Source organism: Mesoplodon bidens (genome assembly GCF_964165515.1).
Source record: "Mesoplodon bidens genome assembly, chromosome: 3".
Lineage (NCBI taxonomy): Eukaryota > Metazoa > Chordata > Mammalia > Artiodactyla > Ziphiidae > Mesoplodon > Mesoplodon bidens.
In genome coordinates, this window is record NC_138178.1 from 117691870 (window position 1) to 117979852 (window position 287983).

Consider the following 287983-nt stretch of genomic DNA (forward strand, 5'->3'; position numbering starts at 1 on the left):
AGATATTTAAACATCAAACATAAATTCATAAGAATAGTATAAAAGTTTGATAAATATTTACATAAACTTGAGTGTGCTAGATTTCCTATATCTGACAACAATTCAGAAATCATGAAAGTGAAAGGTGGATAGATATGGCCATGTACAAAATTAAATGACTCTATATCAAAAATACTACAAAAATGATAAAACATTAAAATATATTTGCAACACATATAAATACTTGTTAAATATAAGAATGAGCCCCCTTTCCCCGAAAAAAGAAAAAACCCAAACATACGAAGTTTAAAATGGACAAAGAACATAACTCAAAAAGGAAGAAATCACATGAGTAATATGCATTATAAAATACTTAAATACACAAATAATAAAATATAATAATATCCAGTGTTCAAGAAAATGGCCACTTTCATTCATTGCAGGAGGGAAATTAAATTGGTCTAACTTTTCTGTATGATTTGTCAATACTCATCAAAACCCTTTAAAATATGCCTATCCCTTGACCTAGAAATTAGACGTCTATAAACATGTCATAAGAAGTGATTAGAAATGTAAGCAAATATTTAGATATCATGCTCATAAAAGTTCTGCTTTTAAAATGAAAAAATTGAAAACACTAAATCTACAAGAGCATATAGATTAAATGAATTATGGTCTATTTATACAATAAAATGTTATTTCTCTATTAAAAATTACTGTGTATCATAGCTGAATTTTTTTCCATAGAAAGATGCTCACAATATATTGTTCAATGTACAACTACAAGGTAATGTGCTCCTGTTTACATAACTATCTAGAGGAATATGTACAACATTGTACTAATAGTCATTATCTTTGAATGGTAGGATTAAGGGACTAAAGATTTTTCTTTAATTTGCTTATATAATTTTTCTAATTTTGCTAATAAAGATGTATTTTCTACCTTTTTGAAAAGAGAAAACTTTACATTGAATTTTTAAGTCCTTTAAATTTTGAAACTGTAAAGCAATTCTGAAAGTAAAAGCAAATATTCATGAACTGCTGCAGGAGTCATGGAAGCATTTTCTATAAATAGAGATGGTTTTGATTACAACTAACAGGTGTTGGCTCGATTTCATGGAGTTATGACCATTGTTCCCATTTCATATTCTTAAAATGTGTGAAATAAAGTATATTGAGTTTATGCTATATTTAATGCTTCAAAATAAGACTCTCAATGTCTAATGGGCTATTCCTGTTATTTTTACATAATTAACAAGGAAAATATCCCTGTAGAAAAAAAGATGTTTTCACCAATTTTCAGGAATGTAGTTGTGCATTAATGACTTTGTAAGTCATTTGAGATATTAAGAATACATGCCTGGGGATTGTGGACTATGAAAGAAGCTCCCCGCCAAATCTGTCTGAGGTGAGGAGAGATTGTGGGGCAACCAGAAAGACTTCCTGGAGGATGTGCCCCTTGTTGGTAAGCATGGGTTAGAGTCATTTTTATATAATAATTAGCTATTCACTGTGTCTGCCCTGCCCCTCTCTCTAGCAGACAGACTTTCCTAATTATGATTGACATAAGCTGTTATTTACGAGTTTTCACTCCCTGAGCATGCAGAAAGTGGGTAGCCTGTAACAGTGCTCTGGGCAGTAGGAAAACATAAGTTTAGGATTGAAAACTGATGAATGATCTTCTTGCTTGTTTATGATACTGAGTCTTATTGTAACAGGAGTTACTGTAAAGTTCGATCATAAACCTGTCCCTGTATACAAGAGTTTTCTTGGCTGTTAAACAAAGATTAATTTTCCAGAAGTAATCATCAAGTCTCTCCTCTGCCAAGGAATCTTGAATGACTTCCCATCACTTTATACAGAAAATCAGACTCCTTGACCTGGTGCACTCAGCCCTCCATTTCCTGACTATCCCACTTTTCTGACCATGTTTCCCACTATTTCCTTTCCTGTACACTATTGCCCAGACAATGGAACTACCTACTTTTATTTTTAAGCATGTGCAACCTTTCCCTTCTCAATACCATCACTCAGAATATTTCTCTTTGAGAATACGTTCTGCATCACCTTTGCACACACTAATTTTACCTCAACCCTTAGCTCCTATACAAAATCTTTCCAAATTCTCCCAACACAGAAATCATCACTCTCTTCCACCTGGCCAGTGCAGACTTTATCTGTGACTATATAATGACCCACTCCTAACCTGTGTTATGGATATCTGTGTACTTGTAGTAGCGATTAGTGCAAGCTTTTAGATGGCAAAACCAATGTGTAATTTTGTTTTGCAAAGCACTTAACCCAGTGTCTTGAAATATAAACATTTGTTGAATGAATGAATGAGTGAATGAGTGAATGAATGAATGAAATGCCTAACCACGACCCTAGTCACTATATCTCTGAGTTCATCTGCATCTAGCCAGAGGTAACAGCTGGTGGTCCTGTTAACCGTATAGCACATCCTTTTGACCCTTGCCTCCATCACTGCTGCAGGCTTCCATTTAGGTCCCCTCAGAGTCTCACAGTAAGTTCTGGGGGGTCCCTGAGTACTATGTTAGGGGGATTCATGAACAAACTTTAGTGGCTCTTATGTCGGCAGCTGCTGTTCCGCTAAAGCTTCCTTTGGTAGATTCTCTGCCACGGGCCTCTGTTTCTGATTGAAGCCCCTTGGGGGACCTCACCAATTTGGACCCTGCTAGGAGTCTCCTTTATGTATCTTATCATGGGCCTGACTCCAGAGGTAAGATGCAGCGGCCCCCGGAGAAGTCAGGACAGAGAAGAGGCAGGGGCTGGCCTGCTGCTCTTCTCCACCCCATCGACAGGGTATCCTGCCTGCCGGCTCCTTTCATTTATCCTTTTTTAAAAATAATTATCCACCTCTTTTTGTTATGAGATTTTTGTGCTCACAGTAAGGAGTCTTAAAACTAGAAAACACATCAGTCATCTATTTAACTAATCCCTACAGCGTTTTAGAAGCAACTAGAGAATTCTATGATGAGCAGTTTCATTGAAAAACCTCTGAGGAGGGAGGCTTACTATAAACTATGCGAAGTGTGGCAGTCCTCTAAATGACCAAAACACCAACAGCTTCATAACCAGCCTCCTTTGGGGTTTAACCTATTGTTTTGTGTCCTTCCTGCACTGGCTACAGCCATCCTTTGGCACATTTGGAAACTTTGGGTTCAGGGCAGTCCCACGACTTCAGTGAGCTGAATACAGAACGTGTCTCTTCAGCACCCTGGTTGAGAAGGTGAGCTATCAGGGGTGGAGGAGTATCCCTCATGGGGGAGGGGACAGGGGAAGGGAGTCCCCCTCTGCAGGTAGGTCAGCACAAAAGGGCCTCTTTCTCCCCCACAGCAAAGACAGTGGATCCCTTACCGTTTTGCACTTCATTTTCTTTGAGCTGCTGCCCTCTCTCCTACTCTGTCAAGTGGATGTGTTTGGCAGGGAAGTTGGCAAGCATTTCACAAGACAGTAAAGGTTAAGGTACGGTGGAGGTTGTTTAGTGCAGAACTGTAAATATTTGTTAAAGGTTTGTGGAGCTGCTTCTTTTGATACCTCTAATCCACTGAGACAGAAATAACTTCAAAGCCATGCCTAGGCTGACTTGGTCCTCGACCAAAGGGAAAGATTAGCTACTGCAAAAGTATGTTTTCACTCACAGCCAGGCAGCCTGCCTGCCTTAGCAGGCGTCCTGAAGGATGAATCATCAGTTAATTGTCATCGGGCACTTGTACATCTGCTTAGGAACGTCAACGGAGCAGGAGTGGAGCTGCGTGAATAAATGTGAAGGAGTGTTTACACCGTTCCCTGCCGTCAACAGCGGAATGAGAAGCGAGGTTTGTGTCTGTGCAAAATGGACTGAGCCAGCTTCTCTGCCCAGAGCATGCAGGCTTCACACTGTGCTGCTGAAGCGGTTGGAGAGCAGTGATCACTCTCTACCTTTTGGGCTTCTCTAGAGGTTTCAGAATCTAGTGATGTCCAAACTGTCCTGTGAGAGCCAGGCATCTGAGGAGGAGAGGAGAGGGAATTGAAAGTCATCTTACAATTGCAATGGGTTTTTGGAATCCTGGTAAATTGTTTTCATATTTTAAATTTCTGTAAGCAATTACTGTTGAATCCAGCTTCTTAATTTTCTTCCATCTCCAAATTATACCCATATTTTCATCTCATAGAGTCTTATTTGTTCCCCAAAGCAATGAAGAACAGACAGGAGTGAACAGAACACATGTTGCCGTCTCGAGGGAGAAAATGGATTACATGCCTGACTATGTCTGCCTAATGAACACTATAAAAAGTGAACAGAGACATTTTTTCATCTTCTATCATTCCCAATGTCACTTAAATACTTAACTCCTATTATTACTACATCTCTATAGCCAGTACAACCCAATTCTTACCATGGATTCTTGGCTAAAAACAAGTATAAATTCTACTCTATCATGTTTTTGTTTTTGTTTTGTTTTTTTGTCTGAATTGTTAACGTCGAAAAACTCTACTTACCAGCTGAAGAGGCTTTAGAAACTTTGGAAGATCTCTGAGCTGAAGTCAGCTTTTTCCCCAGCCAACGCCTTCTGGATTTGAGGTTGAGGTTTGGGGCCTGACTGCAGCCTCCCAGCCACTTTCACCAGAAGAATCATTCTTTGGGGGACTCTCACAGTTATTCAGTGGAAAAAAGCACTGAACCATGACTAGAGCTCACAGGAGGCAGGAGAAGGTCTGAAATGATGGATGTCAATGGATGTAGGAAATGTTTCATCAAGGAGGGCACTATCAGATTTAAATGTCTCTGAGTTTAAGAAGAAAGAGACTTGATATAAGTTTATGTGATTTAACAAAAAAGAGGCAAATGAGTCAAAGGCTGGCATAATCAATGTATGCTAGGAGTTTGAGTTCAGAGAATAAAATCATCATCCAGATTGCTCCAAAAGGACTTCATGAATTAAGCGAGGCCTGAGCTGGTTTTTGAAGGATGTATCTGGGGAATACAGTCTGGGAAATACGTATGTCTGTGGTGGTAGCACAGAGTAGCCAGCTGTTCACCAAACCTGTGTCCTTCCATTTCTGGACACCCTGTGTGATTATATTAGATGCTGTTATGTGACTCAGCTCTGCTATGTGCCTCCTCCAGGCCTGACCCATAATAAGCTCCCTGTGTGAGTCTCCCTGGTCTCTCTCCTTTTGGAGTGACCATGGAAACCACATGTTCAGGATGGTAGGGCCACAAGATTGAAGGATCCTGAATCCCCGAATCATCACTTGGAGGGGAACCACCTGCCAAGTAGGAATACCTGTTTTGGATTTTAAGTGAGCAAGCAATAAACTTCTCTTGTATTGAGCCACTGACATTTGGTTTATCTGTTATAACAAGTAGCATTATTTGGAAGTGAAACACATGTTTGAAGGGCAAGAAACAGATTGATAAGTCCTGGAAGGAGGGCTGGAAATGGGATTAATTGGAGAAAATTTTGAAAAAGTGGGTGGTGGCCAGCTTATGGAGGACTTTAGTTCCAAGGGGAAGTGCTTGAATTTTCATAACATTATTCTTCACATTTGTATTTTCACATTAAAAAAACACTTTACATTCATTATTTAATTTTTCCTTACAATAACCCTATGAAGCAGATATTAATATCACATTTTACAGATGATGACATTTAGGCTTTAAGCAATTAAAGTTACAAAAGTTATTCAAGTGTAGAGCTAAGATTTGAACCCATGGTAACTGATTCCAAGGCTAGCACTCTTTCTGTAACAGACCTGATTCATACGGCCAATGGAAAGTCAGAAACTACAGCAAGAAGTATATGTTCTCAAGACAGAGTCTAAGGATTTTTGTTTTGGAAGCGGCTTTTAGGTTGAATTAGCAAAGTGATTCCGATTAGTGAACTTTTGAGGTCAGCCGGGAGTAAAGAAATAAGAAGCTTGAATGAAGATGGTGGCAGATGAGAAGGAAAGGAAGGTCAGGGTGAAGTTTTACAAAGGAAAAATTCATTTATAGGACCTGGTGCCTGAGTGTGAGAGACAGAGGCAGGATTAGACACTCTCCTATTAAGGTTCAAGTGTATCTTGACACGTTTGTCAAATGGGAGGGAAGGCCCTGAAGGAGTTAATTTGCATAGGGGATGTTAATATTTCTTGGAAGGAGGACACCTGTGCTCCTTTGGGTGATGGTGGAGGGGTATTTATTCCATTTCCAGGGCCTTGGTCTACATCTGAGACAGGTGGAGAGTGAGGCAGAAGGTAGAAGCGATGAAGGTGATTTCATGAAAGATTTTGTGAAATGTGGGGCACAAGTCAGTCTGTTTCAAGGCCCAAGAAACGAAGTCGGACATGGAGCTGGCATGAGTGGCTCTGAGAGGCCCGAAGGGGATGTGCATCTTTTGGCAGCTGGTGTGTCTTGCAGATCTGGGAGACTGGGGATAGCCCTGGGACAAGAACGGCATTTGAGAATGGCTTCCCCTCAGAACGTGCCAGTAGTGGGACAGCACCTGTGCTCACGTGAAGGGAGCAGGTGCAGACTTCTCACCTGCACGTGAGACACGTCCAGGGCATCTCAGGAGCACGTGGCTGGGGTGAGGGGAGGGCCCTCCAGGTGGGGACAATGGGCAAGCAAACTAGGAATTATTGCTATTGATGTAGTTATTTCCAAAGGTTGGTGAGCCCTGGGGACATTTTGGGTCTCACTGGGACCCACACTGAGAATATTAATGTACCATTTAATGAGGAGACACCTTCCATGCACGCGATAGGATCATTTAAGGATTGAGACCAGAACAACAAAAATGAGCTTATTCATACAAATGTAACTTAATCCTTACCTATTTTAAGCTTCTTATTGTGCCTTGTTACTTGATGGGACTTGGTCTGGCCCCGTCCTTGGTGTTTAAGAGGTTATATATTCAGAAAATAGGGATTTTTTTTTTAACTTGAATGTTTCAAAATGCTTTCATGGTATGTGAAGAAAGCCACTTGATTAAAGCGTTTGCAGTTCACAATAAATCCTTTTCTTCTTTCCAAAGAATTCAAGGTTCTGGCACAAACTAAAAGGGTTAAACTACACCTGGCCCTTTCATTGTGTCATTTCACAAGCAGTGAATATTATGAGTAAAGTCCAAAATATGAGTCTTCATGCGAGTATTTGGTAATTTCTTCCCTCCACGCCCCTCTGCACCGTGTCCAACCCCATATATCTCACGATGTAAACATGTTATTTATTAAGTACACTGTGTGGCGATGAAGCAAATTAGTGGTTTTGTCACCCCTCCATTAGTAAAGAGGCAGAAAACCTGTAGAGACTAAACTTTTGCTCATTAATCTGTTCTTTGTTACCTCCCCTGCTCTCACAAAACCCTCAAACCAGAAGCTAGCTGCCCGGTAATGCCTCTGCGTTGTCTGCTCCTGGACGGTGTGTTTGAGATGCAAATGAAAAGGGCTGGCTCTTTAAACACACAAAAACCCATCTATACGTCGAGTGAAGATGAGCCCATTCTAAGCCACACGCTATTATTTTTCTTGCTTTGAGTGTCATTACCGCAGGCTTCTGCCTCGCTCTCATTTGTCATCCTCCTCAAATAAATAGCTCCCATGGGGGACGGAAGCGGTGCTGCACCTTTTTCGGCCCCCTCTAAGCAGCCCGGCTTATTTTGACAGATTGCTCCATTAAAGCAAGTCTATTTACTTAAAAACAGACTGCCAGCCTTCCTTGCATAAACGCCAGCGAGAGAGGGACAGAGCTGTCCCTTGTTCTTAGTCCAGCTATTCTCCACATTGTTTCAGGCTTTTTGTATTTTGGATGGGAGGATGGAGGCTGGGAGCAGTAGCCCTTTCTGGCGCTGCCCTGGGTGTTGCCTCGTCCGTGCTCCACAGCAAGGACCAATGTTATTTTTTGGCAAGAATGCAAAGCAAACGGAGATGCTGAAGGAAAAGTTTGTCAGAGCATGTTACACAGGCCCAATTCAACAACGGCCTAATAATAATTTATTTTTTGCCCATTCATTTTATCCTTCACAATATGCTTTAAGGCAAAGTTAGCACAATTCATTCATTCATTCATCAAGTATTTATGGAGTGCCTATGAGGTGCCAGGCACCAAACTCTGTAGTGAGGATATGGCACTGAAGAAACCAGATAAAAATCTTTACTCTTTATGAAGCAATATTCCGTTGGGAAGAGACAGAAAAAAAAATGAAAAGAAAAAAAAGCATATTAGGCGCTAACAATGTGGTTAAACATAAAGTTATAGGTTTTCACATATTACATAAATCTATTTTGAAATAACTAACGATGGCCTATCATTTTACAGTTCATAATTTTTTTACATGTCAGGTTAAATCATAGGCAATTTCATAAGTTTCAACTTCCACATCATCTCATCTTATCCTGATAACTCTGGTATTATTCTTGATCCTATTTACAAATGATGAAAGAGTGGATTGTGTAAGCCCGAGATCACAGGCTCACCTCAAACTCAGGTCTCGGACAGAACAACTAGGAGAGAAAACCCAAAATCATGGATCCAGTAAGTAGCCAATTTAAAAAATAATACTGGAAAAACAAAAACTCAAGGTTAATAGTTGCTCTGTCAGTTCTTATATGGAGAGGGATTGAAGGAGTTTCCTAAATTATGCTATTGTCACTTTCCCCAAATCCTTTCAGACTTTGGCTCTGAAAGTGACACGTACTCAGGAAACCCTGGGAGTGGAATGTAGTACAAGCAGTGTGGAACCAGCACACACTTTCTGGCTTACAGTGAGATGTGGTCAAAAGACCACAGTGTTTAGAGTTTCCATACCCAAATCTGAGTTAAATCTGTGACTAGAGCTGGAGACTACAGTTAATGAGAGAGAACTTGGGGTAATCTGGGTACTGCCAACTCTAGATACAAAAAACCAAAAGCTCCCTCCTTAGTGCAGGCAAAGATCTGCACTGAGGAGAAACTGCTGGAAGTAGAATCCAATTGAGAATAGAAATAATGATGGAAAAGGAATGAGAAATTCTGATGAAGAGGGGAGAGGGTAACAGAAGGCACGTCTCAGAAAGCTCAAGGCCATGTAAATATTTATCTCTTCAAAAACAACACAAGAGGGAATCCTAGTGCTATGAAACTAGAAAAGCTATGCACTCGCCCCTCCTTCCTAAAAGTATAGTAAAACCCCTCTGTCTGAAAAATGAGCAACAGAAAAGGATTGTGAGTGAATCAATACAGAGTTATTCAAAAAAGGAGAATAAGAAGTAGAATAACATCCCCATTCAATGAAAGATTCTAGAAAGATATTCCCACAAAGCAGATGACAATTGTAAACTAATATTTCAAAACAAGCTAAAAGAAATTGATAGAAATTATGAGAGAACAACAGAAATCAGAATTAGGAAGACTCAGGAGATACTGGAGAAAGGGACATTTAAATGCGAAACAACAGAATTCACAAAAGTAAAAATAAAAGAAAAAGAATTTTAGAAATGAAGAAACAAGGAGGAAAACAAAAGAAAATAAATGCAATGGATATTGCCTTAGAGAAATAGAAGAGGGGAAAAGGAAAACTTTTAAAAATCAAGCAGAACTGAAGAAACAGAATTTGAGAGTAAGTGATAGAAGGATTAGCAGAGAAGATCCAGTGTACATATGGCAGGAATCCTCAAAGAAGAAAACCAAATAACTGCAGTACAACAAATGTTAAAGTTTATAATTCAAGAAAACTTTCCTGAAATCAAAGATGATTTCAAGCCTCAGATTAAAAGAGAAAACTTGGGAAAACTGACCCCCAAAAGGCCAACCTCGATACATAGTCTAGTAAACATATGGGACTTGAAAGAGATAAAAGGAAAAAATCTTCAGGGTATCCAGGTTAAAAGACAATTCATGTGTTAGGTAAAGAAAATCAATTTTTATCAGACCATTCGAGAGCAATGTGTTATGCCAGAAAACAATGGAATAACATAATTAGGATACTCAAGGAAGGAAAATGTAAGCTAAGGAGTTCATACCAGCCAAACAAAATACAGCATTCAGACCCACTGTCATGACCATGCCAAAACTCAGGAAGCATTGGTTCCGTGAGTTCTTCCTGAGGAATCTACTAGAGAATGTACCTTAGACAACCACAATAACCAAAGAGGCATTGACATAAGGGTATTGGATGTTACTGGAGGATATGCTCCACTAAAATGAGGAAAAAACAAAACAAAACAAAAAATCCCCCAAACACAGGAATCCAGGAAGCAGGATCCAACACCAAAATGTGAAACAGAATAATCTGACAAATTCTCCTTTGTGGAAAACTGTCTTTGGAAGGGACATTTTATAGAGGTGCTGGGGTGTGTGCAAAATTTAGTCAGATGGTCAAAGTAAACTAAGCAACTAAAAAAATAAGACAATTATTAATTTCAGAATAAACAGAAGGTTGTATAAGAAGCTAAATATAATCACAGTATATTATTGTCCTTAACGTAGTATGTTCCTTGAATAATATTTACATAGTCATAATAATAGAAACAGTGACTATGTTACCAACCCTTTTGAGTCGGGGCCCCAACAAGGGTCCTTCTGCCTGGTGTCACTGGAGCCGACAGAACGAGACCAAGTTTGGTTCAGAAGCAAAGGAAAGCTTTATTCTTTGATCAGAGAATGGAGGATCCCGAGCTCTAGAGCACACATGCTCTACCCATAGGCTGTGGGCGGGGCTGCTTTACAGAGTTCTCCTCAGCGCGGGGCGGGGCGGGGCGGGGGGTGTGGGGGGTGTGGCAGCAGCGGAGCGCTTCCGGGTCGAGGGCGGGCGTGCTCCTCAGGCTCCAGGTCACAGCGCAGGCGCAACGTCTCTGCACACGGCCCGCTTCCGCCATCTGGAACTGAGTGTGGAGCACGGGGATTCTGCGCACGGTCCGTCCACAGGGCTAAAGTCTCAGTTGCGGCTGTTTGGACTAGGAATTCTGGTCTGAAGGGCTGGGTGCGAAGCTTCTTTGCGAGGTCCCCTATGAACAAGTGAAATTAGAGGAAGCGCAAAGGAAAAGAAGAAGGTTAGACTTTGTTTTACTACCCAGATTCTATTTTTAGTTTCCAAGAATTGCTAATGGTCTTTGCTGGTGACAAATATAGACATGATCCAAAAAACGAGAAAAATGGTATCTGGAGAATAATGAAGGGAAGAGATGGTGTGATTGAATTAATTCCTGATCCACCGGAGTAAAAAGCCAGTAGCTACTGGATCAAGTAGTAGGATTATATTATACATATTATTTGGAAATATGGAGGCAAATTGAAGAAGAAACGGAAAGGGTTCAAAGACGTTGCTTCCAAGGAAAAGGATGAGGAGGATAAGGGGGATGAGAGGCTTGTTTCAGTTATAAGCCTTTCAGGCCTATTTACTTTTTAACCAGTTTCCGTGTAATCTTTAACAGATTAAAAACAAATACAAAACCCCCCACAGCTGCAACGGAGCCCCCGCTTGCAGACCGAACAGCTTCACTGCCCATCCACACGCCCTGTTGGGCCTCACGCAGCAGAGTGAGCAGCCGGCTCTCTGTGGGCTCTGCCTCCCTCTGACTCCCAACCCATTGCCTAAAGGATAGGGATCCTGTCAGTTTTCTCAAAGCCAAAACCAGAAGCCCAGGTCACAGGATGTGAAGGTTGGAAACGCGCATTGGAGATCACCCTTTGCACTTTTTCCTCATTTCCTGCCGAGGAAATCAAGGCTGATGGGACGTGAGAGCTGGCCCAAAGGCACTGTTCCGTTTCCATGTCTGAACTGGATCTTGGGTCTCCAGATCTCATGACGGGTGTGCTTTCCACTGCTGCAAAGTGTCCCCTCCTGCGAGTTTATTCTGGCCTATGTGAGCATCTCCCTCCATGCTGCAGATTTTCCTGGTGTCTTGCTTTTCCAACTGCCCTCTTACCCAGGTACTGTTCTGAGCTTTATTATAATTACCCTCAGGGGTGTTTGGCCTGTTGGGGGTGGTGGTGGGAGGAGTCCTGTGCAATTTACCCTGAACTCTGCTGCCCCCTGCTGGCGACGGCTGGTGTTTACTGTTCACCCTTTAGATCTGGGCCCCACCAGCCTCTTAATGAAACATATTACCTTTAGCACTTTGGCCTCTATCTCTAAGTGAAGAAAATCCTTACCTTCAGGGCACTAATGTGCCCTCTGACCTGTGCCAATCTGTGTTGACCAGTCCAGTTTGTTCTAGGCCTTTCCTTGCTTCTTAAACTGTGATCTTTGAACTAACAGTGTAGACATTACCTAGGAGCTTGTTAGAAATGCAGAATCTTGGGCCTCACCCCACATTTACTGAATAAGAATCTGCAGTTTAGCTAGATCCCCAAGTGATTTGTGTGCACACGAAATTTGGAGAAGCACTAGATCAAACTCAACTACACTTCAGGAAAGAATTGAGATCAATCTTACCTCCTTGGTAATTATCTCTGATCACTCTAATACCTGTTCCAGTCCTGTTACCTGGTAATAATCAATTCTTGCCCAGATACTTTTTTCTGCTCCATTTATGCCAGAACAACTGCCTATAATAACAGAGAACAGAAAGTAGCATAATTGGAATTCTAAATTTTAAAATTCACTAAATTAAAATTAATCCATTAAATCAAATGGTGAAAAGGCATAGCACATGAATTGTGCTACAGTATCTTAATCGTTCTGCATATTTTCCTCTTTCTTCCCACAGTTATTAATAGAAATGTCATATTTTGGCTTTGAAGATAGACTAAAATTATTCTCTAAGTTCTTAAAAGATCTATTTTGTTTATAATTTATAAAATCTCTGTGTATAACTGAATGGGTACTTAGGAAGCATTAATCTGGGGGGGGTTCAGAATTCCAGAAAAAGAACATGTTATTAACTGAAGTCTCTCCCATGTTCTCCTGCACAACGGGATTTATTCTCAGGCATTCAGTCAGCAAACGTTTACCAAGCACCCACTATGAGTGTTAGATGCTGAGAATTAATGGCAGATATGGTTCCTACTTTCACTGATCTTCCAGTCAAAGTCAAAAGACAGCTGTTAAACAAATTGTGGTTTAATAAAATTGTATCAAGTGCTAAAAGAGAAAGTGTAGGGTGATGGCAGATCGGTTGACTTCCATGAAATAAATGACGCTTAAAGGATACCGGAATTGGTGAGGAGTGGGGGAAAGAGCATTTTAGACAGAGACGGTTCTGAGAGGAGCAGGAACAGCGTGGCAGCACCAAGAAGGTGACTGTGGCCGCAGCACAAGAATGGAGAGGGAGGGCTTCCCTGGTGTCGCAGTGGTTGAGAGTCCGCCTGCCGATGCAGGGGACACGGGTTCGTGCCCTGGTCCGGGAGGATCCCACATGCCGCGGAGCGGCTGGGCCCATGAGCCATGGCCACCGGGCCTGCGCGTCCGGAGCCTGTGCTCCACAACGGGAGAGGCCACAACAGTGAGAGGCCCGCGTACCGCAAAAAAAAAAAAAAAAAGAATGGAGAGGGAGAGTCTCCCGAGAGGAGACCTGCGAGGTGTGTCGAGGCCCAATCTGCAAGCTTGAAAAGCTCCTGGAACTTAGTTGGTGATTTATCATTAGAGCAATGGGAGACACTGGAGAGTTAAACTCAGGGGAATGACGTCATATGATCTTTCTGTTCTCACCAACGTGCTGTTGTTTATACAGACTGAAGCTGACCCTGAATCTCTGGGCCATGGCACCACTGCGGGGAGGACCCGTCTTTGGGTTGAGTGTAGGCTCTGTGCCCTTGGGATGGCTCAGCACTCTCTCACTCGTTCCTTCTCCTCATCTCAGTGTGGTGACTGTCTCAGGGAGTAAACTGCTTAGCCCCAAGTTCTAGGACGGATATATCGCACTGCACCCAGTGAGATGGGAGGACACCCACGTCTCCTCCGTCCTCACTTTCCCTCAGCACAGGCCTACAGGCTCTGCCTACCCACCTTCTGTCAACTCCCTGAAATAGGTCCTTGCCTCTTCTCTCCTAGCCAGCCAGCCCCCTGCTCCAAAGCTTCAGTGAAGGATTCGATGTAGTCTCCCTGAAGTTTTTTTTCCCATGATGTGTTCTGACTCCATATGAAATGATGCTTATTCTTTGAAAATAAGCCCCTGGTGTGTAAAGGTTAAGGATATCTTCCTTTAGGCTTAGAACAGACACTGATGTCAGTTCATCCCTGGATAGAATTACTGGAAAGGGAAGTTCAAAGGGAGAATTCTGATTTGCCAAGAAGAATCTCAGAAGTATGATGTTGCTCAACAAAGTTTTACTTCAGGAGGAAGTACTCATACTATTCTAGAAGGAGCACGTGGATTATTTAGAAACTCTGAAAACTGACTAGTAGGCCTTTCTGATGCTATAGCTTTCAGCAGCATCGAAGAAAGATAATGTTAACCTGTTAATAGAAATGGAATTGCTTTTAAAATAACTATGTGGAGATTGTGAGGAAGAGGAGTAAAAATGAAGTTGGTACGAGTCAGAAAGATTTTACTCTGCACCGAAGTTTTGTTTTCTTTGGTTCTGTATTCTGCTGTTATTGAAAAACTATTTATTTATTGAAATTCATTGCTTAAGATTTCTTTTTTTTTACATCTTTATTGGAGTATAATTGCTTAAAAATGGTGTGTTAGTTTCTGCTTTATAACAAAATAAATCAGTTATACATATACATATGTTCCCATATCCCCTCCCTCTTGCGTCTCCCTCCCACCCTCCCTATCCCACCCCTCCAGGCGGTCACAAAGCACCGAGCTGATCTCCCTGTGCTATGCGGCTGCTTCCCACTAGCTATCTACCTTACGTTTTGTAGTGTATATATGTCCATGCCTCTCTTTACCTTTGTCACAGCTTACCCTTCCGCCTCCCCATATCCTCAAGTCCATTCTCAAGTAGGTCTGTGTCTTTATTCCTGTCTTACCCCTAGGTTCTTCATGACATTTTTTTCTTCTTAAATTCTATATATATGTGTTAGCATACAGTATTTGTCTTTCTCTTTCGGACTTACTTCACTCTGTATGACAGACTCTAGGTCTAGCCACCTCATTACAAATAGCTCAATTTCGTTTCTTTTTATGGCTGAGTAATATTCCATTGTATATATGTGCCACATCTTCTTTATCCATTCATCTGATGATGGACACTTAGGTTGTTTCCATCTCCGGGCTATTGTAAATAGGGCTGCTATGAACATTTTGGTACATGACTCTTTTTGAATTATGGTTTTCTCAGGGTATATGCCCAGTAGTGGGATTGCTGGGTCATATGGTAGTTTTGTTTGTAGTTTTTTTTTTTTTCTTTTTGCGGTATGCGGGCCTCTCACTGCTGTGGCCTCTCCCGTTGCGGAGCACAGGCTCCGGACGCGAAGGCCCAGCGGCCATGGCTCACGGGCCCAGCCGCTCCGCGGCATATGGGATCCTCCCAGACCGGGGCACGAACCCGTATCCCCTGCATCGGCAGGCGGACTCTCAACCACTGCGCCACCAGGGAGGCCCTGTTTGTAGTTTTATAAGGAAACTCCATACTGTTCTCCATAGTGGCTGTACCAATTCACATTCCCACCAGCAGTGCAAGAGTGTTCCCTTTTCTCCACACCCTCTCCAGCATTTATTGTTTCTAGATTTTTTGATGATGGCCATTCTGACTGGTGTGAGATGATATCTCATTGTAGTTTTGATTTGCGTTTCTCTAATGATTAAAGATGTTGAGCATTCTTTCATGTGTTTGTTGGCAGTCTGTATATCTTCTGTGGAGAAATGTCTATTTAGCTCTTCTGCCCATTTTTGGATGGGGTTGTTTGTTTTTTTGTTATTGAGCTGCATGAGCTGCTTATAAATCATGGAGATTAATCCTTTGTCAGTTGCTTCATTTGCAAATATTTTCTCCCATTCTGAGTGTTGTCTTTTGGTCTTGTTTATGGTTTCCCTTGCTGTGCAAAAGCTTTTAAGTTTCATTAGGTCCCATGTGTTTATTTTTGTTTTTATTTCCATTTCTCTAGGAGATGGATCCAAAAGGATCTTGCTGTGATTTATGTCATAGAGTGTTCTGCCTATGTTTTCCTCTAAGAGTTTGATAGTTTCTGGCCTTACACTTAGGTCTTTAATCCATTTTGAGCTTATTTTTGTGTATGGTGTTAGGGAGTGATCTAATCTCATACTTTTACATGTCCCTGTCCAGTTTTCCCAGCACCACTTATTGAAGAGACTGTCCTTGCTCCACTGTACATTCCTGCCTCCTTTATCAAAGATAAGGTGACCATATGTGCGTGGGTTTATCTCTGGGTTTTCTATCCTGTTCCATTGATCTATATGTCTGTTTTTATGCCAGTACCATACTGTCTTGATTACTCTAGCTTTGTAGTATAGTCTGAAGTCAGGGAGCCTGATTCCTGCAGCTCCATTTTTCGTTCTCAAGATTGCTTTGGCTATTCGGGGTCTTTTGTGTTTCCATACAAATTGTGAAATTTTTTGTTCTAGTTCTGTGAAAAATGCCAGTGGTAGTTTGATAGGGATTGCACTGAATCTGTAGATTGCTTTGGGTCGTAGAGTCATTTTCACAATGTTGATTCTTCCAATCCAAGAACATGGTATATCTCTCCATCTATTTGTATCATCTTTAATTTCTTTCATCAGTGTCTTATAATTTTCTGCATACAGGTCTTTTGTCTCCTTAGGTAGGTTTATTCCTAGATATTTTATTCTTTTTGTTGCAGTGGTAAATGGGAGTGTTTTCTTGACTTCACTTTCAGATTTTGCATCATTAGTATATAGGAATGCCAGAGATTTCTGTGCATTAATTTTGTATACTGCTACTTTACCAAATTCATTGATTAGCTCTAAGAGTTTTCTGGTAGCATCTTTAGGATTCTCTATGTATAGTATCATGTCATCTGCAAACAGTGACAGCTTTACGTCTTCTTTTCCGATTTGGATTCCTTTTATTTCCTTTTGTTCTCTGATTGCTGTGGCTAATACTTCCAAAACTATGTTGAATAAGAGTGGTGAGAGTGGGCAACCTTGTCTTGTTCCTGATCTTAGTGGAAATGCTTTCAGTTTTTCACCATTGAGGACGATGTTGGCTGTGGGTTTGTCATATATGGCCTTTATTATGTTGAGGAAAGTTCCCTCTATGCCTACTTCCTGCAGGGTTTTTATCATAAATGTGTTTTGAATTTTGTCGAAAGCTTTCTCTGCATCTATTGAGATGATCATACGGTTTTTCTCCTTCAATTTGTTAATATGGTGTATTATGTTGATTGATTTGCGTATATTGAAGAATCCTTGCATTCCTGGAATAAACCCCACTTGATCATGGTGTATGATCCTTTTAATGTGCTGTTGGATTCTGTTTGCTAGTATTTTGTTGAGGATTTTTGCATCTATGTTCATCAGTGATATTGGCCTGTAGTTTTCTTTCTTTGTGACATCCTTGTCTGGTTTTGGTATCAAGGTGATGGTGGCCTTGTAGAATGAGTTTGGGAGTGTTCCTCCCTCTGCTATATTTTGGAAGAGTTTGAGAAGGATAGGTGTTAGCTCTTCTCTAAATGTTTGATAGAATTCGCCTGTGAAGCCATCTGGTCCTGGGCTTTTGTTTGTTGGAAGGTTTTTTATCACAGTTTCAATTTCAGCGCTTGTGATTGGTCTGTTCATATTTTCTGTTTCTTCCTGATTCAGTCTTGGCAGGTTGTGAATTTCTAAGAATTTGTCCATTTCTTCCAGGTTGTCCGTTTTATTGGCATACAGTTGTTTGTAGTAATCTCTCATGATCTTTTGTATTTCTTCAGTGTCAGTTGTTACTTCTCCTTGTTCATTTCTAATTCTATTGATTTGAGTCTTCTCCCTTTTTTTCTTGATGAGTCTGGCTAATGGTTTATCAATTTTGTTTATCTTCTCAAAGAACCAGCTTTTAGTTTTATTGATCTTTGCTATCATTTCCTTCATTTCTTTTTCATTTATTTCTGATCTGATTTTTATGATTTCTTTCCTTCTGCTAACTTTGGGGTGTTTTTGTTCTTCTTTCTCTAATTGCTGTAGGTGCAAGGTTATGTTGTTTATTCGAGATGTTTCCTGTTTCTTAAGGTGGGATTTTATTCCTATAAACTTCCCTCTTAGAACTGCTTTTGCTGCATCCCACAGGTTTTGGGTCCTCGTGTCTCTACTGTCATTTGTTTCTAGGTATTTTTTGATTTCCTCATTGATTTCTTCAGTGATCACTTCGTTATTAAGTAGTGTATTGTTTAGCCTCCATGTGTTTGTATTTTTTACAGATCTTTTCCTGTAATTGATATCTAGTCTCACAGCATTGTGGTCAGAAAAGATACTTGATACAATTTCAATTTTCTTAAATTTACCAAGGCTTGATTTGTGACCCAAGATATGATCTATCCTGGAGAATGTTCCATGAGCACTTGAGAAAAATGTGTATTCTGTTGTTTTTGGATGGAATGTCCTATAAATATCAATTAAGTCCATCTTGTTTAATGTATCATTTAAAGCTTGTGTTTCCTTATTTATTTTCATTTTGGATGATCTGTCCATTGGTGAAATTGGGGTGTTAAAGTCCCCTACTGTGATTGTGTTACTGTCGATTTCCCCTTTTATGGCTGTTAGTATTTGCCTTATGTATTGAGGTACTCCTATGTTGGGTGCATAAATATTTACAATTGATATATATTCTTCTTGGATCAATCCCTTGATCATTATGTAGTGTCCTTCTTTGTCTCTTCTAGTAGTCTTTATTTTAAAGTCTATTTTGTCTGATATGAGAATTGCTACCTCAGCTTTCTTTTGAGTTCCATTTGCATGGAATATCTTTTTCCATCCCCTTACTTTCAGTCTGTATGTGTCCCCAGGTCTGAAGTGGGTCTCTTGTAGACAGCATATATATGGATCTTGTTTTTGTATCCATTCAGCCAATCTGTGTCTTTTGGTGGGAGCATTTAATCCATTTACATTTAAGGTAATTATCGATATGTATGTTCCTATTCCCATTTTCTTAATTGTTTGTTTGGGTTTTTTTTTTTTTTTTTTTTTTTGTGGTACATGGGCCTCTCTCTGTTGTGGCCTCTCCCGCCGCGGAGCACAGGCTCCGGACGCACAGGCTCGGTGGCCATGGCTCACGGGCCCAGCCACTCCGTGGCATGTGGGATCTTCCTGGACCGGGGCATGAACCCGTGTCCCCTGCATCGGCAGGCGGGCTCCCAACCACTGCGCCACCAGGGAAGCCCCATTTTCTTAATTGTTTTGGGTTTGTTATTGTAAGTCTTTTCCTCCTCTTGTGTTTCCTGCCTAGAGAAGTTCCTTTAGCGTTTGTAGTAAAGCTGGTTTGGTGGTCCTGAACTCCCTCAGCTTTTGGTTGTCTGTAAACGTTTTAATTTCTCCATCAAATCTGAATGAGATCCTTGCTGGGTAGAGTAATCTTGGTTGCAGGTTTTTCTCCTTCATCACTTTAAATATGTCCTGCCAGTCCCTTCTGGCTTGCAGAGTTTCTGCTGAAAGATCAGCTGTTAACCTTATGGGGATTCCCTTGTGTGTTATTTGTTGTTCCCTTGCTGCTTTTAATATGTTTTCTTTGTATTTAATTTTTGAAAGTTTGAGTAATATGTGTTTTGGCATATTTCTCCTTGGATTTATCCTGTATGGGACTCTCTGTGCCTCCTGGACTTGATTAACTATTTCCTTTCCCATATTAGGGAAGTTTTCAACTATAATCTCTTCAAATATTTTCTCAGTCCCTTTCTTTTTCTCTTCTTCTTCTGGGACCCCTATAATTCAAATGTTGGTGCGTTTAATGTTGTCCCAGAGGTCTCTGAGACTGTCCTCAGTTCTTTTCATTCTTTTTTCTTTATTCTGCTCTGCAGTAGTTATTTCCACTATTTTATCTTCCAGGGCACTTATCCGTTCTTCTGCCTCAGTTATTCTGCTATTGATCCCATCTAGAGTATTTTTAATTTCATTTATTGTGTTTCTAATCGTTGCTTGATTCATCTTTAGTTCTTCTAGGTCCTTGTTAACTGTTTCTTGCATTTTGTCTATTCTATTTCCAAGATTTTGGATCATCTTTACTATCATTATTCTGAATTATTTTTCAGGTAGACTGCCTATTTCCTCTTCATTTGTTAGGTCTGGTGGGTTTTTATCTTGCTCCTTCTCCTGCTGTGTGTTTTTCTGTCTTCTCATTTTGCTTATCTTACTGTGTTTGGGGTCTCCTTTTTGCAGGCTGCAGGTTCGTAGTTCCCGTTGTTTTTGGTGTCTGTGCCCAGTGGCTAAGGTTGGTTCAGTGGGTTGTGTAGGCTTCCTGGTGGAGGGGACTAGTGCCTGTGTTCTGGTGTATGAGGCTGGGCCTTGTCTTTCTGGTGGGCAGGTCCATGTCTCGTGGTGTGTTTTGGGGTGTCTGTGGACTTTTTATGATTTTAGGCAGCCTCTCTGCTAATGGGTGGGGTTGTGTTCCTGTCTTGCTAGTTGTTTGGCATAGGGTATCCAGCACTGTATCTTGCTGATCGTTGAGTGAAGCTGGGTGCTTGTGTTGAGATGGAGATCTCTGGAAGATTTTCCCCATTTGATATGTGGAGCTGGGAGGTCTCTTGTGGACCAGTGTCCTGAAGTTGGCTCTCCCACCTCAGAGGCACAGCACTGACTCCTGGCTCCTCAATTTGGGATGATTCATTGTCTATTCATGTATTCCACAGATGCAGGGTACATCAAGTTGATTGTGGAGCTTTATTCCGCTACTTCTGAGGCTGCTGGGAGAGATTTCCCTTTCTCTTCTTTGTTCTCACAGCTCCCGGGTCTCAGCTTTGGATTTGGCCCCGCCTCTGCGTGTAGGTCGCCCGGAGGGCGTCTGTTCTTCGCTCAGACAGGACAGCGTTAAAGGAGCAGCCGCTTTGGGGACTCTGGCTCACTCAGGCCGCGGGGGGGAGGGAGGGGCTCGGAGGCGGGGCGAGCCTGCGGCGTCAGAGGCCGGCGTGACGTTGCACCAGCCCGAGGCGTGCCGTGCGTTCTTCCGGGGAAGCCGTCCCTAGATCTCCGGACCCCGGCAGTGGCGGGCTGTACTGCACAGGCTCCCTGGAAGCGGGGCGTGGACAGTGACTTGCGCTCGCACACAGGTTTCTTGCCGGCGGCAGCAGCAGCCCCAGCGTCCCACGCCCGTCTCTGGGTTCTGCGCTTTCAGCCGTGGCTCGCGCCCGTCTCTGCAGCTCCTTTAAGCAGCGCTCTTAATCCCCTCTCCTCGCGCACCAGGAAACAAAGAGGGAAGAAAAAGTCTCCTGCCTCTTCGGCAGGTCCAGACTTTTTCCCGGACTCCCTCCCGGATAGCTGTGGCGCATTAGCCCCTTCAGGCTGTGTTCACGCCGCCAGCCCCCGTCCTCTCCCTGCGCTCTGACCGAAGCCCGAGCCTCAGCTCCCAGCCTCGCCCGCCCTGGCGGGTGAGCAGACAAGCCTCGCGGGCTGGTGAGTGCTGGTCGGCACTGATCCTCTGTGCGGGAATCTCTCTGCTTTGCCCTACCAAGGTACGTGGGGTAGTTTCTTGCCTTTTGGGAGGTCTGAGGTCTTCTGCCAGCGTTCAGTAGGTGTTCTGTAGGAGTTGTTCCACGTGTAGCTGTATTTCTGGTGTATCTGTGGGGAGGAAGGTGATCTCCGCGTCTTACTCTTCCGCCATCTTCCCCGGAAGTCGCTTAAGATTTCTTAACAGAACTATTTATTTTACATGAATAACACTACTCTGCAGTACTTACTGTCTGTCTTTGTCATAAGCTCCATGGGCAGCCAAGCCCGGGCTCCAGTGGGCCATATTGACTGATCACTTGAGCTCATGGCTGGAGGTAGAAGATGTGGTCTTCAGAAGTGTCCCAAGGAGCCTGGGAGAACAAGTCTCAGTACAAAAACCAAAGTGGGTATGTGGTTCTGAAAAGAAGTTTCTCCAAACTCACATAAACATGAGTCCTAAAGCACTACCCTGACCACACCAGCACCTATTGCTTTGGGCTGAAGCCAAGAATCTGATTTTGCAATGTTAGTGTGCTACCAATATTCCAAAAGAGGCTGTAAAATCCTCAGACCTGGCTGATTGTACACTGTTTTATATATTTCTATTTGTGCCAACATAAGCACATGCCATATAACACACTGAGGGATTCTGTAGTGAAATCATACAATGACAGGTTGTAACACCAAGAATTCTGAGCATCCAGTGAGTGTCCAGGCTCTTCTAGAACTTTGTACAAACCCTCAATAGAGCAGGTAGAGTTTGGGGAAGATTTATCCCTCAGCTAAAGCCTATTCAAGTCACTTTCTAGAAAAAAAAAAATGCCGCTTCCAGGGAGCTGTCATTTCTCTCTGTATTTCCTTTTCACCCACCAATCTTCCTTGAACAAGACCACCAAATGTGGGAGCAAGAGTGCAGAACCACGTCCTGAGGATCGGCGTTTACCAGGTGAAGTTCTAGAAGGGAGACCAGTGTTTGGGTGCCATCAAAATCAGTAAGGGCATTTCTAGTGGAACGGAAATGTCTTCCCTGAAGGCAGATGTCTAAGGGCTCTCACACTTTCACTTCCTGGAAAAGGTAACAAATACAGTAAAATACGTGATTTTCCTTGGATGTTCCGGATGAATTTCCCGTGAGATTTCTCTTTGTGCCTTTGTTTGGTGTGTGTTTGCTGTTTTGTGTTCTGTGTTCAAGAAAAAAAACTGTTTTCATTATAACCGGTGGCAAAAGTCAGCCAGGCTGGAGGTCTTTGCCTTTGCTCCAACTGTCTCTATTTTACTGCAAGGTACTTATTGTGGGGGGCAGAGGTTTTTGCAGAATGAATAAAACTGGGTGAGCTTAAAAAGAAAACCAGGGACAAAGAAAGTGGCTATATCGAGTGAGTTTAAAATGTCCTATTTTCTGCAGTGGTGCGTGTAACAGACCAACCTGTGAGAGCCATGTTCACAGCCTCGTTAAATGCCCAGAGCTGGAAAAAAATCTTCAGACTTTATTGGCCTATTTCTCACTCCATCCTTGCTGTGGTTGGGCTTAGGAACTTAGACTGTCCTGGTGAAGGAGGAAAGAAAGGGAAGTGAGAGAGAGAGAATCATATTTAGCATGTCAGCATTAAATTTGAAGAGACTAAGTAAACTTAAGTGGAAATAAAAGCTCAAGAACTAAAATAACATCAGCCTCAGTACATAATCTATGAAATTTATATCTGCTTAGTCACTAAAAAGAGCACAGAGTAGCATCTGCACCACAGATGTCCTCAGAGCACTTCTATGTGTGGGACTTAAAAACCATCCTGAGGAATTTCCCAAAACAAAATCATCTCCAATGGTAACTAATATTTACCTTCAGAAAAGTGAAGTCTAGCAGGTCCTCCTCAGCTGTTCTTTTGCTAAAAAAAAAAAAAAGTTCTTCATCTGGCATTGCCAGTTTTGTAATTCCTAAATCTGATATTTGTTAAGTGCATATGGCATGCCTGGTACTGTGTAACTCTGGGGTACTTCTATAAATATAAATGTGATACAGTCCCGCCCAAGAAGAGTTTACATTCTAGTCAAAGAAATAAGCTACATACATATTGGGTAACATTAAGGGATAGGACTGGATCTGATGAAGTTTCATTGTGGTACAACTGAATACTAACATTTATTAATCACCTACTATGTACCAGCTTCTGTACAAATTCCTCTATGTCTGTTAATTTATTTATCCTGGGAACAGTCCTCCGGGGTAGGAGCAATTATTATCTCCATTTTCAGAAGAGGAAATGGAGACACAGAAGTTTAACACCACCACCAGACTGTATACGGCTGAACTAACAATCAAAACTGGCAGTCTGGTTCCTGTGCTTCAGCTCTGACCTCTGAGATTTCCTGCCTCCTAGAGTGAAAAGGAAGGAGAATGAGGGCCAACATCATCTGGGTAGTTTCTTGGAAAAAGCATGGTTTGAGCTGGGTCCAGAAATACCAGTGGGCATGTGTGAATTGCTAGAAGAAGAGGCTGGAAGGGCTTTCCAGTTAGGGGAACAGCATGAACATGGGTGGGCTCCAGGCAGAGTGGGTGGAGGGGCAATAAGGAGTCATGCCCACTTGGAGGCCAATGTGTTCCAGTGGAAAAAGAAGGGGCTCCAGGGTTACACCCATTTAGTTCAAGTTCTAGCTCAGTCACTTACTTGCTTGATCAACTTCTCTGAGGCTCAGTTTCTTCATCTGTCTATTGGGAGGAAATCAATACTCTTGTCACAGGGTTGTTAGTAATAGAGATATTATACACATAGTCACATTATAGGTACACAATAAAAGAAAGCTGTTATATTACTTTGAAATCTATGTTAGGAGAAATGGGAACTCATACAAGATAGGGAAATGGGGCCAGATTGTGGAAAGTCTTTAGGTTAGTGTTTTTCAAACAGGGTTTGGACCCATTAATGGACAGTGATCAGTTATAGTGGGCAGCAACAAGTTTGTTTTATTTATTTTTGGATGAAATAGAGCTGGAATTGAAATTTCAGAGTGCATCTAGGGTAACAAAGTATTGTTCCACGATTCTCTTGATTCAGTTTATGTATGTTTTTGTGTATTTTATGTATGTGTATGCAGGGTCACGATATAAAAATTATTTTGTACTGTGGGTTGAGGTAAGAAAGAGGTTTAAAAGCCACTGCTTTAGGTGATGCTTCCTCTACTAATTCCAGACTTCCTGGTAGATAATAACTTGCCAACAAGACCCAGAGCAATTTTGAAATGCTTGACAGTGTAGTAAGTGTAGATTGTAAACCACAGCAGAGTGAGAGTATGTGGAGAGTTTATCTTGGCTTTATCCTGTGAGGCTGTAGGGGCACAAAACTGTGGCCAAACAACATGAGGAAAGAGGAGTTCCTTTGTAAGAGTCACACATTACTGCTTTTGACCTCAAGAAGCCATGTGGTGAAACTTGTTCTGAACCTGGCTAACAACTTTTACAAGTCTTCTGGAAAATTTGTGTCAGTTGGAAACTTTCTAAAGAAAAAAAACACGTGGGAAATAATCATTCTTATAGAAATACTATTTTCAAATTTGCTAAATAAAAAACATTTTCCCCAAATGTCTCTTTTCCCCACCAGCAGTACCTTCTAATCTAACCACTTGATAGGTTGGTTCTGTAGAATTTCCTCACTCTTAGGAGGCAAGAGCTGGTTCTTCTTAAATTGTTGTCAATGGCAACCATTAAGGAAAAAATAAAAGGTAAAGGGTGGAAAGTTGGAGGCAGGGGGGAATGTAAAAGATGGTTAATAATTACAGTTAACAATGTCAACCTAAAAAGAATCCTGTCCTGAATATTTTCGTAAGTGAGATTGCTCTCTGCTTTCTACCACATGGGATATCTTTCTGTCCCCTCAGCCTCCAGAGTGCCCCAGCCCTTCTTTCTCCTTCCACATGGAAGCGGTTTGCCACAGTTCACATCTGACCTCTCTAAGGGCTGCAGTGACTTCGACCCAGCTTCTTACTGGTGCATCTCGGAAGTTGTAGTTCTGTTCTGAAAGGATAAATTATTCTTGTCTTCTAATTATTCTTGCACTCCAGGAAGTCACTCTGGTATCTCCCTTCTAGTTTCATACTCTTACCTTGTTGCTCTGCTTGTCCATCAAAAACCAATCCCTTTTCCTCCTGCACAGTGATTTGAGACATTGCCCCCTGCACCCTGTGTCTTTATATCATAATGTATTTTCTTTCCTAGTCTCTCTAGTAATTATTTTGACCTTAGATTTTTCTGGAAGACTGTGAATTCCTATATCTCCCAAGCCCTGCTTCCACCTACCTAACTGATCCTATTCTCCTTTTGCTTAAGGCCAGGAAATTGTCTCTTCACAATTTGTCTCTTGACAGTCTTTTTGTTTTTCCATTAAAATCTATGTAAAGCAACTCTGCTTCTAGAACAACTTCCTACTTGCTGAATGCCTAATCTCATTTCCTTTTCTTCTGAGATATTTTCTAATATGATCAATACTTTTTAATACAGCAAAAATGTAGACTGGGTTCCCAAGACCCCAGCTACACCCACTGGTGACAGAAGAGAAGGGGACACTTATGCACATGAGATGTTAAATTCTGTAGTGACCTGGGCCCCAGGTCACTACAGAAGTCTGAAAACATTTTCAGTTATCTACTTAGCTGTTTGACACTAGCCACTTTCTTTTAAAGTTCTTGATCATGAAATCATTTTGTGTGAGTGGGGGTATGAGGTGAAGCATTCCTTGGTGAAAGGTATTTATCTTCTAACTTCTCTAAATATTGATTTGTTGCACATTCAAAATGTTTTGACTCCTTGATTTAAAGATGATAACAAAACGTGGTTTTCTCCAATCTGTGTATTTTCATAAAAGGAATACAATCTATTGGAATAACGTACTGTAAAATTAGAAAAAAATAGAATGAAACTGTCCTCTTTCTCTTCTATTACTTTGATTTTTTTTTTTTTTTTTTTTTTTGTGGTACGCGGGCCTCTCACTATTGTGGCCTCTCCCGTTGCAGAGCACAGGCTCCGGACGCGCAGGCCCAGTGGCCATGGGTCACGGGCCCAGCCGCTCCGCGGCATGTGGGATCTTCCCGGGCTGGGGCATGAACCAGTGTCCCCTGCATCGACAGGCGGACTCCCAACCACTGCGCCACCCTATTACTGTGATTTTAAACCAGGAAAATCACAAGGATTTAACACCCTTCAGAGGGATTTCTCACAGCTAGCACTGGAGTCGTTCTCTCTGGATATATTATCATATCCATTGTCACTTACTGAGTGTCCTATGGGGCCCATATCCTGCTAAGGACTCTTCATACATTCATCCCTACAACTTGAAGGTAGAGATTACTTACCAACATTTCCCTAATGTGGAGAGGCTCAGTGAGGTTACGTGGCCTCTCTTGTGCCAAGAGCTAGCTAGTAAGCCAAGGAGTAGAAATGTAGCTTGGTGCCTTGGTCTACAAAGCCAGGACCTTTCCCATTATTTATGGATGCTTACTTTACCACTTTTGTGTTTTCAGTATCTAAAGTCTGCACTGTCCAATATCGTAACCACTAGCCACAGGTGCCTACTGTGCACTTCAAATGTGGCTAGTCCAAAATGAGATGGTGTATTTCACAGACCTAGTATGTGAAGTGGATATAATGTGTCTCATTAATAATTTTTAAAATATTGATTACATATTGGAATGCTAACAGTTCATGTACATTGGGTTAAACATAGCTTATTATTACTATTTTTAGCATATTATTAAAATTAATTTCACTTATTTCTTTTAAACCTTTTTATGAAAATTTAAAATTACATTTAAAATTACATTCATAGCTTGCCTTACATTTCTGTCAGACAGTACTGATCTCAATGGAAGGTGAGAGAATTGGTAAACTTTATTGTCCTCTGTGTCTCCTAATTACAAAATTGGCTTCGTTGATTTACTGCTGTGTGCCAGGCGAGTGAATGTGGCATGAGCCATTCCCCTGCACTTACACGGGAGTGAAGTTCGTTCTCTGCTTAGGGAGTCTGAGCCTTTTAATGTTCCCTGCCAGAGGTTCACGCCTTTAGCTCAAGGGCAGTGGTATTTTGCTCACACACAGATGTTCCATTTTCTTGGCTGGCTGTGTGCCAGACTGTCTGTCTGCTGCTGTGTTGCACTGTCTCTCAGCCACCGAAGTCAATGTTACCATGTTCCCCTGCAGATCCTTGTGAGACAGTCTGTGGGGAGCTTTTGGCCTTAAAAGGCTAAAGGCCTGTGAGTCTTTAGAAGTCATTTCAGAAGCCCCAGGTGAGCAGTGTTGTTTGTGTAAAGATGGAAATATTTTCTATCACCCATCCAAATTGTACATGGACATCTGACCTACCCTACCACACATCCTAACATCCCATTGTCTTGACTTAAAGTTCACATCATACATGTCATCTCACATGTTTTGAGTAAAATTTTCAGACCCCCAACCAAATTCTGGGTTATGACTTTCTTCGAATGATGAGTAAAGCAGAAAATGTAAAAATAATGTGTTATTTTACTGACCAGGTCGGTGGCTACCTGTGCCAAATTTTTTTTTTTTGAATTTAAACCAAATGAAACTCTCATCATATGTACTTAATTCATACCATTACACATTTATTTATTCATTCATTAATATAGCATTTACTGTGCAGCAGGTAGCCAAATGACACGTTCCCTCCCCTCAAAGTGCTCTTGCAAGCCACCTACACAGTTGGACTCAATACTTGCCTAAATGTGAATTTGTATTTGGAGGGGTGGTACCAACAGAGTGCTTTTGGAGTTTAGTGGGGAAAGGACTTTTGCTCCAGAATGACCAGAGAAAACCTTAAAAAAAGGAGATATAATTTGGGCTGAACTCTGAGAGATCAAGAGTTCAGGAAAAAAGCAAAAGGATGTTTGAGTAAAGGAGAGAGGTTGATGTCCATGTGGGCGGAAGCAGGAGCTGAGGTCAGGGATGTGGGAGGAGTCAGATTAAATTCTGACTAGACTGACAGTGCTAGACTGAGGAGTGTTTATCTCTTAACCTCCCTACTTTTCTCTGTAAATGATGTTAGGGAAGACACTAAAGTAAATAAATTTCAAGAAACATAAAGCAGTGAAATAACAAAGCATAAATAACAGCTATCACACTAGGGGAAGTACCAATTAAAATAAGAAGAGGAGAACAGATGACATAGCAGAGTAAAAACTCTGCTCATGAATTTCCTTGTGGTCAAAACGAAAAGGAAAGTAAGATTGATATGATAATTACTACTGTCTGTGAGGAAGAAACTTTCTCTACCATCAAATTTAAAAGACATTTTGACATGGGCTGAGTAATATCTAGAAAATTCCTCAACTGCATAGATTTATTTTAATATCCCTTATGAAATCAGAGGGAACACATTCTGTAGATTGGTGCTTTTCAAAGTGCAACGTGCTCAGTCACCTGAGGAACTTGTTAAAATGTAGGTCCTGAATCAGCAAGTCTGGGGCCAGCCAGATGTCCTGCATTTGTAATAAGCTTCCACCGCTGCTGCCGCCGCTGCCATCTGCAGAGTACAATTTGGGTAGGATCAGCTACTATAAAAGTGTATTAAAGCAGAGAATCATAAAAAAATTCATGCATGTGACACTCATTTTATTATAACTAAAGGTGCAGTCATTGAGCTGTCTTTTGATGTAAAGCCTGGGCCTTTTCTTTACTATCCAGTCTGAAGGAGGAATGATTCTAAATTTCCACATTTTTGGAAATTTCCCATTGTTTTTTTTTTTTACAGTTGTCTCATGTAAATATAGTGTGACAGCAATTTTTAGCACCTAATTTACTGAGAGTATCCAAAGCAATCAACTAAGTTTTCACAGAAACAACTAATCTCTTTTCATCCACATTTTGATTACTCTATATAATATTTAACCAAATTATAAATTATAGTAACAAAATTAAATAGTATAAATAGATTTGAGAAAAAACACAACTGAGTCTTGGCAAGCAAATAACTGGGGAGGCAGAAACGCTCGGATTTGCTAGCTGCTAGCATTCAGCTGGCCCTGGGCTTTCCTCGGTGCATTTTCAGAGGGAATGAGGAACATCTGTTAACCAGCTAGCTGGATAAGTGGAGGTCAGCTAGTGTGACTCCAAGAGAGCAGAGGCCAAGAATTCAGCTCTCCGATAATTAGGCCGGATAGGATATACAAAGGCCTAGATGGACAGCGTGTCCTCCAGCAATATTCCTTAAATGTTTTAGCTTGACCTGATGAGCGCCTGACAGCAGCTGATTCAACACTGTGCTCTCTGACAAGGCTTTGTAGGAGGCACAATCTTGGGAATCTTTTTTATTCAGAGTAGGGTTCAGTGAATGGTAGCTGCTGACCGAATGGTTTTGGAAAGCCTAGGTCATCTGGAACAAGCCAGTTCACGATGATGTTTAGTCCACAGGACTTCTGGTCTCCACCCAGTAGCGGGACTCCCTGAGGAGCCAGTCAAAGCTTCCATTCCTAACCAGTGGCACACAAGTGCCAGAATAGGACAAAATATTTTCAGCTCATAAAATACGAAGGATTGGCGCCCAGCAGGTATAAAGAGCTCCTACAAGTAGGTAAGAAGAAATCAAATCTAACTGCCAAAGAGAAAAAACGTATTTATTAATTATTTTTTAAGCATCTTTATTGGAGTATAATTGCTTTACAATGGTGTGTTAGTTTCTGCTTTATAACAAAGTGAATCAGCTATACGTATACATATATCCCCATATCCCCTCCCTCTTGCGTCTCCCTCCCACCCTCCCTATCCCACCCCCCTAGGTGGTCACAGAGCACCGATCTGATCTCCCTGTGCTATGTGGCTGCTTCCCACTAGCTATCTATTTTACATTTGGTAGTGTATATATGTCCATGCCACTCTCTCACTTCGTCCCAGCTTACCTTTCCCCCTCCCCGTGTCCTCAAGTCCATTCTCTACGTCTGCATCTTTACTCTTGTCCTGCCCCTAGGTTCATCAGAAACATTGAAAAAACATATTTAAGCAGGTAATTTACTCAACAGATTCTCAGGGAATGTAGATTAAAATGAGCTCTTGGATTAACAAAAATTTAAATGTCCTATAATATGCAATGTTAGTGAGAGTGTGGGTCAGTGGGCACGCATACACTATTGTGATTATGTAAATCGATAAAGTCTTTTTGAAGGGTAATCTCAACAGTGTTCACTGAAAAAACATATGTTTTGAGCACCTCAGAGGTGCTAGCACTGCTCTATGGGCTGGGAATACACCAGTTAAAAAAGGAAGCCCTGTCTCATAAAGGTTACCTTTTAGTGGAGGGAGACAGTAAACAAATAAATACGTGTCTGGGGTTGATAAAAGCTGAGAAGAAAATAAAGCAAAGGCAGGAGAATGACAGAGGTGGGTGGGGTGCTATTTTGTATAGGACGGATGGCCAGGGATACCCTCGGTCAAGGTGACATTTGACTATATGCATCTCTTAGAAGAATGACATATCTATATGCATAGGCATTGAAAGAGCTTCAGGATCTATTGTTTATTGATAATAGCAAGTTGCAGAACTATATCTTGGGTATAATTCCTTTATGTTAAAAGGGGTAAATGTGTTTGTGTATGTATTTAAGTTCATACATACATACATATGGTGCCTAGATACAATACAATAAATACATAGCGGGTACACATATACACACCTCACACTGTTAGCCCTGGTTGTCTCTGGGGTTAAATTTGATTGCACAGGCTGTGGTTGGAAGGAGAGGGATCCTATAGTATACGACCTGGGTATTTCTTTTTTTTTTTTTTTAAGTAAAAATCAAAATACTGGAAAGACACGATAATATTTGGGAAAAAGTACAAATTTAGTAGAAGATGGCAATGATAAAACATATTTAAACGTTTCTAAACTAAGCATTTGGGGGTATGACCTTGAAGAAAAATATCAGCAGCCTTAAAAAAGGAGTGAGAGAAGATAGGGAGATGGTGGCTTGGTCTCACAGAGGGACAGTTTGGAGCCACAGTTTATACTCAGGCATCCCCCAGCCACTTGTGGTGAGGCCTTGGGCCACTTAACCTTTCTAGGGATCAGTGTCCTTATCTGTAAAATGGGACAACTACTTCTCAGAGCAGTTGTGAATAATAAATGAGTTGATTCACAGAGAGTGTTCAGAACACTGGCACATAGTTTAGTGCTTAACAAATGTCAGCTATTAAAAGGGTCCTCAGTTCCACCAAGGTGGGGATGGCTTCACACAAGGTAGGCAGCCCATCAGCAGAAGGTGGGACCCTTTGACTTGCTCTTTAGTATCTTGGCATTTCTCGGATATCTGTGAAGTCTGAAAAATATTCGTTCGGTAATTAATCAGGGTACAAAGGACTGGCTGATGTGTGGTTTAGAGGTCAGGGAACAAGTGTGGGACACAATGGAGCTCAGAGCGGACTCCACCACTTAATAGCTTTCACCTTTGTCAGCTGAAAAATAAACAGGTCTCCAGACTCCCACTGGGGTGCTATTTGCACTTATGGCAAGTGGGAAAACAATGGGCAGGCTCTCTTTGCTTTGTTGACATTTGCCTTAATAAGCTATACTATTGGTCCTCAGAAAATCAAGGGGTTTAGTTGGCTTTCCAGATTTCTAGGAAATGTAAGTTTGCACACCTGCAAGTGAGTAATTAACTTTAAAATAAATTACTAGACATTTTAAAGTTTCCAGAAAGCAAGTTGTAAACTCTGCCCATTGTACTCCTTTGATTACAAATGGCAGGAGTGGGTGACACATTTAATTTTGCTGAGGGCAAATGTTAAGGGACCCTGCCTGAACTTCTTCTGTTGAGGAAGGAGAAAACCAGAATTCCCCAATATCCCACTGGACACCCCGTTTCTTATTGCTTCCCCAATACAACCTCTCCCTTATCTTCCAGAAAAATGTTGCCAAGTAAGCCGAGGTATAGCATGACCCTGCCAGGGTCACTGTGCATTAAGAGCTTTGGGACAAAGCCAGGCACATTTACAGGACACTTAGTCAATCAGCCCAAGTTCTGACGTACCAGATCCCCTCGTGGAGCACAAAAGTGGCCACACACTCTTTGTCAAGGCAACCTCAGCAGGCTCTCTCTCCCCCTTTAACCCTTCTTCTGTCTTCTACTTATTTCCTTCTCTTCTTTTCAGCCAGTTCTTCTCTACGCCCTGTTCTGTGTATTTGCTATGTTATTTCTCATCTTGTTACCCATGGGGCACGCTTGCCAACATTCGATCCAATTTTACATTAATTTTAATATCCTTATGTGTGCTCAAAATAGACATAGGCTACAGTTGTCTCAGATGAAAAAAGTTGTCACTTACCAAGCTAGAGCAGGCTTAGTCAGATTGCCTCATCCCCATCTTTTTAAATGCTTCACAGTGTCTTTGAGAAATAACATCTTTGGGGAATGAGCTATAATTTATTGGGAGAAATTAGCTTTAGTAAATACTTAAGTACTCTCATGATTAGGGACCAAGCAAGATTTTTCTCCGTCCCTGAGTGTTTTAAGAATTTAAGCATAAAAGCAGTAGGTAGCATTGTTCCTGGTGGATGGCAGCCCCAGAGTTAAAATGCTTCTGATTCAGGGGATTTTCCTTGGAGGTTTCTTGGCTAATGACTGTTGTGACGAATGCTTATGTATTCTGTTCTTGACACTTAAATTTGTACGTGGGGCATAGAGGTCAGGTTATTGAAGAGGGAGCAAAAGAGCAGTGGCTTTATGAAACTCATTTATTCTCTTTATCAGGATTGCTTCCTTGTTTGTTAACTCAAAATATTAGTGAGGATTTAGGGAAATAATCTTGCTCTCTAATTAGATGAAATTGGAGGCTGATTGCTACAGCCATAAATGATCTTTTGAGGTGTTACTAATCCAGCTAAATCTCAGATGCCCAATTTGTGCAGCCTGTTGATGATGCTATTCTAGTGAAGAAGGGGTGGGGAGATTGGGGATGATTAAGAAAATGGGTTTTGCTTAAAACCTAATGATAACACTTGAGGGTAAGGTAAAAAACAATAGCAACTTCTAAAGTCAAGATGGGTTGTCCAGCAGTGACTTATTACTCAGCTACCTCCCAAGATTCAGATTTTTAAGTGGTTGGCTACATGAGGAAGAAAAAAATGACTAATTAATGCTATTAAGGCTGATGTTCTTGTCTAGCATTTAGCCTGACTTGTTGGTGTCTGCTCAGTCCTGGGGCCCTGCGGGGTGCCTGGTGTGCTCTCTTCATGGGACTCCCAGATTGTCTCTCTCTGGGGAGCCGTGGTAGGAAAGAGGCAAAACAATCTCCATGTGATGTCTCCACCTCTCTGGCATCAATAATCCAAGCTACAAGGTCTTGTTATTTGTTATCTCCATCCACGCTGTGCCTAAATTGTTTTCTTAGCCTTTGTTCAAAGAAATTGGCCATCCAAGAAGTGTTGTGAAGGAAATGAGGATATATATCCTTAAATCTGTTTCTTTGCTTTGTATAATGTCCCCAGCATTATTTTCCCATAGAGATGCTGGCTTTCTAAGGAGGGGTCATTCTCTATTATCAGGGCAATTGAAAGGAACTGAAAAATGCAGAAGTGATTTGTACCTATATAGAAGGTAATAAAGATCAGAAAATGCAAGGATGCTGCACAGACCGAAGACTCTACACTTTCCTCTGATAGATCAGGCACGCTCACTCAGGGCAGTTGACAAAAGAATATGGGTGGACACTTTGGGGTCCACTTAATCAGAGCTCGGTCTAGTGGGTCAATTTTAGGGCAGCCACAGATCTAAAGGGGCTCTACCAAGGACCTGTATGCCAGAGAAGCCTCGGGCCTTCTGAGAGCGGAACGGACAGCAGTTTTAGGAGCAGATGTGTAATAACCAGGCCTCCATCCTTAAAATCAATTCTGAAGCCTCCAGGTTTCTACCTGGCAACTCCAAAATACTGAACTCTTATCAATGCCATTATGATACTTTATGTGTGCCTCCATGCCTTTAAAAAATGTTTCTCAAAAGAGTGGTGGCTGTAATAAAGTTTATTTTAAAATAAATGTGTTGGCCATAACTGCTGGATAATAGAAAAACTTGACCTGCATTCTGAGGAGGATCATGAATAATCTTTAAACTTATGTAAAAAGGGCTGCTTGGACGTTAACTGCCCAAATAGTGGCATCACAGCTCAGAGAGGACAAAAACAGGGCTTAAGAAGACATGTCTTGCAGACTGGATCTTGTTTGAAGGAGCTAAATGTCAGAGGTAACATGATTTTGTACCTGCTGAATAATGAGGAAGATCCATTTCCAGAAGATAGTAAGTTAAAAAAAAGCAAAGTGCTAAGATTGTATATAATAAGCTACCTTTTGTGTGTGACCAGGGCAGAAAATTAGAATATATATTTGATTTGTTTGTATTTGCACAAAGAAAGCCTGGAAGGATAAATGAGAAACTAGTAAAAGTGGACGGATGGTGTGTGTGGGAGTGGGGTTGGAGCATGACTTCTCGGGACACACCTTTATAGTACTTTGATTTTTTTTGTATTTTAAAAATTCTTTCCCGTTATGGTTTATAACAGGATATTGAATAAAGTTCCTTGTGCTATATAGTAGGACCTTGTTGTTTATCCATTCTATATATAATAGTTTGCATTTGCTAATCCCAAACTTTGATTTTTTTTTTTTTTTTTTTCGTACGCGGGCCTCTCACTGTTGTGGCCTCTCCCGTTGTGGAGCACAGGCTCCGGACGCGCAGGCTCAGCAGCCATGGCTCACGGGCCCAGCCGCTCCGCGGCATGTGGGATCTTCCCAGACTGGGGCACGAACCCTTTTCCCCTGCATCGGCAGGCGGACTCTCAACCACTGCACCACCAGGGAAGCCCCAAACTTTGATTTTTAAACCCTGTAAATGTATTCCTTATTCAAGAAGAATGAGTTAAAAGACAAACAACATGATTAGATGGTTTTTGGAAAACTTAAACCTAAATGAAGCGTTGCTGGGAGGATGTAAAGCATGACCTTTGAACATAAGCACAGCACTGTGAAGTAGTAGAAAGGTCAGTGGCCTGAGAAACGGGACATGGGTTCAGGTCTCAGTCTTAGTTTTGCCACAGATTACTTTGACATCATTTAACACTGGATTGGCAAATGGGCTTAATGTATAATGCCAATCATGTTCATAATTAAATATGAAGAGGCTGCCTGGAGTATTCTGTTGAGAAAGATTTGGAGGCCAGTCCAAAAGATTTCTTTAATTGATTAGTGATCTCTGCTATGGTATAGGAGAGGAAGGGAAAGTGACAGCATGCATGCCTTCATTTGTCCTTCCTGTGATTCTTTTTCCTCACCTGTAAATTTAGGGACTTAGAGTAGAAGATATTTAGTCTCCTTGTAGTTCTAAAATGTTAATAATATGTAAGGTATATTCCAAAAACAAAAAACAAAGAGGAAGGGCAGGAGGGGAGCTGCCACAGAGGACAGAGTACGGTCAGCAGTTAGAGGTGGGAAAGATTGCCTAAAGTAGAATGTAGGAAGAGAGCTAAGTTTTAGAAAAGTGCCATCCAACCATGGGTGAACAAGCTTCTGGGACCCAGGCTGAAATTGTCTAGCATTTGCAACTCCTTAGTTATTCATTTGGAAGGTAGGTAGGACAATGATACAACACTTTCTCAGAGAATTTGCTGGAGGAGATTCTTGGAATATGACAGGCTTGACAGCCCCCGTTCCCATTTCCTTCTGGAACATTATAACAACTAAAGGAGGAAACTTGGGAGAACCCCTGGGCTGCTAGTCCCCTGTGCTGCTGTGAGGAGTTGAGAGACACAGAAACGGAGAGGGCTAGTCTCTCCTCAAAGCCTATGGTGAAATGGCAGATTTTTGTGGCTTCTTCAGGGCCCAACAAGTGGAAGCCTCTGGATCCTCTTGAAAAGGAGCTGGCCTGTCTACTTGCTGTGTGTGGTTCCCGATGACCTACCTGATCCCACTGTCTCCTTAAGTTTGAGAGCCACGGTTCTAAGTCTAGGGCCAGAAACCAGAGCAGCAAACCAAGTATGCAAGAGGAAGGGAACTGGCTACCCATGATCTTCATTAAGACATCAGGTAGAGATCCCTTAATGCCTGAGAGGGCTTCCTGGTGTTGTGGAAAACTTCAGAGTCCTGGAGATTAGACATTTCGATGCTCTTGATGCCAGTAGCCTGCACAGAGGAGGCAAAAGCCACCTGGAGAGCTGACCCAGAGCCCGTTTAAGATGGTGATTTTCTTCTCCTCTCTGCTACCTGGACCCTCCTTTGCTCTGGAATTGCTGACAAAGCAGGCTGGACTCAGATATGCCAGCCTCAGGCTCCTGGCTCCTGTGGGTCAAGTGGGGACCCTCCTCTCCCAGCATCCCAGCCTGACAGAAGCTTCTAGGTTACACTGTCCAATGCAGTAGCCACTGGCCACATGTGACCATTTAAATTTAAGATAACTAAAATTAAATTAAATACAAATTCCAGTCCCTCAGTTGTACTAACCACATTTCAAGTGCCCAATAGCCTTTTGTGGCTAGGGGTTACTGAATTGGGTAGCGCAGATATAGAACATCTCCCTCATCACAGAATGTCCTATTGGATGGTGCCGCTTTATTAGAGTGTGTGTTTGGAGGCCCCTATGAACAGAGGGATCTACAACAATAAAGAATAATAAAGAGTAAACCTAAAATCAACAAACAGGGTTAAGGTATGTATATTTTCTTTCACATAAGATGTGAATGGGCTAAATTTGTGACTCGAAAGACAGAGAAATTCAGATTTGGTTTAAAAATACGCTATATGTTGTTTAAAGAAATTCGTGCACTTCAAAGTGGCCAAGAAAAGTTGGAAAGTTCTTGTACACAAGTGTTTTTTTGTGGTTTAGACTTTACGTAGCTGTTTGTTATCTACTTTTACAAGCGATGTTGCCCAAGCTGTGGTTTTAAAGGAGAATGCAAATCGGGCTTGGGGTGTTCATACTAAAATAAATGAACAAACTTGTGGACAAAAGCCATCACTATCTGTTTGTGATTCTCGCTAGAAATATTATTCTGCTAGAGGTGGGGGAAGCAGGAGAGATGAAGGGAGAATCAGTCCCTTTAGGATTTATCTTGTCACAGAGGCAGGCTTCCAACCAGCTGGAAAGAACCCTGTGTTGGGGTGGCTGGTAGGCATCCTCCTGAGAGCACTTATCCTGCCTGCTGTTCTGTTTACAATGCACCAAGGAACCTGTCCTGGCAGGGCCACCTTGGGAAACATCAGGTCCTTCCATCCATACTAGTTGCCCCCCGCCTCTGGGTGCTGGAAAAGGCAGGTGGGGCCTATATACCCTGATCACTCTCATCGAACCCCTCCAGATTCCACAATAATATTTCTATATGCATTGCCAGCCAATGTTCATGTCTTAGGATAGTCCTTGTATATTTGAACATCCGTCTCTTCCTCCAATGTTTCATAAGTTCTTGGGAGATTACAATATAAACAAGAATAGGAATTGAAAAATTTTTAAGTCTATTTTAGCCATTATATAATATAAACCTAGCTGAGTCAAGCTAAGAGACTTGAGTAAACCTGATGTGCCTAAGAATATTTTCTTAGGATGCATATGTAGAGGAAAAACAAACACTTGATGTTGGAAACGAAGGTTACTTGTTTTTTGTCAGCCTTTTTCCTTGTACATAATTGTGTGATGGCACATAACAGATATTCAATACATGGCATTAAATTAATGTCAGTTAGGAAAATAAATTATATACACAAACTTGTATCCTAATAGAAATATAATTCAGAGTCATGGTGGGAGCTAAAATGATAAAACCTGAGCTAAAAGCTGAAATGAAGTGTACCCAGATAGAATCATATAAGCAAATTGGATTATTTTCGTTTTCTTTTTTGTACTACTTGAAGATGTGAGTAGAAGGCTGTGTTGTTGACAAACGGAGGACCTGAAACGACCTAGGTGTTCTGTGCTAACTTTTACTTTTTCTTCTCTAGCCCAGCATTTATGGATTGCAGCCCGGAGTCCCAGTTGGTTAGAGTGATGACTGGTCTTCATACTAAACACAGGCAGAGAGTAAGTGAGAACTAAGTTCCTGTTCATTAAAACAATGGAACGTTTTCTTTCTAAGCTTGCCAGTATTAGAGGGTGAGCAAGAGAATGTGTGCATTGAAAGTTATTGTAGTCATTGCGTGACTTTTTTTTTTAATGGGTTGGATTTGTTCCCCCAACGTGCTCCAGAGAGTACACTAGTCTGGATCATCCCCCACTCTATTTGCAGGATGTAAGCAAAAGAGAAGGTCCTCCAGCATACACCCATGACCAGGGATAGGCAGATGCTGCCATGGCATTTGAACTGGAGGTGGCGCAAGAATAACTTCGGGGGCTGAAGGCATTTTATGACACTTTGTGATGTTACCTCCTTTTTTCAGAAAGACACCAGTAATAGAATGTAAGACTGTTCTTATATATTTTTTTGGTTTATGTGTGGTGTTAGACAAACATTTGGACATTTGGGGTTTGTCTTCTTGCTGTGTATACATTATAATTCCTGGGGATCTGAAGAACCTAGTATTAGATAGGTGTACATTTTTCACTCTTATACTATCCTTAGTTAAAAATACTTTAGGCTTGTCATCACCTGGCAGATGCAGGAAACAGAGGCATGGAGGGTCCCACATGGCAACTGATAATTGGTGTTCTGTTGGAACTTGGTAATTCAGGAAATTAGGGGCCCTTCCCAATCACCTGCCATCTCTTCTCACTGTCCTTAGTGTCCATCACAGCCCTTACAGTAGTCCTGGGAAGTCTCCCTTCAGGGAGGACTCTGCAATCTTTCCTGAATCATAGAATTAGCTGTAAAATAACATATTACCATTAGGTGTCGCTCTCTAACATATAATGTACTTAGTGAAAACGAAAAATTTCAATTTATTAAAAAAATCACTCAATTGATATTGTAGAACATTAAATCTGTAGATTTTGAAAACATTTTTTCTTGCAAGTAAGAAAGTCTTTCAGATAGAATAAATGGGACATATTTAGTCAGAATTTAAGTAAATAAAATTTCAAAGTTTATTTTATTTGCTGGACAGATTGCAAAAGGAAATCTGAAACTTTTAGGCTGGCATTCAAATTTTCCCTGACTTATTTCAAACCTGCATTTCCAAAATTACATTTTATTCTATCTATCTTTAAGTACCCCACTCGTCAGTCAAAAGGCCACTTGCCTTTTTTTTTTTTTAATATTCATATACTTTGCCATGCTACTCCATTTGCTAGGGGTGTCCTTCCATTATCTCTTAATCTCATCTGTTCAAAACCTACATACTCTTACAGATAAGCTCAGATACTAAGTCCTCTATGATTCTTTTTTTTTACAACTTTATTGGAGTATAATTGCTTCACAATCGTGTATTAGTTTCTGCTTTATAACAAAGTGAATCAGTTATACATATAAATCTGTTCCCATATCCCTTCCCTCTTGCATCTCCCTCCCTCCCACCCTCCTTATCCCACCCCTCTAGGCGGTCACAAAGCACCGAGCTGATCTCCCTGTGCTATGTGGCTGCTTCCCACTAGCTATCTACCTTACGTTTGGTAGTGTATATATATCCATGCCTCTCTCTCGCTTTGTCACAGCTTACCCTTCCCCCTCCCCATATCCTCAAGTCCATTCTCAAGTAGGTCTGTGTCTTTATTCCTGTTTTACCCCTAGCTTCTTCATGACATTTTTTTTCTTAAATTCCATATATATGCGTTAGCATACGATATTTGTCTTTCTCTTTCTGACTTACTTCACTCTGAATGACAGATTTGAGGTCTATCCACCTCATTACAAATAGCTCAATTTCATTTCTTTTTATGGCTGAGTAATATTCCATTGTATATATGTGCCACATCTTCTTTATCCATTCATGTGATGATGGACACTTAGGTTGCTTCCATCTACTGGCTATTGTAAATAGAGCTGCAGTGAACAATTTGATACATGACTCTTTTTGAATTATGGTTTTCTCAGGGTATATGCCCAGTAGAGGGATTGCTGGGTCATATGGTAGTTCTATTTGTAGTTTTTAAAGGAACCTCCATACTGTTCTCCATAGTGGCTGTACCAATTCACATTCCCACCAACAGTGCAAGAGTGTTCCCTTTTCTCCACACCCTCTCCAGCATTTATTGTTTCTAGATTTTTTGATGATGGCCATTCTGACCGGTGTGAGATGATATCTCATTGTAGTTTTGATTTGCATTTCTCTAATGATTAATGATGTTGAGCATTCTTTCATGTGTTTGTTGGCAGTCTGTATATCTTCTGTGGAGAAATGTCTATTTAGGTCTTCTGCCCATTTATGGATTGGGTTGTTTGTTTTTTTGTTATTGAGCTGCATGAGCTGCTTATAAATTTTGGAGATTAATCCTTTGTCAGTTGCTTCATTTTCAAATATTTTCTCCCATTCTGAGGATTGTGTTTTGGTCTTGTTTATGGTTTCCTTTGCTGTGCAAAAGCTTTGAAGTTTCATTAGGTCCCATTTGTTTATTTTTGTTTTTATTTCCATTTCTCTAGGAGGTGGGTCAAAAAGGATCTTGCTGTGATTTATGTCATAGAGTGTTCTGCCTATGTTTTCCTCTAAGAGTTTGATAGTGTCTGGCCTTACATTTATGTCTTTAATCCATTTTGAGCTTATTTTTGTGTGTGGTGTTAGAGAGTGATCTAATCTCATACTTTTACATGAACCTGTCCAGTTTTCCCAGCACTACTTATTGAAGAGGCTGTCCTTTCTCCACTGTACATTCCTGCCTCCTTTATCAAAGATAAAGTGACCATATGTGCGTGGGTTTATCTCTGGGCTTTCTATCCTGTTCCATTGATCTATCTTCCTGTTTCTGTGCCAGTACCACACTGTCTTGATTACTGTAGCTTTGTAGTGTACTCTGAAGTTAGGGAGCCTGATTCCTCCAACTGCGTTTTTCGTTCTCAAGATTGCTTTGGCTATTCGGGGTCTTTTGTGTTTCCATGCAAATTGTGAAATTTTTTGTTCTAGTTCTGTGAAAAATGCCAGTGGTAGTTTGATAGGGATTGCATTGAATCTGTAGATTGCTTTGGGTAGTAGAGTCATTTTCACAATGTTGATTCTTTCAATCCAAGAACATGGTATATCTCTCCATCTATTTGTATCATCTTTAATTTCTTTCATCAGTGTCTTATAATTTTCTGCATACAGGTCTTTTGTCTCCTTAGGTAGGTTTATTCCTAGATATTTTATTCTTTATGTTGCAGTGGTAAATGGGAGTGTTTTCTTGATTTCACTTTCAGATTTTTCATCATTAGTGTATAGGAATGCCAGAGATTTCTGTGCATTAATTTTGTATCCTGCTACTTCACCAAATTCATTGATTAGCTCTAGTAGTTTTCTGGTAGCATCTTTAGGATTCTCTATGTATAGTATCATGTCATATGCAAAAAGTGACAGCTTTACTTCTTCTTTTCCTATTTGGATTCCTTTTATTTCCTTTTGTTCTCTGATTGCTGTGGCTAACACTTCCAAAACTATGTTGAATAAGAGTGGTGAGAGTGGGCAACCTTGTCTTGTTCCTGATCTTAGTGGAAATGCTTTCAGTTTTTCACCATTGAGGACGATGTTGGCTGTGGGTTTGGCATATATGGCCTTTACTGTGTTGAGGAAAGTTCCCTCTATGCCTACTTTCTGCAGGGTTTTTATCATAAATGAGTGTTGAATTTTGTCGAAAGCTTTCTCTGCATCTATTGAGATGATCATATGGTTTTTCTCCTTCAATTTAATATGGTGTATCACGTTGATTGATTTGCATATATTGAAGAATCCTTGCATTCCTGGAATAAACCCCACTTGATCATGGTGTATGATCCTTTTAATGTGCTGTTGGATTCTGTTTGCTAGTATTTTGTTGAGGATTTTTGCATCTATGTTCATCAGTGATATTGGCCTGTAGTTTTCTTTCTTTGTGGCATCCTTGTCTGGTTTTGGTATCAAGGTGATGGTGGCCTCATAGAATGAGTTTGGGAGTGTTCCTCCCTCTGCTATATTTTGGAAGAGTTTGAGAAGGATAGGTGTTAGCTCTTCTCTAAATGTTTGATAGAATTCACCTGTGAAGCCATCTGGTCCTGGGCTTTTGTTTGTTGGAAGATTATTAATCACAGTTTCAATTTCAGTGCTTGTGATTGGTCTGTGCATATTTTCTATTTCTTCCTGATTCAGTCTTGGCAAGTTGTGCATTTCTAAGAATTTGTCCATTTCTTCCAGGTTGTCCATTTTATTGGCATAGAGTTGCTTGTAGTAATCTCTCATGATCTTTTGTATTTCTGCAGTGTCAGTTGTTACTTCTCCTTTTTCATTTCTAATTCTATTGATTTTTGTCTTCTCCCTTTTTCTCTTGATGAGTCTGGCTAATGGTTTATCAATTTTGTTTATCTATCTTCTCAAAGCACCAGCTTTTAGTTTTATTGATCTTTGCTATTGTTTCCTTCATTTCTTTTTCATTTATTTCTGATCAGCTTTTTATGATTTCTTTCCTTCTGCTAACTTTGGGGTGTTTTTGTTCTTCTTTCTCTAATTGCTTTAGGTGCAAGGTCAGGTTGTTTATTCGAGATGTTTCCTGCTTCTTAAGGTGGGATTGTATTGCTATAAACTTAACTCTTACAACTGCGTTTGCTGCATCCCATAGGTTTTGGGTCGTCGTGTCTCCACTGTTATTTGTTTCTAGGTATTTTTTCATTTCCTCTTTGATTTCTTCATCGATCACTTCGTTATTAAGTAGTGTATTGTTTAGCCTCCATGTGTTTGTATTTTTTACAGATCTTTTCCTCTAATTGATATCTAGTCTCATAGCGTTGTGGTCGGAAAAGATACTTGATACAATTTCAATTTTCTTAAATTTACCAAGGCTTGATTTGTGACCCAAGATATGATCTATCCTGGAGAATGTTCCATGAGCACTTGAGAAAAATGTGTATTCTGTTGTTTTTGGATGGAATGTCCTATAAATATCACTTAAGTCCATCTTGTTTAATGTATCATTTAAAGCTTGTGTTTCCTTATTTATTTTCATTTTGGATGATCTGTCCATTGGTGAAAGTGGGGTGTTAAATCCCCTCCTATGAATGTGTTACTGTCGATTTCCCCTTTTATGGCTGTTAGTATTTGTCTTATGTATTGAGGTGCTCCTATGTTGGGTGCATAAATATTTACAATTGTTATATCTTCTTCTTGGATCGATCCCTTGATCATTATGTAGTGTCCTTCTTTGTCTCTTCTAATAGTCTTTATTTTAAAGTCTATTTTGTCTGATATGAGAATTGCTACCCCAGCTTTCTTTTGGTTTCCATTTGCATGGAATATCTTTTTCCATCCCCTCACTTTCAGTCTGTATGTGTCTCTAGGTCTGAAGTGGGTCTATTGTAGACAGCATATATATGGGTCTTGTTTTTGTATCCATTCAGTCATTCTGTGTCTTTTGGTGGGAGCATTTAGTCCATTTACATTTAAGGTAATTATCGATATGTATGTTCCTATTCCCATTTTCTTAATTGTTGTGGGTTCGTTATTGTAGGTCTTTTCCTTCTGTTGTGTTTCTTGCCTAGAGAAGTTCCTTTAGCATTTGTTGTAAAGCTGGTTTGGTGGTGCTGAACTCTCTCAGCTTTTGCTTGTCTGTAAACGTTTTAATTTCTCCATCAAATCTGAGTGAGATCCTTGCTGGTTAGAGTAATCTTGGTTGTAGGTTTTTCTCCTTCATCACTTTAATATGTCCTGCCACTCCCTTCTGGCTTGCAGAGTTTCTGCTGAAAGATCAGCTGTTAACCTTATGGGGATTCCCTTGTGTGTTATTTGTTGTTTTTCCCTTGCTGCTTTTAATATGTTTTCTTTGTATTTAATTTTTGACCGTTTGAGTAATATGTGTCTTGGCGTATTTCTCCTTGGATTTATCCTGTATGGGACTCTCTGTGCCTCCTGGACTTGATTAACTATTTCCTTTCCCATATTAGGGAAGTTTTCAACTATAATCTCTTCAAATATTTTCTCAGTCCCTTTCTTTTTCTCTTCTTCTTCTGGAACCCCTATAATTCGAATGTTGCTGTGTTTAATGTTGTCCCAGGGGTCTCTGAGACTGTCCTCAGTTCTTTTCATTCTTTTTTCTTTATTCTGCTCTGCAGTAGTTATTTCCACTATTTTATCTTCTACGTCACTTATCCGTTCTTCTGCCTTAGTTATTCTGCTATTGATCCCATCTAGTGTATTTTTAATTTCATTTATTGTGTTTCTAATCGTTGCTTGATTCATCTTTAGTTCTTCTAGGTCCTTGTTAACTGTTTCTTGCATTTTGTCTATTCTATTTCCAAGATTTTGGATCATCTTTACTATCATTATTCTGAATTATTTTTCAGGTAGACTGCCTATTTCCTCTTCATTTGTTAGGTCTGGTGGGTTTTTATCTTGCTCCTTCACCTGCTGTGTGTTTTTCTGTCTTCTCATTTTGCTTATCTTACTGTGTTTGGGGTCTCCTTTTTGCCGGCTGCAGGTTCGTAGTTCCCGTTGTTTTTGGTGTCTGTCCCCAGTGGCTAAGGTTGGTTTAGTGGGTTGTGTAGGCTTCCTGGTGGAGGGGACTAGTGCCTGTGTTCTGGTGGATGAGGCTGGATCTTGTCTTTCTGGTGGGCAGGTCCACGTCTGGTGGTGTGTTTTGGGGTGTCTGTGGACTTATTATGATTTTAGGCAGCCTCTCTGCTAATGGATGGGGTTGTGTTCCTGTCTTCCTAGTTGTTTGGCATAGGGTATCCAGCACTGTAGCTTGCTGGTTGTTGAGTGAAGCTGGGTGCTGGTGTTGAGATGGAGATTTCTGGGAGATTTTTGCCATTTGATATTATGTGGAGCTGGGAGGTCTTTTGTGGACCTGTGTCCTGAAGTTGGCTCTCCCACCTCAGAGGCACAGCACTGACTGCTGGCTGCAGCACGAAGAGCCTTTCATCCACACGCTCAGAATAAAAGGGAGAAAAAGTAGAAAGAATTAGTAGAAGTAGAAAGAAAGAAAGAAAAGAGGGCGTGAGGAAGGGAGGAACAGGGAAGGAAGGAGGGAAGGAAGGACAAAAAGAAAGAAAGAAGATACAGTTAAATAAAATAAAGTATGATAAAATATAATAAAGTTATTAAAATAAAAGATGATTAAGAAAAAACAAACAAAAGGATGGATAGAACCCTGGGACATATGATGGAAGCAAAGCTATACAGAGAAAATCTCACACAGAAGCATGCACATACACACTCAGAAAAAGAGGAAAAGGGGGAAAATCATAAATCTTGCTCTCAAAGTCCACCTCCTCAATTTGGGATGATGCATTGTCTAAAGGAGGGAAGGAAGGAAAGAAAGAAAGAAGGAAGATAAAGTAAAATAGAATAAAGTAAGATAAGATAAAATAAAGTTATTAAAATAAAAAATAATTATGAAGAAAAAATAAAAAAACAGACGGATAGGACCCTAGGATAAATGGTGGAAGTAAAGCTGTACAGACAAAATCTCACACAGAAGCATACACATACACACTGACAAAAAGAGGAAAAGGGGAAAAAATCATAAATCTTGCTCTCCAAGTCCACCTCCTCAATTTGGGATGATTCGTTGTCTATTCATGTATTCCACAGATGCAGGGTACATCAAGTTGATTGTAGTGCTTTAATCTGCTGCTTCTGAGGCTGCTGGGAGAGATTTCCCTCTCTCTTTTTTGTTCTCACAGCTCCCCGGTCTCAGCTTTGTATTTGGCCCCGCCTCTGCGTGTAGGTCGCCGGAGGGCGTATGTTCTTCACTCAGACAGGACGGAGTTAAAGGAGCAGCCGCTTAGGCGACTCTGGCTCACCTGGGCCGGGCGTGGGGTGGGGCGGGGAGGGAGGGGCTCGGAGGCGGGGCGAGCCTGCGGCGTCAGAGGCCGGCGTGACGTTGGTGCAACGTCACGAGGCGCGCCGTGCGTTCTTCTGGGGAAGCCGCCCCTGGATCCCCGGACCCCAGCAGTGGCGGGCTGCACAGGCTCCCCAGAAGGGGGGCATGGACAGTGACCTGTGCTCGCACACAGGCTTCTTGGCAGCGGCAGCCGCAGCGCAGCGTCCCACGCCCGTCTCTGGGGTCCGCGCTGTTAGCCGCGGCTCGCGCCCGTCTCTGCAGCTCCTTTAAGCAGCGCTCTTAATCCCCTCTCCTCGCGCACCAGGAAACAAAGAGGGAAGAAAAAGTCTCTTGCGTCTTCGGCAGCTCCAGACTTTTCCCTGGACTCCCTCCTGGCCAGCCGTGGCACACTAACCCCCTGCAGGCTGTGTTCACGCCGCCAACCCCAGTCCTCTCCCTGTGCTCCGACCGAAGCCTGAGCCTCAGCTCCCAGCCCCGCCTGCCCCGGCGGGCGAGCAGAGAAGCCTCTCGGGCTGGTGAGTGCTGGTCGGCACCGATCCTCTGTGCGGGAATCTCTCCTCTTTGCCCTACCCAGGTACGTGAGTAGTTTCTTGCCTTTTGGGAGGCCTGAGATCTGCCAGCGTTCAGTAGGTGTTCTGTAGGAGCTGTTCCACGTGTAGATGTATTTCTGGTGTATCTGTGGGGAGGAAGGTGATCTCCGCGTCTTACTCTTCCACCATCTTCCCCGGAAGTCCCTCCTAAGTCCTCTGTGAAACATTCCCTAATCTTCTCAGATGAGAGCACTTATTCTTACTTCTGTATCTCTGTGACATTTTACCGTGCTTCTTGTGCAATGTTTTGTAAACACTAGCTCAAATAATAATTATTCCTGTATTGTCATGAAAGCAAGGACTGTGATATAATTACTAGAAGCCTAGAACAGTGCTTAGAATAAAGGTTAGAAACGGTAATGATGTTAGTTAAGTGAATGAAGTAATAATTTTAAAATATGGAAACAGGAAGATTTTATTCTAGTTTGACTTTTGAAGCATTGCCAGTTCACTGTGTACTGGAAACTGGCCAATGATCATTAAAGAGTAACGATAAATGGTAGAATATCAATGTATGAAGAAATGCATCCTACATAGTTCTGTAGGGAGCCAATCAGTCCGATTGATTTATTGGCCATGATAATTGATGACATGAGAAAGGAAACAGCTCATCAATCCCTTAGAATCTCTATTTAGAACTTCTGCTTTTTAGCCATGCTCTTGTGCATAAGTAAGAAGTACAGTTAGAAATACAAAATACTCTGTATTCAATTCAGAAAATGTGTTTCCTTCATCCACCATATTCACGATGAAACTGAGAGACAGGGGATGCTTGGAGGAGAGGATGGAAATTCTATCAAGGTAAAATTTAATGAGATAGAAATTTGAGCTCACCGCTTAGCAGCTCATCCTATCAGGGAGGGGTGAACATAGAACTCATCAACAACAGTTGTTTTCTATCACCGTTGGCCTTTGTGATTATTATTGGTAACCTTGTTTGCCACCCTGTCTCATTACTTGTGTGGAAGGAGGATCATTCAGTCACAGCCCAGAGGTTGGTAAACTGTCCCAGCAAGCAGAGATTCTATGAATCCTGACAGCCTCAAATTCTCAGGACACCCATACTCATTGGGACTTGACCCCTAACTTCTGGTGCAGTATTGAGTGAACTGCCTATTATTTTAATGTAAAAAATTACAAGAAATCACTTATAGAAATAGAAACAGCTATATATTTTGTATGATGAAATTACACAGGACAGACTAAAATGTAATTATGCATAACTTTGATATTATTTTAATCTTCTTTTATACTCCTTCATCTTAAAGATGACCTAAAGTAACCTAAAAACCTTAAAAAATCCCAAACATATATAGAGATTTCTAATGTTTCATGATGACCAACTAGTTACATCGATTTACCCCCTAACCTTCCCGTTGAGATACTCGTAAAAGTACATGCAGTGGCAGAGACATAGTGTCACAGAAACGTGGAAATGATTTTCTGATTTGGCAACACCTGCGGGAATTGCCTCTAACCATCGTGTGAATGATCAAAAACCTTGATCTGTGCATCACCAACAAGGAAGTAGTAGGGAGGGCAACTGCCCATGCCCTTTGGTGTGTTCCATTTAAGCCAACTACTGGAGTCAGGAGATTCCTTCCAAACTTGACCATGGATGTTTTCTAATGTGGCTAATGGCATTCCTCTGTCCCCAGTCAGAACCTTGAGAATATCTATAGGATGTATATAACCATTAGTCTGGGTTTTTTTGTGTGTGTGCCTCAGTTTTGATAGAGCACCAATATGCTAGGCAGTAACAGTGAGTGTGAGATGGAGTCTCTTCAGAGGCAGGTTTACAAGGTGTCCCACATCTCTTGGACTCCTCCGAGAGGACTTTGCAAGAGGATTACTGAAGAGTTTTGTCTAAACTTGTTTGTGAGAACAGTATAAATTTCTCCCCTAGTCTGGGGATGGGTGGGGCTTTCTCTAGAAAAGCGGCTTCACAAGGACCACTCAGGGAGAGGACTGTGCTACATGCCTGAGAAAGCGAAAAAGATTGTGGACTGAACTATCAGAGGTATTAATATGAATTTGTGACACATGTTTATATATATATATATATATATATAAAGTTGACAGATATAGAAATAAATAATTGTTGCAGATAAGAATCATTGATGGGTGCTAAAATTAATGGGTGAAAGTATGATGAAAAGCAAGATATTTGCATAGTCTCAAAGTATCTCCCCAGAAGATACTTATTAGTTACAAAGTGGAAAATAGTAACTTTATAGAGGAATAATGCAGCAAACACGCCCTTAACCAACTGATCAAAGTTAACATCATCAGTGATAAGATAGGAACATTATGTACCTCCTGATATAGTGCACTGGGAAGCCACAACATCATTTCTGTGTCATTATTGCTAAAAATGCGTATTCTCAACCTAATCATTGAGAAACATCAGACAAACCCAAATTGAGGAAAATTCAACAAAACAACTGGCAGTACTCACCCCCAAAATTTTAAAGTCATGAAAGACAAAGACAAACTGAGGAACTGTCACAGATTAGGGGAGACTAAGGAGATACGACAGCTAAATGCAATGTTGGTTTCTGCAATGGACCCTAGAGCAGAAAAGGACATTAGTGGGACAATTGGTAGACTTCTAAAAAAGGTCTGTGATTAATTAATAGAATTGTATCAATATTAACTTTCTGGTTTCAATAATTGAACTAGTTAAGTGTTAATGTTAACATTAGGGGATACTGAGTGAAGAGTATACAAGAAACCTACTATTTTTGCAATTTTTTGAAGTCTAAAATTATTTCAGTATAAAAAATGAAAAATGTCTATAAGAGAGTGAAAAAGTAAGCCACAGAGTGAGAAAAGATATTTTGCAATACATATATCTGATGATGAACTGATATCTATAATATGTAAAGAGCATCTATAAGTCAATGAGAAGACAGACAACCCAACGGAAAATAGGAAAACCCTTGACACTTGACCAAAGAGGATATTCAAATGGTCAGTAAGCAAATAAAACAGTGAAATATCACTTCACACTTATAAGAATGCATAAAATAGAAAAGAAATTGATAATACTATAAGTTAGAAAAGATTTGGAACAACAGACACTCTCATGCATTGCCTATAAAACTATTTGGCAGAATCTGCCACAGCTGTGTATACACATAACTTATGGGTAAGCATATGTATCCCAAAAGATATACTTATATCTCCCAACTGGAAATAAGTCAAATGTGTATCAATAGGAGGTGGGGTAAAAAATTATGCTATTTTCATATAATGGAATACTACAGAGAAATGAGAATGAACATATTCTGACTATGTACAACATGAATGGATCTCAAAAACATAATCCTGAGCAAAGGAATTTAGACACAAAAGAATACATACAGTATAATTCCATTTACATAAATTTCAAAAACAGGTAAAACTAATCTGTGGTGACATAAATCAGAATAGTAATTCCCTTTGGGTAGGATTAATGATTGGAAAGGGGTACAAGGAAGGTATCTGGGGTGCTGATAATGTTTTAATTTTTCATTTGGTTGGTCGCTATGAGGATATATCCACCAGGTAAAAATTCATCAAACTGCACAGTTAAGATTTATAAACTTTTCTCTACACATATTATATTTAAATTTAAAAGCTTATGTTAAGCAAAGAAAAACAAAACACCAATAAAAGGGGATAACATGGGACTGTTGTCTTTTTAGTACATCATGAAGCATACTGGTTCAATATAGGTTTTATGCACACATACACACACACACACAGTGTCTGGGAACACATAAAAAGACTTGTACAGGATCAGATTATCCAGGAATTAATGCAGCTCATGGTAGAGGATTTGACAAGAAGAGAAGGTATCTCCTGGAGTATCTCCCAGAGAAACACCTGGAGGGGCTGTGCTCATCCACGTTCAGGGGAGGGCTTGAGAGGGAGACGCTGTCAGAGCTGGGGAACACTGAGTGGGAATAAAGGAAAGACTGCCCCTGCTGCTTGGTATTCACCAGTCCTGGTGAAAATTCCTCTCCATTCAGTTATGTGTAAATAAGGGGGAAAAAAAGCCCCAAACAGAACCTTTAAAAAAGCCCCATGTAACATAAAAAAGGGAATCCACTGCTACAAAGTACAATTAAAAAACTACGTGTGAAAGGTCATCATAGTAAAAGAAGAATATTTAAAATACACCTGCTTTGAGTTACTAAAAGGCAAAAAGGATATCTGTGAAAGAGTATTTGAAGTGGGAGTGGATAAAGATTAAAAAAGAGTTGCCAATGGTAAGAAAAGAATCCATAAAAATTAAAATACCACTGCAAAATTAGAATCCCCTTTAGGGACAGTTAATGTAGAATCTATTATATAATGCAGAAAAAAAGAAAATTATAAAAAGGAAAATGATAGATTTGGGGAATAGAGCATGAAGCTATGAATAATTGGCATCCTTGAGGGTGAGACCGAATGAATAGAAAGTATAATTAAGTGTATAATCAAAGACATATAAAGAAAAGTTTCTGGATCTGAAAAAAAATGCCTGACACTACAGATTAAGGAAAATGTTTTAAATAAAATGAATAAAAGGAGTTCCAGGCATATTCTGGTGAAAATGTGAATTCCCCATATAAAAACAAAGTTTTCAAGCCAGGTTACTTGAAAGGATAAAAAAAACCAGATTGTCCTAAAATATGACACAAATAAACTTATTTTTTAAAGTTTTTAAAATTTTTATTTTTTGGTCATGGCGCGTAGCTTGCAGGATCTTAGTTCCCTGACCAGGGATCAAACCCGCGCCCTTAGAAATGAAAGTGCAAAGTCCTAACTACTGGACTGCTAGGGAATTCCCCAAATGAACTTGTTGACCAAACAGAAACAGATTCACAGACATAGAAAACAAATTTGTGTTTACCAAAGGGGAAAAGTGATGGGGGAAGGGATAAATTAGGAGTTTGGGATTAGCAGATACAAACTACTATATATAAAACAGATAAACAATAAGGTCCTACTGTATAGCACAGGGAACTATATTCAATATCCTGTAATAAACCATAATGGAAAAGAATATGAAAAAGAATATATATATGTATAACTGAATCAATTTGCTGTACACCAGAAACTAACACAACATTGTAAATCAACTATATGTCAATTTAAAAAATTAGATTATCCTAAAGGACCATGATGAGAGCACTGATGCCAGATATATGAATAGAGTGAAGCCCAAGTAATTATTTTAAATTGTTATCCAAATGAAATACAAGAATAAAAATTTAAAAAGACAGAATGAAAACTGATTTGATAATATTTTAGGTGCATAATCTTGGGCTGTACTGGCAAGAATTGGGAAGTAAAAGAAGGTTAAACTAATACTTACACTACTCTTGGATTTTGTAATTAGAAAAAATATAAATTCAAATAGGATTTTGGAAAAAAAACTTGATTGTATTATTTAAAAGCTAGCTCTACCTTAAATCATAGATTTAAATCATAAATCATAGATAAATCATAGTCTAAATCATAGATATGACTGAATATATAGAAATGACTGACTCATTAGCTATATGCATATATGTGTGAATTCAGCAAATTCTAACAGAGGTTATCTCTAGTTACTGAGACTAGATAACTTTTATATTATTCCTTGTGTTTTTGTATTTTTATAAAACAGTAAAATGATATTAAAGCTATAGTTCAAAGTAAAAGCAAGCACTGTTTTCTGTTTACAAAGGGAAAAAAGCAGAATCAAGCTACTGTTCAAATATTCAGCAAGGTTTGTTTTCTTATTGCATCTTTGAATAATTATGGACACCAAACGGGAACAAGGCAGGAAAATCTCCGAACCCATTTCAAGGTTCTAATCATACGGACAGTGCTGTAAGTTTGTCTCTTCTTTATGAAGAAATAAAATCTTTTAGGGCCATTAAAGCTGCCTTGTGTAGTCCTAAAGGATGTGTCATTCTCCACCTCTACAAAGCCAGGTCCATTATCTTAAGTAGAGTATCATTATTAATGTCTCCTAACTCTGCATCAGATTGCAAAGGTGATATGTAAGAGATAAATTCAGGTACAGATAAACTATAAATAGCTGGAGGTTTAGTTCCAAACTTAAATTTAGTTTCCTTGGGAGCTGAGCTGTATCACAATATGTCACAAAAATGTTTTTAATCTACAGCAGTCAGACCTAAGTGGATGAGATAAACTTTAACAAACACACTAAGAACCACAACCACCACTACAATATAGCAGTTGATGTCTGTCTCCTAAGATCACACACATGCTGGGTGAAAAGAGGAAAGGAAAGACACCCAAATGAGACTACTGAAGTCAGAGAGGAGAACGATTTGTTCCAAGGCCTACAGAAGTGCTGGTCTAAGGCTGGTCTAAGGTGGTCCCATTGCGAGGCAGCCCCAGGTCCATTTTATTGCAGCAGGTGCAACATGAGAAAAAAGACAAGCAATTCAAAAAAAAAAAAAAATCCAAAACAACCTCTTCATTCTGTGGAAGCCTAAGTTCTAACTTTTCCCACATTTTTCCAAAAGCTCTCTTCTGGCTCAGTATGGCTTTGTACCTGACCCATTCTTTAAATATCCTACCCTCAAGTATAGGAATTCAACAAAAATAACTAAAGAACCCAAGTTCATTGAATAGTGAACATACGGTAGAGAGGATAACTCGATTCTAATGCCAGCCTGAGATTTGGCAGTGTAGAGAGTCTAGACGTGAGCATTTTACTTATTTCAAGCTAAATGAAGACATAGTTTAGCCTTCCTAGTCAAACGCAGTTTAATTTTCATGTTTCCACTTATTTTAAGAACAATCTCCATCCTCACACTGCATGATGGGCAAACTGACGTAGCAGTTTCAGGGGGCTTCAGGCAACGCCAGTGAAGGAGGAGAATTTGAAATTGTACCTGGTGAAGAATTATGAAAGATGGCGAGTGGAACCCTGCTTCCTTTGCCTCCACATGTGTGATGGAGCACATAGGTAGCTGGATCCAAGTGAGCCCTTGGGCTTTGGGAATCCCAGTGAGGAAACTGGGCGGGGGGCCTTTCTCTGTGGGCTGGGTGAGAAGTTGAGAAGCAGCACTAGAGACCCTTGAGGTGAAGCAGAGGCACTTGGGAAAAGCTTCACAGAGGTCTGTGCCCACCAACCTTGCCCAGAGTGGGAGAAGGAGGATCAAAATCAGTTTTGTATAAATATGCCAGATTTTCCAGCTCACAATAGGTCAGTGAATGAGTGGGCTGAGTCTTTCTATGCAGGAGGCTAAGAGAATGTTGTACATGAGCTCTGATGAGTCAACAAGAAGGGCAAAAAAAACCCCCAAAATAACAAAAAAAACAAAACCCAACAAAATAACAACCGATCTAAAGACTCAGCAGCAGAAAGGTGAGTAGTGAGTACAAATAGAATGCACACTTGGCAAACAGAGTTGTAGGAATCAGGGCATTTTAAAAGAGTCAAGTATAGCACAGATACTTCCTGTAACTAAAAATCACATTTTCCAACTAATGAATTCAGTGGCTGATTGGAAGAAGAAGGTTACTTTTTTTTTTTTTTTTTTGCTGTACGTGGGCCTCTCACTGCTGTGGCCTCTCCCGTTGCGGAGCACAGGCTCCGGACACACAGGCTCCACGGCCATGGCTCGCGGGCCCAGCCGCTGCGCGGCATGTGGGATCTTCCGGGATAGGGGCACGAACCCGTGTCCCCTGCATCGGCAGGCGGACTCTCAACCACTGCGCCACCAGGGAAGCCCGAAGGTTACTTTTGAGATAGAAATTTGTGGAAAAATACCAAGAGATGGAAATCATTAGGGAAAACAGAAGGTTGACTCTATAAGACCCACTGTATGCATTATGAGTTCTAGAAGGAGAAGGAGGAACTCTCTCTTTGAAGAGAGAATCAGTGATTAAATACTAGCAGGAATTGTCCCTGATTTGAAAAAAGATCTAAATCTGCACTCTGAAAGGGCTCCCCAGAAATTGGTAGGGTGCGTGAAAAAAGATATATTGAGGTATGATAAAAATTCTTGAGCTCCTGTTAGAAAAAAAAAAAAATGATCCCAAAGTTGGACTAGGTAGAAGGGATTATTGGGTGCTTTTTCTGTGCAGGGCTGGGCTTGACTTTCTATTGACTAAACTATTTTATAAGTCTATAGTGGCTGAGATTAATATGCATATTTTTGTCTGGTAGAGATGAAAATAATTTCTGTTTGGTGGAACAGATAACCCCAAAGGATATAGTTTATGGCTCTGTAAGACAAAATCAATTTTATACTCAGCAATTTTATCTTAACATTCCTTTCTGACTCCACCTTCCTTTCTGCCTACCTTTCTGAATCCTCATTGAATTGCTCTCTCTCTCTCTTAAATATTTTACTGTTTTTCTCATTATTTAGTGAGTTAAAAAATCATTGACAAGTGCTCATATCACATGAGAATTGTGGTTTTACCTTTTTGAAAATGATTCTTGTAATAGTTTTGGAGATCTTCCATTGAAATACCTAAGTGCACTCACTTGAAGAGCTGCTTCTTTGGAGAAGTCACCTCAGGAGCTGCTTGAGCATTTCTTGCCCCCTGGAGTAAATGCCAAGCAGCAACAGAAGTTTAGCTTTGCTGATGCTCTGCTTCTTCAGATTTCTCTCTCTCTCGCTCTCTCTCTCTCTTTTGATTTTGTGTTTTTGCTTTTTCTGGTTCCTGCATGGTCAATAAAGCCATTCCCCATTGGTGGCAGCAATGGTTGGGAATTTGGTTTTATGGTCTGACCATTGGTGATCTCTGTCAAATGGATGATGAAGATCTAGTCCCTGAGGGGTGAGAGTTTGACCTGTTAATCTTTTTCTGTTTTCCTAAAGATCTGTTAATCTTTTTCTGTTTTCCTACTTTTCCACTCAAATCATTTGAAAAATATTTGTTGACCGTTGGGAAGGGCAACGACTCTTGAAATCTAGACTGATGAATTTTGGGGTTTCTGGGTTTACTTTTGACCTGCAGTTAAAATTGTACAACTGGGCTAAAAGCTGTGTGTTTGTAATTCAGAAAAACCTTTACCTCTTGCGTGTGAATGGGAAATATTTTCTTACTTCTGGAGGGTATTAATAAATTAGATTACAGTTTATAATAAATTTGAGGAACTCGGTTCTGATTGATTGGTTTTTAGAGATGAACAAATGCTTATATAAATTAAATATTCCTAGAATTCACAGAAAATAAAGAAACTAACCTTTTACTACGTTAAATGCACTAGGCATCTGAGGAAAAAAATCCTTCTTACAGAAACTGCTAGCTTAGGAACACATTAAGAATCCAAGTTTACATAATTAAAGTGAATCTTTGGATGAATTATACAGGTTTAATAATTTTTTTTTGATTTATCAGTGTCATTATAATGCAGTGTATTTTTTTAAAACACAATTTGGGTATGTTTTCTCATGAGGAGACTAGTTTAATATAAAATTCCTAAACTTGTTACTTTGACTTATTAATCGAATAAACTAATATTATAGATACATAATGCTTAAGATTATAAAATTATAAATTTGTCTTCACAATTCTGACAAACACTTTTATAGCAGTAATTATTTTTGCAGTGTGTCTGTTTGAACATCATTTCCGAGATCAGTAGGTAACTTAAAACCTTGGAATTTAAAAAATTATGTTATTTAAAAGATAATCAGTAGATAACACAGATAATTTGTAAGTACTATTGATAGTAAAACATTGATTACTAAGCATAATTTCAAGTTCATATGCTTTTTGCATCTGATTTTGATACACTGTAGAGCTGCTATATCTTTGGAATATTCATGTTAATGAATGTTCTATTTTTGCCACCTTATGAAGGTGTAAAGGATGTGTGTATCTGGAGAAAGTTTGTTATCAGTATTCATGAGTTTTGTTAGACTGATAAAATTCTTAAGTATGATACATTTCTCAATTTTCTATCTTCTAGTTTGCTTTGCGAAATAGAAGTTATTTAGTGGCTGTACCAATATAAAAGTTATAATTAATACGGATGCTTGAGACTATAGTAGGAGCCATAGTGTGAGAGAAATGCAACTGTGTATGTACTTTTGTTTTTTTAAGAAAAAAAGGAGTGATTTAATCTTACATTAAAGTGTGTTTGTTCCAGAATATTCTCAAGAGAGCACAGTGAAGGACAAAAATCTGAGTATGTACAGCAAGTTGTAGAGAATTTGAGGAAAGTGATTTTATTTGCCTTGAATTATAATAGTTTAGTCTGAAAAAAAAACTATGAAATGTATTAAAATTTTGGCACAGTTCAATTTTGAAGAATTTATTTACAAGATAATTTAAGAAACAAAAAAGAGCTTGTGAATCTTTTACTGCCAAATATCATATTAATTAAAAAAACTAGAATTTAGCTTTCTCTCTGTGAAAATAATAAATTAATCTTAACAAGGGATAGAAAAATGTTATTCTATACCCTCTGTGAATGTTATTCTGTACCTCTATTCAGATAGTAGAGACTCCATATCTCATCAGAATAATTTTTTCTGTTTTGCATTAACTTTTTGTAATGTTCTTAATTATTTTTTAAAAAGCAAAAATAAAGAACAAAGATCCTTCACTTGTGAAAGAGTTAAAATTCCTTACAATCATGTTACCTTGCTTAATGTTATTTTAAAATATCATATTTTAAAATATGTTATTTAATTTAACATATTTAAAATAACATTTTAAAATATGTTATTTTAAAATATGATGTTATCTTAATTAACTTTGCAAATCTCTTCTAATAACTCTTTTGATTTAGACCCTAAAACTAGAAAAATAAAATCAGTACATCTTTTACATCTAAAACTGTCTTTGAGAGTTAACAGAGGGCCCTAGAAAATAAAAAAGATTTATTATTTTACCTTATGTTTATACCTTAACTTTACCTATACCTGTAAGAATGCTAGAAATAAATAGGAGTGTTTGGTATACTCCATATTTCACAATTAGTTTGACGCCATTGTAAAAACTACATGGGAGTAATTGTTAAATCAGAAGACATGCTGACTCTTCCCTTTTTAAGTTTATATAGGAAAAATGTTATTAAGATAAATATTTCAGGAATTGTACATTTTGTGAGAAAACCCTTGAGATTTGTTGGTGCTCTCATTATTTCTATTCTCAGGAAAAACATTGATCAAACCCTTATGAAATAGTTATATACTGTACTCCATTAGAGAATATTATTTTCCTCCATTCTGATACTATTAGTCACTGTATTAAGTTGACCACATTCAGTTTCATTATTGAACAAGTTTCAGCTTCCCTTAGATGTTTGCCTGAAGGCTATTTTGTACACTACAGACTAGTATGATGTATCTTCAACAAAGAAGGACAGTTTCAGAGTCTCATGGGATGGACTCTATCAGACACTATATTGACACTTTAAAGAACAGATACTTGGATATATATTTCTGAGCTCTCAATGCTTAGATGACTTTCAGATTTTACCAATGGACTGTTAGGAATTCCAGGACTTTTTCCAGTCTTGAAGCAGATATATATGATGAAAGCAGACTCTTTGGCCCAGGATCCAGTGGAACAAAAGTGAATTATGTGTGACTAAACAAACTGATAAAGGAAATTAAATTGTGGTTATTTATTTGAAATTTAGTTGGCATGGTTTTTAATGTTCCATTTTTTAATGCATATGAGTAAGTTCTTTCTCTTTGTTCTTAAAATATCACTATGCCCCAGTTTAGTAAATCTTGCTTTTTAAAACTGAAATAAATATTTTAATGGTAGCTGGTTCTCACTGACCCTTCAGAATTCAGAAATGCTTCTATACTTAGTGTTCTTCCTTCAATAGCCATAATATTGTTTGCAGAGGTTCAGTAAAAGTCTGACCTCCTTTTTACTACAATATAATTGGACAAATTGTGCAACTGAATCCATACCTTTAGTGTCATATCTGAGAATAAATCTTATTTAATCAGGTATGACATGCCCACCATTAATAAATAAGGTTTAGTTTTGTATAAGGAGCCGAGCTTATCCACTGTGTATTCCTTCTCAGAAAACCACTTGGTAAAAGACTCCAATTAAACAAGAAATGAACCATATCAGAAAGTAAAATAAGGGAAGATGAAGAGAGAAAACAGGGAGAATCAATTTAAATTATCCATTAAATAGAAAATGATAAGTTGTCTGGAAGAGCATAATGTAAGAGCTGAATCCGGACTCTGAAATGGAAGGAACGTACTACAAGAAAAGTCTAATAGTCTAGGCTAAAAAAGTACAAAAATGTAGCAAACTATCTCAGCAAAAGCAAGAATTGGCTTGGAGGGGGCAGAGTAAAAGTATTCCCAATGTCTCATGGGGCAGGGGGAGGGAACATGAAGTAGTCTAAAAGTATCAGTTTATTCAGAAGGAGAACGTTTATGAGGGAAACATTTGGTATTTTATTTCAAATATCAGTAGAGACAAAAATGCATCTGATTATGAAAGCAGGTAAATGGAAGGTATCTCAAATTAATAAAGGAAAAAGTGGAATAAGCAGTCATTTGATTTTACCAGAAAAAATGGGAAAAGGAAGCAACTTTAATGAAAAATTAGTAATAATCTTTTCATTTATATTATAATTTTATGCCTCTTCTTACAAAAGTTTTGAAATAACTTTCACTGTTTATGTGCCCATAAAATATGACAGGGATCATAATGTTCTTAAATGTTTCCACATTAACAACATACATAGCCTTATGCATTTTAGGCTATGAATAATGCAATATCCTGTACTGAAGTAAGTATTCAAGGCCACTATTTAAGGGCAGGCAAGGTTGACATATTGTTGCTTCTTTCAAGCTTATTAAGAAATTTTAAAGTGGAAAGTTCACAAGCAGTGGAGATTCTGTAACCAATGATAGTAATATTTTGCACCCCTTGTTTTTTCCCTTTAATTGAATATATTTTAAAAAAATTATATCCATCTTGGTGACTGCATGCTAAACACAATCTGAAAGTTAATAGGCACTTTGTTGTTTGATTGAATGATTGATAGACTGAACCAATGAATAAAACAATTCATTCACACTAAAATATTAGAGACAGTGTGTTAGTGGGACTCTATGTTGAGAAATCTGTATTTTAAAGCAGATTAGTATGTATCACAAAGAGGAGAAAGGGGAGTGGTAGATATTTTGCAACATTTCTGTGGAAGGACTAGCTGTGAATTCTCTGATTACACCAGCCTGACAAATGTCTAAACTTTCTATGCCCTGCTATTCTTTCTACATTTTGGAGCTTCAGAATACTTGTCAGGTTTCTGTGGGTGTCTTCAAAGGATTCATCAACTATTTATATCCCCATGACTTGGGGGGGAGGAAATCGGTGGCCCCTTCCTAATCTTGACAGGGAAATCACTAGTTTGCATGCAAAGAAGCCTCCAGGTTCATGGACCTTTGGTTCTGGGAATCAAAACCTGGTACAACCATACAGAGCTTTATTATTTGGCTTTGGTCATTAAAGTAATTTAACCATTTGACCTCGTTAGCATAATTTTTAAGATTCCAGGAAACTCTTGCCTGGAAAGAGAAAGTTGCAAGTAACTTTATTATTTCAGGAGCATTCCCCAAATCCACTCATCTGAACAGTAGACTACTCAATGTACCCTCATCAGAATAGTCCTTTTCTGAATGATGGATAACATCAAATGACGGTTTATTCCTCAATATTCACTTTGAAACCCTTGCCTTGTTGTGTTCACCAATCCTAAACTATTATGTCAAAAGTCTAACTTATCCTAATCAAACTCCCCTCTCCACCTTTTACAAAAAAAAGAAAAAAAAAAAAAACTCTGCCTAAACCAGACCCTAAAAACCTTATAAATGGCCTATCTTTGCTCTCCTTTCTCTGAAATGCTACCAAGAATCTTTCAAGGAAGTGATCTCCCATACCTTAGTAAACGATAAACTTAACGTTGCTCTTTTAACAGGTTATTTTGGTGACATTTTCAGGAAGTCAGTATTTGAAAATCTAGAAGGAGGAAATTGTGAAGTCTGATGACTTATTCAAGTTATTTAAATAAATGAATTTACTTTCTGAATGGAATTCTTAAGTTGTTTAATTATGTGATGCTGGTGTGCTGGAACTGACTTGTATCAACTCGCACTGGCTCTCAGAACTGATTTTCAAATAATCAAGTATTTGCAAGTTGTTTGTTAAAACACTGGTAGCTTTAACTGGCCGTGGTAGGAATATTTATAGCATGGAAACTACATCCTGTAGCAAATACTACAGATCAGGGCTTTTTTATTTGGAGAGCTGGTGTACCAGCACATCACTGGTTTATTGCTGGGTTAATTTCATGCGGGATCCTCAAGGGATCCTTTGCTCATCTTGGGAAATAGGGATGAAAAAATCCCCTCTTTTGAGATAATGAAAGCTTTAAAGCTCAGTAAGTATCAGAGATATATGTATATTTTTCCATTAAAAAATATTGTTATGGGGTGTGGAGTCAAGATGGCGGTGTGGGAAGATGCCGAGTTGGTGTCTCCCCACAACTAGGGTGCCTGCCAGCCATTGATGGGGGATCCTGATGGCCAAAGAGATGGGAGGAACCCCTAAGTGAACTGGTAGGACATGGGGGGACTGAGGGGGGAGGAGAAGTGGAAGCCAGACAGGACAGGCACCCCTGAGGCTGGGGAGATCAGGAGAGGCAGGCAGGAGGGGCCCTCCCGGAGACACTGGAAGAGCAGGAGAGGAGAGGAGGGCATTTGCCCTCCCCACTCGAGCCCAGGAAGCCTGCTGGGCTCCCAGGTGAGGTCCCCCGCCCTCTGAGACCAGGGGTGGGGGCATGCCTGGACCCCTTCTGTTCTGTTGACCCTAAGCCCCACCCCCCACAGTGCCCAGGGCCTTTTCCAGCTCTGTGGGTCCTGAGCATAGGCCCTGCCCACCACCCAAACCTTGCCCTTGCTTAGGCCACACCCTCCACAGCCAAGGCCTTTCCCCCCACTTTCTTTTTTTCCTTTTTCTTTTCCCTCCTCCTCTCTTTTACTATTGTGGTACTGTTTTACCTTCCAGTTGTTGATTCATCTATACTTTCATTTTTATATTCTTTCTAACATATCTGTTAGTTTCCTAGTCTAATTTTATTTTTTTACTTTATTATTGTTCTCTCTATCTTTTTTTTTTTTAACACCCCACACTGATGAATCTAGTTGCAGGGCAGGAATAAAGAAATAGACATAGAGACTTGAGGACACGGGGTGGGAGGGGGAAGCTGGGGTGAAGTGAGGGTAACCTCAACATACATACACTGCCAAATGTAAAATAGTTAGCTAGTGGGAAGCAGCAGCTTAGCACAGGGAGATCAGCTCGGTGCTTTGTGATGACCTAGAGGGGTGGGACAGAGAGGATGGGAGGGAGGCTCAAGAGGGAGGAGATATGGGGACATGTGTATGCATATGGCTGATTCGCTTTGTTGTGCAACAGAAACTAACACAGTATTGTGAAGCAATTATACTCCGATAAAGATCTATTAAAAAATATTGTTATGGAGAATAATGTACCAACAGAATTTATTGTCTCACATCTCTGGTAGCTATTTTCCTAAGTCCCTTACTTTTACTTTACTATAGATAAAATTATAAATGGGTGCACTGAGTGTATAAAAAGTTCTACAGTTAGGAGTTTCAAGTTATTTAATATCTTGCAGAAAACCAGCTTTGAAGGAGCAAATATATAAGGGTATACCCAAGTGGAAAAGGAATGCTCAGTTCTATTTCAAGGGGCTGACTTCCCTCACTGTCCCAGATCTACAGGTCTTCACCTCAGCTTCCTGAGTCATTCCCTCTGCTCTTGATTCTTCAGTGAGGGCAAAATATCTGTCAGTTGAAGCAGGTTGGAACTTAAAAAAAATCTTTTACTAATAACATTAATTAGAAAAGCAACAACAAAGTAAATAAATAAGATAGAAAAGCGTGGTCATAGGTGGTGCACATAATTCTTAAAATCAACCGTTTCTTTCCTCTTTGCCACGTTTCTCCTCTCCTTTTTTTCTTTATGTTTGTTCTCTGATTTGAGGAAAGGGCTGGAGTGAGATTGGTTAGATTCTTCCTCTCTGGTGGATGCTGGATAGTAAATAAATAGATGTGTGAAGTTGCATATATTTTATTGTTATTTATTCCCTTGGCTACATTGATCTTTTGTCTGGGAACATACTGACTAAAGGAATAGGTGACAACGACAGCCAGGAGAGCCATGTAACTCTGTCTTAGTCTGTTTGTCTTTCTTATTTTCTTTTTGTTGTAAGGTATTGAGTTATTGGAATGAGATCAGCACTAAACCCTGGGGGAATTTGATTGATAAAGGACTTAAAATTCAAACATAGTTATGGTGCCTATAACTCTCCTCAAGTTTGGCAGCAGAATGAAGCAACTTCTCTTTCACCGTGTGGGTTAAAAAACAAATAAACAAATAACAACCTCTGAGATCCCTGGGTAGGTGCTCATTTGTAGTACTTTTCTTCCCATGGACCCTTGGGTTTTTAATTGAGTGAGAGGGAGAGAGCTGAGAAAACAGAGAATACTCGGTGCTTATTTGTAGAAGCTTATAAAATCATAGAAAGTAAAGGGACCTTTGGGTAAACAACACTAGCGCCCCAAACTTATGGAAAAGAAACAGGAGTGAAGTTGCATCCTTAATGTCACATTGTTAGTGGTAGAACTAGAATCAGATACAGCAAGTGAGTGGACTCCAAACTTATGCTGGTTTTTGGCAGTAATGACTAATGTGATATTGGGTTTATATATATATATATATTTTTAAACTTTTGCATTTCCCCCACTCCTTTTTAAAAAAATTTTTTATATAGCAGGTTCTTATTAGTTATCTATTTTATACATATTAGTGTATATACACAATCCCAATCACCCACTTCATCCCACCACCACCCCCCTCCCCCGCTTCCCCCCCCTTGGTGTCCATACTCCCCCCTTTTTCCTGTTTCTTCCATTGCTTTTCAAATATGTGCAAGTCTCATAATGAAAAGGAACAACCCTTAGAAATGAACAAAATAACTTCAGATTGTCCCCCTTATTTTTCAAGAGTCATTGGTGAGCAATTTAACAATCCTTAGACAGTCTGGAAAGATACAGCCTGCTGAATTAATCTACTGCTCCCCAATCTGTGGTCTTAAAAAGTATTTAGTCATATTTTTCCTGTGGGCAAACTCTGCATGGAAACCTTCTTTTGGAATTAGCCACATTCCCTCTTTCTGGTCACTAGAGTATCATTCAGTAAAGTGCTTCTTTAGAGATCCTTAGTGGCTGGAAAGAATTAATGAAGTTACTAGGTAATTTCTGTGAGAATCTGGCTATAATTTGTTAAAAAGAAGACACTCCATACTGCAAGCATTTCTAAACAGTAATTCTATTTTTAGGTTTGTTCATTCATCCAGCAAACATTTGTTGAGTACCTACTCTACGTAGGCTAGTTATTAGGCACTGGGGAGGGGGTGTGGGACAAGATGAACAAAAGCAGTCCCTGACACCAAAAAATAAGTCTAGTGAGAGAATAGCCAGTAACCATTAAATGTAGTGTGATATATAGCCTCATAAGAGACATGCACAGGGTTACCTAAGTAGATCAGGCTGTAGTGGTGGTGGTGTCTGTGAGTGGCAGAAGCAACAATGATGGTGGTGGCAGCAGTGGTGGGTGGTGTTGAGGGATGCAGTGGGGATCACAGAAAGCTTCTTGAAGAAGGTAATTGCTGAGTTGAGGTCTGAAGGATAAATAGAAATTAGCAAAATGAAGGAGGAGCATATTTCCTTATTCCTGCCCCTAAGTGCCTCAAACATATATGCAATGCATTTTAATTCAAAATTCCAATTTAGTTAACGTGAGCACAATTTTGAGAGGTTCTTCAAGTTCTCACCTTACAGTTTGGCTTGGCTTTCCCGATGTGTGATACATATCTCATATATGCATCATCACAACTCCCCACACATTTGTAACCTATTCCATTGGCGAATGTATTACATGCCATAATTTTTGGCCCTGTGTCAGTGTTTGATTCAAAGCAATACCTTCCTCATCGCCTTTGCTCTAGCAAGAAGTATGCCGTGCATCATCAGACCGCCTGGTAATATTGACATTTTTATGTATCCCTGAGAAATAATTTCTGCAGCTGAAAGGCCAAAAAGTTTGTAGAGTAGGATTTTGGAGAAATAAGCAAAATGAAGACAACCTGTTAAATTCTCTAGTGTTGATACACTTTACAAAAAATGGCATTCTGGGAACTAAGGTCACTGGGGTGAGAAAAATGAGGCATGAGGCTGTCACATAAATCTCATCTGTGTCCTATAATTTTTAATCTGCACCAGACCAGTAGGGGTTTTGAATGCCTGGCCAGCAGGCGTGGGGCATTCAAGATATTCCTCAAGGGGCCCTCTGAAGAAATACAGGTTATTTTATATCTTTTTTCCTGTGGGGACCAAGAAACCATGAGGTCCCTCTTGATACCCCAGGACATATTGTACTCTCTTAATATACCCACACATCTATTTCTAGTCTCCTGAGCCGTTGTTTTCATTTTAGCTCTCACCAATATGTTTTCTGTTTCACTAACAAATATTATTCTCTTATAATGGCCTTCCTAAGCATCAGACTTATTTATTTATTTATCTCCCACAAAATTGGTTGGTGGTAGAAAACATTATCTATTTTTAGTACTGACTTGAATTGAAATGATGAGTAATCAGGCAAGTTGTGGTAGGTGCTTTCAAATACTGATAGCTATTATTTAGTAAGTGCTTGCTCTATGCCAGGTATTGTACGTATTGATTGTCATGTAACACCCCTACCAGGTGGGTATTATCATTTTACAAATAAACATATATGTTCATAAAGGTAAAGGAATTTTCAAAGATAACATACTAGAAAATAGGAAAAGTGGAATTTAAACTCAGAGCTAATGTTCTTTGTCATATTGAACAGATTTTAATCTTTTGTAGATGTACATGACTAGAAATTTTTTAATCAGCCTTCACTGTACTTGAACTATGGATGCTCTCTAATTATGAAACAGATACATTGGATCTTATTAAGATATTGAGACATAAGGCCTTTAGAATAGAAAGTCTGAAAAGAGTAATGCAGGAAACTTAGTAGTGGAGAGGAGGAGAATTTCACAGAGAAATGGAACTTTAACTACAACCTTAAAGATATATGGGGCATATAGAAGAGAGAGGGGAGGATGTTTTAGGAAGTGGGATATTAGTTGAGGAAATGTTACAGATGAGGATATACATAAAGAGTGATGATAATCTGACTTTTCAATGTGATTGTTGTCTAAGACGTGGACAGGACCAGGATGGAAGTCAGGGCAGGTGAGTGAGTGGGTATTTATTGGTCAGTGAGGAAATGGCACTGGATACTGAGATTATACTTACTTCAGAAAGAATAAGAATCAGAGAATTTCCTTGTTATAATTGCATTTCAACTGCATGTTCCCAAATCTCTATATGCAATAACACCAATAATTATGAGTACTTTTGGAAGGCAAAGTTCTGTGACCTTCATCAGAGGACTGATGTATGAATACTTAAAATATATATATTTAATTAATTAATTAATTATTTTTGGCTGCATCGGGTCTTAGTTGCATCACTCAGGCTCTTTGTTGCAGCATGCAGGCTTCTCTCTAGTTGAGGTACACGGGCTCAGTAGTTGTGGCGCGTGAGCTTAGTTGCCCCATGGCTTGTGGGATCTTAGTTCCTAGACCAGGGATCGAACCTGTGCCCCCCACATTGGAAGCGGATTCTTTACCACTCGACCACCAGGGAAGTCCCTGAAAACTTTTTTAACTATTACCCCTCCCCTTGTCTTTAGAAGAGCATCTAGTGCCCCAAGGTTCTTCTACCAGAAATCGTTCAAGGCATGAAGTTAAGAAATGAAAAATGCAACAGGTCTGACATTGGTATGGTCTCTATGGGAAATGGTAAATCAGCTAATGATTTCCAGAACTTTTGCAAGCTTCTAATAGAATTTTCACTTTCATTATTTCTTTGAAATAATGTTTTTTGTTTATCTTTGAAGTTCAGAACAAGGAATGAACAAAGATAATTTGATGAGATGGGGCAGTTTGGAGACAGTTAAGTGGGGAGAGAGAAAGCAGGACTGATGTCTCAGGCCTGAGGTAGTTGAGTGTACATCAAGGGATTCTATAATGTCACATGCTTCTCTAGGAAACTGTGTCACCTCAACAGAAAGCAGCAAGGCCACTATTCAACTGGTATGCTGCAGTTCTACATACCAATTAGCACCAATTTCTGATTGGTTAGGTACCTTTCCAATAAGTGGGGCCCATGCTGTACTTATTGTTAAGTATTTTGAACATCCACCCTGGGAACAGGGCCAGCTGTAGTATTTTGCACAGGGCCCTGTGCAAAATGGAAATGTGAGACCCCTTTTTCAAAAAGCAAGTAAAAGGGCTATTAAACATGCCAAAATATAAAGCTTTGTTCTTTCTTCTGTGGTCTCTATCTTGACTTGTCATGATATTTTTTTAACTTACTATTTAATGTCATTCTACATTTAGATAAATTAAAAATTTAATAAGTAAATAAAATTGTTAAGAATTTCTAGATGGTGACAGGAGAGCATTAAACTGAGTGAGGGACCCATCTGAGTGTGGGACTTCGCAAACACATGTCCGTGAAGCTAGCCTTGTTTAGAAAGCAGTAGTCTAGAACTTTAGCAGCACCAGAATGAGCATTTGGTGATAGTGATTTCCTGTGGGTTAAAGAAAGAACTGAGGTGTAGCTTAACAGGAAAAGTCATGTTAGCAAGACACAGGAATAGAATGTTGAAAATGTGAGTTCATAGTTGCACATGTGAAAAAAACCTGGAAGCTTCAGTATAATAATTACTGCAAATACTATGTGAATCAGCAGCATGAAGTAGCTGGAATAAGATAGCTAATTTGCTATTGAGCTACATAAATAGAAGTATAATATCTAGGACAAGGATGGCAATAATGAAATCCAACTCTGTACTCTTCAGACCACACCTGTGGTATTGTCTTCAGCTCTTTGCGTCACATTTTAAAAGTGATATAAACAAATGAGACTATGATTAGTGGAACCGCGTAGGAAGAATGCAGGGACTCACAACAATGTAATCTAAGGAGCAGTGGGAAAATGGGGCTCTTCAGTTTTGCAGAAAGTAAAACTTGGTAGAGGAGAAGGGGTGAAATGAAAGGTGCTTCCGAATATTTGAAGAGCTTTCAAATAGAAGAGGAATTAGCTTAACTAATTTAACAATGGGGTGAAACTAGAGCTAATGGTGACTACTAGAAGGGGCTAGATTTCAGCTCAATGTTAGAAGGAACTCTGAATTGTAAGAGCTTTTAAAAGAAAAAGGGAACTGCTTTGGGAAGTAATGAATTTTCTGTTGCTGGAGCTTGGGTGTGGTGTTATCAAAAAAAGTTAATTTTTGAAGTTAGACAATTGGGGTCACATTCAGGCCTTGACACTTACTATTGACACTTACTAGTATAACTTGGTACATTGCCTGATGTTTCCTAGCTTCAATGGCTGATGGAGGAGATGTCTAACTTTTCTAGAAGGCGTGCTTGGAGTATTAGAGAAAATCAATGTAAATCCCTTGATATATCTTCAAATGTCATGCTCACAAGGTACTGAATGTACATCACAGGAAATATATATCGTTTGACACACGTACACGAACATATTTCTGGCTAGGGAAGGAACTTACTTTGACTTAGATCTCAAGATGTCTATCTGAAAACCTTTTAAAAAAGGAACTTACTTAACAGAGTTCTTATCAAACTTTTCCCTTAACTTCTTATATCATAGAAACTAAGATCATAAGAACCTGCCTAATAAATATTCTTCGAGTTTTCCTAGTGAAGTCTCAGTTTTGACAGGGGGTTATAAATATGGCATTGCAAATTTTGATAGTCAAAATGAAACATTTTAAAGTAAGTGGAATTTAATCTATTGCAATCCTTGTATAAAATATCTATATTCTCATCTTATCCTCCGATCTCCATTTCTCTGAAGCATCTTTTAAAAATCAAGGTGTTTTTCTGCACGGGGGCAAATGTATAATTAAAGGATTATGGGGATCAGTACTCTCACATCCAGCCAAGTTGGATAAGATAAATTCCATTTTATAGCTGTAAAAACCGAGACTATACCAGCGGTAAAACTTATTGTGCTCGTTCCACATGTCAAATGTTGTGTCAGACACTTTGTTTCACGCGGTACTAGTGACAACCCCACCTGAAGCAAGCATTATTATCTTTAGTCATAGGTGCAGTACCGAGGACACTGCACTCACCCTGGGACCCAGCATAATGCCTGGCATACTAGGCATACAAGAAATATGTGTTGAATTAATGGCTAGTTGAAAGAACAAATGGAAACATGGAATCTCAGAAAGAACAAATAAACGGACTGAGGTCATAAAGCTTTGTAAGTGGTGGAGATTGGCTCAGACTCAGGCCATTGTGCTGCCCTCTTCAAAGACTTGCGGAACCTACCTGTGATGACTATTGATTTCCAGGCACTGTATCAGGTGTGTAGGTGGTAATATGCATTTTCATACTGTAAGACCACTGAATATCTGGTAATTGACATTGTGCAAACCTGAGATAAATTATTTTTACAGATTTTTATCCTCTCTAGGTGTATTGTTTTATTTGCATTTCAGGCAGCTTGTTTTATACATGTTGATTCCACTATTTTTGCTATCTCAGGTGCTGTTAAAAGTAACACAACAGGCCCCAAATGGAGTCACTTATGCTAAGCCACACATCACCAAACCCAGACTTAATTATAGTTTCAGCTCTCCCAGAAATGGAATCTTAAACCAGTAAATCAGGAATTGCCTGATCAGCACCTGCCATCCCCTAAAGGAAAGTAACCTTGCAGGGACCAATCCTTTTTTTTTTGCCTTGTATAACTTCCTTATTCCTAATCCCTTCTGCCTTTTAAAGTCTTTTATTTTGTACAACCCTTCAGAGCTCCTTTCTATCTGCTAGACTGGATGCTGCCCGATTTGTGAATTGTTGAATAAAGCTTTAAATTGTTGAATAAGATCTTTAAAGTTTATGCAGTTGAATTTTTTTAACAGATACTGTTTTTAGAATAGCCCCTTTTCTCTGATTATGAAAACAATACATGGGGGACAGAATTAAATTATGTAGACTTGGATTTGAATCCAGACTCTACCATATATCAGCTAAGTGATCCTTGGCAAGTTACCTAATGGGGTTAATACTTCCTACATAGGTTCTTTATTCCCCCTTTCAGTCAGAATTATATAAAATAACATGTGCAATTTTCTTGGCATAGTGTCATGTATGTTATAAGCATTAAACACATATTAAACCACTAATGATAAAATCCTAACAATATATGCTCATTGTAGAAAACTTGGAAAACACAAAAATATCGAAAAGAAAGTAATAAAGCACTCATAATTGCATCCTCAAAGATGACCACAGTCAGTGTTTTGTTGTTTTCCTCTAAAATATTTTCTTTTCTTCTAAAAATGTTATGTACATTTTTAAATAGTTGAGATAGCACTGCATATATAATTTTGTGAACAGCCATTTTTGCTTTTATCTCAGCAGGAGACTGATTTGGTTAAGAGATAAACAGTGAAAAAAGTCAGGAGTGCCTTCCACACTAGAGCATTTTGATGGTATGTTCCTAGACACTAAATGAGCACTTCTTCGTCTTTTAAATTACTTTTCTGCTCAAGGAGTGATGAAGTTGACGAGTTGCTTGCCAGGATATCTGGGAAGCCATAATTATTCTGCTCTCTAATTGAAGAATAAACATCCAGTTTTTACTTTGTGCTTTTTCCAGGCCTGCGCTAATCAGGATGCTGGATCTTTGCGCTTTCAGATAATTAGTGATGAATATTTCGCTCTGGTTGTTCAATAACCTTCCCTTTCTTTTTCAATGCCTTCTCATTAGTAATCAAAAGAGAAATTGCGGGCTTCCCTGGTGGCGCAGTGGTTGAAAGTCCGCCTGCCGATGCGGGGGACGCGGGTTCGTGCCCCGGTCCAGGAGGATCCCACATGCTGTGGAGAGGCTGGGCCTGTGAGCCATGGCCCCTGAGCCTGCGCATCCGGAGCCTGTGCTCTGCAACGGGAGAGACCACAACAGTGAGAGGTCTGCGTAACACACACACACACAAAAAAGAAATTGCATCAAAAAAGCTGAATGTAAGTTTATGTGGCTCAGATGTCATCACTGGTTTGTGAATTACTCAAGAACTTGGGAGTATTTAATTTGGAAACCAGATGTGCTTATAAAGATGAGAAAGGGATTGTCTTTTACAAGGGATGCACTCATTTCAAGGGACTGATGGTGAAAAGGTCATGGGCTGCTTTCTTCCTGGCTGTTTGCATTTCTCAGAGTGACAGAAACAGGATTTAGCTAAGTTAAGGGACTGTGAGGGATTGATGAACTGCTGCTTTTGGCTCTCACCTCATCTAGGGAAGACACTGTCATGTCAAAATTACTTTTACTATTTTCAGGAGAGAGAGGAATAGAGATCCAAGGCAGCCACTGAATTCTCAAAGCAAAAATACTATGAACTATAACTAGCTTAGAAAGTAAAATAAGACACAGTTTTAAGTATAAAGAATTGGCCATGAGTTTTCTGTATATTCTAGCTGTGCCATAAGCTATATTCCTGACTGGAGTAGATTTTTAGAATTATCATCACCACCATCATTATTTTCATCATCGTCATCATCATCATATTTAATATATATGAGTGAGTAGGGAATTTACATTTTGGAAATCCTTGGGATGCTGAGGATGTTCTTCTTTAAACTCGGGTGCATCTTTTAAAGTGCCTATGTTAGACTTGATCTGCATATTGGACTTCTGGATTTCTGACAACTGATTTTTCTGAGTAAGGATTTTTCTGACTTGATTTTCTGTTAAGCTGGTAGATATGGCATGTTGTGGGTTGAACTGTACCCCCCAAAAGATATTTTCAAATCCACACCTCCTGTATCTGAAAGTGATCTTGTTTGGAAATAGGGTCATTATAGATGTAATCAAGTTAAGAAGAAATCATACTGGACTGGGGTGGGAGCAGGGTGCTAAATCCCATGAGTGGTGTCCTTACAAGACTGCATGTGAAGATACAAGAGAGACATACATGGGAGAACTCCATGTGAAGACAGAGGCAGAGGTTGGAGTGATGCAGCAGCAAGCCAATGAATGTCAAGGATTGCCAGGAGTCACCAGAAGCTAGAAGAGGCAAGGAAGACTCCTTTCCTAGAGGCTTCAGAGGGAGCGTCTTAGACATCCATGTTTCAGAACAGTGAGCAAATACAGTTCTGTTGTTTTAAGCCACTAAGTTTGTGGTTATTTGTTATTGTAGCCCTAGAAAACTAATACATAGTATGGATGAAGTTGACCTCCATCTATACTAAATAGCCCCTTTTCAGGAGGACTAGAGCCCTTTTATATTCTCAGACTGAGTTTTTTACTGCTTCTTATTCTTCACTGCCTATCACAGTAGAAAATGGAGAAATAGGGTGTTTTTATAGTTCAGAGGGACTCACGGACACACATATCATCTTAGGTTGTGTTTCCTCAGATCCAAGGAAGGACTGACAAGGGAGTGGGGACATGAGATAGGCAAGAGAAGGAAGCAAGTATAAGGTGAGTCGATCAATTTACCACTGGGATTTAATTGTATTGCAAGCTCTGGGGTACAGTGTAGAACACCCCTCAGAATACCCCCCTGGAGGAGGGGAGTTGGAGGATAAATACCTGGCTTTTTGCCACGGATGCTCCTTTATTTGCTTCAAGAATTTTGTTCCTGTATATGTCCTTAGAGTACATGGTTTGCATTCTTAGAGTTTGCTTTTTACCTCTGCGAGGTTCACCTCTTAATCTTCATAGTTGAATTCCAAAATCACAATGGGAAGGACTTTTTTTTTTGTGCAGTACGCGGGTCTCTCACTGTTGTGGCCTCTCCCATCGTGGAGCACAGCCTCCGGACGCTCAGGCTCAGCGGCCATGGCTCACGGGCCCAGCTGCTCCGCGGCATGTGGGATCTTCCCGGACCGGGGCACGGACCCGTGTCACCTGTATTGGCAGGCGGACTCTCAACTACTGCGCCACCAGGGAAGCCCGGGGAAGGACTTTTTAAGCATAAAAACAAATCAAATTGTATGTAGTCTTAAGCCTCTTTCTTTGATAATGCTGGACCCTTCTAGCCTGTCACTTTTTCTGCATCATTCTGGAGGAAGTTTTCCTCCTAGATGTGCCTCTTCATCATGGGCTGCGCACAGTGCCCAGGAGAGAATAGATCCTCAAAAGGTAACATTGAGGTCAAATTTCCACCTACCCTGAGTCTGCTTAAAGCATAGTAGTGTAACTCCTTTGAGTATGTGAATTTGTAAACAACTGTATAGCTGTGGAAGCCTGTTTAGTTGATCTTTTTTTTTTTTTTGCGGTACGCGAGCCTCTCACTGTGTGGCCTCTCCCGTTGTGGAGCACAGGCTCCGGACGCGCAGGCTCAGCGGCCATGGCTCACGGGCCCAGCCACTCTGCGGCATGTGGGATCCTCCCAGACCGGGGCATGAACCCGTGTCCCCCTGCATCGGCAGGCAGACTCTCAACCACTGCGCCACCAGGGAAGCCCTAGTTGATCTTTTTTTTTTTTTTTTTTTTTTTTCTTTTTTTGCGGTATGCGGGCCTCTCACTGTTGTGGCCTCTCCCGTTGCGGAGCACAGGCTCCGGACGCGCAGGCCCAGCGGCCATGGCTCACGGGCCCAGCCGCTCCGCTGCATATGGGATCCTCCCAGACCGGGGCACGAACCCGTATCCCCTGCATCCGCAGGCAGACTCTCAACCACTGCGCCACCAGGGAGGCCCCCTAGTTGATCTTTTTAAAAAAGAAAATTTTCAGTCTTATTCTTAGTTGCTGAGTCAGAATGCATGCTTTAGAAATGTAGTTTTAAGCCCTGGATTTGATTTGGCAAAGAGTATTTTTAAAGTTAGCAAAAATTATGTAATTTTCTCTCTCACCAAAGAAGTGATGGACAGGACCAGAGATTGCCTTTTTTTTTTTGGATTCACACAGAAAGACTTGCCCTACAGGAAGATGCTGTCCCCAACTCAGAAAGCATTTTGGGTATTACAAATTTTGCAAAAAATTCAAGGCATACAGGAGAGGGAAGTTTTATATTACCTCAAACAATAGCGAGTGCAGTGGAACACCTGTCAAATGAACCTGGCTTTCCTTCCAGCAGCAGCAGCATTGAAATTTTCAAGGTGTGGTGAATTATTATCCACCATCTGTTTTGCAAAATGTTAATTCTTCTTGAACCAAAATCACAATCCAGCAAATGAGCTCTTAGCAAAGCAACAAGTCATCATTCATATGAGGCTATAGAAAGAATTTGAGCCAGAAATTATTAGCACAAATGCTTTGCCAGAAACAGAGTGGAATCTTATTAAGTACCAGAGAAAATGGTCAATTAGCTAATGAGACACAAAATAAGCAGTCAGTGATGGGAAGAGGGGAAAACAGTATCTACAGAGGTTAAACTAGAGGATGTTATTCTGTTTTATCCTTCAGAAAACAATTACTGACCACCTCTATAAAAATTTTCATGTGACATTTGTCCATGGTTGCTGTGTGAGTGTGCCCCAGAGTTGTGAAATGTAGTTGTCCTGGGTTTTTCTTTGTCCTGTGACTGTAGTAAGATTATTGTGTAGAAAACTTGTGCCTAAAATCCATTCTTTATTTATATGTGATATACAATTGAACTTGAGATGAATAGCATATTTTGAGGGTATTTTATTTAAATAAATATCTGTGTTGTATAATCCATAAATATATATTTTAGGAATTGTAGAAAAGTTTTAGTTATTGATATTGACTGGGACTACTTTTCCTTATGAATTATGGATTAATCTATAGCTATATCATAAATAATATAAACAGAGATCAACACTAATGCATTTTGTATTAAGCTATAAGATAATAGGTGATTTTTTTTTTTTTTTTTTTTTTTTTTTGGTACGTGGGCCTCTCACTGTTGTGGCCTCTCCCGTTGCGGAGCACAGGCTCCGGAGGCGCAGGCTCAGCGGCCATGGCTCACGGGCCCAGCTGCTCCGGGGCATGTGGGATCTTCCCGGACTGGGGCACAAACCTGTGTTCCCTGCATCGGCAGGCGGACTCTCAACCACTGTGCCACCAGGGAAGCCCTGATTTTTAATATAATGTGTGCTTCACAAAATTCATTTGCAAATAAAATTTTATTATTAAATATCATTTGCTGATGTATTTTAAAATTGTAGATTTTTCAAAGTAGGAAATTTAACTACCTTAAATTTATTATCTAAATTGCTAAATATAATATGCAGTATATTTAATAATTTTCCTTCAGCTATTTATTTGGCTGTAAATCTCTTTGGTGTTTTAAATAAAACTTATCTTCTTTCTCTTAAATCTTCCTGAACTCTGCACACCACCTGTTCTATTATGAATACATAACAGACATAAAAAGAAATGAAGTGAAAATTGTCTAGTGACTGGACTGTTCGATAATTCCTTCCTGAAATTTAAGATTAGGATTCTGAAAATTTGGGGGATGTGTTAAGTTTGAGTTAAGTAACTAAAGAGGATATACTGGAAAATATAAGAGTGGGTCTCAAGTATGATTCTGAGATCTCTGATAAATGTATACGTACATCTAAGCCTATGTATACTTCATGTATATGTGTATGTTTTGTATTTACATCCCTATGTGTAGCTATCTATGTCTACACATTTACAGTAATTCAAACCATAGACAGCACATCAAATGGACTGTGTATTATATTTTACATATGTAAAAATTTTTCAAAGCCTTGAATTCAATACAATTAGTTCCAATTTCTTTGCTTTTTGGACGTCTGAGATGATGTTTGCTGATGTTGCTGATGATTTTGGTGATAAATGAAGAGAAGTAGATTTTCCTGGGAAGAATTGTCCTCCCACTCTTGGGTCTCCAAGTTCTTAGGTTTTCTTTGTTATACTCTGAACTTGAAGTTGTGAGATTATTTCTTGAGAAGGCTTACCATCTTTTGGGTGTGTTTGAATGGCACTGACTGAAGCCCCAAGAGTATCTTTTCTTTTTTTTTTTTAAATGACATTGTGTGTTTGTTTGCAAATCATATTATAATATATAATTTAATTATAGGACATTTGGGGGAATTAAAAAGGATAAAGGAAGAAAATAAGTTATTCATAATTCCTATCATCCAAAAACAGCCGTTATTATCATTTTGGTACACATCCTTCCAAATATATAGTTTAAAGCTTTTCAGACATCATAATTCTAAAGGCATAAGTAAAGTTAAAGCAACAGTAGTTATCATAAACTTCACTGGCTTGAGCTCCCTCCAGCAGATGTAAGAGTCTAAACCCTCTTCAATACTACACCATGTTATTTTGGCATGGCCAGGAGAGACTCTTATGGCCTCGTTACATGTCCTCCACACCCTGACATCACCTGCAAAACCACTTGGATGACAGCTCTTCAGCTGCCTTGATATCGTGGCTTGGGCTTTCAGGTAATCAGCCCCCATCCAAGAGCCCACAAAGGGTCACTGTTAGAACAAAAGCAATTTCTATTACCGAGGAAATTCCAAGGGATTTAGGGGCTCCATGTCAGACCTTCCTATCCCTCAGGAAATTATAACAGCCTTAGGAGTTCTGTGTCAGGAACAGAGGCAGAGACCAACATATATATTTACTATCATTCCACATTTATTCACACTGGTTTTGACCTATTCAGAAAACAACAGTCTGCACTACCTATGAGGTTCTGAATATACCTGCCCTGCCCAATCCTATTTATTTGCACACCTCCACTATCCCCCTATGATCCTATACTTTGTGTTCAGCAGAAGCTTTCCCAACTGATGTCCTGGTCTTTTGCCAAAGTGGCATTTGAGACTCTGCCTTGATTTCTGATTACTTCATTTGCATCTGTATCTTCAGATTTTAACGTTAGCACAAGACAAGGTGCCACTGTCTAATTTCAGCTTCACTGAATTCTCTGTCCATTTTATTAGCCTCCTTTCAGCCCAAGAGCCCAGGACCACAAATGCTTTGTGGTCTCCTCCTTTTTTATTGCATTGTTTCCCCCTAAAGTCTTGCTAACTGTGCAAGACTATTGTACTTTTTATTTTGGGGGTCATGCCCGCGGCTCGTGGGATCTTAGTTCCCTGATCAGGGGTTGAACCCGGGCCCTCGGCAGTGAAAGCACAGAGTCCTAACCACTGGACAGCAAGGGAATTCCCTAAAACGATTGTATTTTTACTAACTAACCATGGTATCCTTCCTTTAACATTGTGGGTTTCTCTTCTGATCCATGCTACCCAGACAAAAGAAAAAATGAATGCTCACCGAGTGATTCTCTTTGAAAGTCTCTTTGCTCCTCCTTATAAAACTGTATCAAATCACTGAAATCTCTTTCAAAGGCCCTGCCTTACTGTATGTAGTTTATGTACTAGATTCCTCTGTGTTGTCACTCCTAAGATGTAAAATGAGAATGATAATAATACTACTTATCTCATAGGGCTGTTATCAGCTTAAATGGGCTTACAGTATTACCTGGCACATACTAAGTGCTTAACAATATCATTTAAATAACCATTACTATAATTATTGCTACACTGCTTTTTTCTAAGTGTGGGTTTTATACTTTAGTATGAATACACTGGGCTTAATAAATGGGAGGGGGCTAGAACTCTGCAAATAGAATCTAAAGGATATCAAAGATGAATTACTACTGCCTTTTGTAATAACAATTAACTTAGATGGAAAATTTTATTTGCTTCAGTATGTTCTGCACAATTCTTGTTCTTGTTTTAATGATGTTGAGCTCTTCTGTATCCTCACTGTTCTGTATTTGTGTACCTTTATGGAGGCCAGCTCTCTTGCAGTCACAGTTGGTGTTCAGGTTTTCTAATGCTGAGAAGGACATTTTAAAATCCTTTCTGAGAGTCCTTATTGGGAATGGATTCCCCATTGTGTGGCATCATAAGATTTCCTGTTGTTAAAAGATAAGCTGAGGCATATTAAAACTTTTAAGAGTTTATTTCATTAGAATCAAGCAACATCCAATCTAGCAAGTAGAAAGGACCTCTGAGGAACGGTACAAAATGAAAGACTTTTATAGGCAGAAGGGAGCAGGCACAAGGAAGTTATACTAAGCCATAAAGTGTGCTGGTTATTTCAAGTTTACTTTCCTTTAGGGGATGGCAGGGGTCTATCAGGCAGATTACTAACCAGTGCTATCAGGTGATTCCTGACTGATTGGTTTATGATTCCATTTCTGATAGAGCCAAAACTGTAATTAATGTAAATCTCAGTTTGTTGATGTGGGGCTTAGCATAAATGGTTCCATTTTGGGCCTGACTGTCTTGTTTTTAACATTGTGTAACACCATTAAGCCTGAGATCCGCAGCTGATGAGCCCTACTGTCTTGATGCTCACCATCTTTTGTCTTCCTAAAGCACTGCATAATCATAATATATTTTCACCAGATTAGGAGGCTGTTACCAACTGTGCAGTTGGCAAGAGGCAGAAGAACAAGCCTGGAGGTCAGTGATCCAGAGTTGCATTTCACTTCGTGAGGAAGTCATAAAACAAAGCAACGGATCCAAGATGCACACAGTTGTGGAAGAGATACGGACACAATTCCATCTGTCCTCAGTGAAGGAATACAGGTCCCCTTCTCCTCCCAAAGGTGAGCTCCTCAAGGACAGGAGACCTGTCTTAAGCATCTTTGTATCTCTGTGCCTGTCTAAGTGTAATCAAATGCCTCCCATTGACCTGAATCTGTGGCAAGGCACCTACCTGATCTCCTCAAATTCCCATCAGAGCCTGAGGGGTAGACAGTGATAGACTCATTGAAGAGCCACGTTGGAGGAGCTCTGCTTGGTTAAATAGAGAGTGGCAGAATGAGAAGCCAGATTCAGGTCTGATGACCACAGTGCTTTGACAGGTAGGTAGTGGGGTCCTGGAGCTGGGCTGCCGGTTTCAGATCCTGGCTCGGTCACTCACTAGCTGTGTGAATTTAGGTCAATCTCTTAATCTCTTTGCTTCTCCATTCCCAAGATGTGAAATGGGGACGATAACAATCTTCAGGGATGTTATCAGCTGAAGATTACAGCATTGCCTGGCATATACTAAGTATTCAAGAAATATCAGCTAAAGTAACTATTACTACTACTACTACTATAGTACCTTTCTCTAAGTGGGCTTTATATTTTAGTCTGAGGGCACTGGACTCAATAGGGAGCTAGAACTCTGAAAACAGAATCTGCAGGATATGAAAGATAATATTACTGCCTGACCTCTTTTAGTATCTCTTAGTATCTTTCCTTCCATTATGTTTGGATTTCTGGCTCAGTTTGAGTCATTCCCTAGATAGAGACAGAATGTACTAAAATTCCACCTGGGTAACAGTTTCAACACTAAACAGTGTGTCTGTCCATAGGAAGTCATAAAAATTCATGGAAAATTTCATCTTAAGAGTATAACTGATCCAACAAAGGAAAAGCACAGGCAGTGATACATATTTGCTAACTTTTTCTGGGCATTCTGTTTCCCAAGATAAATACACAATTCTGAATATTTTAATCCATTAAGATTTTCATTTTATAAATTGCTGAATAAATTATGTATTTTCTAGGCAGAAAAGCTCAAGGAATCCAATCCTTCTAATTTAATTTACTTTCTTTAAATAATGGTTGGATAAGTATTAAAATGAAAATATTCTTTTCTTTTAAGCAAGGAACGGATTTATATTTATTGCATTTCTTCCTTGACCAGATTAATTTTGTCCTTCCAGTTCAGTACTCAGTGGTGAATCTAGAGACACATGGTGTTGATCATTTCTTTTAGGGTTTACAACTGTTCTGTGGGTGTGCTTGGGTATTAAGAGAATGTGGGGACAGTGGGAGAGGTTGCTGTGTTTCGCATATTTTGTTTCTTTCATTAGAAAAACCTTTTTAGAAGTGCACAGATATTCTGTACTTTTTGAAGATATGAAAGGTGATCTTTATATCCAGAAAAAAGTATGTGTGGGAAAAAAACCATAACCAGCTATGGCTTTTTAAAATGAATTTTAGAAATTTCCTTGTGTATTCAGATTTCTCATGCCATAAAGTTACTCTTTTTTTTTTACATCTTTATTGGAGTATAATTGCTTTACAATGGTGTGTTAGTTTCTGCTTTATAACAAAGTGAATCAGTTATACATATGTTCCCATATCTCTTCCCTCTTGCGTCTCCCTCCCTCCCACCTTCCCTATCCCACCCCTCTAGGTGGTCACGAAGCACTGAGCTATCTCCCTGTGCTATGCGGCTGCTTGCACTAGCTATCTATTTTACGTTTGGTAGTGTATATATGTCCATGCCACTCTCTCACTTTGTCACAGCTTACCCTTCCCCCTTCCCATATCCTCAAGTCCATTCTCTAGGATGTCTGTGTCTTTATTCCCATCTTAACCTCTAGGTTCTTCATGACATTTTTTGTTTTTCTCTTAGATTCCATATATATGTGTTAGCATACGGTATTTGTCTTTCTCTTTCTGACTTACTTCACTCTGTATGCCAGACTCTACGTCCATCCACCTCATTACAAATAGCTCAATTTCGTTTCTTTTTATGGCTGAGTAATATTCCATTTTATATATGTGCCACATCTTCTTTATCCATTCATGTGATGATGGACACTTAGGTTGCTTCCATCTACTGGCTATTATAAATAGAGCTACAATGAACATTTTGGTACATGACGCTTTCTGAATTATGGTTTTCTCAGGGTATATGCCCAGTAGTGGGATTGCTGGGTCATATGGTAGCTCTATTTTTAGTTTTTTAAGGAACCTCCATACTGTTCTCCATAGAGGCTGGACCAATTCACATTCCCACCAGCAGTGCAAGAGTGTTCCCTTTTCTCCACACCCTCACCAGCCTTTATTGTTTCTAGATTTTTTGATGATGGCCATTCTGACCGGTGTGAGATGATATCTCATTGTAGTTTTGATTTGCATTTCTCTGATGATTAATGATGTTGAGCATTCTTTCATGTGTTTGTTGGCAACCTGTATATCTTCTTTGGAGAAATGTCTATTTAGGTCTTCTGCCCATTTTTGGATTGGGTTGTTGGTTTTCTTGTTATTGAGCTGCATGAGCTGCTTGTAAATTTTGGAGATTAATCCTTTGTCAGTTGCTTCATTTTCAAATATTTTCTCCCATTCTGAGGGTTGTCTTTTGGTCTCGTTTATGGTTTCCTTTGCTGTGCAAAAGCTTTTAAGTTTCATTAGGTCCCATTTGTTTATTTTTGTTTTTATTTCCATTTCTCTAGGAGGTGGGTCCAAAAGGATCTTGCTGTGATTTATGTCATAGTGTGTTCTGCGTATGCTTTCCTCTAAGAGTTTTATAGCGTCTGGCCTTACATTTAGGTCTTTAATCCATTTTGAGCTTACTTTTGTGTATTGTGTTAGGGAGTGTTCATACTTTTACATGTCCCTGTCCAGTTTTCCCAGCACCACTTATTGAAGAGGCTGTCCTTTCTCCACTGTACATTCCTGCCTCCTTTATCAAAGATAAAGTGACCATATGTGTGTGGGTTTATCCCTGGGCTTTCTATCCTGTTCCATTGATCTATATTTCTGTTTTTGTGCCAGTACCATATTGTATTGATTACTGTAGCTTTGTAGTATAGACTGAAGTCAGGGAGCCTGATTCCTCCAGCTCCATTTTTCGTTCTCAAGATTGCTTTGGCTATTCGGGGTCTTTTGTGTTTCCATACAAATTGTGAAATATTTTGTTCTAGTTCTGTGAAAAATGCCAGTGGTAGCTTGACAGGGATTGCATTGAATCTGTAGATTGCTTTGGATAGTAGAGTCATATTCACAATACTGATTCTTCCAATTCAAGAACATGGTATATCTCTCCATCTATTTATATCATCTTTAATTTCTTTCATCAGTGTCTTATAATTTTCTGCATACAGGTCTTTTGTCTCCTTAGGTAGGTTTATTCCTAGATATTTTATCCTTTTTGCTGCAATGGTAAATGGGAGTGTTTTCTTAAATTCACTTTCAGATTTTTCATCATTACTGTATAGGAATGCCAGAGATTTCTATGCATTAATTTTGTATCCTGCTGCTTTACCAAATTCATTGATTAGCTCTAGTAGTGTTCTGGTAGCATCTTTAGGATTCTCTATGTATAGTATCATGTCATCTGCAAACAGTGCCAGCTTTACTTCTTCTTTTCCGATTTGGATTCCTTTTATTTCCTCCTCTTCTCTGATTGCTGTGGCTAACACTTCCAAAACTATGTTGTATAAGAGTGGTGAGAGTGGGCAACCTTGTCTTGTTCCTGATCTTCGGGGAAATGGTTTCATTTTTTCACCATTGAGGACGATGTTGGCTGTGGGTTTGTCATATATGGCCTTTATTATGTTGAGGAAAGTTCCCTCTTTGCCTACTTTCTGCAGGCTTTTTTATCATAAATGGGTATTGAATTTTGTCGAAAGCTTTCTCTGCATCTATTGAGATGATCATATGGTTTTTCTCCTTCAGTTTGTTAATATGGTGTATCACGTTGATTGATTTCCATGTATTGAAGAATCCTTGCATTCCTGGAATAAACCCCACTTGATCATGGTGTATGATCCTTTTAATGTGCTGTTGGATTCTGTTTGCTAGTATTCTGTTGAGGATTTTTGCATCTATGTTCATCAGTGATATTGGCCTGTAGTTTTCTTTCTTTGTGACACCCTTGTCTGGTTTTGGTATCAGGGTGACGGTGGCCTTGTAGAATGAGTTTGGGAGTGTTCCTCCCTCTGCTATATTTTGGAAGAGTTTGAGAAGGATAGGTGTTAGCTCTTCTCTAAATGTTTGATAGAATTTGCCTGTGAAGCCATCTGGTCCTGGGCTTTTGTTTGTTGGAAGATTTTTTATCACAGTTTCAATTTCAGTGCTTGTGATTGGTCTGTTCATATTTTCTATTTCTTCCTGATTCAGTCTCGGCAGGTTGTGCATTTCTAAGAATTTGTCCATTTCTTCCAGGTTGTCCATTCTATTGGCATAGAGTTGCTTGTAGTAACTCTACAAGCTTGATCCTTTGTATTTCTGCAGTGTCAGTTGTTACTTCTCCTTTTTCATTTCTAATTCTATTGATTTGAGTCTTCTCCCTTTTTTTCTTGATGAGTCTGGATAATGGTTTATCAATTTTGTTTATCTTCTCAAAGAACCAGCTTTTAGTTTTATTGATCTTTGCTATCGTTTCCTTCATTTCTTTTTCATTTATTTCTGATCTGATTTTTATGATTTCTTTCCTTCTGCTAACTTTGAGTTTTTTTTGTTCTTCTTTCTCTAATTGCTTTAGGTGTAAGGTTAGGTTGTTTATTTGAGATGTTTCCTGTTGAGATGAATCCTGTAGGATTCTAATGCTATAAACTTCTCTCTTAGAACTGCTTTTGCTGCATCCCATAAGTTTTGGGTCATCGTTTCTCCACTGTCATTTGTTTCTAGGTATTTTTTAATTTCCTCTTTGATTTCTTCAGTGATCACTTGGTTATTAAGTAGTGTATTGGTTAGCCTCTATGTGTTTGTCTTTTTACAGATCTTTTCCTGGAATTGATATCTAGTCTCAGCGTTGTGGTCGGAAAAGATACTTGATACAATTTCAATTTTCTTAAATTTACCAAGGCTTGATTTGTGACCCAAGATATGATCTATCCTGGAGAATGTTCCATGAACACTTGAGAAAAATGTGTGTTCTGTTGTTTTTGGATGGAATGTCCTATAAATATCAATTAAGTCCATCTTGTTTAATGTATCATTTAAAGCTTGTGTTTCCTTATTTATTTTCATTTTGGATGATCTGTCCATTGGTGAAATTGGGGTGTTAAAGTCCCCTACTATGAATGTGTTATTGTCGTTTTCCCCTTTTATGGCTGTTAGTTTTTGGCTTATGTATTGAGGTGCTCCTAGGTTGGGTGCATAAATATTTACAATTGTTATATCTTCTTCTTGGATCGATCCCTTGATCATTATGTAGTGTCCTTCTTTGTCTCTTGTAATAGCCTTTATTTTAAAGTCTATTTTGTCTGATATGAGAATTGCTACCCCTGCTTTCTTTTGGGTTCCATTTGCATGGAATATCTTTTTCCATCCCCTCACTTTCAGTCTGTATGTGTCCCTAGGTCTGAAGTGGATCTCTTGTAGACAGCATATATATGGGTCTTGTTTTTGTATCCATTCAGCCAGTCTGTGTCTTTTGGTGGGAGCATTCAATCCATTTACATTTAAGGTAATTAGCGATATGTATGTTCCTATTCCCATTTTCTTAATTGTTTTGGGTTTGTTTTTGTAGGTCTTTTCCTTCTCTTGTGTTTCTTGCCTAGAGAAGTTCCTTTAGTATTTGTTGTAAAGCTGGTTTGGTGGTGCTGAACTCTCTCAGCTTTTGCTTGTCTGTAAAGTTTTAATTTCTCCATCAAATCTGAATGAGATCCTTGCTGGGTAGAGTAATCTTCGTTGTAGGTTTTTCTCCTTCATCACTTTAAATATGTCCTGCCAGTCCCTCTGGCTTTCAGAGTTTCTGCTGAGAGATCAGCTGTTAACCTGATGGGGATTCCCTTGTGTGTTATTTGTTGTTTTTCCCTTGCTGCTTTTAATATATTTTCTTTGTATTTAATTTTTGGCAGTTTGATTAATATGTGTGTTGGTATGTTTCTCCTTGGATTTATCCTGTAAGGGACTCTCTGTGTTTCCTGGACTTGATTAGCTATTTCCTTTCCCATATTAGGGAAGTTTTCAACTATAATCTCTTCAAATATTTTCTCAGTCCCTTTCTTTTTCTCTTCTTCTGGGACCCCTATAATTCGAATGTTGGTGCGTTCAATGTTGTCCCAAAGGTCTCTGAGACTGTCCTCAGCTCTTTTCATTCTTTTTTCTTTATTTTGCTCTGCAGTAGTTATTTCCACTATTTTATCTTCCAGGTCACTTATCCGTTCTTCTGCCTCAGTTATTCTGCTATTGATCCCTTCTAGAGTATTTTTAATTTCACTTATTGTGTTGTTCATCATTGCTTGTTTCCTCATTAGGTCTTCTAGGTCCTTGTTAAATGTTTCTTGCATTTTCTCTCTTTTCTCTATTCTATTTCCAAGATGTTGGATCATCTTTACTATCATTATTCTGAATTCTTTTTCATGTAGTCTGCCTCTTTCCTATTTTTTTCTTGCTCCTTCATCTGCTGTGTGTTTTTCTGTCTTCTCATGTTGCTTATCTTACTGTGTTTGGGGTCTTATTTTTACAGGCTGCAGGTTCGTAATTCCCATTGTTTTTGGTGTCTGTCCCCAGTGGCTAAGGTTGGTTCAGTGGGTTGTGTAGGCTTCCTGGTGGAGGGGACTAGTTCCTGTGTTTTGGTGGATGAGGCTGGATCTTGTCTTTCTGGTGGGCTGGTCCACGTCTGGTGGTGTGTTTTGGGGTGTCTCTGTCCTTATTATGATTTTAGGCAGCCTCTTTTCTAATGTGTGAGTTTGTGTTCCTGTCTTGCTAGTTGTTTGGCATAGGGTGTCCAGCACTGTAGCTTGCTGGTTGTTGAGTGAAGCTGGGTGTTGGTGTTGAGATGCAGATCTCTGCGATATTTTTGCCGTTTGATATTACGTGGAACTGGGAGGTCTCTTGTGGACCAGTGTCCTGAAGTTGACTCTCCCACCTCAGAGGCACAGCACTGACTCCTGGCTGTAGCACCGAGAGCCTTTAATCCACAGGGCTCAGAGTAAGACGGAGAAAAAGTAGAAAGAAAGAGAGAGAGAGAGAGAGAGAGAGAAGGAGGGAGGGAGGGAGGGAGGAAGGAAGAAAGGAAGGAAGGAAGAAAGAAAGGAAGAAAGGATAAAATAAAATGAAGTAAGGTAAAATAAAGTTATTAAAATAAAAAATAAAAATAATTATTAAGAGAAAAATATCTTTTAAAGTAAACCAACAACAACAACAACAAAAAACGGACGGACAGAACCCTAGGACAAATGATGAAAGCAAAGCTATACAGACAAAGTCTCACACAGAAGCATACACATACACACTCACAAAAAGAGGAAAAAGGGAAAAAATAGTAAATCTTGCTCTCAAAGTCCACCTCCTCAGTTTGGGATGATTCGTTGTCTATTCAGGTATTCCACAGATTCAGGGTACATCAAGTTTATTGTGGAGATTTAATCCGCTGCACCTGAGGCTGCTGGGAGAGATTTTCCTTTCTCTTGTTTTTTCGCACAGCTCCCGGGTCTCAGCTTTGTATTTGGCCCCGCGTCTGCGTGTAGGTCGCCGGAGGGCGTCTGTTCTTCGCTCAGATAGGGCGGGGTTAAAGGAGCTGCTGATTCGGGGGCTCTGGCTCACTCAGGCCCAGGGGAGGGAGGGTTACGGAGGCGGGGCGAGCCTGCGGCGGCAGAGGCCGGCGTGACGTTGCACCAGCCTCAGGCGTGCCGTGCGTTCTCCTGGGGAAGTTGTCCCTGTATCCCGGGACCCTGGCAGTGGCGGGCTGCACAGGCTCCCAGGAGGGGCGGTGTGGATAGTGACCTGTGCTTGCACACAGGCCTCTTGGTGGCGGCAACAGCGGCCCTAGCGTCTCATGCCCGTCTCTGGGGTCCGCGCTGATAGCCGTGGCTCGCGCCCGTCTCCGGAGCTCCTTCAAGCAGCGCTCTCAATCCCTCTCCTCGTGCACCAGGAAACAAAGAGGGAAGAAAACGTCTCCTGCCTCTTCGACAGGTCCAGACTTTTCCCCGGACTCCCTCCCGGCCAGCTGTGGTGCACCAACCCCCACAGGCTGTGTTCACGCCGCCAGTCCTCTCCCTGGGATCCCACCTCCGCAGCCGGAGCCTCAGCTCCCAGCCCTGCCCACCCCGGCGTGTGAGCAGACAAGCCTCTCGGCCTGGTAAGTGCCGGTCGGCACCGACTGTCTGTGTGGGAATCTGTCCGCTTTGCGTTGCGCACCCCTGTGGCTGTGCTCTCCTCCGCGGCCCCGAAGCTCCCCCCTCCACCACCCACAGTCTCCGCCCGCGAAGGGGCTTCCTAGTGTGTGGAAACCTTCCCTCCTTCACAGCTCCCTCCCACTGGTGCAGGTCCCATCCCTATTCTTTTGTCTCTGTTTATTCTTTTTTCTTTTGCCCTACCCAGGTACGTGGAGAGTTTCTTGCCTTTTGGGAGGTTTGAGGTCTTCTGCCAGCGTTCAGTGGTTGTTCTGTAGGAGTTGTTCCACCTGTAGATGTATTTCTGATGTAACTGTGGGGAGGAAGGTGATCTCCGCGTCTTACTCTTCCGCCATCTTCCCCGAGCTCTCCCTCCCATATTCTTCTATAAAGTTACTCTTTTCCCCCCTTTCCATATACTGTGGAAAGGAAGGGAAGAAGGAAGTCAATATTCACAGTCCACACTTAAGGGGTGGGGTTTTAGGCTCCACCTCCTTGACTGTGGCATATCTGCACAAATTATTTGGAATTCTTCTGCTGGGGAAAGTTGTCTGTTCTCCCCAACTTAATTACTCATTCAATCACTTACATCAGCATGGATTCATGAGTGCTCATGTGTATATATTTTATATTTTAAGTTATAACCTAATATTACTTTATTAATTTTGTTGCTCAAATTTTTCCAGCTTTGTTGCTCAAAGTTCCATTGGGAGCTCTTTCATTTGGTTCCTAGATCCCTTTGACATACCTACATCATTGTTATTTATTATTAGGCTTTTTTAAAGCACCTCCTTACTTTCTGATACTATAGGATGCTCCAGGCTCATCTTGTGTATTTCCTGCCCCAGTCCTAGAATCAGCCATTTCTCCCAGGAGCCCTGTTTTTTTCTGAAGAATGGTATTTAAAAGCAAGATCTGGGCACTGATTGTGCTCCTACTGGGCTCTCTCAGCTGAAAGAACAGGAGATATGTGTGTGTGTTCTAACCTATGTATATACACCTATCTAAAAATACTTGGATATGTAACCAGCTGTATCTATATGATAAAGCTGATCCAGTGAGTTCATACTGATGTTTCCAACTCTATTATTTCATGGATCATTCTAGTTTTCTTCCCTTCCTTATCTCTAAGGTCCCACTCCCCCCATCTGTCATCCATTTACTTAAATTTTCACTTCTGGCATACACATACAGTGCTTTCAGAAGTGTTAACCCATAATCCAAAGAGAAACAACTTTATTACACTGCTATGTCCAGTTCCTATTGCCTTTACTCTTACAGACTCCATTCATTGCCAGAGTTACTTAGGTTGCCAACCTATTCCCCTACCTACGTCAGTGAGGGTATTTCATATATTTATAAGACATTTAGATTCTTTTGCCACATCCTGCATTCTCTGTTGTGATCCTACCACCTCCTAGATTGATTTTTTAAAATTTTGCGTACCTTGAAGTTTGCTCTTTTTGCTATAAAGTTCTATGGGTTTTGTCAAATGCTTAATATTTTGCATTCACCATTACAGTATCACACAAAATAGTTCTACCACCCTAAAAAGTAATCCTTTGTGCTATACCTGTATAATCATCTCCTCCCCCTGAGTCCTTGGCAACGACTCATCTATTTACCATTTCTATAATTTTACCTTCTTCAGGCTGTCATATGATTGGAATCATACAGTATATAGCTTTTTTTAGACTGGCTTTTTTCACTTATCAATATGCATTTAAAATTCATCTATGTCTTTTTGTGACTTGATAACTCTTTTCTTTTTATTGCTGAATAACATTCCATTTGATGTATATACCAGTTTGTTTATCTATGCTTATGGAAGGCATCTTGGTTGCTTCCAGTTCTTGTTGATTATGAATAAAGCTTCTATAAACTTTCACATGCATTTTTGCATGGACGTAAAGCTTTCAAATCAGTTGGGAAAATACTTAGAAGTGCAATTGCTGAATTGTATGGTAGGGCTGCATTTAGTTTTGTGAGAAACTGCTGAACTCTCTGCCAAAGTGTCTTCCAAAGTGGCTGTACCATTTTTCATTCCCATAAACAATGAATGAGAGGTCCTGTTGCTCCATATCCTCACCAGTCCTTGGTATTGTCAGCTTTTGGTTTTAGTCATTCTAATATGTGTTTAGTGGTATCATATTGTTGTTTTAATTTGAAATTGCCTAATGACAGATGATGTTGAGAGTCTTTTCATATACTTACTTGCCATCTGTATATTTTCTTTGGGGAGATGTTCAGATCTTTTGCCCATTTTTTTCATTGAGGTGTTTGCTTTTTTGTTGGCTTTTAAGAGGTCTTTGTATATTTTGGATACAAATCTTTAATCAAATACATGTTTTGCAAATATTTTCTCCTTGTCTGTGGTTTGCCTTTTCATTCTCTTAAGAGTGTCTTTCTTAGAGAATGCAGCTTTTAATTTTAACAAAGCCCAATTTATCAATTTTTTCTTTTGTGGATCATGCTATTGGTGTTGTGTTAAGAAACTTATCACCAAACCTAACATTGTGCAGTTTCTCCTATGTTTTTCTGAAGAAGTTTTATAGTTTTGCATCTTACATTTAGTTTTATTATACATTTTGAGTTAATTTTTATGTAAAATGTAAGATCTCTGTCTAGGTTTATTTATTTTTTGCATAGGGACATCCAGTTGTTCTGGCACCATTTATTGAAAGACTGTTCTTTTTCAATTGAATTGTCTTTGTTCCTTTGTCCAAGTTCAGTTGACTATATTTGTGTAGGTCTAGTCTGGGCTCTTTATTCTGTTCCATTGTGCTATGTATTCTTTCGCTGAGATGATGCTATTTTGATTACTGTGACCTTAAAATAAGTCTTGAAATAGAGTAAGGTTAGTCCTCCAACATGGTTCTTCCTCTTCTCCTTCTTCCTCTCCCTCTCCTTTTTCTCTTTCTCCTCTTCCTCCTCCTGCATCTCTTCCCCTCCTCCTCCTGTTCCTCCTTCTCCTCTTCTTTCTTTGGTACTGTGTTGGTTGTTCTAGGTCTTTTGCCTTTCCATATAAACTTTAGAATCAGTTTGTTGACATCTACAAAATAGTTTGCTGGTATTTTGATTGGGATTGCATTATATCTGTAGATCAAGTTTGGAAGAATTGACACCCTAATTAACAATATTGAGTTTTCAAATCCATGAACATGGAATATTGCTCCATTTATTTAGATATGCTTTCATTTTTAAACAATTACTGTTTTATTGTTTTCTGTATACAGGTCCTCTACATATTTTGTTAGATTTAAACCTAAGTATTTCATTTTGGGAGGATGCTACTTTAAATGGTATTGTCTTATTAGTTTCAAATTCCAGTTGTTTATTGCTGGCATGTATATAGGAAAGTAATTGACTTTTGTGCATTAACTTCATATCCTGTGATTTGCTATACTTATTAGTTCCAGAAGTTTTTTGATCATTCTTTGAGATTTTCTACATAGTATATCTTGTCATCGTGAATAGAGACAGTTTCAATCTGTACACCTTTTATTTCTTTTTCTTGTTTTATTCCACTAGCTAGTACTTATTGTATAACATTGAATTTGAGTGGTGAGAGAGAAATCCTTATCTTGTTTTTAGTGTTGAGGAGCAAGTGATCAGTATTTATTTCACCATTAAATATTATGTTAACTTTATGTTTTTTGTAGATGTTATCAAATTGGGGAAGTTCTCCTTCATTCCTAGTTGGCTGAAAAAAATTTTTTTTTATTATGAATGGGTTGGATTTTATCAAATGCTTTTCTGTGTCAATTGGCATAATAATATGATTTTTATTCTGTAGTCTGTTGATTTGGTGGATTATATTGATGCATTTTCAAGTGTTGAACCAGCTTTGCCTACTTGGAATAAATACCAGTTGGTCATGGTGTATAATTCTTTTTAAACATTGTCAGATTCAATTTGGTAAAATTTTGTTGAGGATTTTTACATCTATATTCATGAGAAATAATGGACTGCAGCTTTTGTTTCTTGTACCATCTTTCTCTGCTTTTGGTATTAAAGTAATGCTAACCTCATAGAATGAATTAAGGAATATTCCCTCTGCTTCTGTTTTCTTTAGGAGATCAGTGTCATATCTGTTTCTGACACTTTCTTTCTCTCCTTAGACTATTTCTTCTTGCCTTTTGGTGTGCCTTGGAATTTTTTGTTGGAAGCTGTACATGTTGTATTGGATAATAGGAACTGGGGAAATAAGCCTTCACTGTGATGATTTATGTTAATATGCAGTTGGGCTGTATTTGCTCTTGATAAAGGTGCCAGACACCTTAAATTCCTCTTATCTCCCCTCTTGACTTGGGTGCCCTGCTCTTATCTCCCCTCTTGACTTTGGGTTTCCCTAAGTCCTTCTCCTCCAAGAGGATCTGTGTCTTGAAGTTTTTTCAGCTATAATCCACTGGTATCACACTGGAGTCTCCCTGGTGTGTGTGATATTTTGTGGGCCTGTGTCTATGGCCTGAGATCCTCACAAGAGTTTTTTTTTAATAGCTTCTCCTCTCTCCCACACCTCCCCTAGATGAGACAGAAAGGCTTTGAGGGCTGGAGTCCCAGGGCTCGGAAACAAGCTCTGGTAGAGTCTTTTGTTCTGGAGAGTAGGCCTTTGCTATATAGAAGACTCTGGATGTATTCCACAAGGATTCCTCTTCTTTTCCTCCTACCAGAGACACCAGGACATTTTTCTCATTATTCAAGGTTACCATTTAAGTGTTCTTACAAGTTTATAGCTCCAGTGGTTTCTTCTATAGATAGGCAGATTTTGACTGTCACTCCCTGGATTTGCCCATTTCTTCAGATTTGGGAGTGGTTGTTTCCCCTGCAAACTCAGTTCTTTCATGGGTTTAAGAAAAGTTATTAGTTTTCAGTTTCTTCAGCTTTTTCTTGTTGTAAGGATGGGGTAAAGAATTCTAAGCTTTTTGCATGTTGTAGCTGAAACTTCTAGTACATTTTTAGTGACTTATTATTTTATTCTGTTAATTTGTTGCTTCTTAATAGGGCATGACGTATCTCTGCCTTGTCTTACCCATTCTTTCACCCCTCACTTCCAGCTCCCCACTAACCCATGTCCACATATTGTACTTGTCCCCGTGGATCTCTGTGAGATTTTCTTTTCTATCTTGGCTTTTATTATCTATTAGTTTTAGTTTTTTCTTCTTTACATTATTGATTCATCTTGAATTTATTTTGGTTGAAGGACTGAATTAGCCATCCATTTTTGGTTTTGCCGAAATGCCAGACCATTTTTTTGGATAAATCTATCTTTTCCCCACTGATATAAAAAATTTTACTTTTTGTATACTAAATTAAAAAAATATATGATCTATTTCTGAACTCTTAAATTTGTTCTGTTGATCTGTTAGTGTACTCCTGTGCCAGTACCAACTTTTTAATGTAGGTTTCATAGTGTAGTGAGTTACTAAGAAAACTAGTACTTTACAAATAGTAATGCATTAATGATATACATTATTTTAAGAATAACTGATGTTGGTAATATTTATTTTGTTTTTCTATGAACAGGTGTCTTTTTATTTATTCATCTTGCATTGTATCTGTTAGTAGAATTTTAAAAGTTATTTTTTTACATAGATACAATATACTTCTTATATTTATTTTAACTATTTTATCTTTTCATTGTATTTTCTCAGCAGTAATTATTTGTATACAAGACAGCAATTGATTTGGGGACATTAATTTTATAACCAGAGATTTTGCTGAATTATCTCATTGTGTCTAATAGCTTTTTAGTTGTCTCTCTTGGGTTTATGGTTATGTAACCATATGATTTTCAAATAATGATAATTTTGCATTTTCCTTTTTATTTTTGCCTCATTTATTTCTCCTGCTTAATGACAATGGCCAATCTTTTAAAGAACAATATTAACTAATAGAACACACTTCATTGTAATAGACTTTTTTTTAACCACAATTATCTCATTGTCTTGTTAAACTGTAAAATCCTTGGGATAGGGACTTTTATTCCTAATGCTTAACATAATATAGGAATAAAAAATAAGTACTCAATAGGCAGCTGTTGAATGATCTAGGGCAAGGTAAGGTGAGCTAGACTGAGCGGAGATACACCACTCTAATACCTTAGCCTATATGAAGTGAGTGTCCTTGAATGTCACAGAGATAGCTAAAGTACCTTTCATCGGGCCCATGAAAGTCTGGTGTGAGTCCCATAGCTAGAACCTATGATTTTTGGCCACAATTGAACCCTCAAAGATCTGTAGCCTTTGGGCCTGTCTCAATTCAGTTGGAGTGAGGGAACACTCCTGCCCAAGGTCAATCTTTTAGGCACACTGCCCTGGAAGACAGAACTTTGAATTTTTAAAGATGGTGTATACAGAGGAGAAGCAGAAGTCAAAGTACTTTGTAGATTCTACACACTGTCCTGCAGCACAAGTCTCATGACATACTCACAGAAGCAGCAGGAACCTTCCTGGCTCCTGAATGGGACTCCAACAGCCGTCTTGTGTTGGGGGTAGGAAGATGGAGGCAGACGCTTGGCTCTTCTATGCAAAATAAGCATCAATACTTTTTGAAGAACATGAAGAGGCAGACTTTTGTACAAGGCAGCTTTGAGAGCTCTATCAGTGGGGCCTGCCTGGAAAATGGTCAGGGTAACAGAATGTCAGCAATGGGAACATGAAAAAGACAGCTCTTGGTTGGAATGAGACCAGAGTGAGAACAAGTGCAGTAAATAAACCAAAGACACCTGTATTCTTGGGTTATGAGTAAGAGCCAAAGTAGTTTAATGACCTCTCAAATTAATGGGCAGACTTGAAACCCAAAGATTTTGGCTTGTGGCCTGATGGACAAGTATCTCTAGCTTGGTACTGGCTCCTATAACCCTAATATGGTGGCCCAAGAATAGTGCTCTCCTTTTCAATTCTATTCCAGTAAGTTCTTTATCATGCATCCCTATTTCAGAGAAGATTGCTTCTTACTTTTCCATTAGAAAAATGAATATTATGATGGATTTCATTTTTCCATTGAAACTAATTGACCATGAACAATAATGCCAAGCACTATATCTAGTCGAAAGGAAAGCAGTGGGATTTTGTTCACAAATTGCCATGGGGAAGCAGAGATCACAGCTCATTTGAGGAATCGAGGCTTCTGATTAGCTGTGCTCCTTGAGGCAGGCAGGGTGTGTCTCAGTTTCCAGCAACTTATTCCCAAAAGGAGTTTGTGCATTTGTTCTTCCATTCATTAAGCCATTCATTCTTTCATGAAACTTTTTTGAGGTATATCATGCACAGAACTGTAGATTCAAAGATAAATAGACCATCTTCATGCTGGTGTGGATAATGTCACTTGCCTTTCTTTATGTAGTATATAAAAATAATTTTGGTCATGAATCTCTATGGAAAACTTAAGGAAGCAATGATCCATCTTCCCAGGAGAAGACACATAAGCCCCTAATTCTCCATACAGTTTCAGGGGATGCACAGCCATATGATGCGTGTCCATGGAGCCCCTCAGGTTGAGATCTCCACCAGGAATGCAATAGATATCAGGATCGATGGCAGAAGACTGTGAGCTTCACACATCAGAGTAGTGAAGACCATGTTCTTTGACCAAGCTCCTCTTTGACATTCCTTTCACTTTTATAACCCGTCTGTCTCTGTTACTCTTTTAATTTGAACTCTTAAATTTTTCTCTCTCTACAGTAGTATAATATTACTGAACACTGGTGAGGGCTTGGCTAGGGATGGACACTGAGTGTTTTGTAATATTGCCAGTTGGAAGTCTGTGTTTCTACAGCAGCGTTCCACCCCCAGAGAGCTGAAAGAGATTTTGGTTGGACTGATTCACAGTCTTGCCTGGGATTCCATGGCTTGTTAATGGTAGAGTCTGGACAGAGAATTCCTGATTCTCAGGTCTGCGCCTTCATCACTGGCTTAGCTCTTATTCCATACCCTATTCCATCTTTAGTTCTATCTTCTGGCCTGAAAGCTCCATGTAAGGTCTAACAGGCACTTTTTCTGAAGAGAGGTAAGAATTTGTTAGCCAGAGTTGTTAGAAACAAATATGGGGTTAGTGATGTATTTTCCTGATTACAGTGAATATGTTAATACAGTGCTCCATGCCCCACCCCCCTATCACACATCACACACAATTTCAAAGGCCGCCAAAAATGTATCTCAAAAGAAGCATTTTATCTTACTCAAGAGATAAAACAAAAATTTTTTTGTGATCCTAAATGAATACAGATTTTTTTTTCTGAAAAGATAGTTTTCTGAACAGAGCTTTCCTTTTTGTGATGTAGGACACTAGTGTTGCCCAAATAGAACAGGAAAAGGCAGAAGTTAGGAAATGAAATGCTCACAACCTCAGGGGCCAAATGGCATCACAATGATTTCTCACATATTTTAACTTTCAGAAGACCCTAGAGACTGCTTTTATTGCACATTTTAAAGAGCCATCTGTCTTTTTACCAGAACTAGTATATGTTCAAAACTTTAAATAATTTTTTTCCCGTGTCAAAGGACCAAAGTCACCCACTGTAGTTGCTAGTAGGAAATTCACAGGGTTCACAATGGAAGAAAGAGTCTTGGCACAGCCTAGAATCCTGGTACATCTGCTGCTATGGAAACTGCACTAGGTAGGCATTTCTTGTTACATGTGTTTTCCTACCTCAGCTAAGAATAATCAATGCCATAAATCATCTTAGGTGATATATCCTTTTAGGGATCTTCCTTTGGGTTTGCTGATATGGTGTCATTTAGAATTCATTATATTTCAATTGAGACTTCATTAAGAGGAAGGCTTCCTCCAAATCCATATTTTGCTGCCTGAGAATAAGAGTGAGGGGCAAGATACGAAGGAACAATGTTTTGCCTGGGGTAAAGCACTATGGCAACTATGTGAACGAAGTGGTTTAAGCCTCAAGAAAGTCTAAATATAACCACCAACGCAGACATATATAATGCAAGTTCAAGAATAGTTGAATATAAAGTGCACAGGGCTTGATATAGGAAAAGCATTCAATACAGTCAACTATTATCTACTAGTGTTCTTACTTCCTACTGCTACTACTGCTTTTCAAATCAGTTTATAAAATTATAGCTAACGTAATGGAAAAGCTGCTGAAGCTACCTTCACATTGTGAAAGATGCTTTAATTTCCAAATAAATACAGGTCATCCTAGTAAGAACACAAGAATAGAAGAACCTCCAATTTTAAGTAAACCTGCTAGCAACAATTTTTCAAGTTTTTTGGGCACATTGACAGCATCTCTTTGGAGGATTGTTAGTATTCAGGATTAGAAATAAGTATACTTGTGGGGGCTTCCCTGGTGGCACAGTGGTTGAGAGTCTGCCTGCCGATGCAGGGGACACGGGTTCGTGCCCTGGTCTGGGAAGATCCCACGTGCCGCGGAGCGGCTAGGCCCGTGAACCATGGCCGCTGAGCCTGCGCGTCCGGAGCCTGTGCTCCGCAATGCGAGAGGCCACAACAGTGAGAGGCCCGCATACCCCCACCCCCCCAAAATAAGTATACTTGTTTCTCAGAAGTTGATCTAGAGAATTAGGTTTGGATTAGAGGACAATCAAGGTGCTGTTGGTGTTTTTAGATGAGGGTAATAGTAGTGGTAGGGGAGTAGGGAGAGGGCCTGGGAATGATCAGCAGTTCTGAAATTTGTGTGCGTAAGAGTCACTTGGTGTGTCTGTTAAAAATGTAGATTTCTAGAAGCGAGTCCCCAGTGATTTTGATTGAGGGGTCCCTCTGGCAGCCACCCCATAGGCACACGTCCAGGCACTTCTCCTGCCCCATGCTCCCTCCCTCTGCCTTTCACTTCCCAGCTGCCAAGATCTTGGAAGCTTTGAAGCTCACCAGGGAAGGGAAATCCATTGAGAACAGTCTGTAAACTGTCAAGCAATTTCCAGATGTTACATGCAGTCTGCCTGTCCCCTGCCTCAACCTGGGATTCTTCCATTGGGTGAGTGGTCCTGGGTCTCACATTGGCATGCTCATTAGGTTGATGAGGACATATTGACAGAGTTGTTGCTGCTGACTGAGAAGTAGAGGATAAGATGGCAGAGTAGAAGGACTTGAGCTCACCTCCTCTCACGAAAACACCAAATAACCACAAACTGCTGAATAACCATCGACAAAAAAGACTGGAACCTACCAAAAAGATATCCTGCATCCAAAAACAAGAAGACAGTAGGAGGGGTAGGAATGTTTGATGACATAATAGCCGAAAACTTCCCTAACATGGGAAAGGAAACACTCACTCAAGTCCAGGAAGCACAGAGTCCCATACAGGATGAACACAAGGAGGAACACACCGAGACACCTATTAATCAAATTGACAAAAATTAAAGACAAAGAAAAACTACTAAAAGCAACAAGGGAAAAGCAACAAATAACACACAAGGGAATCCCCATAAGGTTATCAGCTGATTTTTCAGCAGAAACTTTGCAGGCCGGAAAGGAGTGGCAAAATATATTTAAAGTGATGAAAGGGAAAAACTTACAACCAAGAATACTCTACCCAGCAAGTCTCTCATTCAGATTCAACAGAGAAATCAAAAGCTTTACAGACAAGCAAAAGTTAAGAGAATTCAGCACCACCAAACCAGCATTACAACAAATGCTAAAGGAACTTCTCTAGGCAGAAAAGAAAAGGGCACAACTAGAAACAAGAAAATGGGAAAGTTCACTGGTAAAGGCAAACACACAGTAAAGGTAGGAAATCATCCACACACAAATATGATATCAAAACCAGCAATCATGAGGAGAGTACAAATGCAGGATATTGGAAAAGGATTTGAAATTAAGAGACAAGCAACTTAAAAACAATCTGGTAGAGAGAGAGAGAGAGAGAGAGAGAGAGAGAGAGACTGTTGTATCAAAACCCAATGATTTTTGTTTAACATCTTTATTAGAGTATAATTACTTTACAGTGTTGTGTTAGTTTCTGCTGTATAACAAAGTGAATCAGCTATATGCATACGTATATCCCCATATCCCCTCCCTCTTGCGTCTCCCTCCCACCCTCCTTATCCCACCCCTCTAGGTGGTTGCAAAGCAAATTAAACCTGCAAGGATTTTATTAGAAGTGCTTGTGTGAGAGAAAATAGAAAGGGAGTCAGATAAGACTGAGATAGCCATCATACCTCCATGCAAGACTGACCAGGAATGAGTCTGTCCTAGTATTATATTTTGTCTCTTTGGTCATTAGCTGGGGGCAGGCCTTGGGAGGTATAGCTTCAGTGCAGGTGGAACAATGGATTTCAAAATGCGGCAGCCAAGTAGGCCCTTGGTCAATTATATTTCCTGTAGTTGGAGGTCTATGGGGGACATTTTCATGGTCCCCACATTAAAGTCACATGGTTGTCCATCATATGGATAGATTTTTTTTTCCTCCAGTCTTTTCCAACAATTCTGCATCAGTGATTATTTTCTTAGTTGGGTTCCTAGAAATGAAGTTGCTGGATCACAGTACAAAATTTATGTCTAAATATTTTATAATATACTTAATATTTCTAAATAGTTTTTCCAAATGAATTTCTATATAAACTGTGATTTTTTTACTTGAATCTCTGCAGTTATTTTGAAGGTACACATCATTCAACTAGTGGCTATTTTAAGTTTTCAAAATAATTTTTTTAGTCTGTGTTTGACACCAGCCTGTAAAAGTTATTGAAGACATTGTCATGCCCTCCTTCTCTTTAATTTTTCTTATACTAACTTCTCCATTTTCATGAATATCATACAGAGTTTGAGGCTAAGATTCTTGCTATTAAATTATGTTATTACATTTCAAAAATACTTTCTTTTTAGGTGTATATATATTTTACATTAGTGATTAGTATAAAATTAGAAAGAATAGAGTGTTACTACCATAAATAAGCTGAAATAAACAAGTAAAAATCCTTTTTCTAAGAACTGTACTTTGAAAGAGAATCACCTATTCTGGTTAACTAAGTGTGTCTTTTGATACCAGATTTTATGTTAGCAGCAACATCGCAGGGGAAAGAGCTATCTTCACTGAAACACAATTTTCTTTAAAATTGATTTTGAACAAAGGAAACTTGGAGCTGATTTAGCATGTTGTGCTGTACTACTGTGATTTGGCCACAAAGAGCTTCTTCCTCCCACTCATCAATGAAGTTCACTACTGGGTAGGAAGGCTGCCTTCTGTCTCCAGCCGTAGGGTGGTATCATCATTCTAATGAAGGTCAATTTCCATTTCTCCCACCTCTGTGCTGCATAATGTTTCACAGCAGAAATACTGTAACACAATTGTAACATAATTCTTGTGGCCACTTTGATGATAAAATGCTGATTCCATGCTGAAAATATAATTCCACATCCATCTCTCCTGAGAAGAGAAAGTTTTAATCATCTCACATGAGGTATTAGCAGTGTGAGTAGACCCAAAATTGCAACAATCTGCATATGTTTCCAACATTGGGAAATGAATTCTTCTGTAAAATGTAATTTTCTTATTTACCTACTGACATTTTTTTACTCCTTGTCAGGGAAATATGTCTCACTGCATCTATATCCTAAGTGCTAACCTACAAAATCGTAAAGAGGAGGTGGAGCAGGGGAACTGGCAGGGGTGTGGTGGCTGATTAGTATCCTGTTAAAAGGATAACAGAATTGTCCTGTGCAATATTAACCACCCATAACACCATTTAGTCTGATAACAGCCAGCCCTGTGAATATTTAACTTTCACAATATTTGCTTTACTGATAGTGGGTCACTTTCATATATGAAATATAGCCTATTGCTTATTATTAATTAGACCTGAGTTGACCTTCAGAATTTAATATTCTTTCAACAGTGATATGTGTAATTTACTATGGTAGCATACATTCAAAATGTGAGAACGTTAGGACTTAAAACATCATAGGCTTGGAAAGAATCTTGATGGGTCATCTTATTTTTTCATCCAACTGTCTATTGAAAATCATTTACATGCTAGGTGCTGGAGGGCATTCAGTGAAATATAAGATGCCTTCTAACCCCTTATGTACTCAGGCTCTACTTTCAGGGGAAAATGAAATGACCTCATAAGAATACAAGGCAGTGCTGGTTGACAGACAATGAGACTCTTTTGAGTTCAGAGCAGAGTAAGGGTGTTGTGAGAAGCAGGCAAAGACCTCGTAGAGGAAGAAACAGTTGGAGTGGTCACGGAAGGGAGGGCGGGGCATAGATAGGCAAAGGGAACAGCAGGAAACCAGACAGCACCTGCTGGTGACTGCAAGGACTTCGTGGACAGGTCTGCAGGTCAGCCAGCCTCGCAGCTGGCTCAGGCCATGGTGTGAGGTTGAAAGTCCTGACCGCTTTTTAGAACTGCTGAAGGCTGAGGCAGGTGGTTACCTTTTGGAGGGACATACAGCTTCTTTGATCTAGTGATTTATAGAAGGCCTCTGTGATATGAACACAGGCTTATCATCTATGACTCTTCTCAAAGCACCCCATATTTCAGTCAAACACACTGCTTCCTGTTTCTTGTGGCTCAAATTTATTAACTAACATTATGTGAGTGCAGGTGGAGAAAGATAAGCTAGAACTTGAGGCCAGTATGCGATGCGGTGTCACGTCACGCTTAAAAGTTAGGACTTTGATCATTAAAGTGTTAGAAAGCCACTGGGCTAGGGCTGGGCTTTTAATTGGGGGAATGCCATAATTAGATTTGCACTGTAAACAGATGACTGAGTACAGTGGTGATATCCACATCGTATGGTTGTTAATCACCAGAGTTCTGGAGGTAGACTGCCTGGGTTTGGATTCCTTCTCTGATCTTATGAGCTCTGACTTTATTAACTTCTCTAAGTCTCAGTGACCTCATCGATAGAATGGGGATAAAAACCATTGCCTGTCTTATAAATTTGTTGTGTGGATTAAGTGAGATAATGCATGTAACGCACTTAGTCTAGTACCTGGCATAGAGAGAGCATTTAGCATTATTGGCTGTTATTATTATTCTTATCTCTCCAGGAATAGTATAAAAGATGGTGACTCTGCTGGCAGCTCTAAGGAGAGGACTGGAGGACAAAGACCAGATAGAAATCCATTCATGGCAATATTTTAAGAAAGGTATCAACACAATTAAGGCAATAGCATAAGGATTGAGAAGGGCAAACAAAGTTAACACTATAATGGGAGTAAAATCAACGGGACTTGGTGTCTAAGTAAAAGTGGGGGACAAAGAAGAGGGAGAAATCATGGATGATTGTTAAGATTTCTAGCTGGGGTCACTGATGGTGTGGCGCCACTGACCAAAACGCAGAACACAGCCTGAAAGCTGAAGTGCACTTCCAACGCCTGAGGGCTTTCTCTGGTGGCAGAGGCAAAGGACATGGGAAGTGCTGGAGAATTAATGTCCTGGTAACACCCTCAACCAGTGTTTGACGGGAGTTGTGGGTAAATGCCTTGGCATCTTTGCACCGCAGGTGGGGTTACTCTGAGTTTTGTATTCTATTCGCAGAGTTCCCCAGTGGGATATAGCTCTAGGTTCCCATAGTGGTAACTTGTTTGATAACTAAGCCTTTTTGGCTGCCTTTTCTCCCTCGTCTCGCTGCTCCAATCCCTGAGTAGTCTTTCTTGGATCATCATTCAGATAAACTATTTGCACTGACATTCTCGTCTAGGGGTTTGCCTCTAGAAGAAGTAAACCTAAGAGATTAGGAAAGGGTAAAGGATAAAGGGGAACGGGAACATAAATTCTGTTTTAGACATTTGAGGGGGACATGTCTTTGGGATATTCACCTGGAGGTGGTCCAGAATGCAACTGAAATAGGAAATGGAATTTTAATAAATAGCTGGGCTCTGGTATTCTAGATTGGTGAGTAAACTGCAAAAAAGTGGTAGTTGAAATCTTGGAAGAAGGCATTTCCTGAAGAATAGTTTGTAATTTATGGAATTAGAAAAAGCTAATGGAAAATGCAAAATGGACACAAAAATAATGTTCTTAGAAAGGTGAGAGGAGAGCAAGAGGGTGATGTTGTGGAAGCCAGAAGACAAAATTGTTCAGGAAGGAAGGAATTTTTTTATTAAAGTACAAATCCTTTTAGGGAAGTCCATGTTTTATCTTGGTAATGGCCAAGGTGTCTCACAGTAATAATAATAATAATAGTAATAAAATATTTGTTGAATAAATATCACTTTTCTCCATCCCATTGTGAAGATACAGGAAAAACAGAGGTGGTGAAATTGAGGGACCAGGAGTAACTTAACAAAAATTCTCATCTTAACACAATCTTTTTCTGTTCCTTGGTTAGGTCTCTGCCCTTGTTTGCTACACAATGGATTCATATTGTGAAGAAATGGGTCCTATCATGTTCCCTTTACTAGCAGGTTTTATTCTACATGAGTTTATTCCCAGTATAACTAAGATCTGTTAATTTCTGCATGGGGTAAAAGTTCAAGGGGGAGAAGTCTTGAAGGAGGCTGAGGGAGAAGGGACAGGGAACTCCATGCTACATAGCTCCAGTTCTTGCTCACCCTCTTCTGCCATTACTGTTTCTCCAAACTTCTCCTTCACTACTTTATTATTGCTTCTTAGGTTGGAATAGGAAGCTGTAACATAATGTTATCATGATGTCATTACTTTCTGGCACTGAGTTTTGATATCACCTCATTTCTTTTCTTTCTCTGTGGTTTGAGACAGTACAGAGCAGTCAAAGCTTTCAGTGCCTCATATTACAACAAACTCTTCTAAATTATGAAATATTTCCAGTCTGTTGTCAATGACCTATTTATTGTAGGTAGACTTAGATGCAATGAAATCCCTAAATGTATTCAAAATTTTCCACTGTCTTTTGGAGTTATAGAGGATTTAATTTGTAGGGCAAAGGGGCATTTACATTGTTTATGAAGGGAGGGGGAGTGCAAACACTTGTCTTAAGTTTCAGGCCTTTCCTGATTTCCTGCTCTCCTTTAATACTTTGGATCTAGTTTTGTAAGATTGTCCAGAGAAACTTTCTTCAGACTTTTCTAGAATGAAGAAAAAGTGGCTTCTTGTTGGAAATAGAACAGATGGACTCAGTTGTTTGCTAACAGTTCAGCCAATTTTATAAACTCCAGAAAAATCAGTGTTGTTTTTAAATACATATATCATCTAAAGCATAATTTCTGACCAACTCTTCATACTTTTCAGTGTTCAGCACCCTTAAGATTTCAGTATCCCTAAGATTGTACTTAATGCCCTGTTGCCTCCCGAAGTATCTTTTCTACATTGTCTACTGTTATACTAAGTCAATTACCAAGTTGTCTTTTCCCATTTATGTAAAGCCATTAAACCAATGTCCTGTCCTGTACAGATACAATAAGCAATCACTGACAGTTTTCCACTTGATTACATGCTTCACTGGGTGCTTCATGATTGAAAATATTCTCTCATGATTTCCTTTGTTTTATGCTCATGATCTTACCCCTGTAACATAAGGGATGATAAAGAAAGATCTGATTCAACGAGATGGCTTTTCTAGGTAGTAGCTGTACCTGTCACTCCAGTGAAATACATAACATCTTGCCCTTTACCTTCAGACTGGAATATTGGATCTGGGTTCTCCCCTGGGGGTTACTGAGTCTTTCATTTTACAAGAGGTATTACTCAGCCCTTGGGTTATGACTTCTCTGAAAGCTGCTCTTCAAAGGCCAAACATCTGCTTCCACTGGCCTTTTCTTGTGCTTGGAAAAAGCAAAATGGCTGTTACATTTCTATTCAGGATTCTTTTTTCAACTTCCTGACCTCTTGGCTATTGGACCAGTAATTAGTGAGCTCCTACAACCCCTATGACATGGAAGCACTCAAATAGTTTTTGAAAAAATCACAGAAATGCCTTTGCTCAACCAGTAGTGTTATTTATTGGACCCAGAAATAGAGTGAGACCAATGGATGCTTTGAAATGAAGGTTTTGCTTGATTTCTTGTTCTTATGTGCTTGAACTATCAACCCTTTAAAAAATGTTATAGTCGTGTTATTGCCATGGAGTGATAATCATGCCAGCCAGGTTGACCTCATTCACCTTTTTTTCTCTCTCCCAAAGTCTTTCTCCAGAAGAGCAGGAGAAATACAATTGTTAGCATAATTTATTTTGCTTAAAGTGTTTGGTCTGCTAAAATAAAATTACTTCAAGAAGAAGTAACAACTTAGGACTTATTTATTAATCACTGGTTAATTAATCACCCTGTATATAGTACCATGTGTATAAAAATGTCAGAACTGGGAGGACTGAATGCAGAGTTCAATCTTGTTCAATTTCCTTATTTCATAGACAAAGAAAATGAAGCACAGAGTAGGTGAAGTGACTTCTCTTGATGTTGACTCCTTCTCTTAGAACTGGCACTAGAACACAGATCTTAGTACAGCTCTCTTTCTTGCTCATGAGGTCCTTCCATGAGAGCAAGTTTTGTTAGAAAAGGTAAAATCTTAAAGGTGGAAGGGAAAAAAGTCAGCCTGAAGGGCAAATGTGGCAGGGGAAGGGAAGGCTGAGACTGTTACTGTAATACTTTTTCTGGGAGCTGGCTTGGTAAGGCAGTGAGTTCTTGATTCCATTTGGAACCTGGGAGGTACCTGATACTGTCTCAAATATCTCACTTTCAAAAAAGTTTGTCTTTTTAAGACTGAGTCATTTCTTTTCCTTCTTTTGTTACTCTATTTTGGAAATCCAGAATTTACTAACAGAATTTATACAATAAAAAAGATAAAAGGACATTGGTTGGCTTTTCACCTCTGCAACATAGAAGACAGAACCTTTTCTAAGCAGATTCCTTGGGCCTTGGGTGACCTGGGGAACCTGGCTCACTCCTGTTGACATCAGAGAAGGAACACTTAGGTTGAGTCACAATGGTCAGGAAAAGAGGTGGAACCTGAGCTTGTCCTTTAAGGCCAGGCAGAATTTGAGTAGATTTTCAATCGCTGGCAGGGTAGGGGTGCTTATTAAATGCACACATTTGGAAATGAGCCTTGGTTCTCACTCCTGAGTAGAGTGTTAAAGATTAGTGGGAGATGAGCTTGGTGAGCTAGAGTGGGCCTTCATTGGGGACCCCCTGAAGGTCCCCCACAGTTGTGGATAGGATCCAGTCCACAGCAGGTTCCTGAGTAGGGGAATGGCTTTGGGAATGTAACACCGTAGGAAATTCAGCCTGATGTTCTGGATGGAGTGGAAGAAGTGGAAGCAATAAAAGGAAGATGCTAGAGTACACAAGACAGGGCGTGATGACCTGGCAGCCTTCCAAAGAAGAGGAATGAACCTGTGAGACAAAACCAAAGAAGTTCGGATTGTACTTAGACTGATTGAATGCAGGAAAACATGGGAAAGACAACTTCAGGGTTTCAAAGTGGAGAGAAGGCTGGTGTCAGTGATGAATCTTATAAACATTGGGTTAAAAAATAGCAGCACTTGGTGAAAAGTTGAATATCAAGGATGAAGGAAAGAGAAAAGTAAACTGTGATCGATCACAGTGTGACACTTTTCAGACTTTGGCACCTACCCTCTGGTTTATTTGTCACTATCCCTGGCTGAACTGGGGACATGTTGGGGGTGAGGATTATACCCCACTTCTCTGGGCCCAGCACATATCATAGAGACACATATTAGGTGCTCAGTAGGATAACTTGAACCCTGGTATCTGGGAGAATGATAAGGTTATAAACAAACAATAGGGGCTTTAGATGTGGAAGGAATACCATTTAGAAATTCTGGGTTTATGGAAATGGCAGGAACCTCATATAGAAAGATCTTAACTATGGTTGGAAATACTGGATCACTGGGTGAAGTGTCAGGCCCGATGACAGAGTTGTGAATTGGCAGGATGGAATTTAGAGTTGAGTTTTGAGATGGGATGAAGTCTCTGAGAATGGGGAATTAGGGAGGAGAGCATAGAGGGTTTGACTATAAACTGTCAGTTCCCACAGGAGTGATGTCTGAAAAAAATTATATGTAAATTCACTGTTCATTATTGAGTTTAGGAGCTTCTGTTTGCCCAGCAATGTTAATTCCCTAGTTTATTTGATATATTTTTCTCTTTATTTCTATTCTCGAAAAGCAGAGGACAGCATCTCAACTAGGTCAAGAGGAGGACAGGAAGGGCCAGGCAGCTCAGTCCCCTTGCTGTCCTCAGTGAGGCTCATTAACCCTGAGGCATCAGCACTAAGGGGAGGACTTGGAGATTCATGGAACGGTGATGAAAGAGGAAAAAACACAAAACCTAAGAAAAGTTGCAAAAGAAGCCTTCTCAGCCAGAATAATGTAGAATTGTACATGAGGGATGAAATTTTTATTGTAACTTTTTGTTCCTAATATATGAAGAGAGAGTAAGCCCAGTAGAGAGCACGAGAGAGCAGATTATGGAAAAATGTCATCGGAATGTCTGAAAGATCAAATTATCTTTTCATTACTACATTTTAAAAAGAGGAACATTTCAGAGACTGAAATATGTTCTGTTTTTCTGGGGAATTATATTGTTAAAAGCCCATTATAGCTTCTTTCTTGATATTAATGTACTTGGTAGGCCTGGTGAATCATGGCCAAAGACATTGCTGCACAAATCAAAACACATTTAATGAAGATTATAGCTGAGTAGTGCAAGAGGGTAGAAGTGTGATGGCCGTGAGCTGTATGAACGTCTCTCAAAACCATGAGTGCTTGACTCATCTGGAACCCAGATCAGCCTCAGACCCTGAGTCTGTAGTATGACTAGTACTACATAATGAAAAGTGAGGCTGGATGGAGTGGTGAGAAATGTGACTGGGGAGATCACCAGTGACCTGGTTATGTAGTCCTTGCCTGTAAGTCTGTTTAAGGAGTTTGGACTTTCTTGAGGAAGTAAAATGATCCATTCTCCGTTTTAGACATCTCTGTCTGGCTGAAGTTTGGTGATTGTATTGTTACAATCATTGGTGGAAGACAAATGGTGTAGGTGAGAGAACTAAGATAAAAGCAGTGGGGGGTGGAGAGAAGTTGGCAGATTTGGGAGTTATCTAGAATTACAGGGATGATGGATTGGGTGTAAAGTGGGAGCGTCAAGAATGACTTCCTAGACCCCTCCTTGACTTGAGCCGCTGGGTAGATAAAGGTGCTGCTCACTGAGAGAGGGAATACTGGAGAATATACCAGCTCTGGGATATTAAAGAATTTTAAAAGATTTTTTAAAGTTGGAAAACACCATCTTAATGTAGGTATACAGTTCAGTAGTGTTAAGTACATTCACATTGTTGTACAACCAATCTGCAGAACTTTTTTCATCTTGCAAAACTGAAACTCTATATCCATTAGACAGCTCTCCATTCTTTCCTCACCCAGCCCCTGGAAACAACCATTCTGCTTTCTGCCTCTATGAATTTAATGACTCTAGGTAGGTACCTCATATAAGTGGAATCAAACAGTATTTGTCTTTTTCTGACTGGTTCAATTAGCATAATGTCCTCAAGATTCATCCATGTTGTAGCGTGTGTCAAAACTTCCTTCCTTTATAGGAAGACTTTGCAAAACAATCCTCTGTTACTACATAGGAATATATTCTATTCTATTCCATTTCATTAAAAATCAATTTATTTCATGGCCCATTAAATGAATTGATTTTATGACTTACAAGTAATTTACAATGTAGAATTTGAAAAATGCTCTTCTAAAATGCCTTTCTGCTTGGTAAAACTACTAGAATGCTAAAATTTTCATTTCCTGGACTCCTTTGATAAGGGCTCAGATGTGATTAGATTTTGCCAATCAAATGCACTTGCATGAAATTAGAGGCCGCATTTCAACTTTTCTTCCTCTTGTTTTCTCCTGGAAAACAGAGTTGTGGAGACCCTGGGTTTACCTAAAGTGGAATCCTTGTCTCCAATTAGCTTTGTAGGCTTTGTGAGGTAGGGCTTGGAGCATCACTAAGACGTACGTTCTTGAAGTCAAAATTCCAGTGGCAGCTTCCTGATTGCCCTATTTCCTGATTGTGGTCTTGGCAGGTCAGTTCTGCAGTGGTTTGATAGGAGTCATTCCACAAAGCCCAACCTAGAGCTCTACCGTTGATTTTTTAAGTACCCAAAGCTCTTTTTTTAAACTTCTTTCTATGGAAAGTAATTTCCATTTTATGCAAATCAGCCCTGACTGGGATGGTATTATAACCCTATGGGTATAATCAGTGAGAAGATCTCTTTTAAAATACATGGGCAAATCACAGCTACAGATATGGATGGGACTGGGCCTGAGGGTAAACATAATGTACAGTCATATCAGAGATGCAGAATCTTTCTCTTTTGAGCAATTCTGACGTCAAATGGCTATAGAGCTCTTGGAGATGACAGTGAACTCTTAATGATCTTTATTGCTTTATTGAGTACCTAAAAATTACAGATATTAGTTATAGGCCATTAAATAAATAGGTACTTTGTATGATATATTTGTTTGAATATAGTTGGGATACATATTTTCAATTTGAGGGTAATATTCTTTGCATTCTTTAGTCTTTGAGGACCCTAAGGAACAAAGAGTTTTAAAAGCACAGGTTGACTGTATGTGTAAGCATATATACATGTGTATACTTATATGTAGGTAAAATATGAAAAATATTTAACTATTGGTGTGACCCAGTCACTGACAAATTGGACAGTGAGAATTGATGCTAGCCATAAACACCCTAGGCAGCTGAGCTTGTGCGCCATAGGCTGATCATCAGCCATGTTTATTAATGATAGGTTAGTTGTCCAGAAAGAAGTTTGTTTACAAAACTACAAAAAGATGAAATAATGTAAACATAGAAATGTAAAATAATTTGGCCAAAGGAAAAAAGAAAGTAGGAAAGATAAGATGAAGCAATGGAAAAAATGGATATACTATAACATGAGTATTGTAAGATCTTAGAGACATTTTAGGGACAGAAGGAAAAGGAGGGTGCCTTTCATCGTACTCCACCAGGGGGCACTGAACCTGTGATGTCCACTGCTTCCTTCTGCAGCATTTGAGGTCACCCACATTCTCCATAAGTCCAGATTGATCATGTATATGTTAACCATGGGTTAAAGAAATATCTTTCAATCCTTAGGAAAATTCAGAGCATTTTTCATTTCCTGACACAGAAATTCTCCTGAGCTCTCTCTTTTTCCAGAGGGCAGAGGGAAGAATAAATGAGAAATGGCCCCTCAGAACAGAAAGAGCAAATTTGAGTTCATCTTCATTATGGCAGATTGGATCTGAGTCACGGTGACCACTTAGGCATCATGCAATTGAGTGATAAAAGCAGGGTCTGTTTTTCAGCTTCAGCCTCTTAACTAGCTACGAACAATCCCTAATAATCACCAGGTTGACTGCTTCATGCACTGTTTCTCTTATCAGCCTAGTACACAGATTTGCTTTGTGGAATTGTATTTATCCTCTATATTCTTTGAAATACTTGGCCTCAAACACTTGCTGGGGGGAGAAATTCTAAGGAGTGAATAAAGTTAGTGCCTCTAAATCAGTAGCTCTGAATAGTACATAGTTAATGTACAAAGAACAGTGCTGGCATATAGCAAGTGCTATAAAAGTACAGTAGTCCCCTCTCATCCCTGGCTTTGTTTTCCACAGTTTCAGTTACTCTTGATCAACCACAATCCAAAAATAGTAAATGGAAAATACCAGAAATTAACAATTCATAGGTTTTAAATTGCACGCCATTCTGAGTAGTGTGATGGAATCTTTCACTGTCCGGTTTCAACCCACGCAGGACGTGAATCATCCTTTTGTCCAGCATATCCCGCCAGTTAGTCACTTAGAAGCTCTCTCGGTTATCAGATTGACTGTGGTGGTATCACAGTGCTTGCGTTCAAGTAACCCTTATTTTACTTAATAATGGACCCAAAGCACAAGAGTAGTAATGCTGGCAATTTGGATATGCCAAAGAGAATTTGTGAAGTGCTTCCTTTAAGTGAAAATGTGATAGTTCTTGACTTAATAAGGAAAGAAAAAAAAATCATAGGCTGAGGTGCTAAGATGTATGTTAAGAACAAATCTTCGGTCCATGAAATTGTGAAAAAGGAAAAAGAAATTCAAGCTCGTTTACTGTCACACCTCAAATGGCAGAAATTACAGCCACAGTGTATAAGTGCTCAGTTAAGATGGAAAAGTCATTAAATTTGTATAATATATCTTGAGAGAGAGAGAAGTTATAAAATAACTTTTATTACAGTATATTGTTATACTTGTTCTATTTTATTATTAGTTATTGTTAATTTCTTACTGTGCCTGATTTATAAATTAAAGTTTATCATAGGTATGTATGTGTAGGAAAAATCATAGTACATATAGCATTCAGCACTATCCACTGGGGGTCTTGGAATGTATCCCTTGTGGATAAGGGGGGGACTACTGCAATTGCTATTATGCTGTTCACAATGAACTATTAGAAATACTTCTCATTCCCCATATTAGTCCTTGCATCCAAGAGCCATATAGTTAAAGAGATAGGATCACCTACAATCCCAGCAGTCTTTAAAGCTGTTTTTACTCTTCAGACAAAGGTCAAAAAACAGCAAGGTTTTAGTGTGTTAACTGCTAATCTCCCACGTGGTTGAAACAAGAGAATCTGCAGGGCTTTAGGATTTAAACCTGAAACGAGAGATTAATGTCACATGCTTTTTTCTTTTTTTTTTTTTTTAAGCAGGTATTTTCCTCAGGCTAAATCATCAGCCATGAGGCTACTGGAAAGTCATAGAAATTGAAATACAGAAAGATAGATTTAGAAGTCTCCCAAATAGAGGGCTTCATGATAAATTTTGACAAATAACCGCTTAAACCTCTTTGAGAACATCTAAGTGAAATTGACATCCTTAACCCTTTCTTGCTAATGATAATAATAATAATTAACAGCAACGACAGCCAACATTTATTGAACACCTAATTAGGCGTCAGGGACTGTGCTAAGTACATCAAGTCTGTTGAATTTTGTAAACCTCACAACTACCTTTTGAAGTAAGTACAGGTTTTACAAGTGATGAGTACAGGTTTTACAAGTGATGAAACAGTACAGAGAAGTGAAGTAACTTGCTAGAAGTCTCATATATAGTGTGTGGTGGAGCAGGTTTAAAATCCAGGTCATCTAACTCGTGAGGCACTCATAATTTCTATGTCCTGCTTTCCTGTATCCATACAGCTAAAGAAACATGAATCAAGCAACTCCACACTGTGGCTTCTGGGATGACTCAATGGTTCATGATCATTGGATCATATATGAAACCTATTTACCATAGTCAGAATTGGTAGTGGATAGGTTAATCTAAAAAGTCCATGTGTGTGGGGGAATCATGACAAATGATAAATACAGGTTATTTTGGTGTCCTTGAAAACAGCTTTTATACACAATAAAGATTGTTTAGGGGTTACTTTGGATTTTTAAATTAACCTTTGAGGTATTAAAGTAATAATATGATGAATCTAATTTTTTCTTTAATATTTCAATTTAATTTAAATTTTTTTTTTTTTTTTTTTTTTTGCGGTATGCGGGCCTCTCACTGTTGTTGCCTCTCCCGTTGTGGAGCACAGGCTCCGGACGCGCAGGCTCAGCGGCCATGGCTCACGGGCCCAGCTGCTCCGCGGCATGTGGGATCTTCCCGGACCGGGGCACGAACCCGTGTCCCCTGCATCGGCAGGCGGACTCTCAACCACTGCACCACCAGGGAAGCCCAATTTAAAATATTATTATTCTACATAATAAATCTAGGAAATTTCAACAGTTACTTTTAAGGGAAGTTTTAAACTTCTTGTACAACTTATAGATGAAAATTCTCCTAAGCATTTAAAATATAAATGTGATAATAGTAGTATAATAAAAATGTCACTAATAAATTCTTTTTAAAGAATTTTGACAAAATTCCACTTCAGGTACTCAAATAAGTCTCATACACTAATGAAATGAAGTACAAATATGGTAATTCTGAGTTCTCTTAACACTCCAATAGTATTACCAAACAAAAATTTTTTATATATTATACTAAAAATCAGACCAATCAATCAATTAATTACACATTTTTTATTGTGGTAAAATACAAAACAAAATTCAGCACCAGCCATTTTAAAGTGTACAGTTCAGTGGTATGAAATATATTCACGTTGTTATACAACCATCAACACCATCCATCCCCATTAACTCTTTTCGTCTTGTGAAACTGAAACTTTATACCATTAAACAATAACTCCCCATTCCCCCGCTAACCCTCAGCTCCTGGAAACTACCATTATATTTTCTGTCTTTATGATTTTGACTATCAAAGTACCTCCTATAAGTGGAATCATACAGTATTTGTCTTTTTGTGACTGGCTTATTTCACTTAGCATAATGCCCTCAAGGTTCATCCATGTCGTAGCATGTGTCAGAACTTCATTCTTTTGTAAGGGCTGAATACTATTGCATTGTATGTATATACCACATTTTGTTTATTTATCTGTTCAGGGACTCTGGGCTTGCTTCCATGGTTTAGTTATTGTGCATAACTGCTATGAATAGAGGTTTACAAATATCTCTTCAAAACTCTGCTTTTAATTCTTCTGGCCATATCCTCAGAAGTGAAATTGCTGGATTATATGGGAATTCTATTTTCAACTTTTCTGAGGAATTGCCATACTGTTTTCCACAGAGGGTGTACCATTTTACATACATTTCCACCAATAGTGCACAAGGTTTCCAATTTCTCCACATCTTTGCTAACACCTGTTGTTTTGTTTTTTAGATAGTTACCATTCTAATGGGTGTGAGGTGGTATCTCATTGTAATTTTGATTTGCATTTCCCTAATAATTAGTGATGTTGAGCATCTTTTTATGTGCTTATTGGCCATTCATATATCTTCTTTGGAGAAATGTCTATTCAAGTCCTTTGCTCATTTTTGAATAAGGTTGTTCTTTTTTTATTGTTGAGTTTTAGTGATTCTCTATGCATTCTGGATATTAATTCTTAGTCAAATATGTGATCTGCATATATTTTCTCCCATTCTGTAAGATGCCTTTTTACTCTGTAGATAGTGTCTTTTGATGCACAAAATTTTTCAGTTTTCATGCAGTCCAGTTGGTCTATTTTTTCTTTTGCTACCTTTGCCTTTTGGTTTCATATTCAAGAAATCATTGCCAAATACAATGTCATGAATCCTTTTCCTGTGTTTTATCCTAAGAGTTTTATTGTTTTAAGGCTTTAATTTAAGTCCTTGATTCATTTTTAGTAAATTTTTGTGTATGGCATTAGGTGAGTTCAACTTCATTCTTTTGTATGTGGCTATCCAGTTTTCCCAGCATCATTTGTTGAAAACACTTTCCCTAATTAATGGTCTTGGTGTCCTTGTCCAAAATAATTTGACATATATACAAGGATTTATTTCTGGCCTCTCTATTTCATTGGTCTACATGTCTGTCTTTATGCCAACATCTTTATGCCAACATCACATTGTTTGGATTACTGTATTACTTTCAAAACTGTAAGTTTTGAAATTGTAAAGTGAGAATCCTCAAGTTTTGTTCTTCTTTTCTAAGATTGTTTTGGCTATTCAGGTTCCGTTGAGATTCCATATGAACTTTAGGATGGGTTTTTCTGTTTCTGCAAAAAAACATCATTGGGATTTTGATAGAGATTACATTGAATCTGTAGATTACTTTGGGTAGTATTGATATTTTAACAATATTAAATCTTCCAATCCATGAACGTGGGGTGTCTTTCCATTTATTTATGGCTTCTTCAGTTTTTCTCAGCAATGTTTTGTAGTTTTCACTGTACAAGTCTTTCATTTGCTTTGTTAATTCCTAAGTATTTATTCTTTTTGGTGCTATTGTTAAGTGGAATTGTTTTTGCAATTTTCTTTTCAAATTGTTCATAGTTTGTGTATAGAAATGCAACTGATTTTTGTATGTTGACTGTGTATCCTGCTACCTTGCTGAATTCATTTATTAGTGCTAAAAGTTTTTTTTGTGTGAAATCTTTAGGACTTTATACATATAAGATCATATCATCTGCAAACAGAGGTAATTTTACTTCTCCCCTTTCAATTTGGATTTTTTTTTTTTTTTCTTCCTTTTTGGCCTATTTGCTCTGGCTATTAGGATGTTCAAGTACGATGTTGAATAGAAGTGTTGAAAACAGGCATTCTTGCCTTGTTCTTGATCTTAGAGGAAAAGCTTTCAGCCTTTCACCATTGAGTATGATGTTTGCTATTGGTTTTTCATATATACATTTTATTATGTTGAGGTAGTTTCCGTCTAGTCCTAGTTTACTGGTGCTTTATCATGAAAGGGTGTTGAATTTTGTCAAATTGAGATGATCATATTTTTCCCCCTTCATTGTGTTGATGTGGCTTATTACATTTTTTTTTATATATGTCGAACAATTCCTGCATTCCAGGAATAAATCTCACTTGGTTTTGGTGTATAATCCTTTTTATATGCTGCTGAATTCTGTTTGCTAGTATTTTGTTGTAGATTTTTGCATCAATGTTCATAAGTGTTATTGGTCTGTAGTTTTATTTTCTTGTAGTGTATTCATCTGGCTTTGGAATCAGGGCAATGCTGGCCTCAGAGAATGAGGATTTCTCCCCTCCTCTTTAATTTTTGGGAAATGTTTGAGACATTCTTTAGATGTTTGGTTGAATTCTTTAGATGTTTGGTTGAATTCACCAGTGAAGTCATCAGGTCCAGGGCTTTTCTTTGTTGGGAGATTTTTGATTACTGATTCCATCTCCTTACTAGTTATAGGTCTATTTAGATTTTCTATTTCTCATGATTTAGTCTTGTGTTTCTAGTAGGTTTTGTGTTTCTAGAATTTTGTCCGTTTCATCTAGGTTATCCAACTTGTTGGTTCACAGTTTTTCATAGTGGTCTCTTATAATCCTTTTTATTTCTGTAGAATCTGTAGTAATGTCTACACTTTCTTTTCTGATTTTAATAATTTGAGTCTTCTCTCTTTTTTTCTTAGTCCATGTAGTTAAAGTTTGTCAATTTTGTTGATTCTTTTGAGGAACCAACTTTTGATTTCGTTGATTTTCTATTTTTAAGAATTCTTTATTTTATTTATCTCTGCTTTAGTCTTTAATATTTCCTTCCTTCTGCTAGCTTTGGGTTTCTATTTCTATTTCCTTAGGGGGTTGATTGATGCTATATTTGAAAACAGCAGAAGTTAGGAAAAGCAAAGGGTATTGGGTGTATATGTGTGTGTGTGGGATCCTTATTACTCAAACAACCCTCACCTTCCATCATCCCAACCATGGGTCACTGTCAAGGGAATAACTGTTAGCCCAGTTATTTGTCTAATGTGTGTGTGGTGGGGAGAGGAGTGGGAGCACAGAGATAGTTGGTACTTTAATATACATTTTATGGAACATAAAGAATAACAACTTCCTGGGCTTCTCTGGTGGCTCAGTGGTTGAGAGTCCGCCTGCCGATGCAGGGGACATGGGTTCGTGCCCCGGTCCAGGAAGATCCCACATGCCGCGGAGCGGCTGGGCCCGTGAGCCATGGCCGCTGAGCCTGTGCGTCTGGAGCCTGTGCTCCGCAACGGGAGAGGCCACAACAGTGAGAAACCCGCATACCACACACACAAAAAAAGAATAACAACTTCCTGCCTTGAAATCCAAATGTGGTCACAAGCCCAGAACCTATGAGTAGATAAATTAGGCATCTGGAGCCCAAAACCAAACCCAAAACCAAACAAACAAGCAAAGAAGCAAAACACAAAAACAAAACAAAATATACGACAAATTTATATGAAAGATGTCCAGAATCTATGAGGTTGAGCCAACAAAAGATTCAGAGGAATTAAATTCTGATTCTTTTCTCTTTTTTTTTAAACATCTTTATTGGAGTATAATTGCTTTACAATGGTGTGTTAGTTTCTGCTTTATAACAAAGTGAATCAGCTATACATATACATGTCCCCATATCTCCTCCGTCTTGTGTCTGCCTCCCATCCTCCCTATCCCACCCCTCTAAGTGGACACAAAGCACCGAGCTGATCTCCCTGTGCTATGCAGCTGCTTCCCACTAGCTATCTATTTTACATTTGGTAATGTATATATGTCAATGCTACTCTCTCACTTCGTCCCAGATTACCTTTCCCCCTCCCCGTTTCGTCAAGTCCATTCTCTATGTCTGCATCTTTATTCCTGTCCTGCCCTTAGGTTCTTCAGAACCATTTTTTTTTCTTAGATTCCATATGTGTTAGCACACGGTATTTGTTTTTCTCTGTCTGATTTACTTCACTCTGATTGTTTTCTTTATCACCATATACTCTTCACAATAATCGTATGGAGTAGGTACTATTTTGCAAATGAGAAAATTTAGACTCAAATGTATAAAATAGTGTAATAGATTGCACAGAAAGCAAATTAGAAACTCAGCCCAGGTTCCCCGACTTCAAATCCAGTACTTCCACTCTGCCAAGATCTCGTACTTTTTGGCAAATGAGAGCCAGGAAAGAGAATTTCATGTTACTTAGCTACATACAATTTGGAAATGGTGCTTTGAGCACTGGCTGGACATAGAGTATGGCACCCTAGCGAGAATGTGTCTTCTGGGATTCCCTGTTGTGCTCATGAGTAAAACTCTATATTTTGGACAAAATAGAAATCTCTGAGCCTCAATTTCCTCTTGCAAGTGAAGATAAATTATATTTCACATTTATTTATTTTCTGTCTCCTCACTAGAATGTCACCTCTGTGAGGGCAGGGACTGTTATCCTCCGTAAGTAGAGGCAGTTATTAAATATTTGTTGAATGTGGGAAATGAATGACTATACCCTGTTCTTGTCACCTCTGTTAGTGTCCTAGGGCTGCTATAACAAAGGAACACAGATCAGATGGCTCAGAACAACAGAGAGTTATTGTCTCACAGTTCTGGGGGTCTGAGATCAAGATGTCGGCAGTGTTGGTTCCTTCTGAGGGCTGTGAAGGAGAATCTGTTCCATGCTTCTTTCCTTGATTCTGGTGCTTTTCTGGCAGTCTCTGGTGTTCCTTGACTTATGCTACACAACCCCCATCTCTACCTTCATCTTCAAGTGGTGTTCTCCTTGTGTGTGGGTCTATGTCAAGTTTCCCTTTTATAAGGACACCAGTCATATTGGATTAGGAGCCCATTCTACTCCAGTATGACCTCATCTTAACTAATTACATTTGCAATGACCCTACTTCAAAATAAGGTCACATTCTGAGGTATTGGGGGTTAGGACTTCAACATATGAATGGAGGGGGCAACAATTCAACCCATAACATCACCCAAACACACACTTGAATAAAATATAGTCCTTGCTTTGAGGAGCTCATAAAATCCCAAATATGACTTAAGAGGCAATTCCAGAGGATGCTCATGAATTTTGAGCAACAAATGGGTTTTATGCACAATAGGTTAAGGAACTTTTGAGTTAAAACATTTAAGGAGCATTCTTTATTTCAGACTTTCTCAAGACTTTAGAATGTGAATACATGTTGTGTAACACCCTTTTCATGGAGGATCTCACATGATCAATTTTGAGAAATGCTGGCAGAGTTAGAAAAACACTGAGAGTTAGGAAGTTGATCTTGGAAAATATTTGGTGTTTGCTCCTCAGCTTCTTCATTTATAAAACATACCAACCTTCTGCAGAAACTGCTACTGAGGGTTGTTTCAAGGATCAAATAAGATCAGGTTTCTAAAAGTGATTAAAATTAGTAAAGGATTATAGATATTTAAAGCATACTAAAATCATAATCAGGAATGTACAACTTGAATCAGGTGGATAAAGATATTAGCTTTAGTGTCTAGATTTAGAAATTGGTATAGCAGGAAATTTAAAAATGTATCTTAATTGCTTATTTGGAATAAACATGTAGCTTTTCTACTTCTTTGCTCATCCGGTATGTTTTGCTTCCTGGTCATTGTTGCCTGCAGCATGGACTGACACACTTGCTATGTGGGCTCCACGACAACACATTTCCATAGCTCACCCTGCCATTGCTGCACTGTAGCCAATTTGGTAAAGGACCCCTGACTTCTGTGGTGAGGGAAAGAGTGCAAATGGGAGGAAAGCTAAATGTCTTGATTTGGGGAGAGCAGCACCTTATTTATCTCAGAGCTACATTCTAATCTGCCACTCTTTTCTACTTACCTCCCAGGAAATAGCTGAAGATTACTCAGCTTTCTGGGAGCTTGGAGAAAACTGGTCTGAGTTTTAGTCTCTCTCATCAATAGGGATATGAAAATGCGTATGTGTGTTCCCAGTTGTTAATCCTGCCTGGCCAGAGTAGGAGAGAAAGCAAGTGGCAGATTATGAGATGAAAAGTACATCAATGCCTGTTTTTAGAATAGGCGTTGTTGGATTAAAAATGAAATGCAGGCATGAAAGTGAATGCTCTTCAGTCCTTTTCCTTAACAAAGGAGATGTGCATCTAATTCAGACTGATGGAATTTTTGGTGATAACCATGGTTACTAAAAATGGATCACTTTATACTCATTGAGAGAAAGCAGCATGACAACAGTTGCTCATTTCACAATAGTAAAACTCTTCATGGCAACTAAAAATGGAAGAGACATCTTACGTTTGAGAGCAACTTATTTCAGCCTGAGATTATCCATTTAAGCTAAACAACATGATGAGATGCTTAAACTCAACAACATGATGGGATGCTAAAATTTGGTAAACACTGAGACATGTGCTTGAATGAGGAAACATCATGATGTAAGCATGGCAAAAATGGTTTGGGGAGGGCTTCCCTGGTGGCGCAGTGGTTGAGAGTCTGCCTGCCGATGCAGGGGACACGGGTTCGTGCTCTGGTCCGGGAAGATCCCACATGCCACTGAGCGGCTGGGCCCGTGAGCCATGGCCACTGAGCCTGCGCGTCCAGAGCCTGTGCTCCGCAACGGGAGAGGCCACAACAGTGAGAGGCCCGCATACCGCAAAAAAAAAAAAAAAAAAAAAAGGTTTGGGGAAGTGGAACAAGATGCTTTTCTTTAATACATTTATTAGGCATAGACTGGATCCAGATAATGGGACGATAGCACTAATCCCATATATAAACAGTAACAGAAATCTGAAATTCTATTTACTAAATTGTTCTCCAGTATTATGACAAGAGTTTTTATTTTGAGAATATCCACACACAAATACATCTGATGAAAGAAAATTGATGTTTAGATTCCTTCCACATTTTGATAATATAGAATACTGATTTGTATTATTTGACCTACTCCCTGAAAAGGAGAAAGCATGCACTTCTCAGTATTCAATACATTTATACTTGAATTTGATGTAACCAGGAGGAATTTATCTAGTAGCCACTGGAAACAGAATTCTTGGGTTTTAGGAGCTTCCCTGCTCTTGAGGAAAGCTTGCTCAGGATCCATAAAATATCTGCCCATTTTATAAAGCCCTTAGAAAGTTCCTTCCAATAGGATGCAAATACAAAGTGTAGTTTGAGTTTTTTGTCTTTATTCAATAACTTTTTCAATAAATATTTATTGAATGTCAGTTATGTGATAGGCAGTTTTAAAACCCCCTCCTTATTTAAATGTAAGGAACTCTCCTTCCAACTGATAAACAAATGTATTAAAAATTTTTTTCCCTGTTTACATAGTTTTATTTATTTTTAATTTTTTATTGAAGTGTGGTTTATTTACAACGTTGTGTTAGTTTCAGGTGTACAGCAAAGTGATTCAGTTATACGTATACATACATCTAAAGAATCTTTTTCAGATTCTTTTCCCATTTAGGTTATTACAGAATATTAAGTAGAGTTCCCTTTGGTATGCAGTAGGTCCTTGATGATTACTTATTTTATGTATAGTAGTATGTATATGTTATGTATGAATGTATTTTAAATAGTGGTCACAATGCACAAACCTTAGAATATTTAGGTTGAACCATATGGAATTGCCATATTTGACCACTATTTACTTATAAAATTCCATAAGTTTTGACATACACACACACACACACACACATACATACACACACACACACTTCAGCTAAAGCAAAGTTTGCTTTTATAGCCCTGGCTTTATTATATATTCTTTTCATTGCTTATTCCTATTAATTTCACTAATGTATGGAATATGGCTGAATTAACTTGCTGCATAACAAACAAGTACAGAATCTCAATGGCACATAACAGTAAACACAGGAGGCACTCAGCTTATGCTCCAGATCTTCTGGTCTGCTTGATATATCTCTTAACCTCCTTGGCCCAGCAGACTCCCAATGCATGTCTGTGTCATGGCAGTGTTAGAGGTGTAAGAGGGCAAGCAAAATGTGCAAGACTTCTTTAGGCCTGGATGTGGAACTGGCACAATGTCGCTTCCAACACTCCATTCCATTGGCCAAAATAAGTAAGTAAAACATGAATACAGAGAAGAGGTGAAGAATTGAGGTCAATAGTACAAATCTACACAATGACCTATCATTGAAAAGCAACACGTTATCTCTTTATGTCACTGAAGGTTTCTAGGACAGTACCTTCCTATAAAAAAGGAAAACCTCATCATAGTTGTCACCATCATCAACACCTTGATCTCAAACACATATCATGCTTTCTACATGTCAACACCTCTTCTAAAGCTTTACATTTCATTTTTGCCACAACCCTTTGAGGTCGTCACTACTACTATTCCTCCATTTACAGCTAAGGAAACAAGGCACGGACAAACTAGTAAAGATGTTCATTGTTTTCCAAGAAATTGAGAATATTGGATGTTTCACACTGCAGTATTGTAGCACAGAATCATCTTTTGGAGGATGTGACTATGTTTAAGAGATTTTAGCTTCTTGTCAGGGCACTTATCTGCCCTCTAAGTCACAGAGAGGAGTCACCTCTTCACAATGGGTGGGGTGACCGCAGCCCAAAAGTAGGTTCTGTTGGTTACTCTCCAATTCAGTGGCTTTGTATTTTTCTGGAATGTTTAGTCCATTTTTCTACCTGGGAATGTCAGGACTACCATTCACCATTGTTCTTTTCTTTCTTAGTGATTGTTCTGTTCATCCAGTGTAGTTTTCCTTTTAGCACACTGGTAAGATTCCACTTAAACGTATCATCAAAAGGCTTTTATGTACTTTTACATCCAATAAATTAATACATCCACCAATTCTATCTGTGATACTTATCCCTTTGCTCTATAGAACATGATGAGTTTCCCTTTGGCTACAGGACTAACTTGACACAGAGAGAACCAGAGAGCCAGGGCCAGGGTAGAGCAGGAAAAAAATGGACTCCTGAAGCATTCATTTCCACTTAGAACCTAGATAAGAAACCACAAGCTAGTCTGGTCCAGTGTGAGAAATCACTCTCAGTATTTTACATAAAGAAGAATCAAGGCTTCAAAGGAATGTGTGATAACATATACATTCACATAATTTTTGGTAAGTCCTTATACATCATTAATTTTTACAGGATTTAAAAAAATCCTTGAATTTAATTTTTTAGATGTGCTCCCCCAATTTTTTGACTCAATATTTTTCTTGCCACAAATACTTTGTATTAAAAACTTTTTACTGAATATATTAAATTGTAGCTTTTCCCTATATTATTTTCATTTCTAGGCATTTAAGAATTATTTACACATTCAAGAATTAGGAAAATTCTTCCTAATTTGTTCATCAATAGTCAAGTTTCCCAGGATGCCTTACATCCTGGGTGCTGGACTGGCTTCTAGAGCCATGAGTAAACAAGGCTGAGGGCTCCTTGCTTCAGTGCAGTGCTTTAGGGTTTACCTTGGAAATCTGACCTTGACATCCCAGCATCTGCAGGGTGGATGACACAGGTTCTATTTGGAAATGAATGCTGTGAGTTTTAGAATAGTACCCAAGAGCTGCTCTTTCCAGGCTCTTCCCAAAGCATCAAAGAATTGCCACTTGCTAGAAATGTTCAGGAAGTGCATTTGGTAATGTTATCCTTTTGAGGAATCATTCCTGTCAGAAACTTTCTGGCTTCTCAGCTTTCACTGCAATGATATTACTGGATTACAAGCAAGCATCTCATTAGGGAGTAGAGGTGGTTGGTGTCTCTCATTTTACAGAGACCCCAACACCAAGTGTGGGTCTTGGCCAGCAGGGGGAGCGAGACAAAGGCAATGTGAGGTTGGGGGTACAGCCTCACCGCCTCAGCATTGATTTGTTTTGGCAAAACATTCATTCATTTTTTAATTCAAAAATGTTTATTAACTGCTATTATGGGCTGAGAACTGTGCTTGGCACTGGAAATAAAACAGGAAACTAGAGAAGTGTGATCCCTAACTTCCTAGAGTTTTGGGGATGGAGAATGATAATTGCTAATACATTACAAACAAACCAACACATAAGTAAAATAGTTTCAGATTGTGAACTCTGCTAAGCAGAAGCCAAGGGGACTGAGATAGGGAATAATTGGCAGGGGAAGAATTGAGAGAGTCACACTTGCTCCTCATGTTTCCTTTTCAGGGGTCTGTGAACAAGGCCCCCCTTCTCATGCTCAGAGAGGAAATCATCTAAAAGAGTTGCTTTAAAAAATGATGGATGGGGCTTCCCTGGTGGCACAGTGGTTGAGAATCCGCCTGCCGATGCAGGGGACACGGGTTCGTGCCCCGGTCTGGGAAGATCCCACATGCCGCAGAGCGGTTAAGCCCGTGAGCCATAGCCGCTGAGCCTGTGCGTCCAGAGCCTGTGCTCCGCAACGGGAGAGGCCACAACAGTGAGAGGCCCGCGCACCGCAAAAAAAAAAAAAAAAAAAAAAAAAAAAAATGATGGATGAAACGATGGTTCATGTACAACAAGGTTCTCTGGAGACTTTGACATTCTGCTCTCTAACTCCCAGAATCTTGACTTTCTTGAATGCCAGGGCCCTGTTCAGCTGAAAAATCTTTCCTTCAATTTACATGACTTATGGTACAGAGACAATGCCTTCTGTGGAAATGTTCCGGAAGGCTCAATTATTAAAAGAAAAATGACTCTCAACTAGAATGTGTTATGCTTTTAGTTTTTAGTATTTGTATGTGCTCCATACTGAACTAGTTTTATACAGAGGGACTCCTATACTGATCAAATAATAACATACAATTAACATAGCTAATTAATTCTTTCTTCCCAGAAGGATTATGAGGGTTTGGGTTAACTAGCAGGGTGCTAGACTCATAGAAGATATTTGAAAATATTTGTTGAGTGCTATGAAACCTGAAGAACTTGAAGAATTAAACCAATGAGCTGTAGCCTGTATACACCATTGCTGGTTGAGTTACTAGCAAACTTATATTTTTACAAACTCTTCTCTGAGAGATTTCTTCAGACAAGGAGTGTGTGTGCACACACATGCTATTTTTTAGGAATATCTGTATTATCTACAAAAACAGAGGATGTAGAGGAAAATGTAAGAAATTTTTAAAACATCGTGAGCTGATTTTATAACCTATTTCTTCTAAAGAGCGGATTTTAGCATTTTCCTTACAGTAAGAGCCACTGGGCTGTGTTGATGGCTGGTCACATGCTGTGTAGTCTGTTGAGAGTATTCACTGATATGCAGCCATGCTGACAGGACAGTGAGGGAATTGTCAGGGAACGGAAACCAAACTGTGGCCCAACACCCATCCCTTCTTTGCCTGAACGTATAAGGCTGGAAGTGAACAACCTCATAAATGAATAGTGTCTGCCTGCCTAGGATTTACACAGGAAGAGGAATAAGCGTGGCTGAATTCTCCTACATATGAGGTGGGTCTCCAGCTCATAAATAAAGCCCTGTGTCTCTCCTCACCTACTTCCAAGAGGTTCTTTGGCAGAATGCCTCTCTTGCTTTATGATTAGTCCAGGATGGATTATAGAAGCACTGACTTTTCAACAGCTAGAAAAAAAGAGAATGATGGAAATGGGAGAGGCAAGTAAATATCCTGACAATGATTTTTATTTCCTTTCTTCCTTCATTCCTTTCCCCTACTTCTCATCCTCTTTCCCCCTCATTCCTTCCTTTCTTCATTTTTGAAAAAGTATGACTTATCTACCTGTTTCTGTCATCCCTTAGGAATGAGCAAGGCTGTCAGTGATACTTCCAGGCAAATTGAGCTTAGCACCTTTCTCTGATTTTGCTGCCACACCAACAAAGCATTGTACTTACTTCCTCTCCTTGGAGGGATAAACAGCAGGTCCCAGCAGCCAGGCTGAAGGATGTCAATATCCCAGCCAGAGTCTCAGCTTAAAGCAACTTCCAGCAAATTGGGCCTGAGTCTACGATAAACCTTTAGGTTTCTTTGGAATGTTTGGAATCGTTAGATGTCTATAATTGAACAGATGGTGAGGGCTGGCTTTTGACATTTTTTTCTTCCTCGAGTGGGTTATCAAACAGCAAAAACCCTCCCTGTAATTTTGAAGGTGAGATTCTTCTATCTTCCTTCCTATCCCTTTCCCTGAACACACACAAATTCTAGGACATTATAGGGATAACTTACTTAGTTGTGTTTCTCAAGTTTTATTGTGCACATGGATCCCCTGGGAGTGAACATTCTACCTCAGTAGGTCTTGGTGAGACCCAAGATTCTGTGTTTCTAACAAGTCCCCAGAAAATGCTGATGCTTCCCCGCCAGCACCACACTTTGAGAAATAAAGGGCTATTATGTTTGAACACCCATGGTTTAGAATGGACTCTCAAGTGTGGATTCCTATTTTTTCAAGGATTTTTACTTTAGCTAGATCCAATTTTAAAATGTGTCCTTAAGTGGTACTGAGTGCGATGTCTATAGTGAAACTCTGCAAATCAGCTTGAAAGATAACAAACTGAATACTGCAACTAAAGACTGCTTAACAGGCAGAGGTTGTTCATTGTCTTAACAAACCTTGTCTTTTTTTTTGCAGTACGTGGGCCTCTCACTGTTGTGGCCTCTCCCTTTGCGGAGCACAGGCTCTGGACGTGCAGGCTCAGCGGCCATGGCTCAGGGACCCAGCCGCTCCGCGGCATGTGGGATCTTCCCGGACCAGGGCACGAACCCGTGTCCCCTGCATCGGCAGGCGGACTCTCAACCACTCCGCCACCAGGGAAGCCCCAGCTTGAGAGGTATTTTATTGAGATTATACAATCAAACATGGGACTTACATACTACATAGTTCATTCAGAAGGATCTAGGAAAATGTGTTAAAATATAATTTTGAATAACAATACTTATTATGTGCCAAATAGTCCAAGTGCTTACCACGTAGTAAGTAATACATTTAATCCTCCAAACACTCCCATTAGGAAGGTATTATCTTCATTTTATGGTTAGAGAAATAGAGGTACTGAGACAATAAATAACTTTATCCTGTGTCAAGTCAAGCACATGGACCTTTTATGGTAAGAGGTTGCAAGTTGAGGGCCTACAACTCAACTTCTGATTGTTTTTTTATCTGCCTGAAGATTTTTAAAAATTAAATTAGTTGTCAATATTTACAGGCTATTTCCTGCTTCCCTGGAGTATCTGGCAGCTTTAGGCTTGCATTCTTGCACAGGAAGCATCAGTTGGTGCAGAGTAGCAGTCCTGCCCTGAGATGGGGTGTGAGCACTCCACCTTGTCACAGTTCTCACCTTAGTACCCAAGCCCTATGGAGTCCAGCAGGGTGATTTCCACACTGTGAAAGCTCAACAAAATACTAACAAGGGCGGTGATTCCTAGCTTTATAGAGATCTTTGATGATGAGTACGCACAGGGATTTCAAACTCAAATGGTTACTGGAGTCAGGAAACAACAAAGACCCAACACAGCCAAAAATAAATTAATTAATTAAAAAAAATCTATCTTTTTTTAAAAAAAGAAGTGAGTGGGTTGTTGCTGAGGGCAAGGTTATGGGGAGATTTTAAGGGGACTGGTGCAGAAGAGAGAAGCAAGAAAAGAAGGATTTGGCAAAGTGGATGATCCAGTCAACCAGTGCTTATTAGGCATGAGAGGGGAAAGAAATATAACTATAATAGCAATTTTTACTGAGCTCTCACTATGGGACTGGCTTTAAATACTGCTTTAATTACTATGAGGTACTAATACTCTCATTTTATAGAGGAGGAAGCAGAAACACAGTGAGATTAACTAGTTTGTCTAATGTCACATAGGTAATAAGTGGTATGTATAGATACCACTTTTTTTGTTCACTGTACAAATGCAGATTTATTGTTCTTTCCTTTATCCATAGTAGGAAAAAGGTTGGAAATTGTTAGGAAGCCAGCATATACAAAGCACTTCTGAAATTATGCTTTTCTTTGGAAAACAACTTATAAAAAATAATAAACATTTAAAAAATTCAAGTCCATAAGTGTTTTACACTTCTGAAGGCTAAAACTCCATGTGTTTCCTAAAATATAGAACAATTAAAAAAAAAACCCATAAAGTGACATTGATTTGAATTCCACAGAATCCCTGACCATTAGAAATACATTCTTCCCTGTAAAGTGAATTTGTTCTTCACAGCCAAAGTTATAGTTAAAGTGTGTTTCTCTGACTAATTCATTGAGATTGAATTTACTCTCCAGCTAATGTCTACAGGAGACTAATGGTAATTTACAGTTTCTTCAAGTAAGTTAACAAAACATATCCAAAATGTTTTTCCACTCCATTTTCCATTCCAAAATCCATGGAACATGGCAGAAGCAGTTCTAAGAGGAAAGTTTATAGTGATACAGCCCTACTTCAGGAAACAAGAAAAGTATCAAATAACCTAACCTTACACCTAAAGAAACCAGAAAGAAAGAACAAACAAAGCCCAAGATTAGTAGAAGGAAGGAAATAACAAAGATCAGCGTGGAGATAAATAAAATAGAGACCAAAAAAATCAATAGACAAGATCAATAAAACTAAGAGCTGATTCTTTGAAAAGATTGATAAGCCCTTAGCCAGACTTATCAAGAAAAAAAGAGAGAGGGCCCAAATAAATAAAAGACTTATTGTGGCAATCAATTCGTAATGTATATTAATGTCAAATCACTATGTTGTACACTTGAAACTAATATAATATCGTATATCAACTATATGTCGATTTAAAAAAAAAAACCTTTGCTCCACCACTTGTGAATGTGGCTCTGAGCCTCAGTTTCTTTATGTACAAACTATGCATGATAGAGTAAGAGCTTGTCAGGATTAAATGAAATGAGGTAGACAGAATGCACTTTGGGCATAATACTTTGTATTGGTGGAACAATAGGTGTTGAGGGTGTTTCTGTTAACAAAATGAATAGAAAGCTTAATCTGACCATTGCACCTGTGTGCACAATAAGTTACTTTCCTCCTGTGACACATATTCCTGGTTGATGTCCCTGCATCTCTGCTGTTGGGTAGAGCTGTTGACTTCTTTATTTGGCTCTTGCTGCTCTGTTGATTTTTCCAAGTGTCTGAAAGGACATCAGATTTTCTTCTTTTTACAGGATCAGTGATCTTGGCCCCCTGAGCCTTTATTATTGACCATTCTGTTAGTTACTGCCACTGCTAAGAGGTATCAGTGGCAAAGTCACTGCTCTGAACCTAACAGCCCCTTGGACTCCTAAGCGCCACATATTTCTGTCTTGCCATAGCAGGGTCATTTGCTCAAAGTCAAACACAATTGATTCTTCTATTTTCTTTACAGTGACTGATGGCCTCTCAGAGTTTACCCGTCCCTGCTGTCACCGACCCTGGTTGTTTAGAGGATGCAAAGTGGATGGAGGAGACAGGCTGCGCACAACTGGGAGAGGAGGCAGCAGTGCCGCCTTGTTTCCCTCTCGCCTGTACATAGGTTATCTCAACATGGCCCATCTCTGTCCAGGATCAAGGTAGGTACAGAGTGACACAGGCAAGGCTTAGTGCCCTCTGGTCTTTCCTTTCATGGATCTGCTCTGCAGTTCACTTCCCCCTTCTACTCTGTTTCATTCGCTGCAGATGGTTAATTAATCTTTACTTGAAATGTCACCGCTTCTAGCAGTGTTTGGTTTTTAATAGAAAAATGGTGAAGAAAAGCCTGTAAGACCCCAAAGGATACGTCTTTCTGGAGGTAGAATTTCAGGTTTGGGCACAAGAATTCCTAGTTCCTGAAATTCCCAATCCCGGGTCTTTTCACTGTTGGCTTCTTTTGCTCAGCCTGTTCTTCTTCCTAATTAACAACTGGCTTGTCACCTCTCGTCATTCAGGTCCCAGCTAAAATATCACCTCCCCAGAGATGCTTACACTCGCTCCCTTATGTAGTCTATTATTCCCCACCAACACTGATCTTGCCTTAATTTTTTTCATAACATGTATCACTACTTGATACTATATTCTGTATTTTAATTGTCTGTCAGCCCTAAATAGAATGCAAGCCATGTGAGCTCAGAGACGTTGTCTGTTTCAGTCATCACCCTGTGCCCTAAAATAGTGTCTTATTAGGCACTATAAGATTTTTTAAAATTTAAGTGAGTCATTGGAAAATGTTTTTCTGGTGCTTCTTAATTTTATCAGATATGATATCTTTATATTTGTATATAATATAACTATGTCTTTAGCACATGGTTTACATGTATTCATTGGTTAATTTACCAAAAGTTTTAACATCTACTAAGTTGCAGTCATTAGGCTGGTGATGAGAATAGAAAGATAAATAAGGCACAGTCTCAGCCTTGGAGCTGCTCGTGTCTAGTGGAGGAAGCATGTGAGTAACAGACAAGTACAATAGAGTGTTAGGTTTGGCAAGACAATATACATCTGTAGTATTTCAGCACGATTATCAAGATGAATGAGAACTACCGGAAGACCTGGGGGATGAAGATGTCTCTTCAGGCAGAGGAGATTAGTATTTGTAAGGTCAAGAAGGTGTAAGTGTTCATGGCAAATTCATTGAGGTGCAGGCAGTTGATAATGTCCATGCTGGATGGTACGAGCAAATATTGAGTGAAATAAAGATGGACATAAGTGAGATAAGGTGGGAAGTTATAAACAGTCATGAATGTCATTTTAAAAAACTTGATTTTTTTCTTCAAAGAGCTAACAAAGAATAGTTAACAAGAATGAGATGTAATTAGGTATGTGTTGATTTACCCTCCCTGCTTCCTCTCAGATTTCCTTCTACACCCAGAATTAACAACAGCCACAACAGGAGAGCAGTACAGGTGTATGTAGAAAAGAATTGTTTACTTACATTAAGTATGACCAGTGTCAGTGAGAGAAAAGAAGTCTATAGTATTCAATCAGTTCTCTGGTTGGTCTATCTCTTTTTAAAACTCTTTTAAATGGAAAATTTCGAACATATACAAAATAAGCAAATGGTATAATTAACCTCCATGAACTCATCACCCAGTTTCAAAACTTGTCAACATTCTGTCATTCTTGTTTCATCTGTACCTCTATCCACTTTTGACCCTAGCCAGTAAAAAGCAAGAGGTTTATAATGTGCAATCAGGTGGAGTCATAAACAAGGGAGTGAGGGAAAGATATAATTCAGAGTCCTGGGTGAAGGATTGGCTTCAGGCAAGCTCAGAATGAAGGAAAGAGGAAACAAAGGCATGGATGTGAGTAAATGTGTAGGTGGAAGAAATGGAGGGTGTGGGAAAGCAAGCTTCTTAAACGCAGGGACTGTGTCCTATCTGTCTTTGAATTGCTTGCAGTCAACACAGTACTGCGTATGATAAACATGCAATAAGCATTTGTCCAATTGAATTGAGCTCATGTCCAGGGGTACCTGTCTTCTTATGAAGCCTAGGCTTGGTCACTGATGGGAATGAGACAGACATAGAGAAAAGACTAGGGGAGGATAAAGCTATGAACTAGCTTCAGTGGTGCATGGAGTACCTGCCATTGGCCCACACATGAAGATGCTTCTTTTTACATGCCCTGTAAAGTATGTGCAATATCAAGAGAGGATGTTTTCTTCCTCAATGTTTAAAAGAAGAGGGTAATGAGTGATTTAAGAGCAGGCGTTTGTATTCTTTGTGTTGCCTTTTACAGATATACCCTTAGAGGACTCTTAGAGGGGTTCAAAAAGTTTGTAGAAAAGATTTTGGACTTTAGTTTTCTTATCTGTTTTTCCTTTTCCTTTATTTCTTATTTCTCATTATATGTCATGAGTGCCACTGGTCCTTCTCTAGTCTAACAGAAGTATCTTTACTCAGTTTTCTGAAATGCCCGAGACTGAAACTCCATGAGTTAGAGATTCTACTCTATGTGCCACCTCTGTTCCAGAGAATAGAAGACAGGATAACATAAGATAAAGCAGCAGATTTAACTTGGAGTTTATAAAATGTGATTGTGTGGAGCGAATGTAACACATTCAGTGCTACAACTTGCAAACAAGTTGTAATGATCTGCTAGATAATGCAGCAGACTGGGTAAAATGCATGTTTCATGTTGCATATTTGTAATTATTCATCTAAAAACATATTCTGAAATGCAGTAACTATTCAAATATATTACTCTGAATGTCAAGGATGATGTATAGATGTTCCAGTTACTGGGCATTGTCATTTGATATCAAAGAAATGAGAGAAAAAAGGTTATTAGAATTTTTAAAGCTATTTTGCAAATGTTTTCATCACCATCATTCTGCCAAAGTTTAAAATCTTTAGGACTCAAATTTTTATTACACAAAGTTTATGTCCTTCACATGATGGTAAATTTTATGGTCATGAGGTATCCTACCCTTCCTTCCTTCCTATTTTCTGCAAATGTCATTAAATTCTAGAAAACTTATTAAACACCAATCATGAGAAAGCATGATTGCTACACTCAGTGAACTCACAGACTGGTTAACAGCACACAACTCAAAATCACCTAGTGTGTAAATGCTTTCCCAGAATTAACCAGTCACTGGTGTCTTCTGTACATTCCTGTTGCTTCCTAGTCTTACCCCTATTATAGAAATTCTCATAGTGTTTTATAATTATATTTTGGTTTTGTTTTCCTCGCTAGATGCATGGAGGGCCAAAATCATGCCACTTTATCTTGTGGGAGACAGTTTTCCATGGCATTTCTCTATGTCTCATATCAACTTTTGTCATGGACTGTCTTTTCAAGGATGTTTGTATAGCAAACAGCCTGAGAACATGTTGTGTCTCACATCCCTTAAGGGGCAGAAGATGTTTTTCTGAGCAGGATAATAAAAATATCTCCCTTGGGGGAAAGGTTGAGTAGATTTTCTAGCAACCCCTTTTGAAAGATGGGATTTCCTAAACTCCAGGTTCCTCAGCTGTGACACAAACCAGCCGTGTGTGCAGCCTCCACTTGAGACTCCTTCCACATCACCTGCAATCAACCTGGGTGGAGGAAGGGAGGAAGATTGATGTGAACGTGAAGCTCATCCTGCCTGCTGTGCTGTGAGTAGTCAGGTCTTTTCCTCGGAGCCCAGGGTCTTGTATCTTCTGCCAACAACCATGAAATGGGGTAGGCTAATTTGTTAGCTTGCAAATAGGGCACAATTGCAGACCCTTCACTGTTTTTTTGTGTTTTTTTTTGTTGTTGTTTCTTTTGCGGTATGCGGGCCTCTCACTGTTGTGGCCTCTCCCGCTGCGGAGCACGGACCCGGGACGCTCAGGCTCAGCGGCCATGGCTCATGGGTCCAGCTGCTCTGCGGCATGTGGGATCTTCCTGGACCGGGGCATGAACCCGTGTCCCTTGCATCGGCAGGCGGACCCTCAACCACTGCGCCACCCGGGAAGCCCCCTTCACTGTGTTTGAGTTTATCCAATATTGAGCATTTTGCCTGGCACAGTGCAGACGAGTGAACTAGCTGTTCAGTGCGAGTACACTTAATTTACTTATAATTTTAACTATAGAGTGAATGTTGTCATCAATATTTTTCAGTTACCAGCTGCATTATCTTGGTAAGTTTCTTAACCCGCCTCACTTCAGTTTCCTTTTGTGTAAAATGGAAAGAGTAAAAGTGTCAGCCTTATAGGTTTGCAGCAGATATGGAGCAGATATGGAGGTGTGCTGTCCAAAACCCCTTCTGGGAAGCACTTGTGGCCCAGCTGCAGGGACTGCTTTTAGGATCTGCCTCAGCTGCAGAGTCACCTCACCTGAGGTCACACCCTTCCCTGGGAAGTCTGCATCCAGTGTCTGAGCAGTGTGTGTATAGGTTGTATAAAGTTCAGCCATTTGGCCCCATAAGAGATAACTTGGCTAACTTTGCTGGGCAGTCGTTGCTTCAAAGCCCCCTGCTGGATAGGCTGAGGCTTCATCAGGCCTGCATAACTATTCAATTTTTCTCTCTGTGCAGTTGTGCTTCCTTTTGCAGATTTCCCTTTTACGGGTTTTGAACCCTAATAAACATCTTACTCCCCTGCTGCCTCCTTTTCTCAAACTTTGTCCCAGCATCTGCTTCCAGAGAACTCAAACTGTATCAGGGTTACTGAGGTGGTAAGAGAGTTAGGGAATGTAAATCACTCAAAGCAGTCCGTGTATACATTTGGTACATACAGTTGTTCTCTTTAACATTATTATTATGATCAACGTATGGAGTACCCTAGAAGCATAGTTCTTGCAACTAAGGCTCTAATGGCACAGTGACTTATGTAAGCAAAGCAAAATCCTGGCCTGTAAATGTCTCAAAGTTACAAAATCAAAACACTAAGGACAACCAATCACAAATAGCCAACTAGGCTTTAAGCTACAGCCAATCAAATAATTTCTTTTCTTTGCTTCTGCAGTTTCTCTGTATAAGTATATCCCCTGGCTCCTGTGCTTCTAACCACTTCCAGTTTGGTACTGCCTTATTTGAATTAATCTTTGCTCAAATACACTCTTAAAAATTTTAATACACCTCAGTTTATCTTTTAACACTGGTAAAGAGTAAAAAATAGTGGTGGAGTCACTCAAAACCATAGGATAAGATGATTTGTTGAAACAATCAGAGATTTTCAACCTGGAGGAGGAAAGCTTTTGAAGAACCTGGGAGCTGCCGGCCAATACTCAAATGGCTGTGGACTGAGAGTGAGATTAGACTTACTTTGAGTGAACCCAAAAGTGAAGACAAGGACCAATGTAGATATCGATAAGGGGCATATTTGGGCTCAAGGTAAGAGAAGCTTTTGAACATGGATGCTTACAATGATCCAGGCTCTCACTGGGGGGACTCTTGTCGGAGATGCTACCCAGGGGACTCAAGGTCTTGATGAGGATTAGCAGGAGGGGAATATACCTGATGACTGCTGAGATTACTGGTCAGAAGAAAATTGAGAAATCCATTATTTAAATTTTCCATAGAAAGCAGAAAGCATATATTTACTCTCTCAGTCTTTCCAAAACAAATACCTTACAGTTGTTAGCTGTGTACTGTTGACTCAATATGAATGATGAACCAATTCAGTGGTAGAAATTTTAGTTTCTGCTCTGCTAGCTTAATTCATGTATTATAAGGTATGTGCTCAAACTAAAACTCTACACTACTTCATGGTGTAATGGGATATCGGAGATGTGGAACTTTAAAAATAGATATGTATTTAATAAGAGATCTTGTCATAAACGTTCCTAGAGAGCAGGACATGCAGGGCACTCTGGAGAAGACCTGTTTTTGGGAGGGGGGGGAGACCACTTGAGTGGGTCCTTTTGATAATGTAGCTGTAAGGTAAGGATCCTACCTCTGACAGTTCTGGACCTTTTATTTCCTATCCCCATTTTAAAAGTTGCTGGGGAAGAGATGGGCAACTTTGTCAAGGGATCAAAGAGCCTTCCAGGGACATGGTACTCTAGGTTTTGATAATTTTCCTGTAAGTTTGAAAGTTATTAAACTCTATCTGATATACTGGAGTGGCCCTGCCTGGACTAGCCCTGAGATGAAACTGACTGGAAGGAAAGCCATGTTCTGGATTCTGAACTGGTAATGTAGGCCTTCAAGGGGTTCTAGAGAGCCAGTCCAAATCACAACATTCCTGGCATCATAAAGAGATCTGGGGGGGGTGGGGGGTGGTGTGTGTGTGTGTGTGTGTGTGTGTGTGTGTGTGTGTGTGTCACAGAGTGAGGCAAAAATAGCATCCTTTTATCACAGGTTACCTTAGTCAAATATTTTTACCTTTCCTGAAGCCTGGCAATGCCTGCATCCCTCGATAGCCCTGAGGGTGATACGCTGTTGTCAACACCTTGATTATGGGCTCTCCCCTACGGCAGTAGGTAGGCTGTGTGGACAGCAGCTGGAAAGGATGGCTTCATCACCTGCAGCCAGTTTCAGCTGACATCAGGGTCAGCTGCTTTGTGACAATTTGTGTGGAGCAAAATTTTATATAATAAACAGTGATTTCTGTGTCTGTGTGTATTCACTGTCAAACTAGATGTTTCCAGTCCAAATCCAAAACTGATTTCTTGGGTCAACATAGGGACTTATCCAAAAAGCCCTTCTGTGGTTTTCTGAAGAAGCTCATATGTGTTTTTAGCTGCAGGTACTGTTAGCAAAGTCTGACTGCAAGCTCATCAGGGTGTCTGCTCCAGGCGATACACACTGGCCCACCCTCTTTTTGTTTTTTTGGTTATGTTAACCTGACAGACACATTTTACTCCCCCACCCCCATATCTGCTTGATTTCTTTTGGGTGACAATCGCAAGATTTTAACATAAAGGGTCCATCCCCTAGGGAGACTTTCTCCAATTTCCTGTAATGCTTTGTGTGGGGAGACCAGAGGTAGTTAAAACACCAGGAAAAGAAACATTGCCTTTTTCTGGTCTCTTCTGAGAAACTGCCCCCAGAAAACCTAGTTTCTGTGTAGCCCATGCCTGGATCCCTAAAGTAGTACCGGACTCCGTGATTTTTGGTAGCAACGGTAGCAAATACAATTAAGGGGACTGATGAGACTTTCTGATGTTTTTTCTCTGAATCACTCGTAACCAGGACTGACCTTCTTTGTTTGAATAAACACCTCTGGGCTTCATAAACTTACTATGAAAAGGGAGTGAGACACTAGCGAGAAAAGGCAGATATTCTCCAGATAGGTGGGAGGGACTTAACGTGGATGAACACTAAAAGGGGTTTTAACCTTCTTTCATAGGTGAGATGTGCCAGATAACACTGGTTAAGATAAGTTAGTTCATTACAAAAGGCACAACCATGCACACCATGACATTGCCTGAATCAAATGAACCTGACTGGATTTAATTTTTCAAGGTAAATTTCAGACCCAGGTTAATATTAACTGTCATATCAGTACTAAATCTTTATGGGTCATTTGGGACCTTCTTCAGATGGTGAGTGTTCCCCTCTATTGGTGAGGCATTTAGTTATAAACTCAATAAATTTTAAGCACAAAGATACTTGTTCAAAAACCTCAGCCTAAAAGTCTGATGGGATGATGGTGAATAAAGGACGCAAGGACTTTATTTTTTCAAGCTGTAGTGAAAAGGGGAAATAAAAGTGCTCTAGCTAGTAATGACATCCCCTATGAGCCTTTCAGGGATAAAGGAAGCAAAAATGAGTTAAAAGTCATATGTCTGCAGGGGCTGATCATGAGACCATTTGTAGAGGAGCAAGAACAGAGGCTCCTGTTTAACTCTACCTGAAAGTGTCTTGCCAGGCATCGATCATATAAATGTTTAACTCAAGGAAGCGGAAAAAATTGTGCCCACTATCCTCTGTGATAACACATGATCTGATGTTCTGATATTTTCCCAAAAACCCTGTAGTTGAAAGTGTTAACTTGTCTATCCTTTGCAGTAGCTGATAGAAATGTCTTTGAGGTCTTTAATTAAATGCTAAAAGCTGATTCCAGAAACTTCCTATTGTCTGGAACTATTCTGATTAAAGCTCAAGTAGCCACAAAGAGTCTCGGGGGGAAAAAAAAGAAGAAGGAGAAAAAACAAGTTAAAGAGGCAGAAAGTAAAAAGAAAAGAAAAAGACAGGTATTTCATTCAATCTCCACTCAGCCTTGCTCCAGGTGTTTCCCTTTATGTGTAACCTTTAAGTTAGACAGTTCTCTCCCAAAGGGATAATATTCTGTCACTAATCTCCACAGAACGCAAACCAGGGGAAAGAGGCAATAGTTACAATAATAGATTTGAGTCTCTGGATTTTTCACTTAACCATCATTAGGGTAGGCCAGATCAAAAAATAAAAGGGCCCAGACAAGAAAAATATCCATTTGTCCATAGAGAGACCATATGGACTTGATGGAAAGAAGTGCAGAATATAGAAGATAGTCTTCTCATTTTTAAAGCAGTATTTTAAATATTCTGTAGTGGACTCATTCTACCTTGACCAAGCAAGCATATATGCATTATAGAGCTTCATATCAGCAGTGTTCATAACAGCAACAACAGGAAATAACCATATCCACCACTCCATGGCTGATTGTACAAATCAGGGGTCAGCAAACTATGACCTGCAAGCCAAAGCCAGCCTGCAGCCTGTTTCTGTAAAGTGTAGTTGGAGTACAATTACACACATCAATCGGGTGTTGCCTTTTGCAGAGTTGAGTAGTTGTGAAAGAGACCACATAGCTCACAAAGACTGAAATATTTACAATATGACCCTTTGCAGAAAAAAATTTGCCAACCACTGATTACATGGTTGCACACATTCACTGGAACACTCAGCTACCATTAAAAGAATACAAAAGATTTGTATAGATGATATGAAAAGATGTCAAGAAAAAAATGAATCAAAATAGTGTGGCTATAAATATTTCAGATGGTATTTGCCTAAAAACAAAGAATATAAATATACTTCAAATTTTCCTGGAAGGTATACAAGAAAGTTAACAGTGATTATCTCTGGGGTGCAGAAATAGGAAGTGGGACTGGGGAGAGGGAGGGAGGGAGGAAGAAATATTTATTTTATACTCTTGTCTATCATTAAAAATTTTAAATTCCCTTTATGACATTTATATTTATAAGTAAACTAAATTAAATTTTAGAAGTAATGGGCGTTTGTTAAGAACACATTTATTTGTAGAATGGATTAGTGTACTGTTCAATGGCATAATAATAATGACAGTCTTCTTTTTCTTATGGATATTTTTGTTTGAACATCTATGTAATATCTTCTGTTTCTTTTGACTAGTAAGTAGGGTAGCTGTTGTCTCATGTTTAAATATCTATCTGAAATTTTAGGTTCACTATTTGCTTTAGATGATTAGCATTTACCTCTTCATTAACTTAGTGAAGAAATCATTGACATTTTATACCAATTAAATAGTTTAGATTTTTAGTATGAGGAATTTCACACAGAGGTCCTGTTTTCCTATGTAATTTATAAAACACAATTTAAACTCCATTTGGGTCTTTTAAAATTTTTAACTTTTTTTGTTTCTAATTTGAGAAAAAAATTTGATTCTGGGCAGATTATTTAAATACTTCTTGATATGTTTTAATCTGCAAAATGGAATGAAAAATGCCACCTGCCTCACCAAATAAAATTTTGGTGTTATGAAGAACTTTTCAGTGTTCAGTCAATCATCAATTGTTTCAACTATATCATTTTGGCAGAGCTTTGGTGCATTCAAAATGTGGATAGTCACAAGAAGGTTTTTGGTGTGTTTTTTATGGTATGCATGGAACAAATTCAGAGAGGCATTTTAAAAAAATCTACAGTCTGGAATCTTAGACTCAGACCACAGATGATCCTGGGAAAGTCACACATCAATTGTGAGAAATTAGAAAACTTGGGCTTCAAATAAAAACAGTGGCAAGGTCTCTTTTAGCATGAAAACTCTCTTTTTTGAAGCCAGTGCCCATTTCTCATCTTCAAAATGGGGATGGTTATACCTACTTAGCCAATTTCATAAGATTTTTGTGAAAATTAAATGAATTAATGTATACTAGAGAAATTTGTAAATTGTAAGCTTGCATACCAGAATTTTCCAAAACCTGTTGCTTTGCAAGATGATTTTCAGGGGAATGAAAATTTTTTTTTTTTACATCTTTATTGGAGTATAATTGCTTAACAATGGTGTGTTAGGTTCTGCTTTAAAACAAAATGAATCAATTATACATATACATATGTTCCCATATCCCCTCCCACCCTCCTTATCCCACCCCTCCAGGCGGTCACAAAGCACCGAGCTGATCTCCCTGTGCTATGCGACTGCTTCCCACTAGCTATCTACCTTACGTTTGGTAGTGTATATATGTCCATGCCTCTCTTTCGCTTTGTCACAGCTTACCCTTCCCCACCCCCCCATATCCTCAAGTCCATTCTCAAGTAGGTCTGTGTCTTTATTTCTGTCTTAACCCCTCGGTTCTTCATGACTTTTTTTTTTCTTCTTAAATTCCATATATATGTGTTGGCATACGGTATTTGTCTTTCTCTTTCTGACTTACTTCACTCTGTATGACAGACTCTACGTCTATCCACCTCATTACAAATAGCTCAATTTCTTTTCTTTTTATGGCTGAGTAATATTCCATTGTATATATGTGCCACATCTTCATCTATTCATCCGATGATGGACACTTAGGTTGTTTCCATCTCCGGGCTATTGTAAACAGGGCTGCTATGAACATTTTGGTACATGACTCTTTTTGAATTATGGTTTTCTCAGGGTATATGCCCAATAGTGGGATTGCTGGGTCATATGGTAGTTCTATTTGTAGTTTTTTAAGGAACCTCCATACTGTTCTCCATAGTGGCTGTACCAATTCACATTCCCACCAACAGTGCAAGAGGGTTCCCTTTTCTCCACACCCTCCAGCATTTATTGTTTCTAGATTTTTTGATGATGGCCATTCTGACTGGTGTGAGATGATATCTCATTGTAGTTTTGATTTGCATTTCTCTAATGATTAAAGATGTTGAGCATTCTTTCATGTGTTTGTTGGCAGTCTGTATATCTTCTGTGGAGAAATGTCTATTTAGGTTTTCTGCCCATTTTTGGATTGGGTTGTTGGTTTTCTTGTTATTGAGCTGCATGAGCTGCTTATAAATTTTGGAGATTAATCCTTTGTCAGTTGCTTCATTTGCAAATATTTTCTCCCATTCTGAGGGTTGTTTTTTGGTCTTGTTTATGGTTTCCTTTGCTGTGCAAAAGCTTTTAAGTTTCATTAGGTCCCATGTGTTTATTTTTGTCTTTATTTCCATTTCTCTAGGAGGTGGGTCAAAAAGGATCTTGCTGTGATTTATGTCATAGAGTGTTCTGCCTATGTTTTCCTCTAAGAGTTTGATAGTTTCTGGCCTTACATTTAGGTCTTTAATCCATTGTGAGCTTATTTTTGTGTATGGTGTTAGGGAGTGATCTAATATCATACTTTTACATGTCGCTGTCCAGTTTTCCCAGCACCACTTATTGAAGAGGCTGTCCTTTCTCCACTGTACATTCCTGCCTCCTTTATCAAAGATAAGGTGACCATATGTGCGTGGGTTTATCTCTGGGCTTTCTATCCTGTTCCATTGATCTATCTTTCTGTTTTTGTGCCAGTACCATACTGTCTTGAATACTGTACTTTGTAGAATAGTCTGAAGTCAGGGAGCCTGATTCTTCCAGCTCCATTTTTTCGTTCTCAAGATTGCTTTGGGGCCTCCCTGGTGGCGCAGTGGTTGAGAGTCCGCCTGCCGATGCAGGGGATACGGGTTCGTGCCCCGGTCTGGGAGGATCCTATATGCCGCGGAGCGGCTGGGCCCGTGAGCCATGGCCGCTGAGCCTGCGCGTCCGGAGCCTGTGCTCCGCAATGGGAGAGGCCACAACAGTGAGAGGCCCGCGTACCGCAAAAAAAAAAAAAAAAAAAGATTGCTTTGGCTATTCGGGGTCTTTCGTGTTTCCATACAAATTGTGAAATTTTTTGTTCTAGTTCTGTGAAAAATGCCAGTGGTAGTTTGATAGGGATTGCATTGAATCTGTAGATTGCTTTGGGTAGTAGAGTCATTTTCACAATGTTGATTCTTCCAATCCAAGAACATGGTATATCTCTCCATCTATTTGTATCATCTTTAATTTCTTTCATCAGTGTCTTATAATTTTCTGTATACAGGTCTTTTGTCTCTTAGGTAGGTTTATTCCTAGATATTTTATTCTTTTTATTGCAATGGTAAATGGGAGTGTTTTCTTGATTTCACTTTCAGATTTTTCATCATTAGTATATAGGAATGCCAGAGATTTCTGTGCATTAATTTTGTATCCTGCTACTTTACCAAATTTATTGATTAGCTCTAGTAGTTTTCTGGTAGCATCTTTAGGATTCTCTATGTATAGTATCATGTGATCTGCAAACAGTGACAGCTTTACTTCTTCTTTTCCAATTTGGATTCCTTTTATTTCCTTTTCTTCTCTGATTTCTGTGCCTAAAACTTCCAAAACTACGTTGAATAAGAGTGGTGAGAGTGGGCAACCTTGTCTTGTTCCTGATCTTAGTGGAAATGGTTTCAGTTTTTCACCACTGAGGACAATGTTGGCTGTGGGTTTGTCATATATGGCCTTTATTATGTTGAGGAAAGTTTCCTCTATGCCTACTTTCTGCAGGGTTTTTATCATAAATGGGTGTTGAATTTTGTCGAAAGATTTCTCTGCATCTATTGAGACGATCATATGGTTTTTCTACTTCAGTTTGTTAATGTGGTGTATCACGTTGATTGATTTGCGTATATTGACATATCCGTGCATTCCTGGAATAAACCCCACTTGATCATGGTGTATGATCCTTTCAATGTGCTGTTGGATTCTGTTTGGTAGTATTTTGTTGAGGATTTTTGCATCTATGTTCATCAGTGATATTGGCCTGTAGTTTTCTTTCTTTGTGACATCCTTGTCTGGTTTTGGTATCAAGGTGATGGTGGCCTCGTAGAATGAGTTTGGGAGTGTTCTTCCCTCTTCCATATCTTGGAAGAGTTTGAGAAGGATAGGTGTTAGCTCTTCTCTAAATGTTTGATAGAATTCACCTGTGAAGCCATCTGGTCCTGGGCTTTTGTTTGTTGGAAGATTTTTAATGGCAATTTCAATTTCAGTGCTTGTGATTGGTCTGTTCATATTTTCTATTTCTTCCTGATTCAGTCTTGGCAGGTTGTGCATTTCTAAGAATTTGTCCATTTCTTCCAGGTTGTCCATTTTATTGGCATAGAGTTGCTTGTAGTAATCTCTCATGATCTTTTGTATTTCTTCAGTGTCAGTTGTTACTTCTCCTTGTTCATTTCTAATTCTATTGATTTGAGTCTTCTCCCTTTTTTTCTTGATAAGTCTGGCTAATGGTTTATCAATATTGTTTATCTTCTCAAAGCACCAGCTTTTAGTTTTATTGATCTTTGCTATCGTTTCCTTCATTTCTTTTTCATTTATTTCTGATCTGATCTTTATGATTTCTTTCCTTCTGCTAACTTTGGGGTGTTTTTGTTCTTCTTTCTCTTATTGCTTTAGGTGCAAGGTTAGGTTGTTTATTCGAGATGTTTCCTGCTTCTTACGGTGGGATTGTATTGCTATAAACTTCCCTCTTAGAACTGCTTTTGCTGTATCCCATAGGTTTTGGGTCATCGTGTCTCCATTGTCATTTGTTTCTAGGTATGTTTTGATTTCCTCTTTGATTTCTTCAGTGGTCACTTCGTTATTAAGTAGTGTATTGTTTAGCCTCCATGTGTTTGTATTTTTTACAGATTTTTTCCTGTAATTGATATCTAGTCTCATAGCATTGTGGCCGGAAAAGATACTTGATACAATTTCAATTTTCTGAAATTTACCAAGGCTTGATTTGTGACCCAAGATATGATCTATCCTGGAGAATGTTCCATGAGCACTTGAGAAAAATGTGTATTCTGTTGTTTTTGGATGGAATGTCCTATAAATATCAATTAAGTCCATCTTGTTTAATGTATCATTTAAAGCTTGTGTTTCCTTATTTATTTTCATTTTGGATGATCTGTCCGTTGGTGAAATTGGGGTGTTAAAGTCCCCTACTGTGATTGTGTTACTGTCGATTTCCCCTTTTATGGCTGTTAGTATTTGCCTTATGTATTGAGGTACTCCTATGTTGGGTGCATAAATATTTACAATTGTTATATCTTCTTCTTGGATCGATCCCTTGATTATTATGTAGTGTTCTTCTTTGTCTCTTCTAGTAGTCTTTATTTTAAAGTCTATTTTGTCTGATATGAGAATTGCTACTCCAGCTTTCTTTTGGTTTCCATTTGCATGGAATATCTTTTTCCATCCCCTTACTTTCAGTCTGTATGTGTCTCTAGGTCTGAAGTGGATCTCTTGTAGACAGCATATATATGGGTCTTGTTTTTGTATCCATTCAGCTAATCTGTATCTTTTGGTGGAAGCATTTAGCCCATTTACATTTAAGGTAATTATCGATATGTATGTTCCTATTCCCATTTTCTTAATTGTTTTGGGTTCATTATTGTAGGTCTTTTCCTTCTGTTGTGTTTCTTGCCTAGAGAAGTTCCTTTAGCATTTGTTGTAAAGCTGGTTTGGTGGTGCTGAACTCTCTCAGCTTTTGCTTGTCTGTAAAGGTTTTAATTTCTCCATCAAATCTGAGTGAGATCCTTGCTGGGTAGAGTAATCTTGGTTGCAGGTTTTTCTCCTTCATCACTTTAAATATATCCTGCCAGTCCCTTCTGGCTTGCAGAGTTTCTGCTGAAAGATCAGCTGTTAACCTGATGGGGATTCCCTTGTGTGTTATTTGTTGTTTTTCCCTTGCTGCTTTTAATATGTTTTCTTTGTATTTAATTTTTGACAGTTTGAGTAATATGTGTCTTGGCGTATTTCTCCTTGGATTTATCCTGTATGGGACTCTCTGTGCCTCCTGGACTTGATTAACTATTTCCTTTCCCTTATTAGGGAAGTTTTCAACTATAATCTCTTCAAATATTTTCTCAGTCCCTTTCTTTTTCTCTTCTTCTTCTGGGACCCCTATAATTCAAATGTTGGTGCGTTTAATGTTGTCCCAGAGGTCTCTGAGACTGTCCTCAGTTCTTTTCATTCTTTTTTCTTTATTCTGCTCTGCATCAGTTATTTCCACTATTTTATCTTCCAGGTCACTTATCCGTTCTTCTGCCTCAGTTATTCTGCTATTGATCCCATCTAGAGTATTTTTAATTTCATTTATTGTTTCTAATCGTTGCTTGATTCATCTTTAGTTCTTCTAGGTCCTTGTTAACTGTTTCTTGCATTTTGTCTATTCTATTTCCAAGATTTTGGATCATCTTTACTATCATTATTCTGAATTATTTTTCAGGTAGACTGCCTATTTCCTCTTCATTTGTTAGGTCTGGTGGGTTTTTATCTTGCTCCTTTTCCTGCTGTGTGTTTTTCTGTCTTCTCATTGTGCTTATCTTACTGTGTTTGGGGTCTCCTTTTTGCAGGCTGCAGGTTCGTAGTTCCCCTTGGTTTTGGTGTCTGTGCCCAGTGGCTAAGGTTGGTTCAGTGGGTTGTGTAGGCTTCCTGGTGGAGGGGACTAGTGCCTGTGTTCTGGTGGATGAGGTTGGACCTTGTCTTTCTGGTGGGCAGGTCCACTTCTGGTGGTGTGTTTTGGGGTGTCTGCGGACTTTTTATGATTTTAGGCAGCCCCTCTGCTACTGGGTGGCGTTGTGTTCCTGTCTTGCTAGTTGTTTGGCATAGGGTGTCCAGCACTGTAGCTTGCTGATCGTTGAGTGAAGCTGGGTGCTGGTGTTGAGATGGAGATGTCTGGAAGATTTTCGCCGTTTGATATTATGTGGAGCTGGGAGGTCTCTTGTGGACCAGTGTCCTGAAGTTGGCTCTCCCACCTCAGAGGCACAGCACTGACTCCTGGCTGCAGCACGAAGAACCTTTCATTCACAAGGCTCCTCAATTTGGCATGATTCGTGATCTATTCACGTATTCCACAGATGCAGGGTACATCAAGTTGATTGTGGAGCTTTAATCCGCTGCTTCTGAGGCTGCTGGGAGAGATTTCCCTTTCTCTTCTTTGTTCTCATAGCTCCCGTGTCTCAGCTTCGGATTTTGCCCCGCCTGTGCATGTAGGTCGCCTGAGGTCTGTCTGTTCTTTGCTCAGACAGGACAGGGTTAAAGGAGCAGCCGCTTCGGGGACTCTGGCTCACTGAGGCCGCGGGGGAGGGAGGAGCTCGGAGGCGGGGCGAGCCCGTGGCGTCAGAGGCCGGCGTGACGTTGCACCAGCCCGAGGCGCACCGTGCGTGCGTTCTCTCAGGGAAGCCGTCCGTGACCCCGGCAGTGACGGGCTGCAGAGGCTCCCTGGAAGTGGGGTGTGGACAGTGACCTGCGCTCGCACACAGGCCTCTTGGCGGTGGCAGCAGCAGCCCCAGCGTCCCACACCCGTCTCTGGGGTCTGCGCTTTCAGCCGCAGCTCGCGCCCGTCTCTGCAGCTCCTTTAAGCAGCGCTCTTAATCCCCTCTCCTCGCGCACCAGGAAACAAAGAGGGAAGAAAAAGTCTCCTGCCTCTTCCGCAGGTCCAGACTTTTTCCAGGACTCCCTCCCGTCTAGCTGTGGCGCATTAGCCCCTTCAGGCTGTGTTCACGCCGCCAGCCCCCGTCCTCTCCCTGCGCTGTGACCGAAGCGCAAGCCTCAGCTCCCAGCCCCGCCCATCGCAGCGGGCGAGCAGACAAGCCTCTCGGGCTGGTGAGTGCCGGTCGGCACCGCTCCTTTTTGCAGGAATCTCTCTGCTTTGCCCTACCCAGGTACGTGGGGGTGTTTCTTGCCTTTTGGGAGGTCTGAGGTCTTCTGCCAGCATTCAGTAGGTGTTTTGTAGGAGTTGTTCCAAGTGTAGCTGTATTTCTGGTGTTTCTGTGGGGAGGGAGGTGATCTCCGCGTCTTACTCTTCCGCCATCTTCCCCGGAAGTCTCGGAATGAAAAGTTTTGTATTCTAGTGATTATGTATTTATTTCATATTTACTTTTTATTTATGGTGAGTGATTGTTATAGTTATGGTAGCCTCCTTTGAAATTAATTTTCAGAAGTAAAACTGTGAGTCAACTTAGTGAAAAATCTCAAATAACACTACAGGGGAAAGATATGACAAAAATCAGGATGATGCTCTGTGCAAGTCCAAAGTTCAGGAAACACTGCATTATAGAGATATAAATTTCACTTGAGTTTTCATATTTTGCCATGTGGATCTCAATTGGCATTGTTTAATATGTGTGGCTGCAAACATACTGTGATAAACCAAGATATATGGAGCCCTTTTGCAGTAAAGGAAGAAAGAAAAGCCACAGATGCCTAAAGCATTTAGGAAAGGAACCCCACTGTAGCTGAAATACTGGCCAGCATGAGGTCCTTAGTCCCAAGTTAGTGTGGGGTGGGCTGAGTCCACTGAAAGAAGAAGAAAAACAACCATCACCAAAGAACTGAAAAGTATATCTTTAGAAAGGACTTACAGCATTTCTGAGAGATTAATTTTAGGCAGATTACAGTAAAGAATGTTTTGGAGAAGTGTGACTCTCATGCTGAGCAAACCCAACTGTATGTCTGATCTGAATCTCACGGAACTGTCAGCCCAGTGAGTCCCCATCATTAAAGCTGCTAGAATTTGGAAAGGGCAACAAATATGAGAGAGGAGTGGTGTTGGGAAACCCACCTCTGTGTTCACAGCCTAATGCTACTGGACTCTGCCTGAATATGGCTTTCGTGACTCTAGGTGACAGAGGCATGCCACGCTCAGGCTGGGAGGAAGTAAGGGTTGGGTCAAGGTACCTGTCTTCCTCTGTGACTTAGACAGCAAAAATGTCTTGTCATGACACAGTCACAAGCCCACTCAGGCCTTTCCTCCCAAGCCCTTCCTATTCTGCCCAGCAGACAGCTCTAAGGGCAGAGGGTCCTTCTCCTGGGTACCTCTCTGTTCCTCAAATCTGCCTGAGAAGAATACATTTTGTTCCCTCATCCAATTTCATGCTCTTAATTTAGGACTAGAGAAGCAAGCTATGACATTGAAAGTTGAGGACTCCCATGTAAGAAATGGGAACATCTTGGTCTCTGGTACCTGCCTGTGTAACTACTGATTTTTTTGTCCCTGCAAATTCAGATGAGTAAGGAAATGCTTATGCAGCAGTTCAGAGGCAAGATGGAGTATCTATCTTGATTATTTACTTTAAAAATTCTTTGAAGCTTACCATTTAACCCCAACAGAGGAGTTTGGATTTTTCAGCCACGCGCAGTGATTTTGTTCCTCTGGAGCCTTATATGAATTACTAAGCTATTCAGAAAAGAGAGCAAATAGAGTTCTGCAAGGTAATCAAAAGTAAATATGCTAATGTGGGCCTATAGGACAGTACTTTTATCAGAAAGGGCATTAAATGTAGATCAGTTATTCATCTAAATTAAGGAAATTGAAAAAGAGAACAAGACTAGCAAATTACCTTTGCTGATGGTCGAAATCAGCCTTATCTTGGACTCTTTCTTAATCGCTTTTCTCACTGTAAAACCTAGTTACTAGGATACAGCCGTGTGGCAGCATCTTTATTAGAAATAGTGTGGGAGAAAAAAAGGTCAGAAGCTCATTTCCAATAACGGTTTGACAAGTAACACGGAGAAAAGGGCAGAAGGAATTGAAGTTTGTGGGGTTTCCCTACATCAAGATTTTGAGAGAATAGCAATTATGTGAATGGGAAGTTTCCAGGAGTATATTTTATTAATCTCAGGGCTGAAGGAAAAAGAGACATGATATCATATTATCTTCAATTAAAACCAGGAAGCCAGAAAGATACATAAATATCTTTTTAAAGCATCAGGTAAATATCAAGATATCAAGTAAAGAACAAAAATCCCACCATCAGTCACTGATAAAAATTTGCTTACCTTAATTCTGGCTAAATCCAGACCTCTACAATTACATAGATAGAAGTCACAGATCCAATTATCACGATTTGAAAATAGCCAGTAGCTTAAGGGTTTAAGCACTGTAGAAAACTTTACAAGACCCAGGAGGCTCTCTTTGAACGAAAGTCTTCAAAGAGGTCATTATTCTTCTCTGCACTAGTATATCCTTATATCAGAATAGGGATATATTAGTAAAATTACACTAATGAAAATTTCTTTGAATTAAACCCTATCTTACCATTGTCTTCTAACAAGATCAGAGCTGTACTAATAAATTACCAAAATTTATATAAAGATGAAAAAGCTCTACAGTAAAACATGTCTGAATATTAACAATACGATTTGCAGAGAGATAAGAAAGCCAAGAAAAGAAAAACACCTAACACCTCAGACACTGCCATTTTGTGCCTTCCCTGCTCTTCTCCCCCACCATCACCACACAAAGAGGCAGTCTGGGCTAGGATAGAGCGTCTATGTTTTGGCTTCCAATAAACCTGATATTGAAACTCAGGTCTATCAATTTATTAGCTGTGTGACCTTGAGAGGATCACGTAGCTCATCTGAGGCTTAGTTTCTTCAGCTATAAAATGGACTTAATTTTCAGTCTTATTGTGATAATTAAATGAGGTCATATATTTAAGCTGTAGGTATTTAACAAATATTAACTAATTATTATTACTAGAGTTTTGAGGGGAAGTCAATAAAGAACACTTGTACCCTGCCTAAGAATGGAACAAATGAGAAATGGACGTAGAAGGCTGACAGATGGACCTCAGATTACTCATAACAGCTGGATTGAAGTCATGACTAGGGCTACAGTGGGCTTACTAATAATTTCCCTCTAAATAAAATCTACCCATCTAGTCACTGGCATAGCTGGACAGGGACAGGTGTCTTGCATCATGGAAGAGGATAGACCAGAATATACTCTCCCACTAGGAGGTTGCTTCAAAAGAGAGAGCCCAGAGTACCTGAGTGTGATTCCCAGACACTTTTAAATGCACCTATCATTCCTTCTCCTGGGAGGAGTGAATGAGGTGTTTGAGGGAGGCTGGAAGTCCCTCCATGTGAAAACATAAGAGGGAGGGACGTTGAGATTTCTCCCCAAATATTATTATACTTTTGATGGCTATAATTTTAGAAAATTGATTTTTTTAACCAGCTGAAAAATTGACTACTACAATACTTATAAATTTATATGAGTGTGTGTGTGTGTGTGTGTATATATATATATATATATATATATATATATATATATATATATATATGTTTTTTCTCTTCCTTCTTCTTTGATATTTTCTCCTTCTGAAGAAAGTTGAACTATTGTTCCCAATTATTACCTTTCTCCCACTAGGAAGGATTTTACATGCTTGCCCTTTGCCACAGTTTTCTCAGTATCTTTCCTATAGGTGGACCATTTGCCCCTGTCCCATTAACTTTGGCCATGGTCACGTGACATGCTTTGGTTACTGGAATATGTGTGGATAGGAGGTAAACCATGTCTGAGCAGAAGCTTTAAATGATCTTGTGTGACTTGTCTCTGTCCACCCTTGACCATCTGCTCTCCATCACGAGGACACCAGGCCCTAAGCAGTGGCTGCTTCTTTAGACAAGATCCCAAGAAGAGTAGACATACGAAGCTGGCCCAATGGAACCAGCTTAGCCTAGGTAAGCCCAAACCTGGTTACCTATGTAACCAATACACCTGCAGCTGACCTGAACTCCTTAGGAATAAATATTATTGTAAGCCACAAAGATTTTAGGGTTGTTAATATCACAAAACAGTTTATTAAACAGTGCACAACTTGTTCTTAGTAGATGCTTGACCAGACAGCTTGCAGGGTCATATCTCAGGTGAGAGGTAAGGACAGCAGTCAAAGCTCAGGACGAGCCTGTCTGAAACCTGTGGAATTGTGTTGAGTCAGCCCGACACCCATTCACCCGTTACTAACATAATAGTGACAGGATTCTCACCAATATTGTTAGCTCTTTTTGAGCTTGGCAAGGAATAGGACATGGTCAGACACTGGCTAGGTGCTGAAGTGTTCTGTGAATGCCAGAGCCAGTGCCATCCTTACTGGAGGAATCCTATGTCTCCCAATCTGTATAGTCAGAGGGAGAATTATAAAAAAATGAACCTCTTTTAAATGCATGACAACCAGGAGTATACTAAATTGTCTTAGCCCTTCTGCATAGTATAATTTAACTTGTGAACTTTCCAAGTGTGCAGTTGGTTCTGTGAAAGTGAGTTATGGCAAATACTTAAATCTTATTACAATAAAACATTATAATGGAGTGCTGGTGACCCAAAAGATTTCCAAAATCTAGTAATCGCCAATTTTTTGGGGGAAAAATGTTAAAGTAAAATTTGATGTTTCCTCACTTTGTATGATAGAATTTGACTTATAAATGTTTTTCTTTTGGGGGGCAGTATACTACAAGTGACTAAGGGTAAAGACTCAAAATGAACTAACAGGACTCATTTCAAATGCCTAGTCACCACAAGTCCTAACTTTATATTCTTGGGCAAGTCACATTGAGCTGTTTCCAGGCAGGAAGAGTAATATGCCTACATAACAAGGTTGAATAAGGATTATATGAGATTATATATTTAAGGCACTTAGCACATTGCTAGCATACTGTAAGCACTTGATATTTGTTAGACACATTTTTAATTCTTTGCTATAAATAATTATGTACAAAGCACAAACACTCAATATTTTCAAAAGTTTCAGTTGTTGATACTTCCAAATCATTAAAATATGGGTGAAATTTTATCAAAAAATGAGATTCTATCATGATAGAGATGATAACAGGAGAAAAAGGAAATTCTGTTTTGTTTGGACAAAAGACAAGGCAGCCATTTCCATAAATATTCAACAGCTAACACCAAGAGTTTGAACATTTCAAAATGTCACTGTCTTTTAGTAATACTACTTTGCTAGCTTTTTTTTCTTAATCTTTTTCGTAATCTTCCCAGCTATTTTACTATAAAAGTTATTTACATATTTCATATCCATACAATTCTTCTCTACCAAAGTCAATGACATTTCTAAAAACAATAAGTATTGAAAACTTCCACACCACTCAAGGTTTTATTTTATTTTTTTGCACTACTAATTCATTCCCTTTTTCTAGAGGTTTGCTCCTTTGACAAGACCAACCCAGATTTATAGATTGACTCATTTCTTTAAATCTGTTTTATTATGAAATTTCAAATACACAAAGAAATATATAAAAATATTAACATGAATACACATGCAACCACACCCAGATTTTTTATTACATAACATTTTCCCATTAAAAAAAAAAAACGAGACTAGAGATAAAGTTGTGGTCCTCTGTGTAATTTTCCTTCCCTTGTTCTCTAAATGCACCTGCTATTTCTGAATTTGCTACAGTTTTGCATTCTTTTAAGCTTCACATAAATGTTGCATCTTGTAATTGCCATGATAAAAATTCCACTTTTCCTCAATATCATGTATTTAAATGTATCCATCTTGACTAATGTAGATCTACACTATTCATTTGAACTGATATGTAATACTCCTTTGTATGAGCAAATAGCAATCGATTCATTTTCAGGTTCATGGTTATAAATTTTGCTATTTAGCATATGCTGTAGTTTTTGCCCTTACAACCTTGGCATTCACTTCTTCAGGCTGAAGGCTGCTTCCAGTGACACTCTGCTGGAGGGTTTTTGTTCTGATACACTAAGAGCACACTCAGCCTGCTCGCAGAGCAAGTTGAAATGCCAGAGAGCCTGAAGCAGTCTTCATTCAATGATAGGCAGGAATTTAGTGGATAAATAACCCAGCTCTTTTCATACTGCTTATGAGAGAACCCTGAGGTGTGTTTCCCACCAGTATTTGCCTCAATTGCCCACGGTTGCAATTTGTTGATCATGCACCCTTTGTTTTCCTGCCTGTCCCTGTGTCACATCTCCACTTCCTCACTTGTTTTTCCTGTGATCACCTTCCAGATAAACTATGTGAATGCAAATCCTTGTTTCCAGATCTATTCTTGGGAACCTAAACTAAGGCTGCTATTCAAAACACACTTGCAAGAGACATACTCTAGTTGTACATTTCTCCTTATCCACATGCAGGTGAATTTCTCTAGGGCAGAATCAGCAAAAAAACCAGTCCAGGAGTCCAAATCCAGCCTGCCACTTGTTTTGTATAGCTCGTGAGCTAAGAAGGGATTTTACATTTTTTAAAGGTTGAGAAAAATCAAAAGAAGAATGATATTTCAGGACATGTATGAAATTCAAATTTTAGTGTCCATAAATAAGGTTTTGTTGGAGTTCAATAACGCTCATTTGTTTACTTATTGTCTATGGCTAATTTCGCACTACCACAGCAAAGATGAGTGGTTGCTTCAGAGACTGGATGGCCTGCAAAACTGAAAATATTTACTATCTGGCCCTTTATAGAAAAAAGCTCATGAACCCCTGCTCTAGCGCAGCGGCCCCCAACCTTTTTGGCACCAGGGACCGGTTTCGTGGAAGACAATTTTTCCACAGACCGGGGGCAGAGCAGGGGATGGTTTCGGGATGATTCAAGCGCATTACATTTATTGTGCACTTTATTTCTATTATTTTTACATTGTAATATATAATGAAATAATTATACAACTCACCATAATGCAGAATCAGTGTGAGACCTGAGCTTGTTTTCACTTGCCACTCACTAATAGGGTTTTGATATGAGTCTGCAAGCAATTGATTTATTATGGTCTCTGTGCAGTGAAACCTCTCTGCTAATGATAATCTTAATTTGCAGCCGCTCCCCAGCGCTAACATCACGGCCTCAGCTCCACCTCAGATCATCAGGCATTAGATTCTCATACGGACCGCGCAACCTAGATCCCTCGCATGCACAGTCGCAGTAGGGTTTTCACTCCTATGAGAATCTAATGCTGCAGATATGACAGGAAGCAGAGCCCAGGCGGTAATGTGAGCGATGGGGAGTGGCTGTAAATACAGATGAGGCTTCACTGGCTCTCCCATACTCACCTCCTGCTGTGTGGCCTGGTTCCTAACAGGCCACGGACTGGTACCAGTCCATGGCCCGGGGGTTGGGGACCCCTGCTCTAGGGTATGCATCTAGAAGTAGAATTTCTGTGTTCAAAATAATGCATATATATATATATATATATGTATACACATACATATATTTATATATATACATATATAAATATATTTTATGTATTTATATACATTATATATGTGTGTGTGTATATACAGACACACACATGTACACATACTGTAAATACTGCCAAATTACTCTCATAGTGGTTGTTCCCATTTATACTCCCATCCACCAAGGGTATTTGAGTGTTTCCATTTCTCCATGTCCTTACCAGCATATTTTTCTTAACGCCTTTATAATACTGGCTAATCTCTCTTTTTTAACAAAGAAATGTTTGTGTCTCAGGCTCTTTTAAAGACAATAATATCTAAAGAAATGTTTTGTATTAAAAGTCTTTATGTTTATGGTTACCTTTAAGTTGTGACAGATGATACTGGTTTTTCATTTAAGGGAGTGATATAAAATTTCCCTTTAAAATTTTTTTAAGGAAAAAGAATAAGTTATTGAAAGAGAAACAGTTAAGTGTATAACAGAAAAGTGATGTGCAGATGTGGCAAAATCATAAAGATGGATTCTGAATGAATGAAATTTGTGAATCAGTGAAGGAGTGGAAACTCGTGGCCTGTGTTTTAATCCTGGGGCAATCACTTGCTCATTGTGTGTTCTTGGACAAATGATTTATCCTCTCTAGATTTCAGTAAAATAGGAACAATTGCTGAAGCTTCCTATATATTCTCTCATAGTGTTATTTTGAAGATTTATTGAGATTAAGAGTTTAATAAAGGTGTAGAGCATTATGTAAGTGTAAGACGTTGCTATGTTGCACCATCTCCATGCAAAACCTGTATCACAACCTAACTGGAGTTTCTACCATTTTTCCTAAAGATGAAGAACATGGTCTACTTTTGGTGTTTGGTTTTTTGCTCACATTGATACCTTTGTTGATAGTACCAACACCAGGCCCTCTGTATCTTCTGGTAGAAATTCTATTGACTGTTCATCAAACTTTTTCCATGAAGTTTTTCGCAGATTCCATTTTCTCTTGTCATCATCTGTGATCTCTTCCTCTAGTAAATCTTTATATTATTTAAAGATGTTCTCTCACAACATGGGGCACAGTCCACTGTCTATTAGTTGGACTGCTTATGTATTATGGACACAGACAGTTGTACTCCTTTGGCATCTTTTTCAGAATCTAGCATTGTTCCTTGCAGGTAGCACTGGCAAATCAATATATGTTGACTTTAATTTTTTTATATGTACCTGTTAACCTCTTTTTAAAGTACGTTTGCACAAATTTTGTCTGTATGGCTGAGAATATGAGCCCTTGGTAGGGTTTACAAGGCTTCCTTATGGTGGGCCTCTTCCTACCTCTTCAGGCTCATCTTAAAACAGCCTGTCCTTGATCACTGTGTCAGCCACACTGATCTGCCAGTCCCCCAAAAGTATGTGCTCCTTCTGCCTCAGGACCTTTGCACATATTATTCCAAGTTTATGAATGATCTCCCTCTCCCTTCACTTAAGAATTCTACTCATTTTTCAGACTTGAAAATCGCCTCCTCTCCAGGGATACCCTGTCTTACCTTCTTGGCTATGTCATATTTCCCTCCTGTCTGAGCTGATAGTACCATAGACTTTTTTTTTTTTTTTTTTTTTTTTTTTGTGGTACGCGGGCCTCTCACTGCTGTGGCCTCTCCCATTGCGGAGCACAGGCTCCAGACGCCATGGCTCACGGGCCCAGCCGCTCTGCGGCATGTGGGATCCTCCCAGACCGGGGCACGAACCCGTGTCCCCTGCATCGGCAGGTGGACTCTCAACCACTGCGCCACCAGGGAAGCCCAGTACCATAGACTTTTCATTGGCAGCATTTATCATGTAGAAATTTTTTATTTATCTGTATGATTATTTGACTAATGTTAATCTTATCCATTAAGCCTTATGCTTCATGAAGACATGGGAATATTTGTTTTCCCTTACTGTTATATATATAGCATCTAATACAGTGCTGGGTACATAGTAAATGCTCAATGAACATTTGTTAGATAACTTACTGAATGAATAAAGTGCTGCTCTGTTCCCTGCAAAATCAAATCCAAGGCACTGTTCTCCCTTGTTCCCGTCTTCCATTATCAACAAGGAAATACATATGAGCTTTAGCCAAGTAGTCTGGGAAAACTTTCAGGGTGTCAAGACCCCAGTCACAGCTTCCAGGAATCAGTGACTTCCTACAGCAGTTCTTAGTGACCTGTGGCTGCTGACCCCTGCCTTTTGAAAATTATATTTTCCTCAAGCAAATGCTGTCTGTGATAGTTAGATTCCAGCTGCAGGCCACTCTCAATATATCCAGGTGCCATTTTACTTTAAATTCCTATGTAAAAATAATCAGGTTATTGAACCACAGATGAATAATACACAATTTGAATTCAGGTGCCAAGTGCCACATTGATGTCTAAATGAACAGGTACTCTCACGTTTGGTTTCTGACATAAAAAGACCTGCCTTGCTGTGAGGCATGAATTACAGACAACCCTGCAACCTCACACATCAAACCTGATGCTAAGGGCAGCCTCCATATATATATAAACAAATGTGTGTAATTATTATTCAAACTCTATATTTTAAAACCTACTTTTATGGTCAACAACACTAGGCTTTCACCACTTATTAGTCTTCATACTGTGGCAATAAATTATGGCATAGAGGATTTTGAAAAGTACTTATCAGTTTGCCACTTCACTAAAGCAGGTTCTTCGAACTCCATCCCCATCTCCTTTTTTTTTTAGATTTCTAAAATGATCTATGAGGTTATGTTTCAGTGGAGATTAAAAAAAAATTTGGCTTCAGGGTACCATGTTCACATATCTTTATTATAAATGCCTTCATACTATAGCTCTGGCAAGGACATGGTCCATGAACAGATGTCAGCAGACATACAGTGGCACTGCATCTATGTAACTGGGCCAAGGCTCCCTTCAGCAGCATTGTCTGTTGTCTCTCCACAACCCAATTAGCATTTATGTGCTGCTCAGGGCCACACATTTGGACCATAAGGAATTGTATTCTCCCAGATTTCGGTGTGAACTGAGCATTACTTGTCTGAATCTAAACTTACCTCTTTACCTTTTCGAGCCCGAGAGTGAAAAAACAAATGCTTGCTTTTAACCAAAGGAAGTGATCAAAGCGAATGGTCTGGATAATGTGGCTGTGAGTACTGGTTTAGTCAGTGATTTAATCTGGGAGTGAAATTATTGCAGAAAATGTTCCTACGCAGTCCTGGATTTTCTAAATTAATGAAGACTCTCATTTCCATTTTCAAAGAGTGCTGCTGGGTATCATTCCTGTTTAATGTTGCGTTGCTGCTGGGTTGGTAGTGGATTGGCCTACAAGTGGGGTAGAGAGAAGGCGCCAGTCAATACTAGAGTGGGCCAGGTTGAAAGAGCGCCAGTAGAACATCTGGGTTAGAGGTATAGCTGCTTTGGGGAAGGGTCTGATCCAACTTATCATGAATTTCGTAATGACTTTCTAGCACAGGGTCAGAGTAGTGCCAGGACTGCTATTTACAGAGGAACCATTTGTGTTTCATTTTATTTTGCTTGGTTTCCTCCATTGCATTTGTGATGAAACTTATGCAGAAATTTTGATAAAGAAGACATTTAAACATTTTTAGTGGTGAAGTTTAGAAAATATATTGAAAATTGAGTATGTGGCAATGTAAAAATCTGTGTTTTGAATTAATTTTCTTTGATGGCATAAACAAACATTGATGTGAAAAGGAGTTTTTAACTACAAAATAGTATAATCCTATATCAACAGTGGTTATTTCTGGCTGGAGGGTTTTGGATGATTTAAAATTCTTCCTTTTTTGTTCATCTTCATTTTCTAAATGATTTATTTGTATTATAAAAGCACACACACATATACATGAACATACATGTGTGTGTACACGTGTGCATACATACACAACATGTATACTTAAGTGGATATTTTCCTTAGGAGGAGCTGCTATTTCAAAGAAACATCTGTTTTCACCTCCCAGGATTCTATGTCAGAAGTGTATGTTTATGGGGTAGGAAAAGTAAAAAGGGGATGAGAAAGGGTGGGCTAGAGACAAGCAGGAAACTCTAGCTCTTCCCTTGTCTGGGGATGGGTCTTCGAGCTCCCATTTTCCTCGGAATCATACCTGGTTTGGCTGTAGGACTGTCACTTTAGCTTTGCAACTGGGATGTTCAGGTCAGGAGAAATGAATCACTTGGCATGCTAATGACTTATGCTCCACTAAGACCTTCACTTGTACGCATTATGAAATTTCCTTAGGGAAGTTTGTGGTTTGTTGGTGTTATAGACCACTGTTTGCTTACAGAGCATCATCTGCTCTACCTCAACTATTTCCTTGTTAAAGAAACCCAGTGTATTGGGTGGCCATGTTTCATGTGCTCTTCTCCAGTTTCAAGCGGTGAGGATAGTGCAGGTTTTCTAGTCTAAGTCAGTTGTACTAATTCTTTTCCTCTTGCCAGTGATGGGTGTCAGCGTGGACATGTGACACAATCCCCGTTGATTAGATACAAATGAAAGTTCATTGGGGAGATTTGGGGAAATGTCTCTAAAAAGGGATATAAAGCAGTGGCGTGGGGTTTTTTTTTCTCTTTTTTTTTGGATTTGAATGTTGTTGCATTAGAACTGCTGCAGCCATGTTGCTCTCATGGCAGAATGAAAGACAAAGTCATTCTGAAAGTGCTGAGGAAGGCAGGTAACTTGGGTCCCTGTTGATATTGCCCTGTTGCTGAAAAATCTACCTCTGAATTTCTTGTTGTGAGGCAATAAACTCCTTAAGCATTTTAGCCACTTTGTTTTTCTTGTTGTTGGAACTCTGTGACTTACAGCTCAAATCATCCTAACTGATTCAACCTATAATCAGATTTCAAAATGAATCTTTTTTTCGCCTTCCTGTAGGAGATAAATAACTCAGCAACATGATAGCTCCTACTTGGATAAGTAGAGCTTTGATATCACTCCTTCCCCATATAATGATTCATTTTAAGGAGAAGGAGTACACACACAGACATGCACACATTCTGCCAAGTGCTTTAAAATAACTGTTTAGTGTTTCACTCACATTTGAATTAAAAGTTTGGAATGAATTTAAATATCTACCAATACGGCACTAGTTGAATATGGTATATAATGGACAATGGAATACTAGGCAATGGTTAAAAAGAATAAGATAGATCTATATGGATTTATCTGGATAGACCTTCAATATATATTTTATGTAAAAAAAGTTACATACTTATATATACAATATATTATTTCACATTTGTGTATATGTATAAATGTATATATATACAAATTATATTTTCACTGATATATATTTATAAATAGGCAGAAAAGTTCCAGAAAATTTAACAACAAATGGATGGTGGTGGTTACCTTTGGGAAAAGGAGCTATACTGGGGGAATTGAAAGGAATATTACAATTTTTACTCTACGTATTTAAGTAATATTTGAATAAATTTACTGAATTTATTCCTGTGTTACTTATGTAATTAAACATTAAAAAATCTACAAATCATGTTAAAATACTTACAGTTGCTTTTAACTCTGATTATTACTTCCCACCTAATCCATTAAACAAAAGTATGCATGTATTTGCTTTCTTTTATTGATATATTGAACAATATATAGAGATTTTTTTTTTTTTACTGTTGTGCACCTACTTTTCTCCCCCTTCCCCCTCCCAAAACACAGCTATTAGGCCCACATGTCCATTTTGTGAAACTTCTCTATTATGGGTAGTCCAAGAAGGATGGATATTCCCTGGCTTCAGACTTCCACTCTGGCCTCTAATCTGAGGGACCAAATCCCTGGTTTCACCAAGAGTAGGAGGCACCTGCTCCTGGAACTTTTATGTGAGTGATTCAAGGTGAAAATAGCATTTGGGGGTCGGACTGGTCACAGAGAGTGGCCCGGTAACCAGATTTTTCCTGCCGTAGGGCATGGATCCTTTTGTGGCCCAAACTATGAAAGCTTCAGACCTCTTTGGGTTTCTGCCTGCTCTCCAAACCTCACCTTGGGAACCCCCAATGTCCTTCCCACCTTTATGATTAGATAGCTGAGTGCACTATGCAGCCAAGAACTGACTGATACAACTAATATTAACTATAATAGACCCGTCTCTTTTTCTATGTGAAATGATCAATAATCACTAGAACCATCCTAGGGGAAAAGATTATTTTTGGAATATGAATGTCCATAACAAAGTTTTAATTTGTGATTTATACAGCAGCAAGCCAACTCTGGGGCTTTTTCTATTTAATCATAGTAATGATGATGCATTATTCTTTTATATCCCTCAGGCTGCATTTACTTTTGATTACATGGAGAAGGAACAGAATTCCTAAAGACATAATGAATCGAGATGTCTTTCACCTGGAGGTTGACTCTTTTAAAACATCCTATTTGTAACTTGCTTTATAGTTGTAAATTGTGGACCTACAGAATGGGTGTCATTGAATTTAGTCCCTGAAAGGAACTCAGTAATTATCTAGGAACATGCTCTTATTTTATAGCTAAGAAACCAAAGTTCTCAGTAAAAAGACTTACCCCAAACCACATAGCTATTTAAAAGCAGAGTTGGGCTTAAAATTCAAGTCTTCTGAATCCAAGTCCAAAGTTCTTTCTCTACGTGCCATTCTCCAGAGATTTCATGATAAAACAAAGAAAGATGGAGTTAAAACATCACTTTGCTTTGAAAACAATAGTAAATATATTCATAATAATGCTTTTTAATGCTTTTATGGTAAACATTTACATTGTTTTGATTAACAAGTTTTAGGAAAATATGCCTTTAGATAAGAAATAGGAACAAGTAAAACCCATTTTTAAATGTTTTTCTTTTCCCGCCTTTTCCTTAATTCTACATGTCAAATATAGTCATTTCCCTAGAATATTCAAGGTGTAAATAAGCAGAAAACTCATATTTCACCTTTCTTTCTAAAAGTGTGACTGTAGCCTGGGGTTCTGCAGGACACAGCTAACTGGGACAGCTTTAGTACTCTGGGGACATTCTCCACATCTCCAGGCTTTACTATTTCATATTATTTTTCTTTTATGTGTGTGTCCTGACCCCTGAGTGAGATTACCTTCTCAGAGGGCCTTCGGCAAATACGTTTTGATGGTTTAACTTTCATTTGACAAACATGCACTGGACATCTACAATGTGTCCTGCATTATGATGGGGATTAGTGACACAAGGATGAGAAATAACAACCTTTACCCTCAGGGAACTCTCTCTGGTCAGCAACCTGAATTTTAAAGTGACAGATGGTAAGAAATGATATACAATCAAAGTAGGGTGCTGTCATTCTTAAAAATATCATTATATCCTTAAGATATTAAGGACCTCTGTTACAAACTTCTAACTAGGTTTTACTTTGAGCAGTCTGCAGAGGGCTGTATAGTAGTCTGTGAAGGCAATTATAGTGGTAATTAAGACAAAATACATTTATTCCTATGGATAAGAATGAAATTATCCCAAATACTACAAATCAGTAATTTAATTTATGTTTTTTCCAGGACAAGAATACATGTTTTTAGCAAATACAGGCAAGAAAATGCTTAGAACAGATCATTGTGAGCCAGATGGGTAGAAAATGGGCTGAAACTTCTGTGAAGATTAAGGGAGAATGGGCAACATAAAAATTGTAGAGTGAAAGGGCTGACATGCTATGGATTTAGCATCAGCTTTGTCTTGGCAATGATACTGGGAGGTTCCATGTTTGTTACTGATGTATAGATACATTCATTCATTCAGCACATCTCTTTTGAGCATAACTTTGTGTCAGACACTGTTCAGACACCTGAGATACATCAAAACAAAGATGCCTGATCTTGTGATCTTGCTTACGACATTTCAGATTATTCTCTATACGTTCAGGATAAAATCCAACAACATTAGTGCAGCATACAAGGCCCTGCTGATTTCTCCAACTCTGGACACTCCTTCTCTTACTCTAAGCTCCAGTCATGCAGAGCCACTTACAAATTCTGAAAACAAGGAAAAGAAGTTCTGTCCAAACTTCACATTTCACACATACTCTTCCTTCTACTGACATGATCTTCTCAACCCTTCTAACCCCCTACTCAACCTTCAGGTCTCAGCCAGCTCAAATGCCGTTTCCTCCAGAAGCTGCTTCTGACTTCCAGAATAGGTCTGGGCGTCTCTTCTGTGTTCTCATAATATCCTGTGCTTAACACACATCACACGCCATGGAATTTGCCTCTTCATCTCTTTCTCTCCAGAGAGTCCTTGAGATCAGGGACTGTGTCCTGTACACTAGCACATCCCTAGTGCCTCCCATGGTGCCTGACACCTAGATATTTGTTTAAAACTGACAACACATGGAGAGCCAATGAGAAGTTACCAGGCAAACAATTACACCAGCCATAGGACTTTTCTTCAAAGAATTCACAGTTGGTTGGCTGTCTACTACCTGAATCAAATAACAAATCTTTATCAAAATTTTCTTGCCAATGGATTAGATACATTGTGAATTCCAGTCATATGCCCAGCTAGAGTTAGATGCTCTTTTGTTTTTAGGGGGAGAATCCTGGAGTCGAAGAGAGAAAACTAATACAATTAGGGAGCAAGCTTGAAAACAAAACAATTAGAGAAAAAGCAGTACAAGATAGATACGGACTATCTAACTATGTGTGGCAGGTTATGCCCATTGTTGGCACTCAGAGGAAACAGGGACCACTGAAAACTGGAACAGTCATAGAAGGATTCATTGAGGAAGTTAAACTTGAGTAATCGCTGTAAGCTCTCCGTGTGTAATATTTCATCTAAATCTTACAGTTACTCTTCTTTGTGGTCATTATTGTTACCACTGTTATAGAGAAGAGGAGACATAAGCACAGAGAGGGTAAGGGTCTTGTTCAAGATCATGCAACTTACAAATAGTGGAACCAGAGTTGAATCCCAGACTTGTTCAACTCTAACCTCATGCTTTCTCTTGAACACTTCATTGGGGATGAGGACACACATCCAGCTTTTGAACTGTGACACTATTCTAAGCACCTATTTTAAAAAGGAACATACTCAGAACATTTGCTTCTGCACATGTTAGAGTAACTGGGATGAGACTTTACCATCAACAACAAGAAAACCAGAAGAAATGAGTGAAACTTTTGTAAACATTGGACATCAGTAAATGTGGGGAAATGATCACTATGGGAGAGGCAGTAAGTGAGGTGAACCCTACATTTTCCTTGGATTTAAGCCTGGAGGCATTTCTGGACTAAAGTACAGGGAAGAGACCCAACCAGAACACAGTGGTCTCACTGAGTTGAGAAGAAAAAATTGAGGAGTTGAGGGAGGCTGAGGTGGTTGGCACTTGCAGGGAAAATAGCAGAGAAATAACTCAGGAAATTTGCACAGGGATACTTTTGATTCTTTTGCTGAATATTCAGCCACAAATGATGCTAGAAAAGGAACAAATAGAAAGCTCTAAGCTGAAGCAATTCTCATAGCGTATGCCAGGGTAGAAGACATTCGAGTTCTAATTAGCCAGAGTAGAGGGTCCTCAATGAACACTTGGGACATTCAGTAAAGACTCTAGAAAGCTCATGTATAAGTGGTATGTTTAAACTAAACCCACCTCAGCAGAACTTTAAAAAAAACCCTCAGAATAATCAAGCTGAACAAGTAACTTAGCTACCTGACAGAAAAATGTTTAACCCTTTTTAAGAAAGAAGATAAAATCTGGCGCTCAAGAACATAAAATTCAAAATGTCCAGAATATGATAAATACAAAGAAATGAGAAAATGTAACCCATTGCCAGGAGAAAAAAAGTCAAGTCTACAAACAGACAAAGAAATAAATGAGATATAAAATTAAAAGACTGACACTTTAAAAAATAAAAGATAGGTAGACTGAAATTTTTAAAAGGTAATAGACTTTGAAGGAAAACATAACATAATGAGAGAAATGGAAAAAAGACCCAAATGGAAATTGTAGAGCTGAAAAATACAGTGCCATAAATGACAAATTCATTGGATTGGATTAAAAGAGGTAAACTTTGCAGAAAAAAAAAAGATCAGTAAACTTGATGACATAGCAATATGTATTATATATTATACAGTGTGAAGCACAGAGAGAAAAATGTCTGAAAAAAAAAAGGAACCGAACTTCAGTGACCTATGGGACAAAATTAAGTAGACTAGAATATGAGTAATTGGAATCCCAGAAGGACAGGAGGGGGGAGAGCAAAAAATATTTGAATAAATTAAGGCCTAAAATTTTTTCAAGCTATTCTGAAATTTTTCACTGATGAAAATTATAAATTGACTGATTCATTCAGTAAGACCAGTGAGCTACAAGGAGGATAACACGAATAGAATCACACCAAGATATACTAAAAGCAAAATGATGAAAATCTGTGATGAAGATAAAATCCTTAAAGTACTTATAAGGAAAAAAACCCACATTACATATAGAAAATTAGTGAATTACTGTAGCCATTCCATCAGAAATAATACAAGCCATAGGACACTAAAAACACCTTTGAAGTTTTCAAAGTAGAAATTGTTCTATCTGTAATTCTATATCCAATAAAAAGATTCTTGGAAATAAAGGGGAAATAAAGACATTTTCAGACAAACGTTGAAAGGAACCAACAGACCTGTTTGAAGATAAAGGTAAAAATGGTTTCTCATACAGTGCATGCAAAGAGGTGATTATAATGACTGGTCATGAAATTTAAGTTGAGTAAGGGAAGGAGAGAAGAAGTCAAAGGGACAGGGTAAGGGTGGATAGTCAATATACTGGCTATCAAGATGGTATCATGAGAATTTTGAAACTGAGGTTCTAGAGGGAATGAGGTGGGAAAATAGGGTTATCAAAAAACCAAAATGTATAAAATTACTACTATTAAAGGATTTGTAGTTATTGGTAATGATGAGAGGTTCATGGTACGGACCATGGGAGTGGAAATTCTGTTAAAAATGATTGCTTGCAGAAATGATACATAACAGAGATATATCCACAAAGATGACATTTTAGCCACCATGACAGAAAAGAGGGGCCCTACATCTTTTTTCACGTACACAACTTCTGATTATCCTTACAGGTACTTCATCCCAGCCATGGTCTCCTACCCGACTTCTACTCACTGTCTCAGGCTCAAGGGTGGTGGTGGACCCAGTTCTGACTTCATGATAGCTATTTTTTCGTGAGTGATGAGCTTGACAATATAAGATAAGGGCAGAATTCTCTATCATTAACTGAAGTGTTGTTGTTAAAATTTAAAAAAATAATAGGAAGACATGGAGACAGAGGTGGAAGCAGCCTTTAAAAGCTCTTTAGGGGGAAATTGCCATTCCAGTTAGACCCATGGGCTGTCACCTCAGCAAACCCATGGCCAACCATTCAAACATTGTGTCACTAGGGACATGCTTGTCATTTTGACTAAGTGGTGCAAAGTGAGTCTTCAACTGCAGGTCACTGTGACGTTCTGTCTGAGAAACTGATGGGCTGCTGACATTGGCTGAAACAGGCAAATGCTGGCTGCATGGACAGCTCTGTTGAGTGTTGCTGAAATTCTCCACTTTCAGAATAATTATCCTTAGACTTCCTCAGGATTTATGTAGGTTTTTTCCTAAGCTAAATAACAACATAATGCAGGAGGAATAGGAAGACTATGATAGGGTGAGAAGAGAGAAGAATGAATCTGCTTGAGAATTTAACTAAGCGTGGATTTCAAATTGGGTTATTCCATTTCCAGAAGACTATGATTCTAATCTTTCTGAAAAAGATTTTTTATCCACCAAGATAGGGTAAACTGAATAAAATGACAGATGGCCCTCTTTTTGGTAGCTCACAAGAGTCCCTCCTAAATGTGACCAGTCTAAGTTCTGTGCTTTGTTCTAGAGATTGCTCAAGATTATCTTCCTCAATGGATCCTTCTATGACTGTTCCAGTTTTCAGTGGTCTCTCTTTCCTCTGAGTGCCAACAATGGGTATATCTGCCGCACATAACTAGGCACTTCTACACTATCCTGTATTGCTTTTTCTCTAATTGTTTTGTTTTCAAGCTTGCTCCCTAATTGTATTAGTTTTCACTCTCCGACTCCAGGATGGTCTCCCTAAAAACACAACAGCATCTAACTCTAGCTGGATATATGATTGGAATTCATGATGTATTTAATCCATTGATGAAAAACATTTTTTTAAGGATTTTTTTTGGATGTGAACCATTTAAAAAGTCTTTATTGAACTTGTTACAATATTGCTTCTGTTTTATATTTTGGTTTTTTGGCCACGAGGCATGTGGGATCTTAGCTCCCCGACCAGGGATCGAACCCACACCCCCTGCATTGGAAGGTGAAGTCTTAACCACTGGACTGCCAGGGAAGTCCTGATGAGAAGCTTTTGATAGAGAGTTGATATTTGATTCAGGTAGCAGATAATAGCTAACCAACTGTGAAATCTTTGAAGAAAAATCCTATGGCAGGTGTAATTGTTTGCCTGGTAACTTCTCATTGGCTCTCCATGTGTTGTCAGTTTTAAACAAATATCTAGGTGTCAGGCACCATGGGAGGCACTAGGGATGTGCTAGTGTACAGGACACAGTCCCTGATCTCAAGGACTCTCTGGAGAGAAAGAGATGAAGAGGCAAATTCCATGGCGTGTGATGTGTGTTAAGCACAGGATATTATGAGAACACAGAAGAGACGCCCAGACCTATTCTGGAAGTCAGAAGCAGCTTCTGGAGGAAACGGCATTTGAGCTGGCTGAGACCTGAAGGTTGAGTAGGGGGTTAGAAGGGTTGAGAAGATCATGTCAGTAGAAGGAAGAGTATGTGTGAAATGTGAAGTTTGGACAGAACTTCTTTTCCTTGTTTTCAGAATTTGTAAGTGGCTCTGCATGACTGGAGCTTAGAGTAAGAGAAGGAGTGTCCAGAGTTGCAGAAATCAGTAGGGCCTTGTATGTTGCACTAATGTTAGATTTTATCCTGAACGTATAGAGAATAATTTGAAATGTGGTAAGCAAGAAACCACCGTGGTCCCATTATTGAAAGAACATTCTAAATGGAATGTGAATGGAATGGAGGGCAGGAATAGATGAAAGGAGAGAAACTGGAGGTGAAAAAGTACAGAATTTTGTTCTATAATATTTTTTCCCCACCTTTTATTATTTCTGAAGTCTGCATTTATCTTACCATTGGTGGCATGTTTTAGATTAACCTGAAGATTTTATTTTCTTTCTCGGTGATGCAATAAATAATAATGCAGTTTACGTAGTATGGAGGCTTAGATTCCAGTAAACAAAGTCAGGAATTATTGCCCTCTTAACTAAAATAGTAGTAGTGTGATGAAGAAAAGTGGATGTGAAATCAATGGGTATTTTAGAATTTAGATCATCAGGATCTGATGATTGATTGCATTTGGAAACGTGAAATTGAGGAAGAAGTTGATTAGTTCTCCTATTTTCATTTTAACTTTTTCATTTGGGCAGTTGAGGGTGTGATAAAAAACTCAATAGGGTTTATGGTGGTGAGGAAGGGAAAATACGTGATAGAGGAGATAAAAAGTACAGTTCTGTACATAATGAGTGTGAGGATTCTGGGGACCATCCAAGTTAGAATGCTCCATTAGGGTCTGTATCCACACCTCTGTTGATGAAACGAACCTGAACGAGAGATGTAGGCTCTTCTGAGATGTTTTTTAATCAGCAAACCCATTAAATAACCGCAGATGCCATGCACTGCGAGGGAAACAGTTTCCATTCAAAGACTACTCTTTCATTAGGTCTCATTCCAGAACAAAGCATCTCTAAAGCATGAACTCTGATATTGAGTTCTCCATCTTCTGCATGTTGGGTAGATTTCCCTTAAGAAAAGTCTTATCTTCTCTTTCCTGGATCCTCCACATCTTCTAGCTGTGTTTATTTTCAGATTAATGTCACACTTTGTAGAAAAGTCAAATGTATACTCATCCTGAGTCCAGGAACCTAAATTTGAGAGAAATTATCTGTTAAGTCTTATCTTCATAACTTCAAAGACCAGGAAGGAGGTGTATAATTGTCTGTAGGAATAGTAAAATGGTAGGGGAACAAATAGAATCTGTATTCTGATCATGTCTCTACCTGCTCTCTCTCCATAAATTCTTCCTAGACTACCAGCATCATCCACCTCCTGATTAGGCATCTGACAAGAACTTTGCCAGGCACTGGTCCTCCTTTCCCTGTGGTAGGGCTCAGAACCTTTGCAGGTACTGCCGGGTACATGGGTTTGACTGATGGGTATGATCAGGAGACTCTGGGCTGATCTCCTGGATCTCAAGTGCTTTTTGGATCCTGAATGGGGCTTTGGAGTAAGGACTGAAAAATCGCATATGGCCTTTTTCATTCTTATGGTATTTACATTTTATCAGAAGTTTTCTTATGCATTATCTTATTTGCTCATCATAAGTACTCAAATAGATTGGTTTGGTATTTTTACAGTCATTATATTTCCATCAAGAACCTTGAGTTTCAGAAGAGGGAAAGTTCAAAGACAGGCAGTGATCTGGCATATTAGAACTCGAGTCTCCTGAATTCCAGTTCAGTTCTCTTCTTACTGGGAAGCTCTTGAGAAGAGAGGGAAGGTCTTAAGGTGTTTTATGTTACCTTAGCTGGTCTGGAGTGGAGGTCCCTGAGATAGGCCTAATATCCCGGTGTCTCCCATGTGTTCAGAGTCATTTCATCAAACCTGACATCCCTTAAGTTAGTGATGATACTGAGGGTGCCTTTGCCACTATTTAATTCAGACCAGTAGATCAGGGAGGCCTGTTGAGGCTCCCGAAAGGCAGGAGCCATGCAGAGAGGATTTGTTTGCTCCCAGATGCTAGCAGATACCCTGTGATTGGGTCCCTTGATTTTGACAATGAACCTGGAATGTGGTTTCCCTGATTATTCCTGGGCTCAGAAAAATATCCAGCTGAAAGAAGTAGAATATTGGCCATTGCCCTGGGCATTGTGCATAAAGTGGGGGACTTTCTGGTTTGGTACTCCAAAACTGTTGCTCCAATGCACCATTCAGATCTGGAGTTTCACCTTAAGACAGGCAGCTCTGTGGAGTGAGATCACAGAGTTCAGCAGTGAAGTATGTTAGAAAGGGAAACACTTTCTTGTGTGTAGAAACATGCCCTTCAGCAAATCTGTTAACTTCATTTTAACCTGGACCTTTTTCTTCTTGAATGTAATAAAACCTCTGAAATGACTGCACTTGGCAAGAGGGTCTCTTCTGTCATTTACAGCAGTGGAGAATTCACAGAGTAAGTGAATTACTTTGGTTTTCAATAAAAATGTTAATATCTACCTTAGATATGAACAAAAGACACTGCATTTCAATACTGAGATGATCAAATCCATAGGGGTTGAGAAAGAGAGGTATGGAGTTTGTGGAGCTGCTGCCACTCAGCTCCAGACAGCAAAGGAGAAAGAGAGACAGAGAAACAGACAGAGACAGGGAGAGAGAGAGGGAAAGAGAGGACGGGGGTGGGGAGGGGGAGGGAGATATTGAGAGTGCACAAGATCTCAGGAAGAAACAGAGAGGAGATAGGCAGGCCTTTAGAGGAACGCAGTGTGCAAAATGGGGTTAAGAAAACAGCAAATCAAACGACTCTCATTTGACAAGAACACAGCCGTTTTCTCACCAGGAGTAAGAGGTGACCGCATGTGTCTTTCTTCTCTGACTCAGATTGTTGCCCCCTGAAAATTCTCTTTGGACTTTTTCAGCAGTCATAAACAGAAACTTTAGAAAATAACTTTTTTTTTCAATTGTGTAAAATGCAGGTACCGTTTAAAGAAGAGCAGCATAATTTTATCATGTAGAGAAATGTTTACATCTATCAGCATTGTTATTTTGTATTTCAAGACTCAAACCGTCTCCCTTCAAAACCCACAAATGAGATAGCAGAGACTTGTCCACACAAGATTCTGACTTAATCTTTTTTCTATATAGTGTTATTTTAATAGCATTTAATGAGCGCTTACTATGTACATACAAGGCACTGTGTTAGAAACAATTGCATTACAATATCTCTTCATATTTGGAGAACTTTATAGGTTGTACAATTACCCCTATTTTACAGATTGTAAGTAACCTGCCTAAGTTCAAAAAGCTACTGTGGAAGAGTTGAGTTTTAACTCAGGTAGTATGAGCAGGAATCTATGGGGAAAATTCACTGTAAATGGCATTTTCAGGATATGTGCTTCCATTTATCTATCTAAGACCCAGGAATAGGCAATCCTAGCATTTGAATTTTATTTAAGGATTATTTAAAGATAATTTAGGTACAGATAATGTCTTAGCTTTATCTTGGAATTTCACTCAAATGTCAACTTCATTTCTAAGTAGTGCAATCATTGTTTTGTATGTGACAGCTTAGCATTTGTATAGATTGGATCCTCTGATCTCAGATGTTATGGGGCCTTCAAAGTACCTCCCAGACTTTGTTCAATCTTGCAAAAACAGGAAGGAAAGCCACATATGGAAGTGTTCTCATTCACTGAAGTCTGTATGTATTTCCTTCATATCTCTGTTGGAAATGTTTGGCCTATTTAAGCCTGTTTTTTCTGTAGTTCTCAAGGGTAAGCTATGCACATACTTAAATTGTGCTTATAAATAAATACGAATTATTAACCAGCCTATAATAATTTCCTACAGAAAGTGAATTTAATCATTACTTTTTTAACCATCTTCTAAGCAAAAAGTGATACTTACTCTGGGAAGGTGACTAATCATTTCCTCCAGGGCTCAATTGAACTTGATAATTCTAATCTCTCTCAAATAAATTCAGTGACTGGAGAAAAGAGCATGTCTCCAGAGGTGACTGCAAAGGAAATGAGGAAGCGATAGGGAGGCCCAGTAGCCTATAAGCACCTATGCCCTTGGATATCATCTCCCGACCTATTTCTGAACAGGTGGCTGCCATCTTCTGAATGTCAGGGTTTGAAGAAATAACATTTTAAAAAAACACCAAAAATTTCCCAGAGAGATTATATCCAAATGTCAGGTGTGAGTTGTAGTAGAAAATGGATACTTTCTGGAAGCATGGCCTTTTTGTATGTGTGTGTTTATTTAAAAATGTACCTGCTGGCATAGAAGGCAAAAATCAAAATGGTTTATGGAACTGTTTATGGAACATGACCATCCAAGTATTTTTCATCCACTAAAATATTTACTTACTGGGCTTCCCTGGTGGCGCAGTGGTTGAGAGTCCGCCTGCCAATGCAGGGGACACAGGTTTGGGCCCCAGTCTGGGAAGATCCCACATGCCGCTGGGCAGCTGGGCCCGTGAGCCATGGCTTCTGGGCCTGTGCGTCCGGAGCCTGTGCTCCGCAACGAGAGAGGCCACAACAGTGAGAGGCCCACGTACCGCAAAGGGAAGAAAAAAAAAAAAATATATATATATATATATATATATTTACTTACCATTTTCTAACTACCACATAGCGTATCAACCAACATCATCACACTGTAGGCTCTGCCAGATGTTGGCATTTGTAAGTATATCACATTCAATTATTTTATTTTACCCCTTATATCTTTAATAATAATAACTCTCAGACTTTCCTGACTGGCCTTTCAAGTAGAATGCCAAGGCAGACACACCCTAAGATCACCCCAGGGAGGCACACCTTTGTGTAATCCTTCCCCTTGAATGCAGGATGAATGTATAGTTACTTCTAGCCAATAGAATATGGTAAAGGGATGTCACTCCCTTGATTAGGTTACGTTATATGGCAGAGGTACTGGGATGTCACTCCTGTGATTATGTGAGGTTATATAAGCCTCCTTCTCAGCAGACCAGAGTGAGAGCTTCTTCTGCTGGCCTGGAAGAAGTAAGCTGAATACAGTGGGACAGTATATGGAGGGGGACCTGTGGCAGGGACCTAGGGAGTCCTATAGGAGCTGGGAGCAGTATACAGCCAACTGCTAGCAAGACCTTAATCACACAACCACTAGGAAAGACATTTTTCCAACAATCTGAATCAGCTTAGAAAAGGAACCCAAGCTCCAGATGAGAACTTGGTCCAGTTGACACCTTGATTGCAGCCTTGTGAGATCCTGAGCAGAGGACCCAGCTAGGCTGTGTCCAGAATCCTGACCTATGGAAACTGTGAAATAATAAGTGTGTATTGTTTTTTTGGGGGGGTCCATTTGTTACACAGTGATAGGAATGAATATAGATGCTATGTCCTGCCTATCCTATTCATTTTCATTTCCCTGTTGAAAGAACTGAGTGCTAACAGAATTGTAGAGTATTAATATAATTTTAAATGATTTCAACTTTTAATAAACTTTAATAGCTCACTTAAGGTTACTAGTAAATAGTCAGCCTTTTAATTGTATGCAAAAATGGAAGCCTAAGGAAAGGCAAGTCATTTGTGCACTCAGAGGGGATTCCGTATAGGAACCAATTGTGGGGTGTTTGAGCTGAGGATTTGTGCTTTCTATTATTGCTTTCTATTTTCAAGCTTGGAATTTTTTTTTGGATATCTCAGCTGCTAAGCATTGTAATCACAAAACACACAGGTGTTTTCATGACACTAATTGCTCTGTTTTCTGGAGTTATGATGGGTAATGTAATCAGAGGGGCATCCAATAGAAAAAGGAAACTGTAGACTGTTACATTGTTCCTGAATAAGGCTGAGAACTATAATTTAATGTGAGGACCTCTCTAATTTGCTCTTTGTTTCAGTTTCTTTAAAAAGAAAATAACAACCTAGATTTTTAAATTACAAAATTAATGTAGTTCCAAGGTAAAAATGTCAAGCCATGCAAGAGTACACACTAAAATATCTGCTTCTGACCTCAGATCTTGAACTCTTTCCCCATGGGCAACAACCATCAGCAGTTCCTTGTGCATCCTGTGAGGAGTGTGGGATGCGTTTAGATGTTCACATATCATTTTGGAGATTTACGTGAACACATATCTTTTTGGACATACTTAGGAGCACAAGACCCACTCTGTTTTCTCTTATTTTTTTGAGTGTAACAATATATCCTGGAGATTTTTTCATATCAACAATGAGCTTACAGTGTTTTAAAATAATTTTAAAATATGACAATTTAAAATAATTCAAAAATATCACAATTTTAAAATATCACAATATTGCAAATATAATTTTTAAAATATGACAATATTATAATTTAAAATATCATATATACCTTTATATATGTATGATACAAATTGTGTCATAAGAACCTTATATGTATTAACTCATTTCTTCTCAACAACAATTCTATGAAATAGAGACTTCTTTTAGCACCACCTTACAGGTGAGGACACTAAGGCACAAGAGCTTAAGGCACTTGTTTGGGGTCACAGAGCTAGTAAGTCTTTGAACCACCCAGACACCAGCCCAGGCAGTAGAGTCCCAGGGCTCATGCCCACTTAACCCTCTAACTGTATTGATACTTAGATTGTTCCCAGTTGTTTTTATTTTTTTTAATATGTCAAACTGTGCTTCAAAGCCTTTTTTGGGGTACATTTACAGTTGGCACAAATATGAAAGTCTATCTGTAGGATAAATTCCTCAAGATCAAATTTCTGAGTTGGCGGATATGCACACTTCTAGCTTTCATAGATACTGTCAAACTGCCTTCCAAGGAAGTTATGTCACTGTGTACACCCACTGCCAGTGTGTGATAATGCCTTTTTCCTCACAACCTTGCCAAGACTGTATACTATCAAACTGTTGCCAATCTGGCAGCTAAAAACTGCTATCTTTAGTTTGCTTTAATTTGCATTTATTTATGAAAAGGATTGGGCATCCTTCCATCTACTTATAAGCCATATGTGTTTACTTTTCAGTGAAATGCTAATTAATCTATATTTTCCTAAAGGATTTTGGGTATTTTCCTTATAGATTTTTAGGACAGTTTTATATTTTAAGGAGAATAGCCTTTTATTTTTGAATATATTACAAATATTCTCCCTCAGTTTGTTTTTTTGGCTTTTGTCTTTGTTTATACTATTTGGTTTTAACCACACAAAAGTTTCAGATTTTCATGAGGGCAATTTACCAGCATATTCTTTTATGGCTTCTGGATTTTCTAGTCTCGATTTAAAAAGTTTTTCAACTTCAGAATTTTGAAAAATTGGGATATATTCTTTATCATGGTTATAATCTCATTATTTTTCCTTCCAAGTTTAAACCAGTTGAATTTATTTTTGTATCGAGCGAAGGGAGAATTCGGCTTTACTCTTACTTTAAATAGCTAACTAGTTTATATTTCTGTACTCTTTGTAATCCCTCCATAATCTGGCTACCTAGGCTTTCCTTTGCTCCCCACCCCTGCCCCTTCATTACTGGTTTTTTTTTTTTCAGAATTTTCTGGCTATCCTCACATATTTATTTTTCCAACTAAACTTTATTTAAAATTTTATTTTTAAAATAAAAATTGTATATATTTGAGGTATACAGCATGATGTCTTGATATACATGTACATAGTAAAGTGATCACTACAGTCAGGCTAATTAATATATCCATCTCCTCACATGGTTATCATTTGTGTGTGTGTATATGTGGTGAAAGTACCTGATAGCTACTCTTGTAGCAAATTTCCAGTATGCAATATGGTATTATTAACTATAGGCACTATGCTGCACATTAGATTTCTAGAATTTATTCATCCTACACAGCTGCAACTCTGTACCCTTTGATCAGCATCTCCCCATTTTCCCCACCTCCCTGCTTCTGGAAACCATGTTATACTCTGCTTTTATGAATCAACTTTTTTAGATTCCACATGTAAGGGAGATCATACAGTATTTTTTTTAGTGTCTGGCTTACTTCCCTTAGCATAATGTCCTCCAGCAATTAAAGTTGAAAAATAATTTGTCTCTTTACAAAAAATGTTGGTATTGTTAATGATATCACACCAAATATTTAGATTAATTTATAGGAAACTGTAATATTTATTATTGAATATTTTAAACCAAGAATAGGTATGTATTTCCAGGAGTTCATATCTTTTATGACTAAGAAAATTTTGAGGTTCCCTACCCATTTCTTTTTTTATTATCAAGTCATACATGAATGTTTGTGTGTACATGAGTGTTGTTATTGGTAAATAGGATCTTCCCTTACACTGTGCTATTTTTCAAATGGTTATAGTTGTTTCTTTTTTAAAATTTTATTTTTGGCTGTGTTGGGTCTTCGTTGCTGTGCTCAGGCTTTCTCTAGTTGCGGCGAGCGAGGGCTACTCTTCGTTGTGGTGCGCGGGCTTCTCATTGCGGTGGCTTCTCTTGTTGCAAGGCACTGGCTCTAGGCACGTGGCTTCAGTAGTTGCAGCACGTGGGCTCAGTTGAGGCATGTGGGCTCTAGGGCGTGCGGGCTTCAGTAGTTGTGGCACACAGGCTCAGTAGTTGTGGCACACAGGCTTAGTTTCTCCTTGGCATGTGGGATCTTCCCGGACCAGGGATCGAACCCATGTCCCCTGCATTGGCAGGTGGATTCTTAACCACTGTGCCACCAGGGAAGTCCCAGTTATAGTTTTCATGCAGGAAAGCAATTGGATTTTTAGGATACCAATTTTGTAACAACTAACAAATATTTTGTTGTTTCTTTCCTTTCTTCCTCCCTCCCTTCCTTTCTTCCTTCCCTCTCACCTTCCTTTTCCCCTCCCGCCCCCGCTTTCTTTCCCTCTTTCTCTCATTCTCTTTCTTTTCTTCCCCTCCCCTCTCTCTCTTTCATTCATTCATTCTTTCTTTCGATTCTCTAGTGTTGTTCAGGTAACAGTTACATCATCTGTAGATAATTTTGCCACTCTTTTCCTCTAAAACTCTTATTTTTTTCCTCTTAGATAATTGAATTGATTGGTACTTTCAGAACAATGTTGAATAATACATTTAAAAAAATGTTTACCTTGTTCTTGACTTAATGGGTAAGCTGTTGATGTTTAACCACTAAAAGACTCTTTGCTGTAGGCTTCTAGTAAGTCTGTTATCAACTGTATACCAGTTGTTATAGGATATCTTCCAAATTTAGCCAGGAATTTTTGAATTTTACTAAACAGTATTTTTTATTATGTACAGAAATGATAACATGTTTTTCTACTTTACCTATTATGATGAATTATATTAACTGGTTTCCTATTATTAGTTTCCATAGATCATGCTTATGTTTCTGAATAAAACCTACTTACTTGTTTATGGTGCATTGATCTTTAAATGTGCTACTGAAATGTAGTTGCTAAGTTTATTTTGAATATTTTTCATTGTTATTCATTGTAAATGAGATTGGTCTGTTGTCTTTTTTTTTTTTTTTTTTTTTTTTTTGCGGTACGCGGGCCTCTCCCTGTTGTGGCCTCTCCCGTTGAGGAGCACAGGCTCCGGACGCGCAGGCTCAGCGGCCATGGCTCACGGGCCCAGCTGCTCCACGGCATGTGGGATCTTCCCGGACCGGGGCACGGACCCGTGTCCCCTGCATCGGCAGGCGGACTCTCAACCGCTACGCCACCAGGGAAGCCCATGGTCTATTGTCCTTTTTGTGGGCTGTTTTGTCTAGTTTGGGTGTTAATATTATGCTGCCTTAGGAAAAAGTATTTTGAGACGTTATTTCACTAGTTATGTTCTGGAACAATGTAAATAACACTGAAATAATCTGTCCCATTCACAGATATATTCAACTTTCTGGACTTTTCTCATTAGAGGGCAAGTTCTTATCAGACTCATCAGAATCTGATTAGATTCTCAAATGTAACTAGTCAGTTTTAGCTTTCTGGAATTAATTTTAGCAATATTTCTCTAAAATTGTTTAGAAGTGATACTTCGTTTTTCCAGATATTTCAAATTTATATGAGGAGTTTTACAAAATATTTTTGCTAATTATTTTCCATTTATTATTTCTAAGTTTGCAAATTTGTGCTTTTTTCCTTTTTTTTTTTTTTTTAGATTTGCTGGCAGTTTATATACTTTCATGTTGTTTTCTCCACTGCTCCAAGAACCGCCTCTTGTTTTTGTTCATTATTTCTCTTATTTTATTTACATTATAGAAATAATTTTTACTTTTATCTTACATTTGGTATTTTTTTCTGTATTGATTTTTTAACTTTATTAATATATTTTTAGTATTTATTCTTGAATAACATGGTATAAATTTCCACTGAGTATTGCTTTAGGTATATTACAAAAATTCTGATTAGTGGCATTATAATTTTCATAATTTTGTAAAGTAATTTGGGGGTATTATCAACGCTTTTTTTCTTCTATATTTTTATTTTTTTGCTTTTCCTGGGAGTATATTTATACATTTGAACATCCTTAAGTTACTATTACTTTATCATCCACAGATAGAAGCTAGTGACTCTACCCTATGAAAGATGAAGAAATCTCAGTCTTTTTCTCCTATCTTCTGGAGCTCATTTCCTAAATTTTGTTAGTTAAATTATAACTTTTAATTTTACTTCATAATACTGGTATAATTATATTCTGTATCTATAATTTATTTAACATATATCTGTTTTCAAAATAATTCAGTGCTTAGCGTCTCTCATTTTTAAGTGCCTTGTCCAGTTATTTCTTGGGGTTTTTTGGATTTTGTAATTCTGTTTTTCTCCTCAAAATACATGAATGTCTATTTAAAAATCAAACTATTTCATTCATATAATTTTCTTGTGTCTTGTTTCCTTTCTTTTCGAGTGTGCTCCACTATCTTCTTCTTATCTGTTTTTTATGACTTTGCTATTTTATTTTTATTTTTAACAACATTTTATTTCTACAAAGCAATACATACACATTGCAGTATATTAGAAAATAAAAATAAGCAAAAACAAAATCACAAGATCACATTCCAACCCCCAAAGATCACCTGTACAATACCACTAAATGGATACGGTACATATCCTTTAGATATTTTCCACACATACATAAATATACACATACATAATAGTTTCCTTATCGTCTAAAATATAAAAGTTCTTTATTAATAATCCAAGGCCATCCTGTTTGTATTCAGCCTTTAGTAGCTTGCTTTTTGGCCTGGATCATAGTACATTCTCAAACTTGAAGTCTAATAGTTTTACAAATTGTGTTACTGTATTGGTTATTCTATAGTTTTCCCACCAGGGTGTGAATTCCCTTTTAACTTGCAGATTCTGGATTTTCTTTATTTCATTGTTCTGATATTAGAGTCAGAAAACAGAACAGTTAAAGGCTTCAGGTATCTCTGAAAATAATCTTAAAATACAGTCATCCCTCGGTATCTGCCAGGGATTTTTTCCAGGACGCTCGCATGGATACCAGAATCCTCGATGCTCAAGTCCTTTATATATAATGGCTTAGTATTTGCATATAACCTACACACATCCTCCCACATACTTCAGATCATTTCTAGATTACTTGTAATACCTAATACAATATAAATGCTGTATATATAGGTGCTGGGCTTGTAGCAAGCTCAAGTTTTGCTTTTTGGAACTTTCTGGAATTATTTTTTTTAATATATTTGATCCACAGTTGGTTGAATCCTTGGAAATAGAACCGGGGATACAGAGCACCAACTACCTTGGACCATGGAAGGAGAACACACTGAAACCCTCCACAATGTTGGCAGTGTTGGCATTCCAAACCATATTTAAAGATGATCTCGCAGACCACTTTATTCATAGAATTTTAACTTTATTGATAGTTTTACAACTATTTCCATGTTAAGAAGAACTACCAGTTCTTATTCAGTTCATTTCATTTATTTAAAAAAGAAGTCATTTCCAGGTCTTTCTCTTTTTACCTCATGGTGAATTTCTACCATAAATTTCAATTGGTGTAGAGTAATTCAAGAAGGATTTTTGCTGTATTATTTTTTTCGAATAGTTTCCCCACTTACTTCTTGTTTTCCTATTTCTTTTTCTCTTTTTTTTCTGTCTCTCTCTACATGTGTGGCATGGAAACACACATGATAACACACTCATGCACACCCACACAGGCACATACGTTTTCAGTCTTCCACTGTTTTTGTCATGAGTGTGGTGACAGTCTGAAAATTAATACCATCATATGGTACTGCATATGGACCCATATGGTCATTGTACAACTATAGAAAGTGTGCTTGTGAGGTAAGAGGAGGTTGGAGTTTCTGTTGAAATTTCCTAGGGAAAGTAAGTGAAGGGTCCAATATAATCCATTATATTTAACAATAGTCCGAAACAATGTTTCGGGTTCCCTTTTTCTCTCTTCTCATAAAGATTCCAAAACAATCATGGAACACCGATAACAACATGAGGTTATATGACAGAGGGTGGAGGAAAAGGATTAAAACAAAGCAAACTAGTTTTATAACCTAACCATCCTTGGAAAACCAGGCTAATGAAATGCATTTCCCTTCTAATGGTTTTCATTTCAGGGTACTGTTCGTTTTTTCCCAAAAATGTGATGAATTCTTGCTTTACAAATCATTTCAATTTCCTCTTATTGTCACATTCTGTGTAATTTTGCTGAGTTACTGGATGTAATTGACTACAGTGATGGAGAATTATCACCACCAGTATTACCAGGGATCAGAAAATAGGACTGAAATCATATCTTTCACTAAGAGTTCTGTGACTTAATTTTCCCGCAGCTTAACTGATACGGAAAACAGAAAATGGCATGTTGCTTTATAATCTCATAGACTTGACTGTGAAATGCCCTGTATAGAATCTTCTCAGGGTAGGTGCTCAGTAAATATTGATGTGTTATTGAATGAAAGAATGATGGACAAATAAAAGAAAGAGATTTTAAGAAATAATCATGAGGTTTAGACTCATTAGAAAGGACAATTTATGACTAGGATAATTCAGTAATTTCTTCCCTGATTATTTGGCCCAAATCCAAAACACTGTCCATATTGTGGAGACTTGCAAACCTCTGCTATTGAGAAAGAGCAATTCTGAGTCCTTGGATGGAGATCTTTTTGCACAATGGTACACATACACACACTCATTCACACATATGCAGTCACACCCAGTGCAGAAACATTGTAGATTAAATTAATGTTGCTCTTGGTATTGTACTGTAATGATGGGAAAGACTGGAAAATGGATCAACTTTCTATTTTATTGTTCATTATTGGCCAGCTCAAGCTTAAAGCTAAAAAGCTTAACTCCCAGGCAGTCCCTTCAAAGTTTGGAGATTTATTCAGGATAAACATCTGGAAGACTGGAGGCTTATCTACATTATTCAGTCCCATCCAGCTCCAAATGTGGTTAGAAACATAACAAGATTCTTTCCTGTGGGAGAAAGTTGGACTTTTCTCTTGTCAGCAAAACTAGAACTGTTAGATTTTTTTTTTTAGTTTAAGCAATTTCACAGTTTCTCGTAATCCAGCTGTGTCCAGGAAGTGACAATTATAATCAAAGTATAATTCATATGTTTTCCACTCTTTCCAAAACCTTAGGAAATTAGGAGATGATGAAGATTTATGTGTATTTTTCATTCCTAATAAATTCAAATGTGATTGGATTGGTTTTTTTGGGAAGAGGGAATTGAATACCTTGAACCTATCTCTGTCAAAACAGAGACTTTTATTATATCAGCTAGAAACACTCAGTAGAGTGCAAATCATTTTTGTTCTTTTGAGGAGATAACAGATAAATGATTTGAAGGATATTTTCCAGAACTGAAATAATGGCACTATCTTGTTGTAAAGGGACAGAACTTTGGGTGGCCTGAGGACTTTCCTGGGCTACAGGCATCAGTGAGTCTTGCTCCAGGGATGGTGGCTTTCGTATGTCATATACAGAATTCATCTTACAGGAGGTGCTAGTGCAGGTTAATTTTTAAAGCCCAGGATCTTACAAATCACTCATGATTTAGGGATTACCCCTGTACCCATTGGAATCACAGATTTTAATATAATAAGAAATTGAGATAATCTAGTCCAGTGGTTTTCTTAAAATAAAATTTTAGTGTTCAAATTTGAAATTCTTCAAACACACTGAAAATTATGGAAAATAACAACCTGCATTCACTACCAGTATTAAGCAAATGGTAATATTTTGCTATATCTGCTTCACATCTCTTTTTAAAAAATAGGAAAAATGTCTGATACAGCAAACCACCCCTCTTCCACTCCCCAATCCTTTTGCATATTTTTTCCCCAGAAGTAACCTCAACCTTGAAATGCATACAGGGTTTTTAATCTTTTCTACATATGTCTTTATTTAGTAACACTATATGGTATTGTTTTACATGTTTTAAAATTTACATAAATTGAATCACATTATGAATGCCATTTTGCAAATTGGTTTTTCACTTATTATTGATTTTTGAGATTTTTACTAACATGGTACATTTGCCATGTTGGTAAATGGAGATCTAGTTCATTTATTTTAACTGCTGTATTGTATTCCATTTTACATTTGAGAAATGGTCAAGTTATTTCCAGGTTCTTATTATTCTGAACAGTACTTCAGTGAGCATCCTCACACATGTCTCCTTGTGCACATATCCCCTGTGCTTCTCCAAGGTCAGGAAGGTGGAAATAAAAGTGGAATTTCTGGGTCATAGACTACTTACATTTTAAATTTTATTGGCTCTAGTTCAATTGCTCTCCATCATGCTTGTACCAATTTATATTCAATTTACATTCACAGCTATTCAGTAGTAGCTACCTGGCTAAGAGTTTGTACTCTTAGATTGATTAATTTTTGCTAATATGACAAGTGTGAAATAGTATTGCGTTGTAGCTTATTTTGCATTTCCCTGGTTTATTAGTGACATTGAAAGACCTTCATCTCCCCTTCTGTGACTTGTCTTACTGTATGCATTGTTTATTTATTTTTACTGGTCTGTTATTTTTCCTTACAGTTTTCTATGACTTCTGTATGTACCCTGGATTCTTTGCTAATTACATGGGTTGCGTTTGTCCTCTTCTAATTTGTGTCTTACCTTTCACTTTGTTGGCTATGTCTTTTGTTGAAGATAAATTTTATCTTTATATTTTCTGTGTCTTAAGAAATTCTTGTCTTCTCCAGTGTCATAAATATTATAAACTTTCTTTGAAAGTTTTCATGTTACTGATTTTCTTCTTTACTTCTTTAATTCATCTGCAGTTTATTTTTGTGAATGACATAAAGTAAGAATGGCTCATCTTTTTCTGTATAAATAGCCAATTTTCCAGAAGTATTTATTGAGTAGTCTACTCACAACCCATTGGCCAGATCTAGTCACATGGCCCCACCTAACATGAGGGGGCAGGAAATTCACTGTCTGCAGTGTGCCCAGAGTCAGGGAGAATTGCACATATTGATGAACAGCAATAATTACTTACATGGATGCAATGGTTTTAACATATGTTCACAGATTCTTTGACACTCCACTTTTCAGAAGGTGGAGTCTAATTTCTCTCCTTTTGAATGTGAGCTAGACTTAGTGATGTACTTATAATGAATAAAATGTAGAAGTGATGGTGTATGGCTTCCAGGATAAAGTCATAAAGAGCATTGTGGATTCCTCCCTGCTTTCTTTTGAATGACTTGCCCTCCAGGAAGCCAGCTGTCATACCCAAAGGATGCTCAAGCAGCCCTATGGAAAACACATGTGGAGAGGAACTGAGGCCTCTTGGCAACACACAACACTAACTTGCCAACCATGTAAACAAGCCACCATAAAAGCAGATCCTCCAGTCCCAGTCAAGCCTAAAGTGGACTGCAGCCTTGGTCACAATCTTGACTACAAACTGATGAGAAGTCCTGAGCCAAAACCACTCAGCTAAGATTTTCCTGAATTCCTCATGGACTGAAGTCGTATGAGATAATGAATGCTTATTGTTGTTCTGAGCCAATATATTTTGGAGTAATTTTTTACACAGCAATAGATAATTAATAAATTGAGTTTTTCCGAACTTGAGAATTAGGTTTGGTTTAGTATGACTTAAAATACAAGCTATGTGACATAAATTATATCTAATTTAGTAATTCTACGAGATCATCTCAAAGAAACTTAACCACCAGAGCAAATTAAACTGATGGACTACCAGAGGCCTGGAAACACACCTATGCCTGTTAAGGTGCTATGGACAGAAAAAAACAAAAAACAAAAAAGTAAACACTAAGAGGAACCTCGAATAGAAAGTTGTAACTGTGAGTGCTCCAGATTGCAGTGACTAACTTGCTATTCATCTGCTTTTTACACAGGCAACTCCATGGAACTATGCTTCAAATTGACTAGAGATTTGTTTATTTAATGTCATGTTATTGGGGAACAAGAGAAGGATCCAGCTAGTCTTTAGCATAGAAATATCACCACTGGCCTCCACACTTCATATCGTTTTGGGATGGTCAAAGTAAATAATGTGAGACAAGGTTTTGGGAGCACAAAAGAACTGTGCAAATGTATCACTGGAATTACAGATCCGCCAGAAAAGGTTAGGTTTTGCTGTGGTAATGGAAACTCCAAAATCTTAAAGCCTCATGTTAGTCAGTTTCAGGTTGGCTCTGGCTTTGTCACGTCATCTTCACTCTGAGACCCGGAAGGCAGAGCAGCCTCTGGCTGGAGCAGTGACACTTATCCTGAGAGAGGAGAAAAAGCTGTGAAGGACTTCCTGGAAGTGACCCTGTGTCAGGGGTCCCCAAGCTCACCTCTAGATATGGTGACTCACTAGAAGAACTCACTAAACTCACAGCATATACTCATATGGTGGTGATTTATTACAGTGAAAAGATATGAAGCAAAATCAGCAAAGGAAAAGGCTCATGATGCAAAGACTGGAGAAAACCAGGCACAAGTTTCCAAGAGTCCTCTCCCAGTGGAGTCACACAGGATGGGCTTAGTTCTTCCAGCATCAAATTGTGAAAACATGTCTGAAGTGTTGTTTGCTAGGGAAGTTCATTAGAGACTCACCACCCAAGAGTTTTACTGGAAGATAGTCACATGGGTACCTTCTGCCTAGCATGTACCACAATTCTGGACTCCAAGAAGGGGGCCCTGTGTTCAGCATAAGCCACACTGTTTGTGCAAACAGTTTGGGTACAGTGAGCTTGTCTTACCAGAGAATGATGGGAACATTCCTGAAACCAAACTCCCCAACACCAGCCAAGGGCCAGCCTTGAAAGTGGGCCTTTCTAAGCCTACCCACCTCAGGTCTGCTATGTTTACTCACTTCTGCACAGATACATATCACTTCTGCTCGCATTTCATTGGACAGAGCAGGTCACATGGCCAAACCTGAAATCAATGCAATGAGAAAGTATAATCTTCCTGCAGGGAGTGGCAGGCAGTCCATAGTTTTGAACAATAATATAAATCTACTACATATTATTACATATAAATCTTCTAACGAGAAAACAAGAAGAAGAAGGAATTTATACTTCCTATACATGTGTATATGTATACCTTATACATATTTTCATGGCCTGGGTTCAAGTAATTTAAATATTTTTGTTGAAATGAATTGAATTACATAATGACATGAAGGAAAAATGTAGCAACAGATATTAGAGAGACACTGAGTACTGATAAATGAAAAAGCAATCATTCTTCCTACATTATAATTTTCTTTTTTTTTTTTTCCAGATCAGAGGGGTCTCTGATTCCTTTTGGAGGCAAGCACTTTCATTTTGCTTTTGACTTTCTCTGAAGCAGTGCTATATTTGTTAAAGCTCTAATTGTCTTGGGCACTTGTGATTAGACCCTGAAGGGCTGTTGCATGCCCTTTACTATGTTTTCTTATTGCTCTGTCTTTTGAGCTTTCAACTGTATTTCCCAGTTCTGGCCTGCCTATGGACTTCAGCATCAATTCCATCTGCAAAGTGGTTTGCTCCAATGCTTTCCTCATCTCTCTCAATTGTTTTTATGCTTCTTGTTATTATCTTTCCTCAGCTCTTTGACCTTTTATTCATTAGCTTAAACTACATGAAATACATTTTTTTTTGGTTAAGGGTTAAGTCAGAAAAATGGAAAAGTGGTTGGCTTTTGGCATATGTATATTTACATTTTTAACTTTTCTATTTTTGTATTTCTTGTATAGTTTGTTTTCATTAAAAAAAATCTTGTTCCTCCTTCAAAAGAGAAGCAAGTTTAATTATCTAGAACTAGAAATAAAAATCTCTGTTTTAAAAACTGCAGCTTTTAACCTCTGCCTCTGCCACCAAAACAGTTATTTAATAGGAACTCACAATGTATGGAGGCAGCGATATTTTGCAGCTTAGTTTTAGAAGATAACATCTCCCTTTTCAATGAAGGGAGGACTTTATGTGAGTCTCTTCTTTATGGTTAGATGGCAGAATGTTTTATTGCTATTCATAAAAGCCTGCATTAAAAGACTGCAATTGATTCTCCCAGAGTGGGATCTGTTTGGAAAACTAATTATCTCCAAAAGGCTGCAAATTGTCAAGAATCTGCCAAGAAGACAAATCAAGAATACCATCTAAATGACTTACTGCAGTAAGGGATACTTTGGAGCTCTTGGGACCTCACCAGCAGCTATTTAAAGCCCTCCTGCTCCCTTCCTCTCCTCCTCCATTCCAACCTCTGCAGACTACCTCAGCTCATATTTCACAGAGAAAATAAGGACCAACAAGGGAGACCTTGCCCAGCTCACTCTCCTGCCCTACCTACATATCTATCTGCTTTTATGGCTTTCTAATGCTCTTTCCTCCCACCTCAGTGGAGGACTGTGCTCTGCTCCATCAGAGGCTGATCCTGCCATGTGAGTTCCTGCAATTTCAAGGTTCTTGTTCCATCAAACACCTCTCCCTCATCTGCACTTTCCCCACTGCCTCTTTTTTGGCTCTTTCCTTTCAGGCTATAGATCTACTCAAGGTTTTTCAACTTCAACAACAACAGTAAAAAAACACACACACACACACACACACACTCTCTCTCTCTCTCTCTCTCTCTCTCTCTCTCTCTCTCTCTCTCTCTCCCCCCCCCAACCATCCACCACTCCGTGCCATGGCAGGCGAGACATTGCATGAGGCATGCTGCTGCAATCTGAGTGCAGTTGTAATGAGGGCTTCATCACGACCACTTCTACTTGCTTTTCATTTCTCATTCCACAATATATGCAGCACAGCTTGGTTGAGCATTTATTTTTGGTAAATACCTCAGCTAGTAAGTACTTAAAAGGCAAAGAAATGATCTCCTTACTTTCTCCCGATGGGGTAGATAACATGTACTGAGAACTTACTATGTGCTAGACACTGAGCAACACTGTTTATGTGGATGATCTCATTTTATCCTAATGATAACCTCGTGAGACAGATAGTATTATCATTTCCTTTCTTCAGATGGGAAAATTGAGACACCAACTGTTAAGTAACTTGCTCAAGCTCAGACAAGTTAAGTAACAAGTTAAGTAACAAGTTAAGTAACTTGCTCAAGCAGGCAGCACAGCCAATTGTTTCCTTTCCAAGACTCCAAGATCATCATTATCTGTCTTTGGGGATTGGACACTGTGTCCCTAGAATAATGCCAACCCTCAGATGACAGGAGTGTCCATTCTCTGCAGTTCTCCCAAGGTCATTGAGATACCTCATGTGCCTTCACGTCTGCTTGTTCATTCTCTTATCATAATGGTTTTCAACCTAGGTTGTGCATGAGATTCATGCCTGGCCCCAGTCCAGACTAATTTAATCAGAAGCCCTGGGTGGAGTGTGGGTACCTGTGTTTTAGAAAAGCTTCCTCCCCCGACAAATGATTGTGATGTGCAGAGCAGGTTGCCAGCTCTCTCTTCCCTCCATCATCCTACTTCCTGTTGCCTTTCTTCTTCTGTGTTATGCTTTTCTGTGTGGAGAAAAACATTGTATTTTGAACAACAAAATCGTTCGATAATCAGCTTCCTGTGGATAGTGTTACTGGGAATAATTTTATAATTGTGTTTATTTCACTAAAAATAAGTGCAGCTCATACTTGATTGAGTAAATACTTATGGTATTGTTAAAAGATTTTTAAAAGCTCAATTTTTCTCCTGGACACTAGAAAAAACATGAATCAGATGTCCTCAGGCTGTTTCTAGTCCAAGGTTCTACTAAGTCTTGGAAACATTCAGTGAATCAATGTTACCTTTTATTTTTTATTTTATTTTTTATTTTTTTTTGCGGTACGCGGGCTTCTCACTGCTGTGGCCTCTCCCGTTGTGGAGCACAGGCTCCGGATGCGCAGGCTCAGCGGCCATGGCGCACGGACCCAGCCGCTCCGCGGCATGTGGGATCTTCCCAGACCGGAGAACGAACCCGTGTCCCCTGCATCGGCAGGCGGACTCTCAACCACTGCGCCACCAGGGAAGCCCAATGTTACCTTTTAGTTCCTCTACTCATACCACAGTTTCACACCAAGTATTCCATCGAATCTCCAAGCTACTGAATGTGCTATATTGTAGGGAGGTAGAAAAGAGTTATAAAGTGACTGGCTTCTTTTCTTTGCCAATTTCAATTTAACTCTGATATTCTATGAAGCAAAACGCCAAAACTAAATTTGAAAAAGAAACTAAAATAATAATTTAAAAAATTCTATACCACTTTGTAGAGGGAAAATAATTATTTTCAAAAAGCATTTCTTACTTTGCTAATTTTGAGGATAATCTGTGGCTCTCTGCTGAGATTCTTTTTTTTGTCCTGGTGGGGGTATCGATCACCAGAAAATTGCTGTACTGCCTTCTAAATATTGCACTTCATCCTCAGAATATGTACAGTACTTCTAAGATTTACTACACTAGTGGAACTCTCCTGGCAGCAGTGTGATCCATTTTGCTGATATACAGGAAGCAGACACAACTCTAATCTACTCTTGCACATATCCAAAGACTGAAGAAATCAGCATCTTAATTAGCGTGGAAACAAGAGATGTGGAAGGCTTCAGTCCCTTAATTAGTGTGGAAACAAAAGATGTGGAAGTCCTGTAGTAGAGCCATATAGAAAAGAATTAGTCTTGATCATGTTTAAAAAAAATTTGAAACAAGCTTTGGCCATTACCTGCTACATCACTTTAACCAAAGGGCATCAGAAAATAAATTCAATTGGGATTTTAAAGGGCAACCTCTATTTCATAAGATAAAGTTTGTGACCTGCAAAATAACTGTATTTATAGATTTTCCCATAGCAAGAAATAACTTGTACATTAAAAAATATAACTCTGAAATATGAGTGTGTCAGAATTAAAGAACGCTAAACTGAAGTCAAATTGAATTTCAATCCCTGTTTTTCCATTAACTAGCTGCGTGATCCTGGGTCAATTACTCTGTCTTTCAGTGCCTCACTTCCTTTGCTGGACTAGATAATCTCCAAAGACCTTTCCAGCTCAGTCATTTTATGATTTCATTAGGTTTCCCATAGTAGAAGCTACCAAGTGAGCTGGAATTGTAATAAACAAGACTACTCTTCTCTAGTGAAAAGGATTACATGACTATAAGTCAAAAGAACTGCATTCTACTCTCTGCAGCACCACTTAAAAACCACCTGACCTGGGCAAGTTCTTAATTTCCTCATCTGTAAATTAGAGATAGTGGTACCTCAATGCATTGATAGGAGTTTTAAATGAAATGCCATATCTATTATTCCGTTTGGGTTGTCATAAAAAAACACAAGTTGCGCTACTTAAATACCAGAGATTTATTTTCTTACAGTTCTGGAGGCCAGAAAATCCAAGACCAAGGACCAGCGGGGTTGGTTTCTGGTGAGAGCTCTCTTCCTGGCTTGCCAGAGGGCTGCCCTCTCATTGTATCCTCACATGGCCGAGAGAAAGAGCCCTGGTGACACCAGCCTTATCAGATCAGAGCCCCGCCCTTATGACCTCATTTAACTTTTATCGCCTCTTCATATGCCCTGTCTTCAAATACAATCACATTGAGGGGTAGGTTTTCAATATATGAATTTTGGGGGACACAATGGAATTCCTAGCATCATATATGAAAATTCTTTGTAGATACCTACTACTAATGTCTAATGAGAATAAGGATCTGGGCCTCCCTGGTGGTGCAGTGGTTGAGAGTCTGCCTGCCGATGCAGGTGATACGGGTTCGTGCCCCGGTCCGGGAGGATCCCATGTGCCGCGGAGCGGCTGGGCCCGTGAGCCATGGCTGCTGAGCCTGCGCATCCAGAGCCTGTGCTCCGCAACGGGAGAGGCCACAACAGTGAGAGGCCCGCGTACTGCACAAAAAAAAAAAGAATAAGGATCTGTAGCTAAATAGTCCTATTGTTGGTGGGACTACCCAAAGTTATAACGTTTTTGAAGGACTATTTATCAATATCCATTAAAATGTAAAGTGCTCATATCTTTTGAACCAGTATTTGCATTTTAAAAATTTCTACTCCCGAAGCACTCTTAGAATTACACAAAGATATATGTATGGAATAGTCATTTAAATATTGTTGAAAAATGGAAACGATCAATAAACAAATAATTTAATAGGTTATAGTAGATCATACAATGAGCATTTTATGTGTGATATGTACCCAGAATATGAAATATTATATCCGCTAAAACTATAAACACTGACATGAAAGGATGTCCAAGATCTGTTAGAGAATAAAGAAATTCAAGTTGCAAATTTTCTATAATATGATTGCTTTTTCGGGTAAAAAAAATATTTTGGAGGTATTATACATTAAACTGTTTATACTGCCTTTCTCTGCGTGGTGTGGAATTCCAGCAGACTTTCACTTTCCAAGTTATACTTTTCTCTAATTTTTAATTTCATTTTAAGGACATATATTACCTTTGTTTTAAGAAAATAAAAGATTAAGAGACTGTAAACTATCGCTAGCTCAGACTCTATCAAATCTTCAGTTTATATTTGAAATACTTTTAAAATTAATTTTTATTTTTATTGACAAATAAATATATGTAGTTTAAATGATTACAAAGCTTATTACAAAAAACAGAAGTCCCTGGCTTTGCACCTTCCTACTCCTGGTCACCTGGGGAAAATTTATTCTTCTGTGTCAGCAGTTTCACTGCATATTTACCTATGTGTTATGAAATAACATGCATATATTGATATTTGTTGATGGTTTCATTTTGGACATTATCTGCTGATTTTCACCCACAGAAATTTTAGATTTCTGTCTTTGCTTTTTGCTTCCACCTCCCCCAAAATCACTCCCCAGCCTGTCACTTTATGGATATCACAACTTTGGCTTAATTAATATTCAGGGTTTACATTAGTATTACTGTGTCAATATTGTTCATAGTTGTGCTACATACTCTTGTATTCCTGTAGTTACTAATTACCTTATATTTTGTCTGTTTAGTTTTCCATGGAAGTATCATTATTTCATTCCCAAATTTTTCCTTCACAGTTCTAAAAATTCTTTCAATATGGTCAAACACAACAGATAATCTATTAGTTTTATTATAGGTGGTGTCATCTCTCCTGGTTTGTCATACAGAAAGCCAGCAGATAGCAGTGTTCGGAGAGCTAATTCTCATGAAATAGTAACAGATTTCCCCCTTGCCTTTTTCTTTAACTTTCAGAACATTCTTTTCTTATTTTCTCAGGTAAAAAAATGACAGCAAAAAGGTAGAAGAGGAAGAGGAGTCTTTTCCTGACTTTGAATTTCAAAGCTTATACCCTGAGGAAATGAAAAGGACTTATGGTATGTAAATCAAAATATTTTGGATAAAACCCCAAGAGTAAGAGACAAATGTCCCCAACTCCACTCCTCCTGCCAGACTAAAAGTCAGAGGGGAAATGATGGAAGAGAGGAGTCTGGGGTGACTGGGTCTGAGGACATAGCAGAGTCAGTGTTGACTGATGGCCTATTGTCCACTCCTGTGGGTACTTCAGACCCCCACACCTCAGGTTTAAGCTAACAATTCTTTTATCAGTTCCTGGTGAGAACATTCCTCAACAGCAGCCAGCATATCTTCCACAGAACACCTCAGGTATGAGATGCCTGTGACTTTGTAAACACCGCCCCCCCCCCGCCCCCAACTCCCAATGACACATTAAACTTGCAAACCTCAGAAGAGCTTGGAATCTGGATTCCTAGCACTTGGTGGTGCTGAACAAAACCAGCTTGATCTTCTTCATGACTTGGGTCAGTGCAAAAGCACAGTTGTATTATAAGTGCAAATGCTTTAGGACAAATCGAACTGTTACATAGGCTGTCTGTTAAAATTGTTGAACCAATGAGTTAGAGAATAAATGTAATGAAAAGCTCCCATAATGGCCCAGTGGAAGGAACAAGAAGCCTAAATTCAGGCAAGTCAGTTAATTACTGTACCTGATTTCTCATCTGTAAAATGAGGCAAGCAATAGCTTTCTACTTCTTAGAATGGTTCTTTAGCTGTGGTGTAAGTAAAAGCATATTGAAACTTTAAATGCATAACACTAGATATTATTTTATATATATGCCAAATATTTGATCCATTCACTGATTTCATAATTCAGCAAACATAATTAGGGTATAGACACTAAATTTGAACAGAACAGCAAGAGCATATTTTCACAAGTAAGCCCATTATTAGTATTGCAGCATTTCATTTTGCAGCAGTATTTCATATTGCCTCTCCAAGTGATTACACCAGAGAAAGGTCACTCAAATGTTACATATTAATTCTAAATACATCTCTAGGCTATTTAATCTGTATTTCAAACTCAGTGCCTACTTGTCAAATATAATCTGTAAACACTGATTAAGCCTCTGTGAGTACCACTGCATGCTTGTCACCCACAACGCAAGTTATGAGACCTTGTCCTGTCACCTGAAAGCATTCAATCTGACCATGACTGAGTGCCACTTTTAATAGTAGAGGATCTCTAAGAGTCTAAACTTAAATACTATCATGGTGCCTCATGAAAAGCAAACAGTAAATTTTTAGGGACAATTGTTCTCATCCACTGTAGAGTTTTTCTTTGACAATGAGAAAGAAAGCAGAGAAGGGAAAGCTACTTACAGAAGAATTCCAATTAATAAATACAGAAGGAGTGAGGAAAATAGAAAGTCATCACTAGGCAAACATAACTGTTGCAGGGAAGGTCCACAGATGGATGCCAAATGGAAGTTTGAGGAGAAACTATATTTGCATAATCTCTAAGGGCAAGCGGGGTGAAGGGTATATGGGGACTCTCTGAACTGTTTTTTTGGTTTGTTTGTTTGGTTGTTTTTGCAAATTATATGTAAGTCTGAAATCTTTTCAAAGTAAAAATAATTAAAAATATGGAAAAAATTTGTATTATAAATTTCTATACCCAAAACATCTTTTTTTGGTTTCTTAATTTTACTTTAAAACTCATGCTTCATCCCTTGTTGACCTACAACAGCATTCACCTTCCTTACACAAATCTTTCGTATTGTTTCCATAGTTGCTCTGAAGTCCTCCCCACTTACCTTCTAGTACCAGTAGAGGAGTGTAAACATTCAAGAAAGACTTATTCAGGTATGTCTTGAATATCTACTATTTTCATGGAAGTGTGCTAACAGCTGCAAGGGACTAAAACTCAGTCTATAATCCAGTCCTTCCCTTGAGAAGGTAATAAACATGTTGGGAAGATAATAGTATGAACATGAAAGAATAAAATAGCAACTTGTGAAATTATGTACGGTCATGCTTTATTTTCATGGTATTAGTTACAGGGGTTGATGGAGAGAGAGAAAAGTGACACATTCATGAATAAGAGCAAGCTGGACCTAAAAAATATGTAGGTCTTGTATGGTGAGTGGATACAGAGAGTGTGTACAGTCTTTGTGGAAAGCAGTCATAAGACCCATCTGAATGGGGTGGAAAATTTGAGGTGATGAGAAGAGGAATGGGCCCAGATAGAGCTGAGCCAGATCACAGAGGGTTGTGAAAGCTAGATTGAAGAGTTTTTGGTCCAGATAGAAAAGGGAGGCTATTTTAAGGGCTTTGTTAGGGTCAAATTACTTTTCTAGCACGAATGTAAACATGTATGGTGGATCTCAAGCCAGAACCAGCGCCATTTTGAAAATCATATATCTAATAATGGAACTTTGAGAAATCTTTTCTGAAATGCAAATTAAATTGTCCTCATCTTCTCCACCCTACCCCACCCTCTTTCTCCCTAAAACACTCTAGAGGTTTCCTTTTACTTTTCGGATAAAGACCAAAATCCTGAACATGGCTCTAGGAGATTGGACCCCTCCCCATATGCCTAGATTTCTCTGTACCCTATTCGCCTCAAGGCTTGCCTTCTTTTGCTTCCTTCAGAGCTCTCTTCTGTTATAGTTTGCATACGCTCTTCCCTTTGATTCATCCTTATCTCTTGACTAGTTTACTCCTTTTCATCCTTCAGATATCAGTTCAACACCCCAGTGATCACCTCCAATGCAGAAACCTTACTCTCTGCTCTGACTGGAACTATTCATAATACCAAGTATCTCAGTCTGTAAAACTGTCCACATTTGTGTATTTACAATATGGATTATTTGATTTAATTATGTGATTATTTGATTAATGCCTTTTTCCCTCATCAGACTGCAGACTTCTGAAGGCAGAGACTATTTTCATTTGTGTTTCCCATTGTATCTCCTGTCTCTTGCATATAATAGGTACTCAATAAGAATTTGTTGAATAAATAAGGAAACAAAAATATTAAAATACATTCATTTTCTCCATTCCTAAGACACTATTCTATTCCAAAAATATGATCTTCTGAATCATGAGAAAAATGTCCTATCTCAACTTTGAAATTATAAAACAGGGAACTGTGCTCAATATTATATAACAACCTAAATGGGAAAAGAATTTGAAAAAGAATAGATACATGTATATGTATAACTGAATCAGTTTGCTGTACACCTGAAACAAATACAACAGTGTTAATCAACTATACTCCAATATAATATAAAAAGTTAAAAAAAAGAAATTGTAGTATAGTCCCAGTATTTTATAACTTTTGGAATGTGGGCTCTAAAAGTGTTATTCAGATGATTACACTGGATTGAATTACTAGAGCTTAAATAGAACTTGTTGATCAACAGATCGATATCCATGTGCAGGGCACTTTACTGAGCACTGTGAATTATTCCAAGCTAAATAATATATGGTTTCTTCCTAGCTTATAATCAAGTAGGGGATAAAGCTACCTATATTATATGATAGACAGTGAGGGTGCTAAGTACTATAGAAAGATGGAAAGGGGAAGAGTTATTCTTACTGAAGGAATCGGACAAGGCAATAGTGAAAAATAACATTTGAGTCAGGTCTCGAAGGATAGATGTGCTTTTGACAGCCAGACTTTGGAAAGATAAAAATTCCATGCAGGGGCTTCCCTGGTGGCGCAGTGGTTGAGAGTCCGCCTGCCGGTTCAGGGGACAGGGGTTCGTGCCCCGGTCAGGGAGGATCCCACATGCCCCAGAGTGGCTGGGCCCGTGAGCCATGGCTGCTGGGCCTGTGCGTCCGGAGCCTGTGCTCTGCAACGGGAGAGGCCACAACAGTGAGAGGCCCGCGTACCGCAAAAAAAAAAAAAAAGAAAAAAAAAAAATTCCAGGCAGAAGGAAAATAATAACTAAAACTACAAAGCACAAAAAGTGTAGAGCACTGTAGTAGAAAGGCAAGAGGGGATAGAGCAGAGGGTGAGTCGGCTGCACGTACGTTGTGGTAGGGAATAGATTAGGAAAGTGAGGTTTGAACTAATAATATGTTCCACAGTTGGTACATATTTGATGGGTAATGAGCAGTGACCAAGGATAATGAACAGGGAAGTGCCACAGTCACATGTGTGGGGTCCCGTGGTAATGTGATGTGATAGATTAGAAGAGAGCTCTACAGATTAAAGAGGGTGGGAGACCAGTGGCAAGGAGAAGAGGAATTCACAAGGGCCTGGGGCGAGCTAAGCAGGACCTGACTGGGTTACGTAGCCGTGGGAAAAGAGAGGATAGTGGACGGAAGCATTCAGAATGTGGAAAGAATAAGATTCAGCAAACATTTAATATGAAAATTGAAGAATAGAAGGTTGGAAAGTTTTGACCTCATGGCTTAACTGATGATTTAACTAAATGCAAAACGAGTTTTGTGCTGTCACACTACTAGTTTTGCATTTAGCTAAATCATCAGTTAAGCCATGAGGTCAAAACTTTCCAACTAAATCTTCTTGTAATATTTTTAATATTATCCAAATCTCTTGTTGGTGAGTAATTACATCATTCACATTTTTACATTATCTAATAATGTATTTGTAACTTTTGTTCATACTTGTCAGCTGTTGAGTCTTTTCTGATTTAAAATCCTGCAGAATTTATTGGTATTTATTCCTTTGCATGACTCCTTTTCACTGCCTCATTTTTCTAGTTGTCTGATTTTATTTATAGCAAAACATGATTATGCTTTACATGTGGATCAAAGGATAACACCTTCTTTCTGCTATCTGAAACCCTCTCACTTCCATTATTCTTTGAGCAATTCAACCCAATGGATGCTGAGTTTTTAAAAATATCTATTTATTTATTTACTTATTATTGAAGTATAGTTGACTTAACAATTTTATATTACTTTCAGGTATAAAATATAGTGATTCAATGTTTTTATTGATTATACTTCATTTAAAGTTACTACAAAATAATGGCTCTATTTCCCTGTGCTATACAATATCCTTGTTGCTTATCTATTTTATATATGGTAGTTTGTATCTCTTAGTCCCCTCCCCCTATCGTGCCCTTCCCCCCTTCCCTCTCCCCACTGGTAATTGCTAGTTTGTTCTCTATGTCTGTGAGTCTGTTTCTGTTTTCTTTCATTCATTGGTTTGTTTTATTTTTTAGATTCCATGTATAAGTGAAAGCATAGAGCATTTGTCTTTGTCTGACTTGTTTCACTAGGCATAATGCCCTTTAGGTCCATCCATGTTACTGCAAATAGTGGACACTGATTAAGTAAGTAACTATCTGCCCAATATCCTGGGAGTCTCAGATGATTAAGGCACTACCTTCAAGGAACCCGTATAGATGTAGAACTTCAAACCCAGTTAAATATAACATGATATAGAATATTATAGCACTAGTACAAATAATTATTATTATAAATATTCAATAATCATAATAATACCAACAACAAAAGCTACCCCTTACATCTCCTTTCCTTTCATTCCTTCCTTCCTTTAACAACTGTTCTGAGAGCCTCTGCCCAGTCTTTAGCTGGGAACAGGATTTAGAGCAGTGAACAAACCTGAGCCAAAATGCGCTCCTGTGGAGCTTATTATAGTGAAGGAAGCTTACACTAAAAGGTAATACGCAAATAAATAAATATAACGACTGTGTAAATACAAGCTGAGGACATATTGTGAAGCACTGGTAATAATAATGCTATCATAGGACCAATAGCAATATTTGGTTAGATCTTAGTTCTAAGTGCAGGTACTCTGGTTCCAGAGCTAATCACTTTATATTACATTATGCTACAATTACAGAAAATATATTTTCTCAGGTGGCAGTATTTACTTATATAGTGTGATAAGCAAAGGCTTGTCTAAGAAGATAATGTTTAGGCTGAGATGAGTTGGATAAAAAGGCAAAACCTACACAAAGATTCAGGGCAGAGCATTTCAGGCAGAAGAAATAGGTTGTATAAAACCAGAAGAGAGCTTTGTATTTTCTAGGAATAAAAAATAGGTTAGTTTGAGTTGAAATAGTGAGCCATGGGAGAAAGGATTTGGATGGGATTGAAGAAATAAACAGGAGCCAGATCATTCAGTAGGTCTTGTCATATACAGAAGAGAGTTTGGCTTTTATCTTAAGAGAAATGAGAAAACATCATTTGCTATTTATATTTTTAAAGTATCCTTCTGGCTCCTATATGAAAAATGAATTAGAGAGTGAGTGCAGAAGGGGAAGTTAAAAGATAAGTGGCAAAATCAGGATTTGAATTCAAATTGTGACTATAAAGTCAAGACTTATACCCACCACATTACACTATTCCCTAAGCTGTAGTAGATTTGCAACCTGGCGGGGGGCATTGTCCTTCCAGACATCAGAGATCCATAAATTTACCCTTTCTTGAACTCTCCTTGCCTCTGTGACCCCCACTCTGTCTTTTTTAGGTCCTGGGGAAGGGACATATTTAAAGGTTTTCTTGAGAAAAGAAGAAGTGATGGATGTTAATGACTTTTTAGCTCATCTTTACTCTCTTCTTGTTTGAACATAACTTCCCATCTCAGCCACACTGGCATACAGTAGTGGTTTTTAGAGTATATAATTTAAAGTAGCTTTTATAGCACATAATTGCCTGGTGGGGTGGCGGTGGTCAAAATGCAAATATGTGGGGCTTCCCTGGTGGCGCAGTGGTTGAGGGTCCGCCTGCCGATGCAGAGGGCACAGGTTCGTGCCCCGGTCCGGGAAGATCCCACATGCCACGGAGCGGCTGGGCCCGTGAGCCATGGCTGCTGAGCCTGCGCGTCCGGAGCCTGTGCTCCACAACGGGAGAGGCCACAACAGTGAGAGGACCACATAGCGCAAAAAAAAAAAAAAAAAATGCAAATATGTGACTCGCACCCCCAGAGATTCTGATTCAGTATAACTGAATTGGGGCATTTTAAATAAGCACTCCAGTTAATTCTGAGCCAGATGATCCAAAGACTACATTTTGTAAGGCACCGGTTTATGGTGAAAAGGTTTAAGATTTTATCCCAAGCATAGTATGATAACGTGGACATATCGATTCTGTTAATATTATCAACATTAAAAGCCATCAATTGCAAGTAACCCCAGAATTTAGTAGCCTATATATTTTTGGTAGACATTGCTCCCCAGTGCAATATAATACAGTACACGGATCATCAATTTGATCCCTTCCTTCAAGCAAGAGACCAAAAAATTTATACAAACAATTTCCTGACTGGTCAGTCCCAATGTGGGCTAAATATATCATGCAGATTAATGATAGAAGGGTTTCTCCAGCTGAGTAGAAACAGAATATTGCTTTCCCAATGTTAATACAGGGTTACATACAAGATTCAAATAATTATTGCCCAATAACTCTTTTGGAGGTAGTTTTGTAATATAGACAGCACAAAGAAGTAAATAATAAATGAAAGTGAATCAAATTTCTTCACTACAGATCTTGTACAAAATAATTACTAACCTATATAAGTGGTTATTTTAAAAGGCAATAATAATAGCCAATAAGATGAATCACAATTATAAGTCATTCTAAAAATCAGCACCCTAATTATATTTTGGAATCATATTCTGAAGAACACTCTTTACTGTAGGAATCACCCAGCTTGCTCCTTATAGCTGTGCCTTTTGTAAAAATGGCTTACATCATTAGTGATTTTCCTGCCATCTTAAATCTTTTTCATGGTTAATATCATGCATAATTAGGCCTTAGGACATCTAAAATATATGGACTTTTTATCTTTTACATTGGTCTTAACTAGTCTGCATTTTACATTCTCTAAATGAATGAGGTAAAGAATCAGGACACATGTCTGTTCTGATGATGCTCAAAATTGCTAATTATTAGAGAAATGCAAATCAAAACTTCAGTGAAGTATCACTTCACACTGGTCAGAATGGCCATCATCAAAAAGCCTACAAACAATAAATGCTGGAGAGGGTGTGGAGAAAAGGGAACTCTCCTACACTGTTGGTGGGAATGTAAATTGGTACAGCCACTATGGAGAACAGTATGGAGGTTCCTTAAAATACCAAAAGTAGAGCTATTATATGATCCAGCAATCCCACTCCAAGGCATATATCCAGAGAAAACCATAATTTGAAAAAATATAGGCACCCCAATGTTCATAGCAGCACTATTTACAATAGCCAAGACATGGAAGCAACCTAGATGTCCACCAACAGAGGAATGGATAAAGAAGATGTGGTACATATATACAATGGAATATTACTCAGCCATAAAAAAGAATGAAATAATGCCATTTGCAGCAATATGGATGGGCCTAGAGATTATCATACTAAGTGAAGTAAGTCAGAGAAAGACAAACATCATATGATATCACTTATATGTGGAATCTAAAAAGATGATACAAGTGAACTTATTTACAAAACAGAAACAGACTCATGGACTTTGAAAACAAACTTATGGTTACCAAAGGGGAAACGTTGGAGGGGAGGGATAAATTAGGAGTTTGGGATTAACATATATACACCACTATATATAAAATCAATAATCAACAAGGACCTACTGTATAGCCCAGGGAACTCTACTCAGTATTCTGTAATAACCTATATGGGAAAAGAATCTGAAAAAGAATAGATATATGTATAAATGAGTCACTTTGCTGTACATCTGAACCTAACACAACATTGTAAATCAGCTATACCCCAATACAAAATAAAAAAAATAAAAAATAAAAAAAGTCAGGACATGTGTCTGTTCAGGACCAGTTCTGATTTTGTGTCAGCTCCAGCTGATCTCTTGAGAACAGCAATATTACTCCCAAATCTTAATAGTCTGAGTTACAACAAATATATAATAACTGAAAGATATCTCAGTATATACTCTATAGAGGCAGGATTTTATTAACCAAATTTACAGATGGTTTTAAGGATTACTCATATATTTCATGAAAAAAGTATTCATTGAGCACCTAGTAAGTATCAGGCACTATTCTACGCTCTGGGGCAACAGAGATAAAAAAAGAAAGTGTTTCTGCTCCTGGAAATTGCACACTAGGCAGTGAGATATACAATATATAGAAAAACAGTATAATATGATAGATAAGTACAATGCAGGAAAATGAAGGTTAGGGGAATGGAATGTGACAAAAGTGCTCAAGGATGACCTCTCTAGAGATGACAACATATATGTAGACACTTGAATGAAGTAGACAGTGAGCTATTCAATTATCTGGGGGTGAGAACTCTAGGCAGAGGAAATAGCAAACGAAGAGGCCCTAGATAGGAACATAACTGGTACATCTGAGAAACAGATAGGAGGATAACAAGGGGAAGAATAATAGAAGATGGGATTGGAGAAGTAGCAGGAAACAGGTTGTATAGGGCCTTAAATTGCCTTGGTAAGTAAGGACTCTGAATAATAAGAGAAGTGTGGTCAATTAAAAATGGCCAAATATTATTTGCTAATCCCTCCATTGAGAGGTGGAGTCTAATTCCCTCCCCTTGAATCTGGACTGGCCGTAGTGACTTGTTTAACTAATAGAATGCAGCAGAAGTGATATTCAGAAACAAAAACAGGTCATAATAAATCTTGAAACTTCCACCCAGATATCTTGGAACCTACCAGCTGCCTTATAAGGAGTCTGACATCTCTGAGATCACCAGGCTGTGAGGAAGTCCAAGCTAACCATGCAGAGAGCTCTGTAGGGAGAGAAACATAAGACGATGTCCAGCCAACCCAGCTGTTCCATCCATTCCAGCCTAGCTACCAGATACGAGTAAGGAAGTCATCTGGGTCAGTCTGACCTCAACAGATGTCAGATGAAGAAGAACCAAGGCCCCAGACATATGGCCCTAGCAGAGCTGTTCTAGCAACTTCCAGCCATTCAAATGGCCACAGTTGAGGCTCACTAGGGAGCAAAGGTGAACAATCTCCACTGTGCCTTTTACCATTTCTTGACTTACAGATCATGAACATAATAAAATGGTAGCTATTTTATACCTCTAATGCTTGGATGATCGATTTTGCAGCAATAGATGACCAGCACAGGATAGATGAGAACAGGAAAATGTAAACTGGATCTAAAAGGATGCCTCTAGCCACTGAGTGGGATCTAGACTTTCAGGAGAACAAAAATGAAAACAGGATGATCAGTTAATTCAACTGAAATCGAAGCAAGAGAAAATAGTGATTTGGATTAAAATAGTGGCATAGGAGACAGTAAGAAGTGGTTAACCTTGAGATACATTGTGAAGATAGTTGACAAGGGCTTCCCTGGTGGCGCAGTGGTTGAGAGTCCGCCTGCCGATGCAGGGGATGTGGGTTTGTGCCTAGGTCCCGGAGGATCCCACATGCCGCGGAGCGGCCGGGCCCGTGAGCCAAGGCTGCTGGGCTTGCACATCCGGAGCCTGTGCTCCGCAACGGGAAAGGCCACAGCAGTGAGAGGCCCATGTACCGCAAAAAAAGAAAAAAAAAAAAAAAAAGATAAGGTGACCATATGTGCGTGGGTTTATCTCTGGGATTTCTATCCTGTTCCATTGATCTAAATTTCTGTTTTTGTGCCAGTACTATACTGTCTTGATGACTGTAGCTTTCTAGTATAGTCTAAAGTCAGGGAGCCTGATTCCTGCAGCTCCGTTTTTCGTTTTGAATATTGCTTTGGCTATTCGGGGTCTTTTGTGTTTCCATACAAATTTTGAAATTTTTTGTTCTAGTTCTGTGAAAAATGCCAGTGGTAGTTTGATAGGGATTGCATTGAATCTGTAGATTGCTTTGGGTAGTAGAGTCATTTTCACAATGTTGATTCTTCCAATTCAAGAACGTGGTATATCTCTCCGTCTATTTGTATCATTTTAATTTCTTTCATCAGTGTCATAATTTTCTGCATACAGGTCTTTTGTATCCTTAGGTAGGTTTATTCCTAGATATTTTATTCTTTATGTTGCCATGGTAAATGGGAGTGTTTCCTTAATTTCACTTTCGGATTTTTCATCATTAGTGTATAGGAATGCAAGAGATTTCTGTGCATTAGTTTTGCATCCTGCTACTTTACCAAATTCATTGATTAGCTCTAGCAGTTTTCTGGTAATGTCTTCTGGATTCTCTAAGTATAGCAACATGTCATCTGCAAACAGTGACAGCTTTACTTCTTCTTTTCTGATTTGGATTCCTTTTATTTCTTTTTCTTCTCTGATTGCTGGGCCTAAAACTTCCAAAACTATGTTGAATAATAGTTGTGAGAGTGGGCAACCTTGTCTTGTTCCTGATCTTAGTGGAAATGGTTTCATTTTTTCACCATTGAGGATGATGTTGGCTGTGGGTTTGTCATATATGGCCTTTATTATGTTGAGGAAAGTTCCCTCTATGCCTACTTTCTGCAGGGTTTTTTTATCATAAATGGGTGTTGAATTTTGTCGAAAGCTTTCTCTGCATCTATTGAGATGATCATATGGATTTTCTTCTTCAATTTGTTAATGTGGCGTATCACGTTGATTGATTTGCATATATTGACGAATCCTTGCATTCCTCTAATAAACCCCACTTCGTCATGGTGTATGATCCTTTTAATGTGCTGTTGGATTCTGTTTGCTAGTATTTTGTTGAGGATTTTTGCATCTATGTTCATCAGTGATATTGGCCTGTAGTTTTCTTTCTTTGTGACATCTTTGTCTCGTTTTGGTATCAGGGTGATGGTGGCCTTGTAGAATGAGTTTGGGAGTGTTCCTCCTTCTGCTATATTTTGGAAGAGTTTGAGAAGGATAGGTGTTAGCTCTTCTCTAAGTGTTTGATAGAATTCGCCTGTGAAACCATCTGGTCCTGGGCTTTTGTTTGTTGGAAGATTTTTTATCACAGTTTCAATTTCAGTGCTTGTGATTGGTCTGTTCACATTTTCTATTTTTTTCTAGTTCAGTCTCGGCAGGTTGTGCATTTCTAAGAATTTGTCCATTTCTTCCAGGTTGTCCATTTTATTGGCATAGAGTTGCTTGTAGTAACTCTACAAGCTTGATCCTTTGTATTTCTGCAGTGTCAGTTGTTACTTCTTCATTTCTAATTCTATTGATTTGAGTCTTCTCCCTTTTTTTCTTGATGAGTCTGGCTAATGGTTTATCAATTTTGTTTATCTTCTCAAAGAACCAGCTTTTAGTTTTATTAACCTTTGCTATCATTTCCTTCATTTCTTTTTCATTTTTTTTCTGATCTGATCTTTATGATTTCTTTCATTCTGCTAACTTTGGGGTTTTTTTGTTCTTCTTTCTCTAATTGCTTTAGGTGCAAGGTTAGGTTGTTTATTTGAGATGTTTCCTGTTTCTTAAGGTAGGATTGTAATGCTATAAACTTCTCTCTTAGAACTGTTTTTGCTGCATCCCAAAAGTTTTGGGTCATCGTGTCTCCATTGTCATTTGTTTCTAGGTATTTTTTGATTTCCTCTTTGAATTCTTCAGTGATCACTTCGTTATTAAGTAGTGTATTGTTAGCCTCCATGTGTTTGTATTTTTTACAGATATTTTCCTGTAATTGATATCTAGTCTCACAGCATTGTGGTCAGAAAAGATACTTGATACAATTTCAATTTTCTGAAATTTACCAAGGCTTGATTTGTGACCCAAGATATGATCTATCCTGGAGAATGTTCCATGAGCACTTGAGAAAAATGTGTGTTCTGTTGTTTTTGGATGGAATGTCCTATAAATATCAATTAAGTCCATCTTGTTTAATGTATCATTTAAAGCTTGTGTTTCCTTATTTATTTTCATTTTGGATGATCTGTCCGTTGGTGAAATTGGGGTGTTAAAGTCCCCTACTGTGATTGTGTTTCTGTCGATTTCCCCTTTTATGGCTGTTTGTATTTGCCTTATGTATTGAGGTGCTCCTATGTTGGGTGCATAAATATTTACAATTGTTATATATTCTTCTTGGATCAATCCCTTGATCATTATGTAGTGTCCTTCTTTGTCTCTTCTAGTAGTCCTTATTTTAAAGTCTATTTTGTCTGATATAAGAATTGCTACCCCAGCTTTCTTTTGATTTCCATTTGCATGGAATATCTTTTTCCATCCCCTCACTTTCAGTCTGTATGTATCCCCAGGTCTGAAGTGGGTCTCTTGTAGACAGCATATATATGGGTCTTGTTTTTGTATCCATTCAGCCATTCTGTGTCTTTTGGTGGGAGCATTTAATGGATTTACATTTAAGGTAATTATCGATATGTATGTTCCTATTCCCATTTTCTTAATTGTTTTGGGTTTGTTATTGTAGGTCTTTTCCTTCTGTTGTGTTTCTTGCCTAGAGAAGTTCCTTTAGCATTTGTAGTAAAGCTGGTTTGGTGGTGATGAACTCCCTCAGCTTTTGCTTGTCTGTGAAGGTTTTAATTTCTGCATCAAATCTGAATGAGATCCTTGCTGGATAGAGTAATCTTGGTTGTAGGTTTTTCTCCTACATCACTTTAAATATGTCCTGCCAGTCCCTTCTGGCTTGCAGAGTTTTTGCTGAAAGATCAGCTGTTAACCTTACAGGGATTCCCTTGTGTGTTATTTGTTGTTTTTCCCTTGCTGCTTTTTATATGTTTTCTTTGTATTTAATTTTTGATAGTTTGATTAATATGTGTCTTGGCGTGTTTCTCCTTTGATTTATCCTGTATGGGACTCTCTGTGCTTCCTGGACTTGATTAACTATTTCCTTTCCCATATTAGGGAAGTTTTCAACTATAATCTCTTCAAATATTTTCTCAGTCCCTTTCTTTTTCTCTTCTTCTTCTGGGACCCCTATAATTCAAATGTTGTTGCATGTAATATCCTCCCAGAGGTCTCTGAGACTGTCCTCAGTTCTTTTCATTCTTTTTTCTTTTTTCTGCTCTGCAGTAGTTATTGCTACTATTTTATCTTCCAGGTCACTTATCTGTTCTTCTGCCTCAGTTATTCTGCTGTTGATCCCTTGTAGAGTATTTTTAATTTCATTTACTGTGTTGTTCATCATTACTTGTTTCCTCTTTAGTTCTTCTAGGTCCTTGTTAAATGTTTCTTGCATTTTCTCTATTCTATTTCCAAGATTTTGGATCATCTTTACTATCATTATTCTGAATTCTTTTTCAGGTAGACTGCCTATTTCCTCTTCATTTGTTATGTCTGGTGGGCTCTTACCTTGCTCATTCATCTGCTGTGTGTTTTTGTGTCTTCTCATTTTGCTTATCTTACTGTGTTTGGGGTCTCCTTTTCACAGGCTGCAGGTTCGTAGTTCCTGTTGTTTTTGGTGTCTCTCCCCAGTGGGTAAGGTTGGTTCAGTGGGTTGTGTAGGCTTCCTGGTGGAGGGGACTAGTGCCTGTCTTCTGGTGGATGAGGCTGGATCTTGTCTTTCTGGTGGGCAGGTCCATGTCTGGTGGTGTGTTTTGGGGTGTCTGTGGACTTATTATGATTTTAGGCAGCCTCTCTGCTAATGGATGGGGCTGTGTTCCTGTCTTGCTAGTTGTTTGCCATAGAGTGTCCAGCACTGTAGCTTGCTGGTCGTTGAGTGAAGCTGGGTCGTGGTGTTGAGATGGAGATCTCTGGGAGATTTTTGCAGTTTCGTATTACGTGGAGCTGGGAGGTCTCTTGCAGACCAGTGTCCTAAACTTGGCTCTCCCACCTCAGAGGCACAGCAGTGACTCCTGCCTGGTGCACCAGGAACCTTTCATCCACATGGCTCAGAATAAAAGGGAGAAAAAATAGAACAAAAGAAAGAAAGATGATAAAATAAATTAAAAGAAAGTAAGATAAAATAAAATAAAGTAATTAAAATAAAAATAAAAAATTATTAAGAAAAAAAATTTTTTTAGTAAAAAAAAAGAAAAAAACACGGACGGACAGAACCCTAGGACAAATGGTGAAAGCAAAGCTATAGAGACAAAGTCTCACACAGAAGGATACACATACACACTCACAAAAAAAGGAAAAGGGGAAAAAATAATAAATCTTGCTCTCAAAGTCCACCTCCTCAATTTGGGTTGATTCGTTGTCTATTCAGGTATTCCACAGATACAGGGTACATCAAGTTGATTGTGGAGATTTAATCCGCTGCTCCTGAGGCTGCTGGGAGAAATTTCCCTTTCTCTTCTTTGTTGACACAGCTCCCAGGGTTCAGCTTTGGATTTGGACCCCCCTCTGCGTGTAGGTCATCTGAGGGCGTCTGTTTCACCGCCCAGACAGGAAGGGGTTAAAGGGTTAAAGGAGCAGCTGATTCGGGGGCTCTGGCGCACTTAGGCCGGGGGGAGGGAGGGGTACGGATGTGGGGCGAGCCTGCGGCAGCAGAGGCCAGCATGATGTTGCACCAGCCTGAGGCACGCCCTGTGTTCTCCTGGGTTAGTTGGCCCTGGATCACGGGACCCTGGCAGTGGCGGGCTGCACAGACTCCCGGGAGAGGAGGTGTGAATAGTGACCTGCGCTCGCACACAGGCTTCTTGGTGGCTGCAGCAGCAGCCTTAGCATCTCATGCCTTTCTCTGGGGTCCGCGCTGTTAGCTGCGGCTCCTGCCCGTCTCTGGAGCTCCTTTAAGCAGCGCTCTTAATCCCCTCTCCTCGTGCACCAGGAAACAAAGAGGGAAGAAAAAGTCTTTTGCCTCTTCTGCAGCTCTAGACTTTCTCCCAGACTCCCTCCCGGCTAGCCATGGTGCACTAACCCCTTCACGCTGTGTTCACACCGCCAACCCCAGTTCTCTCCCTGCGATCCAACTGAAGCCCGAGCCTCAGCTCCCAGCCCCCGCCTGCCCTGGCAGGTGAGCAGACAAGCGTCTCGGGCTGGTGAGTGCCGGTCGGCACCGATCCTCCGTGCGGGAATCTCTCCTCTTTGCCCTCCGCACCCCTGTTGCTGCGGTTTCCTTGGTGGCTCCGAAGCTTCCCCCTCCACCACCCACAGTCTCTGCTCATGAAGGGCCTTCCTAGTGTGTGGAAACCTTTCCTCCTTCACAGCTCCCTCCCACTGGTGCAGGTCCCATCCCTATTCTTTTGTCTCTGTTTTTTCTTTTTTCTTTTGCCCTACCCAGGTGTGTGGGGAGTTTCTTGCCTTTTGGTAGGTCTAAGGTCTTCTGCCAGCGTTCAGTGGGTTCTATAGGAGCAGTTCCATGTGTTGATGTATTTCTGATGTATCTGTGAGGAGGAAGGTGATCTCCGTGTCTTACTCTTCCGCCATCTTCTCAAATCCCCTCCTACAGACGATATCTTTATGTCAATTTCAATCTTGAAAACATTTTTAAAATATAGTAATATTTCTTGTATTACACTTAGAAATACCCAGAGCATATGACCAATCTCAGGTCTGTTAAATAAATGAAAATATATTGAATCTTTCTTTGATTCAGAATCTGTCTGTAGGTCTGGTTAATCATTAGGAGCATCGAATAATATCATATTTCATTGTAGAAACTTTTTTTTTTTTTTTTTTTTTTTTTCTTTTTGCGGTACGCGGGCCTCTCACTGCTGTGTCCTCTCCCGTTGCGGAGCACAGGCTCCGGATGCGCAGGCTCAGCGGCCATGGCTCACGGGCCCAGCCGCTCCGCGGCATATGGGATCCTTCCAGATCGGGGCACGAACCCGTATCCCCTGCATCGGCAGGCGGACTCTCAACCACTGCGCCACCAGGGAGGCCCCATTGTAGAAACTTTTATTCACCCAGGGCTTGCCCTAGAAGCTTTTAGTGTGTGCCTTTTTTTTCTCCACAGAACTCATTTATTAATTTTTTTAGTTCTTTCAACAACTATTTATGAAGAGCCATGTATGGATACATTGCTAGGTATTCAAGATACAGTTGTGAACAAAAGCAGGCATAGTTTCTTTTGATGGAAGGTAGACTTTTTTTGAAGGTGGATTTTAAACAAATAACCGTCCAAATAACTATGACAAATGCTATATCCACTGTCAGGGTGATAATAGGAAGTTTTGACTTAGCAAGGTGAGCAAAGGTTTTCCACAGGAAATTGAAGAATAAGTTGAGATCTGGAAGCAAAGTCAGAGTTAATTACTGTAAAGTAATTAACTTCACAGTGCAAGACTACTCTAGACAGACAGAAAACCAGTGCAAATGCTGTATTGTCTAGAGCATGATATACTAATGAAACTCAAAGAAGAACTCTCCAACCTCTGCAGTTTGGTCTTCTCACTGAAACTAGAATGATCTTTCTGGAATCTAAACACAGAATCTCCTACTTGTCTCTTAAAATGCTAGATGGCTTCTCTTCCTAAGTGCAACACAGATGGTGATTCCATTTACTGCTTTCAGAAGCTTTGGAAGAGACAAAATAAGTTTTGAGGAGAAGAAAATGAGTTAAGTTTTGGACGTATTGGATTTAAAATGCTTTTGAGACATGCTAATGGATATGTCAAAAGTGAATTAGATATATAGGTAGGAAGGCCTGTCTAGAGATGTGTAAGTTATCAGTCTATAGGAGATACTCAAATGGCATGGACGAGCACTCTCTCACGGAGAGATCATGAAAAAAGAGGAGACTGAGGACCACACTTTAAGAAACCCCAGTGGAGAAAAATATACATCTAAGAAAGAGACAAATAGGAGTTGCCAAAGAGGTAAGAGAAGAACCTGGGGACTATAGTACCATAAAGGCCGAGGGAAGACAATCTGTCAAGCAGACGTGCATGGTTGACTACATGGGACACAGCTGAGGGTCAAGAAAGCTAAACAGTTTTCTTGGATTTAGGACACATAGGGAGTAACGGGTGGTATAAGGAAAGAACATTGTTCTTGAAGTACAAGAACTGATGTCTATTACCTATACCACTAGGCAGACCTGTTGGCCTGTTTATCCATCTTCTCTGTGCTTCATTTTTTCACGTAGAGCCTCTTGAGCCCTTTCCCAGATTTACTTACAGATCCAGCAACAACTTATTGAACTCCATGAATTATAAAACATATGCTGATCTCCTTAAAGTTTTCAACTATAACTTCCTTAAGAAACATAGCAAGTAAACACATGAAAATATATTCAACATAATTGGCCATTAAGGAATACAAATTATAAACACAGTGGGATACCACTACACACCTATAAGAATGGCTAAAATAAAAAATGGCAATAACACCAAATGCTAGTGAGGATGCAGAGCAACTGAATTACTCATGTATGTTGCTGGGAATATAAAATGGTACAGTCTCTGTGGAAGAAGTTTGGCAGTTTCTTAAAAAGCTAAACACGTAACTATCTCGCAACCCAGAAATTGCACTCCTGGGCATTTATGCCAGAGAAAAGATGATTTATGTCCATATAAGAACCTGTACATGAATGTTTATAGCACCTTAATCTATATTTGCCCCAAACTTGAAACAACCCAGGTATTCTCCATTGAGTGAATGATTAAACAAACCATGGTGCATTCATACCATGGGAGTATTTTTCAGAAATAAAAGCAGTGAACAGTTGATACATTCAACAATTTGGATGAATATCCAGATAATTATACTGAATCAGGCTAGTGGGAAGCCACCACATAGCACAGGGAGATCAGCTCAGTACCCTAGAGGGGTGGGATAGGGAGGGTGGGAGGGAGATGCAAGAGGGAGGACATATGGGGATATATGTATATGTATAGCTGATTCACTTTGTTATAAAGCAGAAACTAACACACCATTGTAAAGCAATTATACTCCAATAAAGATGTTAAAAAAATTCAATCACAAGTGGTTACATACTATATGATCCCATTTATACCACCTTCTTGAAGTGACAAAATTATAGAAATGGAGAACAGATTAGCAGTATCCAGAAGTTAAGGAGGGGGTGAAGGCAGGAGTGAAGTGAGTATGGCTATAAAAGGGCAATATGAGGGATCCTTGCAATGATGGAAATGTTCTATATCTTAACCGTATCAATGTCAATATCCTTCTTGTGATATTGTACTTTAGTTTTGCAAGATACTATCGTTGGGAAAACTATGTAAGAGGTTAACAGGATCATTTTATATTATTTCTTACAATTGCATTTGAATCTACAATTATCTCAAAATAAAAATTTTAATTAAAAAATAAACATGTTCAGGAAAGAAACTGTGACATAAACCAACATGTCTATAAAAGAGAAACATGGATGAAATGTTACAGTATAGGGAGGGAGAACTTATTTAGATGGGGAACTTGGGAATGATTTCATGTAACAGATGGGTAGGATCTGAACATTCAAATCTAGGGGAGGACGTTCCAAGCAGAGAAAATAGTATAAGATATGAGGCCAGAAAGCTTGTGACATATTCGGAAGCCATGTTTAATTTCACCGGCATCCCATGTTATTGTAGGACAGCAGTAAAATAAGATTGGAAAAATAGATTGGAGAGAGGCTGTGGAAAGTTCTAAATGTTGTACTAAGGGATTTGTATTTTTGTGTGTGTGTGCACCCTCTAGAGTGCAACCTCTAGAGGGTTGCAACCTCTAGAGGGTTTAAGGTGGGAAACAATGGCTGACACTTTGTTTTGGCATCAGAATGTTGGAAATGGTTGGGGGCAGGTAAAGGTATGGGAGGCAGGAAAACCAGTTGAAAGGGATGGTGATCGTTTAGGAGTTTAGGTAAAGGAGTACAGTGGCAGTGGGAAAAAAGAGGTTGTTCAGACCCAAAGCTGTTTCACAGTTGTGTCTTTACCTGTACTAAGCACAGCACCTGACCCACAATGTTTAATAAATATTTGTTAAACACAAACATGAATGGATATATAAAGAAGCATATTTATGGATATTAATAGAAGCATCCTGGGCTTCTACTTGTGGCACTTTTACTACCTGGCATACTTGCTGTTTGAAGCCTCCAGCCTATGTAGTAGACATTTTACCTTTTCCAAAATTCTCACATCTGCCGTGAGAGTTTCAGAAATTTACTCTGTGCTCAGAATAATCCCATGTGCCCTGTTGAAGTCCATGGTGTATAACTTACTTTTTGCAAATTGTTGATAATATATCCTGTCATTCCTGTCTACACCTTCATGGAACATGTTGAAGATCTCTTAAGTTCAGTCTCACAGTTCCTCATCTTTGAATTTAACTTCCAATGCTCTCTAGCCAAAGACCTCCGTAAACACATTTGTTGTATGTTACGTTCATTATTACCTTGATTATTATGAACTAACAATTTAGGTTAATTACCATAGCAGCAAGGGAAATGAAGGTGTTAGAAAAGGATTTGGGCTATGATTGAATATCTTAATAAATCTTATCTAGGAAGAAGGCAAACTAGATCCAGGCTAGCACTGTTAATTGGTAAAGCAGCAGCAGTCACTCTTTATAGGGTAACTAGCATGGGAAGCTGTGCAGGACAAACCACCCAGCTTCTTTAACAAATAAATTACAAAAGAAAGAAGGGCAGGGGGAAGCAACAGTCACTCATATTGGCCAGACACGGAACGTGTTGTCACTTTTGCGGCTTGGACGATGTTCGTGTTTTGCTTGTGTTCAGACATGCTGGCAGAGTGGTCTTGGTTTTGCCTCCATCTATCACAGCCTTGTGGAGTGGCCCTGTCTGATGTTAATGTTCTGTGAAATTGTTTATGCTTGGCAGGAGGACATCAAAGCCTTACTGTGACTGCAAATACAACTTATAACAGCACCAAAGCATGATAATACCAGGCAAGCTCCTGGGTGCCAGGGGATACTTTTTTCTTTCTCACACTAAACACGCATTAATTTCTTCTCCAAATTACGGTATTACTACATCTTATTGTGAGATCTAATTAGATGCAGCTTCCTTAGTCATTAGACTACAAGGGTACTGTCTCTCCTCACAGACAGGATAAGCATTATAGGGTAGTGACCACAGCTTAGAGCTTTTGGTCTCAGTCTTGGTATTTAAAATCCTCTAGATCCAATTCCAGTAATAGATGTTTACTATTAAGTTTTTAAATGAATGAATGAATGAATGATTTAGGCTCAAAACTCATTTCAGAGTTTTTCAATTCTAAAGAATTAAAGGCAAAGAAATCAATTCTTGTTTAAATCAAATAAAAAGATGTTTTCCCTTATATGATAAATCAAAGAAGAATTGAGCTGAAAGTAAAGTTGATCAAGTTCATGCAAATATTTGAGTGAAGAAAAGGCTTGCTAGTGCAGTCGAGACATCAGTAATAGAAATCTTCAGCTAGATATGAGGCATTATTCAATAAAAAATGGAAATTGCTTTTTATTTCAAAACTTTATGGAATATTTTACCTGCCAAAAAGAAAGTTTATTCATTTGGATATTATCTTCTAATACACGACTAAGTCTTCTCCCTTCCTCTAAATGCTAAAGTATTCACTATCTCCATGAGTTTCTGTGAATTTCAAATTTAATTCATTGATGCATAAAAATTGATGTTTCACTTTCATTTACATGTTTTTATTTACTTTCTTTTGAACTAGGTATATTCCTAACAGTTGGTAATCACTAAAATAAATACCATAAATAGAGCACTTAATAAAATCAGGGGGAAAAGATACTAACATTTTTAGAGTACTGTGACTTAAAAATATCTCTCTGCAAATAACTCAAAATATGGAGGTAATATCACTAGGATAATAAGTTATATCTATATATTGTTTATATCTAGAGAGATTTTAAGGAAGTGGATCACATGATCATGGCAGCTGGCAAGTCTCAAACCCATGGGGCAAGCTGGCAGGCTGGAAATTGAAGTAAAATTCGATGTTGTAGTCCTGACTTTGAAGGGTGAAAACTCAGGCAGTCTGGAAGCAGAATTCTTTCTTCTTCAGGAAACAGTCTTTGCTCTTAAGGCTTTCAACTGATTGGATGAGACCCACCCATATTATGCTTTACTTAAAGCAGTTTACTGTAAATGTTAAAGTTACTCATGCATTAAAAACACTTTTGCAGCAACATCTAGAGTTTGACTAAGCAACTATTCTCTATAGTCTAGGCAAATTGATACATAAGATAAACATCACAATATATTTTTGACTAGTCATTGACCTGATGCAAAAATCTTATATTGAAAGTTTCCCTCTTGTAAAACAGTCAATTTTTTAAAAAATCAACTTTTCAGTGATATTTTAGTAGCAGATATAATCACTCTGTTGTATAGATGAGGACACAATATTTGGGGGTTTGAATGATTTGCTTGAGATCATTAGTAAATCTGTGATGTAGCTTTTTAATAAAGAATCCAACCTTCTGTTCTCAATCCAGCATATCAAGGTCACCCTATTTCTGTGAGACCTTGGTATGCATGACATTTACTTACACATTTTAAATGTCTCCTTTGGTTACCCACTGAGGCATTAACACCAGCCATCCCTAGATGCTTTCATTATAGTCCCCAACTAATGGCAGTTTTTCTCCAAGCTAACAAATGTCTTCCTACTTCTAGATAATGTAAGGGTAACCCCCATTCCCAGTCTATTAGAACATTGGACTATCATCATTGCTTCTTATCTCTACTTTGGCTCCTTTGATTTATGATAGTCACAATTCCTATTTTAAAGAAGAGTCAGAGAGCTAGATAGAGGGCTCTAGCACTTGGTACTTTCTCTCCTCAACTTCTGCCTACCCGAATCTAGTTTCTTACTTTAATACTGTACTTTCCAAGGTTCAGATTCAGACTTCTAGTGCTGTCACATGCCACGTCCTTCAATTCTGTACTGCCGCTTATTCAATATTCCCATTGATTCTGAATCCTGTGTTGGCCATTTAATAGCTTCGTGACTTTCTGAGATTCAATTTTCATCTTTTGTAAAATATAGGCGCAAATTCTAACCTCACAAGATTTTTTTTAACATGAAGTGTGCTATATACATACGTCCCCACAGTGTCTGGCACCTATTTGCTGTTTGATAAATGCTAATTACCTTACCACCCACTTATGATATTCTAAATCTGCTTACATAACTCTTAATCTGCCTCTAGCCCCATATTCTCTCTTCCCTGATCAAATTGAGAAATGCCATTTTCTACAGTAGTTAGGATCACGATCATAAAGAGTGACAGGGAGAGAGTGAAAATATTATTTTGCCCCATTGTAAAAGCTTTCAAGCTAATCCTGAGTGATAATGACAAGCTCTGAATGGATCCCCAATCAAATTCTACCACTTGGAGTTAGAGCAGCAGGTTGCTGTTGGGAGGTAGAGGGTTGGCTTGAAAGAAAAGTGAAATAATGAGGAATCCAAAATTGAACTCTGAAAAATTATTGAATCAAAGCGGAACCAAACTTCCTCCAGGGCAATTACTTGTACTATTTAAACTTCAGTTGCTAAAAATGTGATAGATGGAAATGATCGGTGACTATTTCATGTACTACTCTCATAGGTAAAACCTGAAACGAGGAATAGTCATAATTTTTCCATTTGTCAGGATAAATATTCTGTGAAATGGTGTATTGTTTAGAGTACATGACATCTGCCATCATGAGATTGAGTATTAAATGGCGCCTAGTCACCTATCTTCCTAACAATTGTCACAACCGTATCTTCCACAATTATTTGTCAAGAGGTGCATGAAGAGAGCGTTCAGTGCCATATAAAATAGTTTACACACTGGTGTGTTTAAACATGTATGCAGACCTTCATATTGTAAATATCAGAAAACCTATAAAGTTACGTTCTAATCTTATAATACTTGAGATAATTTTTACTTCTAAATATAGAACATGGATAGTGATGTTTGTAGTGATGATGATGATAAAATACATTGCTATTGTACTCGGGTACCTACAGCAATTTATACCTCCTTCTCTTAGAGCACATAGCACATATTTGTAGTTAATTTATTTATATGCCTGTCTCTTTCACTAAACTGTGAGCCCTTTGATGGCAGACTCTATGTCATCCATCTTATCTTGCTGCTGGGCATCTGCCTGACACATAGTAGACAGTCACCATACATTTGATGGATTGCATTTTGTTAAATGATAGAAGGAAAGAACTCCATCATATCATGATTTTACCGTTTACTGCACTCAAGGCACTATATGAAGTCTTAACGTTTAGCTAAAGCCGTTTAGACATGGACTCTATCCTCATGCTTCTTATAGTGGCTGATTTAGAGAGTTTTAGTATTTACTGCCCCTTGACTCTGAGCTTCCCTTTCCTGATGGTCTGGGTGTTTGAGAGCTGTTTCCTATTAGGCATGTACCTGAAGGCTCACCCATGATTTTGAGCTTGGGAAAGCTAACTGTAACCTAGTCATAAAACCAGCTAAGATATCCAGATTGCATCTAAAACATGTATCAGCTTGTATACAGTCTCATGAGAATTTGATTTCCAGGTATAGTTTTATAGACCAAATATCCACTGTGCTAAAGAATTTAGTCATCCAATTTGAGATTACAGGAGGGAAAGAAGGAACATTATTAAATTGTGCACCCAGCTATATGCTTTAATTACACAAGCAAAAAAAAATGAAGTTAAAAGCTATACTGTGTCCCAAAATATTGGTAAAGTCATGTCCATTAAATGTTAGAAAATGATGTGATTTACTGTACTGCAGAGAACTCTCAAATCATCTTATTCATTTTTGCCGTTTGCTATAAAAAATCACAAGGAAGTCAATTAAATGACAGATTGCTGGGATTTTAAAACAACATATGCTTTAGTTTCATTTGGCTTTTAAAATCTTAGGCATCAAAAATAATTTTAAAATATCATGGACTATAAAAAAGTAATTGATTTCACTCAATTCCAAGTGGCAAATTATGGACAGTAGTAAGATATTCATGAATTGTGGCCATTCTGCAGCAAATATGCAGAGTTGGCAACATTTCTACCAAAGACAGCTCAACTAATGTTCTCCATACTAATCAACAGAAAACTATTTGAACTGTGATAAGGATCTTCTAGAAGTAGTTTTGCATTTTTAAATTTTAATAACTTAGGTTATATGTATATTAGAAGGAAAGATCTATTAATGACACCTAAAAGCAATTATTGTAAAGTTCAGGACCATTATAATATGTACCTTTACACAATATATTTTCATTTCTGGCCTGGAAACTAACAACAATAATAACAAAATAGCTGACACAAAGCCCAAGGCTACCAGAATATCAACTCTCAGGAAAAAAGGAAAAAGACAAAGAACTACAAAACCAAGTATAGACTTTTTTTTTTTTTTTTTGTGGTACGTGAGCCTCTCATTGCTGCGGCCTCTCCCGCTGTGGAGCACAGGCTCCGGACGCGCAGGCCCAGCGGCCACGGCCCACGGGCCCAGCTGCTCCGCGGCATGCGGGATCCTCCCGGACCGGGGCACGGACCCGTGTCCCCTGCATCGGCAGGTGGACCCCCAACCACTGCGCCACCAGGGAAGCCCCAAATACAGACTTTATATTAGATTTTTAAAGTAAAAAATTAAAACTACTACTGACTTATTTTTCAAAATAAGCTTTACTAGATGTAGAGTCAAATAAAGCATGGGTGGGAGAGGTAAAGGTGAAAAAAATTAAAAAGAACTGACTTGTAGATATCACTGTGCTATTTCCAAGTGTTATTGTGGAAACAATTGTTTAAATACAACCAAATCTCTAAATGTACGCCTGTCTTATTTCCCTCCCTCTCAGTTTAGACTGTAAGCTCTGGAAGAGCAAGAATTGTGTAATGAATAATACAGGCTGTATAATAACATACGTCTGTATATCCTTAGGGCTATTTGCTAAACGGAATTGTGGGTACAAAAAGCCTTCCACAGTTTTATAAGGAAAGACCTGTGGCCACAAATCAACACCTTCAGTCTCATGCACACACTGAAAGTGAGCTATATTTGTTGGTTGCATTTTTAGGTAAAGGACAAAAATAAAACAGAGAGGGTGCTTAAAACTATTTGTGCATTATGTGAAGGAAATGTGATTCCGTTGTTCATCAGCATACTTAACTAGTCTTTTAGTTGCTCATATATTCTTCTGTATTTAATGAACTCTTATCTAGTGTAAGAGGTCCTGTGTTAACTGGAAGAAGATCTTCAGTATGAGAGAAATGTTTTTCAGTGGCTGATGAATCACTCATTTTACAAACAAGTAAAAATAAATGGAAAGACATCCCATGTTAGTGGATTGGAAGACTTAATATTGTTAAGATGTCAGTAATACCCAAAGTCATCTATAGATTCAAGGCAATTTCTATCAAAATACCAGTGACTTTTTTGGGGGGCAAAAATAAGAAAAAGTCCATTTTACAATTCGTATGGAATCTCAAAGGACTCCAAATTGCCCAAACAATCTTGAAAAAGAAAAACAAAGTTAAGCATCTCACATTTTCTGATTTCAAAACTTACTGCAACGTTATAGGAATAAAAACAGTGTGGTACTGGCATAAAGACAGACATATAGACCAATGGAATACAATAGAGATCCCAGAAATAAACCCTCACATATACTGTCAAGTGATTTTTTTAAAAAACAACTTTATTGGAGTATAATTCCTTTACAATGTTGTCTTAGTTTCTGATGTGTAAAAAAGTGAATCAGCTATATGTATACATATATCCCCATATCTCTTCCCTCTTGCGTCTCCTTCCCACCCTCCCTATTCCACCCCTCTAGATGGTCACAAAGCACCGAGCTGATCTCCCTGTGCTATGTGGCTGCTTCCCACTAGCTATCTAGTTTACATTTGGTAGTGTATAAGCCCATGTCACTCTGTCACTTCATTCCAGCTTACCCTTCCCCCTCCCTGTGTCCTCAAGTCCATTCTCTACCTCTGCTTCTTTATTCCTGTCCTGCCCCTAGGTTCTTCAGAACCTTTTTTTTTTTTTTTAGATTCCATATATATGGGTTAGCATACATTATTTGTTTTTCTCTTTCTGACTTGCTTCTTTCTGTATGACAGACTCTAGGTCCATCCACCTCACTACAGATAGCTCAACTTCATTTCTTTTTATGGCTGAGGATTATTCCATTGTATATATGTGCCACATCTTCTTTATCAGTTCTTCTGTCGATGGACACTTAGGTTGCTCCCATGTCCTAGCTATTGTAAACAGTGCTGCAGTGAACATTGTGGTACATGACTCTTTCTGAATTATGGTTTTTTCAGGGTATATGCCCAGTAGTGGCATTGCTGGGTCATATGGTAGTTCTATTTTTAGTTTTATAAGCAAACTCCTTACTATTCTCCATAGTGGTTGTATCAATTTACATTCCCACCAACAGTGCAAGAGAATTCCCTTTTCATGACACACTTTCCAGCATTTATTGTTTGTAGATTTTTTAATAGTGGCCACTCTGACTGGCGTGAGGTGATACCTCATTGTAGTTTTGAGTTGCATTTCTCTAATGATTAGTGATGTTGAGCATCCTTTCATGTGTTTGTTGGCAATTTATATATCTTCTTTGAGAAATGTCTATTTAGGTCCTCTGTCCAATTTTGGATTGGGTTGTTTGTTTTTTTGATATTGAGCTGCATGAGCTGCTTGTATATTTTGCAGATTAATCCTTTGTCAGTTGCTTCATTTGCAAATATTTTCTCCCATTCTGAGGGCTGCCGTTTCAACTTATTTATGATTTCCTTTGCTGTGCAAAAGCTTTTAAGTTTCATTAGGTTGGTTCCATTTGTTTATTTTTGTTTTTATTTTCATTTCTCTGGGAGGTGGGTCAAAAAGGATCTTACTGTGAGTTATATCATAGAGTGTTCTGCCTATGTTTTCCTCTAAGAATTTTATAGTGTCTAGCCTTACAATTAGGTCTTTAATCCATTTTGAGCTTATTTTTATGTATGGTGTTAGGAAGTGTTCTAATTTCATTCTTTTACATGCAGCTGTCCAGTTTTCCCAGCACCACTTATTGAAGAAGCTGTCTTTTCTCCATTGTATATTCTTGCCTGATTTATCAAAGATAAGGTGACCATATGTGCATGAGTTTATATCTGGGCTTTCTATCCTGTTCCATTGATCTATATTTCTGTTTTCTTGCTAGTACCATACTATCTTGATTACTCTAGCTTTGTAGTAGAGTCTGAAGTCAGGGAGCCTGAAAACTCCAGCTCCGTTTTTCTTTCTCAAGATTGCTTTGGCTATTCGGGGTCTTTTGGGTTTCCATACTAATTGTGAAATTTTTGTTCTAGTTCTTGAAAAATGCCATTGGTAGTTTCACAGGGATTGCATTGAATCTGTAGATTGCTTTGGGTAGTGTAGTCATTTTCACAATGTTGATTCTTCCAATCCAAAAACATGGTATATCTCTGCATCTATTTTTATCATCTTTAAGTTCTTTCATCAGTGTCTTATACTTTACTGCATACAGTTTTTTGTCTCCTTAGGTAGGTTTATTCCTAGGTATTTTATTCTTTTTGTTGCAATGGTAAATGGCAGTGTTTCCTTAATTTCTCTTCCAGATTTTTTGTCATTAGTGTATAGGAAGGCAAGAAATTTCTATGCATTAATTTTGTATCCTGCTACTTTACCAAATTCATTGATTAGATCTAGTAGTTTTCTGGTAGTGTCTTTAGAATTCTCTATGTATAGTATCAGGTCATCTGCAAACAGTGACAGTTTTACTTCTTCTTTTCCAATTTAGATGCCTTTTATCTCTTTTTCTTCTCTGATTGCTGTAGCTAGGACTTCCAAAACTATGTTGAATAATAGTGGTGAGTGTGGGCAACCTAGTCTTGTTCCTGATCTTAGAGGAAATGGTTTCAGTTTTTCACCGTTGAGAATGATGTTGGCTGTGGGTTTGTCATATATGGCCTTTATTATGTTGAGGTAGGGTCCCTGTATGCCTACTTTCTGGAGAGTTTTTATCATAAATGGGTGTTGAATTTTGTTGAAAGTTTTTCTGCATTTGTTGAGATGATCATATGGTTTTTCTCCTTCAATTTTTTAATATGGTGTATCACATTGATTGATTTGCATATATTGAAGAATCCTTGCATTCCTGAGATAAACCCCACTTGATCATGGTGTATGGTCCTTTTAATGTGTTGCTGGATTCTGTTTGCCAGCATTTTGTTGGGGATTTTTTGTTTTGTTTTGTTTTGTTTTTGCGGTATGCAGGCCTCTCACTGTTGTGGCCTCTCCCATTGCGGAGCACAGGCTCCGGACGTGCAGCCTCAGCAGCCATGGCTCATGGGCCCAGCTGCTCCACGGCACACGGGATCCTCCCGGACCGGGTCATGAACCCGTGTCCCCTGCATTGGCAGGCGGACTCCTAACCACTGCGCCACCAGGGAAGCCCTGTTGGGGATTTTTGCATCTATGTTGATCAGTGATATTGGTCTGTAGTTTTCTTTTTGTGTGACTTTTTTGTCTGGTTTTGTTATCAGGGTGATGGTGGCTTTGTAGAATGAGTTTTGGGAGTGTTCCTCCCTCTGCTATATTTTGGAAGAGTTTGAGAAGGATAGGTGTTAGCTCTTCTCCAAATGTTTGATAGACTTCACCTGTGAAGCCATCTGGTCCTGGGCTTTTGTTTGTTGGAAGATTTTTAATCACAGTTTCAGTTTCAGTGCCTGTAATCAGTCTGTTCATATTTTCTATTTCTTCCTGGTTCAGTCTCGGCAGGTTGTGCATTTCTAAGAATTTGTCCATTTCTTCCAGGTTGTGCATTTTATTGGCATATACTTGCTTGCAGCAATCTCACCTGATCCTTTGTATTTCTGCAGTGTCAGTTTTTACTTCACCTTTTTCATTTCTAATTCTATTGATTTGAGTCTTCTCCCTTTTTTTCTTGATAAGTCTGGCTAATGGTTAATCAATTTTGTTTATCTTCTCAAAGAACAAGCTTTTAGTTTTATTGATCTTGGCTATTGTTTCCTTCATTTCTTTTTCATTTATTTCTGAAATGATCTTTATGATTTCTTTCCTTCTGCTAACTTTGGGGGTTGTTTTGTTCTTCTTTCTCTAATTGCTTTAGGTGTAAGAGTAGGTTGTTCATTTGAGCAGTTTCTTTCTTCAGGTAGGACTGTATTGCTATATACTTACCTCTAAGAACTGCTTTTGCGGCATCCCATAGGTTTTGGCTCATTGTGTTTTTATTGTTATTTGTTTCTAGGTATTTTTTTATTTTCTCTTTGATTTCTTCAGTGATGTTTTGGTTATTTAGTAGTATATTGTTTAGCCTCCACGTGTTTGTATTTTTTACAGTTTTTTCCTGTAACGGATATCTAGTCTCATAGCGTTTTGGTTGGAAAAGAAATTTGATATGATTTCAATTTTCGTAAATTTACTGAGGCTTGATTTGTGACCCAAGATATGATCTATCCTGGAGAATATCCCTTGAGCACTTGAGAAGAAAGTGTATTCTGTTGATTTTGGATGGAACGTCCTATAAATATCAGTTAAGTCCATCTTGTTTAACATTCCATTTAAAGCTTGTGTTTCCTTATTTATTTTCATTTTGGATGATCTGTCCATTGGTGAAAGTGGGGTGTTAAAGGTCCCCTACTATGATTGTATTACTGTTGATTTCCACTTTTATAGCTGTTAGCATTTGCCTAATGTATTGAGGTGCCCCTATGTTGGGTCCATAAATATTTACAATAGTTAAATCTTCTTGGATTGATCCCTTGATCATTATGTAGTGTCCTTCTTTGTCTCTTGTAATAGTCTTTATTTTAAAGTCTATTTTGTCTGATATGAGAATTGCTACCCCAGCTTTCTTTTGATTTCCATTTGCATGGAATATCTTTTTCCGTCCCCTCAATTTCAATCTGTATGTGTTCCCAGGTCTGAAGTGAGTCTCTTGTAGACACCTTATATATGGGTCTTGTTTTTGTATCCATTCAGCCAGTCTATACCTTTTGGTTGGAACATTTAATCCATTTACATTTAAGGTAATTATTGATATATATGTTGCTATTACCATTTTCTTAATTGTTTGGGTTTGTTTTTGTGGGTCTTTTTCTTCTCTTGTATTTCCTACCTAGAGAAGTTTAGCATTTATTGTACAGCTGGTTTGGTGGTGCTGAATTGTCTTAACTTTTGCTTGTCTGTAAAGGTTTTAATTTCTGTGTCGAATCTGAATGAGATCCTTGCTGGGTAGAGTAATCTTGGTTGTAGTTTTTTCCCTTTCATCACTTTAAATATGTCCTGGCACTCCCTTCTGGCTTGCAGAGTTTCTGCTGAAAGATCAGCTTTTAACCTTATGGGGATTCCCTTGTATGTTATTTGTTGCTTTTCTCTCACTGCTTTTTTTTTTTCTTTGTATTTAATTTTTGTGTCTTGGGTTGTTTCTCCTTGGATTTATCTTGTATGGGACTCTCTGTGCTTCCTGAAGTTGATTGACTGTTTCTTTTCTCATGTTCGGGAAGTTTTCAACCATATTCTGTTCAAATATTTTCTTAGACCCTTTCTTTTTCTCTTCTTCTTCTGCGACCCCTATAATTCGAATGTTGGTGCATTTAATGTTGTCCCAGAGGTCTTTGAGACTGTCCTCAATTCTTTTCATTCTTTTTTCTTTATTCTGCTCTGCAGTAGTTATTTCCACTATTTTATCTTTCAGGTCACTTATCCGTTCTTCTCCCTCAGTTATTCTGCTATTGATTCCTTGTAGAGAATTTTAAATTTCATTTATTGTTTTGTTCATCATTGTTTGTATGCTCTTTAGTTTTTGTAGCTCCTTGTTAAACGTTTCTTGTATTTTCTCCAGTCTATTTCCAAGATTTTGGATCAACTCTACTCTCATTATTCTGAATTCTTTTTCAGGTGGACTGCCTATTTCCTCTTCATTTGTTTGGTCTGGTGGGTTTTACCTTGCTTCTTCGTCTGCTGCATATTTCTCTGAATTCTCATTTTTCTTATCTTACTGTGTTTGGGGTCTCCTTTTCGCAGGCTGCAGGTTCGTATTCCTGTTGTTTTTGGTGTCTGCCCCCATTGGGTAAGGTTGGTTCAGTGGCATATGTAGGCTTCCTGGTGGAGGGGACTGTGCCTGTGCTCTGGTGGGTGGGGCTGGATCTTGTCTTTCTAGTGGGCAAGGCCACGTCCGACAGTGTGTTTTGGGATGTCTGTTAACTCTGTATGATTTTAGGCAGCCTCTCTGCTAATGGGTTGGATTGTGTTCCTTTCTTGCTAGTTGTTTGGCATGGGGCATCTAGCACTTGAGCTTGCTGGCCATTGGGTGGAGCTGGGTCTTAGTGTTGGGACAGAGATAACTGGGAGAGCTCTCACCGATTGATACTACATGGGGCCTGGGAGGTCTCTGGTGGTCCAGTGGCCTGAGGTCGGCTCTCCCATCTTATAGGCTGAGGCCTGACACCAGGCCAGAGCACCAAGACCGTGTCAGCCACATGGCTCAGAAGAATAGGGAGAAAAAAAGAAAAAAAATTTTTTAAATAAATAAAATTTAAAAAAAATTTTTAATTATTGTACTAAAAATATAAAGAAAAAGAGAAACCAATATGCAAATCCACCAGTGATATCAAGCGCTAAAAACTAAACTAAGATAAACATAAAAATCAGAAACTAATCAGTCACAGACAGCAAACCCAAGTCTACAGTTACTCCCAAAGTCCACCGTCTCAATTTTGGGACAATTCGTTGTCTATTCAAGTATTCCACAGGTGCAGGTTACATCAAGTTGATTGTGGGGATTTAATCTGCTGCTCCTGAGGCTGCACGTTGAAATTGCCCTTTCTCTTCTTTGTTCCTGGGGTTCAGCTTTGGTTTTGGCCCCGCCTCTGCATGTCAGTCACCCTCAGGCTTCCGTTCCTGCCCAGACAGGATGGGGTTAAAGCCACAGATGATTAGGGCACTCTTGCTCACTCAGGCCGGGGCGAGGGAGGGGTATGGTAGTCCTAATTGGAATTCGGGGCGAGCCTGTGGCAGCAGACACCGGTGTGACATTTCAACAGCCTGAGGTGCACTGTGTGTTCTCCCAGTGAAGTTGTTCCTGGATCACAGGACCCTTGCAGTGGTGGGCTGCACGGGCTCTTGTGGGGGGTGTGGATAGTGACCTTCCCTTGCACACAGGATTCTTGTTGGCAGCAGCAGCAGCGTTAGCACTTCACGCCCATCTCTGGGGTCTGAGCTGATAGCCACATCTCACGGCTGTCTCTGGAGCTCGCTTAGGCAGTGCTCTGCCTTCTATGGGCGCACAGGGAAGGAATCCCCTCTCCTCACACACCTGAAACAATGGTCTCTTGCCTCTTAGGCAGGTCCAGACATTTTCCCGGACTCCGTCCCGGCTAGCCATAGTCCACTAGCCTCCTCACACAGCCAACCCCAGTCCTCTCCCTGGGATCCGACCTCTGAAGCCTGAGCCTCAGCTCCCAGCCCCCACCTGCCCCAGCGGGTGAGCAGACAAGCCTCTTGGGCTGGTGAGTGCAGGTTGGCCCCGATCCTCCGTGAGGGAATCTCTCTGCTTTGCCCTCCACACCCCTGTTGCTGCGCTCTCCTCCGTGGCTCTGAAGCTTCCCCCACCACGTACCCCGTCTCCGCCAGTGAAGGGGCTTCCTAGTGTGTGGAAACCTTTCCTCCTTCACAGCTCCCTCCCACTGGTGCAGGTCCCGTCCCTAATCTTTTCTCTATGTTTTCTTTTTTCTTTTGCCCTACCCAGGTACGTGGGGAGTTTCTTGCCTTTTGGGAAGTCTGAGATCTTCCAGCAGCGTTCAGTAGGTGTTCTGTAGGAGTTGTTCCACATGTAGATGTATTTCTGATGTATTTGTGGGGAGGAAGGTGATCTCTACATCTTACTCCTCCACCATCTTGAAGGTCCCCCAGTCAGGTGATTTTTGACAAGGGTGCCAAGATCAGTCAATGGGGAAGGAACAGTCTTTTCAATAAATGGTGGTGGGAAACTATATCCACATGCAAATAAAGTTGGGCCCTTAACTTATACCATATACAAAAATTAACTCAAAATGAATTAAAGACCTAAACATAAGAGCTAAAACTATAAAGCTCTTAAAGGAAACGGGAGAAGCTTCATGACATTGGATTTGGCAGTGATTTCCTGGATATGAGATTAAAAGCACAGGAAACCTAGAAAAAGTAGTAAGCTGGACCTCATCAAAACCGAAAAATTTTGTACATCAAAGAACAATATTAAAAGAGTGAAAAGGCAACCCATAGAATGGAGTAAATATTTACAAATCCTATATCTGATAAGGAGTTAATATTCAGAATATATAAAGAGCTTCAGCTCAACAACACAAAATCAAACAACCCAGTTGAAAAATGGGTAAAGAGCTGAATATATATTTCTTCAAAGAATATATACAGATGGTCAATAAGCACATGAAAAGATGTTCAACATCACTAGCCATTAGGAAAATGCAAAAAACTAACATAGAATTATTGTAAGATTCAGCAATTCTGCTTCAGCAATATATACCTAAAGTAATTTAAAGCAGAGACTCAAACAGATATTTGTACATCAATGTACACAGCAGCTTTATGCACAACAGCCAAAATGTAGAAACAATTCAAATGTCTATTGATGGATGAATGGATAGACAAAATGTATTATCAACATATGATAAAATGTTATTCAAACTTAAAAAGGAATGGAATTTTCACACATGCTACAACATGGAGGAAAATTGAAGACATTAAGCTAAACGAAAGAAGCCAGACACTAAAGTACAAACACAGTATAATTCCACTTACATGACGTACCTAGAGCAGTCAAATCCATAGAGGCAGAAAGTAGAATGGTGGTTGGCCAGGGGCTGCAGGGAGGGGAAAATAAAAGTTATTGTTTAATGGGTACAGAGTTTCAGTTTGGGGAGATGAAAAACGTTCTGGAGATGGAGGACAGTGGTGTTTGTACAACACTGAACTGTACACTTAAAATGGTAAATTTTATGTTATGCATATTTTACCAAAACAAGCAAACAGACAGGCAAACCATCAATAGCCTAATGGATGAAATAAAGATTTAAAATCTCATGGAGTTTCTCAGAAGAAAAGGTCTCCACAATAGTAAGTGAAAAGGCAAAACATCGTTCAGATTCTACCATTTATCAGTTAAGAAGGAGGTATCATCACTGAAAAGACAATATTTCACAGGTTTGGCTTGAAACACCAGGATTGTCAATTTAAATACAAAAGCCCCCATTCTAATGTATGTACTGTAATGCTGCTGAAGAAAAAAAGAAATCAGCAAAAGCTTATTTTTTTCTCTCTATTTTAGTTGCATGCAATTTTCAGAGCTCTTACAGATTCCCATGAGAAATAGCTTTTGAATTTATAGATTTACATCTATATTCTTCTTCCATGTTCTTTTAAGAAAGCAATCAAAGCTGTTGCTGAGAAGTGAAAAATGACAGATATCACTAAGAGAGGTTTTTTCAAGGACAGGGAACTGGTTTTTATTGAAGGGTAAGCTGTGCGTGTGACCCAGAACATGGTTGGAAATCTTTGGGTACCACTAATCTAAACTACTAATACCTTGAAAGGTTCCTGCTCTAGTAATTAGCTAACCTGAGAGAACTCAGAGGTGACTTAATCAAATAGAATGTAATGCTTGTATAATGTATGTTATAAAATTAGATCTTAATAAACATTTGCAGTGGTTCCCACTTCCGCAGAAATGTAAAGCAAACTGTAGAAAGGTCAGTCTATTAGCACAAACAGCTTTTCTTAGCAACCCAGCGTTGAACTTGGAAGGCAAAAAAGAGCTCTGCCTGAAATCAAGGCAGAGACAGACTTTTCCTAAGGAGAAGCCTTGGGACTCTACTCCACCGGACCAAAACACCGTTGTTCTATAGTTCAATCCAAGTCTGTTTTCCTCCCACCTGCAATATTGCTGTAGCTACTTTGGGGAGAATAAACCATAGGAGAGGAAAATTAGTTGTTTTTGTTTTAAATTTAATTAAATGTATATTTCTATGTGGGTGTGTTTGTTTTGCTCTTTATTTTCCCCCTAGTATTCCTAGCTATTTTCAGCTAAATTATGTGATGAGTAGGAAAGATTTTAAAAGTCTTTTGCAATATATATATATAGTACCCTGTACCCTGTGGGGTGGAAGGAGAGACACTGGAGTTATATAGATTCTTTATTAATTTTTTTCCCAAAGAATAGTTTTGTTTTCAAAAGCAATAATGAGCCCTGAAAACCCTCAGATCCTGAGAGGAAAATACTACCATTCTAAGAGTACTCTTTATTTTCTGGAAATAAATTCATTATATAAATCACTACCTATCATTTAGAATAGTGCTTCTCAATTTTTCTTAATGTATTAGGATCACCTAGGAAGCTTCAAAAATACTGGTATCCTGGCCCTTAAATGTGAATCAGCATCTATGGGTTCCTGACATTCATGGTTTTAATAATTTCTCTAGTGATTTTCATCTGACCCAATGCCTCAGAACTATCAACACTCTGGAAGACAGGTAGTTAACATCGTTGTGCAAATTTTCCACTCTAAAGCTAAATGGAGTTTTTCTGGTCCCCACCGTTTCTGTTGACATCAGTTAGTGGCTCCTTGCATCGACCAAAGTTCATGAATTTGTAATAATACCAACTAGTGAGCTCTTGAACTACCTAAAGAAATTATATAAGCATCTTATACTTTTATTTGGAAGCTGTGGACAAACTAAGCAACAAGAACAAAGAAGCCGATAACAGTTTCCTTGCAGTGGTAGTAGAGAAACCCACTACGTCATATGGTAAATGGAGAACCTACCATATTCGACTTCCATATGCAAATCCTAAGGGCTTTTCAGTAAGCCTAAGTAAAGAGGGAAACTCTTGGTTATGGAAGTTTTCTTGAAACAGGTTGAAAATTTCTGGCAACATCTAAACTATTGAGTTTCCCAAGATTAATTAGTACTTTTGAGGTAATTGGGAAGCATAGGATCTAAACTTTATCTTATGTTATCTATCATGAAGACATAGATTTTTCTTTAGACTAAGAACATTTCCACATAAGCACATACGAAATTAACTCTCATTCTCTATTGCCTTAACTCTTGCTCTTCAAGAAGTTACCAAGTTGCATGGCATCTCCACAATTACAGATTTATAACAGGGAGAGAAGGAACATGTTAACACACAAAACCCAACCTCTAAAAAAAAAGTAAGGCAAGTTTATTCCCATTTTCCAAGCAAGGCCTATGGCAGAGTCTTAGAGTAAACAAAGAAACAGGATTATTTTATTTTTCCAAATGTTAAAAAGCACGAGATCAAAGTTATTGCATTTCTTTGCTTTTGCTTTTCTATTTATAAAATGTTTGCAAAATGCCAAATTTAGGCTCTTGACTTTTTGCACAGGGCATGGGCTCAATTCAGCCATCATGGTGCTCTGAGATGGCAGTGTTAATTCTACAGTAGCAATAACAACAGTTGGAGCTCCTGGGAACGCCTTCAGCATCAGTTCCTTCTTTCCTGCTACAGTTAGCATTTTGATTCTGTCTTAATGACTCCACGTCCCTCAGTGGCAGAGTCAGGGCACATTGCTGACTCCACCCAACAGAGCAGATTAGCACTGTAAATCTCAGGGCACAAACTGCTTACAGACATCTTCTGTTGAGTTGTTTCTCTGTTGTAATTACAGATGAGCATGCACTCTAGGCTCCTTTATGCTCTGGGGAAATCACGTGTGTGTCTGAAAGGCATTGTCACTCTAGGTTTACATTCACTTCCTATCAAGGCTTTTTTTTTTTTTTTTTCTCAGATTGTAGTAAATTCAGCCCTTTACTAGAGAATTCATTAGTTTGATGATGTCAAATGGAAAGTGTGATCCCTGGACTCCACACTTTCCATTTACTAAAGAGCAAGTGAACAGGAAGAGGGAAGTCCAGAGTAGTTTCCTAATATGACTAGATTCTTGGTTAAAATGGATGCAATATTAATATGGGATCTAACTGTTCTGCTACTAAGAGATTAAGCAGTTATGTATAGATTATTATAAATTTGTCTCTTAGCAGTGTGTTATTTTATCACACATACATGAAAAGTAATCTTTTTATTGGGCTATTTTATATTATGTTAGAATTTATACTGTAGAATTAACATTTTATATTATTTTATATTATATATTAATAATAAAAAATTATTTTTACGTCTTCCTTCCTTTTCTTTCTTTCTCTCTCCCTTCCTTTCTTCTTTCTTCCTTTCTTTCTTCCTTCCTTCCTTCCTTCCTTCCTTCCTTCCTTCCTTCCTTCCTTCCTTCCTTCCTTTCTTCTTTTCTTCCTTTCTTCCTTTTTCTTCTCAACTTCAAATACTCTAGCTTTGGGAGTGTACTGATTTCCAGAATTACAGGAGAGATGTTTCCTCCAAATTAGGGACACCATCAGGATCAACATTTTATCCAGCATTAAAAGTCAAGTTCAAATACATATACAGTTCTTAAAAACTTAGCTCAATCAAATAGTTAATTAAGCAGAAATTTTTCTACATATATTAAATAGGATATATATTTGACAATACATTTCCAATAAATATTTTCAATTATTATTTTTATTTATAACCTGAATTACCTAGTCCTTGACTCCAAATATTACCCAGCTTCAGTTTTCTTCCAAACTTGGAAACTTCTTTGTTTTCTTCTTCTTCTTATTTTTTATACAGCAGGTTCTTATTAGTCATCAATTTTATACACATCAGTGTATACATGTCAATCCCAATCGCCCAGTTCATCACACCACCACCTCCACTCGCCCGAGGCTTTCCCCCTTGGTGTCCATACGTTTGTTCTCTACATCTGTGTCTCAATATCTGCCCTGCAAACCAGTTCATCTGTACCATTTTTCTAGGTTCCACATATATGCGTTAATATACGATATTTGTTTTTCTCTTTCTGACTTACTTCACTTTGTATGACAGTCTCTAGATCCATCCACGTCTCAACAAATGAATCAATTTTGTTCCTTTTTATGGCTGAGTAATATTCCATTGTATATATGTACCACATATTTATCCATTCGTCTGTTGATGGGCATTTAGGTTGCTTCCATGACCTGGCTATTGTAAATAGTGCTGCAGTGAACATTGGGGTGCATGTATCTTTTTGAATTGTGGTTTTCTCTGGGTATATGCCCAGTAGTGGGATTGCTGGATCATATGGTAATTCTATTTTTAGTTTTTTAAGGAACCTCCATACTGTTCTCCATAGTGGCTGTATCAGTTTACATTCCCACCAACAGTGCAAGAGTGTTCCCTTTTCTCCACACCTTCTCCAGCATTTGCTGTTTGTAGATTTTCTGATGAAGCCCATTCTAACTGGTGTGAGGTGATACCTCATTGTAGTTTTGATTTGCATTTCTCTAATAATTAGTGATGTTGAGCAGCTTTTCATGTGCTTCTTGGCCATCTGTATGTCTTCTTTGGAGAAATGTCTGTTTAGGTCTTCTGCCCATTTTTGGATTGGATTGTTTGTTTTTTTAATATTGAGCTGCATGAGCCATTTATATATTTTGGAGATTAATCCTTTGTCCATTGATTCGTTTGCAAATATTTTCTCCTATTCTGAGGGTTGTCTTTTCGTCATGTTCATGGTTTCCTTTGCTGTGCAAAAGCTTTTAAGTTTCATTAGGTCCCATTTGTTTATTTTTGTTTTTATTTCCATTACTCTAGGAGGTGGATCAAAAAAGATCTTACTGTGATTTATGTCAAAGAGTGTTCTTCCTATGTTTTCCTTTAAGAGTTTTATAGTGTCGGGTCTTACATTTAGGTCTCTAATCCATTTTCAGTTTATTTTTGTGTATGGTGTTAGGGAGTGTTCTAATTTCATCCTTTTACATGTAGCTTTCCAGTTTTCCCAGCACCACTTATTAAAGAGACTGTCTTTTCTCCATTGTATATCCTTGCCTCCTTTGTCAGAGATTAGTTGACCATAGGTGCATGGGTTTACATCTGGGCTTTCTGTCTTGATCCATTGATCTATGTTTGTGTTTCTGTGCCAGTACCATATTGTCTTAATTACTCTAGCTTTGTAGAATAGTCTGAAGTCAGGGAGTCTGATTCCTCCAGCTCCATTTTTTTCCCTCAAGACTGTTTTGGCTATTCGGGGTCTTTTGTGTCTCCATACAAATTTTAAGATTTTTTTGTTCTAGTTCCGTAAAAAATGCCGTTGGTAATTTGATAGGGGTTGCATTGAATCTGTAGATTGCTTTGGGTAGTATAATCATTTTCACAATATTGATTTTTCCAATCCAAGAACATGGTATATCTCTCCATCTGTTGGTGTCATCTTTAATTTCTTTCATCAGTGTCTTATAGTTTTCTGCATACAGGTCTTTTGTCTCGCTAGGTAGGTTTATTCCTAGGTATTTTATTCATTTTGTTGCAATGGTAAATGACAGTGTTTCCTTAATTTCTTTTTCAGATTTTTTTGTCATTAGTGTATAGGAAGGCAAGAGATGTCTGTGCATTAATTTTGTATCCTACAACTTTACCGAATTCATTGATTAGCTCTAGTGGTTTTCTGGTGGCATTATTATTATTATTTTTTTTTGCGGTACGCGGACCTCTCACTGTTGTGGCCTCTCCCGTTGCGGAGCACAGGCTCCGGACGCGCAGGCTCAGCGGCCATGGCTCACGGGCCCAGCCGCTCCGCGGCACGTGGGATCTTCCTGGACCAGGGCACGAACCCGTGTCCCCTGCATCGGCAGGTGGACTCTCAACCACTGCGCCACCAGGGAAGCCCCTGGTGGCATTATTTAGGATTTTCTATGTATAGTATCATGTCATCTGCAAACAGTGACAGTTTTACTTTTTCTTTTCCAGTTTGTATTTCTTTTATTTCTTTTTCTTCTCTGATTGCCGAGGCTAGGACTTCCAATACTATGTTGAATAATAGCAGTGAGAGTGGACAACCTTGTCTTGTTCCTGATCTTAGAGGAAATGCTTTCAGCTTTTCACCATTGAGAATGATATTTGCTGTGGGTTTGTCGTATATGGCCTTTATTATGTTGAGGTAGGTTCCCTCTATGACCACTTTCTGGAGAGTTTTTATCATAACGGTGTTGAACTTTGTCAAAAGCTTTTTCTGCATCTATTGAGATGATCATATGATTTTTATTCTTCAGTTTTTTAATATGGTGTATCACATTGATTGATTTGCATATATTGAAGAATCCTTGCATCTCTGGGATAAATCCCACTCGATCATGGTGTATGATCCTTTTAATGTGTTGTTGGATTATGTTTCCTAGTATTTTGTTGAGGATTTCTGCATCTATATTCATCAGTGATATTGGTCTGTAATTTTCTTTTTTTGTAGTATCTTTATTTTTTTATTATTTTGGGCTGTGTTGGATTTTCATTTCTGTGCAAGGGCTTTCTCTAGTTGTGGCAAGCGGGGACCACTCTTCCTTGCGGTGCACAGGCCTCTCACTATCGCGGCCTCTCTTATTGTGGAGCACAGGCTCCAGATGCACAGGCTTGTAGTTGTGGCTCACGGGCCTAGTTGCTCCGCGGCATGTGGGACCTTCCCAGACCAGGGCGTGAACCCGTGTCCCCTGCATTGGCAGACAGATTCTCAACCACTGCGCCACCAGGGAAGCCCCTAGTGTCAATTTATAATAACCTGTTAACTACTTGAAGGTGGTTTGCATTTAACTGTACAGCAAATTTGTTTCATTTTCTTTTGGAAAAGAAGATAGAAAACAATGACAAAATGGATCTCTGGGGCAGGCTCGGGATAAATTTGGTTTACAGGGTAGCAAAGAGATGAGAGAGCAAACCAGGGAAGCAATGAGGAGGTGGAGGAGGAGGATAAGGTGGCTATGGGCTGGAGACAGCAGATGCTGGGGGCTGGACCTTAAACAAGACGAGGAGAAGGGGCTGCCCCCGAAGATGGCTTGTTACTCGGGGCAACGAGATTGGTGTGGAGAAATGAGGGAGAATAATGGGTTCCTGGTGCCTATTCATGAGACCTTTTGGTTATCACAAATCATGGTCTAGGAGGTTTGTGAGATCATGTATTTTACTGCCCTCAAGTTACAAATGAGAGAATCGAGACCTCGGGAGCTCATCTTCCTAGCTCTTGTACAGACATTTCAAACAGTGGTTATACTTATGGGAAGTATGGCTCTCTATCCCTTCTTTGCAGGGCAACAGGTGTGAGGTTTTCAGAGCCTGGGGTAATGCACAGTTCTATGCCCCTGAGCTGATAAGAAAGTAGCCACTTCTATGGAGTAACTAGTATTTTAATGATTCTGAACCCACCAGGGAGACATAGGTGGTACATGAAATACCCTTTTCTGATGAAAGAACTGAAACATCATTGCAGATCAGAGGGTTATTCTTGTTAGGTCTGAGTTGAGAGGTCCTGTGAGATGCCACAAGATGTCATATCCGAGGCCAGGTTTATGGACTTGAACCTGAGTTAACTGGTCAGTAGGGAGTAATCTCAGCATGACATGAAAGGTACTTTCACAAATCTCTTCCTCCTTATCCACTTGAAAAAGTTGTCTTGCTACTGAATCCCCTGACAACTGGTATTTCTTACCGCCGTAAACTTTTGGAGCTTTTGCGCTTTATTTAAATCTGTTTGTGTTTCTTTGTGGGCCTTATGAATGCCAGGCTGGAAAGGACGGGTAGCTTAAAAATTATATTCTCTAAATCTTCACCACCAGGCTGAAAAGGAAGTGAATGTCAAGATCTGCGGTATAGGATAATAAATTTGATTAGCAGAAAATGCTCATGGGTGAGAACATTGGAACAGGAAGCAGCAGTATACCATGGCTGGTGAGGCACAACTGAATGTCAGCGCTTAATTGCAAAGCAGGAGGCCATTATCCACTGGCAGCAATTCCCCTGGTGACATTGTTTGTTTTACAACAAATTATTAAAGCAGTGGGAGAGCAGTGCACTCAGTAGCAAGGCACTGCCTCTGACAGGGGCTCTCTCCTGCACCACCCCGAACCCCAGGGTGCCGCAGCTTCACGATGCCTGCCTGCCTTTGTGGACTGGGGAGTCTGGAGTGAGAGGCAGAACACAGAAGGGGGCTGTGCCCGGCATTGGGCACCTCTAGGCTTCTGATCATATATGTCTGGATGTGTGGCGATAGGACTTGGATTGACAAGTCTTATTCCTTTGCCACTAGCTAGCTGTGAGATCTGGAACAAATTAAGTTGACTGACCTATTGGACAGCCATGAGAAGGAGTCTTGCAGACGTCCTACCTCAAGAAGAGTAATGGACACAGGGTCCCAGCACCTGAAATCCATCACAAGGCTATTAAGGCAGACACATCCCTGGGAGATAAGGGGCAGCTTGGTGACCTTGGCTCAAGGAGCTCCCTGGTTGAACATCCTTAGTTCGGGGCTGTGAGACAGTGGCAGAAGACACATTCCCCCACCTACCTCATGGGCTCTGACATATTGAGAAGTCAAATACACATTTGACTCATTTCTAGTATTCTGGGCAGTTGTGTTTTTTTCCAGGATGATATAGAAATATTCAAAAAAGGTTAAAATCTCTTCTGTGAAGTATGGAAGAGGGGATTAGTTCTCTGGCTCTTTGAATTCCAGTGAACACATCACCTCTCTCAGTGATACCTGAATTTAAGCTGTACTTCTAGTTGTGTTCCCTGTTAAAGGAATCAATGAGCAAGCAGAAGAAATTGGAGAAGGAAGCCAGGCTTCCCTGTTCATGGAGTGAGTGCATGCTAGTGCAGACCGCCATCCAAGTGCTCGTCTTACTAATAAGCAAAGCGGAACAGTCTCAGCCTGGCACAGGGAGTGGGAGTCTTGGGTTTTTTTTGTTTTTGTTTTTTATTGTGGTACGCGGGCCTCTCACTGTTGTGGCCTCTCCCGTTGCAGAGCACAGGCTCCGGACGCGCAGGCTGAGCGGCCATGGCTCACGGGCCCAGCCGCTCCGCGGCATGTGGGATCTTCCCGGACCGGGGCACAAACCCGTGTCCCCTGCATCGGCAGGCGGACTCTCAACCACTGCGCCACCAGGGAAGCCCTAGGGAGTCTTGTTTTTAATCAGATTTATTCAAGACACGTGGGAGCCATAGAAATCTATATTTAATTAAGGAAAAGTAATCAAATTCAGAGGTGTGAGTTTATCTCTGAAGCACAAATACATGATGAATATATATAACAAGGGCTATACTTTTCCAGGCAAGCAGACATTTTCCAAAGGCCAACTGGCAAAAATGGAATCTAGTGATAGTGACCAGCAGTGTTAATGTGATCATATCAGGGATCAGGAATATTTCTGAAGTCATCTCTTACCAGCAGTTCTGAAGGAAGATGGATTTTCTAAAGGACAGTTAAACCTTCACCATAGTTATGCTTTTAAATCTAAGCTAAAGACTTTCTTTATTGAAGTCTAACCTATGTACTTTCCTACTTCAGCCATTTAGCTTCACAGACATAATTTTCATCAGAAAAAGGTTTTATTTTGTAGTTCTCAGAGTCCAAGTGTTTTTCAAATTTCTTTGGCTTTTGACCTTGTACCAATCACAGTATCTTTTTATGCATGCGCCTGCCCAGCAGGATGTTAATAAAAATGTTCTCCGTGCCCAGGTGGGGAGCAGCACTTTGCATAACTGTCCTAGGGCCAGATGGTTGGGGGACTTACCATTCAGTTTAAATGTGTCAGAATATTTAAACCCACTTATACACCCATTAGGAAAAGACTCACAGATGCTGGTTCTTTTTTTTTTTTTTAACATCTTTATTGGAGTATAATTGCTTTACAATGGTGTGTTAGTTTCTGCTTTATAACAAAGTGAATCAGTTATACATATACATATGTCCCCATATCTCTTCCCTCTTGCATCTCCCTCCCTCCCACCCTCCCTATCCCACCCCTCTAAGAGGTCACAAAGCACTGAGCTGATCTCCCTGTGCTATGCGGCTGCTTTCCACTAGCTATTTTACGTTTGGTAGTGTATATATGTCCATGCCACTCTCTCACTTTGTCCCACTTAACCTTCCACCTCCCCATGTCCTCAAGTCCATTCTCTAGTAGGTCTGTGTCTTTATTCCCATCTTCCCCTAGGTTCTTCGTAACCTTTTTTTTTTTTTTTTTGATTCCATATATATGTGTTAGCATACGGTATTTGTCTTTCTCTTTCTGACTTAGTTCACTCGTATGACAGACTCCAGGTCCATCCAACTCACTACAAATAACTCAATTTCCTTTCCTTTTATGACTGAGTAATATTCCATTGTATATATGTGCCACATCTTCTTTATTCATTCATCTGTTGATGGACACTTAGGTTGCCTCCATGTCCTGGCTATTGTACATTAGAGCTGCAATGAACATTTTGGTTCCTGACTCTTTTTGAATTATGATTTTCTCAGGGTATATACCCAGTAGTGGGATTGCTGGGTTGCATGGTAGTTCTATTTTTAGTTTCTTAAGGAACCTCCATACTGTTCTCCATAGTGGCTGTACCAATTCACATTCCCACCAACAGTGCAAGAGGGTTCCCTTTTCTCCACACCCTTTCCAGAATTTATTGTTTGCAGATTTTTTGATGATGGCCATTCTGACCGGTGTGAGATGATACCTCATTGTAGTTTTGATTTGCATTTCTCTAATGATTAATGATGTTGAGCATCCTTTCATGTTTTTGTTGGCAATCTGTATATCTTCTTTGGAGAAATGTCTATTTAGTTCTTCTGCCCATTTTTGGATTGGGTTGTTTGTTTTTTTTGATATTGAGCTGCATGAGGTGCTTGTAAATTTTGGAGATTAATCCTTTGTCAGTTGCTTCATTTGCAAATGTTTTCTCCCATTCTGAGGGTTGTCATTTCGTCTTGTTTATGGTTTCCTTTGCTGTGCAAAAGTTTTAAGTTTCATTAGGTCCCATTTGTTTATTTTTGTTTTTATTTCCACTGCTCTAGGAGGTGGGTCAAAAAGGATCTTGCTGTGATTTATGTCATAGAGTGTTCTGCCTATGTTTTCCTCTAAAAGTTTGATAGTGTCTGGCCTTACATTTAGGTCTTTAATCCATTTTTGAGTTTATTTTTGTGTATGGTGTTAGGGAGTGTTCTAATTTCATTCTTTTACATGTAGCTGTCCAATTTTCCCAGCACCACTTATTGAAGAGGCTCTCTTTTCTCTACTGTATATTCTTGCCTCCTTTATCAAAGATAAGGTGACCATATGTGTGTGGGTTTATCTCTGGGCTTTTAATCCTGTTCCATTGATCTATATTTCTGTTTTTGTGCCAGTACTGTACTGTCTTATTTTTTTCTTTCTTTTTAAAATAAATTTATTTATTTATTTTTGGCTGTGTTGGGTCTTCACTTCTGTGCGAGGGCTTTCTCTAGTAGCGGCGAGCGGGGGCCACTCTTCATCGCAGGGCGCAGGCCTCTCACTATCATGGCCTCTCTTGTTGCAGAGCACAGGCTCCAGATGCACAGGCTCAGTAGCTGTGGCTCACCAGCCCAGTTGCTCCGCGGCATGTGGGATCTTCCCAGACCAGGGCTCAAATCTGTGTCCCCTGCACTGACAGGCAGATTATCAACCACTGCACCACCAGGGAAGCCCCATACTGTCTTGATTACTGTAGCTTTGTAGTATAGTCTGAAGTCAGGGAGGCTGATTCCTCCAGCTCCATTCTACTTTCTCAAGATTGCTTTGGCTATTCATGGTCTTTTGTGTTTCCATAAAAATTGAGAAATTTTTTGTTCTAGTTCTGTGAAAAATGCCATTGGTAGTTTCATAGGGATTGCATTGAATCTGTAGACTGCTTTGGGTAGTATAGTCATTTTCACAGTATTGATTCTTCCAATCCAAGAACATGGTATATCTCTCCACCTATTTGTATCATCTTTAATTTCTTTCATCAGTGTCTTATAATTTTCTGCATACAGGTCTTTTGTCTCCTTAGGTAGCTTTATTCCTAGATATTTTATTCTTTTTGTTGCAATGGTAAATGGCAGTTTTCTTGATTCCACTTTCACATTTTTCATCATTAGTGTACAGGAATGCAAGAGATTTCTGTGAATTAATTTTGTATCCTGCTACTTTACCAAATTCATTGATTAGCTCTAGTAGTTTTCTGGTAGCATCTTTAGGATTCTCTATGTATAGTATCATGTCATCTGCAAACAGTGCCAGCTTTACTTCTTCTTTTCCAATTTGGATTCCTTTTATTTCTTTTTCTTCTCTGGTTGCAGTGGCTAAAACTTTCAAAACTATGTTGAATAATAGTGGTGAGAGTGGGCAACCTTGTCTTGTTCCTGATCTTAGTGGAAATGCTTTCAGTTTTTCACCATTGAGGACGATGTTGGCTGTGGGTTTGTCATATATGGCCTTTATTATGTTGAGGAAAGTTCCCTCTATGCCTACTTTCTGGAGGGTTTTTATCATAAATGGGTGTTGAATTTTGTTGGAAGCTTTCTCTGCATCTATTGAGATGATCACATGGTTTTTCTCCTTCAATTTGTTAATATGGTGTATCACATTGATTGATTTGAATATATTTAAGAATCCTTGCATTCCTAGGATAGACCCCACTTGATCATGGTGTATGATCCTTTTAATGTGCTGTTAGATTATGTTTACTAGTATTTTGTTGAGTATTTTTGCATCTATGTTCATCAGTGATATTGGCCTGTAGTTTTCTTTCTTTGTGACATCTTTGTCTGGTTTTGGTATCAGGGTGATGGTGGCCTCATAGAATGAGTTTGGGAGTGTTCCTCCCTCTCCTGTATTTTGGAAGAGTTTGAGAAGGATAGGTGTTAGCTCTTCTCTAAATGTTTGATAGAATTCACCTGTGAAGCCGTCTGGTCCTGGGCTTTTGTTTGTTGGAAGATTTTTAATGGCAATTTCAATTTCAGTGCTTGTGATTGGTCTGTTCATATTTTCTGTTTCTTCCTGGTTCAGTGTTGGAAGGTTGTGCATTTCTAAGAATTTGTCCATTTCTTCCAGGTTGTCCATTTTATTGGCATATACTTGCTTGCAGTAATCTCACATGATCCTTTGTATGTCTGCAGTGTCAGTTGTTACTTCTTTTTCATTTCTAATTCTATTGATTTGAGTCTTCTCCCTTTTTTTCTTGATGAGTCTGGCTAATGGTTTATCAATTTTCTTAATCTTCTCAAAGAACCAGATTTTAGTTTTATTGATCTTTGCTATCATTTCCTTCATTTCTTTTTCATTTATTTCTGATCTGATCTTTCTGATTTCTTTCCTTCTGCTAACTTTGGGGTATTTTTGTTCTTCTTTCTCTAATTGCTTTAGGTGTAAGGTTAGGTTGTTTATTTGAGATGTTTCTTGTTTGTTAAGGTAGGATTGTATTGCTGTAGACTTCCCTCTTAGAACTGTTTTTGGTGCATCCCATAGGTTTTGGGTCGTTGTGTTTTCATTGTCATTTGTTTCTAGGTATTTTTCGATTTCCCCTTTGAGTTCTTCAGTGATCTCTTGGCTATTAAGTAGTGTATTATTTAGCCTCCTTGTGTTTGTATGTTTTTACAGATTTTTTTCCTGTAATTGATATCTAGTCTCATAGCGTTGTGGTTGGAAAAGATACTTTATACGATTTCAATTTTCTGAAATTTACCAAGGCTTGATTTGTGACCCAAGATATCTATCCTGGAGAATGTTCCATGAGCCCTTGAGAAGAAAGTGAATTCTGTTGTTTTTGGATGGAATGTCCTATAAATATCAATTAAGTCCATCTTGTTTAATGTATCATTTAAAGCTTGTGTTTCCTTAATTATTTTCATTTTAGATGATCTGTCCATTGGTGAAAGTTGGGTGTTAAAGTCTTCTACTATGATTGTGTTTTTGTTGATTTCCCCTTTTATGGCTGTTAGTATTTGCCTTATGTATTGAGGTGCTCCTATGTTGGGTGCATAAATTTTTACAATTGTTAAATCTTCTTCTTGGTTTGATCCCATTATCTTTATATAATGTCCTTCTTTGTCTCTTGTAATAGTCTTTGTTTTAAAGTCTATTTTATCTGGTATGAGAATGGCTACTGCAGCTTTCTTTTGATTTCCATTTGCATGGAATATCTTTTTCTATCCCCTCACTTTCAGTGTGTATGTGTCTCTAGATCTGAAGTGAATCTCCTGTAGACAGCTTATATACAGGTCTTTTCTTTTGTATGCAATCAGCCAGTCTATGTCTTTTGGTTGGAGCATTTAATCCATTTACATTTCATGTAATTATCAATATGTATGTTCCTATTACCATTTTCTTAATTGTTTTGGGTTTGTTATTGTAGGCCTTTTCCTTCTTTTGTGTTTCTTGCCTAGAGAAGTTCCTTTAGCATTTGTTGTAAAGCTGGTTTTGTGCTGCTGAATTCTCTTAACTTTTGCTTGTCTGTAAAGGTTTTAATTTCTGCATCAAATCTGAATGAGATCCTTGCTGGGTAGAGTAATCTTCGTTGTAGCTTTTTCTCCTTCATTCCTTTAAATATGTCCTGGCACTCCCTTTTGGCTTCCAGAGTTTCTGCTGAAAGATCAGCTGTTAACCTTATGTGGATTCCCTTGTGTATTATTTGTTGTTTTTCCCTTGCTACTTTTAATATTTTTTCTTTGTATTCAATTTTTGATAGTTTGATTAACATGTGTCTTCACATGTTTCCCCTTGGATTTATCCTGTATGGGAGTCTCTGTTCTTCCTGGACTTGATTAACTATTTCCTTTCCCATATTAGGGAAGTTTTCAACTATTATCTCTTCAAATATTTTCTCAGTCCCTTTCTTTTTCTCTTCTTCTTCTGGGACCCCTATAATTCGAATGTTGGTGCATTTAATGTCATCCCAGAGGTCTCTGAGTCTGTCCTCAGTTCTTTTCATTCTTTTTTCTTTATTCTGCTCTGCAGTAGTTATTTCCACTATTTTATCTTCCAGGTCACTTATCCATTCTTCTGCCTCAGTTATTCTGATATTGATCCTTTCTAGAGAATTTTTAATTTCATTTATTGTGTTGTTCACCATTGTTTGTTTGCTCTTTAGTTCTTCTAGGTCCTTGTTAAACGGTTCTTGAATTTTCTCCATTCTATTTCCAAGATTTTGGATCATCTTTACTATCATTCTGAATTCTTTTTCAGGTAAACTGCCTATTTCCTCTTCATTTGTTAGGTCTGGTGGGTTTTTGCCTTGCTCCTTCTCTTGCTGTGTGTTTTTCTGTCTTCTCATTTTGCTTAACTTACTGTGTTTGGGGTCTCCTTTTCAGAGGCTGCAGGTTTCTTGTTCCCATTGGGTTTTTTTGTCTGTCTGCAGTGGCTGTTTGGTTCAGTGGGTTGTGTAGGCTTCCTGGTAGAGGGGACTAGTGCCTGTGTTCTGGTAGATGAGACTAGATCTTGTCTTTCTGGTGGTCAGGTCCACGTCTGGTTGTTTGTTTTGGGGTGTCTGTGGCCGCCTTATGATTTTAGGCAGCCTCTCTCTTAATGGATGTTGGTGTGTTCCTAGTTGTTTGGCATAGGGTGTCCAGCACTGTAGCTTGCTGGTCGGTGAGTGGAGCTGGGTCTTGTCTTTGAGATGGAGATCTCTGGGAGATTTTTGCAGTTTGATATTACGTGGAGCTGGAAGGTCTCTTGTGGACCAGTGTCCTGAACTTGGCTATCCCACCTCAGAGGCACAGCCCTGATGCCTGGCTGGAGCACCAAGAGCCTGTCATCCACACGGCTCAGAATAAAAGGGAGAAAAAATATATAAGAAAGAAAGAAAGAAGATAAAATAAAGTAAAATAAAATAAAGTTATTAAAATGAAAAAAAAAATAATTATTAAAAAAAATTTTAGGTAATAATAAAGAAAAAGAAAGAGAGCTACCAAACCAAGAAACAAATCCACCAATGATAACAAGTGCTAAAAACTATACTAAAAACAACAACAACAACAACAACAAAAACGGACAGACAGAACCCTAGGACAAATGGTAAAAGCAAAGCTATATAGGCAAAATCACACACAGAAGCATACATATACACACTCACAAAAAGAGAAAAAGGGGGGAAAATATATATATATATCATTGCTCCCAATGTTCACCTCCTGAATTTGTGATGATTCTTTGTCTATTCAGGTATTCCAGAGATGCAGAGTACATCAAGATGACTGTGGAGATTTAATCCGCTGCTCCTGAGGCTGCTGGGTGAGCTTTCCCTTTATCTTCTGTGTTTGCATAGCTCCTGGGGTTCAGCTTTGGATTTGTCCCCGCCTCTGTGTGTAATTTGCTTGTGGGCGTCTGTTCTTCCCTCAGACAGGAGGGGGTTAAAGTAGCAGCTGATTCGGGGGCTCTGGCTCCCTCAGGTCGGGGGGAGGGAGGGGTATGGAATGTGGGGCGAGCCTGCGGTGGCAGAGGCCGGCGTGACGAGGCACCAGCCTGAGGTGCGCCGTGTGTTCTCCCGGGGTAGTTGTCCCTGGATCACGGGACCCTGGCAGTGGCGGGCTGCACAGGCTCCCAGGAGGGGAGGTGTGGATAGTGAGCTGTGCTCGCACACAGGCTTCTTGGTGGCGGCAGCAGCGGCGTTTGCGTCTCATGCCCATCTCTGGGGTCCGCGCTGTTAGCTGCAGCTCGCGCCCGTATCTGAAGCTCCTTTAAGCAACGCTCTGAATCCCCTCTCCTGGTGCACCAGGAAACAAAGAGGCAAGAAAAATTCTCTTGCCTCTCTGGCAGCTCTAGCCTTTTCCTGGACTCCCTCCCGGCTAGCCTTGGTGCACTAACCCCTTCAGGCTGTGTTCACGCCACCAGTCCTCTCCCTGCGCTCTGAAGAAGCCGGAGCCTTAGTTCCCAGCCCCGCCCGCCCCGGCGGGTGAGCGGACAAGCCTCTCGGGCTGGTGAGTGCTGGTCGGCACCGATCCTCTTTACGGGAATCTCTCCGCTTTTCCCTCCGCAACCCTGTTGCTGCAGTTTCCTCCGTGGCTCCGAAGCTTCCCCCCTCCGCCACCCGCAGTCTCTGCCCGCCAAGGGGCTTCCTAGTGTGTGGAAACCTTTCCTCCTTCACAGCTCCATTCCAGAGGTGCAGGTCGTGTCCCTATTCTTTTGTCTCTGTTTTTTCTTTTTTCTTTTGCCCTACACAGGTGTGTGTGGGATTTTCTTGCCTGTTGGGAAGTCTGAGGTCTTCTGCCAGCGTTCAGTGGGTGTTCTGTAGGAGTTGTTCCACGTGTAGATGTATTTCTGATGTATTTGTGGGGAGGAAGGTGATCTCCGCGTCTTACTCTTCCGCCATCTTGAAGCTCCTCGTCCTATAATCCAGGTGCTGGTTCTTAATACTCATTTTTATTCTAATTTGGCAGTTCCAAGTGGAACCTAACTGCATTTTTTCTGAAGGCAAGAGCTTTGGGCTATCAGTGTAGAAATGCAAGGACTCACAGGTACCCTGGAAAAGAATTTGGTTATCCTTTCCCTTTACGAATGAACAAACCAAGGTGCAGGGAACATGGCCCGTGGGGCTCAGAGCTGGCTAATTTCCTCAGGCCCCATTCTGGCCATCCTAGAATATGCTCTGCTGGCTTGCAAAACTTAAGGAGTAACTTTCCACTTGGAGCTGTGCTGTGTGACCCACCCTGCCACAATTTGGAATTAGAGAATTCTAGAGCTGCCTGAGAGCTTTTAGCCTCACCTGCCCAGTTCGCACAGGTAGAAATGAAGTAAGGCTAACAAAGTGGTTATTTTCTGGGGGGTCTCACAGCTGGATTAATAAGTATCTCTGAAGTGTTCCACACACCCAGAAAGGTGAAGCCAAGAATAAAGCCCACTTCTCCCAAGTATGGTATTCATCACAGACCAGGCTGCCTTCCTATTCTGTCACACTTCAATGAAATTAATTTTGGAATAATTTTGATCAATATTTAATTTTACTAATACTTACCTTAGTAATAACATTTAATTCCATCAACAGATAATTTGATAAATACTTAATTCTTACTTTTAAATATATTAATGTTTGAATTTTGGTAGGGGCAGAGTATTTGCATTAGATTCCTCTCCCTTTCTATGTGCTCTTTCTTATAGCAAAGATTTGTAATTAGTTTCTAAGCCAGAAAGAAGTCAGATCCTCCTATGAGGAAGACCTTTGTGCTGTAAAAGGTGTCTGTTCACTGAGGAAAACATGGCTTTGGTAAATTTTCATAACAAGAATCATTCCCCTGGTTTTGAAGCTTTTAGGTACAGCTCTACTTGTCCCATAGTGGCTGGATTAGCTGGATTAGTTAGAATTACAATCCATTTTGCGCCTCAGGGCACTTCTTCAGCTGTATCCTTGGAACCAGCGGACTCAGCAAGGCATTTCTGGTTGTTTCTCAAAGCTTTGAAAGTATTTCATAATGTGTGCCTGTGAGTGTATGTATATGTATTTAGCTAACATTTACTGAGTACTTTATTCTGTACCAGACACTGAGCTAAGTACTGTACATTGCTTAGTTCACCCTTAGAAGAATGTGTTATGTTCACCATTTTAAGGATAAAGAAACTGAGGCCTTTGAGAGGTTAGGGGACTTACCTAAAGTTGCATGGATAGTTAGTGGCAGAACTTGTCTTCTGAGTCCCAAACCTGCATTTTCAAGCTGAGCGCTCTACTGTTCTCTTTTTGAAGGAGGCATAGCCTGTCTCACATTCACGTCTGGAGTTCTCAGAGGAAGCTTTCCAATTTCTAAATCTTTAAAAATCGCTTCATCTTCCACAAAGAAAGCAAGTACCCACCTGCTGCTGCCTATTGTGTCCAGAAAAGATAAGAATTTTCTTCTTGTGCAGAACCAATTGCTTTAGTGTTTCTTTCATCTGTTTTCTAGGAGCAAAGGAGATTTTTCAAAAAGCATTAATCTCACAGAAAACATACCTCTGCACTGAGGGGAAAATAGGTTTTTCCCTTTAGTCTAATCTCTCTTAAAAAATGATGGATGAGCCTTTATGCTTATGAGCTGTCCCTTCTCACATCTTGAATTTTCCTGTGCAGAGAGGTAATCTTCTAAGCTGAGGTTCCATAAGTTAAGAATCTCCTAAGAGCAACATTCTCATACAGTTATTATACTTCATTTTATTTTGTTTCATGGATCTAGATATTGTTAGTGACTAGGGAAATAATTCACTAAGAAATGAACATTTGACAGACAAAAGAAGAAAGAAGCATGTACTAGTATTCTTTTTACAGATGATTCTAAAATTGGTTCAGTGGTTTCTGCTATATTACAGCACAATTTTGTCTGGTAGGATTAAGTAAAATTTTTTTTGTATTTACAAAACTGTAATAATACTTGTTAGTGTATATTTTAAAGTAGCCCAGCATGGTCTGTTATGAAATATAAGTATGGCTCAATAATAGAAATGTTCATTAAATATTAACATTAAAGTAGTTAGAGTAGAAAAAGAAAGCTATGACGATAAGTACCAAAAAAGCATTTAGTAAAATTCAACAGTCATTCTTAAAAAATAATGTTGAAAAGAGGAAGAGAAAGAAATACCCTTAGCATTAAACACACACACACACTCACAATTCAGAAATTAATGTCAAATACACTTAATAGTAAAACATGAAAAGAATTCCATTAAAGTAAGACCAACACTAGGCTGATCACTGTCAATGCTGTTTTTTAAGTTAGCCTGAACTTTTGGGGAAAAAAAAAAGCACAAGTAATCTTAGACATATTGTGTGTTTGGTTTATAGGTTAGAGTGACAGCATTTTTGCTGGTGTTAGTATGTTTTACAAATGCAGCAGTTTATTAAGGACTTGTGGAGGGTCATGAAATTGGGGGCATCATCACATGGATGTTGGGATTGGGGGCATCATCACATTCATGTTGGGATCAACTCCTCGCTATTCCCCGCCTTGAAAGGGCCCCTGACACCTGTTGGGCATCACTGTGGCTGTACCTGGTGTAACTGCCATTTTGGTTTCCTGTAACAGACATTGCACTTCTGCTTCCCCAGATCATATTAGCAACCCTGGTTTAACTTCTCAATAAAGTTATTGACCCCACATCAATGTCTCAGCCAGTCCCAAGCTCAGCACACCCACAACTTAGCTTTAGCAATGAGATCTAAACAAGTTCCTCACACAGCCTAGCAGAGAGGTGGTACAGCACAGTGGTTAAGCATGCACGTTCTCTGGGACCTCACAGTCTGGATCCAAATCTTGGCTCTGCCAGTTACTAGCTGGGTGACTCAGGGCGTATTGCTGAACTTCTCTGTGCTTCAAAGTCCTTGTCTGTAAAATGGAAATGACAATGCTAATAGTATGTACTTTATAGTTTTGTGAGTATTAAATGAGTTAATGTAAGTAAAGTGCTAAGAAGAGTTTGCCACGCCTGCTAATGCTTTTGTAAAATGTGACCTATTCAGGTAATGTAGTGAATTTGTGTAAAATGTATAAACACACCCTCATACAACTTCTATGAGTAACCCTCACTACCCACCATCCTTCCTAAACCAGGAGTCAGGTCAAGTCACTCCTTCGCACCATGTTCCAGCCGCATAGGACACTAACGTTGTCTAATCTGACTCCCTCATTTTACAGGTGAGGAAGCTGCAAGCTAGAGGTGAAGTCAACTTGCCCAAGCTCGCAAAGTTAATTGGTAGCCAGTTCAGAGCTCATATGTCTTTGGTTATATAAAGAACAAACAGTCTGAATGTTATTTTATTCCCACTCTTTTAATGAAGTTTATGCTCATAAAACAACAATAATAATGAACAATAAAACCACCCAATCTTACCAGGGTATTTCCCTTAAGGGAGAGTTGAATGTGACATATTTTCTAATTCTAAATTACTTGGAACATATAAACAAACAAAATGATGACATGGCATGTTTGGATTTTCTTTACCACTTATTTATTTGAAGTTCTTGAAACTATGAATGCAAAGTGGAATAGTCCTCTTACTCACATCTCCCTGAGTCTCCTACAAGGTCAAACTCATTTAATATTTGACGAATACTGAAGGGAAAGTGACTCTGTCACCTACAGTTCATGACATAAAGTTTAAGTTCAGTGTTCCAAATCTTGAAACAGAAAAATAAGCCCAAACTCTCTATTAATAATTCTTCCCAACCATTATTTCCCAAGAGACTCTTACATCGTTCCCATGTCACACTCAATTTGCTTCAATAATCATCAGATTTATTTCCAACCTTATTCTCCATTTTGAAAATTAGATGCTGACTTCCGGCACAGGTTCCTTTTCAAATTAATCACTAGGGATTAGCTTCTAACTGATATGTTAAATGGTCTTAAATAGAAGTTGTTTTAATGTTCGTAGCTATATTCAGTATTAAGGGGCAGGAAATGCTAGGTCTCTGTGAGAGGTCCATCATTTATTATTTGTTAATTATAAAGCTAGTTAAAATGGGAAATTGAAAGGCAGATCTCAAAGATGATCAATTACAAGTATTTTATATGGAAATCACAAATCACGTTATCCTAGTCCCCTGATTCCCTGCAGTAAACAATTTTAAAACCATCACCACAACCTTATGCCACCTTGTCAGAAAGAACCTTTGACTCACTCATTGATGCCTGAAATCTATAATTAAAAAGTCATTCCTTAGGTTGGTGTTTTCCAAGTGTGGTTAATTTTCAGAGTCACCTGGGTTCCTTGACCCCACCTGAGATCTGCTGAATCAGAATCCTCAGGAGTGGGATTTAGGAATGTGCACTTCTCACAAGGATTCCAGATGTTTCTGAGAGTTTACTACACTTGAGAAACTCTGTTTTGATTTAAGATTTATGTTCTCTTATTAAGGGGCACATCTCTGCCAAATTCAAGATATTGAAGCTCTGTAGTGAGCTGTTTACATCTGAACCTATGTGATTTTTATACTAGAACAATTCTGAAGCAAGAGCTGTGAGTAACACCACTGAGGAAAAAAAAAGAGAGTACAAAGAGGGAAGACAAATTTCCATAATAGTGCCCAACAGTGGGCTTTGTACCCACTCCTTCTTTTTTCAAATTTATTGAAGTATAGTTGACTTACAATGTGATATTAGTTTAAGGTGTAAAACATAGTGATTCACTAGTTTTATAGATTATATACCATACAAAGTTATTATAAAATATGGATTGTATTCCCTGTGTTGTACATTATGTCCCTGTAACTTATTTATTTTATAATTGGTAACTTGTATCTCTTAATCCTCTTCACCTATTTCACCCCTCTTCCCTCTGGCAACCACTAGTTCTTGTATCTGTGAGTCTGTTTCTGTTTTGTTATATTTGTTCGTTTGCTGTTTTTAAGATTCAACATATAAGTGAAAGCATAAAATATTTGTCTTTGTCTGACTTATTTCACTAAGCATATTAACATTCAGATCCATCCATGTTGTCATACATAGCAAGATTTCATTCTATTTTATGGCTGAGTAATATTCCACTGTATATATACCACATCTTCTTTATCTATTTATCTGTCAATGGACACTTAGGTTGTTTCCGTATCTTGGCTATTGTAAATAATGCTACTGTGAACATTGGAGTGCATATATCTTTTTTGAGTTAGTGTTTTCATTTTCTTTGGATAAATAACCAGGAGTGGAATTGCTGGATTGTATCGTAGTTCTATTTCTATTTTTTTGAGGAACCCCCATACTAGTTCCCATAGTGCTGTACCAGTTTACATTCCCACCAACATACACAAGGGTTCCCTTTTCTCCACCTTTTAACCAACACAATTCTTGTCTTTTTGATTGTAGTCATTCTAAGAGGTGTGAGGTGCTATCTCATTGTGGTTTTGATTTGTATTTCCCTGATGATTAGTGATGCTGTGCATCATTTCATGTACCTGTTGGCCATCTGTATGTCTTCCTTGAAGAAATGTCTATTCAGGGCCTCTGCCCATTTTTTTAGATTGTAAAAAATTGATTTGGGTTAGTTCTTAATATATTTTGGATATTAACCTCTTATCGGATATATCATTTGCAATTTCTCCTATTCAGTAGGCTGCCTTTTTGTTTTGTTGATGGTTTCCTTCACTGTGCAAAAGCTTTTTAGTTTGGTACAGTTCCATTTGTTTATTTTTGCTTTTATTGCCCTTGCCTGCTTTTTCTTCTAGGAGTTTTATAATTTCAAGTCCTACATTTATGTCTTTAATCCATTTTGAATCTATTTTTGTGTATGATGTAAGAAAATGTTCTAGTTTATTGTTTCACATGTAACTGTGCAGTTTTCCCAGCACCACTTATTGAAGAGACTGTCTTTTACCCATTTTATATTCTTGCCTCATTTGACATAGATTAATTGACCATACACGTGTGGGTTTTTTTCTGGGCTTTCTATTCTGTTCCATTGATATGTGTGTCTGTTTCTGTGCCAATACCATACTGTTTTGATTACTACAGCTTTGTAGAATAGTCTGAAGTCAGGGAGCATGATACCTCCAACTTTGTTTTTCTTTCTCAAGATTGCTTTAGGTATTTGGGGTCTTTGGTGGTTCCATACAAACTATAAGGTTATTTGTTCTAGTTCTGTGAAAAATGCCATTAAAATGTTCACTGAACTTGGGAAAAGAATAAAGGAACACATTGAGAACATCAACAAAAAAATGTAAAAAAGAACCAATTGAAACTGAAGAATACAATAACTGAAATGAAAAGTACACTAGAAGGAACTTTGAAGGCCAGAAGGGAGTGGAATGATATATTTAAAAAGCTCAAAGGAAAAATAACCTACAACCAAGGACACTCTATCTGGCAAAGTTATCGTTCAGAATTGAAAGAGACATAAAAAGTTTTCCAGACAATCAAAAACTAAAAGAGTTCATCACCACTAAAGTGGGCTTACAAGAAATGTTAAAGTGCTTTTTAAAAAAAAAACAAAAAAGAAAAGGGCAAAATAAGAAAATATATAAAGAAAAATATCTCACTGTACCCAGCCTTGATAGCATCAGGGTAGGTGGAAACTAAACTCTGCTCTGTAAATATGCTCTTGTTTCTGAGCTTTGTGATAAATTTCTGGAGTAGAAATGACTGGATTGCTTAAAGTGTATATTTTTGTCAGAGTTTATAGCAAAATGGATGTTTCTTTTTGGAAAAGAACAAGCAGAATAATCTAATTGTTATGTATGCTTTAAATGCACTGAAGATGTGACTAACTTGACTGCTTAGGTATATTATATTCTAAAATTTATTTTTTCTTAGATTAAAAAAAATAATACCATAGTGCAAAATAGTTTCCAATATATCCTAGTGTGTTGTTTTCTAAATTTGCATGCAGGATATATTGAAATCTAAAGCATACATTTCCCATTAGTAATTATGGCAATCTAGGGTTTTGGTTCCCTTTAGACTAGGTTTAGGGTGTATGAGTGAAGTGAACCTCTCAATACTGAAATGAGAGAATAAAGATCATACTAGAGAATCCAGCACAGGCTTCTCCAGTAACAAACAAATGGGTGGCTAATCAGACAAACATTAGGCATCTGTGTCCACGTCTGCACTACTGTAAGAATATCTCATTTTATTTGGACTTTTTATAATATGATAAAACCAGAATTACTTGTACATGATGTGTGAGAAGTTGATTTTGAAATGACTTACTGTGTTGTATTTTTTAAAAATTATGTTACAGGCATGAGTTTATTTAATTTCAGGTAATTGTATCCAAATCCAAAATCTTGAACAGATCACAAAATGGTTAATGCAGTTGCAGGCCTTATCATCTAATATAACTTTTCTTTAAATTATAGAGAATGGGAAAATGTCTGTTTAATTTTTTATTCCCTCCTTGTTTTATGACTTGTACTGTCTGCACTTTGGATCATACAAGTTATTAAATAATAAACTATAGAGCTGTATTATAAATCAAAACCATTGAAATGACCTGAGACAATATAATAAAGAATAAATGGGGCTTCCCTGGTGGCACAGTGGTTGAGAGTCTGCCTGCCGATGCAGGGGACGCGGGTTTGTGCCCCAGTCTGGGAGGATCCCACGTGCCGCGGAGCAGCTGGGCCCGTGAGCCATGGCCGCTGGGCCTGCGCATCCGGAGCCTGTGCTCCGCAGCGGGGGAGGCCACAGCAGTGAGAGGCCCGCGTATCGCAAAAAAAAAAAAAAAAAAAAAGAATAAATAGTTAAGTGGATGAATGCATAGATGGGTGGATGGATTTTAAGCAGAAGAGAGACACAACATCTTTCATATTTCATAAATGTCACTTTACTGTTGGTGCGAATAATGGACTCAAAAAAAAGTTAGAAGACCAATAAAAGAATGACTTGATAAAGAATGAGTAGTGTCCCCCTAAAATTGATGGCACAAGAAGCATTTTGAGCAAGAGGACCCACTGGTGACCCACTCATTGATAGGTAACCTCACTCTGTGCTCTAGATGTAAGGACTAGTGTTTATATTTTACAGCAACTACTAGGTTCCTTGACCTCTCATAGTGAATTAGTGGTGTCTAAAGGATTTTAATACAGGTTTCTCTGACTCTGAAATCACAGCACTGTGCATGTGTGCTTTTGTGTGTTTTTACATCTTATGTACATTGTATGGTATTCTAATTAAACCCTGGAAATTGGTAAAGCTGTTAGTATTAGTAACTAATACTTTAGTACATGAACCCACTGCAAATAAGAAGGATGTGACTACATAACATAAAATTTTACTGAAAATTAGTATGACTCTTTAACATAAACAATGAAAATAATATCAAACACTAATATTAATCTGAGCTTGGCAGTTATTTCTGTTAACCACAGTTAATGTTAAATAAAAATATGTCTGAATGTCTTATATAAAATAAATAATACATGTGGAGAGATTTTCTCTGGGATCAAAATCAAAAGAGAAAGCCTGTATTAGAAATGAATTTTTCAATGTTGAAGCTATTTAAGGAAAATAATATCCCTGTACTGAAGGTGTAGCTGAGAAAACTATTACACCAGTGATTTCTTTGCTCTATAAAATTATGTGAGTACATGCCCTTTATTGAGCAGATTTATATTATGGTAATATCATTATTATTGTCATGAATATAATTATTCAAAGCTAGTCTTTCAGTCATGACTAAATTTGTACTGTGGTGACTCATATGTCTCACCATTAAATAAGGAAATGTGTACTTTTAGATTTTTTAAAGGTAACTAAAGCTAAAGATTTGCATAGTTAAACTTTAGTTATATTTCTGTTTACTTAGATATGTTCAGCTAAATATTATAAATATAATGTATGAACTGTTTTGGCATTATTTAAAAAGATAAAGTGACAATTGATAATGACAGAGATCTCTGTGCAATGCTAACCCTCAGGTTTACTTTCACCAACTTGAAGTCTCATCTTGGTGGATAAATTGCCAACATCATGACTCGGTCACACAGACTGGCCTTGAAACTGGGTCATACATTTGTAACTCTAACAAAAGTGAGCCCTTTGGACTGATCTTTCTTGCCCTGAGAATCAAGGGTGTACCAGAAGTTCCCAAACAAAAAAGAAAAACTGATTTCCATTCTGGTGGAATATTTGTCCGATAACAAGTGTCTCAAATAGTCATGTATAAAATGAAGTAATACTAATGCCTGACCATCTCATTAGGTCTGGTAGGTTCTGGCTGGCATAAAACCTACACAAAAGAAATACTCAATAAACATTAGCTTCCATGTTAACACAGAGATATTATTTCACTAGAAAAACAAGCCATTCTCATGCCTCAGTTTGGTTTAAATTTCAGAAAAGTTTTGTGATTCATGAAAACACAAGATGATGAAATTATAATAAAGATTTTGGAATAGACCTTCTAATGAGTAAGAGTCACTTTGATACTATCAGAGTTGTGCAATGACTCTCATAATGGGAATTTTTTTTTTAAGAATGGATATAGGCAGTCACCAAACTGACTTCTGTTGGTCTACTGAATAACTCTATCAGTAAAGTTAGAATTATTATGACTATTTGCTTAAATCTGTTTTTGAATAAGATTGCCTCATTATACTGATACTAGATATTTAGAATAAGGATAAGACTTTGCATGTGGAAATTATTAAATAGGAAAATAGCGATTTGACATCTGCAAGTGGCTCTGTGGTTATAGGTTAGGATTTTCCCTACTTTCCAAGACTCACTATTGGGACCCACTGTTTGATTGTTCAGTCATTTCTACTCCATTTTAGAATCATTGCCTTTGGACTGCTTAATGATCCAGGAAAACTCTGTTTGCTCAGCCGAGAAATAAGAAACACGCTTGTGGAAGAGTGGTAAGGTCTCTTGGAGATGCTGTAGTTTTGTTCAACCCTCCAATACACTGATAATGAAGTCCAGAGACTTATTCAAAATCACACAGAGAATTAGTGGCAAGGTTTCTTGACCATTAGTCCAGTGGATGTCTGCAACAGACATCCCATTACTTCTTGTTTAGTGTGTACAGGGTAAAGGACCTCGATGTGACAACCTTTACCCAGTGTGTAATCTTGCATGGTCATCACTGAATTTAAGTGCTGAGAATATGAGTCTGGAACAGACCTTGTCTCACACTGTGAACTAGAGATGCACCAGGCATCCCAACGTGGAATTGAGGATCCATTTTAATCTAAAGCATTGTTATGTATGACTGCTTAGCACTTGATCATGCGATAGGCTGATTAAGCCCTACTGAAGGCACCAGCACAGCTATGGCACAAGAAATGAAAAGAATTCATCTTCATGTTCGATATACTTATCTAAAATGTTTGCAGTCAGAAAATTTAAAGGGTTATTTTAATTGTTGGATGTAGACAAATTTTCTGTCTTTCAAAAAAGGCAATGTATTATCTTGAATCATGTGTAAGGGGATCACAATCTTTACGGTACTTAGGTCTTAATAAAACCTAGTGGTATTTCATGTAAACTACACTTTAAAAACTTTTTTGTGGATAGACCTGTGGACCAACCCAATGTAAAACATTATCTACCTGCGGAAATTCATTCTGAGCTCCAATCAATCAATTTATAAATTTGCTAAACTATTAAAAAGTTAAGGACTTCCCTGGCAGTCCTGTGGTTAAGTCTTCGCCTTCCAATGCAGGGGATGCAGATTTGATCCCTAGTCGGGGAGCTAAGATCCCACATGCCTCGTGGCCAAAAAACCAAAACATAAACAACAGAAGCAAATTGTAACAAATTCAATAAAGACTTTAAAAATGGTCCACATAAAAAAAAATCTTTAAAAAAAAGTTTAACGACTGCCTCTAACCTATAAGATATTCTATCTTTTCATTTCAAATGACTTGAAAGTACTCAAAGAAGCAATATATAACTTGATTTTTCATTCCTAAGTGAAAAAAGTTAGCCCTAATGAGAAAAATCTATTGAAAGCCAATTGGCAATAAATTATTTTTCTTATGTAAAATTGATTGTTACTATGCAAGTATATTATACATCTTTAGTGTTGTATTGTTCTCATCCAAATCCACTATTCTCTTTTCTAAATAGTGCTCTAAAAGTTCAATTTAAAAAAAGCAGACTGAATTTAAATGTTTTTTGTTTTGAAAACTGTTCTCTGACATAACTGGAAATGTCTTGTGTTGCTGGAAACCCATGGTTAGAAATAAGCAGCTCATGTAAAGGAGAAGTAGAAACTTCTGTTTTCCTGTCAAATTCTTCCATTTGCCTAAGTGACATAGGATCACCCTTCAGTCACTGGTGTCCTCAAATACTAAGACAAGGTCCATAAGGCAGAACTCTCTTGACTCAGGAAAACTGCAGAGGTGATGCAGGGGTGAGCCAGGGTGGGCGCGATGATGGTGAAAAAACTATACCTGCTCCTCCTACCTACCAAGAGATAATTGCCAGCAATATTTTAAGTGCCAAAAATGATCTCATAAATTCCCACAAATGAATCAGTAAGGCAGGAAAATGGCAGAATTTTGATAATCAAATTATGTGAAAACAGATGTCATTAATTAGCAGACCTAATTTTTAAGGTTTGGGCTTCAAGCTCACTTTCTACAATTTTCTTGTAGAAAAGATGTACAGACAATTAAACTGTTTTTTGATAACTAACAAACTGTTCTTTGAACATAATATTTGAAATGATTTGATGACAGAAATGATGGGAAGAGGTAGTATTTGCATCCCTGATTGCACATGCACGTCGTGGCCCATATCTAATGTATTTATATATTAATGATTCCAATAACTTATTACATTGTGGATAAATCTCTTCTAGCTGCATATTCTTTCAAATTTGGAGCAAGAAGCTCTGTGTAGACCATACCTTATACAATTCTATGGTCATTTTAAAAGTAATAATCGAATTGGCTTTTTTATAACACATTTATCTCATAGAAATAGAACACTTAAAGTGATAAAAAAATGGTCTTCTCAAAATGTGTCAAAATAGAAAAGATTTAAAATTTAATAGGGGTGCTTGAGGGTTTGTATGTGTGAGTGTGTGTGTGAATCTCCAATAAACCTCACTGTAGTACAGCATGACCTGTTCATGTAGACATAAGATTTTTAGAGCTAGAATAAAGTTGGGAATTAGAAAGCTGACAAAAACGCCTCCTGAGATAAATGCCTTAAAGCCATGGGCTTTTCTCCATCAGAAGGTGACACATTAACTTGCCTCGTTCAGTCACCTAGCCACCCATTGTCTACTGAGCACCTACGATATGCTAGGCATTGCACTGAGGGTAGGATACTCTGTCCTCAAGAAGCTCAGAGTTAACTGGAGGAATAAGTGGGAATAAATAGTTATGATAAAATATTAAAGTTACATAATAAAAGTATGCATAAAATTCTAAGAGGGCATAAGAGAGGCAGTTAATTATGCCCTAGGAAGGCTTCACATGGGAGATGATATTTAAATGGGAACTTTAATGATGAGTAGGCATTGAGAAGACAGGGAAGAAACAGTTGAAATTTCGAGCCACTGGAAGAATGTAGCACAAGGTGTTTTGCTCAGAAAAGGGCAAGGGGTCTTATGTGGCTTGGACTTGGGGTGAATGCATGGTGCAGGGATCCTTTCTAAGCAGTGGTAACTAAAGAGTAGCATTCTCTCACAAGAAATCACTCATCATTCATTCACCAAATATTCATCAAATATCACCAAATATTCATTGAGTGGAATTTTTTGGCCAAAGCCCTGTCTTATGTACCCAGAGTAAATTTGCTTCTTGTCCACCAGAGATTTCAGTTTAGATGAGAAGTCAATATGTAGTGTGTTAACTGACCAGTCTGGGCAGGGGGATGGACAGAGTTGAGGGCAGAAGTATACAAACTAACAGCAAAAGCACCAAAGCCTGGAGCAAGGCATTATAGGGAAATGCAGCTGAACTCACTTCATAGACCCTGAGGACCTCACTGCATCATTGTACAGTACAGTCATTCACATTCATCATGTTCCTCTGAGTCATCAAGAAAAAGTTACATCATAGAATTTTATAATCAGAATAGAACTTAGAGGTCATCACATCCTCTCTGCCCCAAATCACTGCTGAAAACTAAGATCTAACTTTTCCTCTCTGGCTGAAAGTGAAGTGAATTTCAGTATTTGAGAGGCAATTAGTTTACTCTCATTTTAGACAGCTCTGAAGGTGGTAAAAATCCCCATATGTTTCCCTAAATTCTGCCTCCCTGTTAATTTCTTCCCACATGGAGTTCCTGAGAGAAGGGGATAAAACTACTCTCTTCTGCTCTTCAAAACTTGGATTCTATTTGATATTGGAGAGGGGATAGGCAAATGTGTCTGTAGGAGCTTTCAGCCCTCTAAGGCCTCTGAGGTACAAGGAACTTTTAAAAATACTGAATAACCATAGCGATACCCCTGCAGGTATCCTATCACTTGTTTTATACCTGATGACCCATATGCTGAGCTACAGCCATGCCAGCCAGGTTCCACAGTAATGTCTCCTGTGTGGTTATGAATATAACTCACAGTGGTATTTTCCCTTCTTGAAGATGGAAAACCAGTGTGCCAAGTGACACACAGCCAATCAGAGGCCCATCCTAAGATTCATCTTGTATAATTCATAAACACAAGAAAAAAATGGCACAGCTCTTCCTAGAATAGGAGTGGTGCTCACCTCACCCAGAATCTCCTCAAATGATGAGGGAGGGGATAAAGCTACCTTCAACTTCTACTCTCAGTAAAAGAACTGGGGTCAACTGTGCAAACCGGTTGCGATTGCTTACTAAGCACAACTGTTTCCTAATTTTTCCTCATTCTAATCATCTTGAAGATTCCCTTCCTTATTTTTACTTATTCATATTCATGGAGCTTCAGACCAAGCTTGTGAAGTGGATGTGTTCACTCTCTGAAAACCTTTCAGCATCTTCTCCTCTCTTCCATATATCTCAGGGCCCTTTTGCTACCTCTGGCTGCTCAGGAACATGCCTTCCCCTTCCCATAAACTACTTCAGTGGGTACAGTGGGCTGTACCTTAGTCAGTTATAACGTGTCAAGCATTGATTTAGGGTATAAGAGTAAACAAGAAAACCTAAAAGCCTGTTCTCCATGGGCTTAATAGTCTAATGGCAGAGGCAGATAAATAAGCAAACAATTTTAAGGGTGCGTGACAGCTTTATGATTAAAGAAGTATATGCTGGGCTATAAGGAACCTAGAAGTTGCCTGGAAGACTTTCTAGAAGAAAAAGCTAAGACCTGAGGATTAATCCTCATAACAATCTCAAGAGGTAGGAACAATTGATGTTTATATATTATGCCCATTTCATATCAAAGGAGGCATCACAGATCAACAAGGAAGGAAGAAGCAGACTGAATATTTCACCTGTTAGAGCTGGAATGTCTTACCATAACTTGATTCTATTAAACATTTAGTTCAACTCACTTTGTTCAGATACCATGCTCTGGCAGAGACTGTCCTTTGAGTAACAGAACCGCTCACCTCTGCTGTACAGCTGAGTTTTAGCAGGACACATGGCCACCTCCTTAGAGACTACATTTTCCAGCTTCTCTTAAGGTTGGTCATGTTACAATATTCAGGGCAAAGGGATGTGAGCAGAGTATTTTGTGAAACTGCTGATCATAGCTTTAAAGCAGAAATGCACCTCCATCCCCTCCCCACATCTTCATTTTGCTCCATTGCCTCCGGCTGGAAGATGTGGATGGTTGTGAGACAGCTCCCACCAGGTGGACAAGGGCAGCCCTGAGGGATAATGATACGCCACCACAGCAGAATCTGGGTCACTAGACGGCCTCCTGGAGCAGAATAGCCTGTCCAGTCCGGATGGTTATGTGAAAGCCCTGGTATTCTGGCATTTGTTAAAGTAAAATAAAATGGAGACCAGACTTGAAAATCCCCCAAGCAGACAAAACCATTTGAACCATGTAAACAAAACTAAATCTAGCTTATTTCATGAACGTTAAGTGAAACTAAACTTAGGTTATTTCTTATAGATGTCTCAGATAACCATAAAAGATACTTAAGTCATCTTCCTAAAATGATGTAAGATAATCACTTTTAACCAATCTCCCACCATCTGGAACCCACATTGTAATAACTAATCATTGTAAAGTTTAAACAACTCCTCATTTTCACTTTATAAGCCATCCTGTAACGTCGTGCCTCTGAACTCCATCTCAGCTTTGGAAGACTCCCAATTTGTGAACTATTCTTTTGAGCATACTAAACTCTCATTAAATACTATTTTACTGATGTGCTTTTGGTTTTTACTGTTTCTGGATTTTTGACAGGTTTTCTGTGATATAATATATTAGCCTATACCATAACAAATAATAGTCAACTTTCTAATAATTAATTGACTTCCAATGTCATTGTTCCAATAGAAAGAGAATTAACATTTTTAAGGATTTTTGTCCCTGTAACAGGAATTAATAATTATTAACTAATAGATTAACCTTGTGATTATAATTTTATTTCCCATGTAATTCTGCTTCTGGAGAAAGATAGGCTGGTCTTGCATATGTAAGTGTTCTGGGTTGAGATCATTATCTTGCAAGCTTGGTTAATTGTCAGTTCACCTCTTGGTACACAGGTAGGCAAAATTTAGTTTCTCATTCTGCAAGACTGAGAGCCAGACTTGACTACAGTAAAAAAAAAAAAAAAAAAAGGAAAGAAAAAAAAAATCACTAAAGTTTTCTTTCAAGGGACAATGAACTCACCCTTCTTTGATGGACCAGTTCAACTTCCTCAAAGGTTATACGTATCACTGAGTAGCCGTCGTGTGAGCTATGGTTTTAATTTAATTGAGTTTCTATGTAAATAAAGCAGAAATAAATAAAAGAGACAATATTGTGTTAGTAAAATCTCCATTATAAGCCTTTTATTTTTTCATGACAAAAGCAAAGGCTGAGTTTAGCCTAATTCTCTGAACTGCATGTTCTCATTTTCAGCACCCCAAATTTTGTAGTGTCATGATCTTTTTTTACCTTCTCTATTTTTTTGACTTTTTGTTTTTAACTTGTTCCTTTTTGCTACCTCCCTATTGGGTAGGCTACAGGAGAAAGGGAGGTTATTTATGTCAATTTTTAGTTATAATAAAGTAGAGTGTTTTATTTGGCAATAAAAGCTGGGCAGCAGCTGGCAGTATAAATTCATTTTCAAATAGTCTTGGCAAACAATTGAATCCAACCTCCACAGCAAAACTTGAGCAGGCCTCAAATGTCTGCTTTGGGGCCCCCTGAAAATTTTGATGTTCGAAATTACTCTTCTTAGGGTTCACATACTGTGAGACATTCATTTTATTTTGCAGTAAAACAATATAGAGAAGGTGTATTGGAGTGTGATGTTATTGATGATGTAGGGGCCAAACATATGGCAAACTAAGGTCTCTCTCTACTCCTATTATACTTATGAACAAGACTTTTGATGGGATGATTGCATTACTAAAGAAGCTCCATCAGTCACTGTTCAGATGTTTAAATATTACAATTGGAGGTACTGTAGCTTACATTGAATAGTTTCACCATCTGTCTCAACAAAGAACATTTGGGAAATTGTTTTTCTATGCTGTGTAATCTTCTATTATGGGGGATTTCCCACAAAGGACTCTTATTTGCCTCTTAACTGAACTACACTTGATAATTTTAATGATCCAGGAAAAGGATCCAGCAAAAAGAAATTGCATCGCTAATTTTCTCATATCAAAGGAGCAGTTTTCAATATATAGCAATGCCCTTACCATTTGGGTAAACAAAGCGGAGATATATTCTTTTCAGAAAATTTAAAGTTCATTCAGATATACCAAACCCTGATCATTGTGTAGAGAACTGTGTGGGTGTTCTGCTTGGAGAGCACAGAAGCAGAATACAGACACTTGGAGTGTACCCCATCCGAAATCCAGTAGAATGCACAGCAGGGCCCAAGACTCGATAGCTATTATTTATATTACAATAAATAACAATAGATCCCTATAAGAGGCTTCAGTATTATGTAAAAACATTCATTGATGGCTGTGGACTCTGAACTGAAAGTGAACTCAAGTCAGCTATCCGCTGTGACCAGCTTAAGTTTCATAATTTTATTTTCAAAACATAAGTTTTCAAGTTGCTAAAGGCAATATTTAAGATTAAAATCTTTAAGGTTTTTCTCTAAGATTAAAATCTTAAGATTACTGAGAGCTTCACTGTGGACATACAATATGTTCTTTTCTTTACAAGGAAGTTTCAGTTTGTTAAAGCAAGGACATAACACAAAAGGCTTCTGAAAATAACAGATTTCCCAGACCACTGGGGATGTGGGACACATTTAAGCCAGTCAAACAACTGGACTGCAAGAAGTTGTCAATATATTTCCCCAGAGATTCTTTGAAGAACTGAAAACTGGTTCCAAAGGTGAACTAGTATCACTGTAGTCATTAAAATCCAGTTGTTCTACCAATTTGAATGCTAGGTATTGATTTTAGTTTAAAAAAAGGAAGCATTAATATCGTATTCAAACTAACCGTACTCAAACTATCATTTATCTGGTGAGTTACACCAATAGTTTTGGAGTTAAAACTTCTCTGAATGCAGAAGTGAAAGAAAAATTTAAATAAGTAGAATTTACAAATGTTCCCACTTTCAAGAAAAAGGGGCTTTACAAGAAAAAAAGAAAAACAGAGCTTCTTGAATAACAATCAATATTCAGATATTTTCTAAAGTGTGATTTCCTACCAAAAAAATGGAAGGCTCACATGCTTCAAAGGAAGGCTGAAACTATATGCCTGCTATATGCCAGGCAGTGTGCTAAGTAAACACTTTACATGATTATTACATTTAATCCTCAGAACAATCCTATGAGGCAGAAATTACCACCCCTTTGCAAATGAGGAAATGGAAATTGAGAGAGAATATGTAATGCCCAAGATGACAGTTACATAAATATAAGAACTGAGACTCAAAACCAAGTCTAAATAATCCAAAGTCCATTTTTTCTATTGTGCCATAAACTGAATGTCACTATATATTGGCCAGACAGTAAAAATGACTTCGTATAATTTTATTTAAAAAGTTAATACAGCACAACCCTAAAAAATCACCCATTTTAGCAAGCTAGAGGCTAAAAGCAATTTAACACTGAATTTGCAGCTATACTCATTGAATTTTATTTGGTCTCCAGCCCATCCTTCTTTTTTTTCCCCACCACAGGTGAACTGACTCCCCATGCCAGCTCCATCCCACAACTCATATCCTGGCCTTAGTTGGGACAGGTTTCAGTAAGGGAGCCACAAATCTATGTGTGGTAAATAAAATAATGCACCCCTTACCCCCCCAAAGATGTACAAATCCTAACCTTCAGAACCCGTGAATCCTGGATTATCCAGGTGGACCCAGTGCAATCACAAGGGTCCTCATAGAAGCTAGAAAAGACAAGGAAAGGAATTTTTCCCCTACTGCCTAAAGAAGTAACAAAGTCGTGCCAACAACTTAATTTTAGAGATTCTGACCTCCAGAACTGTAAGATAATAAATTTTGGTGATTTGTTACAGCAGCAATAGGAAACAGAACACTGGGTCCTTGCCTCAGCCCCTCCATGCTGATCTTGGCTCTGATTCTGAGCTCTAGGTCTGGTAAACAGGTCTTTGTTTTTGTCCTAGTATCTCAGTCTGCATTGCTGAATATCCCAGATCTTAGCCTTTCCAGGAATCTCTTTTTCTCTCCAGGAATCTCTTTTTGCCCAAGTGCAGCTGGAAAAAGAAAAGTACTTACAGTTATTATTACACATTTCCCACTGAACAAGTGGTAGAACAAAAATAAATCTTTGTTCTATATATTTTGTTGAGGACAGTCTTAAGAAAAATGAGCTTTGTTTCCTAAGATGTATTGACTTATTATTATTATTTAGGTGAAAAAATAGGGTATATAAACATGGGTACCCAAAGGCCCACCTGTTAACGCTAACACTTTAGAGCTTGGCTTCTGATTGATGTTTTGAGCACTTCCTCCTCGTAGGGGATGGAGGACTGGGATCTGAGCTAAAGCTTTTTCTTTTGCGGTACCCGGGCCTCTCCCTGTTGTGGCCTCTCCCGTTGCGGAGCACAGGCTCCGGATGCGCAGGCTCAGCGGCCATGGCTCACGGGTGCAGCCGCTCCGCGGCATGTGGGATCTTCCCGGACCGGGGCACGAACCGGTGTCCCCTGCATCGGCAGGCGGACTCTCAACCACTGCGCCACCAGGGAAGCCCTAAAGCTTTTTCTTCCTAAAAGATTTCCCAGGCCAACTGCCTGATTCTGAATTTCTTGTGTTTTAACTATAGTGTTATTTTGAGATTTGTATTTTTATCTATTTTTTATCAGTACAAAGTATTGTACCAGATAGCTTGAACTTTGCCTAGCCACTGTCTTCCCAAATGTAAACAATTTCCACTCCGCAATGCTCGCCTTCCCCCAGCTCCCCTTTCTCTTATGGAAATTGTGGGAACATTCTCTCCTTTATTGCGCTGTAAATCATAGTATTGTTCCATATAAGTCAAGAGAAGGAATGTGAGTTACCTGTAATTTTGCTAGATCCATGATTGGCATTTATCTTGAAGATAAAATGAATATTTACTTTAGTAAGTTCTTTATCCATAGCCAGAATACATTGTAATTTAGTCTTCTGACTTGACTGCTTGAGCAGAGTGGCAGATGCTCTCCTGAGGTTTTTTTGTCATAGGAACAAGATGATTTCAGGCTCCAGCAGAAAGCACAGTTTATTAACTCACTTACTGGGGAGTCCAGGGGCTTTAAATTTGGCTGAATCCCAGGGCTTAAACCACATAGTGGGGCTTCTTCCTCCCTCCTCTAGGTCCTATGTCTGTTCCTACTAGCTGCTGACATTCTCCTTCTTTCCTACAGATGAGCATCTTCTGAGGAAAATGCACACGCCTTCCCCTATTCACCATCTGTATTTAGCAGTCCAAGGGGAAGGGAACATCTTTCAACATCTTTTTACCAGCATCCATATATCATCTCCAAAGAACTCTGATTGGTCTCACTGGTCTACATGCTCACTCCCAGACCAGTTACTGGTTCTAGGAGAATAAGATATTGTAGTTCAGTAGGATAGGCCTTTATCAAATGGCTATCTCTGGGCTAGACTGAAGTAATGAGGTCCTGAAACTAAACATGTTCACAGGGTGGGGTGGAAAGTTCTCTAAAGAATGTATGGTGGCCAGTCTTAGGAAAAGACTTACCTCTCTTTATTTTTGTGTTCCTAGAGCTAACTGTAGTACTTGACCAATAGTGGTAATCAGTGTTGGATGAGTTGAATTAAATTGAATTGCATTACATTTTAGCTTTCCTTATAATATGAGTCATTATAGTATAGTGTGGTGGTCAAGAGCATCACTCTGGAGTGAACTGACTGGGTTTACATGTCGGCTCTGTCTCAGTTTCCTCATTTGTAAAAAGGGGATAATAATGGTACTTGTCCTTTAGGGTCATTTGGCCAGAGGAGTCAATACAGTTAAAACACTTAACATAGTCTGTGGCATATAGTAAGCAGTCAAAAGAAAGTTACACATTATATTTGTACACTTTCATTGTGTGTGTATGTATATAAATATATACACAGAGACTTTCTTATATGTATGTGTGCATATACATATATATGTGTGTGTATACGTATGTGTAAACACATGCACATATACTTATATACACATATATATTTGAGTGGATGAAAAACATGCATATGTTTTTTATTGGCGTATTTATACCCTAGTAAAGTATCAGACTCTTTGCTAGATTCAGTGGATTCAAAGATGAAGAAGACATATCCCTTGCCTTGAAGGAGCTCATGAATATAGGCATTATGAATGTCACACACATAGTCTAATCAAGCTGGAAATCTTTCCTGGGAAACATTTGTTTGTCATACGTTAAAAAACCATGACAGAAATGTCAAGTAAACTGGGTTCTAGACCTAGTTCTTCAATACTCCTTCAAGTTTACATTTTATAACTTTTCTGACAATTCAGTTACACTAACTGAACTTGGTTAAGCATCTAAGAAAATACACCCATATGGAACAAGCCCAAGCATTAATACATATGACTTATTTGTAAACTAAACTGAAAACAGGGGTAGGAGTGGGGCGGCAAGTTCCCCAAAAAAGTGTTGTGGCCAATCTTAGGAAAAGATTTATCTCTTTTTATTTTTGTGCTCCTAGAGCTACATATTAATAAATGTGTGTAGTAAATGTTGGGTGAGTTGAATTACACTGAATTTCTAACCAGGACTGATTAGACCATTCAAAGCCATATACTTACACATGTATATAATATAGTCTTGTCCCACCTTCTCCAATTTTGGAGATTACCTTTTCTTCATTAAATAGCTTACTTATTTTCCAAACCTGCAGAACATGAGAAATTCTAAATTAGAATAAAAGTAACTTATCTTTTCCATTTATAGAAGTATGTATCTGTATATGGTTTAATAAAGAGATTATCCATATATTCTCCATCCAGGATAAGTAGAGCATTTGTCAGTATTTTAAGTGTTTCCCTCTGTGTCCCTCCCCAATTATTGCATTCCCTCCTTATCCCCCACTATCCTGCCTTTTGCAATAAACATCCTCCTGGGTTCTTTACACTTTTATCACATGTTAGCTTTGCTTGTTTGTGAGCATTGTGTAACTTGAAACTTATTTAATAGGTAGTTCTGTGACTTGCTCCTTTATTTTGGAGATTTGTTTGTGTTGTGCATATAGCTACAGTTCATTGATTTTCACTGCTGTTTCATTGTGAATATACCTTAATGTATTTATCTGTTGAACTGTTTTCTTTTGTCAGTTATGTTAATTGAAGCTATCTTCTTACTCTGTGTCTTGTATTTTCCCTCTCTTTACAGTATTTTAATGAACAGAAGTTCTTACTTTAATATGGTTGGTTGAAAATGGTATGGCTATAATTTGGGCATTTTGTGGATTGTTAAAATTTCTTACCCCAAATTCTTCAAAAATTATCTCATATTTTCTTCTAAAAGTTTTGTACTTTTGCCTTTTATTTTAGGTTTTAAATCTAACTAGAGCTGATTTTTCTCTATGTGTGTGTAGGGCAATGGGAAAGAGGTGTGGATCCATATTCTTCCCCCATCTTGACCTCATATGGATAACCAGTTGTCCCAGAATAATTTATAGTAAAATCCATCATTTACCCACTTGTTTGTAATGTCAGACCATTCCTTCATCAATTGTTCATGTATATTTGAGTCTGTTTCTAGGCTCTGATTTAACATATTTTTGTCTATTTATTTGCCCCTGTGCCAAAACCATATTACCTTACCTACTATAGCTTTATACTAAGACTTGCTATCTGGGAGAACAAGTCCTCTACTTTGTTCTTCTTCAGGAGCATCACACAGAACCATATGTTTGTATAAAATTCTTGGTCATGCAAAGTATGTGTGCCAGCATCCACTGAGGCTGCCATCTCTTACACAACTAGGGTGGAACTCTAGGTTGGATGGCACAGAGCTCTGTCACTGGGCTGACTCCTTTCTCCTTTGCATGTCCTTGTTTTTCCTTCTCCTTCTATCTTGTACAGTGCATTTCTCTCGTCTTTATGAGCTTATTCATGACTAAACTTTATAGCCTTTCCTATATAGAGAGAAATTGGGAGAAATTACTTCTAACAATGAAAGCCAATGTTTTCACAGTGAGAGAATCAACTGAAAAATCTTATTTATGGGAACTTATATTTACTTGGTTGCTTAAAAAAATAATGCCTGGATCTGTGGGTAAAGCCATTCATTAATCTTTTATGCACCTCCCTACCCCAATTTGGGGTTCCTTACGGTAGCCGGTGCTTATTCCTTAAGAGCTTTCACAGTGACAAAGCTCAGCCACACTGATCAGAACAGCAAGAGGAAGGAATGGAACGTGGAAATAGCACCAGCCAGGAAATCTGGTCACTGACCCTCCACTGACTTGGAGATGTTTGTTGGTCTCACTCCTACTCTATTTTAATTTCTTATCTAAAAAATGTCAATGGCTTGGGCTGTGTAAATTCTATGATTCTAGATACATCTGTAAAATTACAAGAGCTATAGAAGGGAATATTTCTTGTTCGATTTTCTTCATCTCTGATATTTTCTTTCCCTACTCTTTGCCTTACAAACATTTTTTGATTAATCTTTAAATTACGAGACCAGAACTCTCTTACCCCACTTGGTAGGTTTTTCCTTTTTTTTTTTTTTTTTTTTTGGCCTGGTGTTCTACACTTGTCAACCAGTGTGATTTAAAAAAAAATTTTTTTTTTAAATTATAGACATAGCCTGTAAACTCATTACTGCTATTTTTATTTTGTGTTGCCAAGAGACAGTCTGAGCGACATACACAAGACCTGAGCACTGCACTTCAGGATTTCACAAACTCAGTCTTTCACAAAAGACTCATTGTTTCTTCCCCAACTTTTCAAATTTATTTTTAATAAAATATTTCCATGTTGATTGTAATATTTCCCTGTTAACAGTAGAAAATGGTCAGCTATTCCTTGTTTCAGAATGAAACAAACCACAACAATCTCAGGCCATATTCTGTTAAAGGGAGGAACAAAAAAATCATCTATATTAACTCTTTTAGGCAGACTGGGTACCATTAAATAAATTTTTACTCTAGCTTGGGAAATGTCACCTTGTTGATCTGAAAGAGCTCCTGTAACTCTGGAAGAAAAATTTAGTCGACACACATGGGAACAAGGCCAGTATACCTTAAAACAAGGGCAAATGTAAGTTCACCTGAGGATGAATGAATGCCATCATGGATTTGAGTCCTAGTTCTTATTCTTCAATTTCTTACTAGCGTGTATGCATGGAAAACAAATAGGTGATTTCTTCCAAAACAACTTAAATGAAGGTAACCAAGGGCATGAACTTGCCTAAAGGTGGAGGTGCTGACCTATCCACCTGTCATCCAACTTTCTACATAAAGCCCTATTGTAATTTTCTAATGACCCCTTAGTGACCTTAAAATGTTAATGTAGCTTCTGAAGGTACCTGACTCTCTCCCAGTGATTGATAACATAGTTCAGTAAGTCTAACTTTTCTGAATGAGCAAATGAAGCTTACCTTTTTATGAGCTATTTATATACACAAACCAAAGCAGTGAAATTATCCTAAATTATTATTGATCAGTAAAAAGTATACTGTACCAACTCTTGATCTCAAAGCTAAATGTCAATAAAGACTTCAGTTAGTAAATATTTCCATTATAAAATTGAATTTTATTGATGTCTTTTTTGCATAATCTATTTAATATTAAAATTTATAAATTGAGTCTACATATTTTAGTACCAGTAAAAAAAAGTGCAAAATGAATTCTCTGATTGCTATTGCCATATTTACAAAGACACCAAGAAGCATGGGGTAAGATTTGCTTTAAATGTGTGAATCCTATTGATTTCCCATTGGGTGTTTGCACATAAACAGCTAAATTATTTGGCAACCTCTTCTGGGGTTTCCTCTTTCCTCACTACCTACAGTAGATTATCCTTTAGCTTTGTTCACTTTTCATTTACAGCTTGATTTAATGAAATCTTAAAAAGGGTAGTTTTCTCATTCATTTCAGATGAAAATGGTAGTGTAATTATTACCACTTTCAAATTTGTCTGGCTTTAACTTTCCTCATCTTTATAATCTGGTACATTCAAATGAAATTTTAATTATGCATAAAATTAATAAAAAGCAATTTATATTACCAGTGGGTGTCGACCGGTTGGTGATAAATAGAAGGCTGGATCCTTGATGAATTTTTTTATAACAGGAAAAATAATTAAATGGCCATATCATCATTATCAAGGAGGAATTATTGAAGTATTGCTTCTTACACAAAAGCCTTTTGTTCAGCCATTTGAAAATGAAAATTGGAAACTTATGCATAAGTAATTGGGATGGGCGACTGGTTCCTAGGTTTTATGCACCAAAATATCAATCAAATAGCCTTTGTATGGGTGTAGGACTTAAAATATGATGGGAAAAATATTGTACAAGAAAGAATTAGAAGTACACAGCCCCGGCTCACCAGGAGGCTGTGTGTGAACATTGAAACAACATCAATACACACAGGTAGGGGAGAAATCTTTTAGGGTGAATTAGGTAAAAGGAAAAAATAGATGTCTGTTTCTTTGGGATTTCCAGAGTGTGATGAAAAAATGGACTATGTGCACTGAGACAAGACTTGGTGAGCTACAATATCACATCTGTAGTAGAATCAAAATTTATATTATATTCAAATACAAGGGGTAACACTTTTGTTTTCCTTTTATTTTCTTGTTATGGTTCTTCTATGCATAGAAGATAGGACTTAAAAACCACAAATTTGAAAGATACAATTCCAATTTTTAAACATTTTGCTATATGTGCAAGCATATGTATTACCCATTCTGTTTGAACCACTTTAAAGAAAAAGATAATTTGAGAAACACAGTAGTAAGTCATACTTCTACCAATTGTTTTAAATTTTGGTATCTAGTCCAGGATGTCATACACTTATTCATTCATGCCCTAGATATATGTTGAGCACTTATTAAATATCAGGCATGCATAGTAGGTTTATATGTATTTATTTCACTTAATTTAAATAACAATGAGCCAGCTAGCTAGGAACTTGTGTTCGAGTGTTAACAGAGCATAGAAAATCTCGTCCCATCTGTGACGTCATAAAACTTGAGAGCACAGTTGTCATTTATATTTTACTTGGAGGAGAGCATCAGAGAGTTCAGAAGATTTCCCCCCCCACCCAGTTTTTGAAATATGTCAAAGAAAGTATACCTCAATGAAAAACACCGACAATACTTATGGAAGAGGATAAAGTAAAAGCATTTGGTAAAAAAAGCATTCTCCAACAGATAAGAAACAATACTTGACCTTTGCTTTCTCCAAGTCATTAATTCTAAGGTTGCTGCCTCTGCTGGGTCATTTTTATTTCGCATTCACAAACAGTCACCTGCTAGATCATTCCAGGCCTGTTTGGCAGGGCTGGAGGCATGGCACCTATGCTGTGAGGTGCTGGCAGAGGAGAAAGTGTTCGGTCCTCTAACTGCTGCTGGAGTAGACCAGAAACTCTCACCGAGAAGGTCTTTTTCTAGCTCTTCTATCAATCTCTTCCACCTTGACCATTCCTCAATCCAAACGTTGCCTCAGCCCAGTCTGTTTCTTCTATACACAGCTTCTGAGACTAGATTTTAGAGGCATTTTCCCCCATTCCAGGCCATTCTGAAAATTGTGGTTAACCTAATTTTACTTGAATGAAAATGGTGATGGGGTAGGAAGAGGAGTTGTTGCCTTTCTAATACATTGTCCCAGAAAGTTCTGAGTCCTCCTCCCCATCTTTAGGCGGCGGGGGAGGGGTGGTGGCAGGGTAGGGGGATAGGGGGATGTCAATAAGGTGGGGGGTTGTGCACACATCATAGTCTTTGGATGACAGTTCCACCTTTTCTGGCCTGGGCAGAAAGTCAGTTTTATTTTTCTAAGCCAGTGTAGCATATAGGAGAAGTTTTGGCCTCCATGTTTATTTAGAGCTCTTCACCTCAGACATGAGGCCTGGACTTCCTCAGTTAGTGCTTGTGGATGTTTTACCAATATTTGATTAGGAAATCTTAAAAAAAAAAAAAAAACAAGCCAGAGAAATGAGCAGAAAGAGACACACACACACACACACACACACACACACACACACACACACACACACACACACACACACACACACACACACACACACACACACACACACACACACACACACACACACACACACACACACACACACACACACACACACACACACACACACGTTGGGCTAGGTATAAAAAAATTAAAAATTAAAAGAATTCAAGAAATCCCAGGAAGAAGAGAAAGCATTCCTTATACATGTAGGAGCAGAGATTATCTCTGTTCCTGGAGCTTATGTGGCATGTGGATAAAGGTTTTGGGAAAAGAGGAGGCTGAGAAGCATATACATTTTACTAGTGAGTTCTTTACCAGTAGTCTGCTATGAATTAGCTGCATATCCCTAAAGAATTCACTGCCCTGGTCTGAGTTTTCTTGTTCGTAAAAAGATGATGTGACCTTTAAGGTTTCTCCTAGCCTTACTAATAATGAGAATAATAATAACTCATAATAATAGCTATTATTTCTGAGAACCTACAGTATTTGGTATAATTCTCCCAAGCGGTAATCAATATCTTGATTGAAAGATGAAGAGATTGTGGTTCAGATGTCGAGCGCTTATCCACAATTTTGTATTTTATATACAAAATATTTTAACAAGATGAAATTGTTAAGAGAAATGCATACCAACGAATAATTAGCAATGCATGAATTGTTTGTATATTTAAAATTTGTTGCCTGATCTTACTTTAGTAAATGTTTATTTATGAACCTATTATTCAGCAAATGTTAAAGCAGTAGGGTGTAAAGCACTAGACTAGAACAAGGAGATCTTCCCAGGAAAGGTGGGCAGATCTCTCCACCTCTGTGAGCCATTTTCATCACCTCTGAACTAGACCAGAGTTTCTGAATACAGACTACAAAGATGGAGTCGTGAAACTCCAGATAATTATATGAAACACCATAAAAGTTTGTATATGCTTTGTGTTGATATATCTGATATTTTGAGGAGAGGGCCCCAAACATTTACCAATGTCTAGGACAGTGATTTTTAACCTAAAAGTTGAGCACCACTATTCCACATGATCTTGAAGGAACTTTCCTTCTCTGCCTTGGTGTTTAGGTATGCAGATTGGCTTGGTTCTCCATGATTTGCTTTCTATTTGTGAACTTTATTCTTCTGAGAATCATGTTTTTTTGTTTATTTGTATCTTTGTTTTCCAATTCTCTGTCTACAGTGGCCCACATGAGGGGCATTATATCTGGTATTTCAGCAACATTCTTCTATGTCCTTCCATTGACACTCTTTTGAAACTCCACCCAAATTCTGTCACAAAAACCTCAGGCCAAAGAAGTAAACAAGAACACATCAAATATCCAGTCTCCTACAAGGAAGAGTATATCCAACTCCACCTAGTCCTTGCTTCATAATGTAAGAATGCACCATGGAACACAGTCTGAAGAAACCAGTTACATGAATCATGTATGAAGCACTGTACCTGCTCCTATTTTCAAAAGGACATATTGATGAATGAAACTCCTCAGATGGGAGGGTAGCATCCCTAGCATATTTGACAACCAGAGCAGATCAGTTTTCAACAAACACTCCTTTATATGGTGAAATGGTTCTCAGTAATAATTATGAAATGAAACATATGATAATAATAATGGCCAGAAAAGAAATATTCATTACAGCAAAAATAAATTAATTAAATACTAAGTCCAGAAAAGAGAAAGAAAAGAAAGTAATGGATTAATACTATTTAATTATATTAATGTCTTTTTTGAAAGAAAAAGGGGGAGAAACAGGAAAAAAAAACAACAGAAAAAACCAAAAAACACTTCCAAAGGGTGAAATCCTCAAGATTAAGCAAGTGATTGCACTTAGAATGACAAGATTGAAGAAACTCACATTTTATTTCTTTGGCTTTATGATCACTGTGAGATATCATTGCTTATTTCCAATCTACTGTTTAAATACAGAAATATGTATCGATAGTACCACAAGGGTTGTAGACACGAACTGAGCCTGAAGCAAGTTTAAATAATTCTGATCTCTGACAAACTTATTCTTGTATTGAAAATGTGTGGCTGAGTCCTGGAGGAAAAGTATAATTGGAAATTCTCTGAACTAAATTCCATGTAGGATAGAGTTTTTATCAAATGGTAAGTAATAAAATGTACCAATATGAACTTTACAGATATATCAGTAAACTCAGTTGTAACTATAACAATTGTTTGAACATAAACCAACACAGTATTTTTTTCAATGCTGTGTATTTTATCACTGACAACGCTTAGGACTGTCGGTGCGTGGTGATAATAAAAACAGAGGAACGTTTTGTTGACTTTATTACTTTTAAATTAACTACAGTCAGTTACCCCTTTGATGCTTATCACCAGCATGGGCCAATACCTGTCCTTGATAGGACAGGAGAAGAAGGAATGACTTTCAGTTTTTTAAAATAATTTACCTTTACCTTAAAAAGAAACATATTATAATTATGTTACCAGACTGCCTTTTATGCTGCCCAGGATGCTAACTTATGAAAAGTTACCAAGCTTACAAAAACTTTTCCAGAAGGATGGTCTATGAAAAGCATTTGACTTGCTTCCAATGAATATATGGTAAATGTCCTCCAAGATCTTAGATTAACTGATTTTGTAGCAATCAATTCCTTCTGTTTAGGAAGGTATCAGATAGAAGTCACAACCATGCCAAACACTGTTTCTGCAGCTTCTCTGAGCCACGACATCTCTAGCAGTAGACAGAAAATTATGCTTGTCATTTTCTTTTAGGAACAGAGTTAAAATGAAAATGTGTGTCATGTTGACCACTCTCTTCTGTTCCATTGATTTTATCCGGGCGTTAGAGTTAAAAGACAATAGAGAGCAGCTCCATTCATGGAAACTGTATAGTCTGACATTAGTTATGTTTTCATTAAGCTTGTGGTAAGTAATTTAGTGTTGCTCCAGCATTTAAGCCAAAAGATATACAGTTACCATGATTGTATATACTATACTGAGATAGTTTTGCCTCTGCCCGCACCAATCTCTCCTGCAAAAACAGAATTTCTACCACTGCATCAAAACCCAGAACACAGCTCTTGTTCTGACACTTTGAAAAAAGACCTTTTCAAGCTTTGCTTGGAGTAGGTTAATAACTGAAGACTTTGTGGGTGTGGGGAGTCTGAACTATTCAGATGCTTGCTCATTTTTTAAAATGGACACCTAGAAAAAATACCCTAAAATATCTGGAATGTTTTAATAGTTTCAATTAATTAAACTTGTATAATCAAGAGGTGAATAGTACAAAAAATATGTATGTGTGAACCTGAAACACAGTGCACTAGTCTTTCTTTTTTGAGAGGTAAGGTGGTCTATTTTGTTTGCAGAAAATGTGAGTTACATGCAAAAGGGTTTCCGAAAGCAAGCGGTTTAGGGAATATTGAGTTTTTTTAAGGCTAACAGTTTTTTTTCCCTCTAGTGTTACTCACAGCCTTCAATATGCTAATTTGCTTTCAATATGCTAATTACATCCAAGATGGGGATATGGTCTGATGTGTTTCCAAATTGATTACAGAATTCTTTTTTTCACAAAGTATCTTTTGGAACTTAGCATTCCATAGACCCTACTTTGAGAAACTTCTCATCTCTCTTCACCAGGTCTCAGATGGAACCCAGGGGAAAATGGCATGTTTCTGTCTCTGAGAGCTCTCTCTATCAGATTCCAAATCTTCTGCTTAGGAATGTGGGTCACATATCTTCCTGATACTACTAAGGGAGATCACCAGACATAATCTGCCTGTTAGGATCAGACACCTCTAACATGTTCCCTGAGGAAATGTGATGCCATGGGAAGAACAGGAGCTTGAAATAGCATTTTAATGCCTTAATTATGACTGTCATATCATAGATGTGTAGTAACTATCAGTTGGATCCTCTCCCCAGTTATCTGTTTGAAAAATAAAGATTTCTTTATGTTAAATTCACTTCAAACGGAATAATATTAAGTGTAATCCTGGAAACTCACTAAATGCTGTTTTTCAGGGGATGTGATTCTATGAGCCTCTAACATGTAGTCCAGTTTAGATGAAGAAACATTAAAATGATTTGGTACTAGGACCCACTCATCTGTAAGACAAAAGCAATCAATAGATGGACATTTATTAATCAGTAATATTCATGGAATGGGTGGATATTTATTAATCAGTAATATTCATGGAACTGCCAGTCCTGAAAGTGACTTCCAAGAGAGATTTTGAAAGAATAAATCACAGTTTGACTTAATCATATTGTCTTGGATCATCCAATTATGCAAAATGAATTTGAAGCTAAGACATTTATAAGAAAAATCATGTTATTTAAAATTATGGGTGACTTACTTGATTTGATGCAAGGGCATTATGCTTCTTGCTTTTACTCAAAATCTACACTAAGAAATTTTGATGTGTATGAGATTTGAATTTTTCCAAAATTTAAGATGTATGCCCTATTACTAGCGTTGTCAAACCCAGGTTCGTGTGCCTGATACAGTTAGGCCTAGCAAACCGAAACATCGAAATTTGGAGTAGATATTGCAGGGCCAAGGAAGGAGAATAGGGTGGCTCATGTTCAAAAGACCTGAACTCCCCGATGGTTTTCAGGGAAGAGTTTTTATAGGTAAAATTTGGGGGGAGGTCTGCAGGGTGTGTGGCTTTCCTCTGATTGGTTGGTGGTGAGGTATCAGGGTGGTGTTCTAGGAATCTCAATTACCAGCCTTCTGGTTCCAGCCAGTCTGGGGTCCAAGTGCTTGTGCTCAGCCTGAAGTTACCATCCTCCACCTGGGTGGGGGCCTTAGCTCCTGCAGAACTCAGAGATACCTTGTTATGTATATAGCCTAAGGAGGACCCAGGACCCAGCTTTATTGTTGCACTATGGTTTCTTAACTGCTTCTCCTTTGTTTCTGCATTCCCTCCCTTCCATAATTAGTAACTTTGAATCTGTCCTTTGGAACTCAGGGAAGGTCTAGGAGGTTGAAGCCCTTTTCCTACAAACAAGAAAGGTGGGGGTGTGGGGAGGTGGACACGGAAAGACTTTTGCGCGTGGGAAGGCGCCACAGGGTCATGCTCGGTTTCAGTCCCCCCTTTTCTTTGATTCTCCCCAATCTTGAGGAGAACAGGTGTTGTAGAAGAATGGTAATAACGTTTTGGATAGAGAGGTTAATCATAAACTCAGCAGAGGAACTCGGTTTTAGGGGGACTCGGTTTTAGGGGGACTCGGTTTCACTTGCATAGGACAGAGGGTGGGCTCTAACAGGAGGGAAGGAACATGGATTGTATATCCTATATATGAGGAGCACAGATGTTTTAACTCTAACAACAGCCCTATGGAGGGTCTATTATTATTCCAGTTTTACAACTTGGGCCCACAGACACTAAGTAAAACAACGAAGGTTACATAGTTATTAAGTCTGGACAAAGGATTGGGAACCTAAATCTGTTAGGCTCCAAAGTCCATATTCTTTCCATCAGTAAGTGGTCTTGAAGTAACAATAGGATTTTGTTTTATTTTTCATAGTATTTTAAAAACATACAATAGTAAAGTTCCAAGTGGATTTAAAGTTAGTCAATCCGCAAAAATGGATTTTTACAGGTGACTCTTACGTAACACCTGTCATACTAAGACTCTTATACTTTAGATGGTAAGATCGTGCTGCCTTTGTTCTTTTCAATTCCTGCACATTATGGACACTCAGCACATATTTAAAAAACAATCCACAAACAATGCCCACAATGACTGGGCCCAGGTATTTTTAGGTTGTTATATAAAACACTCATTCATGAAGAGTCATGGCAGGTTTAAATTTGCTTAGTGTTCACTCTAACTTTTTTCTCTGGCCTTCACATGGCATTTCCTTTTCTTTCATTGTATTTTTAAATCTCAAAAATGTATTTCTTTGAATTTAAGAACCTATTTCTAGTGGCCTGAAAGTTTTATTATATGAACTAAAAAGGAGAGACAAGAATTATGCACAAGAACAAAAGGAATGTTTATTTAGTGAATCAGAAACAAATTAAGGTAGAGAACATAGAAAATAAATCAGCATTTTTACAACATGTACAGTGCTGCACACATATCTGCCACTTTGAAAAATGGCTCTTAAAATTTGCTAATAGTATTTCCAAATTGCTAAATTGATTGTAATTAAGTATGCAAGTAATAATTTAAAAACTGCTCATTTTGCAATGCTTACTTGAAACAAAAAAGAAACCTATGCAGATCAAAGCATCTCCTAGCATGGGAGGAAGGGCCAAAAATAAGATGCATTGTGTCTACTCTTTACCAACCTGACCTGAAAGAAATTGGTTTATAATTTCATTAAATAGAAATTAAAAACATGTATTCTGTTACTCATATAGAAATACTAAATTAAACAGTTATAGGTGAAGCTAGGAAATATAATTTCTAGAGAAGAAAATATACTGGGTGATTGAATTAAAATGAGAATGAAATATTACCGCATTTCATCAGTTCTAACTGACAAATTGTCTATATCTGAAAATATTTTGACATTTTAATTTAATATTGGAAGTCAAAATTTAATACCAAAAACTGTGTAAAAAGATAAAATATAGAGTTAATTCTGATCTATGTTACTAAAGGACTAAGATTGGACTAAGATGTGGTAGGCAAATAATGCAGACTCTGTTTTACTCAAGATTTTCAGCTCTCTCCTGCAAAACTCTCACCACAACTAGTCAGTGGTAGCAGATTTAAGAAATGTCAGTTTTATTCTCTGTACTTGTACTTCCCTAGTGAAGGTCCCAATGTTGTTGAAAATCCCCATTCCTGAAAATGTTTGTCCCTATTCTCTTGATCTGCCCAAGGATCACCTTAGACAGGACTTCATCTTCAAGATACTCAAGGGCTTACAGGCCCACTCATCTGTGATCATTAAAGACTTCGGCACTTGGCTAAGTCTTCACCTCCCGGTCCCCCTACAGTGTCACTGGCCCTGTAGATGAATGACTCTACATCCTCACCAGTGGTTTTGCTTTTACTCCACTCCAATCACCCACAACCATACTATAGACTTTGCCCTTCCCAAGTCTCTTCCACTTCTGAAGTCTTAAACACCAGCATCCCTCTCTCTCTCAATAACCTTGTAGCCTTCCATTTCTTTCCTTTTTTTCTTACTCACATTATACCTATTCTTTGACCTCATTGAGACTTCTTATCTTTTCACTCTTTCTTTTCCTCCCAGTTAGTCAATTCTCTACCAGAGTCACTTCTTTATGTAAAATAAAGCCAAGACTTCATCATGCATAATTTCAATATTTTAGTTGGTAGCACTAGCAAATCCCTTATTCCCTCTTCTTTCATCTGGTGATACTATAACACCGGTTCAATGAAAATTTCCAGTTTTTCTTTTCTTATATCAGATAACCTTTAGAAAACAAGTCATACAAGAAGGTGGACTGATCATATCACAAATCTATGGTGTCCAACATTTGACTGGTATATTATATTAACTCCCTGTCTGATTAAACTTAGAACAGCTATAATAAACCTTTGACTTCCGTCTTGTGTTTCTGCCCCACCAATTTCCTTCTAGTTTCAGCACAAACTATTGTTTCCAATTTCACATAAAAAATAGCTGTCATTAACAAGAAACTAAGATTTTGGTGTTTCACTGACAAATTTATTTTAATCCACAGCCACATTCCAAACCTGTTCCCATTATCTGTTTTCTGGATCCTGTGCTCGTTAGGAAGCATTCTCTATCCCTACTGGTTCCTTTTTCTCAGCATCTAAATATGGTCAGGTCCCTCCATAATATCTCTCTTGCCATTTATAGCCAAGTTCTTTAAAACACTGGCCCACATTTACTGCCTCTAATTCCTTACTTTTCATTCACTCAACTGAAATGTTGCTTCTGCCTATACCCATACCATTTTAGAGAAGTTGCTTTTTTGTCATTTTCTTCATAATTGAATATATTTAAATCCTTGCCTCAGGTGACTTGTCACTGACCTAAAATGGTAATGTTCTTTACAATTCTCTTCTTGGCTGACTTCTCATTCTGCCCGCTTTCCCTAGGTAACTCATTGTCTTTCATAGCTTCAACTGTTAGATATATGCTAGAAGTTTACAAGTATGTATCTCCTTTCCTCTGAGCTACAGTCTACATATCAATCTATCTACTAGACAACTTTTCTTGAAAAGTTGAACATACAAGGACTTTCATGTTCAAATGAAACATGCAATCTTCTCTCTAGATCAATTGTTTTTAATATTTCCTATAACTAGATTACTACTTAACTGAGTGATTGGATTAATAAAATCCTGTTTCCTTCATGTGGTCTTAAAAACTAGAACCCACACTCCTCTCTATTCTCTGAACTCTTTTTGTAATAGGGTATTAACGTTCTTCAATTTACAGTGACTGTCATTCAATCCAAGATTTGATCATTTATTATTTCTAAATAACATTATTATATGTATATACATAATATTATTATATGTATATACATAATATTATTTTATAAATGCTTTATATGTTGAAATCTTGACTCTCCACTAAAGCAGCAAACTCCTCAAATTTAGGAACAATGTCTAAATATATCTTTATTTTCTGTATAATTAGGTATTTAGTAAGTGCCTAAGATGCATTTTCATATAAAAAATGAAATGATGTATTAATGGCTCAAAGAAGATAAGCAATGAGCTTGGATAGATCAAGTAAATCTGTTCCTGGACAACTTCATCTGTCACTGAGATACTGGTTTCTAATACATGAATCAAAACTTATTTATTCACTGATGCATTCTTTCTTCATTTATTTATTTATTTAAAAAAATTTTTTTAACATCTTTATTGTAGTATGGAGAAAAGATGAACATAAAGGATAAGCAGGTGATAAATGTCAGCAGAGAAATTGAAACTCTAAAGAATTCCATTTCTAGAATTTACAAGCATATATCTCAAATGAAAAATTTACTGGATTGGCTTAATAAGAAATTGGAGACTGTAAAGAATAGGTCATTGAACTTGAAGACAGATCATAAAAATTATCCAATCCAAAAAAATGTAGAGAAAAAAGACTTGAAATTAAATTAACAGGGTCTTAGGGACCTGTGGGACAAGAGCAAGCAATCTAACAAATGTGTGACTGGAGTCCCAGAAGGAAAGGAGAAAGTTAATAGAGTAGAAACAATACATGAATAATGACCATAAATTTCCAAAACTTGGTAAAAACATTGACTTAGAGATCCAGAAACTTAGGAAACCTCAAGTAGAATAAACATAAAGCTAACCATACCCTGGCACATCCTAATCAAACTGCTGATAAAGAGAAAATATTAAAAGTAGTTAGAAAAAATACACATTACATACAGGCAGACACAGATAAAAATGATGGCTGAGAAATCAGAAAAATGCAGACCAAGAGAAAGTAGAATAATATCTTTAAAAAGCTGAAAGGAAAAAAGAAAGAAAGAAAAAACATTAAACAGGATTCTACACACAGTAGAAATGTCCTTCACAATGAGAGTAAAAGACATTTTCAGAGGAGTGAAAACAACAAATTTCACCTCAGCACACCTGCACTATAAGAAATGCTAAGGCTAGTGGGAAGTGATACCATATGGAACCATGAATCAATAAGAAGGAATGAAGAGCACTAAAAATGGAAAATATGTGGATCAATATAAATAGTTATCTCTTTCTCTCCTCTTAATTCCTTTAAAAGATTACTAACTGCTCAAAATAAAAATAAATGTATGTGGTCAAATATATGTAATATGAAGAAGTAAAATATATGGTAACAGTTGCACAAAGAACTGTGGAATAAATGGAACGTACTCTGATAGGATTCTCATGTATTACATGAAGTGGGACAATATTAGCTGTAAGAACACTATATTAAGTTGTGAATGCATAATCTTTAGTGAAATAACTAAAAATCAGTAATAGAAAGAGCTTCATTAAGAGTCACATCGCAGACCTAACAAATCTGTCTCGAGATTGTCTTGAAGATACTCTCTGGCAGGTCAAATCAGAGTGCCTTAATGAAGTGATCAGGTTGAACCAGGTACCATGATGGTAGTGCTTTACCATGAAATAGCTGATACGACTTCCTGGCCTCAGATTGTGTATGGCTTCCCATACATAAATGGTTGTAACTTGCTTATTTATTTCTGTTAAGTGCCATTCTTTTTGCTTCCTGAGAGTGAGAACCATGTCCAAAATAACTTAGAATGAAAAAGTGTCTCTTCTTTGAAGAAAAAAAAAAAAGAATTATTGACAATTTCTTTAATCCTTACATTATGTTCTGTGGGAAAACCAAAAAAGTGACCCTAGATGGAGATTGAATAATAGACTTAATGGTTTGTTCTAGGTAACTACATGGATTTAACACTATTGTTAGCATAAGAAGAATTAGGGGAATGGTAATTCTTTCTCCTTCGACAGTGATTTTTCTAATACCTTGAAATATTTTATACTCTGATTGCATAAGGATATTTTATATTCTTTATAGCTATTTTTAATAACGGCAAGGTTCACCTTCTGAAGTGCTGTGCTTGTTGACAGAATTCAAGCCTGGGACTTATAACATCAAAAGAAGTTCTGATATCTCCATTTAACTCTAGCCTTTTATGCACATTCTTTTATGTTTTCTTTTCCAGTCATTCTTTCATTTTTCCAGCGGTAATGATGATGGTTAGAATAAGTCTGTTAGTCAAACCAATAAGCTGACATCTGCCTTTGAGATGTCTCCTTTGTGCTGAGGTAAATCAGATGCCTGTCAAGCCATGAAACGTTTTACAAATTTATTCATTTTCTCTCCTAGTAAAATATGCACTGGTTTAGGCATCAAGACCACACTGTAGAGAACTGTGTCCTTCTGAAGTCGAATAAATCCTTGAATGCATTGTCTTTCAAGGCGTAGAGCAGGGATGCTTTAAAGCAATATCTTCTGGAGACTTTCCCACTGATAAAAGGAAAACTTTTGCTCATTTGCAGGAACAAGAGAAGTTGAAAGATTCATGTTCCTCAAAAAGAATAAGTAAAATCACATTTCACAGACCAGGGCATTAGAGGTTATTATATTGTACAGATCCACACCAAACATAGAGGCATGCATTTACTCTTTTGTTCATCCAACATGAAGACATTGCATATTGCCTGGATTCTGACCTCAAGGATCTTACCTCCATTGTAGGAGACATACACATCTACAAATACTTATAACACAATGTGAAAAATCAATCACTAGTATAATCCCCTGTGTACTAGAGAATTTAACCTTGCCAAAAGGGAGATCTGGCCTTTGCCCTTGGTTGGCTTCTGGAGGTGTTCTGTAAACCCTTGGAATATCGTGCCAGGTAAGAGTGTCTTTACCTGCTGGCAAGTCAGATAAATAGCACTGGGGTTTAGGGTGGAGGCTTTGGGTTACACAGTATTAGCTTGATTTCCTGAGGGGCTGGAGCTGGAGATCAGCCACTGATCAGTCAACTAAGCTTAAGTGATGAAGCCCCCGTAAAAACTCTGGACACCAAGGCTTGAGTGAATGTCCCTGGCTGGCAACGTTCCATGCTATCATCAGACATCAGTGCTGAGAAAGTAAAGCTTTCCATGACTGAATGGGGAGAAAACAACTGGAAGCTCCAAGCTTGGTACTTTCCCAGATTTTGCCCTAGATACTTCTTCCCTAGGTTGATTTTAATCTGTATCCTTGTAATAAGCCATAATTGTGATGATAACAGCTTTCAGTAAGTTCTGTGAGTCTTCTGGTGAATTATCAAAACTGAGGGTGGTTTTGGGAACTCCCTGAACTTGCAATTGGTCTCAGAAGTGAGGATGGTCTTGTGGACTGTGCTCCCTCTAATACTACATCCCCTGTATCCTCAATGTCTTCCAAGATCTTCACCCTGCTCTGACTTAAACCTGGCTTTCTTCTAAGAACACTTCTTCTTCTGGAGCCTTCTCAAATAGTGGCTGTTTCTCTCCCACTTTAATGTCTGGACTTAGAGGTAGGATAGGTGCTCTCCATTCTCCTCGTTGCCATTATGGACCATTCTCCTAGCTGCTTCAAGAAAACTTCCACTTTGAATCTCATGCTGTCACTTTCTGCCACCCACTACCCTTCAGTGTCATAGTCATTTACTTCCCCATGCCCTAGATTACCCTCCCCTCAAACTACAGTTGACCCTTGAACAATGCAGGGGTTAGGGGCACCAGCCCTCCTTGCAGTCAAAAGTCCAGTATAACTAATAGTCGGCCCTCTGTTTACATGGTTCCTCCATGGTCCCAGTTCCATATCCAAGGATTCAACCAACCGCAGATCCTCTAGAACTGTAGTATTTACTATTGAAAAAAAAAATCCCAGTATAAGTGGACCTGTGCAGTTCACACCTGTGTTGTTCAAGTGTTGGCTGTAATTACTTTACCTGTTTGGTGAATGTGTGACTTTTGTTAGAGAAGTAGCAACCTGAACAAAATCCAAACCCTGATCTGCACCAGTCAAGACCCCTGTCCAATCCAGGTTCTCCCCACCCCGAGTTGATGCTTCCATAGATCTAAGGCCTATTTTCTCTAATGTGGTTTTTATCGAGTTCTTAGAGGTAGTTTGATCACACAACACACCAAAGTTTTGGTTTTATATAACTCTGCATTCTTTTTGACTCCTTAGTCATTTCATGAGATACATCAGTGGTCAAAGACCATTCCTAGGAATATATTTACAACCTATTCGTTTTTTGGTTACACTTCAGTTATTAAACCCTGCTATGTGCCCAGGAATGTGATATTTTTACTTAAGATTCAAAGGTAAAAGAAATTATACTTGTCCTCCGTAAAATCACTGCCCAATCCGGGGCAGGGCAGGAACTTAAATATACATTGTAGCACAAAGTGATACTAAAGCTATCAGACTAAAGCTATTGGAGCACAAAGGAGGGAGTTCTGATGGAATCTGTTGGTGGTGGGGAAGTCAAAATCTCGTGCAGCGTCACTGTGAGAAATGAAGGAAGGTTAAGGCTGTTGCCTTTGACTTTGAAAGAACACTTAGTGCTACCAATTGGAGCACAGCCAAAGGAGATGAACCTAAAAGCGGGGAAGGAGTGAAATCATGTTAGTCAAAGAAAATGGAGCCTTAAGCCTGAGAAAGAGAATTGGTGTGGAAGTGATAGTTGGGTTCAAATGTGGGAAGTGCTGTCTTTCAGGAAGATGAGTGTGATTCTTAGCAGCCCCAGGCTGCAAAATTTAGAAATTATCAAAAGTATCAGATTTCAACTCATCTGGAGAAGTTTTTGTCTCCCTTGGAGTGTCCTAAAATGCATCGACTACTTGAGGAGGTAATGAGACCTCTGTCACTGGAGAGGCTCAGGGATGGTTTGGACATGTCTTTCAAGGGATGTTGTAAGGAGGATCGACTGATCATCTAGTGATTGGACTAGATGGCTTTTATAGCAGCTTCTGTTTCTGAGGTTCTACACTTCTGTGCCTCTCTTGGCTGTCTGTCATCTGGCACAACCCAGGAAGTAAATGAGGGTGGGGAATATTACGCTTCCAGAGGTACACACTTAGTTTATACAGCCTTTCCTTTCCTCTGTGGCATTTCTTCCCTAATCTACACAGAGCATATGCAATCAGCAAATTTAAAATGTAGAGTTATTTTAATACAGTGGAAGAAAATGTCAGCCTAAGTAAGATAGAGTAGGTAGGTTTTAAGTTCATAGCCTAACATTATTTAATTAACTTGGCAGGGATTTAAAGAATTAGCTTCTTGCAGACAATTCCTTTTCACCGTCTCTTATTCACTGGGCTCCTCTATCTGTATCACCAGGGTTCTGAGTGCTGATAACAGAATCCTCTCTGGCTGGTCTAAGGAGAAAATGGATTTATTTAAATAGTACAAGCAGGTATTTTATATAAAATATTTAAAAAAATAAAAGAAAGATTATCAAAACTCACCCTCTTCACACAGGTGCAATACACTTGCAGAATGTTCTTACTTTATTAGTTTCTTGGGACTGCTGGGACTGCTGTAACAGGTGACTACAACTTGGTGGTTTATAACCACAGAAATTTCTTCTCTTACAGTTCTGGAGGCCAAAAGTCCAAAATTAAGATATTCCAGAGCCATGCTCCCTCTGAAGCCTACAGGGGAGAATCCTTCCTTGCCTCTTCCAGCTTCTGGTGGTTCCTGGTTTTCCTTGGCTTGTGGCAGTATCACTCCAGTCTCCGCCTCTGTCTTTACATGGCCACCTTGCCTGTGTATCTCTCTCTGTCCTCGCCTTTTCTTAAAGAGCACTAGTCATTGGATTTAGGGCCCACCTTAAATCAGGATGAATTCATCTGAAGATCCTTACTGATTACATCTGCAAAGACACTTTTTCCAAATAAGATCACATTCTGAGGTCTTGGGTGGACCTCAGTTTTGGTTAAACTCTATTCAAGCCAGTATTCTTGCCATAACTGAAACTGGGGTCCACACTGAGGACCCTGAATTTCTCTCTCAAGAGCATCTCAAGAGCATTCTTCCAGGGCTCCCATTGCCCCTCTTCCCTATTATTCCATTATTCCTCCATGTTTATGTGAAAAACACATCCTCCTTTGAGATGTGTATCCTGGATATTCCTTCTTCTTTCCTTTCTTAGCTATTAAAAGATAGACATTTCCAGAATAGATTTAAAACACCAATGGCAAAATTAGCTATATATTATTTATGAGAGTGTGGTGGTTTTGGACTATGTCAATTTAGCTGAGCTATGACTGTTGCTGTAGGTTCTCAGGGTAAAATGAGCATAAGTGAAGCCACAGCCATTACTCTCTGAAGGTCCTAGAGGTTAGATGCAGGGAGAGAAGAGACAACAGCTGTCCCTACCCTGATGCACGAGTTCTTAAGTTCCTGCTCTGACACCTGGATGGGTCTGGTTCCAGGAGTCCTGCTTAGTGACTTTCCCAACTTCCTCCAACTCTCTCCCTCAGACTGCTATATTCCCAGCTTCCCCCACCATTGTGGAAGGTATTATAGCTATAATAAACCCTTTAGTCTGTAATATTTATAGAGATTCTACTTCCCTGATTAAATCCTGGCAGATACAGATAGAAACACAACAGCATTTCCCAGTAGCATGCAGATTACATAAAGCAGACTTTTGGGGGGTTTTTTGTTCATTGCTGTGACCTTAGAACAGTACCTGGCATAAACTAACTGGTCAATGCATTTTTGTAGAATAAATTTATAATAAGCAGAGTTCAGGAGAAGGTGTTGATGGAGGTTTGAAAATGTTGAGTTGGATATGCACTTAGACCATCTAAGTGAAGGTGTCTAATAGGTAGTTGGTACTCAGGAAATGCCTGGGGTAGGGATAGATATGTGAGTCATCAGCCTAAAGGTAAAGTTGTAGCTGTGATAATGCATGAGATTGCTCTTGAAGAGTGGACAGAGGGAGAAGATGCTTGAGTGTAGAACCCCAGGGAATATCAACTTAAGTGACATGCAGAGAGGTAAGAGGAAAATTAGGCAAGAGAATGTCAAGGAAACATCGGTAGGATAAATCATTAAGAAGGAGAGAATGTCAACATTGTCGTATGCAACTGGAAAGTCCCTAATATAAGGTCTGAAATGTTTCTTTATATCTAGCAAAAGGAGAACAGTGATGACCTTAATAAGAGCAGGTTGATGATAGGAAACGAGATAGCAAGTGCTGATTGTTCTTCCTAAAGTGTTGGCCCTGAATGGAAGGAAGGAGATATGGTGCAAATAAAGGGGCACAGAGGGGCAATGGAGGGTTGTTTTTTTTTTTTTTAATGAAAAGCACAATCTTTTAGAACAGCACACATATTTGAGTGTGTGTGTGTATAATTAAATATTGCATCTACTGGAATATAGACAACTGAATTGAAATCTGTTATTTACTAGTTGTGAGATGTTGGGCAAGTTACAAAAATCTTTTTATGCCTCAGTTTCCTCATATGTTAAATGGAGAGATTCGTGTCCCTACTTCATATTCTTGTGAGAATTAACAAGGTTTAACTTAATTAAACAAAAAATTAATAAAATGAAATAAGAGAAAATCCTTGGCACCATGCCAAATGCCTAAGATCAATACATGTTATTGGCTGAGATACTTGCTGATGCTAAGTAGGAAAAGCAAAGAGACAGTCCACCACAAAAGAGGGAAAGGGGACAACCTGTGAAGGAATTCCCTGAGGAAGCTGGAGGGCAAGAGATCCAAAGCAAAGTGGGGAATTTGCTTAAGAAAGGGATATGTTTTCCCCCAAGATTAGAGGGAAGGAGAGAAAAATGAGTTTGGATGTTAATAAGTTTGTGGCAGGGAGGCTGGGGGGGGGTTGGGGGGAGACTTCCCTGGCGGTCCAGTGGTAGGACTCCATCCTTCCATTGCAGGGGGCACAGGTTTGATCCCTGGTCGGGGAACTAAGATCCCGCAAGCCCTGTGGCATGGCCAAAAACCAAAAAACAAAAAACTCTGGGGAATAGAGTGAATGAACATGAGGGATTTTCTACCTCATGGATGAACTCTGTTTTTTCTGTGAAACATCAGAGGTCCAGTAAGAGAGAATTAAGGAAAGACAGAATGAAGTAGGGTACTTGAAAGGAGTGGTACTGATTTGAAGTAGCAGTTGTGGGGAATAGGAAAGGTGACTGTTTAGGGATAGATCAAAGTCTTGTCAGGCAAGGTTATGGGTCCAGTTTGAGATGAAAAGCGATTTTCAGTAGTAACGATCCCACGCTGTTGAGGAATTTCTCTAGCCGCCATTCAGCAGCTTGGGTTTAGAGATGGAGAACATGGATAGGATTGGTCAGGGGTGGCGATTTTGCTGGACAACTGCAGAAGATGAACAGGGGAGCAAGGATGTTGAGAGTGCTAGTAAGAAAGTATCTAGAGTAGTGCGTCCTGGGTCTAGTCAGAATAGGGAAAACTGTAAAGTCATGAGGGTCTGACGTTGGAAGTTCTGACCTGAAGAACATACATGGTGAGACAAGACATGAACTATCTGGAAGAGCTGATGCTTGTGTTTAGGGCACAGATTTTTCTAAAGTTGGCGAGAAATCCTTCCTGCCATTTCTGGTGCTTCCTTTCCTTCGAGGTTGTGTCAAGCTCCAAGGGTATTTCACACCCAGATCTGAAGTATCTGGAGACTCTTCTGGACCTTGGTTGTTGGTCTACATTTGTTACAGCTCAATCATCCAGGGACCAGCTTTCACAGTCCACTATTCTGCTGCTCCCATGCTTGTTCCAGGTACAGAACTCATGGATGAGACTGGTAGCCCTGGGTCTACACTCAAGCCTCCCTGCTATGGGATGTGGCCAGTGACTTCAGGGTCCTGCCATACTTGTAGAATTCTTCCAGGGAGCAAAGTCAAGCGGCTCTCTCTCTTTGGAACCCACAGACCTCTCCCTTGCCCTGACCCCATCATGTTGCCAGGGAGCTCCTTTTATTTTGGAGGAATATTTCTTCTCAAAACATATTCTCTCAGTTGGCCTAAGCCCTACAGAATAGAAGCCTGGAAACCAGCCACATACCACACTGAGGCAAGAACCTAACAGTGTGTTGCCTATTGAGCTGGGGAAGTAAAGGGGTAAAACATTCATTCAAATCTAAAAAGAAAAGAAACAACAACAAAAACCAGTCACATAATATTTTAAAGGATGCACTTAGTTTGTTTACTATACTGCATGGGAAAAAGGATATATATATATATATTTTTTTTTCACTCAAGAGTATGAAAAAATTCATTCACTGGGAGAAATGACTGAGTCATTTGTATGTGGCAGAAATTCACCTCTGAAAATGGCAGAAAGGGAAGTGTCTGTACTAGAACCAGCACCAGAACCAGGTCTTTTTATCCTGTTTCTCAATTACAGGAAAAAAAAAAATCCACAAAACTGCAGTTGTTAAACTGGGCATTAAGAACACCTCCATATGTTAGTAGGAGTTAATCAAACTTTGGAGAAGACACTGCATCTCAAATCCTGTTACAGAGTTCTTTCTAGAGATCATCTATTTTAAAAAATTAACTGGAATTTTGATAGCACCATGTTGTTGCTGCTTGATACAAACAAGTGATTTGATGGGGCACAATGGTTTTGGTTATCCAGATTTCTGCAATAATATCATGTCTCCCCAAATAAAACAAACTGTTTCAAAAATATCCCTTATATACATTTTTTCACTTCTTCTTTTATCATTCTTATAGAGAACTGCAGTGTCAAAGCCTGCCCTGAGGGGCCAAATCAAGGTATTACACATCAGTGGAAACCAGGAATTACTGACAGTGTACATAGTGGCAGTGGCCTGAGATTACTCTGTCATCTATGTCATCTAATTCTCCTCTAGAGACACAAGGTCTTATCCCATCCACACCCAGCTCCGCCCCCCCAGACACACTCGGACACCTTGTGTATTCTCTGACAAGACAGAGCAATATTTCATCAGTTCTCCCTAGCCACTCAACCCTGGTTTTAATATAGCTGGAATATCTTGAGTAGCTTTATCAAGATGTAAACCTTATCATCAAGGCTTAGTTCAAAATTTAAGTTGTTCCAGCTGTCAGCCGAAATACAACTATGTCAAATCCAGAACTTCTCTGTTGAAGTTCTCAATGTTAAAATCTCCCTCTGGTGGATTTTAAGAGCATGTGTTCTCACGAAGAGATTTGGATAGAATTTTCCAAGAAAATAAATAGGTGCTAAAATGTTGCAGGTGTGAAAATCACATCTAAGAATCTCTAAGTTTAGAGGTGATAACATAGCAATTAAACTTTTACCATCAAAAAAAAAAAAAGAATTCCAGTGCTAAAGTAGAATTGTTTTGGACAAGTGTGAATATTGAACTTTACAGTTTTGTTCTCTTATGTGACTACCCCAAGTGAGTTAAGGCATTTTTATGAACTGAAAATGCTGATTTCCCACTTAATTGTTTAGTGAAGAGAAGCATGACGTTTCAGTTAGGAAAGAATGTGCCCCTATCTGAATGAATCTGGCATCTGTATATTCTCAGCTTTATTACAGTTGTCAGTCAAATCAATCAAGGTCCAAGTGCCAAGCCCTTAGACCACTTGAAATGTACATGCGCTTGCTTTAAGGAAGAAACATGTATTTATTTTTAATTGATTTTGTTTCAGCAGCAATCCCTCTCCCTGTCCTGGGAATACATTTTGGCTGTAATTCTGTGGAGTCAGTACAAATTTCAAAGCAGCTGCCAGTCTTTTCCCTCTATCAAGCGGCTCTGCTGACCCACTGCTTGGTGTACGTTTGTCTGAGGTAGGGCAAAAGTAAGCCATGGCAAGAACACAGGAATAAAGCAAGAAAAAAAACTACACAGAAATTCTCATGCAAAACAAAGTGCTAGGCTGCCTACAGTGCTGACCGTTAGACGTTTAGAACTGAAAAATGGTGGTCAGCAGTTAATGAAAAATGCATTTTCTTTGGCACAGATACATCAATGGCTCAGTCTTAAATTGTTTGCAGTAATGTTTTATTAAGGCTAATTTTTTTCAAAACACATTATTCTAAATTTCTAACCAAGGGCACATTTGTTTTTTTCAAATGATTAGGCAATACAAATAAAGGGGAAAAATGAATTGTTGGACTCATTGAGGAAAACATAAATAACAAAAATGACAGATTTGCCTTTTATGTAACTTCTTTACATCCAAAACCATCTTTTTATTGAGTGAGTTCTGTAAGAGATGAGACCACAGAAGTGTGGAATGGTCGTTAAGAGGATAAGCCCTCTGCTAGATTGCTAAACAAATCTGAGCTCTGACTTTTTTAGCTGTGTGACCTGAGCCTCTTATCTAACCTCTCTGTGCTTTGATTTCTTCATCTGTAAAATGAGGGTGGTAAATAGAAACTTCCTCATAGTGTGTGTGGTTGGAAGTTCAATACGACAAAACTGAGTGGAAAGTCTTAATACACATGGATCTCATCAATTTTTGGTTCACTTTCAGATATTAACAGTCTCATTTTCAGACATTATAAAAAGCAATTCTTTCTAAATTGAAACGTTAATTTCTGATTCAATTTAAAGCTCCCTGTCCCTGTACCAGCTTCAGCCTGACCCATGCTTAGATTCTACAGTAAGGAAGAGGCGAGTGGTTGGATTCTTTATTATTTCTTCTTTTTAAAAATTTTTAAATTGAAGTATAGTTGATGCACAGTATTATATAAGTTACAGATGTACAACACAGTGATTCACAATTTTTAAAGGTTATACTCCATTTATAGTTAATATAAAATATTGGCTATGTTCCCTGTGTTGCACAATGTATCCTCACAGCTTATTGGAGTCTTTATTATTTCTCTACATTATTTTCCCTCACTCCCTTTTTCTGCCTTTGGTGCCTGTGAGGGAGAGGGAAGGGCCTTAAGGGACAGGAAGGCTCTTCCTTGATTGGCAATTATAACTGTGCATGGGTGACCTCTGGGAGTGGCTCTTTCTCTTGTGGAATTCCTTGGTAGTTTCTTCAGCATCACCCCCATGCCTTTCTAGAGACTTCCTCTGTGCCCTTCTCTGGCCCAGCAACCTCTGCCAGCTGGTCTTGCTCCCCCCTCAGCCCCACCCCCCCCCCCCCCGTACACGAACTTCCTGCTGAGGTCACCTCACTCTGCCAGGCAACCTGAGTCCCTCCTGGTGCTCCCACCTGTGTGCGCTGTGCTGTCCATTCCAGCTCATGGGAAACACCGCCTCTGCCCCACTTTGAGCTTTTTCCAATTGTAGTCTTTCCTCTTCACTCTGTCATCAGAAGTTCCAGCAGGTCCCTTGCTCACCTTCAAATTTTCCAAATAAGAATCAGGCACCAGTCTCTGTGTCCTACCAACCTCAGGGGACATCTGACAAGCTCTCCAAGTGGTTTTATAGAAGCCCCCATGCTTTATTGACTGGGTAGGAAGTCACTTTCCATCTTCTGTGGGAGGGAAAGTGCACAGCACTCTGACAACTCTCTCTAAGGAAATAATCTCCCTCAATCTTCCTTTCTACTCTTAAATATAGACTGGAAGTGGGTGATGGGTTGAGAGAGGTGGACCAGCACCTCTGTTTAGAATTTGAAAACATTTTCTGGGAATCCCCTGGTGGTCCAGTGGTTAGGACTCCCCGTGTTTCTACTGTGGGAGGATGGGGGGGAGGAGTGCAGCCCAGGTCCCATCCCAACTACAGTTATCCGCTTGGGGTCTTGGAGGTCTCACTGGAAATTGAGACAAAAAGAAAGGTTATAGTAAACTCAGACTGTGCCTGTGTAACAACTGGGTTATTTGAAGCAATGAATACAGTGGTGCGTTCAAATCCTTATGATGTGGATGGACTGGATTGACTTTGGCATGATGTTGATAGAA

General features: G+C 38.8%; 1 protein-coding gene across 2 annotated transcripts; it reads left to right on the plus strand.

Annotated features, from left to right (window-relative positions):
* The first annotated feature begins 10898 nt into the window (after positions 1-10898).
* Positions 10899-238906, plus strand: LOC308614410 (uncharacterized protein). 2 transcript variants are annotated; one of them, XM_081228833.1, is made up of 8 exons: positions 10899-10995; positions 38397-38475; positions 78449-78651; positions 127382-127565; positions 130937-131072; positions 187969-188066; positions 189779-189852; positions 238767-238906. In XM_081228833.1, exons 3-5 carry the CDS (start codon positions 78570-78572, stop codon positions 131037-131039), a joined length of 369 nt encoding a protein of 122 aa, XP_081084959.1. In that variant the 5' UTR covers positions 10899-10995; positions 38397-38475; positions 78449-78569; the 3' UTR covers positions 131040-131072; positions 187969-188066; positions 189779-189852; positions 238767-238906. The 2 variants fall into 2 exon arrangements, 1 of the variants encoding a protein (XP_081084959.1); XR_014015385.1 differs by lacking the exon at positions 10899-10995 and adding an exon at positions 11662-11875.
* The last annotated feature ends 49077 nt before the right edge of the window (positions 238907-287983 follow it).

What these genes read in the sequence shown, in the direction of transcription:
- LOC308614410 (XM_081228833.1), top strand. Translation starts at nt 78,570, where the DNA reads ATGCACACAGTTGTGGAAGAGATACGGACACAATTCCATCTGTCCTCA. An exon ending in GTCCCCTTCTCCTCCCAAAG is followed by an intron (nt 78,652 to 127,381) that starts GTGAGCTCCTCA and finishes TTTTCTTTACAG; the next exon opens with TGACTGATGGCCTCTCAGAG. An exon ending in CATCTCTGTCCAGGATCAAG is followed by an intron (nt 127,566 to 130,936) that starts GTAGGTACAGAG and finishes CCTAAACTCCAG; the next exon opens with GTTCCTCAGCTGTGACACAA.